The sequence below is a fragment of the Eleutherodactylus coqui genome, chromosome 7 (assembly GCF_035609145.1).
Source record: "Eleutherodactylus coqui strain aEleCoq1 chromosome 7, aEleCoq1.hap1, whole genome shotgun sequence".
NCBI lineage: Eukaryota > Metazoa > Chordata > Amphibia > Anura > Eleutherodactylidae > Eleutherodactylus > Eleutherodactylus coqui.
The window spans coordinates 62,634,461-62,922,818 of record NC_089843.1 but is presented as its reverse complement, the minus strand read 5'-3'; the positions used below and the strand labels follow the sequence as shown (position 1 = coordinate 62,922,818).

The 288,358-nt window shown below is 44.4% G+C and overlaps 1 protein-coding gene across 1 annotated transcript; it reads right to left on the bottom strand.

Moving 5' to 3' along the window:
• Window positions 1-102,688: 102,688 nt before the first annotated feature.
• Window positions 102,689-261,118, bottom strand: KCTD8 (potassium channel tetramerization domain containing 8). Its single transcript, XM_066573133.1, has 2 exons — window positions 260,026-261,118; window positions 102,689-103,729 (listed from the first exon to the last, which is right to left on the bottom strand). Exons 1-2 carry the CDS (start codon window positions 260,822-260,824, stop codon window positions 103,269-103,271), a joined length of 1,260 nt encoding a protein of 419 aa, XP_066429230.1. The 5' UTR covers window positions 260,825-261,118; the 3' UTR covers window positions 102,689-103,268.
• Window positions 261,119-288,358: the final 27,240 nt, after the last annotated feature.

Below are 288,358 nucleotides of genomic sequence, written 5' to 3'. Positions count from 1 at the left end.
GACTCCGTTTCCACAACCCTATACGGCAGCATCTCAAGGCTGATAAATTTGGCTATGTGGACGGTTAACGCTTGAGCGTGCGGGTGCGTGGCGGCGTACTTGCGCTTGCGCTCCAACAGTTGCACTAGCGACGGCTGGACGCTGCGCTGACAGACATTGGTGGATGGGGCCGAGGACAGCGGAGGTGAGGGTGTGGGTGCAGGCCAGGAGACGGTAGTGCCTGTGTCCTGAGAGGGGGGTTGTATCTCAGTGGCAGGTTGGGGCACAGGGGGAGAGGCAGCGGTGCAAACCGGAGGCGGTGAACGGCCTTCGTCCCACCTTGTGGGGTGCTTGGCCATCATATGTCTGCGCATGCTGGTGGTGGTGAGGCTGTTGGGGGGTGGCTCCCCGGCTGATCTTGGCGCGACAAAGGTTGCACACCACTGTTTGTCGGTCGTCAGGCGTCTCTGTGAAAAACTGCCAGACCTTTGAGCACCTCGGCCTCTGCAGGGTGGCATGGCGCGAGGGTGCGCTTTGGGAAACAGTTGGTGGATTATTCGGTCTGGCCCTGCCTCTACCCCTGGCCACCGCACTGCCTCCTGCAACCTGCCCTGCTGCTGCCCTTGCCTCCCCCTCTGAAGACCTGTCCTGAGTAGGCGTTGCAAACCAGGTGGGGTCAGTCACCTCATCGTCCTGCTGCTCTTCCTCCGAATCCTCTGTGCGCTCCTCCCTCGGACTTACTGCCCTTACTACTACCTGACTGCAAGACAACTGTGTCTCATCGTCATCGTCCTCCTCACCCACTGAAAGGTCTTGAGACAGTTGCCGGAAGTCCCCAGCCTCATCCCCCGGACCCCGGGAACTTTGCAATGGTTGTGCATCAGTGACGATAAACTGCTCTGGTGGGAGAGGAACCACTGCTGCCCAATCTGAGCAGGGGCCCGAGAACAGTTCCTGGGAGTCTTCCCGCTGCTGAGCATGTGTCATTGTAGTGGAGTGAGGAGGCTGGGAGGAAGGAGGAGCAGCAGACAGAGGATTCGGATTTGCAGCACTGGACGGCGCAGAACTGTGGGTGGACGATAGGTTGCTCGAAGCACTTTCTGCCATCCACGACAGGACCGGCTCACACTGCTCATTTTCTAATAAAGGTCTCCCGCGTGGACCCATGAATTGTGCGATGAATGTCGGTACGCCAGAAACGTGCCTCTCTCGTAATCGCGCAGCAGTCGGCTGCCATACACCTGGATCACACCCTCACTTGGCCCTCCGCGTCCTCGGCCGTGTCCACGTCCTCTAGGCCTACCCCTACCCCTCAGCATGCTGTATTACCAGTGATTTGATTTCCCAGGCAGGAAATAAATTGGCGCAAGCCTGCAGGCCAAATATACTTTTTTCCCTTTTTTTTAAAAGGAAAGGCCCACTGCGTCTATTCAATGAATAATAAGTTTAATAACTGTGTTGTGCCCCTGCAAATGTGTCACAGAACTTTAGTGTTGCAGAGTTATTACCAAAGCTGAGCAAGGAATTTCACAGGCAGGAAAGATAGTGGCGCAAGCCTGCTGTAAAACGTAGCTGGTTGCGTCTGATTTTTTTACGTTCTCCACGCAGCACACACGTACCCAGAGCCCCGAGGACTGTCAGAGGCAGGCCAAATATACTTTTTTCCCTTTTCTTTAAAAGGAAAGGCCCACTGCATCTATTCAATGAATAATAAGTTTAATAACTGTGTTGTGCCCCTGCAAATGTGTCACAGAACTTTAGTGTTGCAGAGTTATTAACTACAGCTGAGCAAGGAATTTCACAAGCAGGAAAGAAAGTGGCGCAAGCCTGCTGTAAAACGTAGCTGGTTGCGTCCGATTTTTTTACGTTCTCCACGCAGCACACACGTACCCAGAGCCCCGAGGACTGTCAGAGGCAGGCCAAATATACTTTTTTCCCTTTTTTTTAAAAGGAAAGGCCCACTGCGTCTATTCAATGAATAATATATGTCTTCTGGCCCTGCCTAATCAATTCTGTCCCTGTAGTATTAATGCAGGGTGCAATGCTCTGCACAGCCGGTTTTGAGAAAAAAAAAAAAATGCAACACAGCTAACAGCAGCCTGCACAGTACTGCACACAGTTAAATGTGGCCCTAGAAAGGACCGTTGGGGTTCTTGAAGCCTACACTCACTCCTAACACTCTCCCTGCCTAACCACCACTTCTGTCCCTAATACAGGGTGCAATGCTCTGCACAGCCGATTTTGAAAAAAAAAAATATATACACTGCTAACAGCAGCCTGCACACGGGTAGATGTGGCCCTAAGAAGGACCGTTGGGGTTCTTGAAGCCTACACTCACTACAAACACTCTCCCTACAGCAACTCCAACACAACTGGACTTTCCCTCAGCTAACTCACAAGGCATCTGAGGCGAGCCGCGGGAGGGGCCGCTTTTTATACTCGGGTGACACCTGATCTCCCCAGCCACTCACAGCAGGGGGGGTGGTATAGGGCTGGAACAACACAGGAGGAAGTTGTAATGCCTTCCCTGTCTTTCAATTGGCCAGAAAAGCGCGCTAACATCTCAGAGATGAAAGTGAAAGTAACCCGAACATTGCGTGGTACTCGTTACGAGTAACGAGCATCACGAACACCCTAATATTCGCCCGAGCATCAAGCTCGGACGAGTACGTTCGCTCATCTCTTGTGATACCGTCTTAGGTGCACTAACATCATAGGGGTAGCGACATCTCATGTGCTATGACATCCTAATGGGTAGTGACACCAGAACAGGTGGTGTTGCCAAAGGTGATGACATCACAGATGAGGGTACAGTGGGAGGTGACATCACAAGCTGTGTCGAATCTATAATTGGGCTCCACTTAGGATTAAGTAAGGTACATACTTGTGGGTTGCGTCACTTTTAAGAATTTGTAGTGGGTAATGTTAAATTAAAGAAGGCACAATGTCAAGGGAACTAACATCAAGGACCTGGGCTAATGGACCTTTATGGCACCAGTGTATGTGATAACATCTTAGGTGCAGTGACATCATAGGAGTGAGGACGTCTTATGGGTTTTGACATCTTAACGAGCAATGACAGTGATGTCATAGGTGATGAGATCAAAGGTTAGGGTATAGCAGGGACATCGCAATAGGGTAGCCAGTCCTATAAATTGAATGCTGTGACTACAGCGTACAGACACCCATGGCAACTGCCATTGTAGTAGGGGTGGTCAATGCCAGAGAGGTGATGCGGCTCCTTTAGGAATACATAGCAGGTAATTACGATAGGGTGCTCTGCCTTCGTAATATATTTGCTGATGAAGTAGTGAAAGGGAAATGAGTTCCTTATAGGACACTAGTGTATGTGGTGACATAACAGAGTTAATGATGTCACAGTGGTGGTAACATTATAATGGGCCAAATAATATAAAGCACAGCGAGATATAAGTGCAGTGAAATTCCTTTCATCTGGAGTTTGAGAAAGTCTGATAATCATTTGCTTTCATCATGAGCTCAACCAGAAGCAAAAGTTTTTGAGGCTTTCAAATACTTTTTTTGTGACTAAGCAATGATATAGAATTTCTATAAATGTGGCATCTATCATACCCCATCAGTGCCAGATTAAAGGGGTCTTACTATACGGCTGTGCCTGCAGTGATAATGATACATAACCTACATCTACAGTAACTACGGTACTTCTACAGAGAAGAAGTGAAATTCACAATCTGCCATGAGCGCTACGTACAACATACAGACACAGGTATATACATACATGCTATAAGAGGTATATACATACACACCATAAGAGGTATATACATGCACGCAGAGGCGTAACCAAAGGCTCAGGGGCCCTGATGCAAAACGTGAGCTGGGGCCCCCCCTCTATCTGTATCTGTACCCGTACCCATACCTAAACCATGCTGCACAGAGACATAACTTGAAGCTTCTGGGCCCCAATGCAAAACCTGTAACAGGGCCCCCAACTATAATGCTTTATTCATAGTACTGGGTTCCCTATATGGAGAAGAGAGGCCTTATGGGCCCCCTAAGGCTCCTGGGCCTGGGTGCAACTGCAACCCCTGCATCCTCTATAGTTACGCCCCTGCATACACGCCATAAGAGGTATATACATACATGCCATAAGAGGCATATACATAATCACCATATACATATTTTGTCAGTACTTCTTTTGGTTGTGTGACATTAGATAAACTAATGTCTTTCAAGGATGCTGAATTCCAGATCGTTTTACTTTCCCCAGGAAGCGATACAATTACCTACCGCGATCCTGTGTTTTCTCGCTGTGTCTGCTAATGAGAAAATTATTTCAGGAAATTTATTATGACACAACCGAAGGATTTCAGCCAGAATGAAAAGAGTTGCTATAACTCACTATGAACATCCATCCTGAGTGTCATCAATCACAGCTAAAGCTGTTTGCGCAGAATTTATTCATTTCTAAAAATTGCAAATTATCTGCTTTGAGGGATAGGATTCTTGGAAAAACGCAAATCAACAGGAACTTAACCCCTCCAAGACTGACAAGACTCTAATCACAGACATTCGCCTTTGGAACATCGCAGTTTGTTCTTCAATTATTTTTTTTGCGTCTTTTAAAGGAATTCCTTATGGTACTTAAAATTAAATAAATATTAATTAAGTATTCAAATGCTGTTAACCCCTTCAAGCACTGCTCCGTCATTTTATTGCATAGGTATCAGGGTTTCAATGGTATCGTGAATCTCCTCGTATCGGACTGACCACATATTTAGTGTCTCCCACTATCACACCACATCCTCACATCCTCCCCTCGCCCTCTGTCCGTTGGTGTTCTCCAAGACTCTGTCTTAGGCCCCTTGCTCTTCTCCACCTACACCTTCAGTCTAGGACAGCTCATAGAATCCAAGGCAACTTTTACAATGACAAGAAACATAAAAGGAAATAAAATTCCTGCCCTCCTGGTGAATGGAGAATGAGAAATAAAAGGTAATTCCCTTACTTTGTCTGCTGGGTTGGCGGATCTCCTCTAAAATCCATGGTTGCTCATAATTAGAGATGAGCGAACGTACTCGTCCGAGCTTGATATTCGTGCGAATATTAGGGTGTTCGGGATGCTCGTTACTCGTAACGAGTACCACGCAGTGTTCTGGTTACTTTCAGTTTCCTCTCTGAGACGTTAGCGCGCTTTTCTGGCCAATTGAAAGACAGGGAAGGCATTACAACTTCCCCCTGTGACGTTCAAGCCCTATACCACCCCCCTGCTGTGGGTGGCTGGGGCGATCAGATGTCACCCGAGTATAAAAGTCGGCCCCTCCCGCGGCTCGGCTCAGATGCCGTGTGAGTTAGTGAGGGAAAGTGCTGTTCTATTGGAGTTGCTGTAGGGAGAGTGTTTGTAGTGAGTGTAGGCTTCAAGAACCCCAACGGTCCTTCTTAGGGCCACATCTACGTGTGTGCAGGCTGCTTCAGTTAGCAGTGGAAATTTTTTTTTCTTTTCTCAAAATCGGCAGTGCAGAGCATTGCACCCGGTATTAGGGACAGAAGTGGTGCTTAGGCAGGGAGAGTGTTAGGAGTGAGTGTAGCCTTCAAGAACCTCAACGGTCCTTTCTAGGGCCAAATTTAACCGTGTGCAGTACTGTGCTGGCTGCTGTTAGCAGTGTTGCATTTTCTTTTCTTTTCAAAAAATCGTCTGTGCAGAGCATTGCACCCTCCATTGATACTACAGGGACAGAATTGTGTAGGCAGGGCCACAACACAGTTATTGTTCATTGAATATCCGCAGTGGGGCCCTCCCTTTGCAAAAAAGCAGGGAAAAAATTATATTTGGCCTGCCTGTGTCAGTCCTAAGGTCTCCGTGTACGTGTGTGCTGCGTGGACAACGTACAAAAATCAGACGCAACCAGCTACCGTTTACTGCAGGCTTGCGCCATTGTCTTTCCTGACTGGCAAATACCTGCTCTGCCAGAGTTAATAACTCTGCTACACTAAAGTTGTGTGTCACTTTTTCAGGGCCACACCACAGTTATTAATTAAACGTATTGTTCATTGAATACACGCAGTGGGGCCCTCCCTTTGCAAAAAAGCAGGGAAAAAATTACATTTGGCCTGCCTGTGTCAGTCCTAAGGTCTCCGTGTACGTGTGTGCTGCGTGGAGAACGTACAAAAATCAAACGCAACCAGCTACGGTTTACTGCAGGCTTGCGCCATTGTCTTTCCTGACTGGCAAATACCTGCTCTGCCAGAGTTAATAACTCTGCTACACTAAAGTTGTGTGACACTTTTTCAGGGCCACACCACAGTTATTAATTAAACGTATTGTTCATTGAATATCCGCAGTGGGGCCCTCTCTTTGCAAAAAAGCGAAAAAATTATATTTGGCCTGCAGGCTTGCGCCAATTTATTTCCTGCCTAGGAAATCAAATCACTGGTAATACAGCATGCTGAGGGGTAGGGGTAGGCCTAGAGGACGTGGACGCGGCCGAGGACGCGGAGGGCCAAGTGAGGGTGTGGGCACAGGCCGAGCTCCTGATCCAGGTGTGTCGCAGCCGACTGCTGCGTGATTAGGAGAGAGGCACGTTTCTGGCGTCCCCACATTCATCGCCCAATTAATGGGTCCACGCGGGAGACCTTTATTAGAAAATGAGCAGTGTGAGCAGGTCCTGTCCTGGATGGCAGAAAGTGCTTCGAGCAAGCTATCATCCACCCAGAGTTCTGCGCCGTCCACTGCTGCAAATCCGAATCCTCTGTCTGCTGCTCCTCCTTCCTCCCAGCCTCCTCACTCCACTACAATGACACATGCTCAGGAGCGGGAACACTCCCAGGAACTTTTCTCGGGCCCCTGCTCAGATTGGGCAGCAGTGGTTCCTCTACCACCAGAGGAGTTTATCGTCACTGATGCCCAACCATTGGAAAGTTCCCGGGGTCCGGGGGATGAGGCTGGGGACTTCCGGCAACTGTCTCAAGACAGTGGGTGAGGAGGACGATGACGATGAGACACAGTTGTCTTGCAGTCAGGTAGTAGTAAGGGCAGTAAGTCCGAGGGAGCAGCGCACAGAGGATTCGGAGGAAGAGCAGCAGGACGATGAGGTGACTGACCCCACCTGGAGGCACGGGCAGCAGCAGGGCAGGTTGCAAGAGGCAGTGCGGTGGCCAGGGGTAGAGGCAGGGCCAGACCGAATAATCCACCAAGTGTTTCCCAAAGCGCCCCCTCGCGCCATGCCACCCTGCAGAGGCCGAGGTGCTCTAAGGTCTGGCAGTTTTTCACAGAGACGCCTGACGACCGACGAACAGTGGTGTGCAACCTTTGTCGCGCCAAGATCAGCCGGGGAGCCACCACCAACAGCCTGACCACCACCAGCATGCGCAGACATATGATGGCCAAGCACCCCACAAGGTGGGACGAAGGCCGTTCACCGCCTCCGGTTTGCACCGCTGCCTCTCCCCCTGTGCCCCAACCTGCCACTGAGATCCAACCCCCCTCTCAGGACACAGGCACTACCGTCTCATGGCCTGCACCCACACCCTCACCTCCGCTGTCCTCGGCCCAATCCAGCAATGTCTCGCACCGCACTGTCCAGCCGTCGCTAGCGCAACTGTTGGAGCGCAAGCGCAAGTACGCCGCCACGCACCCGCACGCTCAATCGTTAACCGTCCACATAGCCAAATTTATCAGCCTTGAGATGCTGCCGTATAGGGTTGAGGAAACGGAGTCCTTCAAAGCTATGATGGCGGCGGCGGCCCCGCGCTACTCAGTTCCCAGTCGCCACTACTTTTCCCGATGTGCCGTCCCAGCCCTGCACGACCACGTCTCCCGCAACATTGTACGCGCCCTCACCAATGCGGTTAGTGGCAAGGTCCACTTAACTACGGACACGTGGACAAGCACAGGCGGGCAGGGCCAATACATCTCCCTGACGGCACATTGGGTGAATTTAGTGGAGGCTGGGACAGAGTCAGAGCCTGGGACCACTCACGTCCTACCCACCCCCCAGAATTGCGGGCCCCAACTCGGTGGTGGTATGTTCGGCAGTGTATGCTTCTTCCACTAAAGCACCCTCCTCCTCCTCCTCCTCCTCCTCCTCCTCCTCAACCTCTGTCTCGCAATCTAGATGTGTCAGCAGCAGCAGGACGTTGCCAGCAGTCGGTGTCGCGCGGCGTGGCAGCACAGCGGTGGGCAAGCGTCAGCAGGCCGTGCTGAAACTACTCAGCTCAGGAGATAGGAGGCACACGGCCCACGAACTGCTGCAGGGTCTGACAGAGCAGACCGACCGTTGGCTTGCGCCGCTGAGCCTCCAACCGGGCATGGTCGTGTGTGACAACGGCCGTAACCTGGTGGCGGCTCTGCAGCTCGGCAGCCTCACGCACGTGCCATGCCTGGCCCACGTCTTTAATTTGGTGGTTCAGCGGTTTCTGAAAAGCTACCCACGCTTGTCAGACCTGCTCGTAAAGGTGCGCCGGCTCTGCGCACATTTCCGCAAGTCCCACACGGACGTTGCCACCCTGCGTACCCTGCAACATCGCTTTAATCTGCCAGTGCACCGACTGCTGTGCGACGTGCCCACACGGTGGAACTCTACGCTCCACATGTTGGCCAGGCTCTATGAGCAGCGTAGAGCTATAGTGGAATACCAACTCCAACATGGGCGGCGCAGTGGGAGTCAGCCTCCTCAATTCTTTTCAGAAGAGTGGGCCTGGTTGGCAGACATCTGCCAGGTCCTTCGAAACTTTGAGCAGTCTACCCAGGTGGTGAGTGGCGATGCTGCAATCATTAGCGTCACCATTCCTCTGCTATGCATCTTGAGAACTTCCCTGCAAACCATAAAGGCAGCCGCTTTGCGCTCGGAAACCGAGCCGGGGGAAGACAGTATGTCACTGGATAGTCAGAGCACCCTCCTGTCTATATCTCAGCGCGTTCAGGAGGAGGAGGAGGAGCATGAGGAGGATGAGGAGGAGGGGGAAGAGACAGCTTGGCCCATTGCTGACGGTACCCATGCTGCTTGCCTGTCATCATTTCAGCGTGTATGGCCTGAGGAGGAGGAGGAGGAGGATCCTGAAAGTGATCTTCCTAGTGCGGACAGCCATGTGTTGCGTACAGGTACCCTGGCACACATGGCTGACTTCATGTTAGGATGCCTTTCTCGTGACCCTCGCATTCAACGCATTCTGGCCACTACGGATTACTGGGTGTACACACTGCTCGACCCACGCTATAAGGAGAACCTTCCCACTCTCATTCCTGAAGAGGAAAGGGGTTCGAGAGTGTTGCTATACCACAGGACCCTGGCGGACAAGCTGATGGTAAAATTCCCATCCGACAGCGGTAGTGGCAGAAGGCGCAGTTCCGCGGCCAGGTAGCAGGGGAGGTGCGTAGATCGAGCAGCATGTACAGCCCAGGCAGTGCAACAGTCTTTAAGGGCCTGGACAGCTTTATGGCTCCCCAGCAAGACTGTGTCACCGCTCCCCAGTCAAGGCTGAGTCGGCGGGAGCACTGTAAAAGGATGGTGAAGGAGTACGTAGCCGATCGCACGACCATCCTCGGTGACGCCTCTGCCCCCTACAACTACTGGGTGTCGAAGCTGGACACATGGCCTGAACTAGCGCTGTATGCCCTGGAGGTGCTTGCTTGTCCTGCGGCTAGCGTCTTGTCGGAGAGGGTGTTTAGTGCGGCTGGGGGAATCATCACAGATAAGCGTACCCGCCTGTCAACCGACAGTGCCGACAGGCTAACACTCATCAAGATGAACAAAGCCTGGATTTCCCCAGACTTCTCTTCTCCACCAGCGGACAGCAGCGATACCTAAGCAATACGTAGGCTGCACCCGCGGATGGAAGCTACGTTCTCTCTCACCATCCAAAACGGGGACATTTCTGCTTCATCAATCTGTGTCTAATATTCCTCCTCCTCCTCCTGCTCCTCCTCCTGAAACCTCACGTAATCACGCTGAACGGGCAATTTTTCTTAGGGCCACAAGGCTCACTCATCTAATTTTTCGAAACAATTTTTATATGTTTCAGTGCTCTTAAAAGCGTTGAAACTTTAACTTGAACCAATTTTTCGTTAAACTGGGCTGCCTCCAGGCCTAGTTACCACTTAAGCCACATTAACCAAAGCGATTAATGGGTTTCACCTGCCATCTTGGTTGGGCATGGCCAATTTTTACTGAGGTACATTAGTACTGTTGGTACACCAATTTTTTGGGGCCCTCACCTACAGTGTAATCATAGCAATTTGTATGTTCTTCGCCTGCACTCATGGTACAGAAAGGTGTGTGGGGTTGGCCTACACTTTAGCTACATAAATGTAACTTGGGCCTTGGCTATACTAAGGCTACTGAAATGGAACTAAGACTGCGCTCCCGCTATACTGCTGCTTCGGAATTGTTACTGGGGCCTGTCTTGAGTGCTACTATTGCTGACATGGAACGAAGACTGCGCTCCCGCTATACTGCTGCTTCGGAATTGTTACTGGGGCCTGTCTTGAGTGCTACTATTGCTGACATGGAACGAAGACTGCGCTCCCGCTATACTGCTGCTTCGGAATTGTTACTGGGGCCTGTCTTGAGTGCTACTATTGCTGACATGGAACGAAGACTGCGCTCCCGCTATACTGCTGCTTCGGAATTGTTACTGGGGCCTGTCTTGAGTGCTACTATTGCTGACATGAAACGAAGACTGCGCTCCCGCTATACTGCTGCTTCGGAATTGTTACTGGGGCCTGTCTTGAGTGCTACTATTGCTGACATGGAACGAAGACTGTGCTCCCGCTATACTGCTGCTTCGGAATTGTTACTGGGGCCTGTCTTGAGTGCTACTATTGCTGACATGGAACGAAGACTGCGCTCCCGCTATAATGCTGCTAGTGATATGTTAGTGGGGCCTGTCCTAATGCTACGGCTGAAATGTTACGAATTATGGGCTCTGCCTATACCGCTGCTAATGGTATGTCTCTGGGGTGTGGAAACAGAGGCTTGCCAAAGACATGATGGCGGCGAGGCCATTTCCCACCAACGCGGTTACTGTTAAGGTGCATATAACCACGGACACGTGGAGAGGACACGTAGTGCCTCAAAAACATCCCCCTCCTCCTCCAACAGGGAAAACATTCTTGGCAAATGCCTTTGCATTGGTTCGTCTGGTGGCAGTCCAAGAATTTCACCTTTACCGACACTACAAGAGAGCCCCCCCACCATCCCCCCGCCACGGCCCACTTAATCCTGGCCACATTCCGAAAACCAACAAAATAAAACCGCGCTACTAGGTCCGCAGTCACCACCACATTACCACCAACGCGGTTACTGTTAAGGTACATATTACCAGTCTGACTGGGGCATGCAGACACCTTGACAGAATGAATAGTGTGTGGCACATAGGTTCCCCATTGCTATGCCCACGTGTGCAGCTCCTGATGGCGGTGGCACAGGATTCTATTTCTCATTGCTTCTGTACAGCATTGTGGGCTATCGCCCCGCCCCTTTTAAAGAGGGTCGCTGCCTAGCCGTGCCAACCCCTCTGCAGTGTGTGCCTGCGGTTCCTCGTCATGGCAGACGCACTTCTAAATAGACATGAGGGTGGTGTGGCATGAGGGCAGCTGAAGGCTGCGCAGGGACACTTTGGTGTGCGCTGTGGGGGGGAGGGGGGGCGGTTGGTCAGCATGTAACCCAGGAGAAGTGGCAGCGGAGTGTCATCCAGGCAGTGATTGTGCTTTGTTGGAGGTAGTGTGGTGCTTAGCAAAGGTATGCCATGCTAATGAGGGCTTTTCAGAAGTAAAAGTTTTTGGGAGGGGGGGGGCCCCACTCTTGCCGCTATTGTGGCTTAATAGTGGGACCTGTGAACTTGAGATGCAGCCCAACACGTAGCCCCTCGCCTGCCCTATCTGTTGCTGTGTCGTTCCCATCACTTTCTTGAATTGCCCAGATTTTCACACATGAAAACCTTAGCAAGCATCGGCGAAATACAAAAATGCTCGGGTCGCCCATTGACTTCAATGGGGTTCGTTATTCGAAACGAACCCTCGAGCATCGCGAAAAGTTCGTTCCGAGTAATGAGCACCCGAGCATTTTGGTGCTCGCTCATCTCTATTAGCTATTCATTATGATATACTCATGTATCTTACACTTCAACTGCACCACATATTCCCCTAGTGGCAACATTTGGTACTATTTTTAATTTTTTAAAATCTACACCCCATCCCCCACTTGCCCATACCAACGTTTATTGAGTTATGCCCAATATTTTGTCGTCCGAGACCTCTGAACACCTCTAGTTTAATTATGATCCCCCTGTATCTGTGATTGATTTGCACCAAACCAGATCACATTTCTTTCATTGCAGCTCCCGTTCTTTGCAGTTATGAAGTGTTGTGGTTGTTGCTGGCAGGTAGACAAAGTAGATATATTTCAATTGGTCTACATTCTGCACTAGTTGCCAGCCTAGAAGACCATAATGAGTTTTTTTTTAGTAATATTACTCCCAGAATCAGTTACATTTACATGAAAATCCCGTAAAGACCACTCAGGGAAATTCAGGATGCAGCGTTAGTAAACAGGATCAACAATTTTATACATGGTTCCCTGTTGGCAAATTATTGCTACTTTGTGTTTTTCTGTGTTTCTTGTGTTTCATCTCTACTCATAATGAATCCAAGGTGGTGGCATGAAGGTCCAATTTACTTTATTCAGGAATAGAGATGAGCGAACGTACTCGGTAAGGGCGATTTCGCAATCGAGCACCGCGATTTTCGAGTACTTCACTACTCGGGTGAAAAGTACTCGGGGGCGCTGTGGGTGAGCGGGGGGTTGCAGAGGGGAGTGAGGGGGAGAGGGAGAGAGAGAGAGCTCCCACCTGTTCCGCGCTGCTACCCCTCGCTCCACCACGCCATGCCCCGCCCCTCGGCGACCCCCGAATCTTTTCACCCAAGTAGTGAAGTACTCGAAAATCGCGGTGCTCGATTGCGAAATCAGCCTTACCGAGTACGTTCGCTCATCTCTATTCAGGAACAAACAAACTAAACATATAGTACGCAGTCATAGTGCATGCATGTAATGTAATTAGTACGAGGCGTTTTGAAGGTCTACAGGTTGCCTCCTTTATCAAGCATAGTGTGAGAGGTAGAATGTAGGCTTTATATATAATTCTTTAGAAGTAGAAAAAAGGAGGGAGGGAAAAAAAGTATTATCCTGCCAATTACAATGCATAGGTGCTCAACCATTGACCTTAAGCACACATCCAGTCATGCTATTACGGGCCGGAGTAAGAGGATGAAGTGAAGCCATGGTGATCAGGCCATGTGTCCATTGTTTGGCAATGTGTCACCCCACACATGCATGGCAAGCCGGTCACGTGACCTGTCATTTACTATATTACATATATTTGTTTGTTTTTGCAAGTGTGTAGCTGCCTGGAAATCTGAAGTACAGTATACTTACTGCTGTTTGCATGGGAGCTGCAAACAAAAGGGGAGGGGAGGGAGTTTACCTGCATCCAGCGCTGGGAAAAGAAGACAGCTGGCTTTCATTAAGCATTAGTAGTCATTCCGAGGATTTCTGACGATCATGAAATTGCTGCACTGCAGCATATATTTTGTGCTGATACGCAGTAGCCGGCCATGTGAATGGCAGGAAATACGCGGCTAAAGATTTGCACTTGATGGCGACTAATGTTCATTCATGCTATTTTACAGCCCGTATGGGTGACCGTAAAAACACATATGGTGATGTAAAAAGAGCCCTTAGTAGTCATTCTGAGGATTTCTACTGATTGGGGGATTTCCACACTGCAATGTATTTTTTTGCTGATATGCAGCAGCTGGGCGTGTGAAGACACAGCTTAAGATTGGGGCTTCATCGCGGACAATAAAAATGTGATTGCACAGTGCATACAGCGATATGGTCATATGAAAGATCCCTTAGAGTCACCCAGCTATAAATGGCGCGCATGTTTTCGTTCCAAAATACAGTATATATGTATATATTCATCAACATTGAATCTTATCTGTCACCCAGGTCTCCCTATAGGGATAAGACTTCTTGTTCATGTGGTTGCAAAGAAGAATTTAAAGTGTACCTCAGTTTTCAACAAGTTTTCTAAGACATAAGATTCTCCTCACCCACTGACTTGCTGCTGTTTCATGTCTGTCATGTCTGTAAATTCTGAATTTTAGATGGTGTTCCCCATTTTTCTGCCATTTTGCTGTTTGTAATCCACTTTCAGGGAGGGGGCATACAGCAAGCTTAGCATTCTGACAGTAGTTCACTGTACTGCACTTCTTCATTCTTACTTTTCATGCCGCATTGCTCTGTCTATTAGTTCAATCAACAGAGAGGCAGTATCTGAATGCTGACCCCTCTGCTTTCCCAGGATGATCAGGCATTCAGAAACATTCTGGCCAAATGGTTAGTACACCCACTATGATGTGTGTGTGTGTGTGTAATGTGTGCACACACAGACACTTGAACAGCAGAAAAGGCAAAGACTGTGGAGATCATTACCACAGTGTCTGCAGATCCACCAGCCTGCAGCCTGTAAATGAACAGGAGCTGCCTGTGAAGATATCCCTTCCCCCTGCTGTTATCAAAACATCCATGTCCTTATTACCACCTAACAACAGAGTGGATTGCAGAGAAGCTGGAAGGGAGACCCCTAGTGCCAGTCACTTCAAATGTGATTTACAGTGATAAAGCAACAAAAAAAATTTATGTAAATATTTTACATAAATGTTGAGACAAACACAAGATAGTAGATGAGCATAAGTCATCTAAAAAGTTAGTGCCCCTTTAAGAGTGTCTGTAAACCTGTCTATTAAAATGATAAACACTTTGCAGTTATGACATTACTCAATACATGTATCTAGTAAAATCAAAAAGATGATTGAGACACCATTCCAAATGTTGCTATGCTTCCCGGTAATGTCTAGCTATGCCCATGACTGCATCACTAACAGGCCATCTGCTACTAGCTAGATATGACTGGGAAGGCTTCAAAACTTCACATATGCATTACCTGGATTTTCTGTAAGGGGATCTAGGTCTATTTGGACAAGCAGCAGATCGTAAACCTACAAGTAAACAGTGAGCTTCAAAACATTTTTCTTGGTCCGGCTGCATTCATATTTGTGCATGGAGGCAGGATCAGCAGCCATCTCATGATCATTAACATTTTATTAAAGGGTAACCTGGATCCAGATTGTGGAGGCTCATGCCATTGACAACAGCTAATAGGGATAGCTCCACTTCTCCTCCCTCCTCCCTCTCTCTGCACAGTAACCTCTTCGAATGATAAAAACTATTCCCATAATATTCTCTTACACAAGTTAAGACCCATTTACACAGAGCGATGATCACTGAAACGACAGTTTGAGTGACAGCTTTGAGCGATCATTTTGCATATACTATTAAGTAGCTACTCAGCTACTTAATTGCTTTTTAGCTTACAAATGAAGCCTTTAGCTGAATGCAGTTAATAGTCCAAGGGCTCTTATCTGCTTTCAGCTCCTTTGTTCTCCGACGGGAAACAATGCTATCAGCACTACCCGCGGAGAACTCCTGATCAGACCAGACAACGATTTTTAGGTTGGCCTAAATTTAACGATCGGCTAGCAGTACACAAATGTGCACGATGGCCGCGCATTTAGACGCAACGATGATCGCTCAAACAATCGCTTTTTTGCGATTTTTTTTTTAGCGATCATCGCTCCGTGTAAATGGGCCTTTACTGTAATTAATCATCACCTAATCAAATAATAGATATATACAACTGCGTCCAGTAAAATGCCAGCCTTTACTCTAGTAGACCATAAAAACAAAATCTTTATTAATATCTATTAGGCCGGTTTCACACGAGCTACAAAGTCGCGCGATTTTCTTGCGATGTGACAGTGCGACAAATCGCATGTAGGTGAAACCCATACTTTTCCATGGTTTCCTTCACATTAGCAATGTTTTGTAGCATGCAACATTGCTAGAAAAAAAATTGCGGGTTGCTAGATATGCCCGCGACTTGCGATGTTTTGTATATTTACCTATGCAGCCTCCTTGTTTATCGCATCGCATAGCACGAACCTGCAATTTTCGTGTAATGCAATCTTAACATTAGAAAGTCCTATTAACTTTCTCACTATAAAAACACGCTATTTTATCGTGCAAAAAAAAAACCGGTTAGCAGCGATGCGATGCTACATCTTCTCAAGAAAAAATGCATCACTGATCCTACAAAATCGTGTGCACACAGCAGGGATATTGCAGCGATTTTGTAGCAGTGATATCGCTGTCACCTGTGTGAAAGAGGCATGATAATGCATGACCTTTTTTGCATAGCGTTTCCTTGCGGGAGATATATTGTATGATTGGCTTTTTTTTTGTTCAAGACTACACATATATTATTCTTCTAGGCCTCGTTCACACGGGCGACAAAGTCACACGATTTTGTCGTGTTGCTACAATGCTACAGATCACATGTATGTGAAGCCCATGCTTTCTAATGGGTTACTTCACGCATGCGATGTTTTGTAGTATGCGACAACCCGACACAAAAACTTTGTGGATCCGACGAAATGCCCGTGACTCGAGAGGTTTTGTAGCCCATGTTTCCCTATGGTGCCTTCCTCTCTGTTGCATTGCATCACACGAAAACGCGATTTTCGTGCGGTGCAATGTGATTTTGACAGTAGGAAATCCTACTGTCAAAGCTATAATCTAAGCCATAAATGCAGGAAAAAATAAAAAAATACACATACATCACCTTAGAAGCACTGTCAGCCCGGCCACGTCTTCTCCCCAGGTCGCAACACTGTTTCTCTGCATCATCTTCTGGCAGGGGATTTAAAAAGCCCTGCCTCTTAGAAGCACTGGCTGTGATTGGCTGACGCTTAGCCAATCACAGCCAGCGCTTGATGAACCAATCGCAGCCATTCGAGTGCTGTCTGTGATTGGCTAAGCGTCAGGAGGCGGGATTTTTCAATCCCCATCTAGAAGAAAAAAAAGAGACGAGTGCCAGGGGCCAAGAAGAAGCTGCGGTGGAGACCCGGACAGCGCAGGACAGGTGATGTATACTTTTAAAAAATGTTTTTCTTCAGCTATGGCTGATTTTTGGGGTAGGGCTTATATTTCAAGATCTCCCCCCCCCCCCCCCCCGTGCGGCCCATGTGGACGAGATCTTAGGCTGTTATCGCACAGATGACAGCGATATCGCTGCTACAAAATAGCTGTGATATCGCCTCAATGTACACGTGATTTTGTAGCGTCAGTGATCCTTTTTACTTAGAAAAAATGTAGCATTGCGTCGCTGCTGACCGCAATTTAAGAAAAATTATATGAGTGAGCCTTGTGGCCCTAAGAAAAATTGCCCGTTCGGCGTCATTACGTGAGGTTTCAGGAGGAGGAGCAGGAGGAGGAGGAGGAGGAATATTATACACAGATTGATGAAGCAGAAATGTCCCCGTTTTGGATGGTGAGAGAGAACGATGCTTCCATCCGCGGGTGCAGCCTACGTATTGCTTAGGTATCGCTGCTGTCCGCTGGTGGAGAAGAGAGGTCTGGGGAAATCCAGGCTTTGTTCATCTTGATGAGTGTAAGCCTGTCGGCACTGTCGGTTGACAGGCGGGTACGCTTATCTGTGATGATTCCCCCAGCCGCACTAAACACCCTCTCTGACAGGACGCTAGCCGCAGGACAAGCAAGCACCTCCAGGGCATACAGCGCGAGTTCAGGCCACGTGTCCAGCTTCGACACCCAGTAGTTGTAGGTGGCAGAGGCGTCACGGAGGACGGTCGTGCGATCGGCTACGTACTCCCTCACCATCCTTTTACAGTGCTCCCGCCGACTCAGCCTTGACTGGGGAGCGGTGACACAGTCTTGCTGGGGAGCCATAAAGCTGTCCAGGGCCTTAAAGACTGTTGTATTGCCTGTGCTGTACATGCTGCTCGATCTCCGCACCTCCCCTGCTACCTGTCCCTCGGAAGTGCGCCTTCTGCCACTAGCGCTATCGGATGGGAATTTTACCATCAGCTTGTCCGCCAGGGTCCTGTGGTATAGCAACACTCTCGAACCCCTTTCCTCTTCGGGAATGAGAGTGGAAAGGTTCGCCTTATACCGTGGGTCGAGCAGTGTGTACACCCAGTAATCCGTAGTGGCCAGAATGCGTGTAACGCGAGGGTCACGAGAAAGGCATCCTAACATGAAGTCAGCCATGTGTGCCAGGGTACCTGTACGCAACACATGGCTGTCTTCACTAGGAAGATCACTTTCAGGATCCTCCTCCTCCTCCTCAGGCCATACACGCTGAAAGGATGACAGGCAAGCAGCATGGGTACCGTCAGCAGTGGGCCAAGCTGTCTCTTCCCCCTCCTCCTCATCCTCCTCATGCTCCTCCTCCTCCTCCTGAACGCGCTGAGATACAGACAGGAGGGTGCTCTGACTATCCAGCGACATACTGTCTTCCCCCTGCTCTGTTTCCGAGCGCAAAGCGTCTGCCTTTATGCTTTGCAGGGAACTTCTCAAGATGCATAGCAGAGGAATGGTGACGCTAATGATTGCAGCATCGCCGCTCACCACCTGGGTAGACTGCTCAAAGTTTCGAAGGACCTGGCAGATGTCTGCCAACCAGGCCCACTCTTCTGAAAATAATTGAGGAGGCTGACTCCCACTGCGCCGCCCGTGTTGGAGTTGGTATTCCACTATAGCTCTACGCTGCTCATAGAGCCTGGCCAACATGTGGAGCGTAGAGTTCCACCGTGTGGGCACGTCGCACAGCAGTCGGTGCACTGGCAGATTAAACCGATGTTGCAGGGTCCGCAGGGTGGCAGCGTCCGTGTGGGACTTGCGGAAATGTGCACAGAGCCGGCGCACCTTTAGGAGCAGGTCTGACAAGCGTGGGTAGCTTTTCAGAAAGCGCTGAACCACCAAATTAAAGACGTGGGCCAGGCATGGCACGTGTGTGAGGCTGCCGAGCTGCAGAGCCGCCACCAGGTTACGGCCGTTGTCACACACGACCATGCCCGGTTGGAGGCTCAGCGGCGCAAGCCAGCGGTCGGTCTGCTCTGTCAGACCCTGCAGCAGTTCGTGGGCCGTGTGCCTCTTATCTCCTAAGCTGAGTAGTTTCAGCACGGCCTGCTGACGCTTGCCCACTGCTGTGCTGCCACGACGTGCGACACCGACTGCTGGCGACGCGCTGCTGCTGCTGACACATCTTCATTGCGAGACAGAGGTTGCGTTGGAGGAGGAGGAGGAGGAGGGTGGTTTAGTGGAGGAAGCATACACCGCCGCAGATACCACCACCGAGCTGGGGCCCGCAATTCTGGGGGTGGGTAGGACGTGAGCGGTCCCAGGCTCTGACTCTGTCCCAGCCTCCACTAAATTCACCGAATGTGCCGTCAGGGAGATATAGTGGCCCTGCCATCCTGTGCTTGTCGACGTGTCCGTTGTTAAGTGGACCTTGGCAGTAACCGCGTTGGTGAGGGCGCGTACAATGTTGCTGGAGACGTGGTCGTGCAGGGCTGGGACGGCACATCGGGAAAAGTAGTGGCGACTGGGAACTGAGTAGCGCGGGGCCGCCGCCGCCATCATACTTTTGAAGGACTCCGTTTCCACAACCCTATATGGCAGCATCTCAAGGCTGATAAATTTGGCTATGTGGACGGTTAACGCTTGAGCGTGCGGGTGCGTGGCGGCGTACTTGCGCTTGCGCTCAAACACTTGCGCTAGCGACGGCTGGACGGTGCGGTGCGAGACATTGCTGGATTGGGCCGAGGACAGCGGAGGTTAGGGTGTGGGTGCAGGCCAGGAGACGGTAGTGCCTGTGTCCTCAGAGCGGGGTTGGATCTCAGTGGCAGGTTGGGGCACAGGGGGAGAGGCAGCGGTGCAAACCGGAGGCGGTGAACGGCCTTCGTCCCACCTTGTGGGGTGCTTGGCCATCATATGTCTGCGCATGCTGGTGGTGGTGAGGCTGTTGGTGGTGGCTCCCCGGCTGATCTTGGCGTGACAAAGGTTGCACACCACTGTTCGTCGGTCGTCAGGCGTCTCTGTGAAAAACTGCCAGACCTTAGAGCACCTTGGCCTCTGCAGGGTGGCATGGCGTGAGGGTGCGCTTTGGGAAACAGTTGGTGGATTATTCGGTCTGGCCCTGCCTCTACCCCTGGACACTGCACTGCCTCTTGCAACCTGCCCTGCTGCTGCCCTTGCCTCCCCCTCTGAAGACCTGTCCTGAGTAGGCGTTGCACACCAGGTGGGGTCAGTCACCTCATCGTCCTGCTGCTCTTCCTCCCAATCCTCTGTGTGCTCCTCCCTCGGACTTACTGCCCTTACTACTACCTCACCGATAGACAACTGTGTCTCATCGTCATCGTCCTCCTCACCCACTGAAAGATCTTGAGACAGTTGCCGGAAGTCCCCAGCCTCATCCCCCGGACCCCGGGAACTTTCCAATGGTTGGGCATCAGTGACGATAAACTCCTCTGGTGGGAGAGGAACCACTGCTGCCCAATCTGAGCAGGGGCCCGAGAACAGTTCCTGGGAGTCTTCCCGCTCCTGAGCATGTGTCATTGTAGTGGAGTGAGGAGGCTGGGAGGAAGGAGGAGCAGCAGCCAGAGGATTCGGATTTGCAGCACTGGACGGCGCAGAACTGTGGGTGGATGATAGCTTGCTCGAAGCACTTTCTGCCATCCACGACAGGACCTGCTCACACTGCTCATTTTCTAATAAAGATCTCCCGCGTGGACCCATTAATTGGGCGATGAATGTGGGGACGCCAGAAACGTGCCTCTCTCCTAATCGCGCAGCAGTCGGCTGCGATACACCTGGATCAGGAGCTCAGCCTGTGCCCACACCCTCACTTGGGCCTACGCGTCCTCGGCTACGTCCACGTCCTCTAGGCCTACCCCTACCCCTCAGCATGCTGTATTACCAGTGATTTCCCAGGCAGGAAATAAATTGGCGCAAGCCTGCAGGACAAATAGAATTTTTCCCTTTTTTTTAAAGAAAAGGCCCACTGACTATATTCAATCAGATAAGAAATGTGTTCCACAGAAATGCAGTTATATGAAGTGCAGCAGAGCGGTGATTTTTCCCAGGAAGGCAGGAAATAAATTGGCGCAAGACTGCTGTTAAACGTAGCTGGCTGCGTATGATTTTTTTTACTATCTCCACCAACCACACACGTACACAGAACGCTGAGGACTGACAGAGGCAGGCCAAATAGAATTTTTCCCTTTTTTTTAAAAGAAAAGGCCCACTGACTATATTCAATCAATAATATATGTCTTCTGGCCCTGCCTACACAATTCTCTCCCTGTAGTATTACTGCAGGGCGCAATGCTCTGCACAGCCGATTTTGAAAAAAAAAAAAATGCAACACTGCTAACAGCAGCCTGCACAGTACTGCACACGGTTAAATGTGGCCCTAAGAAGGACCGTTGGGGTTCTTGAAGCCTACACTCACTCCTAACACTCTCCCTGCCTAACCACCACTTCTGTCCCTGGACTATTACTGCAGGGCGCAATGCTCTGCAGACAGCCGATTTTGAAAAAAAAAAATTGTGCAACACTGCTAACAGCAGCCTCCACAGTACTGCACACGGATAGATGTGGCCCTGAGAAGGACCGTTGGGGTTCTTGAAGCCTACACTCACTCCTAACACTCTCCCTACAGCAGCACCAGCAGCAGCACTTTCCCTCAGCTAACTCACAAGGCATCTGAGGCGAGCCGCGGGAGGGGCCGACTTTTATACTTGGGTGACATCTGATCTCCCCAGCCACTCACAGCAGGGGGGGTGGTATAGGGCTTGAACGTCACAGGGGGAAGTTGTAATGCCTTCCCTGTCTTTCAATTGGCCAGAAAAGCGCGCTAACGTCTCACAGAGGAAAGTGAAAGTAACCCGAACACCGCGTGGTGCTCGTTAAGAGTACCGAGCATCCCGAACACCCTATTATTCGCCCGAGCATCAAGCTCGGACGAGTACGTTCGCTCATCACTAATCCTTAGGCCTGTTTCACACCTGCTACAAAATCGTACGATTTTGTAGCAATGTAAGCGCATGTATGTGAAGCCCATGGTTTCTAATGGGTTCTCTCAGGCTACAAAACATCTCTCATGTGAAAGAACCAATAGGAAACCCTGGGCTTCACATACATGCGTTTTTGTAGCGCTACAAAATTGCGCAATTTTGTAGCCGGTCACATACATGCGTTTTGTAGCGATGTTGCATCCTTACAAAAACGTGCAATTTTGTAGCCCGTGTGGAACAGGCCAAAATATAAAGGATTGATAATATAGAATACAACCCCACTAACTACCTACATGGGCCACTGAACTAAAAAGTTCCCAGCTCTAATGAAATCTGCCTGATATGTTTCGCTGGGTTAGTGCATCAGAGTCAGCAGCCACCACACTTGAGTTCATTGAGTCCCTAGTTTTAAACATGTGATCAACGATTGTCACAGAAACGGAACCTCTGGCCCAGTCAACCCCTTAAAGGGGTTGTCCCGCGCCGAAACGTTTTTGTTTTTATTTTAACCCCCCCCCCCCCCGTTCGGCGCGAGACAACCTCGATGCAGGGGTTAAAAAAACAAACCGGGTAGTACTTACCCGAATCCCGGCGGTCCGGCGTCTTCATACTCACCTGCTGAAGATGGCCGCCGGGATCCTCTCTCTCTGTGGACCGCAGGGCTTCTGTGCGGTCCATTGCCGATTCCAGCCTCCTGATTGGCTGGAATCGGCACATGATGGGGCGGAGCTACACGGAGCCGGCATTCTGCACGAGCGGCCCCATTGAAGACAGCAGAAGACCCGGACTGCGCAAGCGCGGCTAATTTGGCCATCGGAGGCCGAAAATTAGTCGGCACCATGGAGACGAGGACGCCAGCAATGGAGCAGGTAAGTATAAAACTTTTGATAACTTCTGTATGGCTCATAATTAATGCACAATGTACATTACAAAGTGCATTAATATGGCCATACAGAAGTGTATAGACCCACTTTGTTTTGCGGGACAACCCCTTTAAGGACATGGCTTATTTTGGGTTTAAGGACACGCTGATTTGGGGGGGATTTTTTTCATCTCCTCTTTTCAAATCCATATGTTTTTATTTTTCTGCCGACATAAGGCATATGAGGGCTTATTTTTTGTGCAATGAGCTGTAGTTTTTATTGGTTCAATTTTTGGATACATGTAATGCATTGTATGACTTTTATTCAATTTTTTGTTCGAAGAGACAGAATAAAAAACACCTAAAGTCTGCCATTTTAATTTTTTTTTTACAGCATTAATCATTTAGCATGAATATAAACCCTTTTTATTATTTTAGTATTATTATTTTTTGCTTCGCTGCATTCGAAGTCCCAGAACTTTTTTAGTTTTCCATTGAGGGAGCTCTATGAGGGCTTGTTTTTTGTGTGATGAGATGTAGTTTTTATTGTTACCATTTTGGGGTACATACAGCTTTTTTGATCCCCTTTATCGTATTTTTTTGCAGGTGAAATGAACATAATAAGCATTTTGGCACCGATTTTTATTATATTTTTTTTTTGCGTGAAGGATGAACAGTGTGTTTAATTCATTATACAGGTCATTACGGATGTGGCTATACCAGACAAGTGTGTGTGTGTTTTGTTTTTTTTAAAGGGGAAAGTTGGCAAAATAGGGTTTTTTTACTACTAATTCTTTTTGGGCTTTTTTCACAATTTTTATTTTTTTACACATTTTTTTATTAAGGGGACTTGATCCCACGATCATGTGATCGCTATGATAATTCATTGCAGTACATCTATACTGCAATGTATTATCGCTATTGCTAGCGATCATATGCCATAGCAGATCCAAATGCCAGGCAATGGCATGCCAAGGACATCATAGAGGGAGTGTGCTCTATCTATGAACCCTTTACACGCCACAATCAATGTTGATCATGGTATGTAAGGGGTTAACAGCGGGGATCAGTGTTCTCACCAATCTCGGCTGTTGCAGAGGGAGGCCAGCTATCAGTATTAGCCAGCTCTCACTTCTGAGCCCATGCCATGCAGAGGATATACGTTTTCATCCTGTTGCTTTAAGTACCTGCTAGCCAGGATGGAAACTTGCATCCTGTGGCGTTAAGGGGTCATATGCTACTGTCATTTATCTTAGAGGACTTAGATGGACCTGCGTCACTCTGGAGCTGCATAGCCAAACATGTGCTCCTGCCTATACCACCGGAAAGGGAGTACTGATACTCAGCAAACAGAGAATTTGAATAGGACGCTTGGGCACAGAGAGAGATTCTTTATTACCTTCGGCTGTCATGTCTTGGAGACAGCAGTTGCACCACATGCGTAGTGAGTGCCTGCAATTAAAGGACTATTATATAGTTAAATAACTGTTTGCAATGTTTAGATCTGATGTACGGCTGAACCTTCTGCCAATAAATCTGGTTGTGGTTAAGTACCATGGAGAGGTTATTTACGTTGCAGCATCGGATGCTCTCCCTTATGCTTCAAAGGTGTGATTGACAACACTATCTAGTCCAGGGGCAATTGAGCAGGTAGACTGCTGTAGACTCATTGGCCTCGGCTCAGATGACGGAGAGTTTCTGCATTGGGAGCCAATATCTGATTGTGGCGCCTCCAAACACACTGAGAGTATGAAGTAGACAAAAACGTGCAGCAGTGCTTACCTAATAATTAAATTACTAACGACCACTTGTCTGTCCGTGTGTGAGTGAGTTACGTTCTCCACCCCTGATCACATGACGTGACGTCAAAGGTCCTTCATCCCAAGTGAGTGAGTTACATGATGTGCCCCAATCACATGATGGTGACATCATCACAGGTCCTGTAAGCACACTGTGCTAGCAGGCTAGGTGTTCATTAGTATTCCATAGCAACTGAGGCCACGGGGGTTTGCAGAGAATGGAGTACTAATGAACACCTAAAGCAGCCGTGTGCTTACAGGACCTGTCATGATGTCACCATCATGTGATTAGTCACCTGTGTGGCAGCAGTCTGGGGTCACATGACCAGGGGGTGATCTGTGTGTGTAGGACTTTGCTGTGCTGCTTTTCATCCTTGTTGTATGAAGAATGTATGTAGCAGAGCTGTATGTTATGCACATGTAGCAGTGCTGTGTGTGTGTGTGATGTGCATATAGCAGTGTTGTGTATGTGTGATGTGCATATAGCAGTTCTGTGTGTATGTGATGTACTTGTAGCAGAGCTGTGTGTATGTGATGTACATGTAGCAGAGCTGTGTGTATGTGATGTACATGTAGCAGAGCTGTGTGTATGTGATGTACATGTAGCAGAGCTGTATGTATGTGATGTAAATGTAGCAGTGCTGTGTGTGTGATGTGCATGTAGCAGTTCTGTGTGTATGTGATGTACTTGTAGCAGAGCTGTGTGTATGTGATGTACATGTAGCAGAGCTGTGTGTATGTGATGTACATGTAGCAGAGCTGTATGTATGTGATGTAAATGTAGCAGTGCTGTGTGTGTGTGATGTGCATATAGCAGTGTTGTGTATGTGTGATGTGCATATAGCAGTTCTGTGTGTATGTGATGTACTTGTAGCAGAGCTGTGTGTATGTGATGTACTTGTAGCAGAGCTGTGTGTATGTGATGTACATGTAGCAGAGCTGTGTGTATGTGATGTACATGTAGCAGAGCTGTATGTATGTGATATAAATGGAGCAGTGCTGTGTGTGTGATGTGCATGTAGCAGAGCTGTGTGTATGTGATGTACATGTAGCAGAGCTGTGTGGCACATTGCACCACAAGAAACACCGGTGCTATATGATTTCCTAATAATTACTAGTAACAAATCCAAACAGTGAAATGCGTTAGAAAGGCAAAGTTTGGCTTATCATGATTGCTTCAAGTTATCTACAAAACATCTGTGGCTTTTGGCATCTTAGATTTAAATAAGACAGAAGGAGTTAAAGAGATGTATGTTGAGAATTGCTAATCTTGTAAATTCAGCACTTAAGTCTATGACCAACTGAGTGGAACTTATAAGCTAATTTGTCATGGTTTGTGTTGCAAATTAAATGGTTGCGCCAACAAATGGTGCAGCTGTGTTCTCAACTACAAATAACTATGACTCCATCATCGAAGACATTTGGGTTTGACACGTTTATAAGAATACATGCATCCAACTGTTCTAGCCAGATAAACAGTTGGTAAAAGCCAAAACCATTGAAACCTTATTTTGTATTTGCATATTAAAAAGCTTTCTGATTAGAAGAATATTAGTTTCTAAAGCATGAAATCCTATTTAATTAGGCAATTGGTCTAATTAAGTATGCTTGGTTGCAGTCCACACGCATGTCAATTACTGATTTTGCATGTTATTCTTTTTAAACAGTCTAAATAAGCTGTAAATTTCTAATTAATCAGAATTAATTGACTTGCGATTGATCTTTGGAAAAGTAGAGGCATAAATATTCTAGGCATATTTTCTGATGGAGGCTGGTAAATATTGAGAAGCCTATGACTGTAATATAGCTGAAGAAGCTGCTCGTAATATACACGGTGGGCCACGCCACACTGTTACAAAATCTGTCTAACAGAAAATCTGTCTTTGTTGCCGATAGCAACCAATCACAGAGCAGCTTTCAGTAAGGGGGAATCCCTGTCTGAAGCCGCCCTTAAGGTCCCTTTATGCCAAGCGATATATCGTTTCAACAAGCGGACTATGTCAAAGTTTGCTTGGGTAAGCCTGTGTATACAGGCAGATACATCGTTGGCTCATTCATACGAGAAATAGTTCAGTGGATCCCTTACACTGAATGAGATTGACTAAACAATCGATATTTAAACCGAACAATTTGAACGAGCTAACGTTGGCTCCTAAAAGCGCCGGTCGGACCCCATTAACCAAAATGGGGTGGGTACTGGTGCATCTTGTCTCCACCAGAACAATGGGTGGAGACGTGGGATTGTCCTGGGGGAAGTATAGGTTACAGCTGCTGATTGGCCTCCTTTCTCCGCTGTCGTCCTTCTGGCATGTAAGCTCCAGATGCCCTCCTTTCTCAGCTGCAAGTGGCATGCTTGTTAGCTGCGCTGTCAGCCTTCTGCCATGTAAGCTCCCCGTGCAGCTCCTTTGGCCACTGCTAGTGCCGTGATCATTGTGGGAATGCCGGGCTGCCATCTCAGCTTCAGAAGGTGGCAGGGCTGCTCCTGTCCCCTGCTATGTCTGTCCCCCTGGGCTTCCTGCAATGTCCCCCTGCTGTCAGTCTTACCGCCGGGCTTCCTGCAATTTTTTCATGCCGTCCCCACACCCCAGAAGGTGAGCCCACTCTCTGTCTAGCCATCCATCGGCAGGTGTGAGATCCTTTCTTGAAGGGAAGGATCTGTTCCTAACCTACTGATATGAAGAGACCCTATCTAAAAGCAAAGTGAGGGCCACCCCACGTCAGGAACCTGGGTAGTACTTGACTCCCCCAAGGGGAATAACAACAGAGATTTTGGCAAAGGTTGATATTACTGAAGTATATGAACCAGAAATCTACAGGAGATAAGATGTAACAAAACCCTACGTAAAATAAATCACCAGTCAGACTTATCTGAAGTGAGATGCAGGACTGGATAATAGACTGCAGATTTGACGAGAAACACCTTTAGACTGAGAGTATAAGTGGCGTCCTCTGTAAGGAGGAGTCCGAAAAAATGTGTACAAACTAAAGCTGATTGACTGGTTGGGATACACACCTCCCAGCCAACCAATCTATCCATATACCAGCAGAGAAGTGTCCCTGTTGGTGTCCAGTACTGAAATGTCATTGAGCATGCACCAGTGTGAGGCTTATGTAGGTTGGAGTTGACGCAGTGACATCACTCGGGTCCTGATCCTTCGATATGGCCAGCAACTCGGGACAGCTGTCAGCTGCTTCCAGAACAGTATCATCCAGCTCAATTATGAATGAAACTCTGGGCTGGAATGCAGGCAGTAACTCGGGATCAGTATACACAGTATGAGAAGTAGGTTTATGCATTTATGAGAAGTAAGTTTATGCGTTTATGCATTTATGAGCTTCAAAACTGCACTTTCCTCCAATTTTCACAATCCTTTCGAAACGTCTTATGAGAGCCTACTAATATCTCAGAGTGGGCGATCTATTTGTGATTGCTTCTCACCAACTGCAAAGAAATCCACTTAAGGCTTCTTCAGACCCCTGAATTTGCACTTGCTTTTGCATGTGTAAAATATATGTGCGCAATGCACAAAGAATAGAACCCATTGGTAAAAAAAATAGGTCCTTCTCTATTTTCCTGTGTGTTTGCGCACCAAGTTCCCCATAGAAGTCTATGGGAGGTGCACAAATAGGCACTCAATATGCTGCACAATTCTCTAGAAAAAGAACAGATTTGGACGTCATTAGGTTAAATAGCCTTTTAAACCACAGAAGGAGTGTGTTGCGCATGTTTGTGAACTGGCTCTGCGTGCGCCAAATGTACAGTACTATGCACCGATATGCATGCAAATCTACCTAATTAAACCTTGTTCACTGCACAAATACATTGTGCTGAGACGAGCATATTTGCGCATATGCTGGTCTGAAGCCGCCCTTATGGTCCTTTTACACCAAATGATATATCGTTTCAACAAACGGTCGATGTCAGAGTTCGCTCGTTCGGGAAGCGTGTTTATACAGGCAGATACATCGTTGGCTCATTTATATGAGAAATCGTTCAGTTGATCACTGAATGAGGGCTCTTTCACACAAGTGTATATCGGCCCACATTTTCATGGCTATATACGCTACGATCAGAGGAGTAAAAACTTGTGAATGGGCGCACAAATCTATTGTTTGTGTGTCCGTTAAGCCGGCATGGGTCCCGGCGCATATACGCCGATGCCGCCATATTGTTGCCCCTTGCCCTTCACTCCCCTTGCTGGCTCACCTCCTCTTTCCTCCCCTCTGGCTGTTTGCAATGGGAGGGGATGGGACAGGGGTGGAGCTAAGCTCCCGCCCCTTGTCCACAGATCAGCAATGGGAGAAGGCGGGATGGGGCGGCACTTAGCTCCACCCCAACCCCTCCCATTGCAATCAGCTGGAGAGAAGGAGAAAGAGGGGAGGGAGTTTAGCAGTCACGCTGCTAATCTCCCTCCCCCCTCTCTTCTCCGGACGCTGTCATTAGCTCCCATAGGAGCCCATGCAGTGGCCAACATATTCCGGCCCGAAACATAGTTCCAGGACTATCTTTTGGACTTGCCATAAAAGCGCCTGGTGCTATATTAGCCCAGCCCGATGCTTTTATGTCGCGGGAATACGGCCATGTGATCACATCGTAGCGTATATCGGCCGACCGTGAAAGCGGAGAGCGGATATACGCTCGTGTGAAAGAGCCCTGAGAATGACTGAACCATTGGTATTTAAACCAAATGATCTTAACGAGCCAACGATGATTTTGATGTCTGCATTTTCGCTCGTCCGAACGATTTTTTTAATGATAATCGTTCCATGTAAGAGGGCCTTTAGGCGTACTCAACGGGGCTGAGCATGTCGTGCTACAACTCCTCTTCAGATATAAAAAAGATAGAGAAAATAAGTAGTTAACTTGTCTGCATGAACAATGTGGCTGACTGAAGTGGATTATGCAATGTCTAGTGGAGGTTAACAGGCTGATTCACAGCTAAGAAACTAAGTGACATTTTCTTTCTGCTATTGGAAGTATTTTATAACATTACTATGTTGCAAATAGAATTTCGCCGCAGTTAAGAAATGACAATTTTCTTTGCTGTGATTCGATTATTTCTAACATTGCACTTAATTTCTTAAAGTCATTCCAGCAGAAAATAGATCTCTGTTCTCAGCCGTAAGTTCATGTAAGGTACTTGCTGTTATTTTTCTTTCATGAATATCAAAATAATAATGATAAAAATTGCAGGATTGTTTCAGACGAAGAATGAAAATACCGAAAACCGGCTTTCTACATTTAATTGAAATGATTGCCATGCTGAGTGGATGATGGGGTATGGGAAGAACCGGGACTTGTCACGTGTATGAGGTTGTGTTCATCACAGTTGAATACTACATTCAATGAGAAAGCTCCTTGTGCATACATTGAACAAAGCCTTTAAGACTAGAGATGAGCGAGGCCGGCGGGGAGCGGTGGGGGAGAGCGGGGAGGAATGGAGGGGGGATCTCTCTCTCCCTCCCCCCCCCCCCCCCTGCTCCCCACCGTCCCCTGAATCTTTAGAGACGAGCGGGGAGATACTCGGCTAAGGCACTACTCGCTCGAGTAATGTACCTTACCGAGTATACTCGCTCATCTCTACTTAAGACTTCATTGACACAACATATGCCAAAAAAATAGTAATTTTGGCGTACGTTGGAGAGGTAGCTACGATTTTTTAAAATATATGGAATAATATAGCAAAGCACTCTTTTTCCACGGAGAGGCATTTCATTGAATAAAGACAGCAAAAAACCTACTTATACGGTGGAAAAAGTCCAACCTTCCATTGGAAATACTCCTAACATATACTGTACCTGTGATGGAAGGCACAGATGTGATGTGACTCAGCACCAGGGAAAACCCAATCTGGATAGGGCCACAGAATGCAACAGCCAGATGAGAGTCCAAACCAACCCTCCCCCAGAAGTCCACGTAAAACTTAAAGAGGTTGTCCCAGATTAGAAAAACATGACTGCTTTCTTCTGGAAACAGCGCCACTGCTGTCCACAGGTTGTGCCTGGTATTGCAGCTCAACCCCAATTACTTTATTAGAGCTCAGCTGCAATACCAGAGACAGGTAGACAAGTATGGGCTGTTTTTTGAAGAAAGCAGTCACGTTTTAGTAATCCTGGACAACCCATCTAAGGGTTCCTGCACACGAGCATATTTGCACACACAAAATTTGCGCATACAATACGCAGAGAATGGAAACAATTGATTTCAATGGGTTTATTCACATTTCCTTTTTTTGCGTACCAAATGTCCCCACTGAAGTGTATGTGAGGTGCGGAAATACGAGATAAATGCAGCAACTTTCTGGTTTTGAGGTGGTAGGGGACCAGAGCAGCTGCAATAGACCCAGGGGACATATGAGCAGTAAGTTAGTTTATTAGTGTGTGCCCTTAGCAGCCCTCAGCTACTTTTTTTTCCAAGTGTTGGAAAACAGCTTTAATACAAATGAATGGGGTATTTTAAACCCCATTCACATGCAGTGGAAAAAATCACACAGAATAATGAAAGCGTGACAGATTTTCACTTACACAACATGTTCGTTATTTGCAAGGATCCTGCATGGAAAAGCCATGGATTAACTTTATTGAATTCCCCATGGACAAATTTTGTGCAATTTTTGTCTTTACAAATGTTCAGTAGAATAGCTGTGGATTTTCTACTATGGAAAATCCACAGTGATTCAGTCCCGTGAGAACATACACTAAATACAACTCGTTCTGCAAGGCCTTAGTGAATGTCAATGCAAAAATCAAAGGTAGATTGTTGGAATTCCATTTAATTCTATGGGAAAAAAATCCCCATATGTATAAGACAAATTTTATTTAACACTATTATGATGAAAACTGAGGATGAACTATTTGAAAAATGAGCCAGATTTCTGGGTCATAGCTGATTTAAGAAGGTCCCATTTCCATTGAAAAGTGTCCACCTTAGAAGTTAAAGAGGCTCCCATCAGTTACGACCTGCTTGTCTTACACAACTTCCTATGCATAATAAAGTGGAAAGCTCATGAATATACATTATCACTTCAGTGACATTGGGAAGGAATTTGGCAGGATACTCTGTTCACATACATTATACCTCTTGTTACAGAGCAGGTTTGATAAAAAATAATAAAATTCACTAATAAATCTATGCGAAATTGTAAAAGTAGTAAATATACAAATATTGACTATATGTTACAATAAAAAGTATAAAAGATCTATGGACAGGAGAAACATAATAGGATGACACATGCATTAAAAATGGAACAAGCAACCAAATCGAGATGGAAGACATCCACCATATAACGGCCGGTATTTTACCCTTTGCAATGTCTCAGTTCAATGTAACCTTTCTCAAGCAAATCCATTAAAAAATGAGGTGGTAAAAATAAGGAGTAGACATTTCTACCTACAGTATACATCAAGTCAGTGTTTACTTCATGCAGTATTACACACCTGATCATCTAATCATGCTTGTAACTATTGGACGCTGCTTCTTCTAGGATCTTGCAGTATTGTTAGTGGGTTATAGCCAACTTCTTACAGATTTTTTAAGAGTAATAGACTCCTCATCCTATAACATATAAAAAGGTTTCCATCATGTTCCCCTCTCCATTCTCTTTTCCTGTAACATATACTGTATAAAGATTTCCATTATGTCCCTCCTCTCCCTTCTCTCCTCCTGTAACATATATAAAGATTTCCATCATTTTCCCTCTCTTCTTTCTCCCTTCTGTAACATATATAAAGGTTCCCATCATGTCCTCCTCTCCCATATCTCCTCCTGTAACATATAAAAAGGTTTCCATCATGTTCCCCTCTCCATTCTCTTTTCCTGTAACATATACTGTATAAAGATTTCCATTATGTCCCTCCTCTCCCATATCTCCTCCTGTAACATATATAAAGGTTTCCATCATGTCCCCCTCTCCCTTCTCTCCTCCTGTAACATATATAAAGTTTTTCATCATATGTTACCTCTCCCTTTTCTCCTCCTGTGACATATGTAAAGGTTTCCATCAAGTCCCCCTCTCCCTTCTCCCCCCTTGTAACTTATATAAAGGTTTCCATCATGTCCCCCCTCCCATATCTCCTCTTGTAATATATATAAAGGTTTCCATCATGTCCCTCTCCCGCTTCTCTCCTCCTGTAACATATGTAAAGGTTTCCATTATGTCCCTCCTCTCCTCCTGTAACATATATAAAGGTTTCCATCATGTCCTCCTCTCCCTTCTCTCCTCCTGTAACTTATATAAAGGTTTCCATCATGCCCCTCCTTTCTCTTCTCTTCTCCTGTAACATATATAAAGGTTTCCATCCTGTCCCTCCTCTCCCTTTTATCCTCCTGTAACATATATAAAGGTTTCCATCATGTGCCCCTCTCCCTTCTCTCCTCATGTAACATATATAAAAGTTTCCATCATGTCCCCCTCTCCCTTCTCTTCTCCTGTAACCTATATAAAGGTTTCCATCATGTCCCCTCCTCTCCCTTTTCTCCACCTGTGACATATATAAAGGCTTCCATCATGTCCCTCCTCTCCCTTCTCTTCTCCTGTAACATGTATAAAGGTTTCCATAATGTCCCTCTTCTCCTCCTGTAACATATATAAAGGTTTCCATTATGTCCTCCTCTCCCTTCTCTCCTCCTGTAACATATATAAAGGTGTCGATCATGTCCCCCTCACCCTTCTCTCCTACTGTAACATATATAAAGGTTTACATCATGTCCCTTCTCTCCTCCTGTAACATATATAAAGGTTTCTATAATGTCTTCCTCTCCCTTCTTTCCTCCTGTAACATGTATAAAGTTTTCCATAATGTCCCTCCTCTCCTCCTGTAATATATATAAAGGTTTCTATAATGTCTTCCTCTCCCTTCTTTCCTCCTGTAACATGTATAAAGGTTTCCATTATGTTCCCCTCACCCTTCTCTCCTCCTGTAACATATATAAAGGTTTCTATAATGTCTTCCTCTCTCTTCTCTCATGCTGTAACATATATACAGGTTTCCATCATTTCCCCCTCTTTTTTTCTCTCCTCCTGTAACATATATAAAGGTTTCCATCATGTCCCCACCCCGGAGTGGGTATGTGTTTCTGTCTGGGCAACCCCATTGAGGCAGAAAACACAGGACTGATTAGGATGTTGGTTCACCTTCCAACCTCCGAATACCCACTGTTGCTGCATCAATCACTAGCTTTAGTGGTATACAACAAGACAGCTGAGGCCAGTGATTGGCTGCTGAAGTTATGTGGGATATACAGAACATCGCCATTGCAGCCATAGTCCAGCAGAGAGGACCAGAGCAATAGCACTGGAGCAGCAAGTATAAGTTTTCTTGTTGTATGCCATTCCCTGCATTTGCATAATTTTTTACAATAGTAGTTTGATCAGCATTTTGCATCAGAATTTGCAAGTCAAAACCAAGAGTGAATCATACACAGTATACAAGCATACAAGTACAATGGAAATATTTGCACTTGTTCTGTGTGGTAGTGGCCTTAGATTGAGGTGCAGGGGATTTTCTAACCTTGAATCCTAAATTAATTGTACCTAACTAGTCATGAGCAAACTTTTGAAAAATTTGGCTTGGCTGGTTCTCCGAAATTTTGCAAAATCATTTTGAACCAAGCCATAAGTTCACCAAAACCTCTAAAGAAAAATGAGATCATTATACAGGGCTTTTATGGCTATTAAACAATGTTATATACATGTGTCCAGAACTAGAGTTGAGTGAACCCAACCAGCAGAACCCTGTTTCAGATAGAACTTTGCTACAAGCTTGGCTTGGGTTCAAGTCGAACCGAACTTTTAGCAAAATTCGACTTTAAACAGGGTTCTACTGTTTCAGTTCGCTCAACGATATACATAATACTCTGTTGATAGAAATTGCATTATAGTATCAGTTGGTATAGGAACTGTACTTTAACCCTTTCCAATCCAATTTGTATCCTGGTTTTCCTAGGGGGCTTACTCTTTTTCTGCCATTATATAACGGCGCTATATGCTGGCTAAAGCCAGTACTGCATGAGGTGACACGCTGGGTAGGCTCCGACAGCAGAGAGGCTGGTAATATATAGTAAGAGAACCCCAACGGATATCTTCTAACATCGGAGCTGTGCAGCCTTAAATCATAATGTCTTCAGAGGTCAGACAGTGGATTGGAAAGGGTTAATAGTCATTAGTTTGCACACACTTTTGCCTGAATACACTTGCAAATTAATCAAAATTGGTATTGATTAATGAATGCTGCTTGTTTCCGGTTCAGATGAGAAAAAAACCCGCTGAATAACTTTGTATACAAAACCATTACTAAGCTTCTGGTAAGATACACAGTGAAATACAAAGAAACAGATCACATATTTTTATGGCATTAAAATAACTAATATTTGTTGTTGCAGGAAAAGTATTTTGTATTAGTGATAACCAAGAAGAAGAAGAAGCACCAGCAGCTTCACAAGCTGCTGACTTACCACACCAGGGATTCCTCCACATACCCTGAGGAGAAGAGAGTGAAGCAACAGTGAGCATGTGCGACCACCTTGGAACATTTACTGAGATGGACACAGAATAGAAACAGCAGGTGACGCTGTTGTAAAATTAATCCTGGAATATCTGAGGATACAAACATTTTTTTTAAATTAATAATTGTAAATACAAAAAAATGTTTACAATTATGGGCTGTATTTAACTAGAAACAGTATTTTTTCTAGGATAGCCCCCTTAAGGTGCATGCTTTGCTTAATGAAACTCTGACTCTTTTTAGAGTTGAGGGCATGCGCTCTCTCATAGACATATGTTTTTGTGCCACACGCCTACTTCAGCAGGTGACAGTGCTGAATCACAGGAGAGGGTGAGTATAAAAAATACATCACCCGACTCCCTGTCACGTTCCCAATCAGCGCCATAACTTAGCCTGCACAGTGCCTTGTTGACAACTGGAGTCAATGGCTTCATGATGTCTGTGTCACACATGAACCCTACCATCATCCTGAAACAATTAGTACAGTGGCTCATCGGAATACATTCGATGAGTCCTCTAGGGTCAAGTTAGCAACGTCACGTGCCCAAGGGAGGTACTGTATTGGGTGTCATGGGAGGCACTCTGGTGGGTCTTCTGCTTTCATATCCCATGGAAGCTAAAGAATGCTGCACTGACTTGTAGGATATATGTGTGGCCTCTTGCATTGAATGTGGATGTGATTTCTTCAGTGTCGGTTGTCTTTTTGCATGGACAGTTCTAGCCAGATGCCATTGGTCACGATTATTAAGCACCTGTAGGTGCCCACTGTGCTTTCCACTGTAGATGGTAATGTCTTCTATGATGTTTTCACATAGCACATGTAATACTATGGGTTGAGGAATGTTAAATGTACATACAACTTTGGAAATAGGATATCCTTTTGAAAGAAATCTATTTGGCACCCACTATCATGCCTCATCCGAACTGCAGTAATTCTTGTCACCTTGCCATGAGTATGCTGGCCAACTCACTTGTAAGATAACACCTCACTACTTATATAGGTGTGGATGTTCTCAAGCAATCACATGAGGTAACTCCAATTCATAATCAATTTACATACTGCTAGCCCATCACTTTTGGCATGTCAGTGTAACTCCAATTCTAAAATGATCCAAGCCTCAGAACAAGCATGAAATATTGTAAGGTATATGGTGGCATTCCAGTGTTGACCATATGAATATGTCTAATCGAGTGAATTTTGCTGTAGCTTCCTATGTGAGCGATTATATAAAGAACCAGTTCATGTGATACTGTTTAAGAACACTTAGAGATCAAAGAGAACATGTTAATGAGCTTTATTGCAAAACTGCTTATGCCTTAAATCCCAAATTATGCAAAGTACTGCATGGCATGAAGTCTTTTTGTCAAACGTAAACTGACTTTGATGATAATGGATGATGTCTCATGTGATTTGCTATAAATGTGTCAAACATGACATAAGCAGAGAGAATTTAACTACAGATTGAAAGACTCTCTGAGTCACTAAGAAACTGGCAGTTATCTTTTTTACCATTGAAGATTCGAGTTTTTTCCATTTGACTTTGCTTTCAGATTGTCAAGAGCCCGTGATGGAAAATTTTATAGAGAAGTTCAAAATAAAAGATGGTAATTCATTTGTTCTGCCTTTAAATTACTCTTAAATATAGTCTGACAGCGGAGAACATAGCGAACAGCTTTTTCACTTTAGGATCTAGTTAAACTTAGTCTACCGTACCGATGATATTTGTAATTTGAAGCTTGTCTGTCTTCTCTCTAATATCACACTCTTCTATATTATTATACATTGTCATACATGCCAATTTCTATGCATTCTGTATACTTAGAATCATAGTATAGTCCATATCTGCACTTATACAGCATACTGCATAATCACATTCATTTTGGTGATGTCAAACAGTATCTGACTGGAAATGTGTAGTGGTCCAGAACGTTCACTACATAACAATACTGACATTTCTGGGAGAGTGTGTGTATGTCTTTAAATGCACTGTATTGATGTCTTAGCTTGAAGGTGGTGGCTTGATAAACTAAAGTACAGAAAGGGAAAGAACAGCCTGGTGTTCAGCCAACCACACTGTGGAAGGAGCAAAAGTTATGAAAACTTCTGCAAATACCTAGAAAGTTCAAAAGAAAAGTAGAGAGTAGTGTAATCAAGTAAGCTGGCTTTAGGTATTAGTATTTCACAGCCAATGTGGAACCAAGTCTTCGAGAAGAAGTGGTGTAGAGAAGGTTGCATACTCTCTGGATTGCAAAATAGACTCTGTATAATTACTATACACTGACATATAAGATGTAAGATCATATACACTATATTTCTTCATAAGACTTTGTAACCTTTAGTTTTAATTAAATCTTAATTCAATACAATTATTGGAATATTAAAAAGCTACAGAGAGGCTCCAGGCTCCAGGACCATGGTGGGAAACTCACAACAGGCAATATGAAGCAACAAGTCAGTAGGGACTCAAGTCACCATCTTCAGGACGGGATCTTGAACTGGATTATACAGGTTTGTGCCTTCATTGATTGAATGTTGAACCAACAGGTTTCCGAGCTAAGTAAACATGAGCTAAACTGTTTACACCCTGTCTCCTTGGAATCACATTTGTTGGGGTATGCACTACATTATTCTATTACACCTGGGAGCAGAGAGCAGCCTATACCATCCCTCGATATTCCACTGTACTGTAGCCATTTGGCCAGTGGTTCACAAAGTAATGGCCACCATGAACACCTGTATCATCCTGGCTCATGACAGATGTCTATAGTAAAAACTGTTATTCAGGTGAGAAGAATCCATAAAGCATCTTGGTTGTATTACAAAAGATCAAAATCAGCAGTTCTTGGCTAGGTCTGTTCTAAGGACTTAAAGTGAATTTGCACCATGTTAATTTCTATGCAGATTAGTTTCTTAATATACTTGTATATGGAAAGGCATAAATATTAGTTGAAACCCCCAGAAATCATGAGAATGACACACCGTGAATGCCTCGTGTGAATGAATTAGTGGTGTGCATGCATGACCACCTGACAGATATTGCCGAGCGCTTCGATAGCTCCATAGATGTGCATGAAGCAATGATCGCTCCTGCTCAATGTCGCTGCATTCACACGTGGTACACCATTGTCAGACCCCCAGCAATCAGACATTTATTCCCTATCCTGTGTATAGGTAATTAAAGTATTTAGTGAGAAAAAAAACTTTTTTAAGCCAACAGTGTAGAGAAGATGCAGCAATCCAAGGATAGTGAACAATGCCTTTAGTAAAATTATTCATGTTATAAAGGCAAATGTTTTAACTCCTCTATTAAGCATTTTAAGGAGCTGAGAAAAGTTCCATAGGCGAACGGAAATGTTGCATTGTTGCTTTTTTCTCTGTTTTTGTCTTTATAGGGGTCAGAGCTCTACTAATGATTTACTGGATGTATGATAAAGAAAAATAAGGCAATTACGTACAACAGTATTATTTCAATACAATGCAAACAGTTTAATATGATTCAATTAATGCTGTAACTCGGTCGGTACCCTACAAATAGGATGGCTTACTGTAAACGCAATATGGAATTATCAGTCAAAAAATGGTTTACCCTAGCTTGGGGTGAATAGCTCCACAGATGCTGTTCAAAAATAAAATTCTCTTGTGACGAAACTTAGTCTTGCAGTAACTTCAGTTAACCAAATGACAAAATCCGGTCACTGTCCACTGACCCAATTAATGGCACAGTACCTTTGGGGAAGGTTGTAAAATAATCAGTTGTATTGGTGTAGAGCCTGGGTGATGGTACAATTACACACCACCAAAACTTGAATATCCTAATACTGACTGTCGGTCTTTCTCTCAGTGATGGTTCGGCTTTTGCAGTCGGTAGTTACAGCCAACATTACCTTGGATGACTGGCAGACCTCCCTTTGTCACTCGCGTTGCAGCAGCTGGGTATCGTTACTCTTGGAATCTGAGTTACGCTCTCACTCTCTAATACAGGAAAAACTCAGCTCTCCAGGACTGTGGCAGCTCACTCCTCACAAGGCTCTTTACTCTCTGTAAAAACTGCCAAATCATCCCCTAGCCTGGGAACAGGACCTGCCTTTTATACTAAGCCCATCAACCAATCAATGGGCAGCTCACTCGCTCTTAATCCACAGCAGCACTGAACAAGCATTAACATCTGGGGAATGATGGTGAAGGTAAGTATAACACATCCCTGGACTCAGCGTGTCACCTAATTTTAGCCCATAAGTTTAGCTGGTACAGTTGTATCTTATCTCCACTGAAAGCTATGGGGTGACCTGGCTTTGCTGGAGTTAACACCCCCTGCCAAGTCCCTAGCTTCCGATTGGGTGTTTGTGTGTATGCTGTCCCGTGCCCCCCAGCGACATGTAACTTTCACAGCAGCGGCCAGCAGCAGAGGCTCCAGTTATGGTTAGACTGACCGGAGCACAGGGCTGGAGACAGTCTCAGCCACAGCGGCGTGGTGCAGAAAGGCAGCAGCGGAGGGGTGGAGTACATTGCCGGGGACAGTGTTTTAGGCAACAGCAGCGAGGTGGTAACCTCACTGTCCCCCGGTACTCTGCGCTCCCAGCTGCCACATGCTGGGAGTCTCCTCTTCACAGGGCATTGCAGGGAGGCCGTTGGGGAAGGAGCTTGCAGCTGAGACTGGAAGGTTCTGGTGGGGTGCAAGGCACTCGCAGCTGACACTAGAGGGTATCAGGCAGCCCAGCAATTAGCAGCTGGGGGCATACCCTACACCTCCCACAGCACAATTAAAGGTCTCCAACCATTTTTGTGGTGGAGACAAAATACAACAGTACTAGTTTAATATATAGGGCTAAGATAGATGACAGAGTTTCTTTAAAATCTGAAGCCTTATAGCATGTGATCCTTGCTCAGACATGCTATAATATGGATACAACATGTCTTTTGATCAAATCTGCTTTTCAAAGATCTGATGTGTTTTCTTTTTGCACTTAAAGGGGTTGTCCCGCAAAAGCAAGTGAAGTTAAACACTTCTGTATGGCCATATAAATGGCCGCTGTGCGGCGCTGTGCGGCGCGAGCACTCCGGAGCGGCCCCTTCAACGGGACAGAAGAGGCAGAAGAGGCAGACTGCGCAAGCGCGTCTAATCAAAGCAGAAGAAGGCTTCGGTCGGCGCCATGGAGACGGGGACGCCAACACGGGGGGGGGGGGGTAAGTATATAACTTCTGTATGGCCAATATTTAATGCACGATGTATATTACAAAGTGCATTTATATGGCCATACAGAAGTGTTTAATTTCACTTGCTTTTGCGGGGCAACCCCTTTAATGTTACATTTTAGACTTTCTGGCCCTAAAGGGGTTGTCCACTTGTAAACTAGAGATAGCGTATCCTTAGGATAGGCCATCAAGAGTAGTAGTTTGGTGGGGGTCCACCATTCAGAACCCCTTTTGATCAGCTCTTGTTCACTTAGATGATTTCTGCAAGCAGCAGACAGTTTCGTTCTCACTGCAGTGGCCAGGCTTGGTGCTACAGGCAAAGTTTTCATTGAAATGAATGGGAACTTTAGCTGTAGTACCAAGCCTGGCCACTGCAGTAGGAATAAAACTGTCTGCTTCCTGTATGAATCAGCTTAGTGCAAAAACACACCAACCCATAGAACTGTTAATTAAGGGTCTTGTGCAGCAAACCTCCTCTGATCTATATTGATGGCCTATCCTAATGATAAGCTATCACTAATTTACAACTGGACAACCCATTTAAAGGATTAAACTAACAGACAATTCATACAACAAAAAACTAAAATTATTTCTGGAGAAAAAAAAGAACTTTCTGGACTGAAAATGAAAGGATAATCTGGATTTTATCTGCAGGTATTTAACCCTGGAACATTAACTTATTTTGCATATTTGAATCTTTTATGCTGTGTTTCTTTACTTCACTAAGCAGGACACATTGCTGAACATGACATTATTGCACCTTCTATGAATCCATCTCTTTACAAAATTATTCAGGCTTAAATAATACTTCCCAACTGATTAACTCTTAGCAGTACAGGAAGAACATTCTAAAGTATGAACCTGTTATATACATTTTATACAGATAGTTGTTTTCCAAATCATTTGAGCCCATCAAAACTGGAAGATGCTGGCTTACAACTACAGTGAATGGCCACTTTTAAGAGACACTCATCTAGAAGTGCATTGGGTCTTCATCAGCCCTCAGAACCACAGTAATTCATATTGCCTAAATTCCAGTAGGAGTTAAAATTGTTCTGTGGGAACATTGATCCAAGTTAGATGGAGGTACTGACATGCTCCAAAAAGCCAACAGGAAGGGCACATTTAGGGTTCTTTCTCATTTGCACTGGGGATTCCACTTTCCTGCTCTGTTTGGGGAGCAGAGAAGGGTAATTCCTATGGCCAAATAGTTCCATCTTTGAATGGAACCGAACAGTGCTGGGTGGACCACACTGACTATAATGGGATCTGCCCACTTTCCACCCATCTGGCCAGTTTTTGGACCATAGAAAAAGAGCTGCATGCAATGTTTTTTTTTATTCTGGCATTTTCAGCCGCATCTGTGACGGAATCTCTGGCCAGAGTTTCGGATGCAGATGTGAAACCACTCGAATTCAAGCTTCTTGCGTTAAATTTGACCCTATCATCAGCATGATGCAACAGAAATCTGGATTCATCTGATGATGATTTTCCACTGCTCAATTATCAAATGTTTGCACTCTTCTGCTCACTGGAGTTTTGTTTTTCATAGTTTCTCTTAGACACCAATGACACTCAAATTGGTCATCTGGTATTATAGCCCATCCAATGTAAGGAACAACGAGTTGTGCATTTAAACACATCAATTAAGCTGCACTTTTCTAAACTGTGCAGCATCTGCTGGTCAGAATGATTCTTGACACCCTCCTCTGTTCCCTTTCCTTGATGAGTTATGTCTGCAGGATCCCCTTTGGCTGGATGTTTTTCCTCAATCACATCATTCTCGGTATACTCTCCACACTGTTGGCAGTGTATGAAATTCTGGCCCCGGATAGTCTAGCACCGATGACCAGGCCTTGTAGAAAGTCACTAAGATCTCTCAATTTTCCCATCTAACGTGAATTAACACTGAAACTGGTCCATGAAAAACTTGCTCATGTGATTTTATGCTGCCCCATAACAGACAAAAACCTCCATACATCTTCATATAAAATTAGAGGCAATCAATGGTACAGTGAACGGCTCATTCACCTCTATCGCAACTCCATTATGGCTCTGTGCAATGAGCCCTAAGGGTATTGTATATCTAAAAAACTTTGAATAAAAGAATATGCTGGGACATTCTCCCTTTGATAATAATGTTATTATGTTACTTTATTTTATATATCTTTGTATTAGTAGAAACATCATGCTGGTGATACAAGAGAAAACATCAATACTCACTCAAAGGAACACACTATCTTCCAAAAGTATTTCTACACCCCTATCAGTAGAATGGATCGTGTCTTATTAGCATGTCACATGTCCTGAACCATGCTACATAAGATCCAGACCCTTGGAGGTGTCAGCCAAAGTTTGTGATGGGTGCTGCATGTTATTGGATATACGGGTTATGCCGCTGCACACAAGCCATCCATCATGGAGCGCAATGCATCGGCCCATCTACAATGATGCAAGGAGCATCTTCATCGGACAGTTGAACAATGGAAGAGCGTTCTATGAAGTGATAAATCACGCTACTACATCTCCAAATCACATGGACGTACCTGGGTGTGGAGGAGGCTGGGGAACACCTTTTGCCTAAGTGTGCTGTGCCAACAGTTAAGTACAGAGGAGGTTCCGTTATGTTCTGAGGATGTGTTATGTGGCATGGTCTTGGTCTGTTGGAAGCAGTGGCAAAAACCATCAACATGAAGGATACTTGAACTTCTAGACAATAATGAGCTGCCAAAAATGTGACAATACTCTGCGAATGGTCAGCAATACTTCCAACCAGACAATGCACCTTGTCAGAAATACAACGTTGTTTTACATTGGTTTGAGTACATGGATGTTCCACGATTGGACCGGCTGCACAGAGTCCTGACCTGAACCTACTGAACATCTTTGGAATAAACTGGAACATTGGGTCAGGAAATATGAAGAGTGTTCATCATCTTTGAGAGAACTTGCCAGACATTTGCAGGATAAATGTAGGGAAATACCAGCTGAAGTATATCAGACATTAGTAGAAAGTATACCACGGAGAGTATCTGATGTCATTAGGGCCAAAGGAGGCCCCACTAAGTAGTAACATATGTAAATAAGTACTACTTTTGATTCTTTCTCAAGTGTCCAATTACTGTTCATAGGATAGCATATTCCAAGGTTGCCAGGGGTTTGCTTGGGTGAGTATCAAGTGCTTTATCATAGAAGAAAGGAAATGAAAGGATAAAATGTTCACATTTTATCTAATAAATTTGATTTATAAAGTGGATCTATCATAATCAGCGTGCTTACATGTTTCCATTATCTCTGGCTGTTAAGCATTGCACTCCAAAAACACATTTTCAGCTTTGGATGAACTCTTTCACACTGCAGTTTGATGATATTTCATCAGATCTATTTTTCCTCATATTCCCAAGAACCAATATATAGACTTAAAGAAGGGCACATAGAACAATCAATAGGTAATGTGTTCTTTTCTGGTTTGCAGATTAGCTGCAGAAGGGCTAATTAGTAATTTGTAGACCTTAACACAAAGTACTTTCTGGACTGTTGGTTTCCTGATGTCAGCCCTGAAAGCTACATAATTGCTTTTCATAGTAAGGATGGATAGTTAATGCCTGATAATTACTCTAGTGAGGGAGCTTCTACTTTACATAGAATGAAGATATGATCGGATTAATAATAGCAGAAGCAGTCTGATTTCTTATCCTGCTCTAATCAGCGGCATAACTATAGAGGGTGCAGAATAGCACTTTTTCGGTTGGGGTCTTCTTGCAAACCTTTCATTGGGATCCAGGAGCTTCAAGTCACACTTCTAAGGATCTCTTCATATCTGTGTCGGGCTCAATGTGAAGCCTCCAATGCAGATCTGGCACAAGATGCCGGAAAAAAATGCTGTTGCACAGCTTGCTATTAATGAGGTCATCAGGAGCTGTTCGTACCCATCACGTTGTGGATCCAACCCTTCACTTTTTTCATTGCTCAGCTTTTATAACGAAACTGAACAACAACACAGTCTGTGTTTGATCCTATTCTTCTTAATATATTGATAAGTGTATAGAAGGAAAGCGGTTAGAATCTCCCTACGATGAAAACTATGGGTTTTTTTTAAATGTTCTTCAAAGTAGTTTAGAAACACTATCTTTTCTCCTTAGGGAGAGCCTAGACGGTAAATGAGGAGATTTAAAAGGCCCATCATGCTCCTCTGGGTAATATGCAAATAAGGGTTATTTAAAGTGGTTTATAACGTTTAAGCCTTGTGCCCTCTGTGTGCGGGAGAGGAGACCCTGTAGCCAGCGCTATGGGCATGTGGTCTACGTTGTCCCAGTAACTTGGGGGTAGTATTCATGGTTCGTTCCCACTCTTTGGGGACAGAGAAAGTGAAACTGATAATAGACAGAGAAAGGGTTCCACTGAGAGTTATTTCAATGCCTCTACGAGGTAGGAGACAGAAGAATTGAGACAGGACACTAGCTATTTTCTACTACCATGCAGAGAGAGGTTACATTCATCGTGTCACCATGTGCAACAGTTACACTAGTTGCAAGCAGCTATCCAGACTCTACTTGCCAGGATGGGAATTAGGGGGCTGCCTGGCAAAAGACCCAAACTGTTACAGTTATTCCAGTCGGAGCATGAACTGACAGAAGGTCAGCCAGAACTATGGCAGAGAAAGGAAACATTGATGATAACAGGTAGGTCACTGCCCCCAGGTCTTGGACCTTTAGCCAGCTGACACTGACCCTGTCGCCTTACGTCACAGCTTCCAGTCTCTTTCAAGTGATGTTGCGGTGGGTGGCAGGTGACACAAGTACCTGGGTACAAAGCGGACACCAGAATTACAAAAATGGAAACTCCAGGAAACACATGGGCAATCGCGAATGCATACAGCTTCTCTTAGTCAGTCTGATGGTTACTGGGATGACCCGAGTCTCACAACAATCTCGATACGACCAAAAACATTAACAATTTCCCTGAGCTTATTACAGCATGAACTCAAACCTGGGCTTTCCCCTTATACTACAGGAGGAAGAGGGGAAGACATCGTGGAAACTTTATAGATGTTCTTTATTAGGAAGCTAAACACTAGAACAAGGGGGCACAATGTGAAAGTTTGTGTTTTTTTTCTTCAAATGATAGTCTCATTGATTGGCCAAAATTGGTTATTTCAGGCAATTTTAATTTGACAGTGTAGAAATGTCTCTCGCTGTGAAGGGCTTTAATTCTACTAGTTGGACAAGTTCTGCCTCTGTGACTTGACAGTGTAGAAATGTTCCAAGAAGTTCCGGTTCCATTAAGTTATTCGCTATCCATGGGTTAGGAGATAACTAGCTGATTGGTGAGACCCTCACTGAACACGAGTCGGTCCCAAATGAATGTAATGCTGGTCAGGCAGTGTAGGAAGCACAGGTTAGTCAGTGTACTCCATTCATTTCAATGAGACCACAAAACATTTTAGAGTCCAGCACTCTCATTGAAATGAATGCAGGGCAGTGCACCTGCCCGACTTATGCTTCCTCGCACTGCAAGACCTGTGCTTCCTTGATTCGGGGACCTGCCAGGCCCCCGTTCTTGTGATCAGTAGGGGTCCCAGCAGTCAGACCATCACCGATCAGCTAGTTATTCCCTATCCCATGGATAGGGGGCCAATTTGTTAAAATCAGAATACCGCCATGAGTTACAGGAGAGATGGAAGCCTGTTCTCTGCTTGCGTAGTAACATTTGCACCAGAAGCTGTATACAAACATTAGGTCAATGAAGTGTAGAGATGATTGGTTAACAAGTGTGACATCATCTTTAAGAACCACGAGGCAGCCTTGAAATGATACAGAGACAACATGGCTTTGCAGTTGTGAGGTTGTCACCATGCTTATGTGGATTGTTGCCATTCTACCAGCCGGCAACATTCATCCTGATCTTTTATTACCCTACAAGAGACAGTGGAGACATAATACATCATGACTACTTTTAACGGCTTACTAACAGATTTTCATACGGTTAAACGACAAGACTAACGTTTGCCTTCTTCGTGTAAAACAATGAATCATTTAAGAGAAGCCTGTAAACCAGAATCTTAAAGTTCTTTGTCTATCGTGTGATGTAAAATTAGAAGATGATTTATTTTGCAAAATCATTTATTTCCCATAAAGTTGCTCATAACATAATGTAGAACGATCTCTTTAAGCCAAATTTCTTTTTGTTGCATGCGGGCATTCATTTTAATATTAAATCTTGTTCTGGGAAAACATCTGTACCTTGAAAACAGATGGTTTAAACATGCAACTCATTACCTGAGCAAAATTACCTTAAGGATAATGGAAGACTTCAGCTAACAGTCATCAACCGCTATCTCTGGGCTGCAGCGTTTGCAATTAAGGGTACCAGTCCCTTTCATCATTGCTCCTTATATGAGGGTTTTTGCATATAAAAATCCATCAGAAATAACCTAATAACGCTAGAGACACAGAACTGACAATGTAAAATGTGTTGGGTGTTTGGTGTTTTTCTGATAATCCTCATTTTTTTGCAAATCTCACTGATGAGACCTAATGGATTAGACAAACATTAAAAGGGTTGTCCGCGTATTTAAAAAGTCTTTTAATGGCCAAGCATGTGATAAAATTACTAAAGAATCAGTAATTCTCTCCTCCTCCTGGGAAGCAGTAGAGTGGTTTCGGTGAAGAGCTCATTGTCAGCACAGACCAGAAGTCATGTGACAGCTGCAGCCAATCAGAGGCTATAGGATCACTATTCTGAACCCATGGCATCATGCTACCCAGGGTAAAAAGGTACATATAGTGACCCTCCATTTTAAGGACAAAATTCTTCTCTGCCATCCTTCTGATTCACTGGTTTCTGGTTACATTCACAGCCATCCAAGATAGCTGTCGCAAATTTCTAACTAGCTAATGTACACTGTGCACTGTTCTCTGATTGGTCAACACTAGAGATGAGCGAGCGTACTCACTAAGGCAAACTACTCGAGCGAGTAGTGCCTTATGCGAGTACCTGCCCGCTCGTCTCAAAAGATTCGCGTGCCGGCGGCGAACAGGGAGCGGCGGGGAGGAACGGGAGGGAGATCTCACTCTTCCCCCCCGCTCCCCCCTGCTCACTCCAGCAACTCACCGCTCTCCCCCGCCGGCACCCGAATCTTTTGAGACAAGCGGGCAGGTACTCGCATAAGGCACTACTCGCTCTAGTAGTTTGCCTTAGCGAGTACGCTCGCTCATCTCTAGTCAGCACTAGAGATGAGCGAACGTACTCGTCCGAGCTTGATACTTGTTCGAGTATTAGCGTGTTCGAGATGCTCGTTATTCGAAACGAGCACCACGCGATGTTCGAGTTACTTTCACTTTCATCTCTGAGACGTTAGCGCGCTTCTCTGGCCAATAGAAAGACAGGGAAGGCATTACAACTTCCCCCTGCGACGTTCAAGCCCTATACCACCCCCCAGCAGTGAGTGGCTGGCGAGATCAGGTGTCACCCAAGTATATAAATCGGCCCCTCCCGCGGCTCGCCACAGATGCATTCTGACATAGATCAGGGAAAGTGCTGCTGATGCTGTAGCTGCTATAGGGAGAGTGTTAGGAGTTATTTTAGGCTTCAAGAACCCCAACGTTCCTTCTTAGGGCCACATCTGAACGTGTGCAGTACTGTTGAGGCTGCTTTTTGCAGTGTTGCACTTTTTTTTTTTTTTGTATATCGGCCGTGCAGAGCATTGCGTCCAGAGCATTGCGTCCTGCAGTAATTTTACATAGTCCAGGGCCAGTAGTGGTGAGGCAGGGACAGAAGACATATACAGTCTATATAGGCAGTGGGCTTTTCCAAAAAAATTTGGGAAAAAAAATCTATTTGGGCTGCCTGTGACCGTCCTCAGTGTACTGCGTCTCTGCTGGGGGTAGTTGTCCTAATTCATACGCAGCCAGCTAAGTGTTACAGCAGGCTTGCACAAAATTCTTTCCTGGCTCTGCATTGCCTCTTACATCACCGCTGTATTCCTGTCCAGAGTGAAACAGTCTGCAGTAATTTTACATAGTCCAGGGCCAGTAGTGGTGGTGAGGCAGGGACAGAAGACATATACAGTCTATATGGTCAGTGGGCTTTTCCAAAAAAATTTGGGGAAAAAAATCTATTTGGGCTGCCTGTGACCGTCCTCAGTGTACTGCGTCTCTGCTGGGAGTAGTTGTCCTAATTCATACGCAGCCAGCTAAGTGTTACAGCAGGCTTGCGCAAAATGCTCTCCTGGCTCTGCGTTGCCCGTCACATCACCGCTGTATTCCTGTCCAGAGTGAAACAGTCTGCAGTAATTTTACATAGTCCAGGGCTAGTAGTGGTGGTGAGGCAAGGACAGAAGACATATACAGTCTATATAGGCAGTCAAAAGAATTTGGAGATGCTGCCGTATGGGGTTGTGGAAACGGAGGCTTTCAAAGGTATGATGGCGGCGGCGGCCTCGCGCTACTCAGTTCCCAGTCGCCACTACTTTTCCCGATGTGCCGTCCCAGCCCTGCACGACCACGTCTCCCGCAACATTGTACGCGCCCTCACCAACGTGGTTACTGCCAAGGTCCACTTAACAACGGACACGTGGACAAGCACAGGCGGGCAGGGCTACTATATCTTCCTGACGGCACATTGGGTGAATTTAGTGGAGGCTGGGACAGAGTCAGAGCCTGGGACTGCTCACGTCCTACCCACCCCCAGAATTGCAGGCCCCAGCTCGGTGGTGGTATCTGCGGCGGTGTATGCTTCCTCCACTAAACCACCCTCCTCCTCCTCCGCAACCTCTGTCTCGCAATCAAGATGTGTCAGCAGCAGCATGTTGGCAGCAGTCGGTGTCGCGCGGCGTGGCAGCACAGCGGTGGGCAAGCGTCAGCAGGCCGTGCTGAAACTACTCAGCTTAGGAGATAAGAGGCACACGGCCCACGAACTGCTGCAGGGTCTGACAGAGCAGACCGACCGCTGGCTTGCGCCGCTGAGCCTCCAACCGGGCATGGTCGTGTGTGACAACGGCCGTAACCTGGTGGCGGCTCTGCAGCTCAGGAGCCTCACGCACGTGCCATGCCTGGCCCATGCCCATGCAACATCGGTTTCATCTGCCAGTGCACCGACTGCTGTGCGACGTGCCCCCACGGTGGAACTCTACGCTCCACATGTTGGCCAGGCTCTATGAGCAGCGTAGAGCTGTAGTGGAATACCAACTCCAACATGGGCGGCGCAGTGGGAGTCAGCCTCCTCAATTCTTTACAGAAGAGTGGGCCTGGTTGGCAGACATCTGCCAGGTCCTTGGAAACTTTGAGGAGTCTACCCAGATGGTGAGCGGCGATGCTGCAATCATTAACGTCACCATTCCTCTACTATGCCTCTTGAGAAGTTCCCTGCAAAGCATAAAGGCAGACGCTTTGCGCTCGGAAACAGAGCCGGGGGAAGACAGTATGTTGCTGGATAGTCAGAGCACCCTCCTGTCTATATCTCAGCGCATTGAGGAGGAGGAGGAGCATGAGGAGGATGAGGAGGAGGGGAAGAGACAGCTTGGCCCACTGCTGAGGGTACCCATGCTGCTTGCCTGTCATCCTTTCAGCGTGTATGGCCTGAGGAGGAGGAGGAGGAGGATCCTAAAAGTGATCTTCCTAGTGAGGACAGCCATGTGTTGCGTACAGGTACCCTGGCACACATGGTGGACTTCATGTTAGGATGCCTTTCTCATGACCCTCGCGTTACACGCATTCTGGCCACTACGGATTACTGGGTGTACACACTGCTGGACCCACGGTATAAGGAGAACCTTTCCACTCTCATACCCGAAGAGGAAAGGGGTTCGAGAGTGATGCTATACCACAGGACTCTGGCGGACAAGCTGATGGTAAAATTCCCATCCGACAGCGCTAGTGGCAGAAGGCGCAGTTCCGAGGGCCAAGTAGCAGGGGAGGCGCGAAGATCAGGCAGCATGTACAGCACAGGCAGGGGAACACTCTCTAAGGTCTTTGACAGCTTTCTGGCTCCCCAGCAAGACTGTGTCACCGCTCCCCAGTCAAGGCTGAGTCGGCGGGAGCACTGTAAAAGGATGGTGAGGGAGTACGTAGCCGATCGCACGACCGTCCTCCGTGACGCCTCTGCCCCCTACAACTACTGGGTGTCGAAGCTGGACACGTGGCCTGAACTCGCGCTGTATGCCCTGGAGGTGCTTGCTTGTCCTGCGGCTAGCGTCTTGTCAGAGAGGGTGTTTAGTGCGGCTGGGGGAATCATCACAGATAAGCGTACCCGCCTGTCAACCGACAGTGCCAACAGGCTTACACTCATCAAGATGAACAAAGCCTGGATTTTCCCAGACTTCTCTTCTCCACCAGCGGACAGCAGCGATACCTAAACAATACGTAGGCTGCACCCGCGGATGGAAGCATTGTTCTCTATCACCATCAAAAACGTGGACCTTTTAGCTTCATCAATCTGTGTATAATATTCATCCTCCTCCTCCTGCTCCTCCTCCTGAAACCTGACGTAATCACGCCGAACAGGCAATTTTTCTTAGGCCCACAAGGCTCAGTCATATAATTTTTGTAAACAATTTTTATACGTTTGAATGCTCATTAAAGCGTTGAAACTTGCACCTGAACGAATTTTTATTTTAACTGGGCTGCCTCCAGGCCTAGTTACAAATTAAGCCACATTAACCAAAGCGATTAATGGGTTTCACCTGCCCTCTTGGTTGGGCATGGGCAATTTTTCTGAGGTACATTAGTACTGTTGGTACACCAATTTTTTGGGGCCCTCGCCTACAGTGTAATCCAATTAATTTTTTGCCCACCTGCATTAAAGCTGACGTTACATCAGCTGTGCTGGGCACTGCAATGGGATATATTTATGTACCGCCGGTGGGTTCCAGGCACCCACCCATGCTGTCGGTCCACACGGAGTTGTAACTGCATGTGTCCACTTCTAAAGAACCCCAGTCTGACTGGGGCATGCAGTGTGGGCCGAAGCCCACCTGAATTAAACATGACATTACCTCAGCTGTGATGGGCAATGCAATGGGATATATTCATGTACCGCCGGTGGCTTCCTGGCACCCACCCATGCTGTGGGTCCACAGGGACTTCACAATAGGGAGTTGTACCTGCCTGTGTCTATGAATTAAAAACCCCGGTCAGGTTGGGGCATGCAGTGTGGGCCGAAGCCCACCTGCATTTAATCTGACGTTAGCTCTGCTGTCCAGGGCACTGCAATGGGATACATTTATGTACAGCCGGTGGGTTCCAGGGAGCCACCCATGCTGTGGGTGCACACGGAATTCCCATTGCGGAGTTGTACCTGCCTGTGACTATTTATAAAAAACCGCGGTCTGACTGGGGCATGCAGACACCTTGACAGAATGAATAGTGTGTGGCACATAGGTTCCCCATTGCTATGCCCACGTGTGCAGCTCCTGATGGCGGTGGCACAGGATTATATTTCTCATTGCTTCTGTACAGCATTGTGGGCTATCGCCCCGCCCCTTTTAAAGAGGGTCGCTGCCTAGCCGTGCCAACCCTCTGCAGTGTGTGCCTGCGGTTCCTCCTCTTGGCAGACGCACTTATAAATAGACATGAGGGTGGTGTGGCATGAGGGCAGCTGAAGGCTGCGCAGGGACACTTTGGTGTGCGCTGTGGACACTGGGTCGTGTGTGTGTGTGTGTGTGTGGGGGGGGGGGGGTTGGGCAGCATGTAACCCAGGAGAAGTGGCAGCGGAGTGTCATGCAGGCAGTGATTGTGCTTTGTTGGAGGTAGTGTGGTGTTTAGCTAAGGTATGCATTGCTAATGAGTGCTTTTCAGAAGTAAAAATTGTTGGGAGGGTGGGCCCACTCTTGCCGCTATTGTGGCTTAATAGTGGAACCTGTGAACTTGAGATGCAGCCCAACATGTAGCCCCTCGCCTGCCCTATCCGTTGCTGTGTCGTTCCCATCACTTTCTTGAATTGTCCAGAGTTTCACAAATGGAAACCTTAGCGAGCATCAGCTATATACAAAAATGCTCGGGTCGCCCATTGACTTCAATGGGGTTCGTTATTCGAAACAAACCCCATTGACTTCAATGGGGTTCGTTATTCGAAACGAACCCTCGAGCATTGCGAACGAACCCTCGAGGGGCCCGAGTAACGAGCACCCAAGCATTTTGGTGCTCGCTCATCTCTAGTCAGCACTGATCATGTGAGAAGTGCTAGCCAATTAGAGAACAGGTATAGTACATTGGTAGTCTAACACTAATGTTACGGTGCTCCGCTGTTGCCATGCTCACCTGCTGCTGATCTTGAGTTTGGCCACCATCCTCATTCTCATTGTGTATGTTGCATCCTGTCTTCTCCTCAGCCTCCTACTTCAACCCATAGAGCTTGCACACGCTCCGACCCCCTGACTTAAAGGGACAATGTACGCTCCACTAACTGTTCCCCCACCAATCCTGTCACAGTATCTTCTATATCAGGTATGCGTACCCAAGGGTAGATTCCTAAGCAATTGGTTCCTATCCATTGTGACCAAGCCCTCATTTGTGTTCTCTTGGTTTAGATCTCTGCTTGACTGATTATTCTAACGTCTGTATTCTTGACTTTAGCTAAGTTTTCGACCATGCTATTTGCCTGCCGCCTATGCTGATCTACTGATCGTTACCCATGTCGAAGTTTATGCAGCCTGCTCCAACATTTCTGCTTTACGTCTGTGTTCAGATCCTTAGGAACCACGCTTTAGCCTCATGTAATGTCAGCAGCCACACTACTAAGGCCATTTCTGCAAGTAATCGCTTGGGGACCCTACAGCAAAGACCAAATTTCGCTAGGTAGGGTTAAAGATAAAAATCGGGGTTCCCCAAGTGCTGCCTCCAAATATATCCCTAAGACAAAAAGGTGTGTAGAAAGATGGATCAACATCTGACTTTTTGACAACTAACAATGAATTCTGAAAGATAAGGTAGTCTGAATATTGCATCGCCCATCTTGGAAAGCCAATAACAGGATTGGGAACTGTCAGATCAGAAGCATAGCAGAGAACAACTGTAGGTAACATACAGATGTAGCAAATGTTAACTTGACATTTAACGCTATGATAACTTAAGGGGAATTTGTCAGATCAAGATGCTGTCCAAACTCTGTATGTACAGATAACTGTCATACACAGATAACTCTCAATCACTGATAGCACCGCCCATTTGACCACTCAGCTCAGAACGAGCAAATAATTAAACAAATAAAATGCAAGTTCTACTGAATCTTTCCTCATAAAACTATATATCAACCTGCAGCATCCCAAGAGCAGGCCCTCAGCCGAGCAGAGAGCGGGATAGAGAATTAACCTTGTCACGGGGCTCTACCGTCTACTACCTAAAGGTTGCCAAGAACCCAACCTCGTTTACTAACCTGGGTTACCTTAAGTCCTGGTTTTGCCACTGTGACACCAACGTTCCTTCTTCTGACACGTATCACCCAACTGGAATAAAGTAGTCCACACACAGAGAGTACTTTTCAAACAAGAACTGGGAACATTTGGTCCTGTTCCTTTACTTGAACGTTTTGCAAATCAACAGAAGAAAAACTTGCATGCATTGAATTATTAGTAGAAGTAGGCTTACATTCTTTGCATTCCTTGCCTGTTTCTTTCACTCATGCAGTTGGGGTTTCCCAAGGTATTACATCCACAGTCTCAGTTATCTGTTGGATCTCTCTCTTTCGGATGAAACTCTCAACTGGACTTTCACACTTGTAGTTAACATTAGGTAGGCACTCACTTCTCTCACATAACTTGCAGTTTCTAGATAGGAACAAGCGGTTGCACACCCACGTGTTCTCAGGATGTCCTGAGTTCTCAAACCCCGCAAGGGCAGGCTTCTCAGATGGAGGGTTCTAAGCATGACTGATCTCTAGCAGGAGCACCAGCCGAGCTCTCCTTCTCTTCCATCTCAACACCAACTCAACTCCAACTCAACCGACTAACCACTCTCCAACTCCTCCCCATAACACCTACTACATCTCATCACATGCACCCAGACATTAGGACTTACAATACACATAACAAGATACATTTTCCAGACACCAGACATTAACCCTTTCATGCCCTGCAGTGTTACCACAGGTATTGCTGATTCATTCACCCCTCTACACAGTGACATGAGACATACACAAAACAGACATTTAAACGTTCTGGAGAGAACCCCAAACTCTGGGCCACTACAAACCTGCTCAGCTTCTCCTGCTCTATAACATGATGCCTGTAGTTTGGACATAATTTTCAAACTGTCTGATTCCCTTTAACTACAATGCACTACAATGCTGTAAATTGAGTTATCAGGGTGCACCAATCATGTTCACAATTGCTACATCTGTACCCCCCCACTTCCTGTCCCTTGACAAATTTTTATCTTTAAACCAGAGGGTCGCTTTAAGTACCCTTATACATGCAATAGTGTATATAGTAGAGGACCCTATGGCAGATATCGAAATGGTCACCCAATTATGGTGCAAGATGTTTGTTTCCCCCTCGATCACTATTCACAACCATTAGGTCACTACCCAACGTTCTTTCCAAGCAGGATATAACTGGATGATTTGGTTATATCTATGTAAAAAATCCATATATTTTCTGACCTTCTTGAAATCAGATCTTATCCAGAAGACACTTCATGATCTCACAGGGTGCATCTGACTCCATGTTTAATATGTCTGAATGCATATCTGTAATAAATTTACTGTGCTGCACTCAAATGACATGTAAAGGTCCTGGTACTGCCAATGTGTTCTCTGTATCTGGGCCAGCTGAGATGCCAGGTGGTAAATGCACAGTATGCACTGCTACCCAACCAATTAGTGAGCACCTACGACCTCTGTCTGCTGGCAATTAATATTCTGTACCTTGCACTTTATCCGGATTCCTGACCTTTGCTATTTCATGACCGCAGTTGGTTTGACTTGTTTATTAGCTTACGTCCTTTTGTACTAATTTTTGCTTCAATGCTTCTCAATAGACTCGCTTGTGACTACACTTTTTGCATCATGCTCTGTGCTGCACTCAACTTTTTTGTCCTGACCTTTCTAGAAGACTACAAAACGTCAATTATTACCAGCAACCAATCACTATATTATGTTTTTCCGTTCATGGTACCCAGAGAATTAATTATCAGATTATCATCATGCCAGAGGTGTAGCTAGTTTTTCCTGTATCAGGGGCAAAGATTTAGTCTACCCTCCCTTCTCTCCAGCCAATGAATGAATTAATTAGATATGAGCAAGCATACTCGTTAAGGGCAGATACTCGAGCGAGTATCGTTCTTTTCGAGTACCTGCCTGCTCATCAGGAAAGATTCGGATGCTGGCGGGGGTGAGCGGTGGGTTGCGGAAGTGAGCAGGCAGGTACTCTAAAAGGACGATACTTGCTCGAGTATCTGCCCTTAAGGAGTATGCTCGCTCATCTCTAGAATTAATGTAACATAACTTTTTAATGTATTTTGGTCCTGTGTTGTGGAGTCAGGATCTGGACATGTAAAGATAATACCTCACATTGGGGCTTCTGGACAGCCGCGATGCAACTGCAAGATGCACTAAACAGAATGTTGACACAGGTTGCAATTTGACTGTTATTAGGTGCACAGTTTTGCAGCTAAAGAAGCTGATTACCATCTAAATTGTGCAACCATTTAACAATCAATTTGAAAGCGCACCAAACAGTATCTTGGTACAGTTTTCGGTTGTACATGCCACTCTGTAGCCCTACTCTGAGCCCAAGGGTGCAGCTAAAGGCTCACGGACCATGGTGCAAAATTTCAGTTTGGGGCCCCTTTGCACAACTTCTTATGGCTGCTGATAATATTCCATCTGTAGGTTTCCGCTGAATCGCAGAGTCTTTCCGTCTATATTCACATGGTGGAAATTTAAATGAAAATCTGCATCAGAAATCCATCTGGTTGCCACAGAGTTCTGACACGGATTTTCATTTGTTAGAGCAGCAGATCCCCCTATACGCATTTAGCACATTCAATGGGAAAATTTCGCATGCAATTTTCCCACGCAGAATCCGCATTAAGAAGTGACATAGCACTTCTTTTTTTTCAAATGGGGACATGGAACAATACCTCTATAGCGCCACCTATTGGAAGCCAGTGTTCCTGTAAGTCAATGTCAAACTTTTTACAAGCCTTGTAACTATACTGTAGAGGTATTGCTCCATCTTCCCATTTGCATATTTCCCAGAGGAGCATGGATGGCTTTATAAGTCTCCTCACACCCTCCAAGTGCTCTCCCTAAGGAGAAACAACACCCAGAGATTTCCCATCAAGTGCTGGACCCCCAGTCCCCACCGCTTGGAACCCAGAAGACAACAACAGGTGGTCATGTGCATATGACTGCTCGGCAAATCACAGACTTCAACAGCAATTCTGCCATGGCCGCTGAAGCCGGGATTTGCTGAGCAGTCACGCGCACAATGTACGGCATATGACAGCCCACCATTTTCTTCTGGCAGGGAGCTGATGAGTATAGATCTTTTTTGTTTTACACCCTTTTAAGACTTTAGTTTTGTAAAGTCCAGGAAAACCTTTTTAGGTAACCCATTGGTTTACTTGCAGGCATGGGTGTTGCTGGGATCTTAAGAGATCATGGGCATAATTCCCAAGACTTATGTTCCCCCTCCTTCTCCCACACTGTAATGATCCCCATATGTGTTCCCTCCACAGTGTTAAATCTCTTACTTGCTCATGAGGAAATCTTCATTTCCTGTACTGTAGAAAAACTGCAGGAATCTTCCCCAACAGCACAGCATGGAGTCTGACTCCTCCCATACATGTGACTGATCATATGCTCATGGCATAATCAAAGGTCTTCCAGCAGTCCTATATATGTGGTCACATGATCATCACACCTAAAACTTAGAGGTCTTCCTCTGCTCTAATGCAGCAATAAATTGATTGACTTTTTTGACTGTAGGATGGGCCCATAACCCCCCCCCCCCTCATTACCCTGTTTATGCTGCACCTGGGGCACAGGCCCAGCCTGTTCCCCAAGCTACATGTGGATAAGTTGCTAGTCTTGTGGGAGTTGCTCTGGTTGTGCAAATGTTGTTAAATCCAAAATTCCTTATTAACCTTAAAGGTGGTAAAAAATGTCACATTGAGCAGTCTATTAACTGCAGGAGTATGGGCATTATTTATGCTGCACAGTTGGCATGCCCAAAACTATGTGGGGAAAGACATGCCAAGAATTCCAGAAACAGATATCTAAGCATCTAAGTTGCATAGGAACACACAATGAGACATCAGTGATGAGGCAGATCAATGAACATCATGGGGCAATACCAGCTGCCTCAAGTTCTGGGGATTTTGCCAGTTAAAATTGGGACCACAAAGAGGCAATTTGGATAGATGCCTGCTACAGGAGGCGGCTAGATGGATGCATAAACTACAAACCATGAGCACTGGTGGCTAGAGATGAGCGAGTATTGCCATTTTCGAGTACATGTCCGCTTGTGCCAAAAGATTCGGGGGTCGACGGAGGTGAGCGGTGAGTTGCGGGAGTGAGCATGGAGGAGCGAGGGGAGAGAGATCTCTCCCCCGTTCCTCCCCGCTCTTCCCCGCCCCCGAATCTTTTGGGACGAGCAGGCATGTACTCGAAAATGGCAATACTCGCTCGAGTAATTTGCCTTAGCGAGTATGCTCGCTCATCTCTACTGGTGGCCTTAATGAAGGCTTTTCATATACACCCTTCTTGTGGTATATGTTTCTTCTCTTTAAGGGGTAAGTTGAATTGAGATGCAAATATTTTTTTTTCTGTTTATGATATGAATAGGGCATTTATTACATTGGACCCTGCCGGTTGTGGCCATCATTAAGGCTTTGTGGTAGTTAGGTGGTATGTGGAAAATTGGGGAATATACTCATTGTAATAAAGCTTATAATAAGAACACCCGCTTTTGTGGGACTGTATATTCATTGAGCCACTAAAGCAAAAACCTGATGTCATGACTGTTGAGTATAAGTGATAACACACTACTATATTTCTAATTTTTAAGCATCAACTTGATGAAAGTGTGTAGACTTTGGGGAAAAACTAAAAAAAAAGATTGGGTACGGCGTTAACCAGTAGAGCAAAGTGTGATTGTTCCCAGCAAGAGAAACCAAGTAATCTTGTAGATATGATACCTTTTAATGGCTAACAAAAATACATGATGTTAATGCAAGCTTTCAGACCTCTATGAGGTCTGAAAGCTCGCATTAACATCACGTATTTTTGTTAGCCAATAAAAGGTATCATATCTACAAGACTTTGGGCAACAAATGTAAGATTTTGGCCCAATACCCACAGACAGAATTTCCGCCGTGGCACGCTGTCATAGGATTGAATTGTTTATGCAATCCTATGCCGAAAGCCATCATTTGACCTTGTTAAAACACGCGCGGTATTTAAATCGCGGCATGTCCTATTTCTGTGTGAGCCTCGCAGAAGACTGTGCCACACCCATCGCCTACAACCCCCCTGAATTTCCTAATTCACGGCATTCTAGGTATCAAACTTGGACGTACCTGAAGGACCTCTCTGTATCTGGTATTTGGATATAGCATCAGAAGGGGAACACACAATTAACAGAATTGTTACTTTCCCAAATATCATGCCCCTCCCTTCAACCCTCGCAATCAATGTATCTCTCCAGAATACTGGACACATTCATTACAGCATATACATCAACTCGCCCTTTTTCCCAGTTGGAACAAATTATCACTTCTCAGTGTCATACTAGTAGAAGAAATGCGCTACTTTAAAGGAAATTTATCGACACCCAAGACACCACTAAACCAGCATATATCCTCTCTTGGGAAAAGTAGCTAAATATTCAACTGTTGGACAGGGACGTTAAATACATTTTGGGAAATTCACACAGATTTTCTAAATGTATTAGATTGCAAGAAAACCATTATAAATGTTTGCCCAGATGGTATAAATCACCAGAATGGCTTTATGCTTACAAATTCCAATCTATGCTGGCGATGCAGCAGTCAAATAGGCTCTTTAATACATATTTGGTGGCACTGTCCAATCATAAAGCCATTCTGGGAACAGATTGAAAAAACTATATGTAACATATTAAATGATACCTTCAGACTCTCCCCAGAATATGTGATATTATCCAAACCCTCTTCAAATTATAGACCCTCAAAGTCTAACCTCGTAACCCACTTAATCTCTGATGCAATATCTTTGATCCCTATTATGTGGAAGCAGACAGAAGTCCCTACATATAGCCAATGGGTGGCTAAAGTAAATGAAATTAGGAGACTTGAGGAACTAAGAAGTTGGGCTAATAGAACCCACGGAACATTCAGAGTTACCTGGGACCCATGGTCTAAACTGATCTAATCCTGTATAATCTTTTAAAAGTAATAGAAAAATGCTTGTTAAGACTTTGTTAAACAATCTCTGAATTCGTACATGTGCAATCCTGTGTAAACTAAACGATTCATCAAGGTGTACCCCTTAGTAGGATTCTTTAGGCTGGGTTCACACAGGGCAAAGACATGGGAAAAATGGAATATTGCCATGCCCTGCTTACCTTGGATCGCCATCATATTCTTCCCCGCTGATTCATGCTGATTTGCCTCCATAGTCAGCATTGGAGGCATCCCCCCTTATTCTACTGCTTGGCACCTCTGATCTCAGCTTTCTCCTCCCCACTATGGTTCTCCTGAGTCCTCTGCTGCCTATCACACACTCTTGGCTCTAAAATGACCAGCATGTGACCGATGGCCGTGCACCTGTCCAACTTGTGCAGATTTCTAAGGTCCTTTCCCCACATTCCTGTCCCTGAGCAATAGGTCCTTTCAGGATCCAATATAGTCCAAAGGTGTTCTTCTTACTTGATATCTAATTATTGAACCGGCTTGTTCTTGACCTAGTCTATCATCTGCCGCCTGGCCCAACCTTCTACCTGTCAACTATCATGCCTGGACTCTGCCCATCTGACTATGACTTTTGCCTGCCGGCTTCTACCAACTCTTGGTCTTGCTAATGAGACTACTCCCAAGGTAGCAATCTTGGGAGTCCCAGCAGCGAAGTCCAGTTCTGTGAGTAGGAGTTTGCCTACCTTGGAATCTCTTAAGACTCTGCTCCTGGGTTCTGGCCCATTCCATATCTGTAGCAACCCAGATGGGTCCACATTATCTGCACTTGGTTAAATATTTCCAAGAAATAACAGGCATGGAATGGCAGCCAATCGTAAGATAATTATGTTCAATACTGATATGTAGAGATGAGCGAACGTGCTCGGCCACGCCCCTTTTTCACCCGAATACCGCGATTTTCGAGTACTTCCATACTCGGGCGAAAAAATTCGAGGGTCGCCGTGGCGGCGCGGGGGGTTGCAGCGGGGAGTGGGGGGGAGAGGGAGAGAGAGAGGGCTCCCCCCTGTTCCCCGCTGCTACCCCCCGCGCCGCCACACCTCTCCCCACCCCCCGGCGCACCCGAGTACTTTTCGCCCGAGTAGTGAAGTACTCGAAAATCGTGGTGCTCGATTGCGAAATCGCCCTTACCGAGTACGTTCGCTCATCTCTACTGATATGTGTTTGACCATATACATTGCACTGTTTTATGGCCTCTTACAACAATTATTGAGCAACAGGAAGACTGCTAATAACTATTTGTAGTCAGAGTTCATTATTCATCCTGATGAATTTCACTGTTGGCGTTTTTTAGAAAACTGCGACCGAATATTACAGGTTGGATATTGAGCTCAGGGAGACAAATGTCACGCCAGCTATGTTAATCAATAGGCTACATGTGGGAGTGGATAATTACCAGCAGAGCCAGCATATCTAATGGCCACATGCTAGTATTATGGTCAACAGTTTGTTAAAATATTTAGCTGCCATTCATTTCATTTAGTGTAATTAGGCTTGCAGTGTTGAAGACCGTTCTTGATAAATCATAGAGCCACCACTGTTCAGCTGATGGATATGATGCTTTATTTGTACCTCCAGCTGCTCCTGAATAAAATGAGGAAAATGTAGTTTACAGAAGATTATAAAGCGCAGTATCAGAATGTGCTAGGGTGTATTCACACGGGTATACGCTGTTGCCTGCATTTTTCTGCTCATCAGCAATCTTTTTGCTTGTGTAAATATGCAGCATATTTAACTCTTTCCAATCCACTGTCTGACGTCTAAAGACATTCTGATTGAAGGCTGTACAGCTCCGACATCGGTAGACGTCCAGCAGGGTATTCTTACTTTAAATTACTGGCCGCTCTGTTGTCAGGGGCCTCTCCAGCATGTAACATACTGCAGTACTGGTTCTAGCCAGCAGATGGCGCCATTGTATAATGGCAGAAAGAGAAAGCCCCCTAGGAAACTCTGAATCCAAAATTGGATTGCAAAGGGTTAAATAAGAATGGACGAAATTGCATTGATTTTGCGAGTAAGCATGCAACGAATTTACTCACTCATTCAGGACAGTCTCTGACGAGCACATTTGCAGCCGCACAATCTGTGCCTGCAATGCGCAGCAAATAGAACCCATTGACTTCAATGGGTACCCCACATGTTTTTTTTTCTGCGCGCATTTCGAATGTAGGGAAGAAAATGCGACATTGCATACCAAAGGCCCCCTGCATGAAATCGCACATGGAACTGCACAGCTTTGCAGGGCTAAACAATATCAGCTGGGCCAACTAGGTCAGCTAACCCGCCTACTCTAACATGGCGCTGCTGGGACTGCGCCGATTTAAGCGGCCCTAGCAATGCTATAAGGTACAGTAAAGTGCGCAGATATGGCGCAATAGCCCACGATCGTACGCCCTGCATAGCACGTATACGCCGTTACTCATATATTTACTCACTTCAGTAGGCTTCTACAGTAAGTAATACACCCCAAGATAGGAAATGCTGCATATTTTTACACACAATTGCACATTGCTCAAGTAAACAAACTCATTAAATGCTCGTGTGAATGAGTCCTTACACTGTATATCATCCAAAAGTTATATTAAAAGGAACACTCAAGGTAAACCTGATTCAGAATCTTATGTCTAGTGCGAAAGAACACCAAGGAGAGTATAGTCATACCTCTACTTTCGTAGGCCCACATGAGCTCACTGTCCAATCACAGCCATTCATTGACTGGCTCAGCCAATGCTGAAACTGCTGCCCATTTGTTTCAATGGGCGACACAGGGCCGAAAACGCTTGTGTAAACAGTCCCATTGAAATGAATGGGAGCAATATACAGCATTTAGCGCAGCGCTGAAAAAGTGGTTTGGTGTATTTTTTGGAATATCTAGAACAAATTAATTGGATTTACATTGATTCCTATGGAAATAATTGCCTCGAGTTTAATTGGTTTCAAGTTTAGCCAATTGATTTCGGATGGATTACCAACGAAACTAGAGGTTTGACTGTATTTCTGTGTCATGGAGCACCACACTAGACACTAAACAAGCTGTAGCCATGTGTATCAGATAGTGATATATTGCAATATAGGTGGTTTGGGAGACCACCTGGGGCCCAAGGCTATCGGGGGCCCATGGCTGCTCGAACTCCCCACAAGATCAATTTCCTAGATGACTTCTCTCTGATCAGCAAGGCCGTCTGTAGCCACGTCCCCACTGTGTCTATGCCATATTTACTTCTGCCCCCCGTCCACTCCTCCTCTCTTCTCCTGCGCTGCCTCCAGTTTGATGCAGTGTGCCCAGCAGCAGCAGTGTGCACAGTGGCAGCAGCAGGGCACCCAGCAGCAACAGAGAAAATACATTATTGGTATCAGCAGCAGAGACATAACTTGAAGCTTCTGGGCCCCATGGCAAAATCTGTAAGAGAGCCCCCAGCTATAATGCTTTATTCATAGTACTAGGCTTTCTATATGGAGAAGAGAGACCTTATGGGCTCCCTAAGACTCCTGGGCCCGGGTGCAACCGCATCCCCTGCATCCTCTATAGTTACGCCCATGATCAGCAGGGCTGTGGTTGCAATGCTAGGCATCTGACCCTGCTCACGTGAGATCATGACAGGTCTTCTTTAAGGGTCTTCTCAATTCAGACGGTTAGCCACAAACTTGTATTTGCTTCTTACAAAATGTTATCCTTTGATACAAAATTGCATAAAGGTACTCATAGCTATAAGAGCTGCCTAGCATTTTTACCATGTGCAAGTTGTCTAGCTTTAAAAAATATTTTTGTATGGAGTCAAAATATAAATTTTACGTTTTTAATTCATTTATTTGTGTATGGCAGTGGACCAAAATCTGTCTAAAAATCCCTGGGAGGGAAATAGTTAATTGAAAGGAAGCCAAAACAAAACCAGAGCAAAGTAATTACAATTTGTCTCCCTTTAAAAGGATAAAATCCTTCCAACAGTACATACAGCAATACAAATACATGGATCAATTGCAAATGTCAGGTGCCTAAATAAAGGTAACCATAAATGTCATGTTTATCTGGAAACTAGCATAATCGATACTTTAACCAACCGTAACAACATGCAGCGAGACTATAGTTTATTTGTAATAACTTTCAATGAATTGTGAACATTTTGTTTATTTTTCTTGGTTTCTATTGCTTGTATGTTCATTTGCAATCAAAGTTATTCAGCCTCCATTGCAATTTAGATTTATCTGCCAAATTTACAAACTTACAGCAGTTTGCAAATAACAATCAAACAAGAACAATTTGAATAGCCCAACACAACTAATATAACAAGCGGTTTCACCAAATGCAACACAAAGTGACACTTTTAATGACTCCTATTAGGGCTCTTTCCCACGAGCGTATATCAGCCGGCCATTTTTACAGGCCCACCCCGCCTCTTCCCATTGCTGGCTGTGGACAAGAGGCTAAGCTCCTCCCCTCTCCCCGCCCCTTGTCCATAGCCATCAATGGGAGGAGGTGGGTCAGCCCAGAGCTTAACACCGCCCCCGCTCCGCCCCCTCCAATTGCAAAGAATGAACGGGGAGGAGAACAGAGGTGAGCCTGCGATGGGAAGGAAGGGAAAGGGGCGACGGCATGGTAATCTTGGCGTATATACTCCGGGACCCATGCTGTCTGAAATGGCGCACAAACATTTGATTTGTGTGCCCTTTCACCAGTTTTATAACTCCCAACGTAGCGTATACTGGCCAGCCGTGAAAATGGTGACCCATATATGCTCTTGGCAAAGAAGTCTTATACAGCCCCCTGAACAGAATTTCTCATAAGGGCACACATTCACAAAACAGGTGTTGTGTCAAGCACACCTGATGCAACTAATCAAGGGCTTCACTAGTTACAACATGATGCTTCAGTTAGAACACAGCAAATACCAGGACTGGTTAGGGCTTTGTTGATTGTGACTTTTTATTGCATGTTAGGAATATGTCAATAGAGTGGTCCAAAAGTTAAGAGAAGAGATAATTTCATTGTACAATCAAGGCAAATGATGCAAAAAAGATTGAAAATTCACTGAATGTTCCTAGAGATATAGTTGGAAGCAGAGTTCACAAATCCAGAGTTAAAGGAACACTGGCTACAATACCTGGGTATAGAAGAAATTGAAAGTTGGTTTTAGAGGAAGTCCTGAAAGGTTCTGGAATGGATGTCACAGTTGCCTAACTTAAACTCCATAGAAAATCTTTTGTGGGATATAAAGAAGGCAATTGCCGCACGCAAACCCCAGAATATTAGTGACCTGGAGGTCATTGCCCATTAGGAATGGGCTAAGATTCCTCAGGAACGCTGTCAAGCTGCTGTCTGGTTATGCATCACATTTGCAGCAGGTCATAACAGCAAAAGGTGCTAAGTCCTAAAGATGCTTGTCATGAAGGGGTTGAATGATTTTGAAACTGCAGTAGTCATTAACCCTTTCCAATCCACTGTCTGATGTCTGAAGACATTCTGATTGAAGGCTATACAGCTCCGATTGCGGAAGACGTCCGGCAGGGTATTCTTACTGTATATTACAGGCTGCTCTGTTGTCGGGGGCCTTTCCAGCATGTCCCATACTGCAGTACTGGCTCTGGCCAGCAGATGGCACCATTGTATAATGACAGAAAGAGAAAGCCCCCTAGGAAACCTTGAATCCAAAATTGGATTGCAAAGGGTTAAAAGTGCCATTTTAAGGTGAATTTGGAAAAAACACTTTTAAATAAGTTGTGTTGAGCTATTTATATTGTTCTTGTTTGATTGTTTTTGGCAAACAGCTGAAAGTTTGTAAATGCTGCAAATAAACCTAATCTTCAATGGGGTTAAATAATTTTGATTGCAACTGTATCTATATGGTTTTATCGTTCACAATAGTCCGGAAAGTGCTTCAGTATCACCGTGTGGCTTTATACATATGTTTTTCCTCTTCCTTTTAGAAATAGTGATTGCAATGACGTCTGGTAGCATTGACAAAACAGCAGTAAATCTCAGCAGTAAGAAATCTACTAATGAGCAAGCTCCAGTCACACAGTGCTAATACCATTTAGCACCAGCAACCAGCGGGGTTCTATGAAGTTCTGTATTGTGAGGGAAAATCCAAACTTAAAAGGACAGCTGCACAAAGTACAGACATTTCTTCTGTCATCAAAAAGAATTACAATATAACATAACAGGTTCTTAGAGATAAACCACATTTGTAATTAAAGGGAAACAGCTTCTATAATTTGTGCAATATCATCCCATGCGTTGACACTGCAGGAAAGAGTTGGCTTCTTCACTTCTCTCAGTTCATCTACATTTTGTGTGAGGGTGTTATAGATTGTATATAAGTAGTCCTGTAAATATTTTCTTTGTTTCCAGGGCTTTGGACTACTCTTTGATCCACTGTTCCCTATTCTGCCTTATCTATGCCAAATCTCTTTAATGTGTTGCTGCTATGAAGTGGAACAAATATAATCACAGGCAGGGCCATGACAAGGTGATTTGGTGCACTGGGCATATTATGCATCCGTGCACCTCCTAAATAAGTTCAATACTATCTTACTTGCTAATAAAGAAATTTAAACAATTGATAAAGATGCAGACAAAGGTGAAATTAATAGTAATAAGTATTCAGGTGACTCACAGATTACATCTTTTTTCATTCGATCCAGATCGCCATAATGATTTCTCCCGAAGACTGCAGAGTTTCCTCCTGAGACATCTTTGGCCAGAGGCATACCTATTGGGAGTGCAGAAGTAGCAGTCACACCTGGGCACTTGAGCCTGACCGTCCAGAAATCCCCTCTGGCACAAAAGAAGACACCAGTATTATAAATGACACATGGTAAGTAGGGGCCCTGTTACAGATTTTGCATTTGGTCTGAAGAGATTCAGATTATTTTGCTGACTTTGGCTCAATGCCTCTGCACCACTTCGCTATTATTTATATCAACAGAAAGCCACTATAATGCTGCTACTAACATAACTATGCCTGCTTCTGCTACCCCAGGTGCCTCCATTGATGCCCAATGCCCCCAAGTACTGTGCTGCCAGAAAAAAAGTGCCCAAGGACATTGATGCCAATAATAGCAGCTGTGTACCTAGAAAATGCTGGGTCCAAAAACAAACTATTAGAAAACACATGAATGGGCAGTGAAAGCATCAACCCCCAGGCCAGACCCCAAAATGAAACCAGAGCCCATAACAGACCCCCAATTAAACTACCATATTTAAAACAGATCTCAAGTGAGACTCCATAATAAATGCAGACCTCCAGATCACACTCTATATTTAATAGAGACCTGTCATCCCAGTCCCCTGAATTGAGACCTGAAACCAAACAAAAAGAAATGTACTCCCCTCTCCTCCAGGAATCACCTCCACTACACTGGGTCCTGGATGGAGCAGTGTGAACTTCAGATACTGTTGATGATGATGCTGTGGACACCATTGCCTCCACTCTAGGTCTTCTTCAGCTCCAGAGGTCACCATACATACCGGTATATCCTGATACCAGGCAGCGTTGGAGCTCAGTGGAGTAATGGCACAAGGGAGTGGAGTACTGGCAAAAGGACAAGGGAGCCAATTTCCAATATAAGAAAATCAAATCCAATTTCAAATATAAATCCAATGAAATTGCTTTTTTGTCAACATAGTTGTGCCTCAGTTTGTGTGGAACGTCCTGTAGTTTCTGTTGGTACTAGAGATGAGCGAGCATACTCGCTAAGGACAATTACTCGATCGAGCATTCCCCGCTCAGGAAAAAAGGTTCGGGTGCCGGCGTGGGTGACAGGTGAGTTGCGGCAGTCAGCAGAGGGGAGCGGGGGGGGAAAGAGGGAGAGAGAGATCTCCCCTCCGTTCCTCCCCGCTCTCCCCCGCAGCTCCCTGCCCGCCATCGGCAGCCAAATCTTTGCTCCTGAGCGGGCAGGTACTCGCTAACGGTAATGCTCGATTGAGCAATTGCCCTTAGCGAGTATGCTCGCTCATCAGTAGTTGGTACCATTGTGGAGTACATACGACATTTTGATCACTTTTTATTGCATTTTTTCTTGGAGAAGGGGTGGCCAAAAAAGCGCAATTCTGGCGTTCTTTTTTTTTCCTGATGATATTTACCTTGCGGGGTAAATAACATGTTACCTTGATAGATCAGACTTTTACAGATGCAGCAATACCAAATATCATCGGCCGAGGGATGAATTGACGGTGACATTTAAAGGGTTAACAGCTCCAATGACCCTGCGCGGCTTATCAGAGCTGTTGCAGGCAGCTGCTGGCTGTCAGAAGCAGCCAGCTGCCGCGATGTATGGAGTGAGATCGCCCCACCATACACACTCTGAACGTGCAAGATGTAACCTTATGTCCTCAGTCGTGAAGGGTTTAATAGATCAGTAACTATACATATAAGAGGTCATATTGGTGGACTTCTTGGTCTTGTTCTGACATTATGAATTTTTTCCTAAGCTCTTATGTTTGAAAAACTAACAACTTATATTTACAATATCCTTTTTAACCTAAGAAAAGGTCCAAGCGGAATCACATATATATTTTTACCTTGCAATACCCGCACTGCAACATATGCACATGGCTCCAAATACTGAAAAACTCTGCTGCACTGCTGCTCTTGGGGGTCTACAGGACGTTCCCTGACTTCTATGACAGTCATATTAATGGCCGTGTGCTGCATAGCATGGCCGGTCATAGGACTATCATTCACTGAAGGTCCTTTACCTTGCACAGCCATTTCATGCTAGCCACTAGCGGTAAAGTTTAGGTTAAACCACTAGCGGAGAGCAGCGGCTAGTGTGACATCACTGTGCCACAGGTGTTCCCAATGCATGGTGAGAAACTGCATTCAGATGTAGTCCCCCACAGTCTATAAGAAAGAACTACATCTGGTCCTAAGGGCTATTTCAGACGACCGTATATCGGCTCGGTTTTCTATTTCTTCTGGCATGGGTACGGGATTTTTTTCTTGTAGGCTCAGACCCATGTATTGCACCCAATACCTGCACTCCAGGGAATGTTGACTTTTAAGCTGATCATTCATCTACATATGGTGAGCCAAAACAGTTGTTCGTGGACTACAATTTGCCCCTCTATGGCACAGTTTTGTGTTATAACATTAAAACCACTGACAGGTGAAGGGAACAATGTTGATTATCTTGTTACAATGACATCTGTCAAGGGGTTGGATATTTTAGGCAGTAGGTGAATAGTTAGCTTTGGAGGCTGGTGTGTTGGGAGCAGGAAAAATTTGCAAGTCTAAGGATGTGAGCGAGTTTGATAAGGGACAAATTGTCATGGCTAGACGACTGGGTTAAAACATCTATAGCTATAGGTCTTGTGGGTGTTCCCAGTATGCAGTAGTTAGTACCTACCAAAAGTGGTCCAACAAAGGACAACTTGTGAACCAGTGACAGGGTCATGGGTGCCAAAGGCTCATTGATGTGTGTAGAGAGTGAAGGGTGCATGTCTGGTCCAATCTCAAAGAAGAGCCCCATCATTGGTTCAGGCTGTGGAGGAAGCAAACAAGAGGTGTGGCCCAGCCTACTTCAAATTAGATACTGTAGCTAAACTACAGTCACAGATCACAGCGCTGTCTTACCTGAGATGAGGCAAAAAGCAGCCAAGCAGTGAGATCTGAAGAAAAATAAATAGGAGGTAATCATTCCCTGTAGGTACTGACTTCCTGACTGGAGAGTCACTTTAAAAGGGAACCTGCCATTTCCTTTATTCTGTGCTCACTTAGGTTTCTCAATATGTAGTGTAATAGCTAGAAAGCTGCCAATCACAGAAGGTGGGTGGGGCTAGCAGGATCTCATAAATAAATTGGACTCCTTTCTTGTTGGGAGCTGCAGGAACAAGCGGTAAGTTCTTAAAAAGCACTGCACATTACCCCATAAGTGCCAGACTGCTGAAATCAGCATTTCTGTCACTACTTTATACTGTCCTCAATGAGCAGAGCAGAAATGTAAGTTCTCTAATTTGGCCTCCAAAATGTCACTTTCAGTTTTATCCCATTGCTTCTAGTCTTTCCTTGTGCAGATGAGAATAGGGCTGATCCCTCTGCACTGTGACAGCCCTTCAGATATTTGTAGACCACTATTAAGTCTCTTCTTAGCTTTTTTGAAAGCTAAACATTCCCAGATCCTTTAACTCCTTCATGACGCGGGCCTTCTTTTTTTCCATTTTCGTTTTTTCATCCCCCCTTTAAAAAAATCATAACTCCTTTATTTATCCATCGACGTCGTTGTATGAAGGCTTGTTTTTTTGCTGGATGAGTTGTAGTTTTTAATTGTGCTATTTAATGTAACAGTGGAGTAAAATGAACAAAAAACGACATCTTTCAGTGCGTCTTGTTTCTGCGGTGCACAAACTGCAACAAAAACGTCATGATAACTTTATTCTATGGGTCGGTGCGATTAATACGATACCAAACTTGTATAGGTTTTTTTTTATTGTACTACTCTTTTTTTTTCAAAGACATTTAATTTTTTTTCAATTATTTTCTACGATCATCTTGTGCGCGCAATAACTTTTTTATTTTTCCGTCCACGTAGTTCAGCGAAGGGCTCACTTTTTGCGGGATGTCCAGTATTTTCCGTTAGTACTAATTCGGAATACATATAACTTTTTGATCGCTTTTTATTGCATTTTTTTTGGGAGACAGGGTAACTGAAAAAGTGCATTTCTGGCGTTGAGGTCTGACTAATGCCCTGGCTTGCTTCAGCTCCATTCTGGCAGTGCTATAAGCAATGCCAATGATACTCACTAACAGTAAAGGAGCGAGCATCACTGAGACGAGCTGTCGGCATTGTTTGCCTGACAGCTCGTCCAGTGTAAAAGGACCATAAGGAAGTGTAATGGGGGATAATTACCTCACGTAAGCTAGACTCTGTGCTTCTCTTAATACATCCCAGAATTGTGTTTGCCTTTTTTTGCTGCTTCATCACACTGTTGACTCATGCTCAGTCTATGATCTATTAGTATACCCAAGTCTTTTTCACATATGCTGCTGCTTAGCGCAATTCCTCCCATTCTGTATGTGATTTTTTCATTTTTCTTTCCCAAATGTAGGACTTTGCATTTCTCTCTGTTAAATACCATTCTGTTAGTCACCACCCACTCTTCAAGTTTGTCTATAGATCTTTTTGAATCCTCTCTCATCTCTAGTTTCAGCTATTCCTCCTAGCTTTGTTTCATCAGCAAATTTGATCCATTTCCCCTTAATTCCTTTATCTAGATGATTTATAAAAATGTTTAACAACACTGGGCCCAGGATAAAGCCTTGTGGTACCCCACTTGAGACAGTCTTGCAATTACATGTGCAGCCATTTATGACTACTCTTTGAGTACAATCACTAAGCCAGTTCTGAATCCACCTAACAGTTGCATTGTTAATTCCATATTTGGTCATTTTTTTCAGTAAGAATGGTAGGAGATACTTTGTCAAATGCTTTACTAAAGTCAAAATATAGTATAGCTACTGCATTTCCTTGATCAACCTAGTCATAGAAGGAAATTAAATTACTCTGGCATGACTTGTTTGTTACAAACCCATGCTGGCTCTGGTTAATTAATCCATTTTTATCCAAGTACTTGCATACATACTGTTTAATAACTTGTTCAAAGATTTTCCTGGTATAGAAGTCAGGCTCACAGGCCTGCAGTTTCCTGGGTCCAGCTTCTTGCCTTTTTTGAAGATAGGAACAATATCTGCCCTTTTCCAATCTTCTGGGACTTCTCTTGCTCTCCAGGAATTCTCAAAGATTACAGTGAGTGGTTCAGCAATTAGAAAAGTGGAAGTGGAGAGGAGCTGCTACCATTAAAAAAATATGTTCTTCATTGATAAGAAAGCATACATCTCACAGGTCAGCGCTGAACTCGTTTAGGCTACAATAGCCTTTGTCAACAGCTATGAGGTATGTGATACACATTAGCCGCCGGCTGTTTGAGGATGGAGTTCCCATTGAAATCCAGATTTCCCTGCTATATTGGAGATTCTGCTGTTGAGGTGAGCCCATACTTCTTTTTTGCTGGTTCAGCAATTACTTTTGTTGCTTCTTTCAGTGTCCTAGGATATAATTCATCTGACCTGGAGACTTGAATTCACTTGAAGTTAGTTAATTGTTTATAGACATAGACAGCCTGCATTCTTTTATTTCCCCAATAGCACGGTGAAGTTCAGCTGATGTTACATTTACTTTCTGAGAGAAAACAGATATGAAATAGCAATTTAAAAGTTCAGCCCTCTCAACATCATTGTTAACCAATTCACCATTTTCATCTTGTAAAAACTGTAGTATCTTTGACTTTCTTTTTTTATTGCTTCTGGCCTGATTTGCAAGCCTCAATTCATTATTAACTTTAGCTTTTCTGACATTTGTCCTACAGTTTCTGCAGACTGCACTATATTCTTTTTTAGACTTGGCCCCCTCTCTCCATTTGATAAAAAGATTTTCCTCCTTTTGAATGTATGTTTAAGTTCTGTAATCATTAGAGATGAGCGAGCGTACTCGGCCACGCCCCTTTTTCGCCCGAGCACCGCGATTTTCGAGTACTTCCGTACTCGGGCGAAAAGATTCGGGGGGCGCCGTGGGTGAGTGGGGGGTTGCAGCGGGGAGTGAGGGGGAGAGGGAGAGAGAGAGCGCTTCCCCTGTTCCCCGCTGCTACCCCCCGCGCCGCCTCCCCCCGCCCCCGGCACCCCACGAATCTTTTCACCCGAGTACTGAAGTACTCGAAAATCGCGGTGCTCGATGGAGTAATTACTCGAAACGAGTATACTCGCTCATCTCTAGTAATCATCCATCCTGGTCTTTTTGAATACTTTCCATTCTTTTATTTTAGGGATTGTGAACGAATGTGCTTTGAGAATCTCATTTTGCAATATTTTCCAAAATTCTTGGACATTTCTGTCCTTAAAAACATCAAGCCATTGGATCCTTCCTTCTGTGTAGCGATCAGGTTCAGAGTCCCTAGTTGTAATCGGTATGGGTCGGTAGCGTAGTCAGGCAAGCCAGAGGTCAGTACATGGATAGTATTGGTTGCGGTACAAAAGGAGCAGGCAGTTAGCATAGTGAGGGAGAAGCCAGAGGTCAGTACACAGAAGCAGCATTTGTAGTGAGAGTAGCAGTTGATAGTGGAGCTTGACTAAGGGCTCAGAGCACAATAATCACGCACTGAGGTTTATATTGTGTGAACAATCAAGGAAACAAGGTGGAGCAATTAGGAGCTGGGTTCCAGGAGCAAGAAATTAGACAAGGTTAGGCAGGGGAGCTGTCCAGCAGGCTGAACAGCTCACCAGAGACAGATGCCACCTGGACTTTCTGTCTTTCAGAGTTCATTAAAATCTGCCTCTCTGAAATCTGACCTTGAAGTTTGAGTCTTCTCAGGTTACCCTCCCCTTGTTATCCAAAATTCAATGATAGCATGATCACTGCCTCCTAAGGCCCCAGTCACCCTAGCATCCTCAACCATTTCCTCCCTGTTGGTAAAAATTAGGTCCAAGATAGCAGATCCCCTTGTTTTCTCTTCTACACTTTGGAAGATAAAGTTGTCAGCAAGAGCAGAGAAGAATTTGTTGGATCCATTACTTTTTCCTGAGAGAGATTCTCAACAAATGTCTAGATAGTTAAAATCTTAGCAAATCACAGGCAGCTCTCGCCTGTCATTTATTGAATGGCCGAAAGCTGACTGTGATTGGCTGAGTGCATCAGCCAATCAGAAGCAGCTCTTTCAGCAGGCGGGGATTTTATTTCTCCGCTTGCTGAAAGAACTTCAGTGCAGAGCTGGGGGGGACAGCGGAGACAGGATGCGGCTCAGCCCTGACAGCTGAAGAAAGAGGAGTATGATTTTTTAAAATTTTTTATACCAGTTTGGGTTGTTTTTCAGGGAAGGGTTTATATTTAAAGCCCTTCCCTGATAAACAATTAAGGGGTGCCGACAGCTGGATCCTCTACAAGAGCTTTCATCTGTGACAGCTGCGGTAGGGAATTCTTTATTCCCCGCGGGGATGAAGGACTCCTTTGCCGCATCTGTCACATCTGTGACAGGTGCAGCAGGTAATTCTTTATTTCCCGCGGGGATGAAGAAAACATCTGCCGCATGTGGCTATCACCCGCCCACCATTAAATAGGGCAAAGAGCCAATCACATTAAAAACATCGGTACACATAAATATGATACAGGTGTAAAGACCACTCACCTACTGATCCGCTAGGGAGATGAGAGCAATGAGAGCATTCCAATCCTCCAGATTCAAACCGGGCATCACAAACCCCAATTGTGCATGTGCATGAATGCGTCATATGCGTCATGACGTCGGCCTCTAGGCACTTTACTGCACATGCGCAAGGCCGTATATTGAACGTTATATATTCAGCCAATCGGCAGTAGAACCGCTATGCTTCTCAATTATATGAGCGCAGCGGTGACGCGCTAGTGTCATTCGGCGATGCCATACCTATAGCCGTGGGGGTCCCCAATGCCCCAATGATATAATTCTAAAGATCCTATGGACAAACGCATATAACACTTCTTGGGGGCCCCCACGACTTCCACCATGTTTTCTCCTTGTACTTCCCCCCAAATGAAAAATATATCAAAATATATCCACGAGAAGCACACACTGCCCTCAAGGTACTCTTGCTAGTGGATCTGCTGCTGTCCTTCTTCTGCTTCCGTCATGTTTCTTCTTCCTTCTCCCAAATGAAAACTTTTGAAAGCACAAAAAACAGTTGTAGCTCTACAGCTAGTGGAGCAGGCCCATGCTCGGCTCTTCTTTTTACCGGCTAGAATTTGACGTTTGCAAACTTTATGACATTACTTTTAAAACAAGCAGCACACCTGCTGTCTCACAAAGCAAAATGTTTGGTAGCTTTACAGTTGTTCCTTGCAGCAGGGCCGTGCTTGAGTGTTGTCTTCACCAGAAATTCCCCTTGTAAAATGTATAACATTGCTTTTAAAACAATCATCACAGCTGATGTCTTCATTGGCCCAATTTTTGATCTAGGAGACCCTATGTGGGCCTTCGTTTGTTTTCAGTGATACCCCTTTGCTACGATTGACCATCACACCACTGTACACTATATTGACAAATTTTTTTGAGGAACACAGTGTTCCCCAGATTTGTGGCTTTATTCCCATGCAATTTAGGGGGCTTTGGCTGCATTGCAGGCTTTCTGGAGGGCAAATCAGTGATCCCAATATTTACTTCCATTAACTATAATGGGAGTCGGAATCGAAAGTGCAGGTTCATGATGATTTTTGTGAAATCAACCTTATCCTGAGATGAACTAATTATTCCACTAATTGCTCATTGCTAATCATTGCATTGCCTACATCGTTCTGCAGAATGTTGGCTGGAAGAAGTCAGGAGGTGGATAGAAGGCACCCTAGGGGAGGTGAATAGACTTTACTATTTTATATGAGGGATGTTATGGCTGCAAGGGATATTATGGCTATATATTACTATAGGAGAACATCTTTGCTCTATATTACTACATTGGCACAGTATGGCTATTTCTACAGGATAGGGGGCAGTATGATTTTTTTTTATTACTACAGAGGGACACTGTCCAAGATAGCACTATTTATTACTACAGTTGAACAATATGGCTATTTATTTATTGCAAGGCGACAGTATGCCTTTTTATTTACTACAGGGGACCGTGCAGATCATTGTTCATTACATGGAGACTGTACGGCTATTTATTACTACAGTGGGACAGTATGGCTTGTAATTTATTACTCTGGGGGCACTTTGAGTTGCAATGTTATACAGTATTTAGGGTAAACCATGTGTGCCACTCTTAAGAGTTTATCTTAATATAGGGATGAAAAAGCAAAGAGTCAAAGACATCTATGTGACAAACTATGAAGAGACAAGTTGTGTCCAAGAGAAGCTGTCATGTTGACTAAGCCATCATATAGTAAATATAATCATCTCCCAAACCACAATGGATGATTCTTAGCTATTCATTATGATATACTCATGTATCTTACACTTCAACTGCACCACATATTCCCCTAGTGGCAACATTTGGTACTATTTTTAATTTTTTTAAATCTACACCCCATCCCCCACTTGCCCATACCAACGTTTATTGAGTTATGCCCAATATTTTGTCGTCCGAGACCTCTGAACACCTCTAGTTTAATTATGATCCCCCTGTATCTGTGATTGATTTGCACCAAACCAGATCACATTTCTTTCATTGCAGCTCCCGTTCTTTGCAGTTATGAAGTGTTGTGGCTGTTGCTGGCAGGTAGACAAAGTAGATATATTTCAATTGGTCTACATTCTGCACTAGTTGCCAGCGTAGAAGACCATAATGAGTTTTTTTTTAGTAATATTACTCCCAGAATCAGTTACATTTACATGAAAATCCCGTAAAGACCACTCAGGGAAATTCAGGATGCAGCGTTAGTAAACAGGATCAACAATTTTATACATGGTTCCCTGTTGGCAAATTATTGCTACTTTGTGTTTTTCTGTGTTATACACCCCATTGCTCTTTGGAACAATTTCATTCTGGAAGTTATTTCACTTTAGTATGTGCTGGCAGAAAACTCATTTATGTAAACACAGTAATTATTTCTTCCACTGCCAAAAACACTATAGCTTTCTTTTAACTATTTTGTACGTTTTTCTAAAAAAAATCTAGATGAAGAATTCTATTGCTATGAAGATCTGTAAGCTGTGATATCTTCACTCATACTACACAGTGTTTGTGTTCTAATTAGAGATGAGCAAGCATACTCGCTAAGGGCAATTACTCGATCGAGTAATTGCCCTTAGGGAGTACCTGCCCGCTTAGAAGAAAAGGTTCGGGTGCTGGCGGCGGGCGGGGAGCGGCGGGGGAGAGTGGGGAGGAACGAAGGGGAGATCTCTCTCTCCCTCTCTCTCCCCCGCTCCCCCCTGCTCTCTGCCGCAACTCACCTCTCACCCAAACCTTTTCTTCCGAGCGGGGAGCTACTTGCTAAGGACAATGCTCGATCGAGTAATTGTCCTTAGCAAGTATGTTCGCTCATCTCTAGTTCTAATGCATTTTAGGGCTTCTTCACACAACTATATTTGCGCATGTTTTGCATATGTAAAATATATACATGCGCTAAATATAAAGAATAGAACCCATTGATTTCAACATGTTCATCTCCATAAGCGTGTTTTCCACCCACATTTCGCAGGCACAGAAAAAAGTAGGACCTGCTCTATTTGCCTGACTTTTGCGCAGCATAGGCCCCTATAGACGTCTATGGGAGGTTATCAAATAAGCAAGGGGATGCGTGACACACTGTGCAAAACCATAAAAAAAACACATCTGGACTTCATTAGGCTAATCGCCTTTTAATCCATGGAAGGGGTGTGTGACACACTCGTGAAATGGTTCTGCATGTGCAAAAAGCACAGTACTATGCACAGACAGGCGCGCAAATGTACTTCATCAATCTCGCCCATGTGCAACTACATTGCACTGCGGCGAGTGTATTTGCTCATACGGTCATCTGGATAAGCCCTTAGGCCTGTACTCTGTGCTCTACTACTGTGTGCGATTGTCGTATGCATGCTACAGTAAGGGCTCCTTCAGATGAGTGAAAAAGGTTGATGTGTGCGAGTTTCTGCGCAGTGCTGTACGTTTTTGCGCACGCAAGGCCTTTTGATATGGCTGAACCCCCCCCCCCCCCTTCCATCCTCTTTTTTAAGGAGTTGTGCTTCAATATGATCAATATCGCACACAATATTAGTCTATGGATATGTATGACATCCCACGTGTTCAGATGATGTCACATATCCGTGCCTGCAGAAAAACCTTGGCTGACAAACACGAGTGCCATATGGCATGCAAGTAGATCATGATATTGCAGCGGACACAGGATGGCGCCGTGGAGCGCTGGCTGTACTCTAATCTTTTACTAGGAACATTTTGTATTTGATTGACATTAACCTTATGACGCCCTTTTCACGCAAGAGTATTTAGTCAGTATTTTGCATAACTATGTGCATGCCTAAGCACAACCTTTTTGGCGATTTTCATCACCACTTTTTAAAAGCCATACCTTTTTAATTTTTCCATTGACCCAGACACTTACAGACTTCTGCCCTGCGTGACGAGCTGTAGTTTTTATTGGTATGATTTTGGGGTACATATAATGTTTTATATCATTTTTAGTAATTTTTTTCACTGTGTTTTTTATGGCGTTCACTATGTGATATCAGTAACATGCTAACTTTTTTTTGAAGACCCAGAACTTTGTGTGAGGTCTTGTTTTTTCTGTGATGAGCTTTAGTTTGTTTAGTACCATTTTGGGGTATAAATTATTTTTTTGATCACTTTTATTGATTTTGGGAGGTGTATTTAAATTTTGGAGTGTGTTAATAATGACATTTTAAAATCAGGGCTACCATCCCACCTCAATTGATGACCAAATCACCAGGATACCCAGGAATCAACTACTCTAATACAAGGAGAAGGAAAGAAACAATCGTGTGCCTCTAGTAGTGACCTACAATCCACAACTAGAGGTACTAAGGAAAACCGCAAGAAAACTCCACCATACCCTGCACAAGGATGACCGTCTAAAAACCATATTCCCAGACCCTTTGCTTCTGTGTTACAGGCAACCTCCTAACTTGAGGAACCTTATAATCAGGAGTGCATTACCCTCTGACACACAAAAAGGAACTTATCCCTGTAAGGTAAGGAGCTGTAAGACCTGCTCACATGTACTGACTGCGGACAGGATACGGATCCCCAACACACAGCAGGACTATAAGATCCCAGGGACATTCACATGTTCCTTGTCCAATGTTGTATACCTGATCATGTGCAGTAAATGTCCTGTTGGGGGGCCTTTATGTCGGAGAAACAGGGCAAAGACTGAAAGCAAGGATGAGATCTCATCGCCATACAATTAATCACAGAAAGAGAGAATTATCTGTGGCCGAGCACTTTTCTAACCATGGACATAACATAGGAGATATGAGAGTTTTGATATTGAAGGGTGGTTTCAAGTCACAAAACCATAGAAGAATTTGGGAATATAAATTGATAACAACCTTTGCCACGCTGAATACTGGGTTAAATTATTCCCCAGGATTTATGTGTGAATGGGAAGTGTGAGACATTTATTGCACAGATAAGACTGCTGGCCTGATGAACCCCCAACAGTAATTCAGGGACCATAAATTTATAATCCTTTATCAGTGTCTAGTTAAAAATGTTTGTGTACCTCTTGTAGCATTTCTAGCCTGACGACCCCCCCCCCCCCAACAGTAATTCAGGGACCATAAAACTTTCACTCCGTTATCAGTGCCTAGACAAAAAAGTTTGTTTTCTGTTATAGTATTCCTTTTAAGTGCAAACCAATCACATCCATATCTGTGCCTTGTCATAAGTATGTATGTTATAAGTGTGTATAAATATGCATGCCTCTTCAGATCTATTCCATTTTTAGCCTGACGAAGAGCCCAAGAGGTTCGCAAGCTCGCACCACCATCATGTATTTGTTAGCCATTAAAAGGTATCATATCTACAAGATTACGTGGTTTCTCTTGCTGGGAACAATCACATTGTTCTCTACTGGCTAACACGGTACCAGATCTTTGTTTTCATAATATCTACACTGTTGCATATAAAAATGTCCCAACAGATCAAAGGAGGTATATGTATGAAATGTGCGCCATACTTCACCTTGCAGGGTTATAAACTGTATGTAGATGCTCCCTCCTTGCAGTATATTTCAGCATAAAATGTATGCAGGCTACATGTGCAGCAATGCAGAGGATCCAACTTTATCTACAGCACAATAGTTTAGTCAATTTTACAATCAATCCACAGGAAACCTTCAGGAAAATCAATATTTTACCCAGTGCCTTAGTGAGTAGATCGTGTATCTTTTTACCTCTAATGATGACAATGTAATATTAGTCTGCATCTTTATGCTGCAAATTTACTGTATTACTTTCCTTTTAGGTTCATTAACCCTATGCAGTAAATGCAAATCCTCACTTCAACCAATCGGACTGATCAACTCTCTGAACTGACATTGATTTTAGGATGCCAGCTGCAGCGTTATGGCGAATTACATTTCTTTCTAGCGTACTCTTTGACCACTCAGCAATATCTATCTGGTGTTCACATTTCACTCAGCCGTCTTCCTGTGCGTATATCTTTTAATTATAATTTGCCATAATGCATATTGATTTTGCATATGACTGTTGTAAGATGCTGCATGTAGGCCACATGACAGTTTATATGCGGGGAAATAAACTGTGCGTATTGAAGGATTATTACAGGCTGCCATCTGTAACATGGCATCTAATTACATTTATTAGTAACCCGGTGACCTTGTACAGGCTTAAGGGATCGGGATGAAGTTTTGCTTTGGGGATAGGTTGTTTCTCTATGTTCAGCGTAGAAGTGTATTGAAGGATAATGTAGAAACCTTTGTTCCCAGCTGTATAGTAGATACAGTTGTAGTACAGCTTGGTCAATGTAGCAAAACATAACTCATTGTTATATCACCATTTATATCTAAAGTTGAAACAGGGCTGTAGATGAAGGCAGCTACTAAGCTATGGTTGTCTTATGTTTATAGGAGTATCTTTATTATAGTAAGATAGTGGAAATATATACTATATGTATTGAGATAGATAGATAGATGATAGATAAATAGATAGATTGATAGATATAATATAGATAGATAGAATAGATAGATAGATGATAGATAGATAGATAGATAGATATGAGATAGATAGATAGATAGATATGAGATAGATAGATATGAGATAGATAGATGATAGATAGATATGAGAGATAGATAGATAGATGATAGATAGATATGAGATAGATAGATGAGAGATAGATAGATGATAGATAGATAGATAGATAGATAGATAGATAGATAGATAGATATGAGATAGATAGATATGAGATAGATAGATGATAGATAGATATGAGAGATAGATAGATAGATAGATGATAGATAGATATGAGATAGATAGATGAGAGATAGATAGCTAGATAGATATGAGAGATAGATAGATAGATAGATATGAGAGATAGATAGATAGATGATAGATAGATATGAGATAGATAGATATGAGATAGATATGAGATAGATAGATAGATATGAGAGATAGATAGATGATAGATAGATATGAGATAGATAGATAGATAGATAGATAGATAGATAGATTGGTATGAGATAGATAGATAGATAGATAGATAGATATGAGAGATAGATAGATGATAGATAGATAGATAGATAGATATGACATAGATAAATAGATAGATATGATATAGATAGATACATAGATCTGAGATAGATAGATAGATAGATATGACATAGATAAATAGATAGATATGATATAGATAGATACATAGATCTGAGATAGATAGATAGATACGAGATAGATAGATATGATATAGATAGATACATAGATCTGAGATAGATAGATAGATAGATAGATAGATAGATATGAGATAGATAGATAGATAGATATGAGATAGATAGATAGATAGATAGATAGATAGATAGATAGATAGATAGATAGATAGTGAAGCAGTTATTTAAGTTCTACAGCCATCCCCTGTGTCGGAGGCAGAAGTGCCAGAAGTGTAATAGCCATTTTAGCTCCTATTGATTTCAATGGTAATGAAGCCAGTTAGAGCACTTCCAGTCCCATCCCCTATGACAGATGTCCAGCCCAGTGCACTGACAGCAGACCAGGCGATCAGCTCATCGCCAGAGATCCTGCAATTAACTTTTGGTAATTTACGTCGCAGACAACCCCAGTAGGGCCACCATTGGAGGCAGAAGCTTCACAGACCCCGTTATATATTAGTAGGATTCCTTGGGACCATTTTAAATCAGACATATCATAATAGTTAAGAAGGTCATGTTTGGCAGTGTGATCAAAGTCTTTGAAAACTGCCACTTAGTTTGCTATAAGAATGTGTTCAAACTTGTTTTCTAAGAAAACTATGGGGCAGATCTACTATTGAAAATTCACCAGTACAAATTACACCAGAAAACTGTCTTAGGGCGGTTTCACGTGACCGTATGTACAACTACGCTCGCCACTACGGAGCATAGTTGCGCATGATTGAGTTTTTTTTTTTCTTCTCTAGCCGTTCAAACTCTGGGCGAGAATCTCAATAGTGAAAAAGAAACCATTGAAATCAACTGTTTTATTTTGTCCCGTTATGCGGCCATGATAATCATGCCCATGTGTTTAAGCCCTTATATGCTTTGTACTACTTGTGTTTTAAACACTTTTGGACACTTTTTCGGCATTTTCAAAAAAATGAGCAGGCCTTTGTGGAAAGAGGGCATGGTCTAAATGCGCCACAAATTACCCAAATTTGCACCAAATTTTGGTTGCACAATCTGGTGTAAACTAAGCCAATTAATAGGGGGTATCATCCAGCATCCAGATTTATCGTCCAGCATGAGTCACTCTGATAAACTGCAGTATTTTAAGACTGTCTAGTCTAAATTTGCACTCTCTAACTATTAGATAGTATTACTCATTTTTCCAGTATGTTGGAAAATGTGTAGCAGTGTACATCACTTTTAGGCTGGGTTCACACATGGCGGATTTGCCGCGGTTTTGCCGCAGGAGATCCGCCCGCGGCAAATCTGCCCGCGGCCGCTAATCTCGGGATTAGCCAGCCATGTGGACGAGATTTCTCAGAAACTTCGTCCACACAGGACGGCTAATCCGCTGTGGTAAATCCGGCTGAAGCCGCGGCTGCGGCGGTTTCAAAAGAAGCAGCATGTCTATTTACTTTTTCTTTTTTGTTTATTTTCGTCGCGGCCGCCCTCTCCTCTATGGGAGCGCCGGCCGCAACGGAAAAGCAAGGGGCTGGGCCGCTTCAAAGCCGCCGCGGTTTTAAACCGCGGCGGTTCTCCTGGCGGAAATCACGCTGTTTTCGCTGCAGCCAAACCGCGAGATTTCCGACGGGAATACGCCATGTGTGAACCCAGCCTTAAAGTACACCTATCCTTTCCATTTTACAAGAAATCATAAGAGCATGCAAAAAAATAAACTTTGTAATGCTGCGTATCTTCCAAAAGAGAACTTCCCCTTATTAAATGCTTCTTTTTGCCTGGACCAAGATACTAGACTGTAACTTTTCAGAAACTCTGTACTCCCCACCAACTACAGTATAATGCATGAAGGTCACTGCAGTTTTCAGTGTCACGGAGGGATTATATCAGACAGTACAGAACTGAGGAAAGAGTATATGAAAGAGAGAAAGGGTGCAGAGGAGAAGGGGAGGGATCAGAGCTGAGGGGCAAGGCGCAGCACTTCTGAGCGTGGAGCTGAGCTCATGGAAAAATGACAGAAGTCCTCAAAGGGGGCGGCTACTGAAAACTGCCTTATACAGGTAACATGGTGGGCAGAAATAATATTTTTACTTATGTACTCACACAAGATCGCATATTCTGAAATTTAACGTGAAATAATAGGTATGCTTTCAAGGCTATGGACAGGGATTTTTTTTTACATAAATGCAGGTATTTGGGGCTGCCAATGGTTTTTGCAATATGGTTTCACTAAAAATGTTGCACCGTTTGTTTTCTGCAGTTTCTACATATCACTGTATAGTAGACACTGCAGTCTAACTCTCAATACGAGGTCCATCAGTAAGGCTGGACTGATGGCTTAGTTTCCCTTTGCTCTCTTCTCTCCTGCAAGTTTATCTTTGTTGTGGTCATAAAAGTGCAGAAGAAGAGGGTAAAGCCTCTTTAAGGCCAGTTGCACACGACCCGGTCAGATTCCGCATGCGGGAGCCTGCAGCGGAATTTGGCTATGACCGTGGCCGGCAATCCCGCACACCTGCTTTTTCCTGTGTTGCGGATAAACACGGACGCACACTGTCGGTCATGTGCAGTATAGTTTTTTTTTTTAATATTTGCTTTTCCGATGCCGTCACTAGTTGATGATGTGAGTACCCGCGGCCCATCTGCAATTTCAGTTGCAGATGGGCTACTGGACAGACGCCTCCATTGACTTCAATGGAGATCGTCCGCGGGGAGCCTGCAGCAAAGTAGAACATACAGTGATTTTTCCTCCACTTGCAGAAGTTGCAATTCGTTTCCACGAGTGTGAAGCAAAAAGCGATTTTTACATACCTTCAATGCATGCCATTTGCTGCGGATTCTCTACGTGGATGCCGACAGCGGATTCCACGATGCAAATCTGCCCAAATCCGCTCAGCACAATAGTTGCGCAAAACGCTTGTAAATCGCTCATCTAAGACGAAATCACTGATGAAATCTTTCATGCAGACCTAAAAGTCTTTAATGGTCTACTGTTGCGTTGTTCCATGTAAACAGACCATCATTCATCTATGAATGATGGCCTGCTTACTGTGAATGGAGGCGCATGATGATCCGCCTATATAAAAGCACAAGAACGATCATCGCTGGGACAGCAGTCGGGCACTTCTGGTTGCAAAAGGGGCTTAATCATCTCATCAGTCCAGCTCACTGACAGATCTCCTATTGAGACAGACTGCAGTGGCTATAGACAGTGATATGTAGAAGCTGCAGAAAGCAAACAGCGCAACATTTTCAATTAAACCCTATTGCAAAAATAATGGCCGGCCCAAAATACATGCATTTAAAGGAAACAAAAATTGCCCCCCCAAAGGTGTCCATAGCCTTGAAGTCAGAGAGTTGTCATGCTTCATCAATGAAATTGTTAAATTGGAAATGAAGCTGTGCTTCAAAAGGAACCAATTTATATCATTTATGTCAAAATAATTTTGGATTGCCCCCAAATACTGTCTATTAGGTGAATTCATTAGCTGTTGGTAATTCCTGCTGTTGGGGATTCTATCTTTCAGTCTAGAATATATAGAACCACTGGCATAACTATAGGGGATGCAGGGGATGCGGTTGCACCCGGGCCCAGGAGCCTTAGGGGGCCCATAAGGCCTCTCTTCTCCATATAGGGAGCCCAGTACTATGAATAAAGCATTATAGTTGGGGGCCCTGTTACAGGTTTTGCATTGGGGCCCGGGAGCTTCAAGTTACATCTCTGTATAGAACTACAATGTATATTAATACAGATACAAACACTTCTTTTCTATCGCTAGATAATTGTACAAGCAATTTCCGTGTCAGTCTTGTTTCCTTTACTATACATCTGTTCAGTGATATTTATCCTAGATTTATTTTTAACTTTGCATGGCTTTTTACATCCAAGGAGCAATTAAGCCGAATGTTGGCATGTGCCTACCTTATATTAGAAGTTGTCAAAATATGTCACGGTGTAACAGAATTAATTAATATGTAATCAATGCGCAGTTCTAAAGGTCACTTCCCACTGAGACCTGCCGGTTGCTGATGGAATCTGGATTGACTTTGTGTTATACTGTGCACTGTCAAGGTCCTACTTCTTTGCTCCTTTGTTCATAGTAAAAAGAAAGAAAAGTGTCTTAACTTGCTGGTACAGTCAAGCACAAGCCTACAGATAGAGCCTGCAAATATGAAAACCGCAATAAAGGTAATGCAGCGTGTATGACAGTTGCAGCATGAACACTGCATAATAATCAGACGCTCCTGGACCGTAATGTACAGTATAATCTATAACAGGACCCCCAGCTGCCATTTAGAATACTGGTTTGTTCTTATGTGACAGAGGGGCATTTGATGGCACCAGGTGTGAATGATATTTCTGCACCCCTAGAGTTACACTGCTGGTAGACAACTTTTCTGCTTTAATGGGACTCTGAGTGGACTACTGACTTTTTTGCAGCTTTTCTGTTCGTTAAACTGCTCTATTACTCTTTTATCCTCCATTATTTCCACCCCAGTTAGTGTAAGTGAAATTGAACATCTATGGCCAACTGCACACAGGCAAAAATTCTGCAGTGGGATTTCCCGCAGAATTTCCGCCTGTGTCCGCCTGCATAGGATTGCATTGAAAAACGCAATCCTATGCACACAGCCGCGATTTGTCCAGAAGTGTCAGTATTGCTGGGGCAATGCAAAGACGGAGGATGCCGATAGCGGGTGAGCAGCAGGCCTCTGCAAGGGCACGGGACCGCATTCCGCTGCGAGAATTCTCACAGCGGGATCCGACCCGGCCATCTGCAGGCGGCCTATCAATGGTATAAATCTAGGTGTTATAGAAAATGTCCCTCAGCACAATATAGACAAGTGTTATAAATGATGTGTAATAGGAGACTATGTTTCAGATTTTGCATTGGGACCCAGGAGCTTATTGTTACAATGTCTTCTTCCTTACCTTGCCTCTAAACCCCATATATCCTAAGATATATAATGTGAGATGTTAAACAGACATGAAAAAAAATATACCTGTGACGGATGCCTTAACAAGTCCCATCCACAGATATCAATCACCCACGGGCTGTTGTACCTAGTGGCACAAGATTGTATTACATTGGTATTATGACAAACTATAAAACTTAAAGGGGTTGTCTGGGACTTTTACTATTGATGACCTATCCTCAGGAAAGTTGACTGTATGTAGCCACAGAGCTCATGACTGTAGTAGTTGGATATGTATAATGCATTAATCTACATGTCTTACTGAATTGGCTGTCCCTATCTCAAAAAAAAATATCACATAAACTATCCCACTGGCACTTAAATCTAAAATAGTCCTTATTTCCTTTCCATTTTTTCATTCGTTCTTTTACCTTCCTTACTTTTCAGTCCTTTCTTTCTTCCTTCCTTCCTTTATTTTCCTTTAATTCCGCCTTCATTTTTTTTCACTTTCCTTCCTCCATCCCTTCCTCCCTCCCTTCCCCTTCCCTTCCTTCCTTCCTTCCCTTCTTCCCCCCTTCTTCCCCTAACTCCCTTCCTTCCCCCTTCCTAACTCCCACCCTTCTTCTTTTCTTCTCTTTACCTTTTTTCCCTTCTTTCATTCTTTACTTATTTTCTTTGTATTTCCCTTCCTTAATTCCTACCTTATTTTCTTTTCCTTCCTTTATTCTTTTTCCTTCCTTTTCTTTTCCTTCTTTCTCTTTTCCTTTTGTCCCTTCCTTCTTTTCTTTTCCTTCCTTTTTTCTTTTTTTCTTTTCTTTCCTTCCTTTCAATAGAGGCAAGTTGCATTACCAGACACAATCTGTGGACAGATGGGGCACTATTTTTTAAATACATCTGTCATATTTTCTAATACTAGACACCCCCTTTAAAGGGGGGGGGGGGGCTAGCCCCCTTCAAATCAAATGTCAGAGGTATCTACAATATATGGGTATAGCAAACATGAGTTTGCAATTTCATTGTGTCACAACTATATCAAGATTTGCTTTTTGTCATGGTCCTAGAGGGAAGCCTACTGAGTAATGTGATTCTTCACAGTACACAAAAACGAGTTGGGAAATTAACCATTGGTATTTGTGTGTGTGCACAAACAGATATATGCATGGCAATACCCAAACCTACATGTATAGTACAGCAACTGCAGAGATGCACAAACTTACCCATAGTTAAGACATCAGCTTCCATCAGAACACCATGCAACACTATTTGGTTTTTGGATGTTATACACAGTCCGGAGTCCAATACTAGACCTGCTGCCGTTCCTGTACATTAGTATAAACCTGTAGATCATTGCGTTTTTGTTCCTTCCTTTATCAGAGCACGTTTTACCAGACACATGATTTAGGACAGCAGATCCACCAGGATATTTAATAGCTTTATTCAATCAAGCCTGTAATTGGAGCTATTTTGAATGTGATTGGATTCGTCCGGCAATGTTGCATTCCAAGCTTTGTGCCGTGATTGCAAGCATACAACCTTTTAACTCGGAGTAATTACCTTGGCTCTGACTGCCTAGAATAGTGACTTACAACCATCTACAATGTATGCATAATGAAATATGCATATCTTAGGCAAATGTGGAATAGAAAGAAATAAAATACAAGGTACGAACATAATTATCCTATTTTTCTTGTTTTCTGTTTTCAGTTTGCATAAGCTTTCAATGCACAATATGAAGACTGAAATTCATTCAATCTAGAATATGATTATCCAGAACGCCTGATAATTCGGGATCTGCTTTCAGCACAGAACTTCAATATAATGAGGAACAAAAGGAGCAGAGCAGAAACTTATTGTGTCCACAAGTATTAATTAAATTAATTAAAACAGAACATTATAGCTAGAGAAGAGCAAACCAAAACTGTAGAACCTGAATTCGGGTCAAACTTTGCTAAAAAAAATTGTATTCGTTAAGAACCTGAACCTCATGCGGTTCATTTCTGTAGAAGCACAAGTTCATAAATATCTCTAACACTAGAACTGAATATGGTCTAAGAGCCCTAATACAGTGTTGGTGGTCAGCACTGTTGCCTTACAGTGCTGGAGTCCTTATGTTTAAAACTGACCAAGGACAACACCTGCATGGAGTCTGCATGTTCTTTGTGCTTCTTTATCTTGTTTTTCTTCTTCTCTAGGGAAGGCTGCGGCATAGTGGTTTGGTGATTAGCGCTGTTACATTGCAATAATGGAGTTCTAGGTTCAAATTTGACCAGAGACATCTGTATGTAGTTTTCCAGTTCCATGCAGATGTCCTATGTGAGCCTAGGACCCCAGCACTGCAGGACATAAGTTCTAACCAATGGGCTACATCTATTAAGGAACCCCCACCCCTAGACAAAATTAGTATTAGTAGAAACCTCTTTGAACATTGCTTAAAGTGTGGGACAGCGTGAACCCGAACCTCAGGTGATTTGTCTTGGGTGAACCTTGTAAAATTCATCTTCTTTCTTTTTCCTTCTTCTTGTTTTTTTCTTTATTTTAACATAAGAAAAAGAAGGAGAAAAAAGGAGAAAAAAGAAGGAAGAGAAGAAAAAAGAAGGAAAAGGAAAGGAAAATCCTTTCTTCTTTTTTTCCCCTTTTCCTTCCTCTCTTTCTTTTTCCTTCTTCTTCATTTCCCTTCTTTTATTCAGGTTTTTCTCCATTAAAGGGGTATTTAGGTTCCAACTAGAGATAAGCGAGCATACTCGCTAAGGACAATTATTCGAGCGAGCGTTGTCCTTAGCGAGTACCTGCCCGTTGGGAAGAAAAGATTCGGGTGCCGGCGAGGGGCGGGGAGAGGCGGGGGAGAACGGAGGGGAGAGCTCTCTCTCTCCCCCCGCTACCCCTTGCTCACTCCCGAAACTCACCGCTAACCCGCGCCGGCACCCGAATCTTTTCTTTGGGGCGGGCAGGTACTCGCTAAGGACAATACTCGCTCGAGTATGCTCGCTCATCTCCAGTTCCAACAAGTTATCCATTTTCCACAAGATAGTGGATAACTGGCTGATTTGTGTGTTCAACCACTGGGAAAAGCAATGATCACAAGAATGGGGGTCCAGTCGGTCACTAAATGAAGGGGTCGCAGGATAGGAAGTAGGGAAAGCACAGGTCTGGCAGGTGTGCTGCGCTCCATTCATTTCAATGAGAGCGCAAAAAATTCTCGAGTCAAACACTCTGGAATCTTCGGCGCAGTGCACCTGCCCGGTCTGTGCTTCCCGCACTGCCCAATTATTTTATGTTTTAAGCTGTACTCTATAGAAGTTCTCCACAGAAATACCTATCCAGTGGCAATAGAGATCTTTCCAGTATTGCCTGAGTATATGTGTGTGGAGCCGCTTGTAGCAGTCTTAAAATAACCAAAGGGAATCAATTTAAGACAAAAGTATCATAAGGACTTGTTCACATCAGAGCTGGGGGTTCGGAACCTTTGTTGGTTATTTTGTCTTCTAAACTGTGGCAAAATGCCTCACTGCTAGCTGGAGATCCGGAGCATGGACTTACCACTCTGTTTCATGTATTAGCGGCTTGAAAAAGACCAATATTCGGTCGAAGCGTTGCCTTCTTGTCTAAATGAGGAAACAATAAAAAGTCTGTTTTTTACAAAGATGATTTGATGCACCTTTTTATGCTGCCACCTCTCCAATTTTGTATGAAAAATGCTAGCCGGAGATCAAATGGACCCCATTATAATTAGTACCAGTTGTTTCCGTTATAAGATGGAATCATTCAGCCAGGGTGTGCCATTTTTCTGCTCACCAAACAGTAAAACGGAACCCCAAACACTGATGTGAACAAGCCCTGAGGCCTCGGTCACACGGGCGATTTTCCGTGCGACCTGCGCCTGCGCATGTGATCTGCGATCTTAGAGAACCATTGCTTTGCAATGGTATCAGACACATGAGCGCTTTTTATGCGCTCGTCCGATAAATTATAGAACAGAAATCGCAGATCGCACCTATCTGCGATCTGCGATTCCTGTTCTCTTCTCTATATGCGCTCAATGGGGCCGGCGGCAGCAGCGCCGACCCCATTGAGGACATATAGTAGACAAATCCTTCTCCTCTGCCACAGCTGTGGCAGAGAAGAATGATGTTTGCCCATTGAATTCAATGGAGCCGGCAATACAGCCGTCTCCATTGAAAGCAATGAGCTGCGGCGATCGCATGATGAATTTTCGGGAAGGGCTTAAAAATATAAGCCCTTCCCTGAAATTCATCCAGAAATGTGTAAAAACACAAAAAAATATATATTCACCTGGTCCCGGCAGACAGAGTTCAGCCGCGGCCGGCCGGCAGTTCTCCTGAACTGCTCTGAGTAGTATTCAGCAGCCAGGGATTTAAAATCCCCGCCTGCTGAATGAGCTGCCTCTGATTGGTCACAGCCTCACCAATCAGAGGCAGCTCTCACTTACCCATTCATGAATGGGTGAGTGAGTGCTGCCTCTGATTGGCTCGGCGCAGGGACCAATCAGGGGCAGCTCTCAGCTGAATGACAGCTGAGAGACAGCCGTGAGCTGCCCCTGATTGGCTGGCCACAACATCAGCCAGCTTAAGTTTAAAGTTATAGATCATGTCCCTGTCAATATTCGCGGTGGAGACCGTATTAAGTCTCTCAAGAAAAAAGAAGCCTTTTGGATACATACTCTCGATACTTTGGCTCCCCGCGGTTTGAATCTTGAGTATAATACATTTTCTTTTCAATAACACTGTAATGTTGCTTGTACCTGATCAGCACCCTGATAGGGATAAATCCATGTTACGTTAATATGCTGTGGGGCTCCAAATCAAAGGTGGTTATGGCAGCCACCATGAGAAAGCAATAGACACAGGCATCACGGTCGTGTCTTAGAGCAATCTGAGTTTATTGTGTACATTGTCTTTCTTATACAAAAAATAGTAGGCGTATCAGAGGCTAGTGTTACAGAGGTTGACCTGTTTTACTGGTACATAATTTTGTCTTCTCTATAAACAATGCTTTATTTGTTTGTTTGTAGACATCGTGTCTGGTACCCTGATTATCATCACACTCTACATTCTAATCACATGCCCTACCTAGACAGCAGACAATGATCAAAGCATTCCTCACAACCTTTGTAAACAAAAGCTAAACAAGATCTTGGAGACATGATGGACATTTAAGATTACACCTCTACTTCATTTAGCAGAGCTTTTCATAGGACACAGAATAGAGTGTACAATTTAGGCCTACAGCCTCCGGAAACGTATATCAAAGATACATACATATATAAATTAATATGTTCATAACCCTCACAATCCCCCATTTTGAAACAGTCCATCTTGAAAAGAGCCTTTGTAGTGGTACTATCAAGGGTGCTAAGCCACCCCTGCCGGTCTTTCTATCCTCTTCGCCGGATCCCCACTGTTGTTGCTCTTTTACGTATGACTGTTTTAACGATATCGTAGAGGGAGCGATTCCAGATAATTTGCTTGTCTCCGTATCCCACAGAATGTCCATAAATTGCAAACACTCAAAAGAATGAACAAAAGAAACAGTATTAATAATGGGTGAAACATAAAATCCATCATCTTTCCTGCAATAGGTGACCATTCAGTAAAAATATCATACCAGTTATACTCTGTGTCTACCTGGATCTTAGTACCTAGGCTGACTAGCTTATCTCCTACCCATACATTTTTCTAATTCCATAAGGGAGAGGTTAGTAACATCCAAATGTTTTTGAAGGTGTTCAGTATCTATCATTAGTCTTACAATTCTACCCAAGGATACTGTCAGAGTTGACATAGGGATAGCATCTGGGTACCAGTAGTACCTTAATGTTGCTTCAGCATCTGACAAAAATGTGTAAGTTTCTGTAAATCTATGTATCACCGATATGTTCTGTATACATCCAGACAATGGAGTGGTGAGATTATACATACTGGTGGTTCCAGTTCGGTTGGCAACAAAGAATATATACATATTGGGGGCCAACTTCTATCAGCATATAGAAGAAGCAGGTAACACCGTCCAATCACATATGCTGATTGAAGGCTGCTGGAAACATGGCTCATATGCGGCTGTACTCCGTCCGCATGCTAGGCCATCCAGTGTTTCTTCACAGTTCTCTATGCCATGGGTTTTATTTTCACTATAAATCATCATACCTGTGAACTTGGGCAACCAATATTGTAAAGCATATAGAGGAGGTCCGAACACCACAGGTAGTACTACAGACTTACACATCAGGCTTGTGTCCTTTACATCATAAAAAGTCATTTCTCCAGTGCTATACTCGTCAGAGCATTCTACACTATCAGCCCGGGGCCGTATCCAGGATGCTACTGGAATTACATTATTGAGAATATTTCTCCACAATTTTTCATTATTTGTCATCACATCTGACTGCTTTGTCCCTCTCGTGAATCATATATACATATTGCAGGCTACATTGTGTATAGTTCATGAATTTACTCATATTTACAAACAAATCCTTTTAAACCGCAAAACCAGATTAAAAAGCGTTAATACATCCTTATCATATCTTAATGCAAGACATCGGGGGAGGAACAAGGAAGGCATGCATTGTGCCTGAACATTTATCAATCTAGAAACATCCTGTCCTATCCCAGCCATTTTATTCTTCATCACCTCTAAATCTATAGAGTTCAGAACCCCTACACCTGTACCAATTCCCCCTAATAGGGTATCATACCATTTTCGTTTTCCTCTGGTGCAGGGTTTCATTGCCTGAAGAGAAATATTATAATGCACAATGGTTTTCTGGCTCTTTGTGGATGATAAGGGGTGTCAAATGCCTGGGAGTTACCCAGGGCAGACATGAAGTGTTGCATTATTTCACCTGTGAAATGTGTACCTCTATCTGACTCGATTACCTCTGGTACCCCGTATCTGCAGATTACCTTATTCATGAGCTTCTTTTCGGTTACCTGCTCATTTACTTTCGTAACAGGGTACGCCTCCAACCTGAAAAACATCAACAACAAGCACATATTCATACTTCCCAACACGTGGGAGCTGAATGTTGTCAATTTGCAATCCCTGAAATGGGTAGAGTGGTCCTGGCAAGTGCCTTTGTGGTCAATTTACTTCTACCCTGTTGCTTACGGCATAGCTCATGCAAAACTGGACAAATGATGTAGCAGCTACAAAGAACCCAGGGGGCAACCCTTTCTCTCTCAAGCGTAGGTAACATAGCTGCCTTCGATAGGTGAGTCTTTCCATGGATCAGCTGGGCCATCATGGGGTACAGGGATCGTGGTAGGCAAGTTACTGACTGTTTGCCATACGCCACCCTGTTCTACTGCTCTCATATTAGTCCATTTATCTTTTTCTTCTTTGCTGGCTTGTGACTGTAATGTCTTTAGTACATCAATGTTCAAATTTTTATCAAAGTCCAAATCATAGTCTCTGACTTGTGCGGTCAGTATCTTCTTTTCTTCTTTCTTCCACGGCTTGAGGGCCGCTGTCTGCACTGAAGTCTGCTAGGGCGTTGCCTTTTGCTTCTGCACTGTTGGCTTTAGTATGAGCTTTCACCTTCAGGATTGCTACTTTGTCTGGTAGGAGTAGGGCTTTCATAAGGTTCTGTACTGCTACACCATTCTCAATGGGTTGTCCTACAGAAGTTTAAAAATGTCTGGCCTTCCATATTGGGCCGTAACGATGATCTATGCCGAATACATACCAGGAGTCAGTGTAAATGGTTACCTTCTGTCACTCTACACGCCTCAGTGAGGGCCTTCAGTTCCGCTTCTTGTACTGAGACATGCGGAGGCATTCTGCTTTTAGAGATCTTGTTGTGTGAACACTGCATATCTGGTGTGGAGTCATCAATCACCCTGGTACCATCTATAAAAACAACTCAAAATATGTATTAACAAGGGGTTTCAATAACTCTTTAAAACTTAAACTTTCTTGTTGCATCAATGCTAGACAATCATGCTGATATTCTATTCCAAATAGATCACGTTCTTATTTGCAAAAAAATTTTTTTTTTTTTTTAAATAGCTGATCTGTAGTACATAGATCACCTATGCATCCCCCTCCCCCATTTGATCACCTATGCCTCCCCCTCCCCCATTTGAAACAGGATACTCGATTGGAAGAAGAGTAGCCGGGTTCACCATTGAAAAGAAATATTAAAGGGGGGGGGCATGAGCAAAGCACATTGCAACCTTATTTGACGAGCTAGAGACAGATGTTTAGGTTGCACTTGAGTGAGTATACTCTGGATGTCATGAGGGGTGAGAACCACTAGGGGGGGTAGTTCAGGACCAACTCAGAAGACTTGTCAACCCTTACTTGTACTGCTGCCACCGCACAGACACAGGAGGGGGCTCCTCGGGCTACCGGAGTAATACCCAAGTGACCGTGGACGTCCTCCATGTTTTTGCGTCAATACTGCTGTCGCATGAAAGGCCAGGGACGGCAGTATGAGACAAGTCCCAAAAAGGTGCGAAGCTTTGGCAGCAGAAGAAGATACAGAAATGGCTTGAACTGCAGCCCTGCGTCGTTCTGTGAGATGTCTGCCTTCTTGAGCTAGACAACAACCTTTTGTTTACAAAGCTGTAATTTTTCCTTTTTAAGCCTTGCAGCCATTTTCTGCTAAAAAAAAATTTTAGAAGAGAAATAGATGCAGATTGACATGTTTCAGATCCTCAGCACAAAGCTGGAAAGTCATTAACATATTGCAACAGCACAGTCCCCTCATGCGGAGTCCAAGCCTGCAGGACAGTTACATAAATGCCCTTTTGTCTGAAAAGGGGCCGGAGATTCAGACTGTCTCCACTCTGGCTTATTATCTATGACCTTAGGGATTTCAATAGACATTCTACAAAGGCCATACTAAGTACATGTTTACCCATCTCTTCTATGCCCCTATATCCCAGATCTGACAAACGTTGTTGAAGGGGGGCATAGAATTGTTTTACACTTTCTTCCTTCTCTTTGTGTGATATTAGAAAGAGACAAGGAGGATTCTCTCAATTTTTTTTTTTCTTTTTCCCCAATGTTTCAGACAAATTAAAAATATTTTACCACTTCTCAATTCTCTATGTTTAATTTTATCCCAATCTGTGCCACAATAGTCTTTCACATAATTTTAGATTATAGTTCCCGCTGCCTTCCCTGTTCTACATATACTCCTGCATCTCCTCCTTGTCCTCATGCTTCCACTCACTAGCCTAGGATCTAGTGAGCATAGGCATAACCGGTTTGTGCCGAGGAGCTCCGCAAGCAGGGCAGCTCTCTCTCCAATCCGGGTTCTGTTGTCCACAATGCCAGCAGGTCCATCCCTCCAGTCCAATGTTTGACCTTGGAGTGGATGACTTGGCATAGGGTGGGGAGGAGACGGTTGGAATTGAGATGAAGGAGGGGGTGAAGATGGAAGAGGGAACTAACCCGACAATGAGAGAACATCTTTGAATTCTTTTCTCATTTCATTTTCAGCTACTGAACAGTATATATATATATATAATACAACATACTTCCTGTGTAGCCAAATATAACCAATTCTTAATTCAGATTTCTTTGCAAAGACAAGTAGGTCTTCTAAAGCCCAGTACTCCACCCTTTGAAATGTATCTTATCTTCTATAGAACACAGAAACTTCTCCAGACAAATAGCTGTATAACTGGTTCCACTGCCTGTGACTATCTTCTATTGTGCAAATAACCTGGGCTGACTATTCAAAATGAACTTAGAGTGTAATACACTTGCCCCCACCTTACAAAAACTGCAAATTCACACTCACTAAGGGGGGTTTTATTCATTCCTATACGGACTGATAATATGTGAAGTAGAAATTGGGATTGTATTTACTGTACACCAGACTTCCAATAATGAGCGAATTATGTATAGATAAGAAAAACTCTTAGTACCGCGGTTTTTACACAATTTGCTCAGAATAGGCTACCCAATGACAAACACAATACAACTTATGCCCATTTCTACCCACATACTGATATTCACCACACTGCGACCACTCAGCGGCCAATATATTATAGGGGGCTTTATTCCACCCTGGCATAATTAACAATTCATCGGACACTTCTTTGTTCTTAGCTACCGACATTTTCGTACTATTGCGGATTTTCTTAAAAGGCGACATTTTCACACTGTGCCAGATTATCACAAGAAATTCTTCAACTATCAGTTTATCAAAATTTTCCTTTAAAACAAACTAGTGTATTACTCTCTGCGTAATCCTGTTCACAGCGCTATTTATTTATTGCTGCAAGGAGCAAGACTTAGTTCAAATTACGCTTTAAAGAGAGTTAGACACTATAAAAGGTTCATACTGTAGTTGATTGGGACCCTAATAAGTGGGATGGGGACCAATATTCATTTGCCAATTTCTTTAGCTATCTTTCACACCTTATCCTCTTTACCAGCAGTATGGACAATGGCTGGCGGTTTATGTACACCAAGAGGCTTATTATTTTTATTCTTTCACACACATAAAACAATTGTTTGAAAATACTGTTGTTAATTGGAAATGAGATACACTTTAAATAGAACTTTTGCTATTAATTTGACTAAAGTACTTATCAGGTGTTTCAAGTACACAATTATCTCATATTAACATCTTAATTCAATAATATTCAAATTAACACAACTCAATATTTTTGAATTCCACATATTCCACGAATCTGTATATACATATATACACTGTGGTAATCCTGGGCTATTATCTCACACAACTAGTCTCAGGAATAAAATTAGATGCCCCTCCTTTGGTCACTCCATTCGTTCAAGTGAGAGACTTAACATGGAGTCTAAGAGTGACCTTCACTCTATACATTACCACAATATACATATATATACAACAACATCCACTTAAAATGGAGACACACTTCTCACCTAGGCTGGACTGTGTGTAGGGTGGAGCAAGACCTGTTCCTATTGTTTTTCCCTCCCATCTCCTTACATCACCTAGCTCCACCCCCTATGGTCTGGCTCAGCATTTGGTCATTTTTGCTTCATTTCGTTTCTGGTTACCGGACAGTATACACCATATAACACAGTCTAACTCTCATACAGGTCCTTCCATTTATACACACACATAAAGACAAAAACATTTGCATGTCAGTTACTAAAGTGTCAGTACTTTTTTAAGTGTCAGTACTTCCTCACTTGTCTAAAAGTGTCGGTACTTCCCAACCCTGCTTATTTCCCCCCGTCTCAACTACTTCTCTTATACCTATAAGAGGCTCCCATTCAGGGATTTTATCCCCTGAAAATTTTAGGCTTCCCTGGTACAATTTATACCATGCCTTCCCGAGATCGGCAAGAGGGTTTCATATTCTGTACTTCCTCACCCTGTACACTGACCATGCAAAGTAACAAATAAAGACAATAACAGTTAAACACCCGCACAGCATATTCAGCCCACCATATGAATTCTTAAAAAGCTTGAAGATTTATAAGAGGCATGCACTTCTTACCCCTCGGACAGGAAAGGAGCAGCCAGGAAGCACGGATAGATTGTGGCAAGATAAAACCTTACCTTACTGCGCAGTTTTTGTCAATCCGTGGTTCCGAGTGGCTCCTTATCCCATCTGGGTCCGGGGGGGTTCGAGGTGTAGGTGGTCCTCTTGTTCCATCAAGCCCCACGTTGGGCGCCAATTACTGATAGGGATAAATCCATGTTACGTTAATATGCTGTGGGGCTCCAAATCAAAGGTGGTTATGGCAGCCACCATGAGAAAGCAATAGACACAGGCATCACGGTCGTGTCTTAGAGCAATCTGAGTTTATTGTGTACATTGTCTTTCTTATACAAAAAATAGTAGGCGTATCAGAGGCTAGTGTTACAGAGGTTGACCTGTTTTACTGGTACATAATTTTGTCTTCTCTATAAACAATGCTTTATTTGTTTGTTTGTAGACATCGTGTCTGGTACCCTGATTATCATCACACTCTACATTCTAATCACATGCCCTACCTAGACAGCAGACAATGATCAAAGCATTCCTCACAACCTTTGTAAACAAAAGCTAAACAAGATCTTGGAGACATGATGGACATTTAAGATTACACCTCTACTTCATTTAGCAGAGCTTTTCATAGGACACAGAATAGAGTGTACAATTTAGGCCTACAGCCTCCGGAAACGTATATCAAAGATACATACATATATAAATTAATATGTTCATAACCCTCACAACCCTAATTGCTGTGTTTTGTGTTGCAGGTGGATCTCTGAATGTAAAGTGGACCTTGAAGCCTGAATGTTTCCACCAATGTTTGACCTTATATAATTTTGATTGGGGGATGTCCCCCCTCCTTTGAGATTCTCATATATTCATAAATTTTTGCGCTACTATATACGTAAAAATTCCCTCTATTGGGCCAAATTGTAAAATAATAAATTGTTTTTCTGAGCATTCAACTTGGAGTGGTTGTGGTTGTGATATCTCAACACCTCCTCTTTTTGAGGGGCTGTTTCTTATACTTACTAAATTATTAAAAGTCCGTGGAGTCATTCAATTACCTGGGTAATATTTATATCTAAACTCCAGACATTCTGGTAATTGTATTAGTCTTTATCTGACACACATCATATGATCATTTAGTTCAAAAGCACATGCGGACAGTGTTTTTCACTCTATCAGAATAAAGTGTACTGATACCTCAGATTCCGCTATTGGAACATTCCATTTTCTGATGCAATGTCACTGCACCTTTAAAACAACATTGTTGAATTACAGACGTTATAGATACACTTGTAATCCGTATGATGGTTATGAACAAAAGCCCCTTCCTTGATTATTACAGCCACACCAGTATCTTGTTTTTTTTGTATGTGCCTACTGAGCGCATGCAATAAGCTCATTGATGATACTATGTAAGGATTTCGGAATTCCCGTTGTGGAGCCTATGCGCTTGCACAGCATTGCGAACTCCGTTCAAAAAAATTTTTTTCCGCTGGCTGACTTACGTCATCTATGATGTGGGAGTCCCGCGAGACTAGCTGTTCTCGCGCATGCGCGGAATATGGGAATACACGGCCGTTTGTTTCAATGGTTGCTGGGTGACCTGCCGATCGCAGATTCACTATATAGTAAGTTTAGATTTATACGATATGTGAATAAGCCCCTTTTGTCCATTACCCGTTATTTCCTGACATGTGCTGATGCGGATGATTTACTCTCACGGTCTCTCATTGATTGGAATTCAGTGCTCATGACAGGTTCCACACCTGTTGTATACTTATGTTAATGTTTGTTCACGGTGATTGGTGGGTGTGTATATATATGGCACTCTGTTTTAAGTTGTTGTAGGCTTGACAAAGACCCGCTTTATATAGGGTCGAAACGTCGCTATTTTTATGGCTATGAGGTGTTTATAACTGATGCTTATGCATTAAAACCTTTAAGCACCTAATCTGCTGCCTGACCCTGCTTCTTTTTAAATGACAGCTGAGAGACAGCCGAGAGCTGCCCCTGATTGGTCCCTGCGCTGAGCCAATCAGAGGCAGCACCCACTCACCCATTCATGAATTCATGAATGGGTAAGTGAGAGTTGCCTCTGATTGGTGAGGCTGTGACCAATCAGAGGCAGCTCATTCAGCAGGCGGGGATTTTAAATCCCCAGCTGCTGAATACTACTCAGAGCAGTTCAGGAGAACTGCCGGCCGGCCGCGGCTGAACTCCGTCTGCCGGGACCAGGTGAGTATATATATTTTTTTTGTTTTTACACATTTCTGGATGAATTTCAGGGAAGGGCTTATATTTTTAAGCCCTTCCCGAAAATTCATTGTGAGATCGCCCGCAGCTCATTGCTTTCAATAGAGCCGGCTGTATTGCCGGCTCCATTGAATTCAATGCGCTGGACAGCTCAGGCCCGTTTCTAATGAAACGCGGCTAGGAGCAGTTTTTTCGGGCGATTTTTCGGCCCCGGTCACGCGATTTGCGGATGCGCATCCGTCATGCGATCCGCAAATCGTGGGAAAAAACGCCCGTCTAACTAAGGCCTAACAATGTTCATTGGTGGCAATTTAAAAATCAGTTAATTAAAGCAGGAAAATAATGTGTAAATAACCCGGCGCTCCTGTACTCAGTACGAATGATAATTGATGAAGAGGCACTTACTTGCACAGAAGGGCCCATATGGGTGATGAGCCTTCTCTGTAGAAGTCCTGGAAGGCACGTCTCAACCTTGTGTTCAGTACTCTGGGGTCCAGAGAACAACACCAAGATGGATGACAGTGGGTTTGTGGCACATAATTTCAACCGCAAAACAGCGTGAGTATCAGCTTAAAAAAATCTAGGCTTGATCAAGAAAGTGCACATTATATATCTCCCGAAACGCGTTGCCATATTATCCCCACAGGCTTTTTTATATACACTACCGTTCAAAAGTTTGGGGTCACATTGAAATGTCCTTATTTTTGAAGGAAAAGCACTGTACTTTTCAATGAAGATAACTTTAAACTAGTCCTAACTTTAAACAAATGCACTCTATACATTGCTAATGTGGTAAATGACTATTCTAGCTGCAAATGCCTGTTTTTTTGTGCAAAATCTACAAAGGTGAATAGAGGCCCATTTCCAGCAACTATCACTCCAGTGTTCTAATGGTACAATGTGTTTGCTCATTGGCTCAGAAGGCTAATTGATGATTAGAAAACCCTTGTGCAATCATGTTCACACATCTGAAAACAGTTTAGCTCGTTACAGAAGCTACAAAACTGACCTTCCTGTGAGCAGATTGAGTTTCTGGAGCATCACATTTGTGGGGTCAATTAAATGCTCAAAATGGCCAGAAAAAGAGAACTTTCATCTGAAACTCGACAGTCTATTCTTGTTCTTAGAAATGAAGGCTATTCCATGCGAGAAATTGCTAAGAAATTGAAGATTTCCTACAACGGTGTGTACTACTCCCTTCAGAGGACAGCACAAACAGGCTCTAACCAGAGTAGAAAAAGAAGTGGGAGGCCGCGTTGCACAACTAAGCAAGAAGATAAGCACATTAGAGTCTCTAGTTTGAGAAACAGACGCCTCACAGGTACCCAACTGGCATCTTCATTAAATAGTACCCGCAAAACACCAGTGTCAACATCTACAGTGAAGAGGCGGCTGCGGGATTTTGGGCTTCAGGGCAGAGTGGCAAAGAAAAAGCCATATCTGAGACTGGCCAATAAAAGAAAAAGATTAAGATGGGCAAAAGAACACAGACATTGGACAGAGGAAGACTGGAAAAAAGTGTTGTGGACGGATGAATCCAAGTTTGAGGTGTTTGGATCACAAAGAAGAACGTTTGTGAGACGCAGAACAAATGAAAAGATGCTGGAAGAATGCCTGACGCCATCTGTTAAGCATGGTGGAGGTAATGTGATGGTCTGGGGTTGCTTTGGTGCTGGTAAGGTGGGAGATTTGTACAGGGTAAAAGGGATTCTGAATAAGGAAGGCTATCACTCCATTTTGCAACGCCATGCCATACCCAGTGGACAGCGCTTGATTGGAACCAATTTCATCCTACAACAGGACAATGACCCTAAACACACCTCCAAATTGTGCAAGAACTATTTACAGCAGAAGCAGGCAGCTGGTATTCTATCGGTAATGGAGTGGCCAGTGCAGTCACCAGATCTGAACCCCATCGAGCTGTTGTGGGAGCAGCTTGACTGTATGGTACGCCAGAAGTGCCCATCCAACCAATCCAACTTGTGGGAGATGCTTCTAGAAGCGTGGGGTGCAATTTCACAAGCTTACCTCAACAAATTAACAGCTAGAATGTCAAAGGTGTGCAATGCTGTAATTGCTGCAAAAGGAGGATTCTTTGACGAAAGCAAAGTTTGATGTAAAAACAATGTTATTTCAAATACAAATCATTATTTCTAACCTTGTCAATGTCTTGACTCTATTTTCTATTCATTTCACAACGCATGGTGGTGAATAAGTGTGACTTTTCATGGAAAACACAAAATTGTTTGGGTGACCCCAAACTTTTGAACGGTAGTGTACATGTTGCATTTTTCATTTTAACTTTTGTGCTTGTCACTTGTATGTTGATTTCTAATGAGTGGCATATTGCCTTTATATTAAATTAAGGATTTTTTAAGGAGCGCAAGGCTTATTTACACATTACTTTCCTATTCATTTCCGATCCCTGTTATTGGCTGTCGGCTCCCTTGAGTGTGCTCTTCCTGGTTCCGTTTGGTTGTCAGTAGAGATGAGCGAGCATACTCGATAAGGCAAACTACTCGAGCGAGTAGTACCTTATTCGAGTACCTGCCCGCTCGTCTCTAAAGATTCGGGTGACGGCAGGGGGTGGGGAGCAGCGGGGGAGAGCGGGGAGGAACGGAGAGGAGATCTCTCCCTCCCTCTCTTCCCCCCGCTCCCCCTTGCTCACCGCCGTAACTCACCTGTCACCCGCGCCGGCAGACGGATCTTTAGAGATGAGCGGGCAGGTACTCGAATAAGGCACTACTCGCTCGAGTAGTTTGCCTTATCGAGTATGCTCGCTCATCTCTAGTTGTCAGGAATTACAATGTGGTATCAAGGCGTTCTTACGTGTTACATGGTGGTTTGGTCGACCACCACAACAGGTGGGTGTCCTCCTTCTCTATCAATCATCACAGAAGTTTTGGCTCACAGACTAATTTTCCTATTTATAGTTAATTAAAGCAATCAGAATTGATTTGGATTGGACAAAACGGTTCTATTTATTGGCCATCATGTAATTCGAAAACTAGAAGGTATAAAAATAAAAAGAGAAGAACTAGTCCAAGATGAAGTTGTATTTGTGGTTTATTTCTAAGATGGTGGTCATGCAAACTAAATATTTTACTGCATTTACATTTATTTCAGAAGTTGGTAAAACCTACTGCATACCTCCCAACATCGGATTCCCAAACACATTATGCACCATTCCCTTTCCACCCTGAAAAATCACAAACTCACATAGAAAAGTCTGTTCTTTTGTAAATGTTTATAAGCCCCACCCCCTTTCCTAGCTTGAGTCCCCAGATAAAACGGACTCTCGGGAGGTATGCTATTGATGTCCATCCGTAACTATTATGTTATCATAAATGTTTTCACAAAATGTAATAGTAAGTACAGAAGTGAAAAGTTATCTGACAAAATTATAACAGTAGAAGTGGTCCCTTGACGACATGCATGGTAAGTCTTGACTTGTTTTCACCAGATATTTCTTGTGGAAATTGACAGTTTCTGTTGCAGAACTGATTATATTTTAATTATCACAAAATCACAGCTTAGGAATTCATATGCCGGACGCACAGAATCCTATACATCGAGTAGGTTGTGAAAACAAGGGAGTTCAGTAGAGGAACACACAGACCACATATTATGGATGGGTAAAGAGGAGGTTCCTATAAATCGTACTTTTCTAGTAATTCCATCTGCCATGGACGTTTCTTCTCGGGAAAATAATCTGGAATTTTGATTTTCTTAAATTCTTGTATACATTTTTTCATTTCCTCTTCGATGCTCGGTTTCTCACAGACTTTCCGTTTCGAAAGGTTGTTATCTCTAGATTTACTCATCAACGATTGGAAGAGTTCACTGTTCCTACGTTTATCGGGCTGTGGAACCCACTGGACTTGGTTCTTTTTGGATGGACGATCCAATGTTAGGGTGCTAGGTTGATGAGAACTTGATTGTTGGAGCACAGATGTATTTTCTTGAGGGGTGCTAGCTTCGGATTGGCTATCACAACTAGATGTAGACAGTTCATTACATGACGTTCCACTTTCACTACCTTTGTCTAACACTTTTTCGCACTTTACTTCTTCACATTCTGGTTTTGGAGATACTAACTTTTGTGGGGATCCTGTCATTATGGGAAAAAGAAAAAAGAAAATCAGAATTATACAAGTGTTTACATCGTTATTTACAAAACTAAACATAATATAGGTCAACAATCAACATCTCGCTATTGAACACAAGTTAAAGGGATTGTTTAAACAAGCATTTTCAAAAGTTTCATGTTGGTTGCATTTCTTTCCCATTAAATGGATATTCTTATCTCAACATTTCATAGCTGAGATTGGAATTCTCACATCTATGTGCTGTCCACCCTGATTAAAGATTGTGGAAACAGCCAAAGCGGCTTTACCATGCTGTTTCTGTAACTCCCATTGAAGTAAATGGGAGCTATGAAAACAGCATATCATAGCAAGCTACACTGTTTCCATAATTTGGGTTCCAGAAATGGGGTTGCTCTATTCGGGGCGGGCACTCCGTTTATAGGCAGGTCTAGTTGGGGCAGATCAGGCAGATCTCTTAGGTCTCTCCAGCATTTCTATCACTGTCAGACATTTGATTCCACATGTCTAGCAATCCAGTAATCCCCTGTGTTTTACACATCATTCAGCCTATCTCCATCCACTTTCAAAATGTATTGGTCGGTCTCCTCAATGGATCTGGATGGATGCGACACACGTATTGTAATGCAATTAATGATGTAGTTTGCATGTATTGATAAAAGATGAAGTTGTAAGGACATATATACTTTTCTACAGTATATTCCTCCTATGAAAGGGAATGTCCCCAGGTTATCCCAAGAATCTTTCTAGTTCTTAGCTGACATCGCCCCACATTTGTCTGTGTGATGCTAGCAGTTTCCTGTAGAATGTGGTCCTGTGCAATAAGTCAAAGAAGATTGCATTTTGCAGTTAATGGACTTTGAAGAGGAAATTTAGAGAAATAACTCTTCAGATATGTCATAGACAGAGGTTAGAAGATGATATGCATGAAGCAAGTGATTTCAAATTATCACTTAGAGCATTCAAATCCTAACACAAAGCAAACTGACCACACATTTTAAGCAAAGAGACAAAAAACAGTCTCAGTTTTCAAGATCCTGAGCTGTTTTTCTTCTGGAAAACATTGGTGGTCCAAAATCACATTGTTGGATACCGAGGGAGGGACAGTGACAAGGAGAAGTCTCTCTATAGCGTCCGCACAAAAGTTTCTGCATAGCTTCTTCACCATGTCAGTCTAACAAAATCTCCACTACCAAGGAGCTCACACCCGTAGGGCAGTCTTTGCATCCTGCAGATTTCTCAACAGGGAGTATCCCCACTCCTCACTCTGCAGTGTAACTGCTCCGACTCCTTTTTCTAGTCTATTCCCACTCAGAGTGACTCTCCTTGTCTCTGCCTCCCCTAAAGTTACAGTGTAAATATAGCAACTTAACATGAATGACTAAAATAACAGTACCATACCTCGCCTTACAATATCCCTCCTAGGTTTAAGTCTTTCATCTTACAATTGTTATCAATTGTCCTCAGTTACCACCTAAGATCCTTTTAATCAAGCCAAGTTCTTAGCCAAATGTAATGGGTGTGAAATGACATGCATATTAATCAGGGTCCATCTCATTTTCTAAGGCCGAGAATCAGCTTATAGGAACGAATGAGAGAAATCTAAAAATGTAAGTCAGCCAATAGGTCAGCAAAATATCTGTCCAAATAAGATTCTAGTAGAGCCATTCTTATTGCTGTACCTGTTATCAATTATGTCATGTAGGTCAGGTACAATACAATGATGTCAATTAGGACATGGCTCCCCTCCCTGAAGACTTTCTGTTCTTTCCACACTCCAATATGCCATATAAAGTACAGCTTCCTTCCCTCTCCCTGTTGGTATCTCTAAGGCTGAATGCACACAGCCGAGACGGATTCCGGATCCCATAGCAGAATCTAACCCTGTGCCTGGCCGGTGAGCCCTGTGTTCCTATCCGCAGTCATCTTTTCTGTATTGCAGATGTGCCAGCCAGTGCGCCAGCGCACATGGGCAGTACAGAAAATACTGTGCTGTTGCTAGGCAATTATACAGAAGCTGCGACCCCTCCGCAATGTCATTGATGGAAGCTGTCCACATGGAATCCACGCTTAAATAGGACATGATGCCATTTTCCATCCACGAGCAGAAAATCGCAATTGATTTCCACTCATGGACATGGAAAAGCAATTTTTCATTGCATATTTATGGGCAGCATTTGCTGCGAAGTCCAGAGGCGGACGCCTGGTCCGTGTGCATTGGGCGTAAAACTGATGGAAGGAAGGTGGGGTGGGCGCTTTTCCAGCGGAATTCTTGCAGTTTTTCAGTGTGGCGATTCCGCGAGAATTCCACTAGAATTCCGTCTCGTGTGACCCCAGCCTAACAGTAAGTCTAACTGTGAGACACTGCTTGCTAGGCTGAACTTTGTTTACCTTTTGAATATAGAAGAATTAATTATCTTAGGTTTGCGAATAATGGGATTGTGTCATCAACAAATGACCTATTGTATAGATCAAGGTTTTATGTTAAACATGGAATTTTTGGTGATTTAAAAAAAAAAAGAATTTCAATGTCATGATTTATATTTAAAAATAATTTTAAAATCCTGTATTTTCACACTGACCACAGAGTTAATTATTGTCTTGAACTTCATGTTCTGTAGAAAACGCTTCAGCAGTTCTCATTATCACCACAGGCAGAATTACCCTGAAAGATAACACCTATATACAAATAACACCCCTTCCACTATTCACAATAGGTAATAATTGCAGATCACCTCCTCCCCCTCCCTGCACAATGACCACTGCACAGATCACAAAGTATGTCTGGAAAAGTTTCCCATTGAAGTCAATGCGTCAGTTCCTGCTAATTGTGTAAATGACCCATGAAGCTGCTGTAAAGCATCTCTGTAAATGCTCTAAATGTTACTAAATGCAGCTCAGGCAAGGTGGTCACCACCACAGGCATAAGAATGTAAAAAAAATCTACAGCCAAAAAGTTAAAACGGGTTAAAAATTAGGTAATTTGTTACTTTTGGGTTTAAACTACTAAACAATATGGGCAATACATTTCCTTTAAAGAGTACCTGTCATTTCAGGTGAATTTTCAGAATAAAGTGCCAGGTGTTCATGAGAAATAACAGTATTTGTATCCGTTATATGACTTATATCTTGCCTGTATCAATAGTTTTATTCTCCTTAGCAGTGTGCATCCTGAATTCTCAGTTTTCTCTGAATTCAGCTCCAGCATGGACAGAGATGAGCTGCTATGATATCTCCCATACACAACACACATAAGTAAGAGGAGACCCTACCTTTCTATCTCTCTATAGCACATGCTCAGAAACAGAAGCAGCATGAAGGACATTATACAGCCGTACTGAGCAGTGTAGCTGTGACTCCATCTCTAAGGTGCAATAAAACATTTACTAGAGCTAGCAGCAGCATTTCTGTGTGTCTCTGTCTCTCTCTCATTCTGATCCCCTTTGCTCACTATAGACTTTATAAGCAACAGCATGTAACCTGATCCCTCAGTGAAGCTCATTATCCATTTTCATCTCTACCTCTGTAAAGACGGATTTTAGCAGTCAATTCAGATTGAGTGATTAATGTAGGAAGCAGAGGGAGCATAAGGGGAGCCCGATAAGTGGAAAAAGGGTATTTCTTCTTAATAAGATAAGCAACAGGATGTAACCTGATCACTCAGTGAAGCTCATTATCCATTTTCATCTCTACTTCTGTAAAGACGGATTTTAGCAGTCAATTCAGATTGAGTGATTAATGTAGGAAGCATGGGGAGCATAAGGAGAGCCCGATAAGTGGAAAAAGGGTATTTCTTCTTAATAAGATGCATTATATAAGTTTCTTATTACCACTTACACTATTGATTTATGGGAAAAATTGAAACAATAGTTGGTCTTTAACACTGAATCTCAGAGATCAAGAAATGTTTAATCACTCAGTAAGGTGATATTCGTGAAAAAGTGTCCCAGACAACTAAATTCCACAGGAATGGTTAAAAAAATTGTACATGGTAACAATGCTATTCTACAACAGTTTGTAGCCAAACACAGGGATACTTTCTTCACACCCTACTATCATGTATAACATATTCTGATTTTACCTAAATAATATTGATGTGCCATAATCTAAGACAGATACAGTATAAATAATTGTACATATTATATATATGGGGTTGTTGAAAGTAAAGAATAGAGGAAATTGCCCTTGGAATGGATAACACACACTCCGGATATAAGGCGGGTCTCTGATCAGGGACCACACTTTATTGAGGTGCATATCTACAGATATAGCAATCGTTAAGATGACTGGCGCATCGTAATAACTCGATTTGCAGCATTGTAGTACATTGTAGTTAAGTTACCATAATATATTAAATGGGTATACTGGTCTTTTACTATTGATGACCTATCTTCAAGAAAGGTCACCAATAGTTGATCGGCCAGGGTCCACCACTTAGAATCCTGTCCAATCCGCTAATCCTCCGGACCGCTGTCAGTGCGATTGGGCCAAACGTCGTCATTGGTGATTAGGGCCAGAAGTGTAATAGATGGTTTCATTCCCACTGTGAACCACAATGAGGAGCCAGAAGTGTAATAGGAGGCATTGCTCCTATTGATTTCAATGGGAGTGCGACCATATATTATACTTCCTGCCCTGAGCACCGATGATGACATCTGGCCCCACTGCACTGACAGAAGGCCAGAAAATTAGCTGATCTGGTGGACCAATGAACTATTGATGACCTATTTTGAGGATAGGTTATCAATAGGAAAAGCCCTGAATACCCCTTTAAATGTCAAGTTAGTACTGGCTTCATCTGTATTTACATGTACATACAGTCATTCTTTGGGATCTTGTTTTAGGTTTAAAACTGTTTTAAAGTGCCTTTCAGAGTTCTTGTACTATATAGTATCTATGCCAGGGCAATTAGTACTATTCAGCAGTTTTTAACAACCCCTTTAAATAATCATGTGTTTGTTGTGGACCTGCTTGTTTCCATTTTTTGTCATACTAGTTCCCCTTGCATCACTTCTTTCAATGCTTTTTTTTAGAAGTATCATTAGTTGGTATCACATAGATGGAGGACCATGTTAGAGGCTCACTTCTTATTGGCTTTTGGCACTTTATAAATATACAGAAAGCAGAATAACTAAAAATATGTCCCATTAGACAAGACGACATAAATGGAATTATTATTTTGTTACCTCTTTATTAAATAAGTATATAGTTATTTAGTTAGTTTTTAAGAAAACATTGTTGGTTTGCTGGATTTAATTAATGGTAAAACCGATAACTATGCTGAGTGGAGTCATTCTGCAAGATTAACTGCCTTGAGCTTGAAAGTGGTATAATAACAGAACAGAGATATCCCCAGTGGAACTTTATGGATCCACAGATGATTGATGTCAATCATAACATTAAATAGCTCTTTTATTTACTACTCAACCTACTATGCGAATGTCAATCAAGACAGTGAGCCACATGTCTCTTAAATATATGAAGAATCCAATAAATCTCATAATCCAAGACTACCAGATGCTCTCCCTCTCCATGTCTCTCTTGTCTTTGGCCTATAGAGGTTCATCTTCATGGGCATTCGAGCAGTCTATGGGGCAATACTATACCTCCATATGTCTCTGATCTTAAGCAGACACATACAGGAGTTTTTTGTCTTCCACTAAGAGAGAATTCGACTGAAAAATGAAATGTCCATGTTGGATCAGATGCTGTGTTACTCTAACAATCTCCACTTGAAGGGATATCCGGGCAAATACTATTGATGACCCATCCTCAAGATAAGCCAAAGTTAAAATTGGAAAACCTGGCAAGCAGCGCAACTCTGTTAGTAAATAGAGGCTCTAGAGGCTGGGGTAAAATCCTGACGCCTCATTTATTTGGCATAAACACAGCAGATTTATGCATTTCGGGGATGCAGCTCCTTTCTCACAACTGCTGGGTGGAGCACAACACAGAAGAGATTCAGAATATGGTTGAGTCCTGGAAATCAGAGGATATAACTATATCTCCAAGAAACAACGATACTCTGCATCCTTTCTAAGTTGTGTTCCACCCAGCAGTTCTGAGGAAGGAGTTGCATCCCTGAAATGACTAAACATGCTGGTTTTATGTCAAATAAACAAGGAGTCAGGTTTTACCCTGGTCCCTAGAACCTTGATTTGCTCATAAGGTTGCACCACTTGTCCAGTTTTTCAGATTTTATCTTTGGCTTCACTAATATGCAGGTGGCCCTATACATTTAGGGCGTTCCCTGGGCTGGCTGCACCTTACATATATATTGGTTTTTGAATGACTATATGACCACACAGCATTGTGTTTCTGAATTTCTGCCTTTGGAATAGCTCCACCTTTCTTGCACTATCCCTAAGGTCATCAATAGTTGATCACCGGGATTCCTGGCAATCAGCTGATCATCCGGCCCACTGTCAGTGCAGCGGTGCTGGACATGGTCATTGGTGTTGGAGCAGGTAATCTCAAAGGCAGCTTCACTCCCATTGAAATCAATGGGAGCAAAGTCACTTATTACGCTCCCAGCATTGATCCCAATGCAGAGCCGGATTGTTTGTAATCAATTATATTTAATCAGAAAACCCCTTTAAAGAATTGATTCTTGGGGAGAATATCACAGTAGTATGGTGAGATATTGGGGCACCATACGGTAGCACACAGAATGACCAAACTTTCTGTAATTGTAAGGGTCAGGTACGCTAACTTATACTGTACTTTAGTTTGATTACAGAGACAGAGAGACAGAGAGACAGAGAGAGAGAGAGAGAGAGAGAGAGAGAGAGACTCCAACTTTTTAAATTGGTTTCATGTCAATGTTTTTAACTTTAAGCAATTCATTTGTTATAGTGGTATAAGTAATGTGAAGGGTTTTAATTGGGGTTGACCAGGATTAGTAAAACATGGCTGCTTTTTTACAGAAATAATGCCATCACTTGTCCATGGGTAATGCAATTCAGTTCCATTGAAGTGAATAAGACTGAGCTGCAATATCACACACAACCAATGGACGGGTGTGGCACTGTTTTTGGAAGAAAACAACCATATTTTCTATTCTCGTGCAACCCCTTTAAGTGCTTTCCTTTTAATTACAATGATATCTATGTGTTATTAGTATGAATATGAACAAAATATAAAAATATTTATGCTTGATTTTTTTTAGTTTTAGTTTAGCATTACTATGGACATATAATTTGGGTTACAATGCAATATTTTTCACATATTACTATTTTTATATATTGTTATCCTATTTTAAATGATCATGATTGTCTCAGCACAAGGAAAAGTCAAAAAGTACAGTAAACTCGCCACATATCAAAATTTGGTTTAGTCTAGAGGTTCTACGGACATACATAATTTTGGTTAAAATACAATATTTTATATTATTATTTTTAGAAGTGTTATCCTATTTTTAATGTTCATCAGTGTTTCAACACAAAACAAGGTCAAAAACTACTGTAAATTTGCCAAGGAATAAAATTTGGTTTAGTTTAGAAGTCATATGGACATATATAATTTTGGTAAAAAAAAACCACAATTATTTTCTATGACTATTTTTCTATATTTTTATATTATTTTAAATATTCACCAGTGTCTCAACACAAAACAAGGTTGAAAAACTACTGTACACTTGCCATAAAATAACTAAAAAAAAATGACTTATTACTTACATCTTATTATTGCTGCTCAATTTTGTTCTTTCACATACGATGAGATGCTAAGCTCTCAGAAAGCCAAAAATACATTGGGTTGGAAATTTGGTCCTAAAAAGTAAAGCGTAGGGCTTTGTAAATATCAAGTACATAAATTTGGCAAAAATATTCTACAGCAATAACATGATTTTTTGTAATGCTGAACAATTTAGATTTTACAGAACACATGGACTCGTTTTCGTTCAAACATTACAATGATATCACCTAACGCGAGGTCAGTTGATCTCACTAAAAAGTTTTAATAGAACATAGGAGTGATGAAGCTGATTTACCCCCGTGCTGTCACTGCCCTGGATTTTCCAAGGTTTTCACAACTAAAATAATAATTAGCTACATTTCTTTCACTTTGTTTAAAAAAGTAATTACAACCACAAACGAGTACATTAAATTCAAAGTATGTAAAGTATCAGATGCAACTAGTAGAGAATTAGAGATGTATATGTGTATGCTTATTCTAACATACGCAAATCACAATCATTGATAGATCAGACCGCTTACATCTTTTTTTTTTATCTTTTATAAACTACCAGACTGGGAACTCTTTCTTTACTATCAGATCACACACCTTATTAGGAGTCGGAAAGTTGACAAAGTCAATAATACTTCAAATAACTTTTTGGAAACCATTGGATTAAATGAATTTCTAAAATGCTTCACCTGTGACTGATAAGCTACCCTATATGCAACAGTGGGAGAGTGACATAGGGAAGGTATCGGATGTACACCACTTGGAATGTTTGGCATATACTAAGTCCAAAAAGCCTATTAATATTTCACTGGTGGAAGCTGGATGGAAAGTCTTGCTCCGATGGTATATGGTGCCTGCTAGACTATCGCGCATGTACCCTAGGGTTTGGTTGTTATATTTCAGGAGATGTGGGCAGGGAAACACATTGTGCGAATGCCTACTTCATTTTTTTCAAACGGATATATTGTAGGTGTTACTGCTGCTGACAGCTACTTAAAACAAACAAAAGAGTGACTGTTGGAGTGTGGCAATGTGTCCTTGATTTCAAATATGGTTGTTTTAAGTGAGTGTGAAATAAAATCAGGTGCGTTTAAAGTCATGGCCCTTTAGAAGGGAGTGACTTCTATCTATTTACTTGACTTCTATCTATTTACTGTTATTTTTTATTTGTATAAATGACTTGGTTTTTATCTGTATGACCCCCACTTAGAATGTACTCTGTGATTGACAGCTGGGATAAATGGGGGGGTGGATGGTAGCATAGGAATGTAGGATCTTTAGACAGCTAGCTGGGTGATAGAAGGAGGGGTGGAGGGAAGAGTGCCAGGAAGGCTAGTCTTGAGCTGGCACACCCCATCAAGTATACAAAGTTGACAGATGAGGGGTGATGCCATTGCAGGGCTAGCGCTGCTGCAGCTTGGCATGCCTTTTCACTACTAGGGAAATGTCTGCTCCAGTAAGAAGGGAAATAGGAGCGCTGGGAAGACTAGACAGGTCCTGGTAGCGTGGGACTCAATTATTAGACAGACAGGGCAATCTGCCACAAAGACTGGGATCATTGAACACTGTGTTGTCTTTCTGGCACTCAAGTTTTACACATTGTGGACAGGTTGACAAATTACTGAGAGGGGCTGGTGAGGATCCAATGACAAAGTTAGAGGTAGATGGAAGGTCCCTAATAATGATTTCAGGGAACTAAGATGTAAGCTTAGGGCAAGAACCTCCAAATTAGTATTTTCTGAAATTCTACCTGTACCATGTGTCAAACCAGAAAGGCAGGGGAAGCCTAGGGAGCTCAAGAGTTGGTGTAGAAAGGAGGAGTTTTGGTTCCTGGAGAACTTGGCAACTTTGCTGTTGGCTACAGGTTCTACCACAGGGGTGGGTTGCATCGCAATGGGTAGGATGCAGCTGTGCTGGAGAGAAGATGGCTAGTAGGTTGGAGGAGTGTTTAAACTAGTGACGGGGGGTGGGGGGACAATCACAGAGATAGAGGGGAAGATATTGTAGACAGTGATGAGAACGTGTAATTAAAATGTGGGTGGAGCAATAGGAGGAGTTTGTACAATTAGAACTGCAGAAAAGTTAATAGGGATACACTTAAAAAAAATAACCAAAACTTTCTAAACTGTATGATTGCTAATGCTAGAAATCGGACCAATGAGGTTGATGAACTGGAAGTAATAATGTCTGAGAAAAACTATGACATAGTGGCAATAACTGAGACCTGGTTGGATGAACGCTGTGACTGGGTAGTTAGTTTACAAGGATATAGTTTGTTAAAAAGGGCTAGAAAAAAAATGGAAAGGGGAAGATGTTTGTCTTTACATAAAGTTCTGTTTAAAGCCCACACTTTGGGAAAATATATTTGAAGGAGATGAACATGTGGAGTCTGTATAGGTAGAGATACATGGAAGGAAAAACAATAAAATCCTCATAAGGGTTTTCTATAGGCCACGATTTCTCATCACAAAGAAGTAATTATGGGGGACACTAACTATCTATATGTAAATTGGAAGACTAAAACCTGTGGATCTCATAACGGAAACGAATTTCTGTCAATAACTAAAGATACATTCCCCAATTTGTTCAGGACCCAATTAGAGAGAGATAGGTATTTTGGACTTAATATGTTTGATTAGCTCAGAGTTACTCTTAACCTTATTGATTGGGACAATATCCTCAGAATTAAGAGCACAGACAAGAAATAGGGAATTTGTAAAACTATCTTAAATACGCACTGTGAGCAGTTCATATCTCACAGGAATAAAATGGTTAGAAATAGGAGACAACCAATGTGGCTCAATAAAGATGTAAATAAACAAAAAAGAAGCATTTAAACTACTAAAACAAGATGGCATTGAAGAAGCATTAAAAAGCTATAGGGAAAAAAATAAATTATGGAAATAGCAAATAAAAGCAGCAAAGATGGAGACAGGGAGACTCATTGCCAATAAAAGTAAAACTAAGCCTAAACTGTTTTTCTACTATATAAACAGAAAAAGATTAATACTAAAAGTGTTGGCCCTTTATTAAATAATGTAGAAAAAATTGTAGAAGGGGATGAGGAGAAACCAAATCTATAAAATAGTTTTTTCTCCAGTGTATTCACTCAGGAAAATGAAATGCAGAGTTATAAAGTAAACTTGTTAGATCCGCTGTGCACACCAGAGCAACACGCCTCAGCACAGACAAGACAATGTTCACATAAACACCATAAGCACAGACAAAATGCACACTGAACACCAAGGTAAGACTGCAAACTGATTTTCACGGGCAGACATAACATATCCCTACTTTAATGGGACAACCACCATGTGAAATCTGTCTACAAGCAGGGCTATCGTCCGAAAAGGATGACCCCGTGCTGGAACCTAGGGACCTACCTATCCGTGGATGGCAAACGATCCACAGCAGGACAGGCAGCAGCTCACACCAACTCACAGGAAATGACTGCTCACACCTGATGTCTGGAAACCTACATGTTGCTTCTTCATACCAAAACCCCAGGGACTTGCACACAAGATAGAATAGGACTGTTTACACACCGTGTCTGGCACCTGCACAGAACCAATGAACCCAACACTGTTCACACACATGTCTGGCCACCTGCACTGACACGCACCACACATCATGCATAAAAGCAAAGCCCTAGGGTGTCAGAGAAACATTACACAGAAACCCCTCTCAGAGCTCACATGCATACAGATAAACCATTACTAGCGCAAGTGTCCTCACACCAAAGGGAAAGAGTCAGACACCGTACTAACATACAGTGTACAGTGTCAAGCATCACCCATCTGACATACACATAAGACATCAGATGTCTGGAGGATGCACCTGTAAAAGGGAAGAGAGGGTCTTCATATGATGCAGATGGGGACTACAGGTGTCCAGACTGTCCTCAGGGAAGGTGAGAGACACACTTCAAACTAGACATGCATAACATAGCTCAGAGTGGGATTAAGACAGAATGCATAAACAACATAAAATGACCAGCATTCTCTGGCATGAGAAGCTGGTATTTATGTGCAGCAGACCAGGAGGCTTAGCTGACTGGAGAATACCACCACTCTAACCCAGGAAGAAGTGCAGAGCCACATTAAAAAGATTCAAATAGACAAATCTGTGGGTTGTGTACACTCCCGGTTTCTAGGGGAATTAAGTAATGAGATAGACAGACTCTTGTTTCTTATATTTAAGGATTCTATAATTACGGGGTCTGTTCCACTGGATTGGTGCATAGACAATATGATGCCAATATTCAAGAGGTCAAAAAGAAAACCTGGAAACTATAGGCTGGTAAGTCTAACTTCCATTGCGGGTAAAATGTTTGAAGAGATGCTATCATGGAAAATAGCTGTGTAACTCCGTAACAGCATGAGTTTATGAGGGGTCGCTCCTGTCAAACCAATCTGATCAGCTTCTATGAGGAGGTAAGTTCTAGAGTGGACTTGAGATCGTCATTGGATCTCGTATACCTTGATTTTTACAAAGTGTTTGATACTGTGCCACATAAAAGGTTGGTATATAAAATGAGAATGCTTGGTCTGTGTGAGAATGTATGTAAGTGGCTAAGTATCTGGTTCAATAGATAGAAAAGCAGAGGGTGGCTAATAATGGTACACATTCTGATGGGGTCACCATTACTAGTGGTGTACCGCAGGGCCCTAATTTTAATCTATTTATTAATGACCTGGTAGAAGGATTGCACAGTAAAATAACAATATTTGCAGATGTTACAAAATTTTGTAATGAACACAAAGAGGAAAAACAATGTTCTCGTCATATGCCCCTAGACCTCTTTTGATGCACCCCAGGATCCTATTGGCAGAAGCTGCCCAACACTGGTTGCTCCAGTTAAACTTACAGTTATCTGCAAATACTGATATTTTACTGTGTAATCCTTAAACCAAGTCATTAATAAAGATATTGAAAGGAATAGAGCCCAATACTGACCCCTATGGTTTCCTATTAGTAATGGTGACCCAAACAGAGTATGTACCATTAATAACTACTCTCTGCTTTCTATCACTGAGCCAGTTACTGACCCACTTACACACATTCTCACCTAGCCCAAACATTCTAATTTTATATACCTACTTTTTATAGGGCACAGTGTCAAATGCTTTGGAAAAATCAAGGCATGCAAGCTCTAATGATTTTGCTTGGTCCAGTCTAGAACTTACCCCTAGTTTGACAGGAGTGACTCCTCATAAAACACATACTTGTATGGATTATACAGCTATTTTCTTTCAGTGACTCCAGGATAGCATCTCTTAAAAACCCTTCAAACATTTTAACCACAATAGAAGTTAGACTTACCGGTCTATAGTTTCCAGGTTCACTTTTTGACCCCTTTTTGAACAGGCACCACACTGGCAATGCACCAATCCAGTGGAATAGACCCCATCATTATAGTGTCCATAAATATAAGAAACAATGGTCTGTCTATCCCATTACTTAATTCCCTTAGAACCCAGGGTTGTATGCCATCCAGACCCAGTGACTTGTCTATTTTAATCTTTTTAAGGCAGGTCTGTACTTCTTCCTGGGTTAAATTGGTGACATTTAGTGAAGAGTTTACCACACTGCATCTCATCTGACAATTCATTTTCCTTTGTGAATACACTGGAGAAAAAACAATTTAATAGATTTGCTTTCTCCTTATCACACTCTACAATTTCAACTACATTATTTACTAGAGCACCAACACTTTCAGTATTAATCTTTTTACTATTTATACAATTGAACAGCATAGAGTTAGTTTCACATTTTTTGGCAATGAGTCTCTCTGATTCCATCTTTGCTGCTTTTATCAGTTTTTTTACATAACTTATTTTTTTCCTTATAGGTTGTCAGTGCTTCTTTGTTGCCTTCTTCTTAAATACTTTCTTTTTGTTGTTTATTGCTCCCTTTACATCTTTATTGAGCCACATTGGATTTCTCCTATTTCTAACCCTTTTATTCTTCTAAGGTATAAACTGTTCACAGTGAGTATTTAAGGTGGTTTAAAAAGTTTCCCATTTATTTTCTGTACTCTTATTTCTGAGTACATTGTCCCAGTCAATAAGCTTAAGGGCATCTCTCAGCCAATCGAATTTGGCCTTCCTAATGTTTAGTATTTTCGTAGCTCCCCTGTAAAACTCCCTATTGAAAGACGTAGAAATTAATTATATTATGGTCACTATTTCCCAGGTGCCCCCAACTTGCACCCCTGTTATTCTGTTAGGTCTACTAGTTAATATTAAGTCCAAAATGACCGCCCTGTAGTTGGATTCTGTACAAGTTGGGTAAGGTAATTATTAGAGATGAGCGAACGTACTCGTAATGAGTACTTACGCACCCGAGTACCGCCATTTTCGAGTACTTCAGTACTCGGGCGTAAAGATTCGGGGGGCGCCGGGGGGCGGGGAGAGGCGCGGCGGTGCGGGGGGGGGGGGGGGGGGAGCAGCGGGGAACAGGGGGGAGCCCTCTCTCTCTCCCCCTCTCCCCCCCACTCCCCACTGCTACCCCCCGTGCCGCCACGGCGCCCCCCGAATCTTTACGCGCGAGTACCGCTGTACTCGAAAATGGCGGTGCTCGGGTGCGTAAGTACTCGTAACGAGTACGTTCGCTCATCTCTAGTAATTATCTTAAGTTATTGACAGAAAGTGGTTATCTTTATGAGATCCAAATGTTTTAGCTTCCCAGTTTATATCGAGATAGTTAAAGTCCCCAATAATAATTAACTAATTGTGATTTGCTACTTCATCTATTTCCCTTAGTAATAGATTTTCAGTAGCTTCTGTTAAATTTTGTGGCCTACAGAAAACCTCTTTGAGGATGTATCTCCACCTATAGTGACTCCATATGTTTATCTCCCTCACATATATCTTCACATAGTGTGGCCTTTTTTTCCCTTTGTTTGCCTTCCAAAAAACACAATAATAGGAAATACAAAAGTTACATGTGCCCCAAAATAGAACCAATAAAAACTACAACTCTTCCTGAAAAATACAAGCCCTCACATAGCTTGGAAAAATAAATATCTTATGGGTCTTAAAATGCAGTGATGCAGAGTCAATTGTTTTTCTATAAAAGTAGTAAAAAAAAGTATATAAAATTGGCATTGCAGTCATTGGGGTAATCCACATAAGCAAATTATCATGTTATTTTTACTGAATGGTGAACACTATAAAAAACAAAACCTAAATAGCAATGAAGAAATTTCAGCGGTCGGGGGGTGGGTGTGGGGTTGGTTCCATTTTCCTCCAAAAAATGTAATAAAATTTATGCAACACATCACATATACCACAGAATGGTGCTAAAAAAAAATAAAACTCAGCCCGCAAAAAGCAAGCTATAAGGCTATGCCGAGGAGTTACAGCTCTTGCAATGCAACAATGAAAATTGCTTGGTCCCTAACGCCAGATTCAAAGAAGCAGACGCGTATTTGTGCGCGCATCCCTATTGACGTCTATGGGGACTTTTGGTGTGCAAATGCTCAAGAAAATAGAGCATACTGCGGGTTTATTTTGTGCGACTAAAACGCGCATGTGAACGAAACCATTGAAATCAAAGAGTTCTATTCTTTGCGTAATGCAACATTGTAGGAGTTTCTGGCAAGTACCGGTTGTGTGGTGCATGTGACAACCATCTCCTGTATTCTTCATATGTCTGGGCTGTGGGAAGAGATGCAAGCCTTTTCTAACAAAGAAAAATATGCAAGCACGGGTATGTTTTACCCAAATCTACTTCAAGTCTGCTAGAAGTATGTGGGAGAACGTGTTATGGTCTGATGAGACCACGGTTGAACTTTTTTGACATAACTCCATAAGGTACGTTTTGCGCAAAGCCAACACTGCGCATCACCAGAAGATTCCCATACCCGCAGTGAAGATGGTGGAGGCAGCATTATGTGTGGGGCTGTTTTTCTGCTGCTTGAACTGGGGCTTTAGTCAAGGAGGAGGGAATTATGAACAATTACAAATATAAGTCCATTTGGGCACAAAACCTTGAGGCCTTGGCTAAAAAGCTGAGAGAAAGTGCACGTTTACGGTAGCACGACAACGACCCAAAACATACCTCCAAATCAACAAAAGAATGGCTTTGCCAGAATAAGATCAAGATTTGTAATGGCCAAGCCAGAGTCCAGACCCGAATCCCACTGAAGACCTGTTGGCTGACCTGGAGAGGGCGCTACACACAAGATGCCATCACGATCTGACAGATTTGGAGCACTTTTGTAAGGAAGAGTGGGCAAAGATTGCCGAGTCAAAATGTGCCATGCTGATAGACACCCACCCAAAAAGACTGAATACTGTCAAGGAGTACATCAACAAAATATTTGTTTTAGGTTGTGTTAATATATGCAACCACATTATTTTATTTTTCCATCATACAAAATTTGAGTTTGCTTTTCAATGGAATTGTACAGATGCGTCACATTGTAGGTGGAAAAAAAAATCTGAAATTATTCATCTTTGTCAGATTTTTTAACATGACAAAAACATAGGATTTTAACAGGGGCGTGTAGAGCATCACTTCTCCAGTAGTGGTACTGAAGGGGACTTGAACTCTTCCAGTAGCGTTCCTACAGGATATAATTTAAAGCTAATTGCTAAGCATCCCAGCAGCAGAATTCCTAATCATAAAGTGTGAATGACTCTATAAGTACAAACATACGCATTAACTCACTTTAGTCTTAGCTATAACTTTTTATTAACATCATATGGCCATATTCAAATAAGACCGGCTCTCATCATACAGTACAATATCCATTGTTTCAGGGACCGCTATTATATGTTGAAAGTATTTGTATGCTAAAACTATAACTCTATGGAAAACTGGTAATGGGTTCCAAAGCCCCAAATGTCAACTAAAGTAATATAAAAGGAACATTAAAAAACATTAAGTAGCTAACTAATACAGATAAAGTAAGTCCTAACATATACAAGTCTGAAAGAGCAGCTGGAAGATGTAAATCACTTTCTATGGTAAGTAAGGCAGCTTCTACAGCATACAGAACAGCAAACACAGAAAATAACAGGAGCTGACCTCGTCTGGTGTCCAAAGGAGCCACTCATCCAGGCATTGGTAAATGACAGTACAGAACATGCAACACTGTACTATAGAGACGTGTTGCTAGGCAGTCCAACAGTGCATGCACTTCAGTAATAGAGGGGTTAATAGGCTGGCCATAAAATTATGATATACTGCAATATTGAAGTATTGCAGTATATCGTCCAAGCGAGAAAATGATTGCAAGTTCAATCCCCAATGGGGACTAAAAAAATTGCTAAATTAATTTTAATAAAAGAGTTAATAAATATTGGAAAAAACTAAAAAAATATTAAAAGTTAAACAGTTTTCCCAGTTTTCACATAAAAAAGAACAAAATGATGAAAACAATATTACCATATATGTAAAGATATAAATTATAAAAATATTGCATTCATAATCACACATGGTGAGAGCTATAAAGAAAAAAAAGCAGTGTTAGGCCTCGGTCAGACGGGCGTTTTTTGCCGCGATTTGCGGATCGCATGACGGATGCGCATCAGCAAATCGCGTGATCAGGGCCGAAAAAAAAAAAGCCGGAAAAATCTGCTTCTAGCCGCGTTTTCTTTGAAACGGGCCCGATCACAGGAGCGCTGTCCAACCCATTGAATTCAATGAAGCCGGCAATACAGCCGGCTATTGAATGACAGCTGAGAGCTTCCCCTGATTGGTCCCTGCGCTGAGCCAATCAGAGGCAGCACTCACTCACCCATTCATGAATTCATGAATGGGTAAGTGAGAGCTGCCTCTGATTGGTGAGGGCTGTGACCAATCAGAGGCAGCCCATTCAGCAGGTGGGGATTTTAAATCCCCATCTGCTGAATACTACTCAGAGCAGTTCAGGAGAACTGCCGGCCGGCCGCGGCTGAACTCCGTCTGCAGGGACAAGGTGAGTATATATATTTTTTTTATTTTTACACATTTTTGGATGATTTTCAGGGAAGGGCTTATATTTTTAAGTCCTTCCCGAAAATTCATCCCGCGCTCGCTGGCAGCCCATTGCTTTCAATGGAGCCGGCTGTTTTGCCGGCTCCATTGAATTCAATGGGCAAACATCATTCTTTTCTGCCACAGCTGTTACAGCTGTGGCAGAGGAGAATGATTTGTGTAGTATATCTTCTCAATGGGGTCGGCGCTGCTGCCGCCGGCCCCATTGAGCGCATATAGAGAACACAAGGAATCGCAGATCGCAGATAGGCGTGATCTGCGATTTCTTGTGTCCTATAATTTATCGGACAAGCGCATAAAAAGCGCTCATGTGTGCGATACCATTGCAAAGCAATGGTTCTATAAAATTGCAGATCACATGCGCATGCGCAAATCGGTGAAAAAAAAAATCGCCCGTGTGACCGAGGCCTCAGAATTGTGTGGGGTTTTTTTTGCAGCCCTCCCACTCAAGAAAATGTAATAAAAAGTGATCAAGAAGTTTTATATATGATGATAATAAAATTACAGATCACTCAGCAAAAAACAAGTCTTCACACAGCTCCACTGAGAGAAGAATAAAAAGTGATGGGGATCAAGATGTGGGTACAAAAAGCATATTTTTTTGTTGAAGGTTTTATATTTTTTTAAATCGCTAACAGATAATCAAAACTCTATAAATTTATTATCAACCTAATGATACAGAGTGATACTGCCAGAGCTGATACTGGCATGGATGTCAACCAACTGAAAGAAGCAGTGCAAAACTGAAAAACATGGAGGGAGGGAGCCTTTAGGGTCGTTGAGAGTTCGCGAATGACTAACAGCTAACAATAACAATCATGCAGAAAAAATACCATAGGACTTTTTTGAGTAGGGATGAAAAAGGGAGAATGAAAAAGTGTCGGGTCCTTAAGCCGTGAGAAACATTATAAAAGAGGCAGCTGAGAGCACCTCATGGTCAGTTAGCTAGTGTGTGTGTGAGAGACACAGCAGCAGTGAAAAGAAGTGGCGGCGGTCATCTTGTGAGTTGGTGTGGTAGCATTCCCCGCTGGGCATGCAGAGAGGACTTTCCCTGCATGTGCTAACAATGGGGACTAGAGATGAGCGAACGTGTCCGTTACGGACACATCCGCACCCGGACACCCGCTTTGCCGAACACTGCAGTGTTCGCGCGTAAGTGTCCGGGTGCCGCCGGGGGGCGGGGAGATGCGCGGCGGCGCGGGCGGCAGTAGCGGGGAACAGGGGGGAGCCCTCTCTCTCTCCCTCTCCCCCCCGCTCCCCGCCGCACCCCCCCGCGCTGCCACGGCGGCCCCCGAACTTTTTCGCCCGAACACTGAAGTGTTCGCAAGGTTCGGTGTTCGGGCGAAAAAGGGGCGGGGCCGAACGTGTTCACTCATCTCTAATGGGGACCCAAGAATGCAGTGCCTGGAGTAGAGGCCAGAGAAGCAAGGGCTCATGATGTGTACAGTCAAGTGGAGTCTGGTGTCCAGGAGCCTACCAGTAAAGGTTTGTTTCAGTGTCAACTGCAGAAGGTGCGAGTAAGTGATTACATCCAGATTGAGGAGTGGCCAAGCAGACCGGTGGGGCCAGGACTAAAGGCTTAGGCAGTGGCTGCTTCACAAATGAAGGTGTGCAGTAGATGTCATTGATGATGTGTGCGGCTTAGTCCAGTAGAGAAAGATGAAGGCCTCGAATGGCTGTGTGGCCCAGCCAAATGAGCAGATGACTGGTAGTCAGTACCAAAAATAAGGCCATAGACAACTCATGTAGCCCACAGCAGTAAAGCATTGCGCATGGAAGGAGAAGGAGGCTCCCATACCATCCTCCAGTGACCAGGTCTAGCGTAAGATAACAGGTGATGTTGGGTGAGATATGACTGCTTGTGAGTTTTGGTGCAGCAGATCAACAGCAGATAGGTATAGCAAGAAACACAGCCTCATGGGTATGGTAGTAATTATCCCAAGAGGGCAAATCTCCAAAGTCCTAACCAGAGGAGTGCCTGCCTGGGGCGACAGATAGTCACATGAGTTACAAGGAGTAGCCAACCAGGTGATAGACCTGTAAGACTCTATCCCGCTATGCGATAAGCCTGTGTGTGATAAGAGCCTGTAGTGAACGGGCACAAGGCCCACTTTAATGGCTTGGGGCTGCTTTTGCAGAGTTTAAAGTATCGGTGACCTCCCATGGAGAGGATGTATCATACATACAATAAAAGGTTTTTGTGTGCTGCATGAACTGTTGGGTCTGTCCACTGCCACAGTATTCATAACACTAAGGGCTCACTCACATGGGTATATTGGAGCTGGGTATTATGTGCATATTTTTCACATGCATAATATGTAGTCCTAAAAGCCATCTAAATTACATTGGGCCATTCAGACGTGTTTTTCTCATAAAAAAAAAAACACAGCATGTCCTATTTTGATGCATATTACACATTATAGGCTACGGAGAGTTAAAATATGCAGTAAATACACGCTACATGCATATTTATGTACTGTGGATTAAATGCATGAAAAATAATGCGTGTAATACATAGTGAGCCCTTAGCCCGCATCTTAGGGCACCTTTACATGGCCTGACAGCTGTTCCAATGATTATCGCTCCTATGCTGTCACACAGGAGTGATGATTGCTCACTGAATAGAAGCGGCATGTGCTGGAGATCTCTTCTGGCCGCCCACCTCCATGCATAGTAAACAGACAGTTACTCATTGATGAACGACTTCCTGTTTACACGGGCCAATAGCTACTTGGTTTTTAGGCAAGCTACAAATCATGCAACTTCGACAAGTGAGTAATTCTTGCTCACTTGTTGGGTCTCACAATTACATGGTACAGTAGTCGCCCATGATACCTCCTAGGGATCACGAGGGCGGCTATCGGCCAGTGTAAAAGTGCCCTCACTGGTCGAAAGTTATAAAAGGTATATGGGTAGAGATGAGCTCGAGTGAGCATTGCCTTTAGCGAGTATCTCCCCGCTCGAGACGGAAAGTTCGGGTGCCGGCAGCGGGCAGGGAGCTGCGGGGGAGAGCGGGGCGGAACGGAGGGGAGATCTCTCTCTCCCTCTCTCCCCCCCCTTCCCCGCTCCCTCCTGCTGGCTGCTGCTACTCACCGCTCCCCCGCACCAGCACCCGAACCTTCAGCCTCGAGCGGGGAGATACTCGCTAAAGGCAATGCTTGCTCGAGCAATTGCCTTTAGCGAGTATAGTCGCTCATCTCTATATATGGGTATTTTAAGACAAAAGGTTGATAATGTCATGTTATAACTGTATGCATTACACAAACTCTTTTTAGAGTTCAGCTTGACACTGAGGCTAACTTCACATGGGCGAGGGCGATATCGGGTCATGAATCACAGCCCGATATCGCCCTCACCATCCATGTGAATTCTCCGAGGATGCAAGGTGTTTTCATCTGAGAACAGCCTCGCATCACTTTGTGGATGCAGGTTCACAGAGTTTCCCCCATTGTTTTCAATGCGAGATATCACATCGCATGCACTTTGCACATGGTTTAGTGAAGAAAAAAATGATAGGTATAGGCGCAGCCGATCGAAATATACATTTTAATTTATACCAACTGGTTTAAAATAAAACGAAGAAGCTGAGCTTACTTCCTGTGTTGTACTGAACATTATATTTCGGTCAGTTGCGCCTACACCCATCACATTTTTTTCTTGACTAAGCCATCAGGATAGTCTCACCTGCCAGTGCGACTATTATTAGGTTGGCTGCACCGGACAACCAGGTCTTTTCCATGACCCACCATCTTAGCGAGAGAGAAGAATCACATCTTCTGCACATGCCTCTACCTTTATTTTTTCCAGATCACTCACCCATTCAGAAGCTCCGCCCTTATTTTAGTTTTTTACACCTTTCTACTTTGCACATGGTGCGATGCTGCCGCCAGCCCCATTGAAAATAGGCGGTGTGATGCGAGAGCACGCAGAATGATGGAACATGCTGTGTTTTGTTTCCTACATCGCATTGCGCTGCCATGCAGGAAAACATCACTCGTGTGTACGACCCTATTTATGTGAGATTTGTGTGTTTCGCAACGCACAAATCTCACGCGATTTTCTTACGTGTGAATCTGGCCTAAGGTCTCCTTCCCAGGAGACATATGCATAAATGCATTTGCCCGTACGGAACTTATATTCACATGAATTAATTTTTAACAAACTTGACATCCCATCATAATTGGTGTTTTTAAAGTTATTGCAGCACGAATGTAAAAATAACACGCTGAAACGATGGCAAGCAATGATCGGAATAAACCCTCAGAATGGCAATAAAATGCCTAATTAGGGCCAGCTGTAGAGATGAGCGAACGTACTCGTTTAGGGTGTTTTCGCACTCGAGCACCGCTTTTTTCGAGTAACTGCCTAATCGGGCGAAAAGATTTGGGGGGCGCCAGGCGTGGGGTTGCAGAGGGGAGTGGGGGGGGGGGGGGAGAGAGAGCTCCCCCCTGTTCCCCACTGCTACCCCCCGCACCACCACGCCACCCCCAGGCGCCCCCCGAATCTTTTCGCCCTAAACGAGTACGTTCGCTCATCTCTAGCCACTGTCTTCTTTTCCTAGCGCTGTACGCAGAGTAACTCTCCCCCTCCCTTCTTTTCAGCTGCCATATGGAAGCTTTCTGCATAACATGGCCAAAGATAGGGCAATAGAGATGAGTGAACGTACTCGTCCGAGCTTGATACTCGTTCGAGTATTAGCGTGTTCGAGATGCTCGTTACTCGTGACGAGTACCACGCGATGTTCGAGTTACTTTCACTTTCATCTCTGAGACGTTAGCGCGCTTTTCTGGCCAATAGAAAGACAGGGAAGGCATTACAACTTCCCCCTGCGACGGTCAAGCCCTATACCACGCCCCTGCAGTGAGTGGCTGGCGAGATCAGGTGTCACCCAAGTATATAAATCAGCCCCTCCCGCGGCTTGCCACAGATGCGTTCTGACAGAGATCAGGGAAAGTGCTGTCTTGCTGGAGTTGCTATAGGGAGTGTGTTAAGAGTATTTTAGGCTTCAAGAACCCCAACGGTCCTTCTTAGGGCCACATCTAACCGTGTGCAGTAGTGTGGAGGCTGCTTTTTGCAGTGTTGCACTTTTTTTTTTTTTGTATATCGGCCGTGCAGAGCATTGCGCCCTGCAGTAATTATACATAGTCCAGGGCCAGTAGTGGTGAGGCAGGGACTGAAGACATATTTATTAAATATAGGCAGTGGGCCTTTCCAAAAACATTTGTGAAAAAATCTATTTGGGCTGCCTGTGACTGTCCTCAGTGTACTGGGTCTGTGCTGGGGGTAGTTGTCCTCCTAATTCATACGCAGCCAGCTAAGTGTTACAGCAGGCTTGCGCAAAATTATTTCCTGGCTCTGCTGTGCGTTCCGTAAGCGAAGTCAGCCTCCAACCACAGGCCAATAAGTGGCACATTTAATTACAACGTTCTGTTTCTGCACTACTGGTAATACAGCATGCTGAGAGGTAGGGGTAGGCCTAGAGGACGTGGACGCGGGCGAGGACACGGAGGCCCAAGTCAGGGTGTGGGCACAGGCCGTGCCAGTGCGGTGGCCAGGGGTAGAGGCAGGGCCAGACCGAATAATCCACCAACTGTTTCCCAAAGCGCACCCTCGCGCCATGCCACCCTGCAGAGGTCAAGGTGCTCTACGGTGTGGCAGTTTTTCACAGAGATGCCTGACGACCGACGAACAGTGGTGTGCAACCTTTGTCGCGCCAAGATCAGTTGGGGAGCCACCACCACCAGCATGCGCAGGCATATGATGGCCAAGCACCCCACAAGGTGGGACGAAGGCCGTTCACCGCCTCCGGTTTGCACCACTGCCTCTCCCCCTGTGCCCCAACCTGCCACTGAGATCCAACCCCCCCTCTGAGGACACAGGCACTACCGTCTCCTGGCCTGCACCCACACCCTCACCTCCGCTGTCCTCGGCCCCATCCAGCAATGTCTCTCAGCGCAGCGTCCAGACGTGGCTAGCGCCACTGTTGGAGCGCAAGCGCAAGTACGCCGCAACGCACCCGCACGCTCAAGCGTTAAACGTGCACATTGCCAAATTGATCAGCCTGGAGAAGCTGCCGTATAGGCTTGTGCAAACGGAGGCTTTCAAAAGCATGATGGCGGCGGCGGCCCCCGCGCTACTCGGTTCCCAGTTGCCACTACTTTTCCCGATGTGCCGTCCCAGCCCTGCACGACCACGTCTCCCGCAACATTGTACGCGCCCTCACCAACGCGGTTACTGCCAAAGTCCACTTAACAATGGACACGTGGACAAGCACAGGCGGGCAGGGCCACTATATCTCCCTGACGGCACATTGGGTGAATTTAGTGGAGGCTGGGACCGAGTCAGAGCCTGGGACCGCTCACGTCCTACCCACCCCCAGAATTGCGGGCCCCAGCTCGGTGCTGGTATCTGCGGCAGTGTATGCTTCCTCCAGTAAACCACCCTCCTCCTCCTCCTCCTCCTCCTCCAACGCAACCTCTGTCTCGCAATCAAGATGTGTCAGCAGCAGCAGCACGTCGCCAGCAGTCGGTATCGCGCGGCGTGGCAGCACAGCGGTGGGCAAGCGTCAGCAGGCCGTGCTGAAACTACTCAACTTAGGAGAGAAGAGGGACACGGCCCACGAACTGCTGCAGGGTCTGACAGAGCAGATCGACTGCTGGCTTGCGCCGCTGAGCCTCCAACCGGGCATGGTCGTGTGTGACAACGGCCGTAACCTGGTGGAGGCTCTGCAGCTCGGCAGCCTCACGCACGTGCCATGCCTGGCCCATGTCTTTAATTTGGTGGTTCAGCGCTTTCTGAAAAGCTACCCACACTTGTCATACCTGCTCGTAAAGGTGCGCCGGGTCAGCGCACATTTCCGCAACTCCAAGACGGACGCTGCCACCCTGCGGACCCTGCAACATCGGTTTAATCTGCCAGTGCACCGACTGCTGTGCGACGTGCCCACACGGTGGAACTCTACGCTCCACATGTTGGCCAGGCTCTATGAGCAGTGTAGAGCTATAGTGGAATACCAACTCCAACAGGGGCGGCATAGTGGGAGTCAGCCTCCTCAATTCTTTACAGAAGAGTGGGCCTGGTTGGCAGACATCTGCCAGGTCCTTGGAAACTTTGTGGAGTCTACCCAGATGGTGAGCGGCGATGCTGCAATCATTAGCATCACCATTCCTCTGCTATGCCTCTTGAGAAGTTCCCTGCAAAGCATAAAGGCAGACGCTTTGCACTCGGAAACGGAGGCGTGGGAAGACAGTATGTCGCTGGATAGTCAGAGCACCCTCATGTCTATATCTCAGCGCGTTGAGGAGGAGGGGGAAGAGCATGAGGAGGAGGGGGAAGAGACAGCTTGGCCCACTGCTGAGGGTACCCATGCTGCTTGCCTGTCATCCTTTCAGCGTGTATGGCCGGAGGAGGAGGAGGATCCTGAAAGTGATCTTCCTAGTGAGGACAGCCATGTGTTGCGTACAGGTACCCTGGCACACATGGCTGACTTCATGTTAGGATGCCTTTCTCGTGACCCTCACGTTACACGCATTCTGGCCACTACGGATTACTGGGTGTACACACTGCTCGACCCACGATATAAGGAGAACCTTTCCACTCTCATTCCCGAAGAGGAAAGGGGTTCGAGAATGATGCTATACCACAGGGCGCTGGTGGACAAACTGATGGTAAACTTCCCATCCGACAGTGCTAGTGGCAGAAGGCGCAGTTCCGAGGGCCAGGTAGCAGGGGAGGCACAGAGATCAGGCAGCATGTACAGCCCAGGCAGGGGAACATTCTCCAAGGCCTTTGCCAGCTTTATGGCTCCCCAGCAAGACTGTGTCACCGCTCCCCAGTCAAGGCTGAGTTGGCGGGAGCACTGTAAAAGGATGGTGAGGGAGTACGTAGCCGATCGCACGACCGTCCTCCGTGACGCCTCTGCCCCCTACAACTACTGGGTGTCGAAGCTGGACACGTGGCCTGAACTCGCGCTGTATGCCCTGGAGGTGCTTGCTTGTCCTGCGGCTAGCGTCTTGTCAGAGAGGGTGTTTAGTGCGGCTGGGGGAATCATCACGGATAAGCGTACCCGCCTGTCAACCGACAGTACCGACAGGCTTACACTCATCAAGATGAACAAAGCCTGGATTTCCCCAGACTTCTCTTCTTCACCAGCGGACAGCAGCGATACCTAAGCAATACGTAGGCTGCACCCGCGGATGGAAGCATCGTTCTCTATCACCATTAAAAACGGGGACATTTTTGCTTCATCAATCTGTGTATAATATTCATCCTTCTCCTCCTGCTCCTCCTCCTGAAACCTCACGTAATCACGCCGAACGGTCAATTTTTCTTAGGCCCACAAGGCTCAGTCATATAATTTTTGTAAACAATTTTTATACGTTTCAATGCTCATTAAAGCCTTGAAACTTTCACCTGAACCAATTTTTATTTTAACTGGGCTGCCTCCAGGCCTAGTTACCAATTAAGCCACATTAACCAAAGCGATTAATGGGTTTCACCTGCCCTCTTGGTTGGGCATGGGCAATTTTTCTGAGGTACATTAGTACTGTTGGTACACCAATTTTTTGGGGCCCTCGCCTACAGTGTAATCCAATTAATTTTTGCCCACCTGCATTACAGCTGAAGTTACATCAGCTGTGCTGGGCACTGCAATGGGATATATGGGTGGGTTCCAGGGAGCCACCCATGCTGTCGGTCCACACGGAGTTGTAACTACATGTGTCCACTTCTAAAGAACCCCAGTCTGACTGGGGCATGCAGTGTGGGCCGAAGCCCACCTGCATTAAACATGACATTACCTCAGCTGTGATGGGCAATGCAATGGGATATATTTATGTGCCGCTGGTGGCTTCCTGGCACCCACCCATGCTGTCGGTCCACAGGGACTTCACAATAGGGAGTTGTACCTGCCTGTGTCTATGAATTAAAAAGCCCGGTCAGGTTGGGGCATGCAGTGTGGGCCGAAGGCCACCTGCATTTAATCTGACGTTATCTCTGCTGTCCAGGGCACTGCAATGGGATACATTTATGTACAGCCGGTGGGTTCCAGGGAGCCACCCATGCTGTGGGTGCACACGGAATTCCCATTGCGGAGTTGTACCTGCCTGTGACTATTTATAAAAAAACGCGGTCTGACTGGGGCATGCAGACACCTTGACAGAATGAATAGTGTGTGGCACATAGGTTCCCCATTGCTATGCCCACGTGTGCAGCTCCTGATGGCGGTGGCACAGGATTATATTTCTCATTGCTTCTGTACAGCATTGTGGGCTATCGCCCCGCCCCTTTTAAAGAGGGTCGCTGCCTAGCCATGCCAACACTCTGCAGTGTGTGCCTGCGGTTCCTCCTCATGGCAGACGCACTTATAAATAGACATGAGTGTGGCGTGGCATTAGGGCAGCTGAAGGCTGCGCAGGGACAATTTGGTGTGCGCTGTGGACACTGGGTCGTGCAGGGGGGGGGGGGGGGGTTGGGCAGCATGTAACCCAGGTGAAGTGGCAGCGGAGTGTCATGCAGGCAGTGATTGTGCTTTGTTGGAGGTAGTGTGGTGCTTAGCTAAGGTATGCATTGCTAATGAGGGCTTTTCAGAAGTAAAAATTGTTAAGAGGGGGGGGGGGGCACTCTTGCCGCTATTGTGGCTTAATAGTGGGACCTGGGAACTTGAGATGCAGCCCAACATGTAGCCCCTCGCCTGCCCTATCCGTTGCTGTGTCGTTCCCATCAGTTTCTTGAATTGCCCAGATTTTCACAAATGAAAACCTTAGCGAGCATCGGCGATATACAAAAATGCTCTGGTTGCCCATTGACTTCAATGGAGTTCGTTACTCGAAACGAACCCTCGAGCATCGCGAAAATTTCGTCCCGAGTAACGAGCACCCGAACATTTTGGTGCTCGCTCATCTCTATAGGGCAAGACCAGTCTTTTCACACCCCGTATAAAAGAGACATCCGAGAACGATAGGGCAGGTCCTATTTTTTTCTCGCACAAATAGTTTGCGCGGAAAAAACACGTTTGTCTGAATGAAGCAATTAAAATCCAATTCATCACTTAGTCGCGTTATAGATGCGTCTTTTTAACATGCGGAAATGCCAGTTGTGACAAAGTTGTCAGTTTTGGAAGTGTCCAGCTGCTCCATCTAGTAATATTTAATGCCCTGTGTTCATTATTGATAAGGATTAGAGATGAGCGAACGTGCTCGTTTAGGGTGATTTTGCAATCGAGCACTGCTTTTTTCAAGTAACTGACTACTTGGGCGAAAGGATTCAGGGGGCACCGGGGGGCGCCGGCGTGGTGGAGCGGGGGGTAGCAGTGGGGAACAGGGGGGAGCTTTCTCTTCCCCCCCCCCCCACTCCCCTCTGCAACCCCCCCGCTCACCCCCGGCGCCCCCCGAATCTTTTCACCCGAGTAGTCAGTTACTCAAAAAAAGCGTGCTCGATTGCAAAATCGCCCTAAACGAGTACGTTCGCTCATCTCTAACAAGGATGTTGCACTTAAAGGGGTTGTCCCGCGCCGAAACGGTTTTTTTTTTTTTCAACCCATCCCCCGTTCGGCGCGAGACAACCCCGATGCAGGGACTTAAAAAAAAAACCGCACAGCGCTTACCTGAATCCCCGCGCTCCGGTGACTTCTTACTTACCGGTTGAAGATGGCCGCCGGGATCTTCACCCTCGGTGGACCGCAGGGCTTCTGTGCGGTCCATTGCCGATTCCAGCCTCCTGATTGGCTGGAATCGGCACGTGACGGGGCGGAGCTACCAGGAGCTGGCATCCTGCACGAGCGGCCCCATTGAGAAAAGAAGAAGACCCGGACTGCGCAAGTGCGGCTAATTTGGCCATTAGACGACGAAAATTAGTCGGCTCCATGGAAATGAGGACGCTAGCAACGGAGCAGGTAAGTGAAAAACTTCTTATAACTTCTGTATGGCTCATAATTAATGCACAATGTACATTACAAAGTGCATTAATATGGCCATACAGAAGTGTATAGACCCACTTGCTGCCGCGGGACAACCCCTTTAACAGAACCTTCATCCATGCGTCTTACAACACTGTTCTGTTTTTCAAAAATCCTAATAAAAGGCTTATTGGATGACGTTCAGACCTGGAACATCTTCTATTACTTTTACCATCGTTACTTTATATTCATTGTGTGTACTCTGTGAAAGTACAATACTTACTAGAATTGCTGTGTTCTCGCAGAGTACCGCTATTTGCTTTGTTTGCACTATTTGTGCTGACTTGCATGTCTGGAGATGTTTATCTACAGTAAAGTTATTAACTTCTACTTTTAGAAAACTTATTTAACCCTTGGTACTGTAACGCTGCAGCTATGTTGAGCTCACGATTATGTATTTGTGTATTTTCGACTCTTATGAAAGAGTAATGTTTACTGGATTATGTTTGTGTATATACAGTGAATGACCGATTTTTTAGAGACACCGACCCTTTCATGATTGGAGCTGGCCTGGATGGAAATTTGACATGTGACCCCGAAGTGGCGAGTTTTCTATGAATCAGTTTCAATCCACATTAGAATAGGAAAGTCAAAAGATCTGAGTGACTTTCAAGGAAGCCTGGGCATCGGTGCTAGACTAGCCAGGGCATCGGTGCTAGACTAGCCAGGGCCAGGATTTCAATGCCAACCTTGTGAGGCTTTTTTATGCAATGGTGTCAAGAGTATACCAAAAATAGTTTGATCAAGGAAAAGCATCCAGCGAAAGAGGATCTTGTGGATGTAAGGAACTCATCAACAAAAGGGGTCAAAGGAGGATGTCAAGAATTGTTCTGAAGAACAATTAATATGCTCAAATGAGCAACTCATCATTCCTTAGCAATTACATGACCAATTACAGTGCTATTGCTGTCTAAGAGAAACAGAAAAACAAGACTTTAGTGGGCAAAAAAGCCAAAAATTGGATCATCTGGTCAGATGAATCCAGATTTATGTTGCACCATTGCTGATAGGGGAGGGGGCAGAATTTGGTACAAACAGCATAAGTTGATAAATCTTTCCTGTTACATGTCAGCAATTTTGGCAGGTGGAGTAATGATGTGGGGAATGCTTTTTTTGCACACCCTGCTCTTCTGATACCATTGAATGGATGCCACAATGAATTGCTGCGGTTCTGAAGCCCAAAGGAAATCCAATGCACTACTAGATGGGTATCTCTAATAAAATAGCCATTCAACTTATGTACCATAAGAATGTATACATTATTTTTTGTATTGGCAGATACAATCCTTAGAAATGATGTGCAACCTATATGTCTACTCGCCTATCCGATTGCCATCTTTCCGTCTGGATAGTTGGCACATGTACAGAAAGGCTCAGGAGACTTGCGGTTTCTTTAAGTTCTCACGCCTGCCAGTATTTATTTCACATACAGCAGTCACTGGTACATACAGTTCCTCAGGGTTCACAAGTCACATGGTCGCCATCACCAGCCCCTGCCCAGGGCGTCTAGAGGGTGTCCCCCTCTGTAAACACTTGTAAGGGGACCAGACTAGTCTACATGGACGTCAGGCTCCAAATGCCTGATGGCTACTGCTTTAGCCTCTCACGCTGGCTGGCAGCCAAGTTTCCCCTGAGTGTGGCAGGAACTAATCCTTTTATTTCACCTCTTGCCACACCCATAGGTGTTACTTCTTTTTCCAGTTATCAGAATGCCTGTCTACAGCCCCCTACAGGCAATTCTATGTACTACCCTTCTACAGTCTGACACTTTTGGTGGGATTGTATATGGCACTAACTCCTGATACCTCATGAAGTATTTGGGATTTTTACATCTACATGTATTCTGTACTTTACAGGCATTCTGCCTTATATATAGCAATAGCTATCAAGCATGAATTTCATATGCTTCTTCCGATTAAGGCTACATACACAAGGGCGGGTGCAATAATGGGCCGAGAAGCTTGGCCTGATATCGCACTCGCCAACGTGAGTTTTTACGCGGATGCAAGGTGGGTTTTTTTTGGCAAAATCACCTCCCATCACTTCTATGAAGTAGCAATCCTCCGGCAGGTCTTTTAGGTGTGTTAGAGGATCGGCAAGTGTTTCCCATTGTTTTTAACGGGAATCTTCGTATCACACTCCCATGTACATCGTACGGCGTGCAATGTGCTTTACTATCCCATTGAAAACAATGGGAGATATGTTCTGAGAAATACGAAAAGATAGGTGTTGCAGCCGTTCGGAGGTTCACACCTTGCTTTCAGGCCAGACCAGGGTTTAGCAGTATTCCTACCTCTCCTGGTGCTGAGGGGTGTGGTGGTTGCAAGATTAATGTCAGTCCTCACCTGGTGTTGAATAGCCCTGCTCCTATTTAAGCAGTGCTAGTATTGACTCCTGTGCTGGTCAATGCTTCAGTTGCTGCTGGACAGCTACTGAGGAGCACATCCTGGCTGAAACTCCTCTGTGCGAGCTAAGTCCCTATTTCTGCTTTGTTCTAGGGCTCCCTGATAGGGACGTGTCAGTGGCCCAGGCATGCGTGCGCGTCCGCACCTATCGGAGCGATCAGCCCGCCGAGTAGGCAGGACCCCCTCCTGGGTTAGGGGTATATAGGGAGAGGATTTCCCATAGTTTTGTTTCCTTTGCACAATTGTGCCTTTTTTCGTTTGTTTTGGATATTGCATGTCCGGTTGGACGTAACAATAGGGCATGCCATAATTTTTATCCTCCCTGTCATGCTGTGAGGGAAAACATTACTCAGGTATGTGACTCTATTCAAAAGAATAGAGTTCATATTCACGTGGCTTTTGTGCATCATGTAATGCACCAAACTTGCGCGAGATTCTCTGGCCTTAGAGTAATAACTCCAAGATGAACATACTTTAAAGGGGTTGTCCAGTTACCAGACAACATCCCTTTAATAGGGCTGATTGTAGTAAAATAACGAACTGAGCAGTACTTACCCCTTCACCGCCAGGATCTAACGCTGCAGCCCCGCTGTAGTGCCAACAGCGACAGCTGACATCACAGGAAGTTAGGTGACTAGTGCAGCCAATCAGAGGCTGTCAAAACATAGCTGGGACCACAGCGGGGCTGCAGCATTTGAAGGGTAAGTTCTGCTCAGTTTGTTATTTTACTACAGTCAGCCCTATTAGAGGGATGTTATCCGGTATAATCGAACAACCCCTTTAGAATTCATATATGTGTCGGCCGCATAGCGCAGAAGCTCTCGGAGTCAGCAGACTGCGGGATCAGTAATAATGCAGAAATCCTGCTAATCCAGTGTCCTCTAGATTACTGGCACTTTACTGTAGTGCAACATCTAATCCATCCATTTGAAAGGAATATTCTCTTTACTGGCAAAGACAATAGTTACTTTTGGTTACTGGGTTACAATGTTACCGTCGTTTTTCATTAAATAAGAATAAAGTAACACATTTGTAATAGAGTTATGTGTTCAGAGACGGATTTGTGCTAACTTGTAAAATTATATTAAAATCTCCCGGGACATATTAAACAGAAAACACAAACCATAGATACATGTTCAACAATTCACTCTTGGCTTATCTGAAGCGCACAATAGCCTTAAAAGAAAATGTTTTATGCATTTTCTTGTTTCACTGTCAGTTTATAATTTGCAGGAACAAACTTTTAAATGGATTCCCTTATCAATTTTCAGCAGCTGAATGCCATTACAGAAATGGTTTAAACCTGCTTTCCTGTAAAAACCCCTGGGTACATAAAATCTCTACGTTGGCAGTAAAATGTCTACTTGCCACTGTAAGGGATAATTAATCTCATTAATAAACGTGCAAGCAAGCTGCTGCTACCGGATTTGTAGACCACGGCCACCGCAATACACAAATACTCTTCCCTTTCTGCACTTTACTTTTCAAGCAAGCAAATGCGTAAGTTTCTGAGTGTGGAGCTTTAAATGCCACTTTTCCTAGTTGTTTTCAGGGTTTAGGGTGTGTTCACATGTAGTGAAAAAGCGGGGAAATTTCTGCAGCAGAATTGAAAAATCCTTAGCGTTTTAGGGCTTAGGGCGGCTTCAGATGAGTATGTGCGCACATATGTTCGCCATTACGCACATGAACAAGAAACAGGCTGATACTGTTATTCCCCCAAAATAAGACCCAACCCGATAATAAGCCCTACCATGATTTTCGGGGGGATGGGGTGGGGGGGTGCTTGAAATATAAGTCCTCCTCTGAAAATAAACCTTAGCTATATTAGATGAAAAAAACAAAAAACGGAAATACTCACCTGGCCAGCGGTGTCTTGTGCTGGTCTCCGGCGCTGCGACATGCTGCAGTGTAATCCTCAGCATTGACAGAGCATTTTCTTTCTGTTAACGGGGCTTTGGATACCCTGCCAACAGCAAGCGAGTGCTGTGATTGGATCGCAAGCGCCATGGCTCAGCCAATCGGAACCAGAGCTCGATCATTCGCAGCCTTTCAGTAAATGACATCCCTGAATGGCTGTGATTGGTTCATCGAGCGCCAGCTCTGATTGGCTGAGCAACCGCACTCGTGATCCAATCACAGCACTCGCTTGCTGGAGGCGGGGTATCCAAAGCCCCGTTACCAGAATGAGAATACTGTGTCAACTCTGAGGTTTACACTGCAGGCTGCCGCAGCGCCAGAGGGCAGCACGAGGGACCCAGACACTGCCGGCTTAGCAAGTATAAGACACCCCCCAAAAATAAGACTCTGTGCCTCTTTTGGGGCAAAAAGTAATAGGAGAGTGTTTTATTTTCGGGGAAACACGGTACAAAGGTGTCGGCGTACAGTACTGTAATTTTTGCACTTGAAATGCCAGTTCACACACTTGCATGTTATACCCTTCCTGTGGAGTAGAATGGCAATTAAATGCCACATTAAGGTAGTTTCACATAGGCATGAGAAAATTACAGGAAAATCACGTCTTTGTACCCGCAATTTGAGCTTTAGCGCTGCTTTTTCATAGCCGGCGATTACAATTTACTCACGTGTTTTTTCACGTGATTTTCTTGCGAGAAAGAAAATAGGACTTTCTAATGTTAAAAATGCGTCGCATGAAAGCGTAAGCAGATTTTGCGCGCCAGAAACAAGCTTGTCTGAACAAAATTGAAATGAATGGCTTCGCTTCATCACTTTATAGAAATGTCTCAATAAATATGTTCCTCTGTTTAACCCATGTGAGAGATTAGCGTCAGGATAAGGTAGCAGCCTGGGCATCCACAGCTAGAGACGGTGACATGAAGGGTAAAGTTCATAGTCCAGGCTTGGCCTGGGTTTATTTCAGCAAAACAAAACAAGACAGCCCTTAACTCCAGGCAAACAGAAAACCAACACCTGCTCGTCTGGGCACTTACTATACACAGGAGATGTTGCTGACTATTCGCTGCTCACAGCCACTCTGGCCGTCTCTTATGCAGAGGTTTTCACCACCTTTTATAAGGCCTGATACCAGCCTCACCTGGTACGTGGGAGTGGCCGTCCCACCCTTCACTCTGACCACTCCAGGAAAAGCCGGCCCGGACTACGCGGCTTGGAGCCACTACATTAGACTACAACGTGTCAGTAACTTAGTGTTACTGACACACAAATGCTGGCTTCCTCCACGAGCCCAGGCTGCTCGGTGACACGTATCTGCCCAAGTACTCCCTAACGCCACATAGGAGAGAATCCTAGGAGAAACATATCTGCCCTCCACCACTTTGCCAGTCACTGTCTCACACCCCTTAAACAGATGATCGTGATATGTGAGTGATTGACTATGGCCAGAATCATGCAAGACAGCGCGTGCTTCTTGTTCTACCCTACGCTGGACTTACTCCGTTTTCCAGTGCATTTCAATGGATTCGAACTCGTTTACCTGTTTTGTGCACACGATTTGCGTGCACCATGCTCTACTTTTGCGCAGATTCTCAAATTCCTGGATAACGCTCAGGATGTGAGCATGCTCTATTTTTGTGCGCATTTGAGCCCTGGAGGTCCCAATAGAAATGAATGGGGGGGGGGGGGGGTGAAAAGGCGCACACAATACGCAAGCAAATGTGTGAAAAACAGCGCAATTCCACGGGAAAAAGAACACATGTGAAACTCATCAGGCTAAATAGCTGTTTAAATTGGGGCGTGTTCATCTGTCTCACAGAAATGAGCATGCCCTGTGGGAGCAAAATGCAAAAAAACACTTGTTTAGGCCTTAGTCAGACGGGCGTTTTTTCGCGCGATTTGCACATGCCATTTGCGCATATATAGAACCAATGGTTCGCTATGGTATCGGTCACATGTCCGCTTTTTATGCGCATATGCGAAAAATTATAGGACACGACGATTCGCAGATCGCGCCTATCTGCGTTCTGCGTTCTATGTGCGCACCAAAATCATTTTTTTCGCCGGTGAGACGAAGTTTCATGCGAATTTTGATGCGCACGGCGATTTTTCTCCGGTCAGACGGGCGTTTTGCTGCGACGATTAACGCGGCTAGGTGCAGATTTTTCCCGCGATTTTTCGCCGCCGGTCACGCGATTTGCGCATGCGACATGCGATGCGCAAATCGCGCGAAAAAACGCCCGTCTGAGGCCGGCCTTATAGCGCAAATGTGTTGCGCTGAGTCACGCGCAATTGTGCATATACTCATGTGAAGGCGCCCTTAGGCCCGGATTCACATGAGCGTATGTATATTTTTTCATTTTGGGTTGTTGCATGTGTAATTGCGTGTAAAACAGTGTTTTTTACTGCACTTTGCGCTCACAAAAAACACACTGATATTCTCAGCGATTGAAATAGCCAATTAGTTTAATGGGTTCAATATGTGTTCCTTCCCTGCGCAGGAAAATAGAGTGTGCTGCATTTTTTACTTTTGCGCAATTGAATTGCATACACCAAATACGCTCATGTGAACGAATCCATTGAAATGAATGGGTTTTATTTTCTGCATATGACCAAACAATGGGTAGCATGAACCCAGGACAGGTACGTACCCAGCACCCATGTATGCTGCGGTGTTTCAGAGTAAAGATATTTTGAAGGTGTTCTCCAAATAGACTTCTGAGTCCTGTTTCAGAGGGGACCAAGATGACGGGGCTGGACTGGGAGCACGGTTAAAGGGTGAGTAATTTTATTTTTTTATGCCATTCTCTACCCTGTGCTAATTTTTTAAAGTGTCAGGAACCCCTTTTAGGGTTCCTGCAGTGGGCAATTTTACGCGCATTTTCACCGCAGAGAGTAGAACCCATTTCAAGTTTAAGAGGTTACTACTAACTTTTTAACAAATGTGCAGTTACAGTGTGTGATAGCCAATGTGATAATTAGCAAAAGTATGAATCATTTTATATATATAGTACCTAACATAATGATTTTGTGCTGAAATATCTCTCTGAAGTGCAGGCATCGTTAATATAAGATATCATAGCAGCAGTCTCTTCCCATTAGCTCAGAGAGAGCTGAGAATTGGATATACAGCCTGCAGAGGGGGAATGGGTGAGAAATACAGGATGCAAGCCACATAGTGGCCACAAATTGTCTTATCCTTGTGACCAGGCACATTTCTCCCAGTACAGCCCACTCCATTGCATCCCAGTCCTCTGCAGGCCATACAAAAGACCTTTTGTGGCCCCACTACCACCCCAGGGGCCCCTACCTACACACACATGGAAGCTTATTCTGAAAAGCCAAGTGAAAAGTTAAGAACATTTTAAGGACAGTCCAGTACTCTGCTGTTAAAGGTATATATATATGCCAATTAGCCATAACAAACTGCTGACAGGTGAACTAACATTGATTGTCTTACTACATTGACGGCATTGATTAGAATTATCTTGGGACCTGTGAAGGGGAGGGATATATTAAGAAGTGAACAGTCAGCTCTTGATGTTGATGTGCAGCAGAAAATAAGGGGAAGTGTAAGGATTTCAATGACGTTGACAAAGGCCAAAATGTGATGGTTAGAAGCCTTGGTCAGACCACCTCCAAAATAGCATAGTTTGCGTGGGTTTGTGGGTAGAGATGAGCAAGTATACTCGCTAAGGCACATTGCTCGAGCGAGTAGTGCCTTAGCCGAGTATCACCCCGCTCGTCTCTAAAGATTCGGGGGCCGCCGGGGGTGGGGAGCGGCGGGGGAGAGCAGGGAGGAACGCTCCCCACCGCAACTCACCTGTCACCCGCGCTGGCCCCCGAAACTTTAGAGACGAGCGGGGAGATACTCAGCTAAGGCACTACTCGCTCGAGTAATGTGCCTTAGCGAGTATACTCGCTCATCTGTATTTGTGGCACATGTCTAGGGTGGTCCCATGAAGGATATCTGGTGGACACATCATGGGCGCCTAAGGCTAGATGATGTCTGTCCAATTCATGGAGGCTCCACATGGCAATTCTCGGGATCTGCGGCTAATGTTTTGGGGACAGATACCACAGGGTCCTTTCAGAAGTCTTATGGAGTCCATGTCTCAGCGAGTCAGAGCTGTCTTGGAAGCAAGAGATGCACCTACACAAGATTAGGCAGGTGCTTTGATCTTATGACTGATTGGTGTGGATCATAATAATTAACCGTAATGAAAGATTTATCAGAATATTAAAAAGGTCAGGACTGAGAGAAGATCAATAGGACAGGTCATTCCATTCTGAAGTGGAAAAAGTTTGCAGCAAATCCACACCAAAATCGGTGTCAAAGTCTACACTATCTGATGTTAGATTTGATTTTTGGTGAAGATCCGCAGCATATTTCACCCCATCAATTAAAGAAGTGAAATCTCCTGCAGATTGGCATCAAAATCCACATCAAAGTCTCCAGCAAGAGGTGTGGACAATGGTCCAGATTTGCTGTAGATTTTTGCGGCTGCACAAAATGCACATCAAATCCGTCACATGTGAACCTACTCTAAAAAAGTGTTTTAGTACTGTAATATTGTTGACCTACCCTGTGAATAAGTCATCAATTATCCAATGCATGGTAAACTCCGCCGACGAGCTGTTTGCCAGAGCCACTGTGGCCAGAACTTGTACAGCCGGGAGTGATAGGCAATCTCAGTACCATTTTAATGAACTCTGAATGGAACTTTCATTGCAGATGTGAACAAAGCTTATGGGCGCCCACCCACTGGCGTTTTTTTTTCCCTGCGAAATTCGCAGCATTTTTTTTCTGCAGGGGTCTATGGGACTTGTAATGTTAAAATCGCGATCGCGCAAAATCGCAATTTACCGCGATTCGCGGTAAATTGCGATTTTGCGCGATCGCGATTTTAACATTACAAGTCCCATAGACCCCAGGAGAAAAAAAATGCTGCGAATTTCGCAGGGAAAAAAAAAACGCCAGTGGGTGGGCACCCTAAGGCCTCCTTCCCACGAGCGTGACGGGGTCCGCCGCGTAATATTACGCAGTGAAGCCCGTCACGGCGCCCCCCAGAGCCCCTATACTTACCTGCGGGAGATAGCGTGAAATCGCTTCCCCGCCCACCGCCGCCGCGTCACCACCCGTCACCGCCCACCGCCGCCGCGTCACCGGCCGTGTCACGTGCACGGCCGGCCGTGTCACGTGATGCGGCCGGCAGCGTCATATGGCGTCATATGACGCGCGGCGGTGGGCGGGAAAGCGTTTTTTCACGCTATCTCCCGCTGGTTACAGCGGGAGATAGCGTGAACGGACGGCTTCCATTGACTGCAATGGAAGCCGTCAGTGCGTACAGCCCGTCCTCACCCGCAGAAAATAGAGCATGCTGCGGGTGAGGACGGGAGAAATCGCGGTGCGTAATTCCGCGGTGGAATTACGCATCGTGAGCATTGTGCTATTAGGTTCAATAGAACCTAATAGCTGCGGGCAACGCAGCGGATTTTCGCCGCGAATTACGCGGCGGAAATCCGTTCGTGGGAAGGAGGCCTAAAGGGGTTGTCCCGCGGCAGCAAGTGGGGTTATACACTTCTGTATGGCCATATTAATGCACTTTGTAATATACATCGTGCATTAAATATGAGCCATACAGAAGTTATTCACTTACCTGCTCCGTTGCTGGCGTCCCCGTCGCCATGGATCCGTCTAATTCTGATGTCTTCTTGCTTCTTTAGACGCGCTTGCGATGTGCGGTCTTCTCCCCTTCTGCTTGGTCCAGGCACGAGCGGCGTTCTGGCTCCGCCCCCTTCTAAGCGTCATCGCGTAGCTCTGCCCCGTCACGTGTGCCGATTCCAGCCAATCAGGAGGCTGGAATCGGCAATGGAACGCACAGAGCCCATGGTGCACCATGGGAGAAGACCCGCGGTGCACCATGGGAGAAAACCGCAGTGCATCCCTGGGAAAGGACCGGCGGCCTTCTTAGGGAGAAGATTTTTTAAAGTCCTTATTTCGTTGGATTGGTAAGTAGCAAGCGGTTTAAAAAACGCTTTAATTTGCTATTTTATGCCAGGGGGGTGACAGGGGGAATGGGGTAAGGTAAAATTTTGAGGTTTGCCGCGAGACAACCCCTTTAACACAGGTACAGGGTTTGTCACATGAAAGATCCTTTGCATGTTAGAGCGCACCCTAGAGGTAACGGCAAGTAGAAGAAATATCATCATTTTGGTTTGTGGCTACTTTTCCCAGGAGGCCCCTATTCCTGCATCGAAATGGGCCTCTACACCCTATTAGCCCTGTAGTGCTAATATGGCTATAGTAATGTCCATGACTTTGTTATTTGTAGGCCTGAGAGAGGGAGGTGTATGATATAACATTATTCACCATATCCCTTCAAATTCTGCACTAGGCATAACATAGTATAGGGTGATTCAAAAGTCAGGGCCACCCAAAATTACTTCTGAACACAATGAGATACAAGTAAGAAACACATATGGGTGGGGAAAAACTTTTTGGCACTACAGTGGTTTTCGGCCATCTTGGTGGCAGCAATCAATTCATCCCAAGAAACTTCAATAGAAAAGGGCTCATGGGATACATGATTTAAGTGTAGAATTGCATCAGTAATTGATAGGTGTGGTCAATTTTTTTCAATACCTGCAACCATTTTTGAGTTATGAATGATGTCATATTGAGTCTTAATAAAGTTGTTATGTTGGATTATGTGTTATGGAAACTGCTAATTGTATGTATTTTCAAGTACCAGAAGATGCTGTTAACAATCCAGGACAGAATTGAGATAATCTTGATAGTTGGCATCAGTGTTCACGTGAGGTGGCCGAGGTTCAATCAAGAACACCCAGGAAGACGGCCAGTGAGTGCACTTGTAATCGTCCAGGACAAACCAAGAACTAGTGGTCTGAGCAGTGTTTCAGATCTCCAGGTGTCGACTTCTGTGCTAGTTGTTTTCAAGAACAGTCTACAGAAATGCACCAGAAGACCAACATTAGAGCATAATGGGAGTCAACCAACTATCATAAGGATCCTCAAGACACACAAGTGGCATCCATACAAACAGCAACTGCAACAGAAGTCATGAGAAGATGAACCTGACCAGAGGCGTAACTTGAAGCTCCTGGGCCCCAATGCAAAACCGGTAACAGGGCCCCCAACTATAATGTGTTATTCATAGTACTGGGCTCCCTATATGGATAAGAGAGGCCTTATGGGCCCCCTAAGGCTCCTGGGCCCGGGTGCAACCGCATCCCCTGCATCCTCTATAGTTACGCCCCTGAACCTGACAGAAACTTGGAATTCTGTTAGTGGGCATTACGAAGTGTGAACAACATGCACATTCTGCTAATTCTGTCTTGCTTAGTAATGAGGCACTGAAATCGGCCCTAGGTTGTTAACGGCATCTTCTGGTACCTGAAAAGACATGCAATTTATTAATATGCAACATGGCATCATCCATTACTGAACAATGGCGGCACGTACTGAAATAATGACTGTACTCATCAATCACATGACCCCCTTTTCATCGAAGTTTCTTGGGCTGAACCCATGATGGTTGCCATTAAGATGGCTGACAGGTACTACCATAATGCCAAAAAGTTTTCTCCCACGCATCCAAGTGTTTTACAAAGTTTCTTACTTGGTATGTTGGTTGGCCCTGACTTTTGAATTACCCATTTTTGCCCAGAATGTTCCTCTGAGAAGAACTGTGATTAAGACATTCACTTCCATTCTGCACATGTAGGGGGATACATTAAAGTGCCACTAAATATTAAGTGCCTTATTTTCCAGCTCTGCAGCACACAAATAAGGCATTATGATTTGCCTCCTCTATGTGTCAGAATGTAAGAATAAATGTTACTAATGCCCAGTGTTGGATGGCGGTGTGAGCCTTGCTACATCCATACATCTTTAATCTACTGCGGGTCATGACCGTAAACAAGTGCACATTACTATTCAGTGATACTTCTAACAAGGACAAGATTGTGACATTTCCTCATTGATTTTCATGAAAAAAAATCTTGTTGTCACATGAAAAAGATGAAAAGTTTATCTGCGTGCCGGTGTGGGGAATGTCATCAATCAAAACATCCAAAATAGTAAAGTAAGGAGAAATTAAGGAAAAAACATGACATAAATTTTGGTTGAGGTCACCTTTAAAGAAAATGATTGGCAATGGAGACTGACTTTAGTGCATCATGAGAAGGCATTAGATGAGATAGTCCTAGAATTAAAAACAGCGCAGCTGTTATGTCCAAGCCAGGCGCCAAACATCTTGCTAAGATTGAACCTAATAGTTGTAAAAGTACAAATATAACTAAATATATAATGCAGAGAACGAAAAGTGTGAATAACACAACTAAAAGAGAGGGAATCCCACCCTAACATACTGATAAGAGAAAAACCTAACTAAAAAATGTTGCGATCACCCTGATGAGAGCAGCCTCGTGTCCGGAACCTGGGGCAACCTTGACAGTCCATAGGTGATAATAACATCGCAAACTAATCTGACAGTGTCCTGATAGCAGGAAAATGGTGATCCGACCAAAGTCCACCAGGCAGATGAATAACCAGCACCTTCTGAGAGGAGGGGCTAGAATATATACACTATAATAACGTCTGATTGGTCGGCGGAGGGAACCACCTCCTCGCCGGACGATCAAACTCCACACCAGCAGGATGCATGTGCTGTGATCACATGGGCCTGGGCTGATATTGTGATGCCACCCTGAACCTGCTTCCGTATCACAGCCCACGCACTGTAAAAGTAGCTCTACAACCTTCTCTCAAATGGTTCTTCACTTAACCCTGCTACTGTATCCTTTCCACCCTTACGCTCTTCTCATTCCTTCTCATAACTGTTTTCTTACCTCACTATGGGTTGACTGCTATTTTACTTTCTTCATTTTTCCTTTAAAGGGGTTGTCCGAGACTTCTACAATTGATACGCTATCCTTAGGATAAGTCATCCATAGTTGATTGTCAGGTATCTGCTGCTTGGGATCTCAGCTGATTGTTGAGTCCGCTGTCAGGGTGAACAGTCCTAGAAGCAGACAGCACTATCCGTATTACAGTGGCTCAGTTTGGTACTACAAGCACAGCCCCAATTGAATTCAATGGGAGCTCTGTAGTACCAAACCAGGCCACTACAAAGTTAACAGTGCTATCTGCTTCCAGAGCTGTCTGCATTGACAGCAGGCTTGACAATCAGCTGATTGGCAGAGATCCCAAATGGTGGATACACCTCTAATCAACTATTGATAAGGATAGGTCATCGATAGTAAAAGCCCCAAACAACCCATTCAAATACTGTATAGAAGAAATAGTGGATCATCAATAATTGAATTCACCCACATTTTAGCTAACTATGTTTTATAGTGCCTTACAGGGAAATCACATTTTGATGATCTCTTCAATCCAAAGGACTTAAGGGGTTGTCTGGGTGCGAGGTATCTTTTCTTAGCACACCCTGAAGCCTTTGATACTTGTGGATAGATGCCACCACAAATTTCTGCAGTTCTGACTTCCAGATGAGATCCAACATGCTACTAAATGGGTGTCTCTACTAAAGTGTATATTAGGAAAATATTTCCTCCCATTTTGCAATTAAGAGTTTCAAAATACATTAAATAAAAAAAATTATTAAATCCATCCTATAATCGTAAGCTGATGTTGCAGCCTCCATAGCAGACGGAGCGGTGCTGTCACGAGATAAAATCAGCCCCTGTTTTTGTACCACAGACAGACTTTATATCCTTTTATGAAATCTGAATAATGTATATTTCCTATCATGGAGGAACTAGCTCCAATTATCATGCTGCGCGCTCCTCCGTAGCCACAACTCCCCGCTGAGAGCTGCAGCTACCCTGACCTTTAAGCTCTGGACATTTTTGCTCCCTGTATGCACATAATAGCACCGATGTAAAGGTGTTATCATATTTGTCACAAGCATTTGGGCTTGGTGCACTTGTGACAAATATGACATCACCTTTACATTCATGCCATCATTTATATACAGCACAGACTAGACGTCAGCCGCTGTTCTCAGCTGGAGAAGGATCTGCCATGTCAGCAAGCATGCTGCTTGATTACTGTAGCGTACAACGACATAGGAAAGTCTCTTTGAGGGTGCGTTCACATCATGCGGAATAACTGCAGCGGAAACATTTACTATTAAAGTGAATGGGAATAAAGCAAATCTTGTTTGCATGTAAAGGGAAAAAAAACCATTGTGGATTTTCTACTGTAACTGTATTGTAACTGTAAGCTGTGGTTTTGCTGTGAAAATTCCGCAACAAATCCACAGCATTTCCGCAACATGTAACTGCACCCTAAAGGGCACAAAAAAGGAAATTCTGAAAATGCTGAAATTTAGGTGGTACGGCTAAGTAGCGGCAACCAGTAACTTTTATCTGCCACTCTGGACCCTGTGTAGCTTCTGATCTACCGCTATGCTCATGCTTCACTTCTGCAGGAGTCCCAGCACCCGGATAAGGGGCTAAACCAAGCTGCCATCGGCCGCTACGATGTATGAAGGGGAACATAGCAAAGCTACCCCTCTAAACCAACATGGCACATCATTTGTGCTTGGGCCAATGCCATGACACCACCCTGAACCCAGGACCCTCCGCCAGCCACACTTCCAGAAATTCTACCCCTAGATCATGTATCCCATAACCCCCTTTCCATTTAAGTTTTTTGGGTTGAATCCAAGATTGCTGACAGGCACGACCATAGTAAAAGTCCCCCCTCCCCTCCCCCTCCCCACCCATCTAAGTGTTCTACAAAGTTTCCTACTTGTAACTCTTTTCATTCAGAATATACTGCATCCCTCGGTGGCCCTGACTTTTGAATCACCCTGTACATTGCCTGAGTTTAGATCATTCTCCGCTGATGAGCATCACTGCCGGAAGAAATGAAATATTCAAGCAGAAAGTTATAACGAATACTTCATTCCAAGAGGGTAAATGATCATTTTCTTAACAAGTGAACAGGCAGCAATCCAGCCAACCAATCACGGAGGCTTCCCATGTCCAAGCACGTAAAATTGGCACTGAGGGAAGGCAAACATTCAACGAGCTGACTTTATTGTCTTGGAGTTGACTCATTCTGCTTATAAGTTCCTAACGAATTTAGGAGAAAGTAATATCGGAATACGTCTGTAAAAATATTTGTGCGCTCAGAAAAGTTTTTACTACTTGGCAGATGAGCCTCGGGGGTCGTATGTGGATATTTCTGTAGAAAATGCTGTTCTTTTCTGTTAAAACGAGTGTAATTTCATAGAGCGCAGTGAATAGCGCAGATCCCAAGGTTTTTAATGTGCAGCTTTATATTTGCAGTTAGTTGTTGCATGAACGTGCTGTATATATTCATTGTAGATATACCACGCCCGTCTTGTGTCGCTTCTTTTTAAGATCTATTTTCAGCAGAATGTAAATAATTTAATACTTGATTTTTGCCGCATGAAATCACAGGGAACATCAGAGCAAAGGCTTGATGTACCGCAGTGGAAGGAAGATTCAGGGTTCCGGTTTTCCAGGGTCAATACATTTTACAACTGCTGCTTCTATTCGGGGACTTTGCTCCTTCTATCTTGTTACTTCTCTCTGTAGACAGAATGTACATATGTTCTACAGTGTTGGTCATAGCTTACATGGAGAGCAAAGGCAACAGCAACGCCTGGGAGCCAAAGGGGGATCAAAGGGTTCTCTGCGGTGTAAGGGGCTACCCCAAATGGTTAAAATGTTGCCATAGCAATGGACAGTAAAATGCATTAAAAAGTGGGGAGAATGGAGAGTCAGAAAACCCCTTTAAGGCCTTCTTCACACAAGCATGAGGAGGACATGATTGCGCTGTTAATGGATCCTGATCCCGTCCTCTGGCGAGTGGATCCACACTACTTACTTTTCTTTGACCCACTACCGGTCCTGTTCACATCGGTGCGGGAGACATCTGTGCCATGTTTGAACAGGTGGGCATTCTAACAAGTAGGCATGCCAGGCTACTAAGTAGGAGGTTCAGCCTAATTAGTCCCTGGTGTTATCGATAAAACACCACAAAATTGCAATGTGAATAGCGCAATTTCGTTCGGGACAAGGGCACATTTGCGCATACCATAGACTCGAATGGAGCCTTTGGTGCTGAAATGCAACCAAAAAAAGGTCATGTTACGTATTTTCGCTGGCGGCAAAAATTTGCGCAGAGAATAGAACAATATGAGTTTTAATGGTTGTGGTTCCCACAGCCGAATTTCTGCACACAAAAGCGCTCATGTAAAGGAGGCCTAAGTGTTGAATTTTGCAGCAATGCTATCACAAGGAAATTTAAGCATCACACAGCACAACTTAAAGCAATCCATGGGGCCCCTTTGCGGTTTTCCAAGATGCCCCAGGCACCTCTGTCTACCCGATGCACACTGTAACTTGGTAGTGTATTGGCATCTGAGACACTACAAGCCGCTCTGATTGGCTAAAGCAGCTCATGTGAACAGTGCTAGGTATTGGGTAGTGATCTGAATGCCACGGCTATCTTGGAAGGCGGTAGAGGGGCTACAGAAGTATGGACATAAAGAAGAAGGAAGGGACAAGGTAATATAATCCCCCCCCCCCCCCCCCCCCCCCCATCCTCTAGAGGAAAAGATGCTCATTGTAACTTTCACCATTCTGGCCAACAAACGAGGACCAAAACAGAAGATCCTCCTCTACTGACTCCGAATTCTCAAATAAAATAGAACTAAACCGGGCAACACCTTTCATATCAGGCAAAAGAATTTGTTGTATCTCATTCATTCCTAGACAATGTTGAGCTCCTTGCACAGTAAAATAACTATAGTTATAGATTACTTTTTATGAATGGAAAACTTTGGCAAAAGTCAAGCAATTGTTGCAGAGTAAGGTTCCCTAAAGTAAAAGCATAAGGATAGAAGTAATAACTTAAATGGGTTGCCTGGTTACCAGACAACATTCCCTCAATAGCTGCAACTGTGTGTAATTAGCAAAAAGGGCAGTAGTTGTCCGTCTTCTGGGATGGGGATCTAACATTGTAGCCCTGCTGTCTTCCCAGCGTTTGTTGTGGAAGATGTCTTCATAGGAAGTCACTTAACCTCTACAGCCAATCAGAGGCTCCAGCGTCACTGGCCATTCTCCTGGCATGAGCACTCACATCTTGGGCGCCATGACCCCAGGAGCTCAGAAAAGTGATCCTACAGCCTCTGATTGGCTGTAGCGGTCAGTCGACTTCTTGTGAAGACATCTTCAACAACAAACAATAGGAGGATGATGGGGCTATAGTATTGGATCCCAACTACAGAGATTGGGTAACTGGTGTTCATTTCGTTAGTTTAACGCAGCTTCAGCTATCGATAGAATGTTGTCCGGACAACCCCTTTTAAGAACTAATAAAATTCTGTACATGTAAACTGTCTGTTGGCAGGCATTTTAGAGGATATATTTAATTATCTCTCCTGCGGATTTTCAATATTGCAGTTGCAAGAAAAAGTAGATGAGCCCCTTGGAATTACCTGGATTTCTGTATTCTGCACTTTGAATGATAACTCAGTGTCCTCAATAAAAAGACATGAACGGTACAACTGTTTGCGTGTGATTAGTGTAGTTAGATTGACCACAATTTATTAACAATGAATGAAGAAAAACAAGTCATTCCAAAGGATTCACTTATTTTTTACTTATATTATAAGTAGAGATGAGCGAACGTACTCGTCCGAGCTTGATACTCGTTCGAGTATTAGCGTGTTCGAGATGCTCGTTACTCATAACGAGTACCACGCGATGTTCGGGTTACTTTCACTTTCATCTCTGAGACGTTAGCGCGCTTTTCTGGCCAATTGAAAGACAGGGAAGGCATTACAACTTCCCCCTGCGACGTTCAAGCCCTATACCACCCCCCTGCAGTGAGTGGCTGGGGAGATCAGGTGTCACCCGAGTATAAAAATCGTCCCCTCCCGCGGCTCGCCACAGATGCGTTCTGACATAGAGGAGGGAAAGTGGTATCTTGGTGGAGCTGCTATAGGGAGAGCGTTAGGAGTATTTTAGGCTTCAAGAACCCCAACGCTCCTTCTTAGAGCCACATCTAACCATGTGCAGTACTGTGGAGGCTGCTTTTTGCAGTGTTGCACTTTTTTTTTTTTTTGGTATATCGGCCGTGCAGAGCATTGCACCCTGCAGTAATACTCCAGGGCCAGAAGCGCTTAGGCAGGGACAGAAGACATATTGATTGAATATAGGCAGTGGGCCTTTGCAAAAAAATTTGGGGAAAAAAATCTATTTGGGCTGCCTGTCACTGTCCTCAGTGTTCTGGGTCTCTGCTGGGTGTAGTAGTTCTCCAAATTCATACGCAGCCAGCTAAGTGTTACAGCAGGCTTGCGCAAAATTCTTTCCTGGCTCTGCTGTGCGTTCCGTAAGCGAAGTCAGCCTCCAACCACAGGCCAATAAGCGGCACATTTAATTACAGCGTTCTGTTTCTGCACTACTGGTAATACACCATGCTGAGGGGTAGGGGTAGGCCTAGAGGACGTGGACGTGGGCGAGGATGCAGAGGCCCAAGTCAGGGTGTGGGCACAGGCCGAGCCAGTGCGGTGGCCAGGGGTAGAGGCAGGGCCAGACCGAATAATCCACCAACTGTTTCCCAAAGCGCCCCCTCGCGCCATGCCAAACTGCAGAGGTCAAGGTGCTCTACGGTGTGGCAGTTTTTCACAGAGACGCCTGACGACCGACGAACAGTCGTGTGCAACCTTTGTCGCGCCAAGATCAGCTGGGGAGGTACCACCACCAGCATGCACAGGCGTATCATGGCCAAGCACCCCACAAGGTGGGACGAAGGCCGTTCACCGCCTCCGGTTTGCACCACTGCCTCTCCCCCTGTGCCCCAACCTGCCACTGAGATCCAACCCCCCTCTGAGGACGCAGTCACTACCGTCTCCTGGCCTGCACCCACACCCTCACCTCCGCTGTCCTCGGCCCCATCCAGCAATGTCTCTCAGCACAGCGTCCAGACGTCGCTAGTGCCACTGTTTGAGCGCGAGCGCAAGTACGCCGCCACGCACCCGCACGCTCAAGCGTTAAACGTGCACATTGCCAAATTGATCAGCCTGGAGATGCTGCCGTATAGGCTTGTGGAAACGGAGGCTTTCAAAAGCATGATGGCGGCGGCGGCCCCGTGTTACTCGGTTCCCAGTCGCCACTACTTTTCCCGATGTGCCGTCCCAGCCCTGCATGACCACGTCTCCCGCAACATTGTACGCACCCTCACCAACGCGGTTACAGCCAAGGTCCACTTAACAACAGACACGTGGACAAGCACAGGCAGGCAGGGCCACTATATCTCCCTGACGGCACATTGGGTGAATTTAGTGGAGGCTGGGACAGAGTCAGAGCCTGGGACCGCTCACGTCCTACCCACCCCCCGAATTGTGTGCCCCAGCTCGGTGGTGGTATCTGCGGCGGTGTATGCTTCCTCCACTAAACCACCCTTCTCCTCCTCCTACGCAACCTCTGTCTCGCAATCAAGATGTGTCAGCAGCAGCACGTCGCCAGCAGTCGGTGTCGCGCGGCATGGCAGCACAGCGGTGGGCAAGCGTCAGCAGGCCATGCTGAAACTACTCAGCTTAGGAGAGAAGAGGCAGACGGCCCACGAACTGCTGCAGGGTCTGACAGAGCAGACCGACCGCTGGCTTGCGCCGCTGAGCCTCCAACCGGGCATGGTCGTGTGTGACAACGGCCGTAACCTGGTGGCGGCTCTGCAGCTCGGCAGCCTCACGCATGTGCCATGCCTGGGCCATGTCTTTAATTTGGTGGTTCAGCGCTTTCTGAAAAGCTACCCACACTTGTCATACCTGCTCGGAAAGGTGCGCCGGGTCAGCGCACATTTCCACAAACAGTCTGATTGCCATTAGGGAGTCGGGAAGGAATTTTTCCCCCAAAAGGGCTAATTGGCTTCTGGCCCTGGGGTTTTTTGCCTTCCTCTGGATCAACACAGTAGGATAGACAGGCTGGACTAGATGGACAATGTCTTCATTCGGCCTTACATACTATGTTACTATGTTACTATGTTACTATGTTACTATGTTACTATGTTACTATGTTACAACTCCAAGACGGACGCTGCCACCCTGCGGACCCTGCAACATCGGTTTCATCTGCCAGTGCACCGATTGCTGTGCGACGTGCCCACACAGTGGAACTCTACGCTCCACATGTTGGCCAGGCTCTATGAGCAGCGTAGAGCTATTGCGGAATACCAACTGCAACATGGGCGGCGTAGTGGGAGTCAGCCTCCTCAATTCTTTACAGAAGAGTCGGCCTGGTTGGCAGACATCTGCCAGGTCCTTGGAAACTTTGAGGAGTCTACCCAGATGCTGAGCGGGGATGCTGCAATCATTAGCGTCACCATTCCTCTGCTATGCCTCTTGAGAAGTTCCCTGCAAAGCATAAAGGCAGACGCTTTACACTCAAACGGAAGCGGGTGAAGACAGTATGTCGCTGGATAGTCAGAGCACCCTCATGTCTATATCTCAGCGCATTGAGGAGGAGGAGGAGAGGGAGGAGCATGAGGAGGAGGGGGAAGAGACAGCTTGGCCCACTGCTGAGGGTACACATGCTGCTTGCCTGTCATCCTTTCAGCGTGTATGGCCAGAGGAGGAGGAGGATCCTGAAAGTGATCTTCCGAGTGAGGACAGCCATGTGTTGCGTACAGGTACCCTGGCACACATGGCTGACTTCATGTTAGGATGCCTTTCTCGTGACCCTCGCGTTACACGCATTCTGGCCACTACGAATTACTGGGTGTACACACTGCTCGACCCACGGTATAAGGAGAACCTTTCCACTCTCATTCCCGAAGAGGAAAGGGGTTCGAGAATGATGCTATACCACAGGGCGCTGGTGGACAAACTGATGGTAAACTTCCCATCCGACAGCGCTAGTGGCCGAAGGCGCATTTCCGCAGGCCAGGTAGCAGGGGAGGCGCAGAGATCAGGCAGCATGTACAGCGCAGGCAGGGGACCATTCTCCAAGGCCTTTGCCAGCTTTCTGGCTCCCCAGCAAGACTGTGTCACCGCTCCCCAGTCAAGGCTGAGTTGGCGGGAGCACTGTAAAAGGATGGTGAGGGAGTACGTAGCCGATCGCACGACCGTCCTCGGTGATGCCTCTGCCCCCTACAACTACTGGGTGTCGAAGCTGGACATGTGGCCTGAACTCGTGCTGTATGCCCTGGAGGTGCTTGCTTGTCCTGCGGCTAGCATCTTGTCAGAGAGTGTGTTTAGTGTGGCTGGGGGAATCATCATGGATAAGCGTACCCGCCTGTCAACCGACAGTGCCGACAGGCTTACACTCATCAAGATGAACAAAGCCTGGATTTCCCCAGACTTCTCTTCTCCACCAGCGGACAGCAGCGATACCTAAGCAATACGTAGGCTGCACCCGCGGATGGAAGCATCGTTCTCTATCACCATCAAAAACGGGGACCTTTTTGCTTCATCAATCTGTGTATAATATTCCTCCTCCTCCTGCTCCTGCTCCTCCTCCTGATACCTCACATAATCACGCCGAACGGGCAATTTTTCTTAGGGCCACAAGGCTCAGTCATATAATTTTTCTAAACAATTTTTATACGTTTCAATGCTCATTAAAGCGTTGAAACTTGCACCTGAACCAATTTTTATTTTAACTGGGCTGCCTCCAGGCCTAGTTACCAATTAAGCCACATTAACCAAAGCCATTAATGGATTTCACCTGCCCTCTTGGTTGGACATGGGCAATTTTTCTCAGGTACATTAGTACTGTTGGTACACCAATTTTTGGGGGCCCTCGCCTACAGTGTAATCAAATGAATTTTTAGACCACCTGCATTACAGCTGACGTTACATCAGCTGTGTTGGGCACTGCAATGGGATATATTTATGTACCGCCGGTGGGTTCCAGGGAGCCACCCATGCTGTGGGTCCACAGGGAGTTGGAACTGCATGTGTCTACTTCTAAAGAACCCCAGTCTGACTGGGGCATGCAGTGTGGGCCGAAGCCCACCTGCATTAAACATGACATTACCTCAGCTGTGATGGGCAATGCAATGGGATATATTTATGTACCGCCGGTGGCTTCCTGGCACTCACCCATGCTGTGGGTCCACAGGGAGTTGTAACTGCATGTGTCCACTTCTAAAGAACCCCAGTCTGACTGGGGCATGCAGTGTGGGCCAAAGCCCACCTGCATTAAGCACGACATTACCTCAGCTGTGTTGGGCACTGCAATGGGATATATTTATGTGCCACCGGTGGCTTCCTGGCACCCACCCATGCTGTCGGTCCACAGGGACTTCACAATAGGGAGTTGTACCTGCCTGTGTCTATGAATTAAAAACCCCGGTCAGGTTGGGGTATGCAGTGTGGGCCGAAGCCCACCTGCATTTAACATGACATTACCTCAGCTGTGATGGGCAATGCAATGGGATATATTTATGTACAGCCGGTGGGTTCCAGGGAGCCACCCATGCTGTGGGTGCACACGGAATTCCCATTGCGGAGTTGTACCTGCCTGTGACTATTTATAAAAAAATGCGGTCTGACTGGGGCATGCAGACACCTTGACAGAATGAATAGTGTGTGGCACATAGGTTCCCCATTGCTATGCCCACGTGTGCAGCTCCAAAGTTCGTCTCGAGTAACGAGCACCCGAGCATTTTGGTGCTCGCTCATCTCTAATTATAAGTCCTGTGTGTTTGGCTAATTAATTCACTGGAAAGGACCCACTAGAAAATAATTGTTTTACAAATTTGATCGTTTGAACAAATAGCAGGCACATTAATCGCAATAATCATCAATTACTGCGCCCTAGAAATGCAATATTTTCCCAAAGATCCACGTTTTTTTGTGAATAACTATAAGTGTATCAGTTTCAATAAATTATAATAAACTGCACTAAAGGAGTGGAATAATCACACGAGATCCACGGTCTAATCCTTTATACAGTCAAGGCCATATCTGGGCCAACTGTTTATTTTGTGACCTTTGGATCTCTAGGTAACAGACCATTTTCAGGGTGATCCCTATTATATGCGCATACCTCCACATAAGCAATAACAAGTATCAAAATAACTGTCATTTATTGCAAATACAGTACTGATAACGGAGGTATTATTAATTTTTTTGTTGTCATATATGTTTGTCTATTTTAAATAGGATAAATAAAAGTTATTTTTTAATTGTAAAACAATTATATTTTCTAGTGGGTCCTTTCCAGTGAATTAATTTACATTAAACGAGAACCCTACTGTCGCAGTGAATAAATACTGTGTGTTTGGCTGAACTATTAGCAGGATGGAATTCTTAATTATGTACATGATAACCATGCTTATAAACAGTCCTGGAAGAAAAGGCAGTGTCTCTTTAGACCGATTTCACATGGCCGTGAAAATTGCGCAAGATTTGTGCGTTGTGAGGCACATAAATCTTGCACAAATATGAACCCCATTCTTTTGAATGGGGTCATATACATGAGCGATAATCTTGCTACATCTCATTGCGATGAAGGAAAAAAAATCGCAGCATGTCCTATCTTTGGGTGTTCCATCGGAACACATCGCCCATTGTTTTCAATGGGGCCGGAAAACACATCATCGCATCAGAGGATCGCAACTGTACTGAAGTGATGGGAGGCTTTTTTTTTTTTTTACAAAAAAACACCTCACATCCACAAGCTCATTGCATGTTCATGAGCATATTGGGCCAAGGTTCATGGCCCGATATCACACTTGGCTGTGGGTAGGTAGCCTTAAGGTCAGGGATGAATAACATATCACTGAAGTGGACCTGCTCCATATTCCTAGGAGCCTCCTCCCCATTCCTACCAAGTCCCAAATGATTCATCAGTCAAGGAAATTATGGTTTGGAGGTTTATTCAATGCTGTAAGCATAGAAATGCCTCTGCGAATGGCCAACCATACTTCCAACAAGACAACACTAGAGATGAGCGAGCACCAAAATGCTCGGGTGCTCGTTACTCGAGTCGAACTTTCAGTGATGCTCGAGAGTTCGTTTCGAGTAACGAACCCCATTGAAGTCAATGGGTGACTCGAGCATTTTTGTATATCGCCGATGCTCGCTAAGGTTTTCATTTGTGAAAATCTGCAAAACACAAGAAAGTGATGAAAACGACACAGAAACGAATAGGGCAGGCGAGGAGCTACATTTTGGGCTGTATCTCAAGTTCCCAGGTCCCACTATTAAGCCACAATAGCGGCAAGAGTGAGACCCCCCCCCCCCCCCACCACTGTCAGCATAACGATCGTTCTCCTCAAGAACGATGTTAGCCCATTGAATTCAATGGAGCCGTCAATACAGCCGACTCCATTGAAAGCAATGGGCTGCCGGCGATCGCGGGATGAATTGTCGGAAAGGGCTTAAATATATAAGCCCTTCCCTGCAATTCATCCAGAAATGTGTAAAAATAAAAAATATATATATACTCACCTGGTGCCGGCAGACGGAGTTCAGCGCGGCAGGCTGCAGTTCTCCTGAACTGCTCTGAACAGCTGTGAGTAGTATTCAGCAGCCGGGGATTTAAAATCCCCACCTGCTGAATAAGATGCCTCTGATTGGTCACAGCCTGACCAATCAGAGGCCAGCCCTCACTCACACCCATTCATGAATTCAGTGGAGTCGGCTGTATTGCCGGTTCCATTGAATTCAATGGGCAAACATCGTTCTTCTCTGTCACAGCTGTTACAGCTGTGGCAGAGAAGAAGGATTTGTCTTCTATATGTTCTCAATGGGGTTGGCGCTGCTGCCGCCGGCCCCATTGAGCGCATATAGAAAAGATTTCTCAGGGAAGAAAGTTAAAGTAATCCGAACATCGTGTGGTGTTCGTTACGAATAACGAACATCCCGAACACCCTAATATTCGCCCGAGCATCAAGTTCGGACGAGTACATTCGCTCATCTCTAGACAACACGTCTTGTCACAAATCCAGTATTGTTTTATGCTGGTTTGAGTACATGGATATTTCACGATTGGACTGGCTTCACAGAGTATCGATCTGAATCCTTCTGAACAACTTTGGCTGGAGCATTGGTACTGGAACATTGGGTCAGGAAATATGAACAGCATCCATCTTCTTTTCGAGAACTCAACAGACGTTTACAGGATGAATGGAGGGAAATACCAGCTAATGTGTATCAGATGGTAATAGAAAGTATGCCACAGAGATTACACTTGTAATTAGGGCCAAAGAGGGCGCCCTAACTAATTAACATATGAACATATTCTTGCTCAGGTGTCCAATTACTTGGTAGGACAGTGAATATTAATACTGAGGCGAAGGTGAGCACTGAAGGAAGTGGTGAGCTGGTACTATTGTAGACGGTGGAGAGTACTGCTGTGACTAATAAGTTAATAGTGAGGCAACTGCTGTTATTGTTAGGGAAAGGGGGAAACATTTTTGAGTATAAACTTATCCCTATGATGGTATTGATAAATCTTCCCTATTGGCTTTACCATTATCTGCCTGGAAAAAAAAACTGCTTTACTACAATGTCCACAGGGAGCGGTTTAAGGCTATTCTGACCCATTTACTCACTCGACTGTTCAAATAATCCTATAGCAGGTTTTTATCATTCAGAGTTTTTTAGTACATTTTGATTTTGCTGATCCAAGTCGAACGCTAAATTTTACATTGATCAAAAGAAGATGCAGTACTTGACTATACATGTAGATAATTAATTCCTGATTACATTTTCCTCAAGTTACATAATTGCACATTAACATCTCTTTCAAGGAATGGAGATATCTCCTACGCTATTATGCTAAAACGATATTCTTTAGTTTGTAATTTGCAGTAATGTATTCTGTGCGTTACACTTACTCAACAGCAAAATTTCATAAGAGAAAGAAGTGGAGTAATATTACTGTATCAGGTGTAATTTAAGATAAGTATTTCTAAGTGCTCATACTAAGTAGGTTAGCTTATGCATTTATGGTTTAACTATACTGCTATTATGATTGTCTAGGATTCTTTTTTACACTTAATGTCAATACAGCAGTGTATGGCCAATGCAGAAGGCAGCCTACTATCCCCATTACAAAACCTCTTCTGTCCACCCATAATGTGCAAAAATATAGCTTGTAATGAAGAAATTATGGTAGTAATCGTCAGCTTGTTTAACAAAAACTTGGGTAAGAACATTCAATAAATATGAGCAATGTGTAGTGACCCAGAAAGGTCCTACATTAAGCTGTCACTGTAGTGAAGGGGTTTAGGTATTCACCTATTTCCCACAATGGGTTAAAGGTAGTGCCCATTAAGTGAAGGGAAATCTGATTAGCAAAAGGGTCCAATAGACTCTTGCTATTAGTTGTTGGAAGGCCCATTTCTCATTAGCCAGTCTAGCCTATGAGAAGGTTTTTGGCATTGGCTGATAGACAGTGCGGAGAGAGAAGCAAAAGTCCTGCACAGGAAGATCGGAAAGTACGCAGGGGATTGGGGAGTCATTGTAGGGAGAAGCCGGGGAAGGGGAGCGGAACAAGGAGCGGGGAGTAGAGAAGGTATGGTACAGGTGAGCAGTTCTGAGGAAGGAGTCTAGAGAGGTCTTTCTTCCCGCTGGAGTCACAAGTGAACCTATAACTGTGAATGAGTGCACCCAAGTGCCTTAGGCCTGGCCTGGGTGAGTGAATCGGCACAGTATCTAGTGCCTTAATCTATTGAGAAGGGAGTACACAGAGGCCAGCACCATAGTCTCCAGTGCCACAGAAGCCTCCTATTCACTATTGTCCTATTGCCCTGCTAACAGCAGGGCCCAGTTTTAGGCAAACTGCTAACCTCCAACACCTCCCTAGATCACTCAGGCTACCTGACTGCCATTGTACAGTTGACAAATATTGTAAATAATTGCACACTGAGAAACAGTGAATGTTATAAAACTGCAAAGTTCAGTAAACCATTGCAACAGGGTTCTACTGCGACCCTTATTCTCTACCTGACTGCTTCTCTCACAACTCTGTGTTGTATACCACTGGCATCATAACAAATTACACTGGTCAACACTGAAATTGTTACTGACTTAAAAAGCACCTAATCTGTATTATCTTGGTGTGCTGAACACAAATATGACCATGAAAATTTTTTATTGGTTCTTGTTTTGAAGAGATTTTATATAGTTAATTTTCTGTGTTTCACCATGTAAATTTATCCAGTAGGCCTGTAACAATATCCTTACAGTTTGATATTGAGGGCCTCATGAATGCCTTAGAAATCACTCATGACCCACAAGAATGGAGAATATTTGTAGACTCTTCGAAACTGAGTCTTAAGGCTGTGCTTTTGTATGATGGAGACCGTCTTCCGTCCATTCTAGTAGCGCATGCTGTCCACATGAAAGAGACATACGATAACTTAAAGCAGTTACTAAATTCCATTGAGTATAACAAGTACAGCTGGCACCTCTGTGGTGATTTGAATGCAGTTGCCCTTTTAATGGGAATGCAGCATGGATATACAAAATACATGTGTTTCTTATGAGTGGCATAGCCCAGCAAGGGAATTTCACTACTTGTGGAAGGAATGGACTGGCAGACAAAATGTAGCAGTTGGAGAGAAGAATATCCAGCACCAAGCTCAGGTCAGTTCAAGCTCAGGTCAAGGCTCACAAAATCCTGCTACCTCCCCCCCCCCCCCTTCACATCAAACTAGGTGTGATGAAGTACTTCGTAAAAGCCGTGGACCAGACTTTGCCAGCTTTCCAATACCTTCATGATAAATTCCCTAGACTCAGTGAGGCAAAGATTAAGGAGGAAGCTTTTGTGGGTCCTCAGATTCGAGAGCTCTTCAAAGATGACCAGTCCAACAATGAGACGTTAGTCGACAGTATGCCATGGAGAGTATCCAATGCCATTACGGCGAAAGGAGCCCCACTAAGTATTAATATATGGTAATAAATACTACTTTTGATTCTTGCTCAGGTGTCCAATTACTTTTGGTAGGATAGTAAAAATATCAGGCATCAAAGTGCTCATTGCCATCTGCTTTATCTGTTTGTGTGATGTGAAATTACATTGGGAACAATATGCTATCTGGCACTAAGATGTGCTAACAGTTTGCTTTGTAGTTTGTGGCTTCTACTGTAGGGACAATATGCTATTATTCTGGCACTATGACTGTAAAGACATGATATTTCTGGAAAGAATTAGTTGAAATAATTGCTGGGAACGCTATAATTATACTGCATTGGTTGAATGGCGGAATATATCATCTAATATGCAGGTTAACTGACACATTTGTGCTATAATTGTATTAGTAATAGAAACATTGTAATTACTCAAGTCAAAGCCAAAATTATAGGTCTTGTTTACACATGACCACACTGAAATGCATGGCGAACGAGCAACAGAATGCATTTATATCAACAAGATTATGTAATCATTGACTTATAAAAAGTAGATCCTCTGTGCCTCTAAACAAGAGGTGCACAACTTTTTTTGGTCTGTGGGCCACATTGCCATACTGAACCACTTTCAAACACCACAAGGGTATTCCCATCTTAGACATTTGAGGTATATCCTAAGTATATGCCATGATAAATCAATTCCACTTCCAGGACTCCCACCTATTGGGAGAATGGGGGTCACCTTCCTCCTCAGTCAGCACTCCAAAGAAGAGGAGACAATGCATGTGTCTCTCCATTATAGATGATGGATGTTGAGGTAGCAGCCTGGCAGTATACATGCTGCACTACTTGCAGATTGGCAGCATCTCTGCCAGCCTATACAGCCATATAATAAACTGGCTGGTTTATCAATGGTAAGGCTGGCCAGCCCTCCTTGGGCCCTGTTTTCTCTTTCCATTGAAATGTATGCAGCAGACAGAAATTTGCTAAAGGAAATCAAGTAAAATGTACATGTCGCAGTACAGTGAGCCCCCAAAATGAAATATACTGGTGGGCCCTAAGCACCGTAGTATAAAACTAGTTGGAAGTTTTTTTTTACTTGGGGGCTTCATCCTCCTCCCATTTGAGTCATGTCACCAAGCAAGGGGCTAGCATTCTACTAGTTCTAGCGGTGGCTACAGGTTAGATTTTTAATAAGGTTTTGGTGGTGCTGACTTATTAATTTCCACATAGGCTTTTGGAAGTTGGCCATCCACGCCTATGTTTTAGGGCTCCCACACACTTGATTTTTTTTTAACACTGCGATATCGCTATGCTTTTTTTAAGCAGATTATCAATGGGACTTTCTAATGTTAAAAACGCATCACACAAATCGCAAAGCACAAACGTGCGATGCGGTTTTTTTTAACATTAGAAAACAAGTTAAAAAACGCATGTGGGAAAAAGCCCTTAGTGTGAATATACACAAAATTACACACATGATACTAACTGATGACTGCTGGTCACATTTCATGGCTACCATCATTACCCCTTTATTTGAAATATCATTTGATGTTGTCTTTTTTTAATAATAAAGTGTTTATATTCTATTTTAGGGGATATCACCTTTGAGTATTTTTTGCCTTTGGCAATTAGTATTGTAATTCTCTAGTTCTTGATTCTCTGTGCAAAAGAGCACCCTTAGGGCTCCCACACACTTGCATTTTTTTAACGCTGCGATTATCGCTGCGTTTTTTAACGCGATTGTCAATGGGACACTCTAATGTTAAAAACGCATCGCACAAAAATTGCAAAGCACAAACATGTGATGCGTTTTTAACATTAGAAAGTCCCATTGACAATTGCGGTAAAAAAACGCGGTGATATCTCAGCGTTAAAAAACGCAAGTGGGTAGGAGCCCTAAGGAGTAACAGAGATTTACAGGTTGGCAATAGTGAGGGATCACTGCATCACAAAGTCTGCCACAAAAACGATGTAAATGTGATCATTGTGAAAAATCATCTAAAAAGCATTACAAATAGCGCATCATGTGGCTCAGAGACTGCACCATGCCCTAAAAAAATACATTTTTTTTAGACATTTACATTAAATAATGAAAAAAATCAAGGTGTGCAATACAGGCTGCTGCACCCTCGGATACTGATAAATCTATTGCAACTTAATAGGAGTTATGCCAAGATGCATGACGTGTTTGAGAATGCAGGGCTCAGGGCAATCAGCACTCTCGGCAAACAGCTGATTTTGATAGGGAAGCTACAGACCGCCTGACATTTCCCCTGCAGGGAAATTGTAGTATTGTAGGAGGACTTCCAACAATCTTATAAATAAAGCATAACAGGCAACACAATGGGGAACAGAGCATAAAGGGAATGCTTACATGTTTCAAGCCATGTTAACCTAGCTCTTAGTCTTGACATAGTTCCGTTGCTCTGCTGCTGAGTATTTTTCTTTCCTGCTCTGCTGCTGAGTATTTTTCTTTCCTGCTCTGCTGCTGAGTATTTTTCTTTCCTGCACCTCCTTATTCGCATGAGGACTGTTTCAATCCTGTGGTGGTGAGCTGTTCTCGTCTATCTATTTGTACAGTATTACAGTAGGACCTTTTACTTGAATGGCCAACCTATAATAACAATACAGCAGAAGGTCCGCCAGGACCCTACTCTATGACATTCATATGGCCTAATGCAGGCATATGAACATGGATCTCATCTTGGCACAATCCCTTTAATGACAAAAGGAAGAATTAATAATAGCAATTGTGCCAGAATTCTTGCAAATGCTACTTGCAAAAAACTCTTGGGTATGTTTTTTGCACCCTTCGCCACATTTGTAAAAAGTGGGCAGAGGGTAGTGGGAAGGGGCTGGGCCACTTATGGCCTATACAATGTACTATAATTTATGCCAGAAACGGATGCAGTTTATAGTGGAGACCTGTGCCATGTCTTACCTGCACAAAATGTATTAATAGGCTTGTGCATCCTAATGCATTTGGTGCATCTTACTCCAACAGCACTTCACTAAGGTCGATGTATAAAACACCAGGTTTAGAAGAATGTAACCCAAAATCTCTACTGTTGTCCTCTTTGTCCCCATTCCCCCTTCCCCTTCAATACTGCACTTGATAAAACAAGGAACAGTGAAATAGGGCTAGATCAAAATTGGTCCCCCAAAGTCCCAGGGGATCCTCTGATGGGTCCAGGTCCCGACACAATAATGCGCCTACAAGATCCGGCAGAGGATAACCCCATTTAGAAGTGACTTTGGAAGCAATCACTTACAACTAGGGTCTATTTCTCATGAGTTGACTGAAAAATAACCTATTAGATCTTATTGATGATTTGTCCTGTGTGTACAATAACTACAGAGATTACAATGAAATTAAAGGGGTTTTCCAGGGAAATACTATTGATGACCTCTTCTCAATATAGGTCACCAATATAGGTCATCAATAGTTGATCACTAGGGATCTGCTGTCAGGACAGGGGTCCGGGATACTGGAGGTCCCTGAAAAAACCCGCAACCCCTGTCCCTACCTACTTGCCCCCCTAGGCTAAGCCCCAGGGCGACAACTGGGTGACGGTCCCTACACTCACTAAGGAAGGGGGACAAAGGACTAACGAACAGACAGACACTGGGACAAAAAACAGCAAGGCAAGTCAGACTATCCGGGTTGGCAACAAGAGGGTACGCGGTACAAGAGGGTCAGGCAAAGGCAACGTTAGGTCCAAAAAACAGGGAGTCAAAACACGAGTCAAAGCACGAAGTACGCGGGTGTAGCAGGAAGACCAAACTAACATTGGCACTGGTATGCAGACACAAGCAGGTTTAAATGCTGTCAGAACTCCCGCCCCAGGGGCGGGGAGTCTGACAGCAGCTGAGAACACCCAGCAGCGCTGGAGAACCCGCCTCCAGCCCAGCAGGAGGCAGAGAAGGTGAATCATGCCAGGTTGCCATGGTACAGAGGACGCGGCGCGGGGCAACACCCGCCACATCCCTAGCAACCCGGTGGCGAGGAGGAGCTTGGCCGCCAGGGGAGGTGACGAGGACTGGGGCTCCCCTGCGCCGCATGGCAGCCGCCTGTGTGACAGGACCGATGGTGAGGGCACGAGGGACCCGTGAGCTGCCAGTTCTGACATCTGCATGCCAATCAGCTGAGCAGGCAGACGCTGCCAGCACCACTATTCACAGGGGTCAGAGCAGAAGCTGCTAGTCCACCCCCTGTGTGTAGCAGCGCTGATGGCAGGCACCCAATCAGCTGATAAGCAGTGATCCCCAGCAGCAAACCCCAGTTGATCAATTATTGATGACCCATCTTAAGGATAAAGCTGTCTCTACATGGCTGAGAATAACGTACAAGTACTGTGGGATTGCAAGACACACAGAATTTGCGCTTTGTAATAACCCTTCATTTTAAATGGGTGTATTTATATGGGTGATTTTTTTCTTGCAGCGATGCTGCCAGACAGATATGTGACAGCGTGTCCTATTTTTCGGACAATATCATCTATTTTTCTCTATGGGAGCCAAAAAAAGCCAAAATGCATTGCACTCGCGTGCAGATGCAATATTCATGCGATTCTCATGCACGTGAAAATCGCATGTGCAAAGATGTGATGCATTTCTCTTGCAAAATACGCGATATTGATCCAAGTTTCTCGATCTGATTTCACACTCACCCATGTAAATGTGGCTTTAGGCAAGCTTCACACAAGCATAAGCGTTATTGAGCATAGCATATTTTACTATACGTTTTATGCCCACAATGCATGTTCACTTGCATGCAGCAAACAAAGACGCACCGATTAAAATGGTTAATTAGTCTTAATGATTAGTCTTAGTTAATTAGGCCCTGCTTGTCTTCTGCATCCTCCGCTCGGAGCACTTAGCTGTATAATATTAGGGTGCTCAGAGCAGAATACAGCTGGATGCAGAAGACAAGCGGCTCCGCTTGTCTTCTGCATACCCCACTCAGGGCGCTCAGCTGTTTACCAGCTGAATGCTCCGAGCAAGGAACAGCTGGATGCAGAAGGCAAGTGGCCCCGCTTGTCTTCTGCATTCCCCGCTTGGAGCACAAAGTAATTGCTCAACGTTTGAGCGATCACCTTGTGCTGTAAAGGCACACAACGATTCGCTCACAAAACATCTTTTGAGTGATACTCGTTGTGTCTAAACCAGGCTTAAGCCTGTAGCGAGTCGCTGGTCAAGTGATGCCACATCCGCATGAGGGGAGCGCTGCATCTGCTGAAATTATCTGTGGATACACAGTTGTGCGGACTCTGACTCTACTTTGAATGTGGAGATGCTGCGGAATTTGCAGCAGAATTTTCTACTGCAGACACTTCGCAGTATTTCCGCCCTCTGTGAACATACCTTTAAGTCCAACACTGGATGTGGGGAACAGCAGCTTTGAATATATAGAACCTTTTTCCTTGTAGTTATTACCATTTTGACTATTCTGTTACTTATTTTCTGCCCTACATTTCTTTTTACTCTTTAACTCCACCCAATCTGACTTTCATCTGGATTCGCTCTCATGACTATCTTAGCGTTTTTCTTTAATCCAGAACCAAAAAAAAAAATCTAAAAAGCCTCTTATCTCTTGACTTACAGCATTATAATGCCTCTAAAATGTATGCAAAACTGGCATTTTTTGACACGAAGAAGTTGCTGATGCGTGTCTTATCCTAAAAGTAACTGATTCACTCATATCAAGTAAAAGTAGCACTTATCTGCATATTTCAAATAGTCTGGAGCCTGATTACATTTTACTAAACCCAGCCAGCTGCGGTGTCTATTTTAAAGTATATCACTACGAGCTTCACTGCTAATATCATTTTAGGAGCAAAGTTGTTTTTTTTTTTTTAAATGGAGACATGTGTTAATCATGGAATTAGCATGATAAATATTTATAACGCTAAGCTAAAGGGGTATATATTAGCAAACTTGTTTTTCGTAAACCGACAAGTTTGGGGGATTTTCTTTTGCGTGAATGTTATCCTCAAAGCTTGTGGGGCAACTAGTAATTAGAGATGAGCGAGTATACTCGCTAAGGCACATTACTCGAGCGAGTAGTGCCTTAGCCGAGTATCTCCCCGCTCGTCTCTAAAGATTCAGGGGCTGGCGCGGGTGACAGGAGTTGCGGCGGGGAGCGGGGGGAGAGAGGGAGAGAGAGATCTCCCCGCTCTCCCCGGCGGCCGCCACCCCCCGAATCTTTAGAGACGAGCGGGGAGATACTCGGCTAAGGCACTACTCGCTCGAGTAATGTGCCTTAGCGAGTATACTCGCTCATCTCTACTAGTAATCCAATGGCCACATATCATAAGAGGGATAGCCATAAGCCACTATCAGAAGGGAGGCTGTAATTGTAATAATTGGACATTCACTAAAAAAGATAATCTTATACTTTTCCATGAAGATATAATCTTCACGGAATTGAAATCTTTTTCTTTTACTGATTTTGACTTTAATCAGTAAAAATCAAAATTCTGCAGGCTTTTTTTTACTTCTAATTAACCTTTTCCTTTAGGACTCTGCTTGTTCAGTGTGTATGCACAGCACGGTTCACATTTTGGGAGGTGCTCAACTGACTGTGGTTTTTATTCGACATCTGTACAAAACATATCTGTCAGTCAGGTGGATGTGGATCCATCTTGCCACATAGTGGTTTGACCTTGGGCTATCTGGGGAGGCAGAACCTGGGGAACCCTGGTTTCTGCCGTTGGCCCCTGCAAGTGGGATATGGCTGTTACTCGTCAAGATAGTCCTGCTAGTTTGGCTTCTGATACTGCACAGGACCGAGGCGCAGTACCTGAACAAGAGTCTTGCAGGTATACCGGCTTTGCTCAGGGCTAGCAGCACAGGTGTGTTCACTTGGTCCAGGCTGAAAGGCAGGGCAAACTATACAATAAAGAATATGAACACATAGGGGTAGATTTATGAGTGTCTAAAAGGAAAACTATCTTAATTGCATTGAAACTAGAGATGAGCGAACGTACTCGTCCGAGCTTGATACTCGTTCGAGTATTAGCGTGTTCGAGATGCTCGTTACTCGTGACGAGTACCACGCGATGTTCGAGTTACTTTCACTTTCATCTCTGAGACGTTAGCGCGCTTTTCTGGCCAATAGAAAGACAGGGAAGGCATTACAACTTCCCCCTGCGACGTTCAAGCCCTATACCACCCCCCTGCAGTGAGTGGCTGGCGAGATCAGGTGTCACCCAAGTATATAAATCGGCCCCTCCCGCGGCTCGCCACAGATTTGTTCTGACATAGATCAGGGACAGTTCTGCTGGTGCCGGAGCTGCTATAGGGAGAGCGTTAGGAGTTATTTTAGGCTTCAAGAACCCCAACGGTCCTTCTTAGGGCCACATCTAACCGTGTGCAGTACTGTGGAGGCTGCTTTTTGCAGTGTTGCACTTTTTTTTTTTTTGTATATCGGCCGTGCAGAGCATTGCGCCCTGCAGTAATTATACATACTCCAGGGCCAGTAGTGGTGGTGAGGCAGGGACAGAAGACATATATTGTGAGGCAGGGACAGAAGACATATATTGTGAGGCAGGAACAGAAGACATATATTGTGAGGCAGGGACAGAAGACATATATTGTGAGGCAGGGACAGAAGACATATATTTATTGAATATAGGCAGTGGGCCTTTCCAAAAACATTTGGGAAAAAAAATCTATTTGGGCTGCCTGTGACTGTCCTCAGTGTACTGGGTCTGTGCTGGGTGTAGTTGTCCTCCTAATTCATACGCAGCCAGCTAAGTGTTACAGCAGGCTTGCGCAAAATTATTTCCTGGCGTTCTGTAAGCGAAGTCAGCCTTCAACCACAGGCCAATAAGCGGCACATTTAATTACAGCGTTCTGTTTCTGCACTACTGGTAATACACCATGCTGAGGGGTAGGGGTAGGCCTAGAGTACGTGGATGCGGGCGAGGACGCGGAGGCCCAAGTCAGCGTGTGGGCACAGGCCGAGCCAGTGCGGTGGCCAGGGGTAGAGGCAGGGCCAGACCGAATAATCCACCAACTGTTTCCCAAAGCGCCCCCTTGCGCCATGCCACCCTGCAGAGGTCAAGGTGCTCTACGGTGTGGCAGTCTTTCACAGAGACGCCTGACGACCGACGAATAGTGGTGTGCAACCTTTGTCGCGCCAAGATCAGCTGGGGAGCCACCACCACCAGCATGCGCAGGCATATGATGGCCAAGCACCCCACAAGGTGGGACGAAGGTCGTTCACCGCCTCCGGTTTGCACCACTGCCTCTCCCCCTGTGCCCCAACCTGCCACTGAGATCCAACCCCCCTCTGAGGACACAGGCACTACGGTCTCCTGGCCTGCACCCACACCCTCACCTCCGCTGTCCTCGGCCCCATCCACCAATGTCTCTCAGCGCAGCGTCCAGACGTCGCTAGCGCCACTGTTTGAGCGCAAGCGCAAGTACGCCGCCACGCACCCGCACGCTCAAGCGTTAAATGTGCACATAGCCAAATTGATCAGCCTGGAGATGCTGCCGTATAGGCTTGTGGAAACGGGGGCTTTCAAAAGCATGATGGCGGCGGCGGCCCCGCGCTACTCGGTTCCCAGTTGCCACTACTTTTCCCGATGTGCCGTCCCAGCCCTGCACGACCACGTCTCCCGCAACATTGTACGCGCCCTCACCAACGCGGTTACTGCCAAGGTCCACTTAACAACAGACACGTGGACAAGCACAGGCGGGCAGGGCCACTATATCTCCCTGACGGCACATTGGGTGAATTTAGTGGAGGCTGGGACAGAGTCAGAGCCTGGGACCACTCACGTCCTACCCACCCCCAGAATTGCGGGCCCCAGCTCGGTGCTGGTATCTGCGGTGGTGTATGCATCCTCCACTAAACCACCCTCCTCCTCCTACGCAACCTCTGTCTCGCAATCAAGATGTGTCAGCAGCAGCACGTCGCCAACAGTCGGTGTCGCGCGGCACGGCAGCACAGCGGTGGGCAAGCGTCAGCAGGCCGTGCTGAAACTACTCAGCTTAGGAGAGAAGAGGCACATGGCCCACGAACTGCTGCAGGGTCTGACAGAGCAGACGGACCGCTGGCTTGCGCCGCTGAGCCTCCAACCGGGCATGGTCGTGTGTGACAACGGCCGTAACCTGGTGGAGGCTCTGCAGCTCGGCAGCCTCACGGACGTGCCATGCCTGGCCCATATCTTTAATTTGGTGGTTCAGCACTTTCTGAAAAGCTACCCACACTTGTCATACCTGCTCGGAAAGGTGCGCCGGGTCAGCGCACATTTCCGCAACTCCAAGACGGACGCTGCCACCCTGCGGACCCTGCAACATCGGTTTAATCTGCCAGTGCACCGATTGCTGTGCGACGTGCCCACACGGTGGAACTCTACGCTCCACATGTTGGCCAGGCTCTATGACCAGCATAGAGCTATTGTGGAATACCAACTCCAACATGGGCGGCGTAGTGGGAGTCAGCCTCCTCAATTCTTTACAGAAGAGTGGGCCTGGTTGGCAGACATCTGCCAGGTCCTTGGAAACCCAGATGGTGAGCGGGGATGCTGCAATCATTAGCGTCGCCATTCCTCAGCTATGCCTCTTGAGAAGTTCCCTGCAAAGCATAAAGGCAGACGCTTTGCACTCGGAAACGGAGGCGTGGGAAGACAGTATGTCGCTGGATGGTCAGAGCACCCTCATGTCTATATCTCAGCGCGTTGAGGAGGAGGAGGAGGGGGAGGAGCATGAGGAGGAGGGGGAAGAGACAGCTTGGCCCACTGCTGAGGGTACACATGCTGCTTGCCTGTCATCCTTTCAGCGTGTATGGCCGGAGGAGGAGGAGGAGGAGGAGGAGGAGGATCCTGAAAGTGATCTTCCTAGTGAGGACAGCCATGTGTTGCGTACAGGTACCCTGGCACACATGGCTGACTTCATGTTAGGATGCCTTTCTCGTGACCCTCGCGTTACACGCATTCTGGCCACTACGGATTACTGGGTGTACACACTGCTCGACCCACGCTATAAGGAGAACCTTTCCACTCTCATTCCCGAAGAGGAAAGGGGTTCCAGAATGATGCTATACCACAGGGCTTGGTGGACAAACTGATGGTAAACTTCCCATCCGACAGCGCTAGTGGCAGAAGGCGCAGTTCCGAGGGCCAGGTAGCAGGGGAGGCGCAGAGATCAGGCAGCATGTACAGCGCAGGCAGGGGAACATTCTCCAAGGCCTTTGCCAGCTTTCTGGCTCCCCAGCAAGACTGTGTCACCGCTCCCCAGTCAAGGCTGAGTTGGCGGGAGCACTGTAAAAGGATGGTGAGGGAGTACGTAGCCGATCGCACGACCGTCCTCGGTGACGCCTCTGCCCCCTACAACTACTGGGTGTCGAAGCTGGACACGTGGCCTGAACTCGCGCTGTATGCCCTGGAGGTGCTTGCTTGTCCTGCGGCTAGCGTCTTGTCAGAGAGGGTGTTTAGTGCGGCTGGGGGAATCATCACGGATAAGCGTACCCGCCTGTCATCCGACAGTGCCGACAGGCTTACACTCATAAAGATGAACAAAGCCTGGATTTCCCCAGACTTCTCTTCTTCACCAGCGGACAGCAGCGATACCTAAGCAATACGTAGGCTGCACCCGCGGATGGAAGCATCGTTCTCTATCACCATCAAAAACGGGGACATTTTTGCTTCATCAATCTGTGTATAATATTCCTCCTCCTCCTCCTGCTCCTCCTCCTGAAACCTCACATAATCACGCCGAACGGGCAATTTTTCTTAGGCCCACAAGGCTCAGTCATATAATTTTTGTAAACAATTTTTATACGTTTCAATGCTCATTAAAGCGTTGAAACTTTCACCTCAACCAATTTTTATTTTAACTGGGCTGCCTCCAGGCCTAGTTACCAATTAAGCCACATTAACCAAAGCGATTAATGGGTTTCACCTGCCCTCTTGGTTGGGCATGGGCAATTTTTCTGAGATACATTAGTACTGTTGGTACACCAATTTTTGGGGGCCCTCGCCTACAGTGTAATCCAATTAATTTTTAGCCCACCTGCATTACAGCTGAAGTTACATCAGATGTGTTGGGCACTGCAATGGGATATATTTATGTACCGCCGGTGGGTTCCAGGGAGCCACCCATGCCGTGGGTCCACACGGAGTTGTAACTGCATGTGTCCACTTCTAAAGAACCCCAGTCTGACTGGGGCATGTAGTCTGGGCCAAAGCCCACTTGCATTAAACATGACATTACCTCAGCTGTGATGGGCACTGCAATGGGATACATTAATGTACAGCCGGTGGGTTCCAGGGAGCCACCCATGCTGTGGGTGCACACAGAATTCCCATTGCGGAGTTGTACCTGCCTGTGACTATTTATAAAAAACCGCAGTCTGACTGGGGCATGCAGACACCTTAACAGAATGAATAGTGTGTGGCACATAGGTTCCCCATTGCTATGCCCACGTGTGCAGCTCCTGATGGCGGTGGCACAGGATTATATTTCTCATTGCTTCTGTACAGCATTGTGGGCTATCGCCCCACCCCTTTTAAAGAGGGTCGCTGCCTAGGCGTGCCAAACCTCTGCAGTGCCTGCGGTTCCTCCTCATGGCAGACGCACTTATAAATAGACATGAGGGTGGTGTGGCGTGAGTGCAGCTGAAGACTGCGCAGGGACACTTTGGTGTGTGCTGTGGACACTGCGTCGTGCGGGGAGGGGGGGGGGGTTGGGCAGCATGTAACCCAGGAGAAGTGGCAGCGGAGTGTCATGCAGGCAGTGATTGTGCTTTGTTGGAGGTAGTGTGGTGCTTAGCTAAGGTATGCATTGCTAATGAGGGCTTTTCAGAAGTAAAAGTTGTTGGGGGGGGGGCCACTCTTGCCGCTATTGTGGCTTAATAGTGGGACCTGGGAACTTGAGATGCAGCCCAACATGTAGCCCCTCGCCTCCCCTATCCGTTGCTGTGTCGTTCCCATCACTTTCTTGAATTGCCCAGATTTTCACAAATGAAAACCTTAGCGAGCATCAGCGATATACAAAAATGCTCGGGTCGCCCATTGACTTCAATGGGGTTCATTACTCGAAACGAACCCTCGAGCATCGCGATAATTTCGTCCCGAGTAACGAGCACCCGAGCATTTTGGTGCTCGCTCATCTCTAATTGAAACCAATCATAGTGCAGCTTTAATTTTACCAGAGCTGAATACAAAATAAAAGCTGTGCTGTGATTGGTTGCTATGAAACTGGCAGTTTTTATTTTAACCCCTTAGTGAACAAGCTTGTTTGCGCCCTAATGACCAGGCCAAATTTTGGAAATCTGGTGCGTGTCACTTGAACATAGAAAAACTCTGTAAAGGTTTTGTATATCCAAGTAATTCTGACATTATTTTTTCGCCACATATTGTACTTCATTTAGATGCTAAAACAGTCCAATAACATTTGTGCATATTTATTAAGAGCGACAAAAATTTGGAAAATTTTAAGACTTTTTTCACATTTTCAGCTTTAATATGTCAAATATGTGCAAACATACTGTACAAATGTTTGATAAAGTATACATTTCCATCTGCTTACTTTATTCTGGAAGCACATTGGAAAAACTTTAGGTTTTTTTACCATTTAGGAGACATAGAAATTTAACATTAATTATTAACATTTTGAGGAACATTTTGTTTTCCTACACCAAGCTAAGATTGCAAAGGCGCATAGGTGTCATAATGATAGATACCCCCACAAATAACCCCATTTTAAAAAATGCACCCCTTAATATATTCACTGAGGGGGTCATGAGTATTTTGACCGCACAATTTTTTTTCAGGAATTAATGCAATTTAGAGGAGAAAAAATAAAATTTCATATTTTTTCAAATATGTCATTTTAAAGACAGATTTTTTTTTCTATAGTGCATATGAAAACGAGGATTTGCACCCCAAAATGGATACCCTTGTTTGTCCTGTGTTCAGAAACATATTTGTTGTGGCCCTAATCTTATGTCTGTGTGCACAACGGGGCCAAACCGAAAGGAGCAGCTGGTGGTTTTCAGAACAGACATTTTACAGGCCCCATTGCACTCTTGTAGAGCCCTTGAGCGGCCAAAACAATGGAGAACCCCCACAAATGACACCATTTTAAAAACTAGACCCCTTAACAAATTCATCTAAGGGTGTACTGCATATGTTGACTCTAAAGGTTTTGAATTCATCTAAGCAAAGCAGAAGGAAAGAATTAGGATTTTCATTTTTTTGGCAATTGTGTCCTTTTAAAAACATTTTTTTTGTACAACACACATATAAATGAAGACTTTCACCCCAAATAGATCCCCCTGTTTGTCCTGTGTTCAGAAACATACCCATTAGGGCCCTAATCCTATGTCTCTATGTTTAACGGTGCCCAAACCAAAAGGAGCAGCCGGTGGCTTTCAGAACAGGCATTTTGCTTGAAGGCATTTTAGGCCCCATTGCCCACTTGTAGACCCCTTGAGCAGCCGAAACAATGGAGAACCCCCACAAATTACCAAATTTTGAAAACTAGAACCCTTAACAAATTCATCTAGTTGTGTACTGCGTATTTTGACAGTTTTTGAATGAATCTAAGCAAGGCAACAGGAAAAAATTATGATTTTCATTTTTTTGGCAATTGTGTCATTTTAAAAACAGTTTTTATTTGTACAGCATACATAGGAATGAAGACTTTCATCCCAAAATGGATCCCCCTGTTTGTTCCCTGTTCAGAAACATACCCATTGTAGCCCCAATCTGCTTACTGGTCACATGGCTATGCCTATAATGGAGAGAACACCCGTTGGATTTCAGGGCACAACTGAATAAATTTCATGCCCCACTGCTCACTTATGCAGAAAACAATTGACTCCCTAAAAATACCCCCCCCCCCCCCCCTGCCTTTTTGGCATTCCCTAAATCTTTGATAAAAGTAATAATATAAACTGCTTGGTATGTCTGAAAACAGGGGTGACAATGGAGACCTCATTGTAGTGGGCACATAGGGCAATAAAACCAATAAACCCTCCTCCTCCCATGCTAGCAGCAAACCTAGCACTTTTTAGTGGGCATTTCTTGACCTCAGTGGCAGGGATGAGGTGTAAAAAATAATGCTCTGTGAGGCTTTGTAAGCTTGCTAAGGTGCGGCGGTCTCACACAGAAGGCGCTCAAGAAGCTGCCCCTGGAACTGCCGGAAGGCTTCTTGTAAATTACATACTACAGGTAGCTGTCTGAATAATGTCAGGCTCACATGTCCGTATGTGGAATCCGCTTGCAAAGGCCCGCAGCGGATCCCAGCTGTGAGCCCGGCCGTAGCCCTACGTATGGCCGCGTAATGTACTGAGTATGATTGTGTACTCATATAGGCGACCATGCGGAGTACAGCTTTTTGTTTTTGTATTTCCCGCACCGTCACTTAGCGATGATGCAAGTACCCACAGCCCTATCACATTGTAATTGCTTATGGGCTGCGGGTATATCCACGACCAAAGAGCACAATGGGTTCTATGTTGCATATATCGGCGGTAAAATAGAACATGGTGCGTTGTGTTTTCTGCGGGTGGATTGTGTAATTCCAACCCGCCAATGTGAGTAGAATTGTGTAATCCGTATTACAGCGGATCAAATGCATGTGGAATCCGCAATTCCTATCCACTCCTGTGAGACCGGCCTACGGTAGATCGCTACATTTTTAGCACGTGACCAGGGACCGCTCATCGAGGCCACCGTTCGCTGCTCCAGGCTCTTGGCTACCGTTGGTAGCCAGGAGCAAGAGGATTTTAAATTTCACAAGCCCTCCCTGGCTCTTGCGCATGTGTTTGGCATTTTGTTGGTGGGTGCATGTGCAGAAGCCGGGGAAGGTCCGTGGTAGATGATCGCATTGGGGTTCAAATGTGAAGACCTCTGGTGAGAAGTTTCATCTCCTCTCACCGATTGCTCAAGAGGGAAGATTAAACTTCAACTTTTTTTTACTTTTACGTGATCGCCATTATCCATTGTATAACTGAAATCACGTGACTGGAGACAGCTCACCTCGGTGCTCGGTCACGGCACAAGGCTCTTGGCTACCTTTAGTAGCCAGATACCCAGTTTGTGAAAACATGTATGGGTGGTCTCTATGGGGTTAAACAGTTTCATTAATCTCCTCCCTTGATGGTCTCAACATTGCCCTGAACTACATGTCTCTGTATATGGACACTTCCATTCACACCCATCAGCCTAATTGATGATGTCTTCCATCATCGCCTCCCCCACTTCATTTTACACACAAACCTGAGTTGTATAATTCTAGTCTATCTTTATGTAAATGTTCTTCCATTTGTTATCCTGCCTCTTTTAAATGTAAATTAATCACACTCTAATCTGTTGTGTTTAAATATGTGTCCTAAATTATAATCTGACAAAACCCGATGAAGTAACATTAAATAGCCTCAAAAGCTGACATATATCACTTTTCTGGTTAATCAATAAAGGTATCAACTCTATAATTATTTTGTCTTTTTTTATACAAAATCTTTAACAGAAAGTAAAAGTCTACTCCATATGCAACATGGAAGAACTAGCTAGTTGGAATAGAGGGTCTCATGATAAATTCAGGAGGGTGTGGACCCCTTGGAGGCGGATTAAACATTGAGGCACACATTGAAATATAAAATCGCCTATCTAAGCAATTAATGACCGGAACAGAAAGTAGTGCTCCCCTCTCCTTAGAGGACCACGCTTCTATGGAAAGAGACCCCGGACGCTGAGGATGATATCTATGGAACAAACCGTGTAGTAGAACTCGACAGGAAACCAAGCTTTATATATGTTGGAAAAAGGACAGGAAAAGCAATGGTTCATAAGGGATCCATTAGAACCCTGGCTCCGGCTTGGTTGGGCCGGGACGTCGCGGTGGAGAGAAGTAAGTGACAAACAATTTCAATTTAACTCCGTACATATCACCTTCCCTATCCCCCCCCCTCCTTACCCTCCCCCCCCTCCCTTCCCACTCCGCCCTTCCCTCACCCCCACAACCACTAAGGTTGTCTTCTGTTAATTACATGTTTATTCTGATACTTCATGTCTCCCCCGTCTCTGCTCCAGATTCCCCCCGCAGCAACAGACTTTGACTCTAGCCACTGAGTTGACTAACATGACAAACTGGATTGTATGAGACCTGTTTGTGGGTGGGGAGAGTGACATGGCATTTCTCCCTGCGAGGAGACAAATTATTTAAAATTGTTTAACACGTTTAAACCTGTAAAATACCAATAAAAATCTGATTTTAAAAAAATATATATATATATATATATTTAACATTACTGAATACATACAAAAGGTTTTTTAAGATGCAGTGCTCATGTATGTAAAACATGCACCCACGTACTTCCATCTGGCACATTTACAGATCCCACAGGTCTGAAGAGTTTTGATATTAAAACATTTATTAACTGCTGAACTAGTTGTGAAATTTGTCATCTATCATATATTGGTGGTACCATCAGAAAGCTCAAAACAAGGATCTTGAATGTAAATAGACCACAACAAAGAAATATATCTAATGTATCATGATATTTTACACTTATTGTCAAAAAATAAGCCATTCCCCAAAAGGAGCTGTTGTAATTGAATGGAATTTTCTCTGTGTGATTGTAACGTTGAGATAAGTAAGTAATTATAATATCATTTATTGGGGAAAACTACACACTTAAAGGGAGGCTCTAGTACCCTCATTGTACCACCTCTAGCTTGGATACCAGTTGTGATACGGGCGGTCATGGAGGCTCTAGAACCCTACTGCACCGCCTCTAGCTTGGATACTAGATATGATATGGGTTGTACCCTGTTGTACCCCTCTAGCTTGGATACAAGATATGATGCAGGTGGACATGAAGGCTCTAGTACCCTGTTGTACTGCCTCTAGCTTGGGTACAAGATGTGATACAGGTGGGTTTGAAGGCTCTGGTACCCTGTTGTACCACCTCTAGTTAGGATACAAGATGTGATACAGGTGGGTTTGGATGCTCTTGTACCACCTCTAGCTGGGATACAAGATGTGATACAGGCAGGCATGGAGGCTTTAGTACCCTTTTGTACAACCTCTAGCTTGGATACAAGATGTGATGCAGGTAAGTATGGAGGCCTTAGTAGCCTGTTGCACCACCTCTAGCTTAGATACAAGATGTGATACAGCAATTATGGAGGCTCTAGTACTCCTTTGTACCACCTTTAGCTTGGATACAAAATGTAAAACAGGTGGGCATGGAGGCTTTAGTACCCAGTTCTACCGCCTCTAGCTTGGAGCAAGATGTAATACAGGTGGGCATGGAGGCTTTAGTACCCAGTTCTACCGCCTCTAGCTTGGAGCAAGATGTAATACAGGTGGGCATGGAGGCTCTTGAACCCTGTCTTACGGCCTCTAGCTTGGATACAAGATGTGATACAGGTGCGCAGGAGGCTCTAGAACCCCATTGTACCACCTCTAGCTTGGATACAAGATGTGATACGGGCGGTCATGGAGGCACTAGAACCCTGTTGTACTACCTCTAGCTTGGATACAAGATGTGATACAGGTGGGCATGGAGGCTCTAGTACCCTGTTGTACCTCCTTTAGCTTGGATACAAGATGTGATACAGCAAGGCATGGAGGCTCTAGAACTCTGTTGTACCACCTCTAGCTTGGATACAAGATGTGAAACAGGTGGGCATGGAGGCTTTAGTACCCTGTTGTACCGCCTCTAGCTTGGATACAATATGTGAGACAGGTAGGCATGGAGCAACTAGCACCCCGTTGTACCACCTGTAGCTTGGATACAAGATGTGATATAGGTGAGCAGAAGGCTTTAGAACCCTGTTGTACTGCCTTTAGCTTTGATGCAAGATGGGATACAGTTGGGCATGGAGGCTCCAGTATCCTGTTGTACCCCTCTAGCTTGGATACAAGATATGATACAGGTGGACATGAAGGCTCTAGTACCCTGTTGTACTGCCTCTAGCTTGGGTACAAGATGTGATACAGGTGGGTTTGAAGGCTCTAGTACCCTGTTGTACCACCTCTAGTTAGGATACAAGATGTGATACAGGTGGGTTTGGATGCTCTTGTACCCTCTTGTACCACCTCTAGCTGGGATACAAGATGTGAAACATGTGAGCATGGAGGCTTTAGTACCCTTTTGTACAACCTCTAGCTTGGATACAAGATGTGATGCAGGTGAGCATGGAGGCTTTAGTAGCCTGTTGCACCATCTCTAGCTTAGATACAAGATGTGATACAGCAAGGTATGGAGGCTCTAGTACTCCTTTGTACCACCTCTAGCTTGGATACAAAATGTAAAACAGGTGGGCATGGAGGCTTTAGTGCCCTGTTCTACCGCCTCTAGCTTGGATACAAGATGTGAGACAAGTAGGCATGGAGCAACTAGCACCCCGTTGTACCACCTCTAGCTTGGATACAAGATGTGATATAGGTGAGCAGAAGGCTTTAGAACCCTGTTGTACTGCCTTTAGCTTTGATGCAAGATGGGATACAGTTGGGCATGGAGGCTCCAGTATCCTGTTGTACTGCCCCTAGCTTGGATACAAGATGTGACATAGGTGGGCATGGTGGCTCTAGTACACCATTGTACCACCTCTAGCTTGGATACAAAATGTGATACAGGTGGTCATAGGTGCTCTAGAACCCTGTTGTACCACCTCTAGCTTAGACACATGATGTGATACAGGTGGGCATGGAGGCTCTAGAACCCTGTTGTACCACCTCTATCTTGGATGCAAGATGTGATATCGGTGGCCAAGGAGACTTCAGTACCCTGTTGTACTGCACCGAGCTTGGATACAAGATGTGACATAGCTGGGCATGGGGACTCTAGAACCCTGTTGTGGCACCTGTAGCTTGGATACAAGATGTGATACAGGTAGGTATGGAAGATCTAGTGCCCTGTTCTACTGCCTCTAACTTGGATGCAATATAATATAATAATAATAATAATAATCTTTATTTGTATAGCGCCAACTTATTCCGCAGCGCTTTCAGGCATGGATAAATGCAAAACAATACAACAATTACAATATAAGGTACATTGGGTTAGACACAAATGGGTTGAGGGTGGTACAGGAGGTGCAGGGGTTGGGGAACACAGGCAATAGGAAATTTTATGTACAGATCATTTATCAGAAGGCAAACAGGGTGGGGCACCATAGGGAGGGGCGAGGGACTAGGTCAGGAGATTTGGTATGCTTCCCTGAAGAGGTGCGTTTTTAAGGCACGTCTGAAATTTCGTGCATCGGGAATTGTCCGGATGCCTTGGGGTAGAGCGTTCCAGAGGATGGGTGCTGCTCTGGTGAAGTCCTGTAGGCGAGCATGAGCGGTTCGTATTACAGGGGTGTTTAGTCTGAGTGTGTTAGCCGATCGGAGTGAGCGGGCTGGGTGGTGTACTGACAGGAGGGAGGCGATGTATGGTGGCGCAGCGCCATGCAGAGCTTTGTGAGTGAGGTAGAGGAGTTTAAATTTAGTTCTGCAGTGGATGGGCAGCCAATGCAGCGACTGGCATAATGCAGAGGCGTCTGAATAACGACTGGATAGAAAAATGAGTCTAGCTGCTGCATTTAGTATGGATTGGAGCGGAGCGAGTCTAGTGCGGGGGAGGCCAATGAGTAGCGAGTTGCAGTAGTCAAGCCGGGAGTGGATGAGCGCAACCACGAGCGTCTTTAGCGTGTCCGTGGTTAGGAACGGACGTATTTTAGCAATATTTCTGATGTGCATGTGGCATGTTTGGGCCAGAGATTGGATATGGGGGGTAAAGGAGAGGTCAGAGTCCAGTGGGACCCCAAGGCATCGGGCATGCCGTCGGGGGGTTATGATGGTGCCAGACACTGGAATGGAGATGTTGAGGGGAGGTTGGTTAGAAGGTGGAAAGACAAGGAGGTCAGTTTTAGAGAGGTTTAGTTTGAGAAAAAGGGAGGACATAGTGTTAGAGACAGCGGACAGACAGTCGTTGATATTTTGGAGGAATGGTCCAGAGATCTCACGAGAGGAGGTGTATAGTTGGGTGTCGTCAGCATAGAGATGGTATTGAAGGCCGAATCTGTGGATTGTTTGTCCAATTGGGGCAGTATAGATAGAGAAAAGAAGGGGACCAAGGACCGAGCCCTGGGGTACCCCGACAGCGAGAGGAAGTGGAGCAGAGATAGAACCAGCAAAGGAAACACTGAAAGAGCGGTCAGAGAGGTAGGAGGAGAACCAGGAGAGAGCAGTATCCTTTAGACCAATAGAGTGGAGCATAGTGAGAAGGAGATTATGGTCGACAGTGTCAAATGCAGCAGACAGGTCAAGGAGGATTAGTAGAGAGTAATCACCTCTCGACTTTGCAGTCATCAGGTCATTTGTTACTTTTGTAAGGGCAGTTTCGGTCGAGTGTAGAGAGCGGAAACCAGACTGGAGGGGGGCGAGGAGTGAGTTGTCAGAGAGAAAGCGAGTAAGCCGGGAGTAGACCAGGCGTTCCAGTAATTTGGAGATAAAGGGGAGGTTTGAGACGGGTCGGTAGTTAGCAGCATTAGTCGGGTCCAGGGTTGGTTTTTTAAGCAGTGGGGATATAATGGAGTGTTTGAATGAGGAGGGAAAAGTGCCAGAGGTTAGGGAGAGGTTGCAGATTGTGGTAAGGTGAGTAATGAGAGCTGGGGAAAGGGAGCGGAGGAGGTGAGAGGGGAGAGGGTTGCTGGCGCAGGTGGTAGGGCGGGCAGTGGAAAGGAGCCTGGAGACTTCTTCCTCTGTCGTTGGTTCTAGCGTAGATAGTGAGTAGGTGCTGGGTGCAGTGCTGATGGAGCTGGGATCAGGGCTAACCATGCAGCTTTCAGAGATTTCTTTTCGAATGTGGTCGATTTTTTTCTTTGAAATAGGCAGCTAGTTCTCCAGCAGTCAGGTCTGTCGCAGGGGCCTGTTCCTTGGGGCTGAGGAGGGAGTGAAAGGTCTCAAAGATTTGTTTGGGGTTGTGGGATAGTGAGGAGACAAGGGAGGTGAAATAAACTTGTTTGGCATGGTGAAGGGCTAGGTTATACATTTTAAGCATGAATTTGAAGTGGAGGAAGTCTGCTGGCAGCTTTGACTTTCTCCACAGCCGCTCGGCGCACCTAGAGCACCGCCGGATGAAGCGCGTTTGGGACGTGAGCCAGGGTTGCCGTGGTCTGCGTTTGACAGCTCGCATCACGGGCGGTGCCACTTCATCCAGGGCACGGCTGAGGGTGGTGTGGTAGTATTCGGCTGCCAGGTTAGGGTAGGGGAGGCGAGAGATGGGCGATAGGGAGGACTGAATAGTTTCAGCAAACTGTTTAGTGCGGACAGACTGGAGGTTCCTAGAGGTGCGATAGATAGGAGGGTCAGGAGAGATGCTAGGGTGCCTGATGGAGAAAGAGAGAAGGTTGTGATCTGAGAGTGGAAGGGGGGAACTAGTAAAGTGAGAAGCAGAGCAGAGACGGAGGAAAACTAAGTCGAGAGTGTTACCATCTCTATGAGTGGGGGAGTCAGAGATTAGCGATAGGCCAAGGGAGGAGGTAAGTGTTAAGAGCCGGGAGGCAGATGAGGAGCTAGAGTCGTTAGTAGGAATGTTGAAATCACCAAGGATGAGGGTTGGGATTTCACAGGATAGGAAGTGGGGGAGCCAGGCAGCGAAGTGGTCTAGGAACAGGCGGGTAGGACCTGGGGGGCGGTAAATAACTGCGACACGCAGAGGCAGTGGGCGGAAGAGTCGCAGGGTGTGGACTTCGAAGGAGTGAAAGGTAAGCGAGGGAGCTGCGGGAATGACCTGGAAGGTACAGTTTGGGGAGAGGATGATGCCTACTCCTCCACCGCGTCTGTCATCCGATCTGGGGGTGTGGGAGAACTGCAAGCCATCATAGGACAATGCAGCGGGGGAGGTAGAATCGGACTGCTGTATCCAGGTTTCCGTGAGGGCGAGCAAGTTCAAGTGTTTAGTGGTGAAAAGGTCATGGATAGTTGGGAGTTTGTTACACGCAGATTGGGAGCTCCATAGGGCGCATTTGAATGGGGCAGGGGGGGCATTTTGGTAGAGAACAGTACGGGGTGGGCCTGGGTTGGGAGAGATGTCCCCTGCAGCTAAGAGTAGCAGAGTAGCAAGGGTGAGCACATGGCTAGGGGATTTGTGTGGGTGTCTGAGATGTTTCTTTGCAGTATTAGGGGGTTGAAGGCGTCTTAGGAAGTTGAACAGTGCATGGGAGCCATACATAGGTGAGGAGAGGAGGGAAGGGCTGATGTGGATGGAGTGTGTTGGGGCTGGGCGTTGGAAGAAAGTGTGAAGGCTTGAAAAGAGGATAGTGATGGAGATCAATGCAAAGATGAGAGCATTTCGCTCCAGGCTTTGGTCAGTTGTGCATGTTACCTGTCTCCTGCACTGTCGAACTGCGCTGTATAACTGCATCATTCTACAGCATCAAACACTTGTATGATGCAAGTGAGCATGGAGGCTATAGTACCCTGTTCTACTGCCCCTAGCTTGGATACAAGATGTGACGTAGGTGGTCATGGAGTCTCTAGTAACCTACTGCACCGCCTCTGACTTGGTTACAAGTTGTGATACGGGAGGGCATGGAGGCTGTAATTCCCTATTGCACCATCTTTAGCTTGAATGCAAGATGTGATACGTGGATACGTGGGGAGGGCATGCAGGTATGCAGGTTCCAAATATAATCCTGCAGCATATTGGGTCACATTTGCTGTAACTGAGCCTATAGATCGTGCAAACTCACAGGCTGTCGAAGTTGGCATCCCAGATAGTCCCACACATGTTCTATTGGCAATGCAATTGTGACAATGTTGTGGAGGCTCCTGTGACAACCCTGTGTTTGCAGCCAAGGATTATCTTGCTGGAAAATGCCTCTTGGAAGCCGCCATGAGAGGAACACATGTGGCTGCAGGATGTTCTGAACACATCCCTGAGCTGCCATTGTCCCAAATACTACTAGGGGTGACTGACTGTCGTATGCGATGGCCATCACATCACACCAGCAGTAGGGGCAGTGTCCGACTCCACAGCAAAGACAGGATTGAGGCACTCACCCCTAGGTCTCCAGATATGAACACGGCCGTCGTCAGTGCCCAAACTAAAAATGGATTTGTCACTGAAGACAACCCGGTTCCACTCTGTAGCAGTCAAGTTTAGTCATTCATGACACCACAGCAAATGGAAGTGATGGTGGGTGGGTGTCAAAGACAGTACACAATGGTCAAGGCAATAGACGTAATGGGCGCCATGAGACCAAATGTTTTTCAGCGAAGCACCACCTGTCTCTGCATGACAAGCGAAACAGTTAGAGCTGCTCATGCTTGTCAGACAATGAGATGTTCCTCTCTACTGGTGATTTGTCGAGGGCTTCCTTAACCCACAAAAAAGGCAGGATTGAGGTGCTCACCTCTAGGTCTCCAGACATGAAGATGGCTGTTGTCAATGCCCAAACTAAATCTGGATTAGTTGTTGAAGACAATATGGTTCCACTCCATAGCAGTCTAGTTTCAACATTCACAATAACACTGCAAACGGAGGTGATAGTGCGTGGGTGTCAAAGACAGTACGTGTAATGGACACCATGAGACCAAATGTCTTTCAGCCAAGCACCTGGAAATGTTTTCAACAGACACAGAGTCTGTAACGATGGTGCCACCTGACTCTGGGTGATGGAAAATGAAACAGTTGGAGCTGCTCATGCCTGTTGGACGATCAAATGATCCTCTCATCTGATGATCACCTTGTGTGCATGAACTCACACATCCACTGGTCCTAACACCTCCTGATAGTCTGGTCAGATCGTCCCAGATGGTGGGCAATTCGTTGATACGACCATCCAGATTCTCAGATTCCAATAAAGCGCCCCTCTCAAACTGAGTGAAATCTCTTCCCTGCATCATAGAGGCATCTAGTAGGAAACAAGCTTTACACAAGTGGAAAAAGAGGTCCACTACACACAAGTAGCCTCTCAGAACCTTTTATAGTCCAAGGGTGGAACCAATTTTAGGGTGGCAAGACCGTTCATCTAATCAGGTCACAACTCTAATCATTTGTATATCTGCCTGAGATGGAACTGCATGCCGAGTTTTGCAGCAAAACAACAACTCCTTCTGGGTGCCTGATTTTTTCTTTTACAAAGAGTGTAAAATCACCACACAGGTTTTGTTGTACATTTGAAAATAGTGACAATAGAAAAAAGATAAAAAACCTAGACGTGGGGCTGATTTATATAGGATACTTTTAAACCATGAGGCATATTGGATTTTCCATCTGCGTACATGTGTGCCTCATGGTTTAAATCTCAAATGTGAGATCATGTTGATTTATTAATAAATTTCTTCTCTGTAATGTATATTTATCTTTATTGTAATAAGAAAGACAAAGGATATTTGCAGTCTGATTTGAAACAGTGTTTCAAAGTGTCATGTTAATACATTGTTCCTCTTATGTTATAACTTAGAACACCTCATTAAGTTAAAAGGGTTCTCCTATTCTAGCTAATGATGACCTCTTCTCAGGATAGATCATCAACAGCAGATTGGTATGGGTATGCCATCTAGGACCCCAAAGTATCAGCTGTTTACCCAAGCCAGTGTTTTTGAGTACAGAGCTGTTTTGCTGTAGGAATCAGACAGCTCTATACATTGTGCATTCTATTGAAGTGCATAGGACTCATCCTGCAATACCAAGCTGGGCCACTGCACAATGTATGGCGCCGTCGTCTTCCTGCAGAACAGCTCTGTACTCTAGGACAATGGCTTAGGGAACAGAGGATCTCTGAGGGGTTGTCTTCCAAAGCCTTAATATAATTTGTGTCAAGACCAAAATGAAATTCGTAGTAGTACTTTTTTGATTTTAGAAATGGGTCCAGAAAAGTTTAAATGCAGTGCCATCTTAGAGGATATACTATTGGAAGTTCTACAAAGATAGCCATACAAGGCTGAAACTTCTTTCCAAAAAGTAACAACTAGTGGACACCCCCAAAGTATGTGAAAAATTGTGCCTGGGTCAGAATGTTTTTTTGAATGTACCCTCCAGTCTTACTCCTCTTCAGATGGCATGTTTCAGAATGCCTCTAGTGGACCATTAAGTGAGGATAACCCCTGTGATGGTGTTGAGCATCAACTGGGGTGAACATGGGGTCTCTGTATGTATCAATACATCATAGCTGGAATGCTATTTGGAAATGTGCCTACTGGCCATAATGATGATGTTCATAAGGTTGTATACCCATAGCTGAGTGTGAATTGCGCACAAAATTCCCAGGCACAACTCGCATTGGATAGCGTGAGGACACTCCATCCATGTGCTGTTTGATGTGCGGGACACTGTACACTTGCATGTCCAACTCCCATGTATGCATTTGATGAGAATAGGACATGCAGCAATTTTTCAAATTTGGACTATCAGTCCAAGTGAAAAACTGCATGTGTAAATGAACCCATTCAAATTAATGAGTTATTTTCCTGAGCAATTTCTGTCCATCTTGGAATCTGTCAGAATTCACACATTGGTATTGCCAATGTGAATGCAGCCTTAGGGCTCAGTCACACGGGCGTTTATTGCCGCGATTTGCGCATGCGCATGCGTCCGGCGATTTTTTAAAACCATTGCTTTGCAATGGTATCGGACACATGAGCGCTTTTTATGCGCTCGTCCGATAAATTAGAGAACAGAAATCGCAGATCGCACCTATCTGCGATCTGCGATTCCTGTTCTCTTCTGTATATGCGCTCAATGGGGCCGGCGGCAGCAGCGCCGACCCCATTGAGAACATATAGAAGACAAATCATTCTTCTCTGCCACAGCTGTAACAGCTGTGGCAGAGAAGAACGATGTTTGCCCATTGAATTCAATGGAGCCGGCAATACAGCCGACTCCATTGAAAGCAATGGGCTGCCGGCGTGCGCGGGATGAATTGTCGGGAAGGGGTTAAATATATAACCCCTTCCCTGCAATGCATCCTGAAAAGTGAAAAAATAAAAAAAAAGGATGTACTCACCTGCTCCCGGCAGCCTGAGATCCCCGCGGCCGTCCTGCAGTGGGTGTGAAGGGGGTGTGACTCAGGCTTGCCCCTGATTGGCTCAGCCTGAGCCAATCAGAGGCTGATCTCAGTCACACCCATTCATGAATTCATGAATGGGTGTGACTGAGACTTGCCTCTGATTGGCTCAGCGCTGAGCCAATCAGGGGCAAGCCTGAGTCACACCCCCTTCACACCCACTGCAGGACGGCCGCGGGGATCTCAGCCTGCCGGGAGCAGGTAAGTACATACATTTTTTTTATTTTTTCACTTTTCAGGATGCATTGCAGGGAAGGGGTTATATATTTAACCCCTTCCCGACAATTCATCCCAGACTCGCCCGCAGTGCTTGCATTCAATGGAGCCGGCTGTATTGCCGGCTCCATTGAATGCAATGCGCTGGACAGCTCCGGCCCGTTTCTAATGAGACGCGGCTAGGAGCAGATTTTCGGGCGATTTTTCGGCCGATTTTTCAGCGCCGGTCACGCGATTTGCGCATGCGCATCCGTCATGCGATGCGCAAATCGCGTGAAAAAACGCCCGTGTGACTAAGGCCTTAGGCCAGTTTTAGAAAAGTGTATTTAGACTTTCCGTATTAACTTATGGGTCACCTGTAGAGATGAGCGAGCATGCTCGTCCAAACTTGAAGCTCATTCGAGCATCAGCCTACTCAAGATACTTGTTACTTGAGACGAGTACCACGGGGGCTTGAAAAATTTCACCTTCTCCTCCCCGCATGTTTTCAATGGAGCCACGGCTGCTGCCGGCGGCTCCATTGAAAACAATTGTCTGCCGGCACCCCTGAATTGTTTTTCATGGAAGGACTTTACATATAAGCCCTTCCCTGAAAAACAATCATTTTAGTGTAAAAAAAAAAAAATACCCTCCGCCGCTGCTGTGTCCCCCATGACAGATACAGCACAGAAATTCTAAATCCTTGCGGGGAATAAAGGATTCCCTACCACAGCTGTCACACATGACAGCTGCAGGTAGGTAATCCAGCTGCTGGCACCCTGTAATTGTTTTTCAGGGAAGGGCTTTAAATATAAGCCCTTCCCTGAAAAAGAAAGAAAAGTGGTAAAAAAAGACAAAAAAAAATACATACCTTCTTTCGGCTGCCGGACTCAGCCGCATCTTCTCCTGGCTGTCGTGGGCTTTCTAGTTCTGAGCTATCAGCAGCCGGGAAGTTTAAAATCTCCACCTGCTGGTAGCTCTGATTGTGATTGGCTGAGCGCTTCAGCCACTCACAATCAGAGCTACCAGCAGGCGGAGATTTTAAATCCCCACATGCTGATAGCTCAGCAGCGTTACAGAGCCGGGGACAGTGGCAGAAGTCGCGGCTGAGCCCTGGCAGCCATCAATGGCTTTTCAGGGAAGAGCTTCATAAGCCCTTCCCTGAAAAGCCATTTAAAATAGTGTAACAAAAAAAAAAAAAATACTCCACTGCCTTCTGCTGCCGGGGCTTAGCCCCAACTTCTGCCGCTGTTCCCGGGTCTGTAGTTCTGAGTTATCAGCATGCGGGGATTTAAAATCCCCGCCTGCTGGTAGCTCTGATTATGATTGGCTGAAGCGCTCAGCCAGGAGAAGACGCGGCTGAGCCCGGCCGCCGAAGGGAGGTAAGTGGGTTTTTTTTTGTGTGTTTTTTAACACTTTTCTTTGTTTTTTCAGGGAAGGGCTTATATTTAAAGCCCTTCCCTGAAAAACATTTCAGGGGTGCCAGCAGCAGGATCCTCCATGACAGCTGCCATGTGTGACAGCTGCGGTAGGGAATCCTTTATTCCCCACAGGGATGACGATTTCCTTTGCTGCATCTGTCACAGATGTGGCAGGTGCAGCAGGGATTTCTTTTTCCTAGCGGGGGTGCAGGAAACATCTGCCGCACGCGGCAGATGCGTTCTGCATCCCCGCGGGACATGGCAGCGACGGAGAGGTACGTTTTTATTTATTTATTTACACTAAAATTTTACTTTTTCAGGGAAGGGCTTATATGTAAAGCCCTTCCCTGAAAAACATTTCAGGGGTGGCGGGAGACTATTGTTTCCAATGGAGCCGCTGGCAGCAGCCGCGGCTACATTGAAAACAAATCAGGCAGCTACCGAGCATGGGTGAGCATGAAAAATGCTCGGGTCTCCCATTGAGTTCAATGGGGTTCGTTACTCGAAACGAGCTCTCGAGCATTACAAAAAGCTCAGCTCGAGTAACGAGCACCCAAACATTTTGGTGCTCGCTTATCTCTAGTCACCTGTTGTAAATAGTACTGTTTGGTCTGTGCTTTGCACACCGTAATACAGAGCAATTTGGTATATTCCCTGTATTGCCACTCTGGCATTTGGTGTTGGCCCGGTTGCTGTCTATCGATGGAGTATATACGTTTTACTTAAGGATGACTACTCGCTACAATTCTTTTTCACTGCGAAATTTGCAGCGCTTTTTTTTCTCCAGGGGTCTATGGGACTTGTGAATTTTAAAATCGCATCGCGCAAAATCGCGATTTTGCGGTAAATTGCAATTTTGCCGCGATGCGTTTTTAATAAAGATGAGCGAACACCAAAATGTTCGGGTTCGCGTTATTCGAAACGAACTTCCCGCGATGTTCGGGTGTTCGTTTCGAATAACGAACCCCATTGAAGTCAATGGGCGACCGGAACATTTTTGTATTTCGCCGATGCTCGCTAAGGTTTTCATGTGTGAAAATCTTGGCAATTCAAGAAAATGATGGGAACGACACAGCAAGTTCTCCTCTGCCACAGCTGTAACAGCTGTGGCAGAGAAGAACGATGTTAGCCCATTGAATTCAATGGAGCTGTCAATACAGCCGACTCCACTGAATGCAATGGGCTGCCGGCGATCGCGGGATGAATTGTCGGAAAGGGGTTAAATATATAAGCCCTTTCCTGCAATTCATCCAGAAATGTGTAAAAATAAAAAATATATATATACTCACCTGGTGCCGACAGACGGAGTTCAGCGCGGCAGGCTGCAGTTCTCCTGAACTGCTCTGAACAGCTGTTAGTAGTATTCAGCAGCCGGGGATTTAAAATCCCCGCCTGCTGAATAAGATGCCTCTGAATGGTCACAGCCTGACCAATCAGAGGCCAGCCCTCACTCACACCCATTCATGAATTCATGAACTGCTCTGAACAGCTGTTAGTAGTATTCAGCAGCCGGGGATTTAAAATCCCCGCCTGCTGAATAAGATGCCTCTGAATGGTCACAGCCTGACCAATCAGAGGCCAGCCCTCACTCACACCCATTCATGAATTCATGAATGGGTGTGAGTGAGGGCTGGCCTCTGATTGGTCAGGCTGTGACCATTCAGAGGCATCTTATTCAGCAGGCGGGGATTTTAAATCCCCGGCTGCTGAATACTACTAACAGCTGTTCAGAGCAGTTCAGGAGAACTGCAGCCTGCCGCGCTGAACTCCGTCTGTCGGCACCAGGTGAGTATATATATATTTTTTATTTTTACACATTTCTGGATGAATTGCAGGAAAGGGCTTATATATTTAACCCCTTTCCGACAATTCATCCCGCGATCGCCGGCAGCCCATTGCATTCAGTGGAGTCGGCTGTATTGCCGGTTCCATTGAATTCAATGGGCAAACATCGTTCTTCTCTGTCACAGCTGTGGCAGAGAAGAAGGATTTGTCTTCTATATGTTCTCAATGGGGTTGGCGCTGCTGCCGCCGGCCCCATTGAGCGCATATAGAAATGATTTCTCAGGGAAGAAAGTTAAAGTAACCCGAACATCCGAACATCGTGTGGTGTTCGTTACGAATAACGAACATCCCGAACACCCTAATATTCGCCCGAGCATCAAGCTCGGACGAGTACGTTCGCTCATCTCTAGTTTTTAACATTGGAAAGCCCCATAGACACCTGGAAAAAAAATGCAGCAAAATTCGCAAACGCTAGTGGGTAGTCACCCTGAGGCTGCAGGAATAAGAGGCACTTTGGCTACTGGGACATCAGCTTGGTTTGCGATTGGTCTAAATTACTGGGTGAGACCGCAAACGCCAGGTGTGTCCCGAATTCAATCTAATTTGATATAAGTACAGAATCCTAGTCTATGTGTATCCTCTAATAATGCCAGAGCGCTGATCTTTAATCATATTCATATTCATCCAAATTGGTAAGATACAACTAGAGATCAACTTTGTTAACAGACAAAAAAAAGAATCCTAAATTTGGCGAAGCAAAAAGTTGAAAAGTTAAAAGAAACAAACATTCATGAAAACTAATATAATGGCAACTCCTTTTCCAAAAATGGCGTGTGCAACAACACAAACATACCAAGTAAAACCAACATGCAAGTAAAACACAATTACCATTTTTTGCCTACATCTCCAATATCTAATTTTAATCTTTTGGTGAAAATCCTCTTAAGGACAAACATCTGAACAGATACATTTTCCAAATGAGTGCACTATTCTGGCCATTGCCACCTCCTACATTCCTGATATCAAAATCAGTTAAAAGTCCGATCACATAATGTATTTAAATAACAATTTACTCTTGGTTTTAGAAAGATCATGGTCTAGAATAATATCTAATAGATCTAGACACATTTGGCCACTGTTCCTTAATACACCAGCTCCTATACAGAATGTCTAAAATGACAAATTGGACTTGTCTTCAGAACAATGTCCTAGGAAGCTTCCATGAGTGATAGTAATATTATCTCTAATGTTTCACATATAACTCATCTGTCATGTCTAGATCACAACCATTTACCAGATGACTTTGTTTCCTAGCTGAAGACATATATTATATTAATGTCTGCTTGGCTACTTATGACTTTTTTGCTCTCTACAGAGACAAGGAGAGGTGAAGACGGAAGATGTTCTTTACAGAGTTTACTTTTGTTAGTTAACCTCATTAACAGTTTTTAGAATCTTATTATGACACCTGATGGATTCCTTGTGTTAGTTAAACCTTGAAACTTTTTGACCTTAGTTCCTTGATGCTGCTTTTACGCACCTTGATAGCCCATCATAAGCCCATTTAAAAATACGACATCCAACTCTCAATATGCAGCTTCATAAAGGAAAATTGCTAAGACTTTTGTGCTGAGGAAGGAAAATCAATGAATTAAAATATTGTGAAATAATATTCATTTTAGAGAGAAATACAGTTTAAATTGCATTAAAAGGATTTTCATATGTCTATCTTAGCATATCCAGAGGTGTAACTTGAATCTTCTGGGCCCCAATGCACAACCTGTAACAGGGCCCCCAACTATAATGGTTTATTCATAGTACTGGGCTTCCTATATGGAGAAGAGAGGCCTTATGGGCCCACTAAGGGTCCTGGGCCCGGATGCAACCGCATCCCCTGCATCCTCTATAGTTACGCCACTGCTCATATCATATACCCACATTCTATCTTAGAGCAAGAAGAAACTTCTCTGATATATATCTAGCTTTAAGTCTGAATGTGTGACCCTACACCAAAGATTTAGCCAATGTGGCTATCTTCCCTTTTTTTATGGAAAGCATATAATAAGGTGCAAAATACTTTATTGCTTCCCAAAACTTCAAAGGATATACAAAACATTAAAACCATCAGATGCATTGGAACATATGATGGGTACACAAACCAAATTTACAATATATTAAATAAATACTGGCCAATGCTGAAATCCAATCCTCATCATGTCAAAGTTATTTCAAATCACCTGAGTATTACATTTACACAAGAACCTTAAGGACATTCTAGTCTGTAGCCATTTTACTTGGCCCTCGGTGAAATAGGTAAATATGGTAACTGTACATTTTGTTCAGTAGTTATGAATGCCTACCATTTCTTGAACCCCCTAGATAATAAGGTCTGTGGGATCAGGTAATATATCAACTGTAGGAGTAAGGCATTAATATATGCGGCAGTCTGTCCTTGCCCCAAGGTGTATGTGAAGTTAGGTAGGAACTGTCACGTTTGTCCTGGACTGCCAACACGAACAGGGTATGGGGGCAGCCAAGACGGACGCAGAAAAATGCTGGAACAGGTGGCTAGATGCAGCTCAGACAGGGAGCACCTCTGCAGGAAGGTGATGGTGTCTATATCTCGACCGTGCAACGAAAAAGCAAAATAAACTAAGGGGAAACCTTTCCCTGCAAACCCCTACCATGAGAGGGAACCCTGCCTACTCGGCGAACCGATCGCTTCCGACAGATGCGGACCCACACTCATGCCTAGGCCACTACCTATCCCTACCAGGGAGCCCTGAACTCGCGGGGTACAGTGCATGGAAATAAACAGAACAAAAACAGACAAACAATAGACAAGAACAGGGACCAAACCAAAGTACCGGAGCCAGAACACACAGCAGGTCTGAGAAGGAGGACTGCTCAGGGATCACTGGAAAATAATCAGCAACTTCCAGCAGCAAGAGCTGGATCTTATAGGGAGAAGGGAGAAGCCGATTGGCTGACAGACAAGTCAATCACCAGTCACACCTCTCAGACACTAGTAGGACTAATTAACCTAGACTAGAAAGCACATGAGCAGTTAAACCTGGCAAGTCTGGATAGAACCTACAGAAACTAGGTGTGCTGGCAAAATTATTAACCATGTGCTGACTGAGACGGGACAGGAACTTTTTAAACGTTGATCCAGGGAGTATTCTGGATGCCATTATGGAGTCAGAAAGGAATTCCCCCCCCCCCCCCCCCCCCCGAATGGGCTAAATTGACTTCTGCTTAATTGGAGAATTAATTAATAATTTTTTTTGCCTTCCTCTGGATCAACCAAAGGGAAGGGGGGGAATCGGCTGAACTGGATGGACATTGTCTTCTTTCAGCCTAACATACTCTGTATGTTACTGTGTATTGTATGAAATTTTAAAATGTATATATAGTGTGATTTTTTTTTTTTAGTATATAATAATAAAAGTTATATTTTAAGGTCACACTTTGGGGTTTATTGCTTCTGGCATATGGTATCATACTAGTTAAAGTTTAACCCAAGCGGGTCTTCAGCCTGCTATTTTTGAGTTGTACTTTTGTTAGTTAATATCATTAACAGTTTTTAGAATCTTATTATGAAGCCTGATGAATTCCTTGTGTCAATTAAACTTTGAAACTTTTTGACCTCAGTTCCTTGTTACTGCTATGATAGCCCATGATAAGCACATTTAAGAATACGGCATCCACACATCCAACTCTCATTATGAAGCTTCATAAAGGAAAATTGCTAAGAGTTTCATGCCGAGAAGGAAAAATCAATGAATTAAAATGTTCAGTGAAGAGAGTTGTGGAATAGATATTCATTTTAGAGAAAAATACACTTTAAATTGCATTAAAAGGTTTTTCATATACCGTGTTAGGGATTGCTGAGTTATTATAATAGGGATCATTATTTAGGACTCCCCTCTATCAGTGAGCAAGGAGAATGACTACACAGAGGGTTTCTCGCTCCGGAGTACTCAGCATATCTGGGTATTAGATGAACAACTTGCTGATTTTAGGATGCGCCAATGTAACATTTCATTACCACTATGGTGATATAATTGAACACTTGCTGTTGGGTTCCCCTACAGATTAGTTGATTGCTAGAAGAGTCCAACAGCAGTGCACCCTGTAATCACTATAACCTGCAGTGGACCCTTCTAACAAAAATTTGTGAACCTCTTACAGCAGTAAATTAGAACTACTGTAATGATCACACATTAGAAATGTGCATTCTCTAAGCCGAGAACAGTCTGGCGCTGGCTAGATTGGGGTACAGAGTCCAAAGGATTTCCTGGTTTTCACTCTTAACCCTTACAAGGAGGTGTAGGCTTTTCACCTGTCTTCAGCAGATGTCTTGCTCCAATTCACGGACAACAGCCTGGAATGCATAAGGCTGTATTCTTAAAGGGCCAGTACGCAGTATACATACTCGTTCCCTGACAATCATGTTGACTAAATCCTCCTCTTATTGAGGGTGCCTGAATTTGTGATCTTTTGGTCCTGACATAAGCTAAAACTCACAGTTGGTTCACCTTAAAAAGTAACATTTATTGGTATATAGTAAAATATATTGTAGTAGCAATGAATTAAAAAAATCATAGTCTTAATGTAGTGTGAATGAGTGTAATATATTAGAAAAAAACAGTCTAAGAGAAACACTATCCTGCCTTGGTAATTATGCACAAATATCAGGATCATTACTAACACTTGCTGTAAATGCTGTGCGCTACCATGCAGCAGTACACTGCTATGTACTAAAGATATGGCAAGTGATTAGATCCCTGCATGAACTGCCAGCATGTGTGATAAATGCTGCCAGACAAACTAAGTCTGAGATGAGCTTTAGCAGGATGGACTACATCAGGCTCTGTGCTAAAAGACCAGCTCCCCCAACATGTTTCACCAGAACTCTGGCGTCATCAGGGGTATAGGAGCTCCCATACCCTCTGGTGCATGACTTCAGCTAATCCTGACTTTGCTCCTGTCTCCTCCTGACCCTGGCTTTTTATACTGACCACGCTTCTGTCTGCTGCCTGCACTGACCTCTGGCCTGCTATACTGTGCTGAAACTAGTCTGTGTGTCCCAACGTCCAGTTTATTCCGCGTTCTGAAGTAGTGCTGTCTTTCCCAGCCCAGATTGTCTGATTATGCTTCTGTTGACACCCTCAGGTGCTATGATTCAGTCTATAGTAGTGTTCGCTACCACATTACTAGAACCACTACCAGAGTAACAGTCTGAGGACCCTTCCTGCATCTTAATTGGTGGGGTTACAGTGTGAAGATAGGGGTATCTCAGATGTTGCCTCTGGATTTAGCCTTAAGCCAAACCAGTGTATAGCACAGTGGATTTATATCTGCTGATCCTGACAGTAAGGACCAGACAAGCCAGGAACAGAACCAAGAGTTGGAGCAAACAGTGGAACTACCAGTACTAGGCAGACGATCCAAGGGACAAGGCAAGAACTAGGTCGGGAGCAAAGCCAAGGCCAGGATCAGGATTAAGAATAAAGTCACATAGTAACATAGTATGTTAGGCTGAAAGTAGACAATGTCCATCTATTCCAGCCTGTTTCCACCCCCCTTGTTGAAGAGCCAGAAAAGGATGGACCTCAAACACCAAGCAAGGCTTAGCAGGCTAATGGACCTTTATATATTGTAGGCCGTCAGAGTCAGCAGCCTCAGCAACCATGCCATAAATCCATAGCAATGGCCTGAACCGAGCAGTGCTGCTGTAATGTGCAGGAAAGGAGCAAGTGAGGCTACAGACAGAAGTCATGATTGCCTGCAAGAATGCGCCACTGGAACCAAGCTAGGCAAGTAAACAGTTTGTCTTGGGTTTTATCTTCCAGATGAAAGCTACATAGCTGCAGTGATTTTAGTCAAACAAATCTGCATTGGTAGATTCTCATAGCAATTTTCCTGCACTTCTAGAGAATAGGTTGACCAAAGAACAATATTAAGGTCACACAATGTAAGAAATGATGGGCTTGGATATAATACACTATACCCAATATTGGAAGATATTTTTTTTTACCTCATCACCTTTATTTAGCATTGAAACTTTTCTGCATGGCACATAAAAATCATATGTACAGCACTGTGAAAAAGTTTTAGGCAGGTGTGGAAAAAATGCTGCCAAGTAAGAATGCTTTCAAAATAGTAGGGTTAATAGTTTTTGGTCAATTAACAAAATGCAATGTGTATGAACAAAAGAACAAATCTAACTCAATTCAGTATTTGGTGTGGCCGGCCTTTGCCTTCAAAACAACATCAATTCTTCACTTGTACACAGTATTTGAAGGAACTCGGCAGGTAGGTTATTCCAAACATCTTGTAGAACTAAGCAAAGATCTTCTATGGATGTCGGCTCGCTCAAATCCTTCTGTCTCTTCATGTAATCACAGACAGACTGGATGATGTGAGATCAGGACTCTGTGGGCCTAAATCATCACTTCCAGGACTCCTTCTTTACACTGAAGATAGTTCTTAACCCCTTAACGACCAGCCCATAGTGTTTTTACGTCCTCCCGAAGTGGGCTTTATTCTCTGAGGACGTAAAAACATGCTTCCTGCAGAGAATAATGCCCCTCAAGCTGTGGATGTGACAGCTCCATGCTGTCGGTGTCCGCAGGTAGCTGACAGCATGGAGCTGTCATCCCGGGCTGTTCGGACACCCCCCCGGCATTGCGATCGGCGCTATGCAATGGATAGCGCAGATCGCAAAAAAAGTAAATAAAAGTACACAAAAGTTAAAGATTCAGCTGCTCTGATGGATCGAATCCATCGGAGCAGCTGAAATTACTCACCCAGGTCCGGCACGCTGCTCCCCGCTCTCCTGCCGCTCCGGGGCCCGAAGCCGGTCTTCTGCGCATGCGCGCCAGGCGGCATTACGTCAGCCGCATGCGCAGAAGGCCCGGCGGCGCGGGAGATTTAAAATCTCCTGGCTCCCGGCTCCTGTAGGTAGCCGGGAGGCAGGAGATGTCAGCGGGGACTGCGGTGAGCGGTCCCCGGTACCGCGATCGCCGTTATCCAATGGTTAGCGGCGATCGCGAAAAAGTTAAAAAAAAGTTTTAAAAAAGTAAGTTTCACCTCCCCTCATGGATCGGATCCATGAGGGGAGGTGAAAATACTCACCCCCAGTCCTCAGCGGTGTCCCGATGTCCCGGGACCCGAATCCCCGTCTGCGCATCCGCGCCCGATGATTGACATCGGGCGCGTGCACAGACGGGCTCGAGCCCCGGGGAATTTAAAATCCCTCTGCTCCTGGCTGCCATGTGTAGCTAGGAGCAGAGAGATTATACCGGGGACATGATCACTGTCATCCATTGGATGACAGTGATCATGTAAAGTGAAAAAAAAGTGTAAAAAAGTGAAAAAAAAAAAAAGTTAAAAAAAGTTTTTAAAAGTTTAAAAAACATACGTTTCATTTCCCCTCATGGATCATATCCGTGAGGGAAGATGAAAGTACGTACCTAAGGCCCCCAGATTTATCCGCGGACCTTACCACAGCTTCTGCACACGCAAAAGCTGTGGATTGCCAGGATAATTTAAATTCTCCCTGCTCCTGGCTACAAAACGTAGCCAAGAGCATGGAGATTTAATGGGGGTCCGCGGTGAGCGGTTCCTGGTCACGTGTTCGCCATTATCCAATAATGCCGATCACGTAAAAGTAAAAAAAAAAATTTGAAGTTTCATCTCCCCTCACTGATGCGATCGGTGAGAGGAGATGAAACTTTTTACCGGAGGCCTGCGTATTTGAACCCCGACGCGATCTTCCTCCGTGGACCTTCCAGGATTCTGCACATGCGATTGCCGGCAAAAAGCCGGACACATGCGCAGGAGTCAGGGAGCCCAGGAAACTTAAAATCTCCTTGCTCCCAGCGACCAACGGTCACAGAGAGCCTGGAGCAGTGATGGGTGGCCTCGTTGAGCGGTCCCCGGTCACGTGATAAAAAGGTAGCGATCTACCTTAGGCCGGTTTCACATGACCGGATAGGAATTACGGATTCTGCATGCTTCTGATCCACGGTATTACGCAGATCAATCGCATTGGATTACACAATTCCGCTCACATTAGCGGGTCGGAATTGCGTAATCCACTCGCAGAAAAGAGAACGCAGCAGGTTCTATTTTACTGCGGATATCGGCAACATAGAGCCCATTGTGCTCCGTGGTCGCGGATATGCCCGCAGCCCATACGCAACTACATTGTATACGGGCTGCGGGTACCCGCGTCATCGCTAAGCGATGGTGCGGGAAATACAAACAAAGGTGTACTGTGCATGACCGCCTGTGTGAGTAGGCAGTTATGCGCAGTACATTACGCAGCCGTACGCAGGGTCACAGCCGGGCTCACAGATGGGATCCGCTGTGGGCCTCCGCAAGCGGATTCCGCCTGCACCCGCGTGAGCCCGGCGTTATTCAGACCGCTACCTGTGATACGTATTTTACAAGAAGCCCTGGGAACGCTCGCCTTCCTGCAGTTCCAGGAGCACCTTGTTGAGCGCCTTCTGTGTGAGACCGCCGCACCTCATCAAGCTTACGGAGACTCACGGAACGCCACTTTTTACACCCCATACCCGCCACTGAGGTCATGAAATACCCCCAAAAAGCATGAGAGGAGGGGGGGGGATACCCGTTTTTATTGCCCCATGGGCCCATTCCAACCAGCCTCCGTAATTACCCCTGTCTTCGGAAATACTACACAGTTCACATTTTTACTTTTATCTAAGATTTGCGAACGCCAAAAAGGGCGCGGAGGGGGAGGGGAGGAATTTTTAGGGAGTCAATCTTTATTCTGTACAAATAAGCAAATGGGGCCTGGAATTTATTCAGTTGTGCTGTACAAAAAAAACTGTTTTTAAATTGACACAATAGCCCAAAAAATGAAAATCCTATTTTTTTCCTTTTGCTTTGCTTGAATTTATTCAAAAACTGTGGCGTCAAAATATGCAGTACATCCCTAGATAAATTCGTTAAGGGGTCTAGTTTTCAAAATGGGGTCATTTGTGGGGGTTCTATATGGTTTTAGGCGCTCAAGAACTCTACAAGTGGGCAATGGGGCCTAGAAGGACTTCAAGCAAAATCTATGTTCTGAAAGCCACCGATTACTCCTTTTATTTTGGGCCCCGTTGTGCATGCGGACATAAGATTAGGGCCACAATGGGTATATTTCTGAAAACAGCACAAACAGGGGTATCCATTTTGGGGTGTAAGTCTTCCTTCATATGTGTGCTGTACAAAAAAAGCTGTTTTTAAAATGACAGAATTGCCAAAAAAACAAAAATCCAAATTTTTTCCTTTTGCTTTGCTTGAATTTATTCAAAAACTGTGGGGTCAAAATACGCAGTACACCCCTAGATAAATTCGGTAAGGAGTCTAGTTTTCAAAATGGGGTCATTTGTGGGGGTTCTCTATGGTTTTGGGCGCTCAAGAACTCTACAAGTGGGCAATGGGGCCTAAAAGGACTTCAAGCAAAATTTGTGTTCCGAAAGCCACCGGTCGCTCCTTTCATTTTGGGCTCCGTTGTGTATCCAGACATAAGATTAGGGCCACAATGGGTATGTCTCTGAACACGGGACAAACAGGGGTATCCATTTTTGGGTGCAAGTCTTCCTTAATATGTGTGCTGTACAAAAAAAGCTGTTTTTAAAATGACAGAATTGCCGAAAAAACGAAAATCACAATTTTTTGCTTTTGCTTGGTTTGAATTCATTCAAAAACTGTGGGGTCAAAATATACAGTACACCCCTAGATAAATTCCTTAAGGGGTCTAGTTTTCAAAATGGGGTCATTTGTGGGGGTTTTCTATGGTTTTGGGCGCTCAAGAACTCTACATGTGTGCTATGGGGCCTAAAAGGACTTCAAGCAAAATTTCTGTTTTGAAAGACACTGACTACTCCTTTCATTTTGGGCCCCGTTGTGGACTCAGATATAACAATAGGGCCACAATGGGTATATTTCTGAACACGGGAGAAATAGGGGTATCCATTTTGGGATGTAAATCCTGATTTTCATGTAAACTATAGGAAAAAAATATGTCTTTAAAATGACAGATTTGCAAAAATATGAAATTTTACTTTTTCTCCTCTAAATTGAATTAATTCCTGAAAAAAAACTGTGGGGTCAAAATACTCATGACACCCCTCAGTGAATACACTAAGGGGTGTAGTTTTTAAAATGAGGTCATTTGGGGGGGTATCTATTATTCTGACACTCATGAGCCTTTCCAATCTCGGCTTGGTATAGGAAAACAAAGTGTTCCTCAAAATGCTAAAAAGTAATGTTAAATTTGTACGTCTCCTAAATAGTTAAAAAAAAACGAAAGTTTTTCCAATGTGCGCCCAAAATAAAGTAAACGGGTGGAAATATAAATCTTAGCAAAAATTTCTATATTATGTTTGCACATATTTAAGATATTGCAGTTGGAAATGTGAAAAAATGACGATTTTTTCAACATTTTCCCAATTTTGGCGCTTTTAATAAATAAACACAAATTCTATTGGTCTATTTTTTCTGCCTAAATGAAGCACAACATGTGGCGAAAAAACAATGTCAGAATCACTTGGATATGCAAAACCTCTTTGGTGTTTTTCCATGTTAAAGTGACACATGTCAGATTTGCAAAATTTGGCCTGGTCATTAAGGCGCAAACAGGCTTGGTCACTAAGGGGTTAATGACATTGGCTGGATGTTTGGGGTTGTTGTCCTGCTGCAGAATAAATATGGAGCCAATCAGACACATTCTATTTTTAAAAAAATTCTTACTTGGCAGAATATTTTTCCACAGCTGCCTAAAACCTTTACACAGTACTGTAGATTTAACATAAGCTCCACAGCCCATAGAATATTGTGTCTGTGTGACAGTCATATTCTAATCATAGAAAGGTATGGAATGCCAAAAATATATATTTTTAAAATCAAATATATTGAATATTTTAGGACAAACTATAAAACATATAATATGGTTTGTATTATTTTGGTGCTTCAGAAAGTTGATCTAACATGCCCTTTTTGCTATTTACTTTTTTCATAGATTTGTCCATTTTTCTTGCCTGAGAAACAGTAATCAGAACAAAGCAAAAAATGTTTTTCTTTTGAACAATTCTTCCTTTGTAGAATGGATGCTCAACCACAAAATTATCCTTTTGTTTTTCACCCTTTCGGCCCTATATTTCGTTCTGCAAGAAAGCCATTATATATCACTTCTGTGGTCAATATTTGCTCTTGCACTTTAACCTTCACGTAACAGTCACTAATGGATTTGGGTAATAGCCCATGGCTCTCAGGAGAGCGCTGTACCACTTCACCTGAAATTACATTCTTATACATGACATAAAATGATTACATTTTGTAATAATACGTAAAGCAGTTTTCTGGGACTCTAATATTGATGACCTTTCTTTAGGATAGCTGATCAATATCTGATTTGGGGGCCCATCGCTTAGAGCCACCAATGATGACTGTGTGAAAAGGGTACATTGCCGCCTCTTCTCAGGCATGTGACATCACATTTATCGGTCACAGCCTGAAAGCAGCTCAGTGAATTGGACCGAGCTGCTTTACAAGTCACAGTACAATTTATGGTGCTATGCCTAGTAGGCAGTGAAGATGTCGCGACATCGCCTTAGCACTGCAGCTTCTTCAAACAGCTGATCATTGGGGATTATGTGTGGCAGATCCCCATCAAACTACTAACAACCACTTTTCAGTTAGTATGTGAGTGCTTCTCATGCTCCACCCTTAGTGGTGACATCATTGAAGGTCCTACAACACATATAAAACACAGAGCCTGACCAACAGAAGAACAACACAGTTAGGGCTCTTGAAATGGGGAGGACAAAAATAAGAAAGTGAGAATACAACTAAGCCGTTCTTATCTCAGACACAACTCAGTGGTCCTGAGAGAAGACACCGACCTACCACCACCACCACCACAGAGATCTGGTGAGCTAAAGGATCTGCAGTGACATCACTGCTGTGGGAGGGGCCAATCTGTTTTTTTTCCTGTGTGAGAATCAGGATGCATGTAGTAGAGCTGTGTGTGTGTGATGTGCTGTGTGCGTAATGTGTGGGAATCAGGATGGATATAGTAGAGCTGTGTGTGTAATGTGTGGGGTGAGGATAGATTTAGTAGAGCTGTGTGTGTGATGTGTGGGGATCATAATGGATGTAGCATGTAGCACAGCTGTGTGGCGCATTGTGCCACCAGAAACACTGGTACTATAATTTCCTAATAATTACTAGTCAATCTGACATTGATGACCATTTTGTGACATATTTGTCTGTGGCATATTTTTTCTCTACATGTGAAGATGCTCTAACAGAAGATGATATAAAAAGGGGCAGATGAAGTGAGTTACCACATCAGAATGCATAGGACATGTCAGATTCCACTCATTTGTGGTATGCAGCTTTAAGAAAGTTATACATGTCTAAAGTTTTGTTTCATGTAATGTTCCTAATGTTTGATTTTGTTTTCTACCCTTAGGTGTTGAGGAGCAAATACTAGGGATACACAGCAAAGGACTCGTGAGAGATGGAGCTAATATATAGGACAGCCGAAACTTGAGCTGCGCAGTTGCAGTCAGTGAACGTTATCATAGAGCATATACATGGCTTGCTGAGAGATTCCAATAGGCGCGTCTACGGAGAGTCTCTAAGAACTGAGCTAGGCTCACGTGGCTGGAGCACACCTTGACCACTGAAGTCCAAGCAGTATATGTGATTGAAGACGCTGAGCTATTGAGTGCCACCGCTTGCATCCCCAGTACCAGCAAACCACACCAGAAATGTAGCTATGTTAATAAGAAAGTTTACTAAAAATAATCTGGTTGCCAATGAGATGTTTCACTTAAGCTGGGTCTTGTGACCAGGCCCACTTTGTGAGTTAGAGTGGTTGTTTTGCTTGACAACTCACAGTTACTGAGGAGAAGGTGAGCAGAGACGGTTAAGCCCCCTGCACCATAGGCATAGCTTCAGGGGTTGCTGGGGTCGCTATGGCGACCCAGCCCCTGCACTCAGGGGGCCCCAAGGCCACCATCCGCCATGCCCACATGCACATTCAGTGCATTAATGGCTGGCTGTTCTATCTGCAGCAAGATTCCCATCATGCGGCAGCCAGAAAGGCCAGCCTGAGAGGAAGAGCAGGGAGGAGGAGGAAGGAACTCACCTGGGCCGGCAGGGGAGGAGGGAGGAAGTCACATGGGACGACAGGGCACAGTGATCATGTGCTGCCCCCTGCTTCCTGTTGCACGGATGCTTCTGAGTTTACCTCTCCTGCTGCTGCTGTCACATGGAGGAGAAGTGGACCGGGCCCTGGGGTAAGTGTATATATGTGTGTGCATCTGTCTGTCTGTCTCCTTTATCTATCTCTCATATCTATCTATCTCTCTATCTATCTAGCTTTCTATCTATATACTATCTATCTATCTATAAACTATCTATCTATATACTATCTATCTATCTATCTCATATCTATCTACATACGATCTATCTATCTCATATCTATCTACATACGATCTATCTATCTCATATCTATCTATCTCATATATATCTCATATCTATCTATATAATATCTATCTATCTCATATATATCTATATACTATCTATCAATCTATCAATCTTTCACATATCTATCTATCTATATACTATCTATCTATCTATATAACTATCCCATATCTATCTATCTATCTATCTATCCAACTATCCCATATCTATCTATCTAACTATCCCATATCTATCTATCTAACTATCCCATATCTATCTATCTAACTATCCCATATCTATCCAATTATCCCATATCTATCTATCTATCTATCTATCTATCTATCTATACCATATCTATCTATCTATCTATCTATCTATCTATCTATCTATCTATCTATCTATCTATCTATCTATCTATCCACACCATATCTATCTATATATTATCTATCTATCCATCTATCCATCCATTCATCCATCCATCGAATATCTATCCATCTATCTATCTATCTATCTATCTATCTATCTATCTATCTATCTATCTATCTCTCTCTCTCTTATCTCTCATGTCTATCTATCTAATATCTATCTATTTATCTATCTATTTATCTCATATCTATCTATCTATCTATTAGAGATGAGCGAGAACCAAAATGCTCGGGTGCTCGTTACTCGGGACGAAATTTTCGTGATGCTCAAGGGTTCGTTTCGAATAACGAACCCCATTGAAGTCAATGGGCGACCTAAGCATTTTTGTATATCGCCGATGCTAGCTAGGGTTTCCATTTGTGAAAATCTGGGCAATTCAAGAAAGTGATGGGAACGACACAGCAACGGATAGGGCAGGCGAGGGGCTACATGTTGGGCTGCATCTCAAGTTCCCAGGTCCCACTATTAAGCCATAATAGCGGCAAGAGTGCCCCCCCCCTCCCAACAATTTTTACTTCTGAAAAGCCCTCATTAGCACTGCATACTTTAGCTAAGCACCACACTACCTCCAACAAAGCACAATCACTGCCTGCATGACACTCCGCTGCCACTTCTCCTGGGTTACATGCTGCCCAACCCCCCCCCCCCCCCCCCGCATGACCCAGTGTCCCCAGCGCACACCAAAGTGTCCCTGCGCAGCCTTCAGCTGCCCTCATGCCACACCACCCTCATGTCTATTTATAAGTGCGTATGCCATGAGGAGGCACCGCAGGCACACACTGCAGAGGGTTGGCATGGCTAGGCAGTGACCCTCTTTAAAAGGGGCGGGGCGATAGCCCACAATGCTGTACAGAAGCAATGAGAAATATAATCCTGTGCCACTGCCATCAGGAGCTGCACACGTGGGCATAGCAATGGGGAACCTATGTGCCACACACTATTCATTCTGTCAAGGTGTCTGCATGCCCCAGTCAGACCGCGTTTTTTTATAAACAGTCACAGGCAGGTACAACTCCGCAATGGGAATTCCGTGTGCACCCACAGCATGGGTGGCTCCCTGGAACCCACCGGCTGTACATAAATGTATCCCACTGCAGTGCCCTGGACAGCAGAGCTAACGTCCGATTAAATGCAGGTGGGCTTCGGCCCACACTGCATGCCCCAGTCAGACTGGGGTTCTTTAGAAGTGGACACATGCAGTTACAACTCCGTGTGGACCGACAGCATGGGTGGCTCCCTGGAACCCACCGGCGGTACATAAATATATCCCATTGCAGTGCCCTGGACAGCAAAGCTAACGTCAGGTTTAACCCCTTAGTGACAGAGCTTTTTTGCTTTTTTCCATTTTTGTTTTTTCCTACTCCCTTTTAAAAAATCGTAGCTCCTTAATTTATCCATCAACATCGCTGTATGTGGGCTTGTTTTTTGCGGGATGAGTTGTATTTTTCAATGGCACTATTTATTGTACCATATAATTTACTGAAAAACTTTTTAAAAATTCTTAGCGGAGAGAAATGGAAAACAAACGACATTCCACCATCTTTCGGTGCGTCCTGTTTCTACAGCACACAAATTGCAACAAAAACGACCTGATATTTTTATTCTATGGGTCAGTACGATTGCTACGATACCAAACTTGTATAGTATTTTTTTTGCGGTAGTACTTTTATTTTTTTTTTTAAGATATTTAATTTTTTTCAATTATTTTCTGCGGTCATTTTGTGCGCGCAATACCTTTTTTATTTTTTCGTCGACGTAGTTGAGCAGGGGCTCATTTTTTGCGGGATGTCCTGAAGTTTCCGACAGTAACAATTTGGAATACATAAGACTTTTTAATCGCTTTTTATTGCGCTTTTTCTGGGAGACAGGGTAACTAAAAAAGTGTATTTCTGGCGTTCTTTTTTTTTTTTTTTCAGACGACGTTCACCGTGCGGGAAAAATAATGCACTACTTTGATAGATCGGACTTTTCCGGACGCGGCGATATCAAATACATATTTTTATTTTATAATTTAGATTTTTTAATAATGGATATGGCAAAAGTGGGGTGATTTAAACTTTTATAACTTTTTTTTTTTAACAATTAAAAAAACTTTATTGATTATTTTTTTACATTACTTTGAAGTCCCCCTGGGGGACTTTAACAGGCGATGCTTTGATCGCTCCTGCAGTATGACGTAATGCCATAGCATTACGTCATACTGCTTTTTTACAGGCAGTCTTTCAAGCCACCCTGTGTGGATGACTTGATGGGCAGTCTGCTAAGGCAGCCCTGGGGCCATTCATTAGGCCCCCGGGTGCCATGACACCTGCACGGCTCCCCCGATCTCACCGCGGGGGGCCGTGCGGGACCCCCAAACAGCGTTCGGGGGATTTAAAGGGTTAATAGCCGCGATCGGCTGAACGGCCGAGCGCAGCTATTGCCCGTGGGTTTCAGCTGTAATAAACAGCTGATGCCCGCGCTGTATGGAGGGAGATAGCGCCGCTACCTCCCTCCATACACGTCCTGCAAAAGCAGGACGTAGTTTTACGATAGGGCCGTCACTAAGGGGTTAATGCAGGTGGGCTTGGGCCCACACTGCATGCCCCAGTCAGACTGGGGTTCTTTAGAAGTGGACACATGCAGTTACAACTCCATGTGAACCGACAGCATGGGTGGGTCCCAGGAAGCCACCGGCGGTACATAAATATATCCCATTGCAGTGCCCTGGACAGCAAAGCTAACGTCAGGTTTAATGCAGGTGGGCTTGGGCCCACACTGCATGCCCCAGTCAGACTGGGGTTCTTTAGAAGTGGACACATGCAGTTACAACTCCGTGTGGACCGACAGCATGGGTGGCTCCCTGGAACCCACCGGCAGTACATAAATATATCCTATTGCAGTGCCCAGCACAGCTGAGGTAATGTCAGGTTTAATGCAGGTGGGCTAAAAATTAATTGGATTACACTGTAGGCGAGGGCCCAAAAAAATTGGTGTACCAACAGTACTAATGTATCTGAGAAAAATTGCCCATGCCCAACCAAGAGGGCAGGTGAAACCCATTAATCGTTTTGGTTAATGTGGCTTAATTTGTAACTAGGCCTGTAGGCAGCCCAGTTAAAATAAAAATTGGTTCAGGTGAAAGTTTCAACGCTTTAATGAGCATTGAAACGTATAAACATTGCTTACAAGAGTTATATGACTGAGCCTTGTGGGCCTAAGAAAAATTGCCCGTTCGGCGTGATTACGTGAGGTTTCAGGAGGAGGAGCAGGAGGAGGAGGATGAATATTATACACAGATTGATGAAGCTAAAATGTCCCCGTTTTTGATGGTGATAGAGAACGATGCTTCCATCCGCGGGTGCAGCCTACGTATTGTTTAGGTATCGCTGCTGTCCGCTGGTGGAGAAGAGAAGACTGGGGAAATCCAGGCTTTGTTCATCTTTATGAGTGTAAGCCTGTCGGCACTGTCGGTTGACAGGCGGGTACGCTTATCTGTGATGATTCCCCCAGCCACACTAAACACACTCTCTGACAAGACGCTAGCCGCAGGACAAGCAAGCACCTCCAGGGCATACAGCGCTAGTTCAGGCCACGTGTCCAGCTTCGACACCCAGTAGTTGTAAGGGGCAGAGGCGTCACCGAGGATGGTCGTGCGATCGGCTACGTACTCCCTCACCATCCTTTTACAGTGCTCCCGCCAACTCAGCCTTGACTGGGGAGCGGTGACACAGTCTTGCTGGGGGGCCAGAAAGCTGGCAAAGGCCTTAGAGAGTGTTCCCCTGCCTGCGCTGTACATGCTGCCTGATCTCCGCGCCTCCCCTGCTACCTGGCCCTCGGAACTGCGCCTTCTGCCACTAGCGCTGTCGGATGGGAAGTTTACCATCAGTTTGTCCACCAGCGCCCTGTGGTATAGCATCATTCTCGAATCCCTTTCCTCTTCGGGAATGAGAGTGGAAAGGTTCTCCTTATACCGTGGGTCGAGCAGTGTGTACACCCAGTAATCCGTAGTAGCCAGAATGCGTGTAACGCGAGGGTCACGAGAAAGGCATCCTAACATGAAGTCAGCCATGCGTGCCAGGGTACCTGTACGCAACACATGGCTGTCCTCACTCGGAAGATCACTTTCAGGATCCTCCTCCTCCGCCTCCTCCGGCCATACATGCTGAAAGGATGACAGGCAAGCAGCATGGGTACCCTCAGCAGTGAGCCAAGCTGTCTCTTCCCCCTCCTCCTCATGCTCCTCCCCCTTCTCCTCCTCCTCCCCCTCCTCCTCAACGCGCTGAGATATAGACATGAGGGTGCTCTGACTATCCAGCGACATACTGTCTTCACCCGCCTCCGTTTCCGAGCGCAAAGCGTCTGCCTTTATGCTTTGCAGGGAACTTCTCAAGAGGCATAGCAGAGGAATGGTGACGCTAATGATTGCAGCATCCCCGCTCACCATCTGGGTAGACTCCTCAAAGTTTCCAAGGACCTGGCAGATGTCTGCCAACCAGGCCCACTCTTCTGTAAAGAATTGAGGAGGCTGACTCCCACTACGCCGCCCATGTTGGAGGTGGTATTCTACTATAGCTCTACGCTGCTCATAGAGTCTGGCCAACATGTGGAGCGTAGAGTTCCACCATGTGGGCACGTCGCACAGCAGTCGGTGCACTGGCAGATTAAACCGATGTTGCAGGGTGCGCAGGGTGGCAGCGTCCGTCTTGGACTTGCGGAAATGTGCGCTGAGCCGGCGCACCTTTCCGAGCAGGTCTGACAAGTGTGGGTAGCTTTTCAGAAAGCGCTGAACCACCAAATTAAAGACATGGGCCAGGCATAGCACGTGCGTGAGGCTGCCGAGCTGCAGAGCCGCCACCAAGTTACGGCCATTGTCCCACACGACCATGCCCGGTTGGAGGCTCAGCGGCGAAAGCCAGCGGTCGGTCTGCTCTGTCAGACCCTGCAGCAGTTCGTGGGCCATGTGCCTCTTCTCTCCTAAGCTGAGTAGTTTCAGCACGGCCTGCTGACGCTTGCCCACCGCTGTGCTGCCACGCCGCGTGACACCGACTGCTGGCGACGTGCTGCTTCTGCTGACACATCTTGATTGCGAGACAGAGGTTGCGTTGGAGGAGGAGGAGGAGGGTGGTTTAGTGGAGGATGCATACACCGCCGCAGATACCAGCACCGAGCTGGGGCCCGCAATTCTGGGGGTGGGTAGGACGTGAGCGGTCCCAGGCTCTGACGTGGTCCCAGCCTCCACTAAATTCACCCAATGTGCCGTCAGGGAGATATAGTGGCCCTGCCCGCCTGTGCTTGTCCACGTGTCTGTTGTTAAGTGGACCTTGGCAGTAACCGCGTTGGTGAGGGCGCGTACAATGTTGCGGGAGATGTGGTCGTGCAGGGCTGGGACGGCACATCGGGAAAAGTAGTGGCGACTGGGAACCGAGTAGCGCGGGGCCGCCATCATGCTTTTGAAAGCCTCCGTTTCCACAAGCTTATACGGCAGCATCTCCAGGCTCATCAATTTGGCTATGTGCACGTTTAACGCTTGAGCATGTGGGTGCGTGGCGGCGTACTTGCGCTTGCGCTCAAACACTTGCGCTAGCGATGGCTGGACGGTGCGCTGAGAGACATTGGTGGATGGGGCCGAGGACAGCGGAGGTGAGAGTGTGGGTGCAGGCCAGGAGACGGTAGTGCCTGTGTCCTCAGAGGGGGGTTGGATCTCAGTGGCAGGTTGGGGCACAGGGGGAGAGGCAGTGGTGCAAACCGGAGGCGGTGAACGGCCTTCGTCCCACCTTGTTGGGTGCTTGGCCATCATATGCCTGCGCATGCTGGTGGTATTACGAGTAGAGCAGAAACAGGACACTGTAATTAAATGTGCCGCTTATTGGCCTGTGGTTGGAGGCTGACTTCGCTTACGGAACGCACAGCAGAGCCAGGAAAGAATTTTGCGCAAGCCCGCTGTAACACTTAGCTGACTGCGTATTAATTAGGACTACTACCCCCAGCACAGACGCAGTACACTGAGGACGGTCACAGGCAGCCCAAATAGAAAGTTTTTTCCCAAATTTTATAGGAAAAGCCCACGGCCTATATAGACAGTATATCTCTTTCAGCTTTTTCACTATCCCTGCCTCACCACTACTTGCCCTAAACTATGTAAAATTACTGCAGACTGAGGACGCAATGCTCTGCATGGCCGATATACGAAAAAAAAAAAAAAATGTGCAACACTGCAAAAAGCAGCCTCAACAGTACTGCACATGGTCAGATGTGGCCCTAAGAAGGACCGTTGGGGTTCTAGAAGCCTAAAATCACTCCTAACACTCTCCCTATAGCAGCTCCGGCATCAGCAGCACTTTCCCTGAGCTATGTCAGAATGCATCTGTGGCGAGCCGCGGGAGGGGCCGATTTATATACTCGGGTGACACCTGATCTCGCCAGCCACTCACTGCAGGGGGGTGGTATAGGGCTGGAACATCACAGGAGGAAGTTGTAATGCCTTCCCTGTCTTTCTATTGGCCAGAAAAGCGCGCTAACGTCTCAGAGACGAAAGTGAAAGTAACTCGAACATCGCGTGGTGCTCGCCTCTAGTAACGAGCATCTCGAACACGCTAATACTCGAACGAGCATCAAGCTCGGACGAGTACGTTCGCTCATCTCTACTATCTATCTATCTATCTATCTATCTCATATCTATCTATCTATCTATCTATCTATCTATCTCATATCTATCTATCTATCTATCTATCTATCTATCCATCTAGCTCTCTATCATTGCTCTCTCTATCATCTCGCTCTGGTATAAGTTATACATCTCCCTGGATTTACTGGATTTATTTGCACACTTTACACACAATAAAAAAACGAATCTAAACCACATGCGGTTATTAATTGTGTCTGCAGCTCCTTAATAACTTACGTGGTCTTTAAATTCTGCATGCAGGTTTTTATGTGTTTTTCTTTACTGTGGTTCTAAAGTGCAACAAAAACATGAACCCCCCTAAGGCTGCTCTGACACATGTGTTCAGAAAACGCAGCTCGAAATCGTGGCATTTTTACCGGAATTTTAAGCAGTGTTTTTAAACACAGGTTGCAGCGTTTGACAGCACTTTTTAATGCACCCCATCATTGTGATGGGTGATGGGGTGTGTTAAAAACCACGAAAATGCAAAAACAGAACAGACAGCTCTCAAAAATCACAGCGTTAGAAACACCATGTTTGAGCGCAGATTTGAGTAAGCTCATTAACATCTATAGGAGTGTTGTACCGCGGTTAGTACGGCACTCGGGACGCTGTGCTAATAGCGGTAAAAAGCGGTGTGCCTGAGAGAGTGGCCTACGGGGCTACAAACAAATTTGCATGTTCAGGAAATGCGTCATGTTTGGAAAGATTACGCAAAGGGGCAAATCATGTTTGCAGCACGGGGTAGGGAGACCCGAGCTGAACTTTTGCACCCGGGCCCCTGAGCCTTTAGGTACGACCCTGCTCTGCACCGATGCCTGAATTCTGGTTTCCCCTTCCTGACACTCTGGGGTATCACACAACAATGGAGACTCATATATCTACATGGAAGCTGTGCACAGAAAATGGTAGAAGATTCCTAATAAAAACCTTCATTTTTAATTTTGACCCATTGTAACATTTCAAAAATTGGTTACTAAGGTATACAAACTCTACAAGCTTCCTGTGTAAAGGTGGCCATACACATTAGATAGCAAGATGTTGATGACTAAACAACTGTTGAGCGAACAATCATCTGGAAAACGACCATTTTGCTGACAAAGCCATCCAAGTTCATATTGGCTGTTACAGTCTTTCAAACTGGCCATACATGTTCATTGATATCGAGCAACGGACAAGCCATCTTTCATCATGGAACATTCTTTCACAGGAGGATTGTATGTGTAAAGGCCAACTGCACAGTTTACATTGAAGAACTAGCGACTAATGAGGGAAACTTTTAGACACGACTGACTTCTTTCCAGGTGATGATGGTCTGTCAACCATTGGCCAAAACGATCGTTCATTATTAAATTGCACCCAATGAGCGATCATTTTCCTTAACATTGTCCATTTTGATAAAACTCTAGACTATTGTGTGTTTATCATGAAACCACTGACTGATACCACTATACTGAATGCATAAATATTTTTTATGTACTTACAGATTTTTTTTATAACCTGTATTATTTATGCTGTATACTGTAGGGATATAATTCAGCAAGACACAAACTGCAGTTAACAATCCCCAGTGCATAGTTATTAAATACATACTATACATTTCCAAACGTTCACACTAGCAAAAGCGGGAATAGAAATTCCATTTTCACGTACCTTATTAACACTTTCAAGACAAGAGATACTTTATTTTTTCATTTTGTGTTTTTTTTTACTCCACCATTCAAGAGAAGAAACTTTTTAATCTTTCCTTACATAACTGCATGAGGGCTTGTTTTTCGGGGACAAATTTTAATTTTTTAATAGTACCTTCCAATGAACCATAAAATGTACTAAAAGACTTTAAAAAATTTTTAAGTGGGGTGAAATGTAAAAAGAAAAATGCAACTGCACCATTTTCTTTTTTGGGGGGAGGGAGTCTTTACCGTGTTCACAGTGTAGTAAAAATGGCATGTCCATTTTATTTTGTATTTCGGTATGAATATGGCACATTTATACAGTTTTTTTTATGTTTTACTACTTTTCAAAAGAAAAAATAAATAAATAAATTTAAAAAATATATATATATATATATAGTGGCTTTATGCCACTATATTCTAAGATTTGTTTTTAAGTGAGAAGTAGCAGTAGATTTTCTTGTAGGTTCTGTTGGTACCACTTTGAGGTACATAAGACTTTTTGATCACTTTCTTATTCTGTTTTATTAGGAGATAGATTGTGCAAAGAACCATTATTCTGACATTGTGCTTTTCCCCCCCCTTTTTATAAGATTAATAATGCAATAATAATAGTAGTAATAGTTCAAACTCCTTCACACAAAAAACTTTTTCTGGCTTACTAGGAAAGTTGTGATCATTTGATCCCTTGTATGATATACAGAACTACAGTACTTCTGTATATAGTTCTTCAGCTGATATCTATTAAGCCCTGCCAAGGGAAGGACTTAACAGTCATCCATACATTAAAGCCCTGGGAGCCAGTTAAACAGTCACAATTGGAGCTAGTCTAATACTGGCTGTTAAAAGTAGCCAGCACCCGCCAAGTATGGAGTGGGCTGCATTATATATATATATATATATATATATAATATTAGTTTTGTCTTTTTTTCATACTATGGTTGTAAAGGGATTTTCCAGGCACAAATACTATTGATGACCAATCACAATAGTTCATCAATGGTTTAAAAGCCATCGTCCGCCGCACGGGAGCTGCGCCTGCAATTACAAGTGCCGACCACTACACTGGGATAAGAGCAGCGGCTTCCACTCCAACACCTGTGTATAGTGGTGCTGACAGCATGCGCCCGCTCAGCTGATCGGCCATGTTCCATAGCAGCGAACCCCAGTCGTTCAACTATTTAGGACAGATCACTAATAGTATTTGTGCCCGGAAACCCCCTTTTAAGGAATCTTCCTTTAATTGTTGTAGACGTTTTCTTACTAATATACATTCATTACAGCAGACGTCCCATTGGAGAGCTTTGTGAATTAACACTAACAATATTCTATATAAGATAGGATATATAGCAAACTGATAACTAATGTTTTAGAACACTCCAGGAAATGATACTGCACTCATTAACATCAGCAAATTAGTAAAATGACACTTTTAAGATATAACTGATTACTTTAATCTGATGTGTGTGGAAGGTAGAATAAAGGTCACTCATAGTTCATTAAACACTCATTAAATTATATTAAATTAATTCTGACAGCAGAGAAAAAAAATTGCCCAGCGCTCACAGAGAATAAATGGTGTTTAGTTGCCACTTATTAATTTCATTTAATTTATGGACATAAAACCAAGCGTATAATTATTTTTATTAGTGGGATAATTATTATCTTCTACCTCCAGTTACAACGACATTATCTCTGGCTTTAAATAAAATGTAACCATAACCAGTGAAACAACTACTCAGAATATGATAAAGTGAATGGCCACTTTTTTAGAGGCGCCAATCTCATAGTGTTTTGAACCTCCTTTGGCCTTCAGAACCACAGTAATTGATCATGGCATCCATCCACAGGTATCAGAGGATCCGGAGAGCGCCAAGACAGCATTCCCCACACTACTACTCCACCTCCACTAGCCTGAACTGTTAACTCCTAATATGAAGGGGTCATTGATTCATGCTGCTTGTGCCACATTCTGACCTCCTAACAGCACGGAGCAATAGAAATCTGGATTTATCTGATGAAGCGATGTTTTTCCACTACTCGGTGATCCGAGTTTTTTGCCCCCTTTTGCCCAATGGAGTCTCGCCTTGCTGTTTCTCTTAGAAAGCAATGATTCTGGTCATCTGCTGTTATAGCCCATCTATGTTAAAGAATAACAAGTTGCGTCTTCGGACAATTAGTTGGAGCACTAGTGTTATATTTGTCTTCAAACTGCTAGACTGTGCACTGTTTGTTCCTCAAAACGATTCCTGACACCCTCCTGTGACCCCTTTCGTTAATGAAATGCTCACATCCACAGGACCCTCTTTCACTGGATGCTTTTGCCCCTTCACATCATTCTTAGTATACTCTCCACACCGTTGCATGAGAAAACCTCACAAGGTTGGCAGAGTATGGAATCCTGGCCCTGGTTAGTCCAGCACCGCTGATCAGGCCTCGTTGGAAGTCGCTCAGATCACTGGATTTTCCCATCTTATGTGGATTCACACTGAAAATGATACATGGAAAACATGTCCACTTGATTGTATGCTGCACTCCTGGATCACATATCTAATTTCCATACAGTAACGCTATGCCAGCCTTAGGTTAGATGGCACCACAAGCAGAATTTTTTTTTGTGCCCTCCACCTGAGGAAAATAACTATATATATTGCACTGACAGGCAGTCTGCATGTATTCTGCTTGTGCAGAAAGATAGCAGCATAACCACAGCAGAGCAGCTCAGTGAATAAATACTCTACCAGAACCAAGCTCTGTACATAAACAGCACCAGGACCAAGCTCTGTACATAAACACAGAACCAGGACCAAGGTCAGTACATAAATACAGCACCAGAATCAAGCTCCATTCATTAATACAACACCAAGACCAAGGTCAGTACATAAACACAGCAGAACCAAGCTCAGTACATAAATGCAGCACCAGAACCAAGGTCTGTACATAAACACAGCACCAGAACCAAACTTAGTACATAAATACAGCACCAGAATCAAGCTCCATATGCAAATACAGCCCCAAGACCAAGTTCAGTACATAAATACAGCACCAGAATCAAGCTCAGTACATAAATACAGCACCAGGAGCAAGGTCAGTACATAAATACAGCACCAGAATCAAGTTTAGTACATAAACACAGTACCAGGACCAAGGTCAGTACATAAATACAGCACTATGACCAAACTAACAACATAAATGCAGAACAAACCAACCTGCAGTAAATAGATACAAAAGCAGAACTAAGCTCATAACCTAAATACAGCAGCAGAACTAAGCAAATGTGTTGCAGGGCACCGATTGTTTGACAGTGGCACTTTGGAACATCAAGGGAGAGGAGACAGACCTAGGAGGACCTAAGGGGTATTCTCACCCCTAGTTTACCTCCATCTGGTGCCTATCCATTACTACGCTGTTTGTCAGCGCTCTGGGCTACCATATGGGTCACAGGTAGCTAAAACTGGCCTTGCAGGTAAGCTGCAATTGTGAAATGGTCAGTCTGTTTATTAAAGTGGATATTCAGAATATACCGCAATCCAAAATGCACCTTAAAATAATCTTTTACCGCTATTTATACAGAGCTTACGTATCTCGGGCACTGTACACAGGGTGTAAACACTTAGAGCGGTGCGGTCTCGGTGCGCCCACAATCTAACATTTCATACATATACTCTGCCAGTTTCTTTACAAGCCAATTAACCTTATCAGTACGTTTCTGGCGTGTGAGAAGACACCGGAGACCCTGAAGAGTCACATTAACACAGAGAGGACATACAGACTCCTGATTGACTTCTCACTCAGCACTGAGCTGTCACATTGTTTCATTTCTCTGGTTTTCTCTCTATTAAGGCTTCAACAGACGATCATGTTACGCAATAGGCTGGTTCCTGTGCAATGTTTTTGTGCAGTGAACGGGTGCATTTAGTGCTCATGTCCGTATTTGCACAGACACCACTAGTTCACACGGGCGGAGAATCACCCCGCCCTGATTTTAAAGACTAATTTGCCTAACAAGTTACACATGGGTATGTGCTATGCTTAGCACATACCCTCACAGGCAGATGGGCGTGTTTGCGTACCTACCTAAAATATTTTATTTTAAGGTCGGACTTGGTGCTAGAAAAGAAGGCAAATGCTGTCTGCAACCTATTAAACCCTTACTGCGTACCTCCCATAGACTTCTATGGACGTCTTTGGTGCGCAAAATGCAAAAAGATAAGTCAGGTCCTATTTTTTTGCACAACGGGCACAAAAAAAGAAAGTCAGAATGAACCCATTGAAATCAGTGTTCCGCTGCTACAGAGGAGTAGGATAACAAATGAAAATGCCGATGTGAACGAGGCCTTAAAGGGGTTTTCCCATCTGGACTATTCTCTATTTTCTATACATAGTCATAGAGTATGGCTGTCATGGAGGTAATTGCCCTTCTCAGGACCCCATTCCATGAGTCAGTCACCAGTCATCGCTAAGAACTGTTAGGCTACATTGCAAAGTGTACAAAGCTCGCGCAAATATGAACTCTGTTCTCTTGAATTGAGTTATTCACATGAGCAATTTTTTCGCTCACAGCAATGCTGCAAGGTTAAAAATCGCAGCACGTTCTATTTTTTGGCGTTCCCGAGGAACGCCTCGCCCTTTTTTTTCAATAGGAGCTTTAAAGACATTGCATGCACTCTCATGCAGTGTGATGTGCGTGTGAGTGTGATGTTTCCCATTGCAATCAATGGGAAACACTTGCAATTCTCAAACGTGCGTGAAACACTACGCCTGAGGACTGAAATTTTACAGAAGCAATATGAGGCGTTTTTGAATAAAAAACACCTTGCATCAGTGTGAAAAACGCACATTGGCAAGTGCGATACTGGAATGAGTTTCTCGACCAATATCGCACTCGCCCTTGTAGCCTAAGGGTGGTTTCACACGAGCAAGAAAATAGTGCGACTTTTACCTGATGCGAGAGTCAGTAAAAAGAGCAGATTAGGAAACCAATGATGGAAACGGGCCGATGTGCCCGTGTAACTGCATGAAGAAGACGGCCGCACTGCAGGTGCTGACGACTCTCCCCACCGCCGGAAGAAAGAACACATGACTGGCAATGGAGCCGGTCATGTGTTTTTTCTCCGCACCTGCAGTGCGGCCGTCTTATCCTGCAGGAACACGGGCGCATCGGCGCCCGGATGCGCCCGTGTGACTGAGCCCTTACAGGGATAATGAGCAACTGCAGAGAATTTTGTAGCAAAAGGTAGACTTGGGTTACTACCCACTACAGTTTTTTTTCACTGAGAAGCATTTTTTTTTGCAGGGGTCTATGGGACTTGTAATGTTAAAATCGCGATCGCGCAAAATCGCGATTTCACGGTAAATTGCGATTTTGCGCGATCGCGATTTTAACATTACAAGTCCCATAGACCCCAGCAGAAAAAAAAACTGCTGCAAATTTCGCAAAAAAAAACTGTAATGGGTAGTAGTCACCCTTAGAGTGGGTAAATCTAAAAAAGAGCGGTCTAGTTGGTACAACTCTGTTAACCTCTGTAGTATCAGGGTGACTACCCACTACAGTTTTTTTTCACTGCGAAATTCGCAGCGTTTTTTTTACTGCAGGGGTCTATGGGACTTTCGCAGTGAAAAAAAAACTGTAGTTGGTAGACACCCTGATACTGCATTTGTCTATCATGTGTATAGCACTATCATGCTATATAAAAGCAGCCATATCTAATGCTAGTTAACCATCTGCTGTAAGTCCGTGCCTGGCTAATGCATTACCAGACCAGATGTCTGCTTCATAACTTGCATGTATTCTGTATGCAGAATTTTCTGCATCTTTAGGTGCATCTTGCAGCAATATTCTGCACATGGGAAAGGTCTCTAATGGGATTTTCTAGGACATGGATATTGATGATCTATTGTTAAGATAGCTCATCAATATCAGATTGTGGGAGGAAGATTCCCCACATCCCCACCAATCAGCTTTTTAAAGAGGCTGAGCATCATCCAAGGCCTGTGATGCGTTCATCGGTCACATGGCCTGTTTGCAGTTCAGTTCCACTCAAGTGAATGGGATTGAGCTGCAATCCTAGGCATGGCCACTACAAAATGTACGGCGCTGTGCAAAGAAGAGGCTGCAGTGCTCACCTGAGCACTATGGCAAATGCAATCAGCTGACCAATGAGGGGAGTGGGGTGTGGCCTGGTGTCAGTCCTCCACTGATTTGATATTGATAACTTCTACTAAGGACAGGCCATCAATATTATTGTCCAGCTACAATGTGGCAAATGTTTATAGTGTTTTGGCCATCATTATTATCTCTGAAATTGGAAAATGCATGCAGTATGTAAATTCAGTTAAAGTACCATCTATTGTCATCAACAGTATCCGTCACGGTTGGTGGTGCGACAACAGGAGGCGCAGCAGCTGACTGAACCAAAACCAATGAAATATTTCCATTCCAAAAGGGCTCAATACTTGAATGTTGCATAAACTCTCGGAATGGCAAGGCACTTCCAATCTTTGGTTACTGACTTGTCTTCAAACTAGTGCTACGTACTTCATTTTCGGAGGTCTATCACGTACACTAACATCACAGCCTCAATTTGTCTGTAGGTACTGTCTTTTCAACTAATGACCTAATGTGTCCTCTGGATAGGTCATCAGTAGTTGATGAATGGGGGTCCGCAGCTCGGGATCCATGTTCAGCTGCAATGACAGTGGGCCGGACATCATCATTAGGAAAGGAAGTAGGAGTGAAATCAGAGAGAGTGCCATGCTACTACCGTGTTTCCTGTCTTATATAAATGTTTGCCCCAAAAGAGGTACTAGGTCTTATTTTCAGGGGATGTCTTATTTCGGTCCGGGCCCTCCTGCTGCTCTTCGGAGCTCCAGTGTGCTTGCTGTAGTCCTCAGCCCCACCACAGAAGATCGCTTCCTGGTTACAAGATTCATAAATCCCGCCTCCAGGAAGGGATGTCTGTGATTGGTTCTCGACCGCTGCTCAGCCAATCAATGCTGCACTGGGTGAATCAATCATAGCGATCATGTTGTGGAGGCAGGATTTATGATTTGGCTGAGCCATGGCATTGATTGGGCAATTCATAAATCTCGCCTCCACGATGCGATGGCTGTGATTGGCTGAGCAGCACTCAAGAAGCAATCAATGCAGCGCTCGATGAATCAATCAAAGCCATCACATTGGTTCATCGAGTGCTGCATTGATTGGCTGAACAGCGCTTGAGAATCAATCACAGCTATCACTTCCAGGAGGCGGGATTTATGAAACCTGTAATCAAGAAAGCGATTTTTTGTGGGCAATGGAGGACTGCAGCAAGCGTGCTGGAGCTCAGGGAGAAATGGAAGGGCCTGGACCGAGCCTGCTAGGTAATGTATTGCTTTTGTTTAATGGAATGCAGCTAGGGCTTATTTTTGGGGTAGGGCTTATATTTAAGCCCCCCCCAAACCTGAAAAATCAGGGTAGGGTTTATTTTTGGGATAGGTCAGTAACAGGAGCAGGAAATAGAATAGTAGTGCAACACTCTCAATGATTTCAGTTGGAGTGAAGCGGTGTTCCCACTTCCTTCCCTGTCCGCTGATGACAATGTCTGCCCCACTCTACTGGACAGCAGGCCAGATAGTAAGCTGATGGACAGACATCCTCAACCTTAGACCTTCACTCATCATGTGCATATCATCCTCGGAGAGCTTTGAACTTTTATGATGCGCCAAAATTTCACATACTGGCAGTGCATGCGCAGATCACGTATCTCTTCTGTGGGCAGATTCATTGTTCCTATCTGAGAACGCACAGGGTAAGTTTATACAAAAAGCTCCAGTCAGAAGTGACAGTCCAGGCCCGCCCACCGGACCATACTATGGACATTTGCATGCAGCGTTGGAAAGTTGCAAAGGTGATCTTTGCAGGTATGGTTTGAAATGGAACAGTAAGGGCTCGTGCACATGAGTATAAGCATAAATACGCTTGCTTCGGATCAACGTATTTGTGCACTGAACAGGTTTATTTCCATGTGTAACGGCATATATTTCTCTTCTTTTTGCATTCACAATGGCTGCGATCTTGCGCTCACATAAAATCCCACTAGCAATACGTCATGCTGTCATCATTGACCCGGCCCCCTGTAATCACCCATAAATATTCCAAATGCGCGTTGAGATGCAATCAAACGTTATTTTTGGTACTTTCTGGTTTTGAGAGTCAGTAGCTGAGGTTGAAGACGTCTTCTGATGACAAAGGATGCCCTTTTGCCTTGGCAGCTCCCCTGCAGATGTTGGCAGGTACGTGAAATGGCTTAGAAAAGGAGGTGGAGTAGGAAGTTTGCGGTTCCTTCTCTGGGGCCCCAGAGTGCCAGCCTCTGAGCTTCACATTTTATGAGCAATTCCATCTCTAAATGAATGAGGATGCTCCCAAAAGGAGACTCTCGTAAGCAATATTCAAAATGTCTGCCATGTCTTCCCTGCAGTTAGCTGCAGACTTTATATACATGACAGGTGGTTACAGAAAATTGACGTTTCCCATGCATGTTTGCTCACAGTTCCTGTGCATTTCCTCGTCCTCCTATGGGGCCTTTGGAGCGCAATTCCACCCAGAACTAGAGCATATTATGTATTTTCGACAACTACGGAAATGCGCACAGAAAATTGAGCAATGTGAGGGAACCAATTGAAACCTATTATTTCTAATGGTTACGGTTCCTATGGCTGATTTTCTACGGACAAAAACGATCATCTGCAGGAGCCCTAACTGTCTTATTTTTGGAAAGAACTGTTCGTCAGTAGTCCGTAGCCTGTTTAATGGGGGCACAACCACTGATAGGTTCCCTTTAAATAAGAGATAGAATCAGATCGCTGTTACATTTGGTACTGCTGTACCTTATGGTGTGAGCTGGAATTTGTCTTGGTACATAAAAGTTTTATGTAAATAAGGGAGATGGAACAATACTTCTGCAGCACCACGTATTGGAAGGCAGCAATCCTGCAAGTCAATGTTAGACTCTTTATACAAGCCTTGTAATAATGACTGGGGATTGAAAGCAATTACAAGGCTTGTATAAAGCATCTAACATTGGCAATAGGTGGTGCTGCAGAGGTATTGTTCCATGTCCTTTATTTGCATATTACCCAGAGGAGCATGAAGTCACCTCACTCATTGCTCTCCCTAAGGAGAAAAGATAACATTCCTGGTAAATGTTTTAGGTATTTAGTGGCGCTGCATCTCCTTCCATGTGCAGGTTGAAGGAGAGATAAGACACATCATAAAACTGTCACATTCCTGAGCTCAGTGGACTGATTAAGTATTTATGTCTCAGCTCAGTTTGTTGTTTTAAGTTTTGAGTGCAAAACCGCCTCAAATTTTTGCGCGTGAACAATTGTATTTTAATCAAGAGGGGTGTCCTCTCTGCATTTGTATATTATATATGTGCCCCATCCAAACCAGTTTTATTTTTAGCCTGATGAAGGATTGATAGAAGACCCAAAAGCTCGCTGTAACATTATGTATTTGTTGTTAGCCGTTAAAAGGTATCATATCTACAAGATTACTTGGTTTCTCTCACTGAGAGCAATCGCACTTAGTTATATATACTGTACATCTAAACACCCAGGACTGATATATGTATATATAAATATATATATAATATATATATATATATATATATATATATATATATATATATATATATATATAGCGCTACCTAATGTCTAAGAGAAATAGAACTTTCAAGCAATGAAAGTACAAATCTGACATTCTACAATCAACAATAAATCTTATCTGAACTGCTGTAGAAATGATGCTTTTACTGGAAGGTCCCAATAGGAATGAAATGGTTTCTTTGTTTTGTATCTTCTGTTAGAATTAACCACTCCTGACATTTCCTCTCCGGTGAGAGTTCATCAGCTTTCTGCCTCTGCTTACAGCGTACAGGCACGGACTTATCTATAGAATTGTTCCTCAAACTGTTTTTTTTGTATTGTCTTAGTTAATCTTTCCTTTAACGATAAGTACATCTGACAGTGAAAGCTGTGATTAGACCACAGTAAAGTGGACATTTACCTTGTGACACGAGGCTAAAGTGTTTTCGCATCAGCTACCAAGCAAAGGAAGAATGAAAAAAATACATCCATGTTGTGGAATATGGCATGTGATTGTGCAAAAGATGAAATAGTCGTCTATTCCTGCACTGCCATGCTGTGACTAGTAAATATTGCATATGTGCACAGTGACAAAGCCGTGTACAGGGGGTGGACAAAAATATGGAAACACCTTAGAATGCATGGGCTTTTAATAGCACTGAGTTTTCCTTTTGACTCCTACTTGGTTGAGAGCTTTCCCACCAAATTTGTGTTTACTTCACCTCTTGCCCTTCTCTGGGTGGTTTTGGGAGACAGCTGGTAACAGCAGCTGAGTGGCTCAAACCTCTGACCAATGGTACCTTGTTGCTCGGACAGATGTTCACATCTGTCCAGCAGCATCTGTGTCATTTTACCTCCACTTAAAATCAGTCTCTACATGTCTTATTGGAATTTGATTTATAATCTTATGTGACATAAGGCATGCATTTCGTACGGTGTTTCCATATTGTTGTCCACCCCCTGTACATATTGCCACCCGCCCAGTTAAAAAAATGTCCCATATGCATCGCAGACACAAGAAGGAGAGGTCAGGTGTCACAGCTCTAATTATGGTGGCTGGATGGGAGCTAAAGAGAAAAAGAGTGCATTAAATAGTAGATGCTGTTGGGTTACTGCAAAGTCACAGGTTCATGGCATGGAGGGCATAGAGTAGACTTTATTACTAGTGAGGTCACTAACAGAGTCACTATTACTATTGGGGTCATAACTGGGGGCTTTATTACTATTGAGGCCACTACTAAAGACACTATTACTATTGGTGCAACAATCGGAAGCACTGATACTTTGGGGGCACTATTACTATTGGGGTCATAACTGGGGGCTTTATTACTATTGAGGCCACTACTAAGGACACTATTACTATTGGTGCAACAATCGGAAGCACTGATACTTTGGGGGCACTATTACTATTGGGGTCATAACTGGGGGCTTTATTACTATTGAGGACACTACTAAGGGCACTATTACTATAGGGGCCACAATTAAGAGCACACATAAAAGTTGCAGTAACTAGAATAACTAAGGTAAAAACATACATTGTGATAAGCAATGCTCCTAACCACACCCCATTTTACCTTGGCTGGCGACCAAACAATGGATTTTATGCCAGCCTAAAAACCATGGCTAACGATAACTAAACAAATAGTGCATGACTGCCTGTGTTTATATGTAACGATTATCGCTCATTTTCAGCCAATTGAACGAACTTTGAGCGATAATCGTTCCATGTGAAAGGTCCTTAAGATATGTCTGCTTGTGAGTGTTGGCATAGCAGACCAGCAGCAGATAGGTGTGGCAAGAAATGCAGCCTCAGACCGATGGGTATTATGTTTGCCACAATTTTTCACTAGTATCATTGTTTCCAGGGAATAATATCTCCATTAGGGTGACTACTAGAGACGAGCGAGCATACTCGCTAAGGACAATTACTCAAGCGAGCATTGTCCTTAGCGAGTACCTGCCCGCTCGGAAGAGAAAAATTGGGTGCCGGCGGGGGGGGGGGGGGGGGGGGGATCAGCGGGGGAGAGCAGGGGGGAACGAGGGGAGATCTCTCTCATCCTCTCCCCCCCCCCCCCCGCTCCCCCCTGCTCACTCCCGCAACTCACCGCTCACCCCCGCTGGCACCCGATCCTTTTCTTCCGAGCGGGCAGGTACTCGCTAAGGACAATGCTCGCTCGAGTAATTGCCCTTAGCAAGTATGCTCGCTCATCTCTAGTGACTACCCACTGCAGTTCTTTTTCACTGCGAAATTTGCAGCGTTTTTTTCTCCAGGGGTCTATGGGACATGTTAACGTTAAAATAGCTTTGCGCAAAATCGCGATTTCGCTGTAAATTGCGATTTTGCCACAATGCATTTTTAAATTTGGAAAGCCCCATAGACACCTGGAAAAAAAACGCAGCAAATTCGCAAACGCTAGTGGGTAGTCACCCTAATATGGCATCCAATAGAACATGGTATGATTTTTTTCAATTGAATTCTGTATTACATAGCTAGCCTTCCCTAGTAGTAATGCGCTGTATATTTCGTTATGGGATTAGAGACATATGAAGGATGTGCCCATACACTTGTATAGATTATGTATTATTGCCCTGTACAACTTGTAGGTTGTGTATGAGCCCACACTCAAAATCATTAAATTTGTCTTTTCTGCACTAAACTCTTCCCTCTTTAATCTATCCTGAATGTAGCAGCCAGGCTCATCCTTCTGTCCAACTGCTAAACCGATGCTTCCACACTGTGCCAAACACTCTAAAATGCTCTGATAATCCACTTTTATTCCTCTTGTGACATGTGGACTTTGCTTGATAGTTTTAACCCCCCCCCCCTTCCCCCTTACCATCCCTTGTCAGTTATCAGTGATTGTTTTGTTTGACTATGGACTCATTTTCCCTTTATCTAGCCTTGATCCTATGTTCTTTATACAATATCAGAAGCTCCTGTTTATTCACTTTGCCATTTGCTGTGGTTTATGAGGCTATATATTGTGAGTTCTTTACAATGATTCATGCTATAGGAATGGGGGTTTGTTTATGGTTCACTTTCCATTGTGCTAGTGAAGCACATGGCCATCGGCCACTGCTGTACGCTGCTCAGTTGTAAACAGTCCTATGGCAACCTGACCATATCTTGATATAGCCCCTAAAGGCCCACTTAGACATAACGATTATCGTTCACATTTCGCTCAAAAGCCATCTTTTGAGTGATAATCGTTGCTTGTAAATGTGCCCATCTTTCTCTTTTTTGCCAAACGATGATTTTAGTTCTGCATGAAATCCATCGTTTGGCAGAACAGCTGATAAAACGGACCGCATGCTGTGTTCTGCCCGGGAACCGCTGATAACAGCTGATTACATTCTCTCAGCTGTCAGCCCCGTGGCAGAACAAAGGAAATGTATTCGGAGAACAGCGGGTGGTCTGTTCCCTGAATACAGCTCCCGGTGGCTCACATGTTACTAATTGGTAATAATAGGCATTAGTACCAATTAGTAGTTTATGCAAAATGATCACTCAAAAGCATCTTTTGAGCGATCATCTTTGTGTGTAAATGCTGTACTCCACCCAGCACCACTGGCACCATCCTGCCAACTTTGCCAGTTTTAAAGCAGGTAGCGTTATGGTGTCACGTAATGCATTTGTCTGTATTTACTTCTAATAAGTAGAGATGAGCGAACGTACTCGTTTCGAGTAATTACTCGATCGAGTACCGCTATTTTCGAGTACTTCAGTACTCGGGTGAAAAGATTCGGGGGGCGCCGGGGGGCGGGAGGAGGCGTGGCGGAGTGGGGGGTAGCAGCGGGGAAGAGGGGGGAGCCCTCTCTCTCCCTCTCCCCCCCACTCCCCGCTGCAACCCCCCACTCACCCACTGCGCCCCCCGAATCTTTTCGCCCGAGTACGGAGCTACTCGAAAATCGCGGTACTCGGGCGAAAAAGGGGCGTGGCCGAGTACGCTCGCTCATCTCTACTAATAAGCTTTTTTGGTAGTTCTATATTTTCTACATATTTATTTATAGATGAGTATGTCTTTTTTATGTTTTCAGGTACAGTTTTCTCAAGTTCTTCATTTAGTTTATAAGTGTGAGACTTACTGCGCACCGTATTATCATTTTTAGGGTGCATTCTCTTTGGTTACAAGAAAATATAGCTTGCCACAAAGTACACATAATTAATAATAGCAGATGAATATCAACTGGAGGCGCTCTGTTACATAAAAAGCAAAAGTCACTTACAAAGATCCATTCAGCAAGAACCACATGCAGCATTCACACTGAGGAATGTCAAAATAGATCTTTATTGAGACTACATAGCAAGTACCAAGTCCTCATAGCACCTTCACCGAGGGCCTATTATCAATGTACATCCTACATGACGCTTTCTCGCAATGCAACACACTTGTAGGCTTTCAGTAAATGAGCTCAAATATTTGTTCCCTGCTATGTGCAGTATTGTCAATGAAGATGGACAATATGTAATATGCTCTGTGTTATTTGTAATTTTCTATAAGACTGCAGTTAAAATTATGGAGTTTGGAAATTATAACCTTCTGAGTTGCGCAAATTTAGTTATCATAGAGCAGGGAGGAAAAAAATCAAATGTTTAAATTAAACTGGTGTCTGAGATGTATAGCAGAGAACTTTTAGGACTCCTGCCCACGGACAGATATTTACTGTAGAATCCGTGGCGGGTGTCCGAAACGCAGATCCACAGCAATAGCGCCCATAGCATGCTATGGGAAAGTCAATTCTTCTTCCTGCACACTTGCGGAAACCAATTGCGGTTACCGCAAGCTGAGGAAAAATTGCAGCATGCTCCATTTTTGTGCGGATTCCGCACTGATGGCTTCCATTAAAATCAATGGGAACCGTCCAATCCGCAGCCCTTCCGCAATCACATTGCGGAAAGGTGACAGATTCTGCGTCACTGCTGGGCGATGATATAGGAAAAGCAGAACTTAAAAAAAAAATCTGCACCGCACATGTCTGATGGCTCGCCATGCGGACCATCCGCGGTACAGCTTGAAAATGCAAGTAACTGGTACGTGTGGACACCGCCGCTCCCAGGGCTTTTTTCCGTATGCGGAATCCGGCCCTGCCATGTGCAGGAGGCCCTAGGCTAGGGCTACACTTAGACGTTTTACGTTTAACACAGATTCAGGATACATTTGCAGCAGAAGGAGTTACAAAATGATTAGAGATGAGCGAACGTACTCATCCGAGCTTGATACTCGTTCGAGTATTAGCGTGTTCGAGATGCTCGTTACTCGAGACGAGTACCACGCGATGTTCGAGTTACTTTCACTTTCATCTCTGAGACGTTAGCGCGCTTTTCTGGCCAATAGAAAGACTGGGAAGGCATTACAACTTCCCCCTGCGACGTTCAAGCCCTATACCACCCCCCTGCAGTGAGTGGCTGGCGAGATCAGGTGTCACCCGAGTATATAAATCAGCCCCTCCCGCGGCTCGCCACAGATGAATTCTGACATAGCTCAGGGAAAGTGCTGCTGATGCTGGAGCTGCTATAGGGAGAGTGTTAGGAGTGATTTTAGGCTTCAAGAACCCCAACGGTCCTTCTTAGGGCCACATCTGACCGTGTGCAGTACTGTTGAGGCTCCTTTTTGCAGTGTTGCACCTTTTTTTTTTTTTTTTTGTATATCGGCCGTGCAAAGCATTGCGTCCTTAGTCTGCAGTAATTTTACATAGTATAGGGCCAGTAGTGCTGAGGCAGGGACAGTGAAAAACGTGAAAGACATATACTGTCTATATAGGCAGTGTGCTTTTCCCAAAAAATTTGGGACAAAAAAATATATTTGGGCTGCCTGTGACCGTCCTGACTGTACTGCGTCTCTGCTGGGGGTAGTAGTCCTAATTAATACGCAGCCAGCTAATTGTTACAGCGGGCTTGCGCAAAATTCTTTCCTGGCTCTGCGTTGCCCGTTACATCATTGCTGTCATCCTGTCCAGAGGGAAACAGTCTGCACTGCAGTAATTTTACCTAGTATAGGACCAGTAGTGCTGAGGCAGGGACAGTGAAAAACGTGAAAGACATATACTGTCTATATAGGCAGTGTGCTTTTCCAAAAAAATTTGGGAAAAAAATATATATTTGGGCTGCCTGTGACCGTCCTGACTGTACTGCGTCTCTGCTGGGGGTAGTAGTCCTAATTAATACGCAGCCAGCTAAGTGTTACAGCAGGGTTGCGCAAAATTCTTTCCTGGCTCTGCGTTGCCCGTTACATCATTGCTGTCATCCTGTCCAGAAGGAAACAGTCTGCACTGCAGTAATTTTACCTAGTATAGGGCCAGTAGTGCTGAGGCAGGGACAGTGAAAAACGTGAAAGACATATACTGTCTATATAGGCAGTGGGCTTTTCCAAAAAAATATATATTTGGGCTGCCTGTGACCGTCCTGACTGTACTGCGTCTCTGCTGGGGGTAGTAGTCCTAATTAATACGCAGCCAGCTAAGTGTTACAGTGGGCGTGCGCAAAATTCTTTCCTGGCTCTGCGTTGCCCGTTACATCATTGCTGTCATCCTGTCCAGATGGAAACAGTCTGCACTGCAGTAATTTTACCTAGTATAGGGCCAGTAGTGCTGAGGCAGGGACAGTGAAAAACGTGAAAGACATATACTGTCTATATAGGCAGTGGGCTTTTCCAAACAAATTTGGGAAAAAAAAAAATATTTGGGCTGCCTGTGACCGTCCTGACTGTACTGCGTCTCTGCTGGGGGTAGTAGTCCTAATTAATACGCAGCCAGCTAAGTGTTACAGCGGGCGTGCGCAAAATTCTTTCCTGGCTCTGCTGTGCGTTCCGTAAGCGAAGTCAGCCTCCAACCACAGGCCAATAAGCGGCACATTTAATTACAGCGTTCTGTTTCTGCACTACTGGTAATACACCATGCTGAGGGGTAGGGGTAGGCCTAGAAGACGTAGACGCGGGGGAGGACATGGAGGCCCAAGTCAGGGTGTGGGCACAGGCCGAGCTCCTGATCCAGGTGTATCGCAGCCGACTGCTGCGGGATTAGGAGAAAGGCACGTTTCTGGCGTCGCCACATTCATCTCACAATTAATGGGTCCACGCGGTAGACCTTTATTAGAAAATCAGCAGCGTGAGCAGGTCCTATCGTGGATGGCAGAAAGTGCATCCAGCAATCTATCGTCCACCCAGAGTTCTGCGCCGTCCACTGCTGCAACTCTGAATCCTCTGGCTGCTGCTCCTCCTTCCTCCCAGCCTCCTCACTCCATTACAATGACACATTCTGAGGAGCAGGCAGACTCCCAGGAACTGTTCCCGGGCCCCTGCCCAGAATGGGCAGCAATGGTTCCTCTCCCACCGGAGGAGTTTGTCGTGACCGATGCCCAACCTTTGGAAAGTTCCCGGGGTCCGGGGGATGAGGCTGGGGACTTCCGGCAACTGTCTCAAGAGTTTTCAGTGGGTGAGGAGGACGATGACGATGAGACACAGTTGTCTATCACTCAGGTAGTAGTAATTGGAGTAAGTCCGAGGGAGGAGCGCACAGAGGATTCGGAGGAAGAGCAGCAGGATGATGAGGTGACTGACCCCACCTGGTTTGTTAAGCCTACTGAGGACGGGTCTTCAGACAGGGAGGCAAGTGCAGCAGCAGGGCAGGTTGGAAGAGCCAGTGCGGTGGCCAGGGGTAGAGGCAGGGCCAGACCGAATAATCCACCAACTGTTTCCCAAAGCGCCCCCTCGCGCCATGCCACCCTGCAGAGGCCGAGGTGCTCAAAGGTCTGGCAGTTTTTCACTGAGAGTGCAGACGACCGACGAACAGTGGTGTGCAACCTTTGTCGCGCCAAGATCAGCCGGGGAGCCACCACCACCAGCCTCACCACCACCAGCATGTGCAGACATATGATGGCCGAGCACCCCACAAGGTGGGACGAAGGCCGTTCACTGCCTCCGGTTTGCACCACTGCCTCTCCCCCTGTGCCCCAACCTGCCACTGAGATCCGAACCCCCTCTCAGGACACAGGCACTACCGTCTCCCGGCCTGCACCCACACCCTCACCTCTGATGTCCTCGGCCCCATCCACCAATGTCTCTCAGCGCACTGTCTAGCCGTCGCTAGCGCAAGTGTTTGAGCGCAAGCGCAAGTACGCCGCCATGCACCCGCACGCTCAAGCGTTAAACGTGAACATAGCCAAATTGATCAGCCTGGAGATGCTGCCGTACAGGCTTGTGGAAACGGAGGCTTTCAAAAGCATGATGGCAGCGGCGGCCCCACGCTACTCGGTTCCCAGTCGCCACTACTTTTCCCGATGTGCCGTCCCAGCCCTGCATGACCACGTCTCCCGCAACATTGTACGCGCCCTCACCAACGCGGTTACTGCCAAGGTCCACTTAACAACGGACACGTGGGCAAGCACAGGCGGGCAGGGCCACTATATCTCCCTGACGGCACATTGGGTGAATTTAGTGGAGGCTGGGACAGAGTCAGAGCCTGGGACCGCTCACGTCCTACCCACCCCCAGAATTGTGGGCCCCAGCTCGGTGGTGGTATCTGCGGCGGTGTATGCTTCCTCCACTAAACCACCCTCCTCCCCCTCCTCCTACGCAACCTCTGTCTCGCAATCAAGATGTGTCAGCAGCAGCACGTCACCAGCAGTCGGTGTCGCGCGGCGTGGCAGCACAGCGGTGGGCAAGCGTCAGCAGGCCGTGCTGAAACTACTCAGCTTAGGAGAGAAGAGGCACACGGCCCACGAACTGCTGCAGGGTCTGACAGAGCAGACCGACCGCTGGCTTGCGCTGCTGAGCCTCCAACCGGGCATGGTCGTGTGTGACAACGGCCGTAACCTGGTGGCGGCTCGGCAGCTCGGCAGCCTCACGCACGTGCCATGCCTGGCCCACGTCTTTAATTTGGTGGTTCAGCGCTTTCTGAAAAGCTACCCACGCTTGTCAGACCTGCTCGGAAAGGTGCGCCGACTCTGCGCACATTTCCGCAAGTCCCACACAGACGCTGCCACCCTGCGCACCCTGCAACATCGATTTAATCTGCCAGTGCACCGACTGCTGTACGACATGCCCACACGGTGGAACTCTACGCTCCACATGTTGGCCAGGCTCTATGAGCAGCGTAGAGCTATAGTGGAATACCAACTCCAACATGGGCGGCGCAGTGGGAGTCAGCCTCCTAAATTCTTTACAGAAGAGTGGGCCTGGTTGGCAGACATCTGCCAGGTCCTTGGAAACTTTGAGGAGTCTACCCAGATGGTGAGCGGCGATGCTGCAATCATTAGCATCACCATTCCTCTGCTATGCCTCTTGAGAAGTTCCCTGCAAAGCATAAAGGCAGACGCTTTGCACTCGGAAACAGAGACGGGGGAAGACAGTATGTCGCTGGATAGTCAGAGCACCCTCCTGTCTATATCTCAGTGCGTTGAGGAGGAGGAGGAGGTGGAGGAGGATGAGGAGGAGGGGGAAGAGACAGCTTGGCCCACTGCTAAGGGTACCCATGCTGCTTGCCTGTCATCCTTTCAGCGTGTATGGCCTGAGGAGGAGGAGGATCCTGAAAGTGATCTTCCTAGTGAGGGCAGCCATGTGTTGCGTACAGGTACCCTGGCACACATGGCTGACTTCATGTTAGGATGCCTTTCTCGTGACCCTCGCGTTACACGCATTCTGGCCACTACGGATTACTGGGTGTACACACTGCTCGAATCACGGTATAAGGAGAACCTTTCCACTCTCATACCCGAAGAGGAAAGGGGTTCGAGAGTGATGCTATACCACAGGACCCTGGCGGACAAGCTGATGGTAAAATTCCCATCCGACAGCGCTAGTGGCAGAAGGCGCAGTTCCGAGGGCCAGGTAGCAGGGGAGGCGCGGAGATCAGGCAGCATGTACAGCACAGGCAGGGGAACACTCTCTAAGGCCTTTGACAGCTTTCTGGCTCCCCAGCAAGACTGTGTCACTGCTCCCCAGTCAAGGCTGAGTCGGCGGGAGCACTGTAAAAGGATGGTGAGGGAGTACGTAGCCGATCGCACGACCGTCCTCCGTGACGCCTCTGCCCCCTACAACTACTGGGTGTCGAAGCTGGACACGTGGCCTGAACTCGCGCTCTATGCCCTGGAGGTGCTTGCTTGTCCTGTGGCTAGCGTCTTGTCAGAGAGGGTGTTTAGTGCGGCTGGAGGAATCATCACGGATTAACGTACCCGCCTGTCAACTGACAGTGCCGACAGGCTTACACTCATAAAGATGAATAAAGCCTGGATTTCCCCAGACTTCTCTTCTCCACCAGCGGACAGCAGCGATACCTAAACAATACGTAAGCTGCACCCGCGGATGGAAGCATCGTTCTCTATCACCATCAAAAACGGGGACCTTTTAGCTTCATCAATCTGTGTATTATATTCATCCTCCTCCTCCTGCTCCTCCTCCTGAAACCTCACGTAACCACGCCGAACAGACAATTTTTCTTAGGCCCACAAGGCTCAGTCATATAATTTTTGTAAACAATTTTTATACGTTTCAATGCTCATTAAAGCGTTGAAACCTGCGCCTGAACCAATTTTTATTTTAACTGGGCTGCCTCCAGGCCTAGTTACAAATTAAACCACATTAACCAAAGCAATTAATGGGTTTCACCTGCCCTCTTGGTTGGGCATGGGTAATTTTTCTGAGGTACATTAGTACTGTTGGTACACCAATTTTTTGGGGCCCTCGCCTACAGTGTAATCCAATTAATTTTTTGCCCACCTGCATTAAAGCTGACGTTACATCAGCTGTGCTGGGCACTGCAATGGGATATATTTATGTACCGCCGGTGGGTTCCAGGGAGCCACCCATGCTGTCGGTCCACACGGAGTTGTAACTGCATGTGTCCACTTCTAAAGAACCCCAGTCTGACTGGGGCATGCAGTGTGGGCCGAAGCCCACCTGCATTAAACATGACATTACCTCAGCTGTGCTGGGCACTGTAATGGGATATATTTATGTACCGCCGGTGGCTTCCTGGGACCCACCCATGCTGTCGGTCCACACGGAGTTGTAACTGCATGTGTCCACTTCTAAAGAACCCCAGTCTGACTGGGGCATGCAGTGTGGGCCCAAGCCCACCTGCATTTAACATGACATTACCTCAGCTGTGATGGGCAATGCAATGGGATATTTATTTACCGCCGGTGGGTTCCAGGGAGCCACCCATGCTGTCGGTCCACACGGAGTTGTAACTGCATGTGTCCACTTCTAAAGAACCCCAGTCTGACTGGGGCATGCAGTGTGGGCCGAAGCCCACCTGCATTTAACATGACATTACCTCAGCTGTGATGGGCAATGCAATGGGATATATTTATGTACCGCCAGTGGGTTCCAGGGAGCCACCCATGCTGTTGGTCCACACGGAGTTGTAACTGCATGTGTCCACTTCTAAAGAACCCCAGTCTGACTGGGGCATGCAGTGTGGGCCGAAGCCCACCTGCATTTAATCTGACATTAGCTCTGCTGTCCAGGGCACTGCAATGGGATACATTTATGTACAGCCGGTGGGTTCCAGGGAGCCAACCATGATGTGGTTGCACACGGAGTTCCCATTGCGGAGTTGTACCTGCCTGTGACTATTTATAAAAAACCGCGGTCTGACTGGGGCATGCAGACACCTTAACAGAATGAATAGTGTGTGGCACATAGGTTCCCCATTGCTATGCCCACGTGTGCAGCTCCAGATGGAGGTGGCACAGGATTGGATTTCTCATTGCTTCTGTACAGCATTGTGGGCTATCGCCCCACCCCTTTTAAAGAGGGTCGCTGCCTAGCCGTGCCAACCCTCTGCAGTGTGTGCCTGCGGTTCCTCCTCATGGCAGACGCACTTATAAATCGACATGAGGGTGGTGTGGCATGAGGGGAGCTGAAGACTGCGCAGGGACAATTTGGTGTGCGCTGTGGACACTGGGTCGTGCAGGGGGGGGGGGTTGGGCAGCATGTAACCCAGGAGAAGTGGCAGCGGAGTGTCATGCAGGCAGTGATTGTGCTTTGTTGGAGGTAGTGTGGTGCTTAGCTAAGGTATGCATTGCTAATGAGGGCTTTTCAGAAGTAAAAATTGTTGGGTGGGGGGGCCCACTCTTGCCGCTATTGTGGCTTAATAGTGGGACCTGGAAACTTGAGATGCAGCCCAACATGTAGCCCCTCGCCTGCCCTATCCATTTCTGTGTCGTTCCCATCACTTTCTTGAATTGCCCAGATTTTCACAAATGGAAACGTTAGCGAGCATCGGCGATATACAAAAATGCTCGGGTAGCCCATTGACTTCAATAGGGTTCGTTACTCAAATTTTGTCCCGCGTAACGAGCACCCGAGCATTTTGGTGCTCGCTCATCTCTAAAAATGATACAATATCTATTTGCAAACAAATGTTGTAATAACAAGTAAGCAATTCAACTTTTACCATAGATTTTCCTGCCACCACTCTGCACTCTCCCATGATGCAGCAAGAAATTATCCCTTTATTTGTGGAGCCTCAGCCAACCAATAAGCACCCTTTGGGCATGCTCTATTCAATCGCATGATATGTTGCACAATTTTTGATGTATGTTACTTTCAGTCACCATAGCTAAAGTTTAACTCTTTATGGTAACTTCCTCACTACAAAAAGTTGCTGTGAAGAAGCTGGCCATAGGAATGCATTGAGTTGCTTGAAAAACTCTTCAAAATTATTGCAGTCCAGTGAGTAATGTAGCTAATCGCTGAACGCTGGGATTTCTGAGTGAATTTAAAATGTAAAAAATATTTTTTTCTCCATGGAGTATAATGAAAATTTCTTGGAAAGGGGTTTTCAAGCCCCCAATGTTTTTTTTGAAAGCTGATCATAATGCTGTGAAAACATATAAAAAGGCTTATTCACCTCGCCTACCCCTCACCTATCCCTACTACTCCAATCCTGACTGTATCGGTTGCCAGCTGCTCTCTAATTCTTGCTGTAGCAGTGAAGATGCTTGACAATGGGACATGTGACCATCGGTGCAGCCAAAGCGAGCCAGTGATTGGCTGCAGCAGTCATATGCTCCTCTTGTCAGTGACATCATTGCTGCAGCAAAAGAAAGTCTTTGCAACAGCATAATAGGTACAAAAATTGAAAGCAAAATTTTATTCCTCCTTCACGTTTTGACCTCATAGGTCTTGAAAGGTGCTTGATGAAGACCTTCAAGGTCGAAACGTCGTATGTGAAGGACTAAAGTTTTGGAAAAAAGTTTTGCTTTTAATTTTTGCACCTGACATGCTGTCGCAGGGTCTTTCTTTTACTGATATGGATCTGTAAATTCCGGATCCTGGCAGCTTTGCACAGGAAATCCTGGGTTGTGCTGTTGACTAATTGTTACCTTTTTTGCATTGATCATCGCTGCAGTAAGACGTAGAAAGTGTCAGGAGATCAAGCATCATTCCATCAGGTGAGAAACAATGCAGTATGAGTATAATACAGTGGTATGGTGATTAGAGTTGGGCGAACGTACTCTGCCGAGCTTGATGCTCGTTCGAGTATTAGCGTACTCGATGGTGCTTGTTACTCGGACGAGCATCAAGCCGTGTTCGACCCCGCTCCAGTTTTTGGCTCCTCCTCACTGTGACGTGCCTGTTTTGGCCCCTCCCCGCCGCGATGCACCGAGAGAAAAAAAAGCTCGGGACCCGGCGTCCCACATACAAAAATGCTCAAGTCTCCCATTGTAGTCAATGGGGTTCGTTACTCGAGTAGAGCTCTCGAATTTTACGAAATGCTCGACTCGAATAACGCGGAACCGAACATTTGGGTGCTCGCTCATCTCTAATGGGGATGCATTTCTGTCCTGTCAGATGTTGTATGAAAAGACAGTAGTCTCCTCTAGACTTTTTGCCTTTGAGGGAAGAATAGCTCTATGCGTACTCCATCCGTCGGAGAATGTTGCTGCAGCACATAGAGAACGTAAGGCTTCTGTGTACTGCCATACAAGCTCCATACAAATGGTTCTGCTATGTCTATTCTCTTTAGGGTGGACACCCACTAGTGTTTTTTTTTTTTGCGCTGCAAGAGCGAATGAAAACACTCGCCTTGCAGTGAGGCCGAAAATATAGGTCCAGCTGATTTTAGGCACCGGAAAATCAGCAATCCAAACTTATTGCATTGGAATCCAATGAATCAGATGATTGCATATATCGTTCGGCCGTGAAAACGCAGCCGCTATACGCTCATGTGAATAAGCCCTTACAGTCAGGAATTATTTGTTTCCTATACTAATTAATCTTTAATTGATTCCTTTTGGGTATTTTCATGCTGGAACAAGCAGCTTCACACATGTCTTCCTACAACAATGGCAAGATCTTGTTTGCCCCGGATAGGTACTTCTATGGACACCCTGCATACGTTCCAGCACACAAAGAGTTATTTGAATGTGCTACATAAATGACGGTAACATGCTGAGAGCAGGAGCATAGTTGCCACAGGCGAAACTCTAAACCCTGGAGAAGAAAGCTATCATTGCCGGTGAATTGCATTCGACAAGGTGTGCCCATGGAAAGAGTTAAAGTTGATCTTCGGTCCACCGATGTTTTGCACACAATGATGGAATATCTGCACAATCACCTCGACTATCTGATCAATTCTAAAATACTTCCTGATGCTCAGGAAAAAAATGAACATGTCTATTATGTAAAAAGCGGAAAAGGTTGTGTCATTAATCACACAGTGTGAAGCAAGAAAAACAGGCGGAAATCACCCAAATTGACAATTAAAAGCCACAGCCCTAAAGTTGTTCTCTATGTAAATAGATAATTAGGGTAATGATTTTGCTATAATCCACTAAAGAGATCATTAGCATTTTATGTTCCTAATGTAATGTTTGGGGAATTATGTATATTCAATAGTTTTTCCTCCTGCTGAGAAAGCAATGAAATCCATACAAGCTCGGCTGTCATTGTTTTAACCCAGGATTTCTTTGGCGTGCGAGATATTAAGGAAAAGCAATGGCAGGATTCCCACCGGAGACTTCTGATGGGGCATAGTCATATCTCACACATGATTAGCTGCTCATAACAGCTTCGTAAATGTGCTCAAATAGATTGAGTATATCCTAGACAACAAGCTTCTGTAAGAACGACTCTCACAGGAGGCTGAACCATATTTCATGTACAGACATGCCTGCTTAGCATTATCATACAAGTGCGAGCAACAACATATCATATACAATGCCCAGATCCTCTTAGCTTATTTTTTATATCCATTGTTTCTTTGTATATATATGGCCATGGAAAAGTAGCCCGGTAACATTTTCTTCTAGACACGTTTCATAAGAGTGTGATGCTGGGTTAATTTTCAATCGCCCAACTTTTACAATGGACAGAATGGGCACTTTATTTCTGTTGTCAATGTTTGCTTAATCACTAGTAACTTATAGTCCGTGAACACAGAGATGTAGCAGGACTGAATTCTGCATTGAACTATTCTTTTGCACATCATGATAATGCTGCATGTTCATCTAAAGGGGTTGTACTAAAATTACCTTTGTTAATCTATAAAAGTAATAAAAGTTTGGTGAGGGTCTCATTGATCCCATGAACAAGGGTCCCATGTCCCTCTCTTCTCCTCACTGCGGGCTTATGCTGTTCCATTCATTTTTAGTAGGGCTCTGGAGATAGCTGCACATCTGTAATTAGCTATTTTCATCAGCCCCATTGAAATGAATAGTGCGGGGCCGCACATGCACAACTGCCGCTCCATTCAGTCTCTACATCACTGCAGGTGGGTGCAACAAGCCTTTTGTGATGAGAAGAGGGTGACATAAGACCCCATTCTCAGGATTGGTAGGCGTTTCAGCATTGATCCTACTGATAGATGATAAAAACTGATTTTGTTGCAACCCTTTTTCAAGTTTTTGATGGTCAATAATATACAGTGTAATGTATAAAGTTGTCCAGCATTAAACTATTGATGGCTTATCCACAGGCCTATCTTCAACCACTGCTGGTCAGCTATTTGCGATTACCCTCTGGTGACCCAGTCTGGTATTACATGTATTGAATTGGAACTTTGCATGTAATACCAACCCAGGTCACTGGCAAACATTTCAGTACTATAAAACTGAGCATGCTTCCTGGGAACTTTTGAGTAAAATTATATCAGAACTATAAAAAGGTTTTTCAGCTGCGCCACAAGGAGTAGAAGTATAGGGATTGTGTAGAGAGTCAGGTATTGTGGTTCGCTGCCAGAAATGACACAGCAGAGACTGAAAAGAGGGCAGAAAAGGAATGTAGAGTAGCCAGGATTGAACGTAATGCTGCAGAACCAGAGTACCAGAGTCTGCAGGGAGCATTAGGGCTTTGAGAGAGACTGTCCAGGTAACTGCTGCTGTACTGCCTAACTAATGCTGTGATCCAGGAAGAGGAATCCAGAGGCCACAGTGAGAGTTCAGCAATGGAAAAAAACCAAGGAGGACATCGAGCAGTTCATTAGCACCAAGTCATAAGTGAGACCAGCCTCAGTAAAAGCTATAACATGGGCACACCAATGATGATCAATAAGTTAGCTATCAGGCCTGCTACCATTAGAGACAGAGACATTAGCAAGTGTTCATATGTCTGAAGCAAATTCTGGGCTTGAGTAGTCAGGTATGGACTGAGATAGTTATATTCATAAGAATTAAGCTTGAAAGCCCAGAAGCACTGATGTCAGAGTTCCATTTAAATTCTGTTACAGAATAGTTGTATCGTGGGGAGTGAACTGCTGGTCATTAATGAACAAATTGTATGTTACTTGGTTTATACTTTTAATTAATGGGACTGATATAGTTATAGTCTTAATGATACTGTTATCATTGCTGGCATATTTATTATTTTATGCTAAGTACAAAGTATTGTTGCTTCTCATTGCGCATTACATATTATTAATCCTAGTATTTCGTTAGCTGTAGTTAGCAACAGGTAAATCTATGGAAAAAGTTAATTGTTTCCTTGTTAATATGCTGTTAGCATGCACATTATTATTGCATAACACTGCAACTATTTTTACACCTTCTGCTTCATCATATCTTGTACCTGTGTCATGATCCCACCCCGCATAACACAATTGTTAAAGGTCATGCCCACCAAGTGCCTCCCTATCCCTACTGATACCATTCCAATGACACAAAGCTAGGAGAGATGGCTAACACTAGAGGAGAGAGAGAGGATTCAAAAAGATCTAGACAATCATGAACAGTGGGCAGCGACTAACAGTATAGTATTTAAAGCAAAGCCTTACACCCCGGCAACAAAAAATGAAAAAAGTACATGCAGAATAGGAGGAATTGGATTGAGCAACAGCACATGTGAAAAAGACTTGGGTATACTAATAGATCATAGGCTGAACATGAGTCAGCAATGTGATGCAGCAGCAAAAAAGGCAAACACAATTCTGGGATGTATTAAAGGGGTTGTCCCGTGAAAGCAAGTGGGGTTATATACTTCTGTATGGCCATATTAATGCACTTTGTAATATACATTGTGCATTAAATATGAGCCATACAGAAGTTATTCACTTACCTGCTCCGTTGCTAGCGTCCCCGTCTCCATGGTGCCGTCTAATTTCAGCGTCTAATCTCCTGATTAGACGCGCTTGCACAGAAGGGTCTTTTGCCATCTCTTCGCTCCGGCACGAGCCGGCATTCTGGCTCCGCCCCCTTGTACGCGTCATCGCGTAGCTCCGCCCCGTCACATGTGCCGATTCCAGCCTCCTGATTGGCTGGAATCGGCACATGTGGCGGGGGCGGAGCTACGTGATGACACGTACAAGGGGGCGGAGCCAGAATGCCACTGCTGCTGGAGCGCATGAAGGCCTCCTGGAAGCACGATGCACTGTGGGACGGGACAACACAGGCGCCATCTTAGCTGCTGAACTTTATAAGTTATTATTTCATCTCAACAGTAAGTAGGAAGCGGTTTTTAAACAGTTTAAAGGGCTGCTTTATGCCGGGGGGTGACTGGGGGAATGTGCAGATTTAACATTTTGCGGTTTTGGCTCGGGACAACCCCTTTAAGAGAAGCATAGAGTCCAGATCACGTGAGGTAATTATCCCCCTCTACTCTTCCTTAGTCAAACCTCAGTTGGAATACTGTGGCCAGTCCTGGGCACCTCAATTAAAAAAAAAAAAACATGCCAAACTGGAGCAAATTTAAAGAATATCTACCAGGATGGTGAGCGGTCTGCAAATCATGTTGTGTGAGGAATGATTAAAGGATCTGTGAATGTTTAGCTTGCAAAAAAAGAAGGCTGAGAGGAGACTTGCTGTCTACAAATATCTGAAGAGCTGTCACAGTGCAGATGGGATGAAACTAAAAGGGAGGAAAGACAGATTAGATATTAGAAAGTGAGGTTATCAATGAGTGGAATAGGTTGCCACAGGAGGTGGTGAGTTTTCCCTCAATGGAAGTCTTCAAAGAAAGGCTGGACAGACATCTGTCTGGGAGGATTTAGTGAATCCTGTACTGAGCAGGGGGTTGGACCTGATGACCCTGGAGGTCCCTTACAACTCTTCGATTCTCTGGTTCTATGATTCTATGCCATATTAGATCCATTGAAGTGGGGGTATCCTTGCACACTATCTTCCCCCTCCTCAAAGTGTACAGTTTAGCGAAATGGGCTGCATATACCTATGGTACTGAATGTTCCTTTATAAGTCTATAAGTAATGGATGAGTGTAATGCAGTGGCTGTGGGTAGGTATTTATTTTTTATTTATTTTACTCACTTGTATATATTTATTTATATATATATATATATATATATATATATATATATATATATATATATATATATATATATTCCATAGGTTTCATAGGTTTGTACAGAGATTATCATCCCTTAAATTCTGATTCCCTGTGAAAACAGGGAATCTATGTTTTTGGAGGTATTTAAGCATGTGTAAATAGTACGTGTTTTCATAGTGAAGCAAACCAATTAAACTAGTCTAGGTTGTGGAAGTCCATATAAGTTTAAAAATGTATATGGTGTTATTACCTTAAAGGCGTTTTGCAAGCAGTTTTTATTGATGACTAGAAATGAGCGAGCATACTCGCTAAGGACAATTACTCGATTGAGCATTGTCCTTAGCGAGTACCTGCCCGCTCGGAAGAAAAGGTTCGTCTCCCGGTGCAGGTGAGCGGTGAGTTGCGGCAGTGAGCAGGAGGGAGCGAGGGGGAGAGAGGGAGAGAGAGATCTCCCTCCGTTCCTCCCCACTCTCCCCCGTCACTCCCCGCCCGCGACTGGAAGCCAAACCTTTTCTTCCAAGCTGGCAGGTACTCGCTAAAGGCAATGCTTGATCGAGTAATTGCCCTTAACGAGTATGCTTGCTCATCTCTATTGATGACCTATCCCCAGGGTCAATAAAACATGTTCTGCCACAAGGTCTTAGGGTCCTTTTACATGGGATGACTGTTGAGCAAAGATTACACACAGAAGCGATAATTGCTCACTGATTGAAGGTGGAGCATGCCGGAGGCCACTTCAAGCCGCCCACATCCCTTCACAGTAAACTGGGAGTCATTCGTAGATAAACGACTGCCTGTTTACACAGACCCATTGTCATTTGATTTTTTTGCCTGCAGTAACTGTAGGACTGGCAGAAGAAAGGAAATGTATTCAGAGAACAGTAGGTGGTCTGTTCTCTGAACACAGCTCCCGGCAGCTGACACGCTTCTAATTGGTACTAATAGGCATTAGTACCAAGTAGTAGTAGTTGATGCAAAAATGCCATCTTTTGAGGGATCATCTCTGTGTCTAAATGCACCTTAAAGGGGTTGTCCCGCGCCGAAACGGGTTTGTTTTTTTTTCAACCCCCCCCCCCCCCCCCCGTTCGGCGCGAGACAACCCCGATGCAGGGGTTAAAAAAGAACACCGCACAGCGCTTACCTGAATCCCCGCGCTCCGGTGACTTCTTACTTACCTGCTGAAGATGGCCGCCGGGATCTTCTCCCTCGGTGGACCGCAGGGCTTCTGTGCGGTCCATTGCCGATTCCAGCCTCCTGATTGGCTGGAATCGGCACGTGACGGGGCGGAGCTACACGGAGCCCCATTGAGAAAAGAAGAAGACCTGGACTGCGCAAGCGCGTCTAATTTGGCGATTAGACGCTGAAAATTAGACGGCTCCATGGAAACGAGGACGCCAGCAACGGAGCAGGTAAGTGAAAAACTTCTGATAACTTCTGTATGGCTCATAATTAATGCACAATGTACATTACAAAGTGCATTAATATGGCCATACAGAAGTGTATAACCCCACTTGCTTTCGCGGGACAACCCCTTTAAGTCAAACTCTAGTAGAGTAGTGCAATGTAGACAAAGTTTTCTGACCTGAATGTTCAACATCGACTATAATATTTTCTTGCTAAGAAAATATTTTCAAAGGAAACAAATGACAAATGTTCAGAAGTGGATTTTTAAGTCATTCCATAAAAATGTTTACAAACCATCTAAGGGAGTATGCATTATTTATGTGGTAGTACCGATCAGGGACTGCGCATCTGCGCTGCTCGATATTAACCGGGGAGCCTGACAGGTGCAGGTGCGCCCTATTCACAGAGAGAACATTGCACACTAGAAACCCAATTACACTGATACAGTTTGCCAAGAAACCCAACGGACTAAATAATTAATATGGCAAAATCTATACTGGACAAACAAAGAACTGTACAGTAACAGTAAAGGGTTATATTAAGAGATCCCCGTAGAGTGCAGCACTACATGCAGCGCTGTCCAATGATTGCATTCATGTTTTATTTAAAAAAAGAGATTCATCTTTTCATTGAAATGATCATTTCGTTACAGATGTCGCCACATTTATTCTGACCCTGATAACTTTTTCTAACAAGTTATCTTAACTCCTTCCCGCTGCAGACCCTTTTTATTCTATTTTATTATTTTTTTATTTTAATTTTTAACTCCCAACTTTCTTGCTTTTTTGACAATATAGCTACAGGAGGGCTGCTTTTTTGTACAACAAGTGGTATTTTTCTATGGTATCATTTAACGCACCATATAATACAGTATATTAGAAAAGATTTTACATTTCTAAATGGGACGAAATGGAAAGAAAACACAACTGCGCTGGGGGGGGGGGGGGGTTACGCTGTTCATGGTGTGGTAAAAAAGGACATTATCTTTATTTTGTTGCAAGGTATTATTACAGTTTTTATGTATTAATACATAAGAATAAAATACCTTTTTTTAAATAGCTTTCTGTGGCCATTATTTGACCCCATCTGGGCTGGATTATTAGTGGTACACTTGAAGAACTGGCTCCAGGCCCCAGGTTATCTGCTCTTCCAGGGAACCACTGTCTGGCAGGCTGAGGAAGGCCCCCAACACTGTTTCTCACCCATTCAGTAGAACCATTTAGAAATAGTTAAGAAGACCCTTTCTGCACCAGCGGGTGAAAAAGAATCCTAAATACCTCACTCCCTGAAGCTGCTCTGGACTTCTTCCGGGTACATGTACAGACCCATGACTGGCGATGGCCATTTGCTGGCCTTAGACACTGAGACCAAGGTTTAGATGTATCAGTCACAGCCTGCATGCACACGCTACCTGGAAGTAAGAAGATGCAGTCTGGATCTAAATAAGGGGGCACTGACGGGCATTATTACTAGATAAGGGTGCACTGAAGGGAATCATTATTATATAAGGGGACACCCAAGAGGCAATATTCTATAAGGACAAGGTAAAAAAAAATGTTTTGGGGGGGATTTGTGGTGCGACCTCCAGACGTAATATAATTACATTAGGTGGTATATTGCAAAAAATTCTCTATTTTTTTATTAATTAAAAACAGCATGTATATGTGTTTTGAGGCTTGTGAACCTCTTCCTCGGTACTTGCTGAGATATAACATTACTCTGGGGTGAGCTGCACCTTCCATAGTTAGAGATTCCTTCACTGTGTCTCTGTAACCAATCCCTAGGACATAGTTTATATCTTATACTTTTCTACTGGGGTTACTCCACCATTTTATTTCTACTACTCTACAATATTCCATGAGGAGTATTATTTATGTATAGGGGTCACCGAGGGACAGTATTAATGTATGAAAGGCATTGAGGGGCACTATTAATGTGAAATGCAGCACTGAGGGGCATTACTGATGTATAAGTAGGCACTGATGGGCATTATTTACATATAGGGGGTACTGAGGAGCATTATTTATTTCTAAGAGACACTTAGGAGGGGCACTGTTACTGTCTAGGGGCACAGAGGAGGTATTACCACTGTATTACTACTGCAAAGCCAGAAGTGTAATAAGTAGCTTTGCCAACTCTTAGACTTCCTGCTCTGGCCACGATGATAATGTTCAGTCCCGCTTCACTGACTGCCAGCTGATCACTGATCCCGAGCGGTGGATTCCTGGTGACCAACTATTGATGACCTATCCTATTTCCCAAATAGCCACAATTTTGGAGCATGTGCTGACATTGCAGCTTTTTTCACCATAAAACTAAACTACAAAGCTTGATAGATATGCCCATGTTTTTTTTGCATTAACACTGGATGTCTTTGCTAATATGTGTTGCAAATTTCAGGTTTCATTTATCAAAACATTTTTTGTTTTCTAGTGTAGAATAACCTTCTCAGATGACTGTGGTGTATTTATACCTATAGGTAAAATGCTGATCTTGTTTCTTCAGTTTCATTATGCTACTTCACTGCTGACCTACTGTAAAGCAAACCATAAAGATGACTAAAAAGTGCTGGCATCTGACACAAACATATATATATACTGTACAATCAGCACCATAACTGTGTAAGCACTGCAAAATCCATGGATCTAACTTACAGAAATTCACAGATGGGTTAGGAGCCAGTGTCGCTTTATAACTACAGTATAATAAAATGGCAAGGCATGACCATATATAAAGTTAATGTGGAATTAGATTCTGTTATTTATTCTCACACGGGGAGCCTGTCACTTGTATATATAGATCAGTCTGCAAACAACATTTATCAAGCAGGAGGTACTAAGTAGATTGATACATAGTCTGTGGGGAACGCTTTGGTGTAACTTGACATGTATTGATTAAATAACTGCAAATTTGGGGCTTAGAAGACCAGTGGGTGGTTCTACTCAGTAATTAGCAGCCATCCCTGTAAGAGTGTGCATAGACATAAGTGTCAATCATTGATAGGACCGCCCACTGGACTCCTAATCTCAAAATTAGCAGAGTCTTAGATCAATATATGATGAGTTACATTGAATCTTTCACCATAATTCTATATATCAGCTCCACCTGCTCTATAAAATACTGCTTTTCCAAGGGGATAGGTGCCCTTTAAGCTAGTGTTCTAAGACAGAACAGGCAACACTTTCTTATGACACGTTTGCCCAGTTCTGTCAAAGGAAACTGACCAATACATTCAGGAAAAAAGGGACAGGTCCAGACTTAATAATGTGTAGAAAACAGAGGGTTAATGGGTAGCTAGATGTGCGAGACAATACAACTGATGGTGGTAGAAATGGAGATGAGACTTGAGAGCTTTTCCTGGTCTGCCCTGACTAAACTAGCTTAGACTTGGTCAGAAGAGCCAGAGCATAGACTGATATAATAAAAGAGCCACTGCAGTATGCCGCCAATTGTGCAGCAGCAGTTATTACGTGTAGCGCCATCTACATGTAGTATATTAGACAGAGGCCCTTGGAAACTGGCATTTGAGCTAAAAGAGTGAAAGGAATCAGAGCCTTGTAACAATGACTGGGAATGAAAGCCAAGCCAGAATCTGGATTCTGGCTTGGCTTTCAATTCCCAATCATTGTTAGAAGGCTTCTTTAAAGATTCTAACATGGAGTTGCAGGAATGCTGCCTTCTAATAGGTGGCGCTGCAGAGGTATTGCTCCATCTCCCGTATTTGCATATTACCCAGAGGATCATGAATGGCCTTATAAGTCTCTTCACTCACTCACCTTCTAGGTGCTCTCCCTAAGGAGTAAAGATAGTGTTCCTGATAAAACATTAACTCATACTTATCTCCCCCGATCCTCTGTAGCTCTTATTCCGATGGTGTCTGGTCACTGCACTCGTCTTTCATCTCCAGCAATGATGTCCCATCACATGGATATATGAATGCTGCAGCCAAATACTGAAAGACCTTGAGCAATGATGAGTGAACGTTTGAAAAGTTTGGTTCGGCCGATTCGCCGGACTTTTGCAAAAACGTTGGTTTGCTCCAAATTAGTACAAATCATACAAAAAGTTCACTAAAACCCCTAAAACTGGTGTGTAACACTCTCTAGGACATCATCGCTGCCTGTGGAAGAAGAGTACAGCTTGGTACCAGGCACTGTTGGAGCAGGAGCTGCGGGGGATCGGGTAAGGTGAGTATGACATTTTCATATTTTTATACAGCGCTGAGCAGATTTCAATTTTTTTTTCTCCCCAGACTACCGCTTCAAAGGAGAGTTCCCATTTTATCCAATTATGACTGAGTTTAGTATTGCCACTGCCACATGTCGCTACAATTACAGTAACAGTCAAGCTGGCTGTTCTAAGCTGTTTCCATACGTCCCATAGATGTGTATGGGAGTAACGGAAACAGCGTAGCTTGCTGTGCAGCAAGCTCTCAAGCAGTGGAAACCACATTGCTTGCTGTGCTATTGTACGCGGGTTCCATAACTCCCATTCCATTTTATAGTACTAACAGAAGAAGTGTAGAACTGCCAGTTCATCTGTCTCAGGGATTAGTCCCAGCAAGTGGTGGCCGTGGAAGTGTATAAGCACAGGGTAGGGGGATCTCTATTCTGGTGATAGGTGCAGATCCTGTCGATATGTCATAAATAACACTCAACACAGATGATCAAAATTAAACTAGAGGTGAAAAAACTATGGGCAGAACCCAATAAAATTTGGTGTGTATATACTCAGTGGGGGTTGAATTTAGATTTCTCAAAGAAATAGTACCTAATTTTGCCACTAGGGGAATATGTGGTGCTGCATGTGAATGGTATGGCATATAGAATGCAGCTTGTGAAAGGATTCTGTCAATCATACAGATCGGTACAGTATGACTGCGGTGTTGTGACTCTTACATTGCCTAAATGTGTCTTACCAGTGAAACTTTCTTATCAGTGAGGTGGTAACAAATTCATTGAACTTGTACAAGGAGGACATTGAACCATATCTATAGGATTTTCCAACTTGACAAATCAGTGAGCTATCGTACAGTAAACATAATCCTGTCCCAAACCCCAATGGATGGTTTGTAGCCATTAGAAGTGACATACTCTGATATTTTACACATCAACTGCGCCAAATATTCCCCTTTTAGTAAGATTTAGTACTAGTTTTCTACTTCGAGAACTCTAAATCCCATACACACTAACTTTTATTGGGTTCTGCCTCATAATCTTTTAACTAAAGACCTCTCAACACCTGTAGTTCTTCAGAGAAATGCTATAGATGAAACATTCTCAGGTGAGGTCATTAAATAGTTAATCAACTGGAGTTCACCGCTCGAGACCCCAGCTAATCTGCTGATCGGGTGCCCCCTGTCAGCACTGGTACACACATGGGATATGGAGCAGAAGCTGCTGCTTTAACCCCTGTGTAGTGGCCGGTGCTTGTTATTGAAGGCGCAACTTTCATTAAAATCAATGGGAGCTACACTTGCAGTTACAAGCATCGGCCGGTATAGTTTCTGCTCTGTACCTTGTGTTGTGGTGTGGACAGTGGGCACCCGATCAGCTGGGGTTCCGAATTCGAACCCCAGTTGATCAACTACTTGATGACCTAAGCTGAGGATGTGTCATCAGTGGTATTTCCCTGGAAAACCCCTTAAATTATGATCACCCTATCAAGTACAGTGGATATAAAAAGTCTACAAACCCCTGTTAAAATGCCATGTTTTTGTTATGTTAAAAATCCGACAAAGATGAATTATTTCAGATTTATTTCCACCATCAATGTGGCCCGTTATCTGTACAATCCCATATGAAAATAAACTGACATAATTTAGGGTGGAAAAATTAAAATAACAAAACTAAAATAATGTGGTTGTATAAGTGTTCACACCCTCTTGTATTTGGGGGTGTGGTTGTGTTCAGAATTAGCCAATCACATTTAAACTCCTGTTATATAGTAGTCAGCACTCCGCTGCCGTTATTTACAGGGATTCTGGTTTCTCCCATATAAAGTTCAGCTCTTTTAGGAGGATTTTTCTAACATTTTCTTAGTTACATAGTAACATAGTAACATAGTTCGTAAGGTCGAATGAAGACAATGTCCATCTAGTCCAGCCTGTTTATCCTCCTGTGTTGTTGATCCAGAGGAAGGCAAAAAACCCCAAAAGCAGAAGCCAAATAGCCCTTTTGGGGAAACAATTCCTTCCCGACTCCCTAATGGCAATCAGACTGTTCCCTGGATCAACCCCTAATAGTTCCTACCTGCCTGTATACCCGGATTAAAAATTAACCTAAGATTTATAACCTATAATATCCTTCCTCTCCAGAAAGACATCAAGTCCCCTTTTATAGTCCTCTATGGATTTTGCCATCACCACTTCCTCAGGCAGAGAGTTCCACAGTCTAACTGCTCTTACAGTAAAGAACCCCTTTTTATGTTGGTGATGAAACCTGCTTTCCTCTAAACGTAGCGGATGCCCTCTTGTTACCGTCGTAGTCCTGGGTATAAACAGATCATGGGAGAGATCCTTGTATTTATCATGTATTGATCATGGGAGAGATCCTCATGTATTTATACATAGTTATTTGATCGCCCCTTAGCCGTCTTTTTTCTAGAGTATATAATCCCAATTTGGATAGCCTCTATGGGTATTCCAATCCCTTAATTCCATGTATTAGTTCAGTTGCCCTTCTTTGAACCCCCTCCAGCACTGTAACATCTTTCCTGAGCACCAGTGACCAGAACTGTGCGCAGTATTCCATGTGAGGCCTGACTAGTGCCTTATATAATGGAAGGATAATGTTCTCGTCCTTCACCCCTATACCTCTTTTAATGCACGCCAAGACTTTATTTGCCTTTGCAGCAGCTGACTGGCATTGGTTACTCCAGTTTAGTCTACAATCCACTAGTACCCCCAGGTCTTTTTCCATCGCACTTTTCCCCAGCGGTACCCCATTCAGTTTATATTGGTGACATCCGTTTCTCCTGCCTATGTGCATAACCTTACATTTTTCAACATTGAACTTCATTTGCCATTTTTCTGCCCAAGCCCCCAGCTTATCTAGGTCAGTTTGTAGCCGTACATTGTCCTCCGTTGCATTAATTATATTGTATAATTTTGTGTCATCTGCAAATATTGATATTTTACTGTGCAGTCCCTCTATCAGGTCGTTGATAAATATATTGAGCAGAATGGGGCCTAATACTGAACCCTGTGGCACCCCACTAGCGACTGTGGCCCAATCAGAGTACGAACCATTTATTACCACCCTCTGCTTTCTATCATTGAGCCAATTCTTTACCCAATTACACACGTTTTCACCCAATCCGAGCTGTCTCATTTTGTATATTAGCCTATTATGAGGCACGGTGTCAAATGTTTAGAGAAGTCCAAATATACGAGATCAATAGACTCTCCCAGGTCCAGCGTAGAGATTACTTCATCATAGAAACTGATCAAATTTGTCTGACATGAGCGACCCTTCATGAACCGATGCTGGTGAGGAGTTATTCCATTGTTCTCCTTGAGGTACTCGTCGATGGAGTCTCTCAGAAACCCCTTGAAAATTTTTCCCGTTACTGAAGTTAGACTTATCGGCCTGTAGTTACCAGGCTCACTTTTGGTCCCCTTTTTGTAAATTGGAACCACGTTGGCAATGCGCCAATCCAATGGTACAACCCCGGTCTTGATAGTGTCTAGAAATATTAGATATAGCGGCCTAGCTATCTTAGCACTTTGTTCCCTTAGTATCCTTGGGTGTATTCCATCTGGGCCTGGCGATTTATCGATGTTAATATTTTTTAATCGGTTCCGCACTTCCTCTTGCGTTAGGTATGACATATTTTGTGAGGGGTTCCTTTTATTCCCCTGCATCTCGTGTGGCATTTCCTTTTCGTTTGTGAATACGCTTGAAAAGAAACTATTTAATAGATTTGCCTTCCCTCCATCATCTTCAATGATTTCTCCTGCATCATTTGTTAAAGGGCCAGTGCTCTCCCTGCAAATCCTTTTGCTGTTAATATAGTTGAAAAATAGTTTCGGGTTATTTTTGCTCTCTTTGGCGATCAGTCTTTCTGCTTCCTCCTTGGCAATTTTGATCTTATCTTTGCATATTTTGTTTTTTCCCTGTACGATTTTAGCGCTTCTTCACTGCTTTCTTGCTTTAGTAGTTTGAACGCTTTCTTTTTTTCGTTTATTGCCCCTCTTACCGTCTTGTCGAGCCACATTGGTTTCCTTTTAGTTGAGATTCTTTTATTTTTAAATGGAATGAACTGCTCACATGAGGTGATTAGGATCCTTTTAAACTTTTCCCATTTGTCCTCTGTACTGATATTTGTGAGGATCTTGTCTCAATTAATGTTAATGATAGTAGTTCTAAGCTGATCAGACTTTGCTTTACCAAAGTTTAGTTTGTTTGTCGCTCCCTGATATTGAATGACAGCTGGAAGTTGATTATATTGTGGTCACTGTTCCCCAAGTGCCCCTCAACCTGTAGCCCCTTTATTCGGTCCGTAAAGATCTCACAGCACATCAAAGGGATCTGATTGTTGGAAGCTATTAGTCACGAGAAGGGGAGCAACAAATTTCCTAGGTATTACTTATACCATGGAACACAGTGAAGATAGTCATCAAGAAGTGGATTAACCTTGGAACAACAATGACATTACCAAGAACTGGATGTCCCTCAAAAAGTGAAAATTGGTCAAGGAAGCTGCCAAGAGGCTGACAGCAACATTAAAGGGGCTGCAGGAAAATCTAGCAAGTACTGATTGTGTAGTGCATGTGACAACCATCTCACACATTCTTCATATGTCTGGGCTGCGGGAAGTAAGGGGGAGTGCCAAGACAGAAGCCTTTTCTAACAAAGAAAAACATCCAAGCCCAGCTGTGTTTTTTACCAAAACCTCCATCAAGTCTGGCAAAAGTATGTAGAAGAATGTGTTATGTCTGATGAAATCTAGGTTGAAATTTTTGGCCTTAATTCCAAAAGGTATGTTTGGTGTAAAGCCAACACTGTGTATCACCAGAAGACCACCATACTCAAAGTGAAGATGGTGGGAGCAGCATTATGCTTTGGAGCTGTTTTTATGCTGCTGGAACTGGGGATTTAGTCAAGGTGGAGGGAATTATGAACAGTTCTAAATATCAGTCCATCTTGACACAAAGCCTTCAGGCCAGAGGCGTAACTTGAAGCTCCTTGGCCCCAATGCAAAACCTGTAACAAGGCCCCCAAATATAATGCTTTATCCATAGTACTGGGCTCCCTATATGGAGAAGAGAGGCCTTATGGGCCCCCTAAGGCTGCTGGGCCCAGGTGCAACCACATCCTCTGCATCACCTATAGTTACGCCAGTGCTTCAGGCCTCTGCTGACGATGAAGAGGAATTTCTCCTTTCAGCATGACAAATCAAAGCAGACCTCAAAATTAACAAAATAATGGCTTTGCCAGAAGAAGATCAAAGTTTTGGAATAGCCCAGCGAAAACCAAACCTGAATCCCATTGAAAATCCGTGGGTTGACCTGAAGAGGGCACTACACACGAGATGCCCTTGTAGTCTGACAGATTTGGAGCGCTCTTGCAAGGAAGAGTGGGCAAAGATTGCCAAGTCAAGAAGTGTCATGCTGATATTCACCTGCCCAAAAAGACTAATTGCTGTCATAAAGGGGTAGGTCAACAATGTTTTAGGGCGGACTCACATCAATGTATTTTTGCGCGCAATACCTAGAGAATAGAGCCCATTGATTTTAATGCGCTCTCTCACATCATGCGTTTTTGCTCACACATTTCGCACATGTGAAAAAAAGACGCAACATGCTCATTTGTGCACCATAGGAGTCTAAGGGGGTGCGCACCTAACACTCATGTAATTGCATGGGAAATCGAACACATCTGGTACTAATTAGGCTATACCGTCTTTTAAATCACACCCGTGCCATGGTGAACGGTCTCCAACAGTGCGAAATGTTCAGTAAAATGTGCTAAAAAGAACTCCTTCATGGTGCAAAAACATTGCTATGGTGTACATATTTACACAACCACAATGTTTAAGGTTTTTTTAACCAAACTGATTTTAGTTTGTTTTCCAATGGAGTTCTATAGATAACGGGTCACAGTAAAGTTGAAAATAAATCTGAAAAGATTCATCTATTTTTCAACATGACAGAAGCATGATATTTTAACAGGAATGTGAAGACTTTCTATATCCACTGGAATCAGCAATTGATAATGCAACGCTAAATAGTCACATACCCAAATAATAAAATAAAGGTAAAAGCATGTCACTAGTAAGACATGAATAAAACAAGTGTATGATCATCACTCCTAGCGCTATATTCATGTCAATGTTGGACCAGCATCTTTTTCAGGTACTTGACATAGACTCCAGTCCAACGTCACAACACATTATATGAATAAAGCTCACTGTGGATTTCAACTCCATAAACTGTCATCTAATCATTTCTACTTGGGATAACCATACCTCCTGGCATTAGCACTCTTGAGAATCCCTGCACTACACTTCCAGTAAGATTTGAAGACTTATGAGAGGATGACATAAATCATATTAAATTAAAGTTTGGAAACATAATTATCTCTTCCATTACTCAAAGCCAAAATAACTTGGCATTTTAAATGGCGAAATGTGGAGGCAACAGCCAATAGGCACTTGCAATACAGAATGCCACGGCTTTAGACGAAATTGCAAATGACAACTAATTGCAGTTTCTGGAGTTTTTATCCTGTACATACTGTATGTTGTGTTGAAGACATTCAACCAAAAATAGCTACAGCTTAAGATGTGGAAGTTGGAAAACACCATCGCATATCGAATACTCTGTCTACTGGAGCTTATTCTTTACTGTCCACATGGGCAGAAAGAGAGCTTATGGGCAAAGAAGTTTTTAGGGGAAGCAATATTGGGCCATAATCGCATAAACGGTGCCTGAGCAAACAATGTAATGGAATAAAGTTGACACCATCCATTTGTTTCAACTGCTTTATGCAAGAATATTATCTCTTATATTACCAAATGATGCATGAAATCATTTAAGTGCTCAAAGCCAATTAGAGAGGGAAAGGACAACTATACAATCAGTGAGGTTAGAAAGTGGTTTACATGTTGGTTTTAACAGTAATATCTATAGGATATAAAAAGTATTCATCAGTTTTTAAGTACTTTTATATTTTTCTCTGTTTTCAATAGATGACGTTATTGTCAAGTTTAATGCAAGACAGAGGCTGCTTTCACATCTCCATCAGAGGTTTCGTTTCCCTGCTCCATTTGGGAAGCAGGAAAGAGAAATCCCATGGCTGAACAGACTGAAGAGATCAAACTGACTCCATTGACTATAATGGGATCTGTTTGGTGTCCACTCAGCTGCCCGGCATTTTAACAGTAGAAAATGGGCCGCATGCAGCGCTATTTCTTCTGGTATTTTGTGCCAGATCTCTGAAAGAAGCTCCAAATGGAAGTTCCAGCACAAATGTGAAGCCAACCTTATATAGGAATGCCTGCATGAACGTGCATATGGCGTCCAAAATGGACTGCCTATTACAGCCATGTAGAACAACTGCTCTCAGTCTGCATGGAAGTAACCCATAATGTCCAAACGGGACAGTAAGTATCTGGTCTTGGATATACAAAGCACATAAACATTTTATTAGACAAGACAAGAATACAATATACAAATATAACATAACAACATGGCATGTTAGGCTGAAAAAAGACACATGTCCATCCAGTTCAGCCTATTACCCTCCAATGTTGATGTAAAGAAAGGCAAAAAAAACCCAATGAGCTAGAAGCCAATTTTTCCCATTTAAAATATATCATTATATAAGTGGCAAGGAGGCATCTGACTATGGTTTAAACAGAAAATGGAAACCTGCCTAGAAGCGGAATAATCATCCTAACAAGGACGGACCCACATCAGGGGCCGCACTGACTCACCCTAAAAGACATCAGGAAGTAGTGGCACAGATGACCCATCATATAAACTCCAGATAATAGTGCAACATGAACCATAAACACAGATAAACCCCCAAGACAAGGGAGCAGATCCAATGTCAGACAGGACATAGTTCAGACAAGATGAATACAAACAGGCCTGAAGCCTCTGCAGATAGGACATAATTCAGACAGGCCAAGGCAGAAACCTCCACCATCTGGCTGCCACCAGACAGAGAACAAAGACAAAACCAGACTCGGCATTTGCCCACCAATGGATGGGTGGACACAAACAGAACTTGGAGTACAAACTATGATAATATGGTAGAAATATTGGTGGTGGGCACACATTGCTTATATTTGAGAAAAAGGGAAGGAGTCTCCAAAACTTTGATTGGTGGGTGAGGTGAGTCTATGCTTTGCTTGCTGCCTCCAAACTTTATTTACCAGCTTGCTGACCAATATTGACATAGAAGTACTTGGGTGATTTCATACATCATTTGGTAATGTAAGAGGTTATGTTCTTGCATAAAGCAGTTGAAACAAATGGATGGTGTTGACCTTTGTGAATATAAGTTGAATGTGTAGATGGGCTTGCATAACTGACATGGTGCAGCCAGGGGGGTTCCTTGGATTGCATTACATATTTAATGGAATAAAAGTGGTCATACACAATGGATAGAAGTAGGCTGATGGATGGACAACCATTGAACGAATGATCGTCTGGTGAACAGACACAACCACACACATTTTAGTCCATGTTAGCCATCACGGACATACGTGTTTAATGGCAGCAGGCGAATGATGAAAGGTCCTTCTAGGAACATTCTTTCAAAGATGAAAGATGTTTCTACACAAAAGTTATTTCGTCTGACTATGGGATGAAAACTTCAAATCTGTCTGACTTTGTTATCACTGTTTGTCATTGGTCTGCTATTGTGCATTGTTACATTTTATCTATCAAACAACTGTTTTGGTTGATATTGTCCGTTTTCATCAACCTTAGGGTACATGCACACAGGACATCTGGATTCCGGCTATGGAATCCCACAGGGAATCTGGCCCTGACTGCGGCTGGTGACCCTGTATGCCTGTCATTCTCCTGCTTGTCTGTACTATGGATGGTCCACATGGCTCGCCATTGGACATGCACAGTACAGATTTGTTTTTAGTAAAACTCCTGCTTTTCCCGCAGGCCGCCCACAATGTGAATTGCGGAAGGGCTGTGTATCGGACTGATTCTATTGACTTCAATGGAAGCCATTCATGCAGACACCTCAGGAAAATGGAGCATGCTGTGATTTTTCCTCTGTGAGCGGAAACCCCACTTGGTTCCTGCTTGTGTGCATGAAAAATTCCTTTTCCATAGCATACTATGGAGGGTATTTGCTGCGGAAACCAGGATGCGGACGCCCACCCTGGATTCTGTAGCAAAAATCCGCCCGTGTGCATGAGGCATCACCATGTGTTATGCATTGCGTGGCCACGTGATACGCAGTGAATGCAGTGAATGAAAGCCAATGAAATCTCATTGACCCTTGCACATGTGTGTGTAAATACTGTGTGTCGATACGTACGAGAAATAGATCACAGCATGCTCTACGTCTCGGCGCACCAAACAGCGTGAGCCCTATATGTTTTTATAGGCAGCATATAAAATGCTGTCCAAATACAATATATTGTGTATGGCTGGTGTTTTCATACGTATCCCTACTTTGAAACGGAGTGGGAAATTTAAAAAAAAGACAGGCACATTGCTCATGGCTGTGTGCGTGAGATATGTGGGCATGTGCAGTACACTCGCTGCCATATGTGGACTCAGCCGGCAGACCCACTATTACAAATATTGGTAAAATGCTGCAGGGGGACCTGCAGCGGTTTACTGTATGGCTGTGGACATGAGGCCTAATATGTAGGGGCACCTCAAGGTTAATTGGAAAAATTGTTAACACTACACCCACTTTCATGATAAATTCTTCTAAGCAGTAACAATGAGCTTCCATTTTAGGCATTTATGACATAAACCTCAGACATACAGTACTGTGCAAAGTTTTAGGCAGGTGTACAATAATGAGTGTCCACAGGCAGCAGTGAAGCATGGTGAAGAGTGGTACAATAATGAGTGTCCGCAGGCATCAGTGAAGCATGGTGAAGAGCGGTACAATAATGAGTGTCCGCAGGCAGCAGTGAAGCATGGTGAAGAGTGGTACAATAATGAGTGTCCACAGGCAGCAGTGAAGCATGGTGAAGAGTGGTACAATAATGAGTGTCCGCAGGCAGCAGTGAAGCATGGTGAAGAGTGGTACAATAATGAGTGTCCACAGGCAGCAGTGAAGCATGGTGAAGAGTGGTACAATAATGAGTGTCCGCAGGCAGCAGTGATGCATGGTGAAGAGCGGTACAATAATGAGTGTCCGCAGGCAGCAGTGATGCATGGTGGAGGTTCCTTACAAGTTTGGGGCTGCATTTCAGGATTACTGGTGTCTTTAATGCTGAGAAATACAGTCAGATACTTATCTATCATGTAATACCATCAAGGAGGTGTCTGATTGGCTCCAAATTTATTCTGCAGCAGCACAATGACCCCAAACATACAGCCGATGTTATTAAGGCCTCATTCAGATGAGCGTTTTTACGTGGCTAATTTAGCCATGATAACACATTGCGGCCATCTGAAGCATTGGTTTGCAATTCATTCAGATGACCGATTTTTAGCTGTGTAAAATCGTTGCGGCAGGAAAGATAAGAGATTGGCAACTGAACACGGCAGACGATTTTATCCGCAGCTGGAAAAGATAGGTCTAGCCCTATTTTTTGGCCAAGATACGCTGGCTCCCATAGATTCCTATGGGAGCTGCAAAAAAAGTAGGGGGAGGCAGTTTGAGCCATTAGAAGTCATTTCAAGTATTAATGCCGACCGAGGGATGTCTGAGCTGCGGTGTATATTTTCGCTAATACGCCGCAGCTGCCCGCGTGAATGGATGAAAAAATGTGAATTTCGGCCACGACTTCATCACGTCTTCTTCCAATTCATGCATTTTTCGCCGGCGGTGCAGCCAGTGTGAAGGCACAACACTCATGTGAATGAGGCCTAAGAACTAACTTCAGTGTAAAGAAGAACAAGGAGTCCTGGAAGTGATGATATGGCCCCACAGAGGATCTGTGCTTAGTTCTACAAGAGGGTTGGTATAACCTCCCTGTTGAGTTCCTTCAAAAGCTGTGTGCAAGTGTACCTAGAAGAACGGATACTGTTTTGAAGACAAAGGATGATCACACCAAAAACTGATGTGATTTACATTTTTCTTTTGTTCATTCACTTTGCATATTGTTAATAAACAAAAAAAAACTATTGTGCACCTCAACATGATGTTTTTACATTATGAACGAGGCTTTTTTTGCACGCATATCGGTGTATTTTACTGTACTTTTTCTTCTCACAGGGCATTTTACTTGCGCTCGACAAGCAGCACACCAATTTGAAAAGCTTATTAGTTCCACGTGTTTTCTTTTTCCAGTAAAATCACAGTGTTTCATGCATCTCCTTGTGTATTGCGTGAGCATTTGTGCCCCCCCCCCCATTGACTTCTATGCACAAATACCAGAAAAATAGAATATGTACTATTTTTTTTGGCGTGACTGAAATGCGCGTGCAAAATACAGAAACATTAACAAACCCATTGAAATCAGGGCGTTCTATTTTCTGCGTATTGCTTGCACAGATTTTGCGTGTGTAAAAACGTGCGCACATACGCCTGTGTGAAGCCGGCCCGTCACTTCTATTTTTGAAAATATCATTACTTTGCAGCATTTTCTCTTACCTGCCTAAAACTTTTGCACAGTACTGTACATTATGTTTAACCACTCCTCTGCTACTTATCCATTCTTGCACATACCAATTCTTTCAACTTTAACCACTTTACTCCCACGCCGCTGCATTTTACTCTTCTCCTCTTGTAGCATTATGTCAGTAATTGCTATTTTAGGTTGCAGAACGAAATTTGATGGTCTTTAAAATTCCCTTCTCTTGTGTGAACTGTTAACACAGCAATATCATGGAATACTCCAGTACCCACCAATGTGATTATTTCACTCAAAGCCTTTATGGAAAACTAAGAATACCATTAAAACCGTTTGACGGCGGCTCTTGACTCTTGATGGAAAAAAATCCTCTGAAGTATTTCCCTGTTTGTTTTGTAGATGACTTGCCATTAAACCTCATAACTCGGGACTGCTGTCCTTTATTATACACTTAGGATTCATTTACAGGGTTTGGGTTAGCAGCAAATGAAGGCATGGTTTGCAGAAAGATGCTTGGATGTCAGGTGGGGGGAATTAGGGGAGATACTATGAATTTAGCATCATATATATCACATTGTGGAATTCACTAACTAGTTTACAATTGGGAGGTCATTTCAGTATATATCTGGTGGAAGAACAAATGAACAGTATTTGCCTTATGGTTTCTGCTTCTACCACCCTGCCGATCTGCTTTTTACCCATCTTCTGCTTACTCCAGATGGAAAGTGTTGACTTTATAGTTAATGAGAAAGAAGAATTGCAGACATGGTTTAATCCTTTGTGCCAAAACAAATGTAGGCAATAAATCAAAGCCAAATCGTGGCGTTCACAGTAATGAAAACAAAACACAAAGCATTTGATAATGCTGAACAGCTTTTCTATATTAGACACATTCAATCAAACATCCTTTCAGGGCAGAGTCCCATCTTTGTCCCTTTCAGATGGTGTTCTGTTTACAGAGGATCGATATACAGATGTTACAAAGTTCGGAGCTGAGTTTGTGAAGTCATACAACTTTTGGTGATATTATGATTTTATCTGACATTATCTTCAGGACTACAATCTTTGGAACTCAGTATCATGGTGAACAGAAGAAATACAGACTCTTAATGGGGTGTAGTCAAAAAGATGGATGCAGCGCTATATATCTCAGTACGGGTGTCCTAGATTGAAATAACAGTAGTGTACTTGAATAGGAAGGTGTGGATGCGCTACATGATGGTATGGTGAATGGACTCCTGGGGGCCCCGGAACATGAATTTCAATTTTGTTATGCCCTTGTAAGAGAAAGTGAGTAAAACCCAATTGGAAAGTTGAAGAGTAGCATGTGAGGAGCAGAAATCCACTTTCCATGTCTCTCAGAGTCCTGTGCGTCCTCTGCTTTGACTGAAGTTAGGAAAGGAAACCTAAAGTGGCCTCCTTCTTGCTATGATACATGCATTGAGCCATTCGACAGTGCAGTACAGGGCTGACACTATCATTGCGGGACTCCATTAGTGAACGGCGAAGAGCCAATTCAGTGCAGATGCTATACAGATTGCTAGTAAGAACACAACCCAATCAGAAGACAATGCAAATTTCAGCATGAACTTGTGGGTTGGAATTTGGCACAATCACCTTGTTGGACTGTGTTCCTTCCAGGGACTGTCAATGAAGATCGGTACCTGAATCTCCTGCAGATGAAAGTGGGTGAATTCCTGGAAGATCTGCCCCTATTGTAGCAGAAGGAGGCCACTTTGAGTATGCTTTTCATTATTTAGTCATAGCAGTGGTCCTATGGGACTTTTAGAGAGGTGGAAAATGGATTTCTGCTCCTTACATGCTACTCTTCAACTTTAGAATTAGGTTTTACTCTCTCTCTCTCTCTCTTACAAGGACCACAACACAAAATTGAAATCCATGTTCCGGGGCCCTGAGTGGGTTGTGCACTATACCATTGTGTAGCTCATCCATGCTTTCCTTTTCATGTACGCTATTGTTATTTTAATATAGGACACCAGTACTGAGATATATAGCTCTGGATCCATCTTTTTGACTACACCCTGTATAGAAGAGTGCTTTCACACTATGTTTTGCAGTGACCATCAGAGGTAGATGTCAAGAGTATTTTTCCAAAGTATACCTCTGTTACGGTTGGTTTAGTGCTAAGGTGTTGTGAACCTATTATGGTGACTGCATTATTGTTACATTTCTGTATGCATTTTCTAGCAAGTGCATCTGAAAGTTTAAAGTTGCAAATAAAACAAAAGCTTAATATACATTATCTACCCCTAAAATCATTGTACATGTATAAAAGGTAAAGTGACTTACTGTAAAAGATGTACTCAGTGTAACTGCTCCAGATTTTGTCATCCCTATACTGGTTTACGAAGGCTGCCGTTCCCGTTGAATTGCAGGCTACCATGTGAAACCCAGCTTCAGAAAGCCTGTCAAAAGCTTGCTCCAAGTAGGTGAATTTTAGGTAGAACCTAGACGTGTACTTTTCTGGTGGGCGATCAGGGTCTCTACTCTCGTTCAAAGTTTCTCCAAAAACTTCTTTAGCCAGAGCTATTCTGCCACATACCATAATCCGGGCCACTCTTCTGAACTTGGCATCAGCCTGATTATCTCTGACCATGGTGTAGGAACCTCTGTAGCCTATAGTGATAAAACCAGATTTTTTGTCTAGGGCTGCAGTTCTGATCAGATCACTGCTTTGTGAGTTCTCTTCTAGGTCACTCTGACAGCCTTCATCATTCAAAGAGCTCTGTTTGGTTACTTTAGGCGTCAGTAGCTTCACCAAGTCGCTGAGCTGGAAATATTCCGCTTCTCTTAAAAGTCTTTCCTTCTCTGGGAAGTGATCTGGGAGTGAAAGCTGCTTGTCCCTTAGATAGTCAAGTACATACCTGAATAGGAAGCCATCCCTGTCTATAAAGAAACGGGACCTGTTATCCCGGGGAAGCTCCTTGACATTGTTCCTAGAGAACATGCTGTACAGAGTGCTGTCCGGAACGCTGGTAAGTGTTGAATACTTTGTAACATAAACTTGGCCGCCTACGTTCAGCTCTACCACATCCGGAAATGGATAAGACATTTCGCTGATAGGAAGGATTGTATCTTTCAGAGCCATATCCCCACATCAACATGCAGAAAGTGAAGGACTTCAGAAGACAGTGTCCAATGCAATAGGTTTGTGTTAAATCCACACTAGGTACACTCAATTAAGGCTCGGTGACTTCTATTCAGCCCTGTACAGATGGAGCAGCTTTCAGCACCATGGACAGTGGCACATAATAGTCTATGTAGTCCACAGCAGAACAATGATCAGCACCACGGACAGCAGCACATGATAGTCTTTGCAGCTTCGGAGCAGAGTTGTGATCAGCACAAAGGACAGCAGCACATAATAGTGTATTCAGCTTCGCAGCAGAGCAGCGATCAGCACCACGGACAGCAGCACATACTACACTGCACTGAGATCTTCTAGGGAACTGAGGTGACGTCACGCCAACTGCAGGCTGGGCTTCACGAAACTTTTCCCACATCTGTCTTTTAAAGGAGCTTGGTCCTTTTCCATTCGCTGGTCCTTGTATGTGCTATACAAGCCCGTATATAAATGAGTAAACATACTATGCTATGGAAAGTGTGCAGTACTTTAACCTCTTTTACAATTAGACTCTTCTTTTTTTGCATTGCTCTTCTCCGATGCCTTCATTTCATTTGTAATAAATTCACTGGTTAACAATTACAATGTTTTTGACTTGAAAATAGTTAATTATTATTAATTTCAACATGCAAACAAAGAAAATGACATGTAAAACTCCCAGCTAGTGCTCTGTTCCAAGATATATCAATGTGAAAAACAGAAAATTAACCAGCGCTCCGGTGCTTTGGAAAATGGCAGATGATGCAAGGTAGTGCAAACGAGGTGTATATGATGTGGATGTTACTTACTACGCAGGGGTGCTAGTGGTTAAGCACCCCTGAATCCAAGGTAGCAGGCAGAATTCAGAAGGTATATATAGTAATTCCTTTTTATTGCGACGCGTTTCGGCCGTTATATCGGCCTGTTCCAAGATATAGCTAATTTAAGATGCAGGGGTATAAATGGTAAAAGCACTTTGGGAATCATTTAACTCTTTCCCACTGAAGCCCCGTTTTTTTGTGTGTTTTCATTTTTAATTTCCCACATAAAAAACATGACTCTTTTGTTCCTTCCAACAACATAGCTACATGAGGGCTTGGTCTTTGCAGTAAGAGCTGTATTTTTCAGTGGTACCATTTAACATAGCAAATAATATATTGTAAAATGTAAAAAAAATTTGTAAAGAGAAATGGAAAGAACATGATTTAACCTTTTTTTTTTGGGGGGGGGGGGGGTAGTGTGGGAAGGAGAACAAGTGACAAGCAGAGAGAAGTTGCTCTTATGAATCAGCCACTGTGTGACACAGAGGAGGGAATTGAGGGTAGACTGATCAAATTTGCTAATGACACAAAGCTAACACTAGAGACGAATAAGGATACAAAAAGATCTAGAAAACCTTGAACAATGGTCGGCGACTAACAGAATGGTATTCAACAGGGAGAAATGCAAGTTCCTGCATCTGGACTAGAAAAATGAAAAAAGCACATACGGAATGGGAGGAATTGGACTAAGCAACAGCACATGTGAAAAGGACTTGGGTATACTAATAGATCACAGACTGAACATGAGTCAACAATGTGATGCAGCAGCAAAAAAGACAAAGAATTCTGGGATGTATTAGGAGAAGCATAGAGTCTAGATCACATGAGGTAATTGTCAAACCTTAGTCAAACTTCATCTGGAATACTGTGTCCAGTTATGGGCACCCCATTTTAAAAAAGACATAGACAAATGGGAGCAAGTTTAGAGAAGAGTTACCAAGATGGTTAGTGGTCTGCAAATCATGTCCTATGAGGAACGGTTAAAGGATCTGGGAATGTTTAGCTTGCAAAAAAGAAGTCTGAGAGGAGACTTAATAGCTGTCTACAAATATCTGAAGGGCTGTCACAGTGCAGAGGGATCAGCCCTATTCTCATCTGCACAAGGAAAGACTAGAAGAAATAGGATGAAATTGAAAAGATACAGATATTAGAAAAAATGTTCTGATAGGGAGGGTGTTGAATGAGTGGAACAGGTTACCACGGGAGATGGTGAGTTCTCCTTCAATGGAAGTCTTCAAAGAAAGGCTGGACAGACATCTGTCAGGGATGATTTAGTGAATCCTGCACTGAGCAGGGGGTTGGGCCCGATGACCCTGGAGGTCCCTTCCAACTCTATCATTCTATGATAGCACTTTTGGTTGCAGTATGTTGTTTATTTTTGTTTTACTATTATTGTTGTATATTAGATTATTTTCATACTGGCTTTCACTGCAACTACATTTTTCTAATAATATGGTGCAAATTATATATTTCAAAAACTAGCCAAACATGCATCACCCAATACTGCAGGGCAGGCTCAATCACCATATCCCCCAGTAGCATGCAGAAAGCCAGATTGTAATATGAAGGAGCTAAATGCTCAGTGCAGACTTATTGTAGCCACTTAACTCAACCCATGATTAAGGCAGGGGTGACTGCAGACAATATAATTCGCACATATGAACTGATACCAAAAATTCCAGCCATAGATAAGTGCACCATACCATACAGGAATACAACCCCTACTGGCTAAGCAGTGGATTTGGCTTCTTTTTCTGTGAGTTATGTATTTGTATATTTTTTCTGTCACTTTGATTTTATTTAAAAAGCTGCAGCTAATAAATATATTTGTTTTTACTGACCCAAAATCAGCAAAGTTTGACTACTTTTAGAAAGGAAGCAAATAAAATGAATTTATTTTTGTTAAACAGTGTTTTGTACCTTCTTACTCTACCTACGAGAAATCTTACCTTTATGCACTTTTATGCATCCAGCTCCTTGATGTCTGTTTATATGATGTCTCTTCCCTGAAATAAAGAAGATTTTAGACACTGAAGCCAACCTTTTTTCTTTGTTTATATATTGCTATTCTGCTGAAGCTGACGGTTTTCTTCTGTTCTGGGTTCCGTTTATTATCATTGCCTGGCTGTGGGGTCCCCGCTATAGAGGGTGAGCTTTATTTTTTCTTACCTCACACTTTTTTTTAGACAGCCTTCATAAATCTCCATATCTCCATCAGTCCAGATGTCCAAAATCGTCCGTGTCATTCAGCATTGGATTAGAAATCAGAAAATCAATTTGAGGACTGTCCCAGCAACCAAATAACATGTGCGCAGGAACTGAAAGAGCTTAACAAAGCTAAATGTGTAAATCACTGTACGTTGGTTGGACTTTTGGGTTCGTTGCTGTACTTTATGATGGACAAAGTGTTGTTTTTTTTTGTTTTTTTTAAGTGACGTGAATTCATAGAATTCGAGGTATTGATTTACTGACTCAGCTGACTCATGAAACACCATTGCACAACCAGACATTTGGCGTTTCGTGCGCAGTGTCAATACCGTAGTTTATGCCAGAGACCTATTTCTTATTGCATTTGCACTAATAAACTGGAAACCTTTGTTATCCATACGTTGGACGTGGACCCGGCATATTTTATATATACAAGGCTATCTTGGACCTCCTGAGGGGAGAACGAGCGTCTGAGCGCATCATTGGTTTCATGTTAAGTAGTTTATGTGGACATGTTTGAACAGTTTTACAACTAGTACCAAAAAAAAGAATGTATCGCTTTTTTCAACAAGATAGCGCAACATGCCACACCTCCCATTAATCACTGGCAGGGGGTCATGAACTAGCTATGGAAGAGCTAACTGTGAACAACGGGTTATGGCCACCATGTTCCCTGGACTTATCCACATGGGATTTTTTTCTATGGGTAAAGTAGTAATGTAAAGCAGAAAGTGTATGTCAATAATCCACATAATCTGGATGAATTGAAGAAAAACATCACAAACACTATCCACAGCATTACTGTTGAAGAGCTGCAGACAGTATCAGCCAACATGTTGTTACTTACCCATAGATGGATGGAAGTGAACAGGAAGCACTTCAAGCATCTGTTGTAAAATGTTGGTAATCAAAAAAGCTTTGGAAAAAACAATTCACTTCGCAGTATTGTCAGAGGCAGGCTATTTTTCCATGGGCCACCCTGTAAAATGCTATGTCAGTCTCAAAATGACAGCATTTCACAATTTGTACTGAAAGTGCAGAATTATGATGTTTTTTTCTAATAAAATTAACTAAAACAGTAAATGTTTAAGTCTAAAAATTTTAACAAACACAAATCGGTTGAATTACTCTGTTCATGTAATTTAGCATTGGAATCATCTAACTGGGAACTCTGCTGTATACAGAAAAGATGAGTCTGATGATTTTAATGGCAAAACCTGGTATTGTTATCTTTGCTTTAATGTAGATTGAAGCATTGTAATGGACACTGGGTTGGTGTCTGGATAGATGTGTCTAATTAATGTGAACTGTAGTCGAGGATATTGATTTTAAAGGGGTTGTACTACAATATTAAATTATCCCCTGCCCACAGGATGGGGGATAACTTGCTGATCGGTGGGGTCTCACCTGATGTGGAAAATAGGACATCAGTGTCCCCCTATCTTGTCTCTGCAAAAGGTCACTTCTTCCCCACAGTGACATTACTCTAAATGGAGAGCTGGCCGAGCATGTGCGAGCAGCACTCCATTCATGTCAATGGGAGTGCCGGAAATACCTGAACAAGTGCACCGCTTGGGTGCAGCAGTACCATTGAAAGTGAATGAAGTGCTGGTGTGCTTGCATGATCAGCACTTCATTCAATCTCCTCCTCACTGCAGAAGGTGCAGGGTCCTCACAGTGAGGAGTACAGGGGACTCAGATTTTTTAAAATCGGCAGTGATCCTACCTATCAGAAAGTTATACCATGTCCTGTGTATAGGGGATAACTTGTAATCTTGGTGCAACCTGTTTAATGCTCTAATTTCTATAAGATCACATGCACCCACAGTGGAGATGTTTGGATTTTTCCACAGCAAAAATCCGTTACAATGTGTAGTACAGCGTGATTCAAAAAGAACGGTGCAAAAGTGAAGCGGATTTCTTCATACATGAATTGTGATGCAACAGCCAGAATGATATGAAAAACTGGAACTCTTACTGCGCCTTACAGATATGTGATGTGGGCGCCGTTGGTGACACTAGAAGACATAAAACAACGCATCTCCGCTGCAATGGAATCGATAGCTGAGAATATGCCTGGAGGTGTCTGGACAGAACTGGACTACCGACTTGACATCTGCCATGTTACCAACGGCGCTCACATCAAACATCTGTACAATACATTAAAAACTTGATTTGAGAGCATGCCAAAATTCCCTGAAATGGTCTATTCTGCATATGTGTCCAGAATTTAACACTTGGAGACTTTTCAGTATATTTCAGATCATCTGTGTAGCAGAAAATATAGATTACAATATAGTTTTCCTAGCAGCTTACAAAGCATCATCTTCTCAACTATGATCGGATCATTATTTCTCTATGTAAGGGTCCTTTAACATGGGCAAATCAGCTGCGCATGCGATAAGCGCTGACCAACAATGAGCATGTGTACTGCAGTCTCAGAATTATTCAGCTCCCTGAATAGAACCCCTCATAAGAGCGCACCGTTCTAAATAAGCTCTTTTCTCAAACACATCTGATGCAACTAATCAAGAGCTTTATTAGTTGCATAAGGTGTGTTAGGGCTTTGTTGACTGAAATTTGATTGCATGCCAGAAATATTGATAAGGGAGAGTCCAGAAAGTCAAGGGAAGACATCATTGCCTTGTACAAATAATGAAAAGAATACAAAAGATAGCAAAAAACTGAATGTTCCTAGTGATATAATTTGAACGTTCTAAGTTAAAGCAACACTGGCTATATCACCTGGACATGCTATCAAGCTGTCACCGGCTGCCACCAGATTCTTGAGGAGGTAGGTGGTCAAAAGTCCTTAAGTAACAACAAAAGACCTGCAGCAAGATTTGGTGGCAGCAAACACTGAGGTTTCAAGCTTTACAGTAAAGGCATTTCTAAACGCTAAAGAAGTTTATGCCCGAACTCAAGACAATGACTCAACAGTACAAGAAAAGCGGGCCCTAATATGCTCAAAACCATATAAATAAGCCACAGAAGTTTTGGGATTCTGTTCTGCAGAGCAATGAAACAAAACGGGAACTTTTGGGGCATATGGATCAGCAGTATGTCTAAAGGAGGAAGAATGAAGCATAGAATGAAAATAGCACCTGGCATGACTGTGGCTTCATGATGCTCTTGGGCTGCTTTACTTCCTTTGGCACTGGAAACCTGCAGTATATGGAGGGCTAGATGGATTCAATCAAGTATCAGGAAATTCTAGGAGAAAACATTATTTCTTCTATGAGGAAAATAAAGCCTGGGCATCATTGGACCTTTGAACAGGACAATGATCCCAAGCATACCTAAAAGTCCACCAAGGCTTGGTTCTAGAAGATTCTTGAGTGATCATCACAGTTGCCTGACTTGAACTACATGGAAACTCTTTGGTGGGATTTCATGAAGGCAGTTGCAGCACACAAACCCAAGAATATTAGTGACCCGGAGGCCATTGTCCATGAAGAATGGGCTAAGATTCCTCAGGAACGCTATCAGGCTGCTGTCTGGTTATGCATCACAATTATAGCAGGTCATAACAGCAAAAGGTGCTTTACTAAGTACTAAAGATGCTTGTCATGAGGGGGTTAAATAATTCTGAGACTGCAGTGTAGTGGCCCAGTACACGCTTTCCTGGCCTCCATAATGTCATATATGTATGTATTGTGTTGATGCATTGTGCAGAAGTGTCTTGTCATTCTGTTATGTATATTGCACGGCTTCAGCAAATGAGAAGTTAATGTCTGCAAAGTGTGAGCTGACTGTAAATGTATCAATTTACGTCCTGTCACGTGCTATGAGTGAGGCTATAAATGTGAGTGATAGCGAGCGGGAAAAGGTTCTTCACCTGGGCTTCCATCTGAGAGGGTAAAACACAGAGGCACATGGGGGCACCTTCAGCCCTCATGGTTTGAAGATGGAAGAGGAGGAGAGATTTTCTGAGCGTAAGGATCAGCATGAACTGTGAGTGACCCCAGAGAGAGAGCGTAAGCGAGTTCTGAGTTTTTCCTACACAAGGCCCAGTGCAGAGGTACTCTTCTTCACAATAGTTCACGCCCAAGCGTCCTGAAGTCTGGGACCGCTGGGTGGAGGTATGCATCTAAAATTGTCACACACACAGAAGTCCTGAAGTCTGGGGTTGCTGTGTGGAGGTACTCATCTTCCAGATTGTCTGTATATATATTCCTAATTCTGCCTGCACTTGGAAGACTGTCTATTTTTGCCTTGTATCTGTGGAGTTGTTACCCAGTAAAGTTATTCTAGGCCCTGATTGTTCTCAGGGACCTGAGGTACTATAACATTGCCTGTGGCTCAGTTATTTTCCCGCCGATGTTCATGCCATTGGGTGCCAGAATGGTGACGTCACCCGTGACAACCCCTCCACCTGTTCTACTGTTTATTGGGCATCCCCATGTTGGGGGTGTCCGGAAGAGGCCCAGCGCTGCCCTGGTCTTGGCTGCATGCGTCCCTCCGGGAGGGAGCGTGGTAAGTGCCGCAGTGACAAGCGAGAATCTTTCCCTCCCAGCTCCTCAGCGTATGCCATGTGTCCAGGGTCACCCTACAGGACGCGGCAGCAGTATCATTAAAAGTGGTATTTTGTGATGAATTTGGATAAACCACTTGTTATATCAGTTATATTGAGCTGTTTAAATTGTTCTTGTTTGTTTTTTGCACACAGCTGAAAGTTTGTAAATTTGGCAAACAACCTAATTTGCAACGGGGATTAAACACTTTTGATTGCAACTGTAATTCGTTGCCTCAGTTTCAGATCTGAGTGGATATAGCTAATGTAACTAAATTCATTTCATGCTCTTGGTGATTCATGCCATTAGCATGCCTAGAAAATGTAACTTTATAGCGTGGAAACACATTGGGCACACTTAAAAACCCATAACTGACATTGGTCCAGTTTTCTTAAATAATTCCCAACTTGGACATTTATGGTATATCCACAGGAACTAATGTAATAGTCCAATAGATGCGGGTCCTACCTCTTGGTCACGTAGCTTTCTTCAGAGCTGACCTCCCATGTCCACCACAACTAGGCATGCCAGGAGTATGGAAACAGCTGGGCGGGTTGTCTTATGTATTCTACAACTCCAATAGAAGTGAATGAGAGTTAGGCAGGCCTCACATGGGTAATAAAATCTCGCACAAATATGAACCACATTCTTTTGAATGGAGTCATACACATGAGTGGTTTTCCTGCATGGCCCTGCAATGTGATGCTATGTGGGTAAAAAGTGCCCATTGTTTTCAACACCTCGGTGTTTCGGAAAAAACATACTTTGAAGTTTGACTCGGGAACTCAGTTCTGAGTCACGTACATTGGTCCAGTTTTCTTAAATAGTTCCCAACTTGGACTTGAAGATATCGAAGTCTTGATATGTCTGTGGTTTTCTGTAAGATCAGTCTTGTTTCAGGGAGGGTAAAGTAGCAAATGCACTATTTTTGAGACTCGACCACCTTCTTATGGATAATTTACAGCAAATCCTCGCCATAGGTTTTAATGCAGGGAATGAACTTCCTGGACATGAGTACTTTTACCTGGGTATTACATGTACATAGGCCTGTTATGTACTGTATATGGTGTTTGCAGGGGTGTAGTTAAAAGGGGTAGGCGGGGCATGTGCCCTGGGCATAATTAGGCACTGGCCTAACAAAGTTGGAAGCTAGCTGATTGCTGTAGACCCCACTGAACAAACGTCATCTGTTTAAGTGGCAACCACCTGACAGATGGGCACTTTACTACAGTGGGCCCAGTGTGACAGAAGAAAAGGATGGCACATGCAACCAGTGCTTGTCCAGCAATGAAATGAGAGAAACCAGGATCTGTGTGAAAACATTGCTAATGTAATTCACAGTGTGGGCAGAGAGTACCAGGGGAGTTGACTAGTACTATAAAGTACCGTGGGGGCCACAGGGTGATCACTCTTAACACTGGGGGCCACAAGTGGAGTACTTTACTACTGGGGCCACATAGGGGGCAATGTTACTACTGGGGACATATGGAGATTACTATTACTACTTACGATTATATGGTGAGGACTGTCACTACTGGGACCACAAAAGGAGAGTACTGTTATTACTGCTAGGGGTTACAATGTGAGCACTGTTATTGTGGGGGCCACAAAAGGGAGGCAGTGTCACACTGAATCTTTGCCCTGGGTGCAGGAAAACCTGGCTAAGTCTTTGATGTCTGTCAGTATTATTAGGGCACTGTATTTAGGCACTGTAAAGCTCATTAACCTGAACATTGAATTGCACTATTTTGTGCATAGTATGGGGACATGTGGCTTTACTGGAGAATGGGGAGTAGCCTAAATCCACCTTTCCCCATCAAAATGTGCCAACATTCTGGTGCAAAATCTGTTGGAAAATTAGGCCAACTAATTATACAAAGATAGATCAGACAATCTAAATATACGTGAACTTAATTACATTCACACGACTGTACTTTCACAGCATAGTATGCATGTGATGTACGGCCGCCTGACACACAGTGAAAGGAGTCAATGAAAGTAAATGGGCTTTCATTGATCCGTTCACATTAGCGTCTAAACACTGCATGTAGATGCATGCAAGAAATAGCAGCATGCTCTGTATTTCGGTATACCACACAGCGTGATCCCTATACTTTAGTATGAGCAGCGCAGGCAGAGCTGTCTATACGCAATACATTGTGTATGGGCGACGAAACAGATGCAACCCTGCTATGAAAAAGAACGGGGAATTAAAAAAAAAAAGACAGAGTTACAGTGCGTATGACCACATGCGTGAGATACACGGTCATGCACAGCACACTCACTGCCATACGTGGTCACACACAAACCGGTAAATTGCTGTGGGTGTCTATTTTATGCATACGGTCATGTGCATGAGCCATCACTGTGATAAATCTGGTGCATTTTAAGACTGTCTAGTCTAAGTTTGCACTCTCTAACTATTGGACAGTATTAGCAAATAAGCCTCGCTGTTTGTATTTCGTATTTTTTCATATTTCATTAGCAGTCTGATGTTTCTGCATTTTTTCCAACCAAAAACGAGGTAATCCACAAAATGATTGGTCCAGGGGTCTTAGTGAGAACTGATCTGTCCCTCGTGCAGATAAACCTACAAAGGGACTTTTGATATGGGACGGAATATTCTGTCACAGTATTGCGGGAAATTCCGTCCTGGAATTCCATGACAAAATCTGCACTGCTAATTGCGGATTTTGATGTGAAATTGCTGACACAATTCTGCTATTTTCAATTCTGCATTAAAGTCCCCATATTAGCAGTGCAGATTTTGGGGTTGAATATTCCACAGCTGTTGCGGAATATTCTGTCCCTATGTGAAAGATCCCTAAGGGTGCTTTCAGACGAGCGTGTGTGTACATAGGTGCGCACAAAACCACGCTTCTATTAAAATCATTGGTTCCCTATGGTGTGTTCACATGTCCGTGTCTTACAGGCATGCAAATGCACGTACCTGCAAAGTATAGGATATGTGTTACCATAGGTCTGTGGTGCGTGTCAATATTCCCCAGCTGTGAGTCCCCTTGTCACTGAACACTGCGACAGCGCTGTCACAGTGTTCAGTGACAAGGGGACTCCCTGCGGTGAGTAAAGAATCCCCTGCCACAGCTGTCACAGCTGTGGCAGAGGATCGCGATGCCGGCACCCCTGCAGTGATTTTCAGGGAAGGGCTTTAAATGTAAGCCCTTCCCTGAAAATCATCCCTAGTTAGTGTAAAAAATAAAAACCTCTTCGCTCAGGTGCATCTAGCAGCTTGAGTCCCATCACTGCTCTGAATCTCTTTAAGCAGGTGGGGGTTTCAAAGGGCTGTATCTGATTGGCTGAGCTCTCAGCCAATCACAGGCAGTGCTCAGCCATTCATTGAATGACAACTGAGCATTGCATGTAATTGGTCACAGCGCTCAGCCAATCACAGGCAGTGCTTGGCCATTCATTGAATTCAAAGCGCTACCCACAGAGATGTAGAAATCTTCTGCCACGGCTGACACAGCTGTGACAGCTGTGGCAGGGAATTCTTTACTCCCCTCGGGGAGTCCGCTCGTCAGTGCTGTCACAGTGTTCAGTGACAAGGGGACTTCCCGTAGGGAATATTTACACGGCAGTGGCGAAGAGGTGAGTATATATATATTTTGTGGGGGGGTTTTAATATTTTTTTTTTTACACAAACCAGGGATGATTTTCAGGGAAGGGCTCTGCAGGGGTTGTCGGCAGCCCATTGCTTTCAATGGGGCTGCCCACAGCAGCGCGGCTAATTGAAGGCAATGGGAATGGATCTGCATTCATGCGTGTTTGTGCACATACGTGGATTCACGGTTTTGTGTGCACCTATGTATGCACACGCTCGTGTGAATGCACCCTAAGACTGTGTTTTCATGCTGGAGTAACCACATGCATACAAAACCCCACCTGTCTTTGGTGGCCAATAGCCACACAAGTTTGGCAGTAATATTGCCCTTCTACTGGTAAAATCAAATGGCCATTGACGATGCTGCGTGGGCAGGGTTTCACCTGCGTGCAGTTACTGCACTGTAGCAGCCCACCATAAGGTAACCGTCACATTTCGTGGCTGTGCTGTGGTTATTTCCACGTTGGGTGAGAACCACAAAGCAAAACAACAGTTGGTCTTTCTGTGAATTGCTGTGATTTTGTGGCAAGTACAAGTGAAGCGCATGATTTTTTTGTTCTTCACCTGTGCTTGCTGTGAAACTGTGGCAATTTGCAGATCGAAATTGCACGCAAATAGAACAGATTGGTTGGAATGGGCATATTCACGTGGGCGTTTTTTAATTCAGACAGATTGTTCAAGTAAAACCAAAAACGGAACATGTCCTTTTTTTTATGCCGTATTTTCTGATGAAAATTGCTCACTAAAGGTACGTTAAAAAAATGGTTTGCACTTGTATGATGTGATTGCGATCCCCTTTTAACATGTAACCATGGGGACCATTAAAAAAAAAAGAAAACCAAAAGGTGCAGATCCTGTATACTTATTTTAGCATGCATAAAAAACTGATGGAAATCACGTAAAAAACAAATCACAAAATGCATGAAAATTGCACAAAAAATTGGATCTTTTTTTTACAAATTGCAATCGCCTGTGCGATTACAGCTGAAGGGTGCCATCACACTTGCGATTGCGATATCGCTGTGTTTTATTAACGCAAGTGTCAATGGGACTCTCTAATGTTAAAAATGCATCACACAAAAATCGCAAAGCACCAACTTGCGATGCGTTTTTAACATAAGAAAGTCTCATTGACATTCGCGTTAAAAAAAACGGAGCGATATCGCAATCGCAAGTGTGAGGGCACCTTAAGGAATCACAGTTTTGGTGTGTGGAAATAGCACCATTTTCTATGCATTGGTATGTGGTATCTCGTGTGTTTTTTTGTGCATGGGTGTCTTTTTAATGCGCATGTTGCATTGGTATTCACTGCATTTTTCACATGTGCAACAAGAGGAACCTGCAAGACGGGCAAAATTATGTCATTTTTTTTCACACTAGCAACAGACGCAAAAAATGCAGCAAACACACGTTATATACATATTTACTGCACTTTCTTAGCACTTTAATAGAACTGAATGGGCAATTTTGGCGTATTGAACGGGCATAAATATGGACCAAAACAGGACATGCTGCTATTTTTTTCACATGCTTAACATATGCACTTCAAAATTACAAGTCTGAATACGAAAATGCAAAGCAAGAGTTGATGTAAGCTGTAAATCAGTTTTCCCTTGGTCCTAACAGCAGCACAATTATGGGGAATTCTCACCCTACATATAATTAGGACAGATGGAAAATTGAATAAAATGCTAATTTAATTTAATTGACTCCACCTCTATCCCTATAAAGGGCTGCTGAGTCCAATTTGTCCTTGTGTAAGTTTAAAGAAAAATTATACATTTTCTCTTTTTATCATTTCTTTATTTTTATATAGGGGGGGAATTTGTTGTGCTGCTGTTAGGAAAAACAGATTTACAACTTAAATCAATTTCTCTCTTTCGTTCCCCGGCAGGACAATTAAGGGAAACTCACAAGAAGTAACCCCTAAAGAAGGAACCCCTACTGGATGGGGCTGTCTCTCTGAGCGACATTCAAAACTCAATGACCAAAAGTCGCCCGTCCGAATATCTTGAGTCCAGCCTGTAGTGGTTGGTAAAAGTATTGTGAGAGCTCCATGCAGCTGCTTCACAAATGTATTCTTATGGAATTGCTCGTCTTTCTGCCCGTGAAATTGAAATGGCTCACGTGGAGGGAGGTCTTATAAAATCTGGAGGATCTAATTTCTGAGAGATATAAGCTATTTTAATTGCCTCTCTTATCCGTCTACTTAGCATCACCTTAGATGCCTTCTTCACTATGTTTTTTGAGGAAAAGAGAATGAGTAGATTCTCCACCTCCCTAATCTACTGGGATCTGTTGAGATTAATCTTTAATCACCTGGATATGTCTAGAACATTAAGTCTTCTTTCCTCCTCAGAAGCAGGATCCAGGTAAAAAGCCGTGAGAGATATAACCTGATTCATATTTCTAAAAGAAGGCACTTATGGAGCAAAAATAGGAAGGCAACGTAAGAGAAATCAAAGTCAGATGAGGTTCTGATTCTGTAAAGGCCTGAACTTCTCCTACCCTTTGGGGGATGTAATAATATCCAACAGAAAGGTTGGCTTCATGGAAAGGAAGTCCTAATAGACCTCCTATAATGGCTCAAATGGTGGTAAGGATAGTCCTGTTAATACCACAGATAAGTCCCAATGAGAAATTGGTTTAATGATTGGAAGCTTTAGATGAGTTGAGCCTTTCAGGAACCTTCTAATTAATGACTCTTGTGATAATCACCTATTGAAGCATGCTGATAGAGCTGAAACATGTATTCTTAACGTGGAAAGGCTAAGGCCCTAGTCCAGACCATCCTGCAAGAAATCCAGAATATTGCTGAGTGATGGATTAGTATTAGAGATGAGCGAGTATACTCGCTAAGGCACATTACTCGAGCGAGTAGTGCCTTAGCCGAGTATCTCCCCGCTCATCTCTAAAGATTCGGGGACCGGCGCCGGTGACAGGTGAGTTGCGGCGGGGAGCAGGGGGGAAGGGGGGGGGAGAGGGAGAGAGAGATCTCCCCTCTGTTCCTCCCCGCTCTCCCCCGCCGCTCTCCGCCCCCCGCCGGCCCCCGAATCTTTAGAGACGAGCGGGGAGATACTTGGCTAAGGCACTACTCGCTCGAGTAATGTGCCTTAGCGAGTATACTCGCTCATCTCTAATTAGTATCATTCATTTGTTTATCTGTGCACCAGATTTAGAATATAATCTTTATCCTTACATAGGATCTGTTTGTGGACTCTGCTCTGGAATGTGCTAGAGTCTTCAGGACCACTTGGGATAGTCCTCTAGATCTGAATAGGGACTTGTCTACCTCCAGCCCATCAGATTGAAGCTTTTGAAGTGTGCACAAAGTTGTATGCGTTGTGACACCAAGTCTTGTATTGGGGGGAGGAGGGAAGTCTCCAATAACAAGCGTGACTCATGTATATGAGCTGGGTGAACCATACAGTCTTGGACCAAAATAGTATAATGGCTATCACTTTAGCCTGGTCTTGTCTGCTTTTCACTAATACTTGCAGTATCATTGGAACTGTAGGGAATATATACGCCAGCCTGAACCTCCATGGTATGGACAGAGCATCCTTCTGATACAGTGAGCAGAATTCATTCACCTTGGCATTTTGTCTGGTCGCCATCAGTTAAACTTCTGGCATCCCCTATCAGTGAGTGATCTTATGGAAGGTCTTGTTATTCAGGGACTATTCCTCCACTACCGTAAGACCCCAACCTATTTGATCCACCACTATATTGAGGGATCTATGTATGTGGACTGCTAACAAATGGAAAACATTTCTCTCTGTCCATGATATGATCATATTCACTTCCTTCTGAAGAGTCTGTGATCTAGTACTCCCCTGCTTGTTTATATACATTACTGACATTAAGTTGTCTGATCTTATCTTTACTACTTTTCTTTTGAATTGTGGAGTAAAATGGTAAAGGGCTAGTCAAATTGCTCTGAGTTCCCTGAGATTCTATGAGCAATGCCTTTCCTGAGTTGTACAAGTCCAGCGGACTGTTGTTCTTTAAAGATGAGCTCCCCAACCAATTTGGGAGGCGTCTGTGGTCAACACGGTCCAAAAAAGTTGAATTGTAGACCTCCTGTCCTTAAGATGAAAATAGCATCTGAGTGTGCAACAGGTCTGCCAGGATGGGGAGTATCTTCTATTCAGCCCTTTTTTGGTGTGATCCCACTCTTTCAGAAACTTGTTCTGTAGTCTCAGATACCTAGGTGCTTCTATAGCTGACATCATGATGTCTAAGGCTTTCATCAAGGTTCTTATGGTAACCCTTCTGGGCACCGTAAGAAATCTTGCTGCCTCCATTATTCTTGACTTTCTTACCACAGTAAGAGTGAGTAACATCTGACGAGAGACTATGATGAATCCCAATTTACTTTTCAACCTAAAGACTGGAGGATGTGGTTCTCAGATGGGTTTTCAGCACTTTGGCTGTACTGACCCTTAGTAACCAATCATCTAAATATGGCACAATTGAAATTCCCTGAATTCTAAGATTGGTGGCTACCATTGAAATGACCTTTGTGAATATGAAATGGGCTGTTGAAATGCCAAATGCTACGGCTATGAACTGTGCAAAAACTCTTCTCTGATCCAGACTGCAATTTAGAGGTATTTCCTGCAAAAACGGGCTATCGGAACATGTAGATAAACATCTTTGAGATCCAATGTAATCATGAAATCTCCTGGCTGGAGACTAGACATTAGTGATTTTATTGTTCCATCTTTTTAGTCTGATGTGTCAAATGAGGTATCTCATTATTATCATGCGTCAATCTCCAGATGGCCTTTGAATAAAAAAGATGGATGAGTAGACTCCAAGTCCTCTTTCTGTAACAGGTACAACAAAAAGCGGGCCTGTTTTTACAAATTTGTCAGTTAGCAACCATACAAAATCGATTATATAATCATCTTTGATAACATTTATAACCCAAGAATCCTGGATTAGAGTTTGCAGGAGAACCAACAGGAATCTTGTCCCTTCTCTTGATGCCATACCCTAATTTGGCATTAGAAATTGGGTTTCCTATTCTTGTTTTGACCTCTGGGTCTTTTGGAACCTCTCCTTTGACCTGAGCCATGCCAAATACATTCTTGGCTGTCACAATATGTGGTTGGATCTGCTCCTCTAGTTCCTCTTCCCTTGTTACGGGCTAGATGTGTTAAAGAGTTACTCTTTTTATCTGAGATGTCCTTCATAATATCATCAAGAACCAAATTATCTTCCTGGCTCATATGGTAACTGATAAATGATTTTTAGACATGGTATCAGCTACCCGAGGCCTAAGTCACAGAGCTCTTCTTGTGGCTGTTGATAAGGACATAGCTCTAGCTGAATATTTAACTTGCTGTGCTGAAGTATCACAAAAAAACCTGCAGCTAAATTTAAGTTTTTTAAAGATGATAATAGATTATCCCGTGGAACCCTAGCATCAATATCTTCTTGAAGGTGAAGTAAAAGTCTTCTTAAATTATGGGATACCTCGTTAAATACCACCGATACTGAGCACTAGACTGATACTGTAGAATAAGCTCTTCTATCGCACCTGGAAGGCCTGAACCATGTTTGGTAGGAACCACGGTGTGATGAGAAATTTTGTTGATTCCTATATCTACCTTTGAAGCAGGTCTTCCTGTTTCTAATGCATTTTCATGGCCTTGTCTAAGGTGTCATCCACTTTGAAGGCCCTGGGTTCCCTAGTGGTGGATGCTGGAGCTTCCCCTCCGTCAATGTGGTGGTCATATGACTGGATGTTCTTTAATTATTTATTTTCTCTATTGGAAAATACATTTTTTTCAAATTGTCTTCCTCCTCCTGAGAAGATTCTGAAGAATATATTTCATCCAGAACTTGCATCTCCTCTTTAAAGGACAGAGGTGACTGATCTAGTAGAATTCCAGGACCTTTTAAGGTGCTGTGAAAAGGAGTCTAAAATTATGCATAAATCTGTGAACAAACTTTTTTTTTACCCAACTCACAACTTCCTGGAAAGAAGGCTCCTCCATTGTTTCTGCAGGATGACAACATCTGCAATGGTTGTACTCATAAGAGTCTGGTAGGGGTGTATCACAATGTAAGATACCTACGTTTAGCAGTGGCTATACAACAGGAATACAAGAAAAGCAGGAAGGCTCACTAGGTAGCAGCACTGAGCTCACAGAGAGGCAGACTGTCTAATGCAGATGAACTTTATGCCTTCTAACCCGGAAGTACCACCTCCCTGAATATAAACACTGAAAGAGATTTTAAGTCACTTTTTGTCAGTTCTAACCAAAACCCAAGGGTACTGCCATCTTGTTGTGGACATCTACACAGCGGAGAGATCTTTTCACTACCGCAGGACACAGCAGGAGTGCTTCCCAGTATGGGCATAACTATAGGGGATGCAGGGGATGCGATTGCACCCGGGCTCAGGTACCTTAGGGGGCCCATAGGTCCTCTTTTCTCCATATAGGGCGCCCAGTAAAGCATTATAGTTGGGGGCCCTGTTACAGATTTTGCATTGGGGCCCAGAAGCCTCAAGTTAAAGGGGTTGTCCCGCGGCAGCAAGTGGGTCTATACACTTCTGTATGGCCATATTAATGCACTTTGTAATATACATTGTGCATTAATTATGAGCCATACAGAAGTTATAAAAAGTTTTTTACTTACCTGCTCCGTTGCTGGCGTCCTCGTTCCCATGGAGCCGACTAATTTTCGCCCTCCGATGGCCAAATTAGCCGCGCTTGCGCAGTCCGGGTCTTCTGCTGTTCTCTAAGGGGCTCCGTTTAGCTCCGTGTAGCTCCGCCCCATCACGTGCCGATTCCAGCCAATCAGGAGGCTGGAATCGGCAATGGACCGCACAGAAGAGCTGCGGTCCACGGAGGTAGAGGATCCCGGCGGCCATCTTCACCGGTAAGTATAGAAGTCACCGGAGCGCCGGGATTCAGGTAAGCGCTGTGCTGTTCTTTTTTTCAGTCCCTGCATCGGGGTTGTCTCGCGCCGAGCGGGGGGGTGGGGGGGTTGAAAAAAAAAAAACCCGTTTCGGCGCGGGACAACCCCTTTAAGCCTCTACTTCCCATTAAGATGCTGCAATCCCTTGTGTCTATGCATTTGGGAGTTAGGTACAGTAAATTCTATCTCCCCCCAGGTTTAAAAGTCCTGCTAATTCATTGCAAAGCATGGGCTTTGCAATACAGTAGGGGGAAAAATACTAAAAGGGAAAATAAAAACATTATGCTACTTGGAAAAAAATAAGACACACAATGTCTGATTCCCATCTGTCCTTGTCTGCATCGGACAGAAAACACAACAAGGCCAAAATGGGAGTCAGCAGCCATATATATAGGGGAAGAGGCAGAGTCAATTTAATTTAATTAGTTTTATTACAATTTCCATTTGTCTTATTTGTACACAGTGGCAGAAATACCCCATCATTGTGCTGCTTTGGGACAACAGGGAACAGTGTTTTCTATCCATAGTAAAAAATACGGACACAATATGGACAGAAAATATACCCGTGTGAAGGAGGCCTGATAATCATTCACAGGCAGCAAATGCTGTGGAATTTCCGCTTGCAGAATTGCTGTAGAAATTCCATAGCATTTACAGTACAAAGCAAATTAATGAGATTTAACAATTCTGCACACATCGCTGCTGTTTTGAAATCCGCTGCATGTCTATTTATGTTGCGGAAACTTTGCGTATTTGCTGCAGATTTTGTGCCATATCACAAAAACGCAGCTTATTCCGCAGCAGAAAATCCACACATAAAAGCGCAACTATATATACACAATGCTGCAACACAAAAACCGCAGCCAATTCTGCACAGCTCGGTAATTTGGCCCTTCTGCAGAAACGCAACAGAAACTCTGCAGCAGAATCTCTGAAGCTCAGACATCCTGTGTGAAGGGAGCCTTAACGGTAGACCAAGCCAATAGGATTCTGCAGCATCTGACAAACTCAGCTCCGCTATGTCAGTGCATTTGCAAATGTTTTGGTATAACAGACTGTACAAAGGAAGCCAATGCATATTGTCTAATTTTCTGTTCCCCCTATGGGAATCATAGCTTCTTACGTGGCATGATGAAGAATTAGAAATTGGTTTGTGAGCACACAGTGACAAGTTACAGGAGAACTGAGTTTTGCATCCAGATATATCGGTGGAGCTGACATGCTTGGGGGAAGAAGAATGATCCCCTGCAGGTGCAAACCGGAAAAACACATTCAAAGAAAGAAAAATGTGTTTTTTTTTCATTTTTTTTTACAATCATGAGAGTGAAATGCACATTAATGTAAAACGGTAAATAGGGAAGAAAATCAAAGGAATGAAGTTGATTGAAATTTATACCACGGGATTATCCCGAAGTACTTATCACTGTTGGCTCTCACACACCGCGCAGAATCCCTCGAGGAAATACATTAAATATAATTTCCTAAGCGTATCTTGAAAATGGCATTTCATGGAGTTCTCTCTGTCATGTTCTTACCCTATAAAAATAGAAAAACAGATTGTACCCTGCATGTGATTGAGTTACACTGACAAAGATGATTTTATGCTGAGATATTCATGTCTGGAGAGAATCGCATTTGCAAAGAAATTGACTTGTAGAATATACTGATTGCTGCACCGAATCGCGGGCAGAGTTAGGAAACAAGGAGAATTAAATGACTCCATATACCGCACGCTCGGATCATGTGCATTTCTAGCGCTAAGGACGGTTTGGAAACAGTCGAATGCATAGCTAAGCATTATAAATATCAACACATATCGAAATGGAGCTCTAGACTCCGACCTGAACGAGATTACGGGATTTTATCTGTGCTCGGAGTTACAACATTTTATTTGGGCTATTTTGGGTCTTCGGCGAATATTTTTTTCCACTAACACATTCCAAAGTTTATAAAGTTTTTTCGCTTGTGCAGAATGTACTGTTTTAATAATAATAATCTTTATTTGTATAGCGCCAACTTATTCCGCAGCGTTTTAACAATTAAACTTTTTTGCTGCCGTTTTCCTGACGTTTCTTGCAGTGTTTAATTACAAGGAAAAGACGCTGCTCCCATGGGCAGGCTGGCAAAGATTAGCCTGGGAGGTAAGCGCATAGCACCGGCCAGAGGCGTAACTTGAAGCTGCCGGGCCCCGATGCAAAACTTGTAACAGGGCCCCAACTATAATGCTTTATTCATAGTACTGGTTTCCCTATATGGAGAAGAGAGGCCTTATGGGCCCCCTAAGGCTCCTGGGCCGGGTGCAACCGCATCACCTGCATCCCCTATAGTTATGCCCCTGGCACCGGCCTATAAGTAGTGTCCATCCTTAGGGTACATTCATATGGTGGAATGCAGTTCCGTCTATAAAACTGCACTGAAGTTCACGGCTAAACTGTCACTTCTTCACATGGATCAGTCTGGAAACTTATTGAAAATTGCAAATGTTGATTTTGCCTATTGAGGGAGGTTTGAGACGAGCGTATGTGCGACTACGGAGCATAGTTGTGCGTGAACAGCTTTTTTCTTCCCCCTTCTTGGGCTTTTCAAACTCCGTGCCATAGTGCAGGTGTGTGAAAAAAACTGCGGTAATAGGATAGTCGTTAATAAGATAGGACAAGTCATATGTTTTCTCGCCCGTACAATTAACGAGCAACAATCCCGATCGTGTAAATGACATTTTCAGGGGTTAGGGCACAGTCACTAACTATACTCTTGTATGGGTATGTCCAATGTACCAGCAATCTGTTCACTTCTGCAGCATATACGTGGGAATTTATTTACAAACCCAACTCAGATGTATGGAATGGATTTCTGCAACATACAGTTGCAATAAAGAGTTTGGGAATCCTTCTGTACTAGCTGGATTTCTGGATTGGTTTCTAAGCAAAAGAGTTATTAAATGATGCAACAAGACAACCACCCAAAGCACAAAATTAAAGCACGGAAAACAAATAGCGGCATGTTCTATTTCTGTGCGGGTCTTGCACAGTGGTGAAGGGGCCGGCTCCGCTCTGCGCATACGCCGGCTGGCTGGCAGCCTGCGCATGGCAGAAAACACAAGACGCCAGGAGCAGGTGAGCCGCAGGCCTCTGCAGCGGCACGGGTCTGCATCCTGCTGCAAGGATCCGACCCTGCAGGCAGCCAAAGGCTGATTGAAAAAAAAGATTTGTATTTTGAAGTCACCAAGTCAGAGTCCTGAATTTAACCCTATCATGATGCCGTGGCATGACTTGAAGAAGGCAGTGCACACAAAGCATCCCAGAAATACTGACAAACTAAAACACATTTGCAAAGAGGAATGGTCTAAAATTCCTCCTCAACATCATGCAAATCTTATTTGCAACCACAGAAAACACTTGGCAGAAGTGATTGCTGCTAATGGGGCATCTGCGGGTTATTTAATTTAACCCTTTCCAATCCAATTTGTATCCTGGTTTTCCTAGGGGGCTTACTCTTTTTCTACTGTTATACAACGGCTTATCTGCTGGCAAAAGCCAGTACTGCATGAGGTGACACGTTAGATAGGCTCCGACAGCAGAGAGGCTTGCAATATACAATAAGAGAACCCCGACGGATGTCTTCCAACATCGGAGCTGTACAGCCTTAAATCATAATGTCTTCAGACGTCAGACAGTGGATTGGAAAGGGTTAAAGGTTAACTTTACCGTTACTTCCTGCATGTTTTACAGATTGTGCTCTTGGAGTGATCTTAGCAGGATACCTACTCCTAGGGATTTCATCCTTTATTTTTTCAATTTGTAGATAACATGTCTAACCATGAATTGATAGGCATCTATATCTTTAGTAATGGTTTTGCAGCCTTTTCGAACCACATCCATCTCTACAATGTTCTATGAAAGTTGTGTGCATCAAGGCATGGTTCACACTAACCAATCTCTCTTGAGTACAACACACTTGTCAGTAACCAGGCTTTGTGTGCTTTTATTTAATAGGCAAAACACCTGTAAAACCCACACTTCCAATCTCATATCTTTAATTTGAAACTCCATTCGCCATTTAGGTCTTGGAGAAGTCATTAACACAGAGGTTCATTTTCTTTCTCTCCCTGCACTGCGGATGTTCCCTTAATTTACTGAATAACAGACACGAATGATATAACTGTTTGCATGTTAATTTGTTTATTTAGATTGTGTTTGTCCATAATTGTGATAATAATAAATCAGACCACAATTTATTAGTAATCAATTAAGACTGCCTGTCCATGGCTGTGACGGAATATTGCTAGCGATACTCCGCCGCGGGAGAGGAGGAGGAGCACTGACAGGTCTCCGTGATGAGCCTATCGAACAGATAGGCTCAACGCGGAGAATTGTGGAAAATTGCAGCATGCCACGATTTTAATCCCGTGTGCGGAGAATCGCTAGGATTCTCCGTTCATGGATGTCAGGCTGCGCTTTCCATTGTTAGCTTATGGAAAGCTTTTCATAGCGAGATCCGTGGGCGATTTATCGTAAGCAGATCACAGCCCCTGGACAGGCAGCCTAAGATTATTCCAAAGGGCTTACTTATTTTTTCTTGCAACTGTAAATCTACCACCTGTATATATACATGTATGAGGGGAATGTGTTGTCACATAGTACCTCAGCTCTTTCTATATATAAGCTTTACCATTACTATACAAGCTTTACCATTTCCAATTTCTCGATGGTCGCAGCTCACTAGTATGTTGAATGATTGTCAGTCTTTGTAGTCATTAGTGTAAATAATCGTCTTTAAGGTGGCAGTATGCCTAGAGGACTCCTATACGTCTGCTTATACGCCATATTGGCTCCCGGATAATTCCCTGCTTTAAACATTATAATGCAATAGCATCCATATAAAAGATATCCCAGAGACATACAGCAGCGGATATTTCTATGAAAGCCCAATAAGAAGAAATAATAGTGCACATGACTTCTAAGATGTAACCTTCAGATTAATTAGTCTGTCTCTTTCTCTGTAATATCCTGAGGTTTATTCATATGTCAGTTTTATTTATTCAGAGGACACTTTACTCCAACACTAGTAGCCATTTCTCTTCACAGGAAAACATCCTGCTGAGAGCACAGCTGTTAAACGATAATGAAGAGCTCCACATTCCGGATCTCAAGGGGTGTCTAATTAGGAGGAGCACCTAGACTTGCTGCCATGTAAAAGCTATGCAATATTCTCAGGTCTGACTTTGACAAGAGACAGCGCTAAGATGCTTAGAGAACGGAAACTATTAGGCTTCCTTCATATTACTCTGCAGCGTTTTTCTTGGGGCTTGTAGAAAATGCAATGGATTTCATGCATTGTTTTTACAAGCATTGTTTCTGTGGCTTCTTTTTGTTCATAGATTTTCTTTACATGTTATTTTTTTCTATAGAGAAGTCTATGGATTATGGATAAAAATACTACTAGAGCGTGCTGGGGTTGGAAAAAAAAGGCAAAAACAGTAAAAAAAAATGCACAACCCCCCCCCCCCCCACAAGAAATACACAGTTTATAGCAGGTGAGGAGGCGGAAGAGGAAGAAGAAGGGGGAGGAGGAAAGGAGAAGGAAGAGAAAGAAGGAGGAGAAGTGGGGGGGGGGGAAGTCTCTTGTGGATCAGTGGTCAGCACTGTTGGCTTGCAGCACTAAGCTCCCAGTTTCAAATCTGACTAAGGCCTCATTCACTCATCAGCATTTTTACGCGGCTAATTCTGAAGCATTGGATTCCAATGTATTCATTCAGATAAGCGATTTTTAGCTGCAAAAAAAACGTTGTGCCAGGAATTATAGGACATCAGCGACTGAATACGGTGGCCAATTTTATACGCAGCTGGAAAAGATGGGTCTTGCTCTATCTTTCGACCGATATATACTGGCGGCTCCCATAGACTCCTATGGGAGCTGCAAAAAAAAGGGAGGGGGAGGCAGTTTAGCAGCGTGCAATGCTGGAAAATGATGACAGGTGCTTCTATTTAGCCATTAGAAGCCAGTCCAAGGATTTATGCCACCAAAGGGTTTTCCGGGCTGTGGCATATATTTTTGTTAATACGCGCACAGCCGGTCGTGTGAATAGACGAGAAAAGGTGAATTTTGGACACGACTTGATCATGGCAATTCTTCATTCACGTGAAGACCATAGGCGTAGCGTCAGGGGGTGCTGGGGTCGCCATGGCGACCCGGCCCCTGCGCTCAGGGGGCCCCGGGGCCGCCCTCCGCCATACCCACATGCACATTCAGTGCATTAATGGCTGCCCCCCCCCCCGCATGATGCAGCAGCTTGAATGGCCAGCCTGAGAGGAAAAGCAGGGAGGTACTCACATGGGCCGGCAGGGGAGGAGGTCACATGGGATGGCAGGGCACAATGATCATGTGATCATGTGCTGCCCCCTGCTTCCTGTTGCACGGAAGCTCTGAGTTTACCTCTCCTGCTGAGTTTACCTCTCCTGCTGCTGCTGTCACATGGAGGAGAAGTGGACCGAGCCCTGGGGTAAGTGTATATATGTGTGTGTATCTGTCTGTCTCCCTCATCTATCTATCTATCTATCTATCTATCTATCTATCTATCTATCTATCTATCTATCTATCTATCTATCTATCTCTCTCTGGTATAAGTTACACATCTCCCTGAATTTACTGTATTTATTTTCACCCTTTACACACAATTTAAAAACGCCTCAAAACCGCATGCTGTTATTATGCTCCTTTAGGGTGACTACCCACTAGAGGTTTTTTTCACAGCGAAATTCGCAGCGTTTTTTTTTTCTGCAGGAGTCTATGGGACTTGTAATGTTAAAATAGCGATCACGCAAAATCGCAATTTACCGCGAAATCGCGTTTTTGCGCGATCGTGATTTTAACATTACAAGTCCCATAGACTCCGACAGAAAAAAAACACTGCGAATTTCGCCGTGAAAAAAAACTGTAGTGGGCAGTGACCCTAATACCGTACGCGGTCTTTAAATACTGCATGCAGGTTTTTTATGTGTCTTAATTGTGGTTCTAAAGTACAACAAAAACATGACCCCCCTAAGGCCGCTCACACACGTGTTCAGAAAACGCAGCTTGAAATCGTGGCATTTTTACCGGAAATTCAAGCAGCCTTTTCGATCACAGGTTACAGCGTCTGACGGCACTTTTTAATGCACCCCATCATTGTGATGGGTGAGGAGGTGTGTTAAAAACCACGAAAACGCAAAAATAGAACAGACAGCTCTCGAAAATCACAGTGTCAGAAACACCGCGTTCGAGCGCAGATTTGAGTAACCTCATTAAAATCTATGGGAGTGTTGTACCGCGGTTAGTACGGCACTCGGGGCGCTGTGCTAATAACAGTAAAAAGAGGTGTGTGTGAGAGTGGCCTGCGGGGCTACAAACAAATTTTCATGTTCAGGAAATGCGTCATGTTTGGAAAGATTACACCAAGGGGCCAATCATGTATGCAGCACGATCTAGGTATGGGTACGGGGGAGTGTGGAGTGGAGGCCTGGAGGGGGGGGGGGGGCCCAAGCTGAACTTTTGCACCCGGGCGCCTGAGCCTTTAGGTACGCCCCTGGTGAAGACGCTTTGCTTGTGTGAAAGAGGCGTTAGGGTAACATCTGTATGAAGTTTGTATGTTCTTCATGTGTGAGTTTCTTTCCATACTCAGAAAACATACTAATAGGTGAATACAGATTGTGAGCTCCAATGGGGACAGAAAATATCAAGTGATATAAAGTGCTGCATTATATGTATGTGTTATATAAAGGTGATGAAAGAACATACAGACTACATGCAGAGGTTGTTCTTGGACCCCAGCACTGCAAAGCAATAATGCTAACCACTGAGCCAAAGGAGAAGCAACTCCTCCTCATGAAGTCATGATTTGCACTGAAATTCTTTTTCAAAAAGAACATTTTAAAAGTTCCCTCATCTCAAACTAAAGAATTTTACTAAAATCTGTTACTGCAATATTTAAATGTGTAATATTAATATGATAGCTAGAGATGAGCGAGCACCAAAATGCTCGGGTGCTCGTTACGCGAGTCGAACTTCCCGCGATGCTCGAGGGTCCGTTTTGAGTAACGAACCCCATTGAAGTCAATGGGCGACTCGAGCATTTTTGTATATTGCCGATGCTCCGCTAAGGTTTTCATTTGTGAAAATCTGGGAAATTCAAGAAAGTGATGGGAACGACACAGAAACGGATAGGGCAGGCGAGGGGCTACATGTTGGGCTGCATCTCAAGTTCACAGGTCCCACTATTAAGCCACAATAGCGGCAAGAGTGGGCCCCCCCACAACAATTTTTACTTCTAAAAAACCCTCATTAGCAAGGCATACCTTAGCTAAGCACCACACTACCTCCAACAAAGCACAATCACTGCCTGCATGACACTCCGCTGCCACTTCTCCTGGGTAGCATGCTGCCCAACCACCCCCCCCCCCCCCCCCGCACGACCCAGTGTCCACAGCGCACACCAAAGTGTCCCTGCGCAGCCTTCAGCTGCCCTCAAGCCACACGCTGGCCTCATAGCCACACCACCCTCATGTCTATTTATAAGTGCGTCTGCCATGAGGAGGAACCGGAGGCACACACTGCAGAGGGTTGGCAGGGCCAGGCAGTGACCCTCTTTAAAAGGGGCGGGGCGATAGCCCACAATGCTGTACAGAAGCAATGAGAAATCCAATCCTGTGCCACCTCCGTCAGGAGCTGCAAACGTGGGCATAGCAATGCGGAATCCATGTGCCACACCGTATTCATTCTGTCAAGGTGTCGCATAGCTCAATCCACACTGCAAGGGGAAAGCCGTCAGCGCTCTGCCCCCTACCCAAGTCAGTCAGTGTCTTTGTGCCAGACAGGTCAAACACTGCAATGGGAACTAAGTTTGCACCAACAGCATAGGTGGGTCCTAGGAAACCCAAGACATGAACAAGCGGCCAAACATGGCAGACTTGCACCACGCCCACGGCATAGGCCACGGCCCACAGATTCAGCAATCCTAGGCTGGAAGCGGACTTTCACTGCACCCAGGACATAGGCCTCTGCACAAACCCTCAGCAATCGCGTGCCTACAGCGGACTCCAATGCTACCGTAGCTGTGCATGTCTCATCAGCACTGTATTGCTCCTGTAGTTTGTCCCAATGCAGTGCCCCGGATAGTAGAGCTAACGTCCGATTAAATACAGGTGGGCTTCGGCCCACACTGCATGCCCCAGTCAGACTGGGGTTCTTTATAAGTAGACACAGGCAGGTACAACTCCGTGTGGACCGACAGCATGGGTGGGTCCCAGGAAGCCACCGGCGTTACATAAATAAATCCCATTGCATTGCCCAGCACGGCTGAGGTAACGTCAGATTAAACGCAGGTGGGCTTCGGCCCACACTGCATGCCCCAGTCAGACTGGGGTTTTTAATACATAGACACTGG

Coding starts and splice junctions, on each gene's coding strand:
- KCTD8 (XM_066573133.1), bottom strand. CDS start 260,824: ATGGCTCTGAAAGATACAATCCTTCCTATCAGCGAAATGTCTTATCCA. Junction 103,730..260,025: donor CACTGAGTACATCTTTTACA/GTAAGTCACTTT, acceptor CCATAATGACAG/GATCCCCACAAAAGTTAGTA.